Source organism: Carcharhinus amblyrhynchos, chromosome 8 (assembly GCF_965287045.1).
Source record: "Carcharhinus amblyrhynchos chromosome 8, sCarAmb.v2.hapA, whole genome shotgun sequence".
In the NCBI taxonomy this organism is placed as follows: domain Eukaryota; kingdom Metazoa; phylum Chordata; class Chondrichthyes; order Carcharhiniformes; family Carcharhinidae; genus Carcharhinus; species Carcharhinus amblyrhynchos.
The window spans coordinates 31,599,273-31,887,630 of NC_137331.1; the positions used below are offsets into that span (position 1 = coordinate 31,599,273).

General features: G+C 47.9%; 1 protein-coding gene and 1 long non-coding RNA gene across 4 annotated transcripts; both read right to left on the bottom strand.

Moving 5' to 3' along the window:
• Positions 1 to 43,187: 43,187 nt before the first annotated feature.
• On the bottom strand, positions 43,188 to 217,543 carry LOC145346501 (uncharacterized). 3 transcript variants are annotated; one of them, XR_013887702.1, is made up of 6 exons: positions 217,211 to 217,543; positions 205,084 to 205,325; positions 150,262 to 150,341; positions 98,597 to 98,751; positions 44,516 to 44,667; positions 43,188 to 43,524 (listed from the first exon to the last, which is right to left on the bottom strand). It is a non-coding gene; the product is annotated as an uncharacterized LOC145346501 (long non-coding RNA). The 3 variants fall into 3 exon arrangements; XR_013887701.1 differs by having other exon boundaries at positions 217,178 to 217,543; XR_013887703.1 differs by having other exon boundaries at positions 98,597 to 98,754; positions 217,178 to 217,543.
• A 4,594-nt stretch (positions 217,544 to 222,137) lies between these two features.
• LOC145346502 (transcriptional regulator Myc-A-like) lies at positions 222,138 to 226,120 on the bottom strand. Its single transcript, XM_080193847.1, has 3 exons — positions 225,812 to 226,120; positions 224,565 to 225,292; positions 222,138 to 223,324 (listed from the first exon to the last, which is right to left on the bottom strand). The coding sequence occupies exons 2-3, from the start codon at positions 225,277 to 225,279 to the stop codon at positions 222,726 to 222,728; spliced, it is 1,314 nt and encodes a 437-aa protein (XP_080049973.1). The 5' UTR covers positions 225,280 to 225,292; positions 225,812 to 226,120; the 3' UTR covers positions 222,138 to 222,725.
• Positions 226,121 to 288,358: the final 62,238 nt, after the last annotated feature.

A 288,358-nucleotide genomic window follows, 5' to 3' on the forward strand; every position in this document is an offset into this window, starting at 1 on the left:
AGACAGCTAAAGGATGGTGGTGGCGAGGGGGGTGGGGCATGCAGTGGAATGGGGGGGGGGCAAGACACTTAGGCCGAGGTGGGGTGGGGGGGGGTGGGGGTTGAGGTGGGAATCCTGCCTCCATGAGGTCATGTTACAGCTGTACAAATCTCTGGTGCGGCCGCACTTGGGGTATTGCATACAGTTCTGGTCGCCGACTATAGGAGGGATGTGGAAGATTCGGAAAGCGTGCAGAGGAGAGGTTCTATTTCTGCACCAGAAATGGAGAAAAAAAACTGTCACTGGCTTCGCCCTTGGGGGGGGAAAAAAAATCTGCAAACCAATTTCAAACCTACTGTCAAATCAAAAATGTTTTGTAAACCCCTGGCGCGCTGTTTCGGGAAACGGTTCAGAATTTATACAAAGCACTGTGTATAAAAGCCCATTAATGTCTCTGCTCAGAGAACGTTCTAATCCATTTAAAGTGGCGGAGCTGCCTCAGTTCTTTTTGTGTCACCATTTTGATGTCTCATGATTTATGGCTAAATTCTATTTCCCTTTACTCTCTTTCCGAGAAAGTTTACCAAGTTTACCCATGGTGCAGGATGATTAACAGTTCTGGGGAACGAAAGCGAGTGTCCAGAACAGCTCCAGTATCTGGACTTTTTAGATCAACAGAAACCTTTTTATCAACCTTCTCGGCCCACAATGAATCATTTCAGAACCGAATTTCATTTATCATTCTCACAGGTGCTCTGGAAAGACACAAGCCCACACGGCCTTTCCCCTGCCGTTGCTTTTCATTTCATTTTAATTTTCTCAATTAAACAAAAAAAAATTCAATAGTAAAATGAGTCACCCAATTTAAATCTTCCACCAGAGCGACAAGTTAACGGTTCAACGAGTTCAAATGCTTTTTCACGACTGATGCGAATGCCAAATGTGGAGTAAGCACCAAGCTGCCAGCTCCTGATAATGTGGAAAAATAGCACAGCTCCAAGGGCAACGATTGCAAGAGTGTTGCTGGATGGCTTACGACGGGGGTGGGGGAAGGGGAAGGGGGCAAAAAACCGGTTTGAAAAATCTCTGTCCCCCCCCCCGATCCCCGCCTCGGTCCTTGTGAAAATTGTGCACCATCGATAGCTGGAGAGCTGATTCGCCATCACCCTCACTGGCCTGGCCAGTTGTCACGTCCTTATCCTTAAACCATAACTCAGGATTGCTAACTAGCGGAAGGGCACGTTAGGAGGATGGTGAAAAAGGCATATGGGACACTTGCCTTTATCAATTGAGTCATAGGTTACAAAAGCAGGGAAGCCACGTTAGAGTTGTGTAGCACTTTGGTGAGGCCACAGCTGGGGTGCAGTTCTGGTCACCACATTGTAAGAAGGCTGTGATTGTACTGGAGGGGGTGGGAGGCAGAGGAGATTCACCAGGATGCTGCCAGGGATGGAACATTTAAGTTATGAAGAGAGCTTGCTTAGGCTCGGTTTGTTTTGGTTGGAGCAGGGAAGTGTACAAGATTACGAGACATGGGCAGAGTGGATAAGGAACAGCTGTTCCCCTTAATTCAAGGATTAGTCACGAGGGGTATAGGTTCAAGGTGAGGGGGCAAGAGGTTTAGGGAGAATGTGACGAGAAACATTTATACCCAGAGGGTGGTGACGGCCTAGAATGAGCTGCCTGGGAGGGTGGTAGAAGTGGGTTGTCTCACATCCTCTAAAAAGTATCTGGATGAGCACTTGGCACATCATAACATTCAGGGCTATGAGCCAAGCGTCGGCAGATGGGAAGTCAGGTGTTTCTAATACGTTGATGCAGACTCGATGGGCCGAAGAGTCTCTTCTGTGCTGTGTGATTCTATGAACTCGGAGCAGGCATCTGTGGTGTGAGTACACGGAGAAGTCAAGTCATAAATGATGTCTCTCATCAAACTGCCACGCCAGCATTAATTGCGCTCTCAGCCAAAAATCAGCCTGCCCTCCATCAAGGACTGAGAAAAGGGACAAATGCAGCTGAACCTCATCACTTCAAATTGGAGCAAAATGCACTCCAGGGGCAATTGTGGGCGCAGGTGTCATTACTTATTTGATCGCCTCCTGTTTCAAGTTCACTCAACCTTTCTTAAAAAACGGTGCTTCAAGCACAGTATGAGTAAGAGTCTCGTTATCACTGTAGCATGTTCTCATTTCTCCTCACACCACTCTTCCCATCTGGAAGACTTTGGGAAGTGGGCTAAGGTACAATGAGAACAGCTTGCGTCTCTAAATGTCTTCATGCCTCAGACAAAAGTTTAGGCGGCGTGGTGGTTAGCACGGCTGCCTCACAGCACCAGGGACCGGGTTCGATTGCGGCCTCGGGACACTGTGTGGAGGCTGCATGTTCTCCCCGTGTCTGTGTGGGTTTCCTCCACGTGCTCCGATTTCCTCCCACAATCTGAAAGATGCGCGGGTTAGGTTGACTGGCCATGATAAATTGTTCTTTAGTATCAGGGGGGAGTAAATAAGTGGGATTACGGGGATAGGGCCTGGATAGGATTGTTATCAGTGCAGGCTTGATGGGATGAATGGCCTCCTTCTACACTGTAGGGATTGTATGATTTCTATGAAAAGTTGATAGAGAACCACGCAAGAAGTGACCAGAGCCAAGGTCCTCTTATCTAAGGAATGATATACTGGGATTAGAGGCAGTCCAGATATTGTTCACTAGGTTGTTTCTGGAAATGGAAGGATTTTCTTACGAGGAGAGGTTGAGTATGTTGGGCCAACATGGACTGGAGTTTAGGGCAATGAGAAGTGGATAGAGGACTGGCTGTCAAATAGGAGGCAGAGAGTGGGTGTCAATGGGTGCTATTCGGTTTGGCGGTTGGTGACTAGTGGAGTGCCCCAGGGACCGGTGCTGGGGCCTCAGCTATTTACCATTTATATAGATGATCTGGAGGAGGGAGCCGAGTGTAGGGTGTCAAAATTTGCCGATGACACAAAGACAAGTGGAACAGCAAATTGTGCGGAGGGTGTAGAAAGTCTGCAGAGGGATCTAGATAGGCTGAGCAAGTGGGCGAGGACCTGGCAGATAGAATACAATGTTGGCAAGTGTGAGGTTATCCACTTTGGTAGGAATAATAGTAGGAAGGACTACTACTTACAGGGTGAAAAGCTGCAGCATGCTACGGTGCAGAGGGACCTGGGGTCCTTGTGCATGAGTCGCAAAAACCCAGCCTACAGGTGCAGCAGGTGATCAGGAAGGCAAATGGGATGCTGGCCTTCATAGCGAGGGGGATTGAATATAAAAGTAGGGAGGTCTTGCTGCGGCTGTACAGGGCATTGGTGAGGCCGCAGCTGGAGTACTGTGTGCAGTTTCGGTCGCCGCACTTGCACAAGGATATTTTGGCCTTGGAGGGAGTGCAGAGGAGGTTCACCAGGCTGATACCGGAGTTGAGGGGGTTGAGCTATGAAGAGAGGCTGAATAGACTGGGCTTGTACTCATTAGAGTTTAGAAGGATGAGGGGGGATCTTATTGAGACATATAAGATGATGAAAGGGATGGATAGGGTAGAGGTGGAGAGGTTCTTCCCGCTCAGAAAGGACAGCAGGACTCGAGGGCACAGCCTCAAGATAAGGGGGGGGGGCAGTTTAGAACAGGGTTAAGGAGGAACTTCTTCACTCAAAGGGTGGTGAATCTCTGGAATTCTCTGCCCGTTGAGGTGGTGGAGGCTACCTCGCTAAATATATTTAAGACGCGGGTAGATAGGTTTTTGATAAGCGAGAGGATTAAGGGTTATGGGGAGAAAGCGGGAAAGTGGAACTGAGCCACTTCAGATCAGCCAAGATTTTATTGAATGGCAGGGCAGGCTCGAAGGGCTAAATGGCCTACTCCTGCTCCTATTTCTTATGTTCTTATGTTAAGTGACCTTATTTAGACACACAGGATTCTCAGGCGGCTTGACAGGGTAGATGTTCTGAAGTTCTTTAAAAAATTTATTTTAAAAAGTTAGAAGTAGGCTTACATTAACACTGCAATGAAGTTATTGTGAAAGTCATAAGAACATAAGAAATAGGAGCAGGAGTAGGCCATCTAGCCCTTCGAGCCTGCCCCGCCATTCAATAAGATCATGGCTGATCTGTCATGGCTCAGTTCCACATTCCCGCCCTCTCCCCATAACCCTTAATCCCCTCGCTTATCAAAAACCCATCAACCCGCGTCTTAAAAATATTTAGCGAGGTAGCCTCCACCACTTCAACGGGCAGAGAATTCCAGAGATTCACCACCCTTTGAGTGAAGAAGTTCCTCCTCAACTCTGATCTAAACTGCACCCCCCCTCTCTTATCTTGAGGCTGTGCCCTCGAGTCCTGCTGTCCTTTCTAAGCGGGAAGAATCTCTCTAACTCTACCCTATCCATCCCCTTCATTATCTTATACGTCTCTATAAGATCCCCCCTCATCCTTCTAAACTCCAACGAGTAGTCCCTCATTGCCTAGTCACCGCATCCAGTGGCCAATGTACTTAACCAGGATGTCTTTCAGACTGTGAGAGCAAACCCACACAGATAAGGGGGAGAACTTGCAGACTCCACACAGACTGTGACCCAAGCCAGAAATTGAACCCAGGTCCCTGGCACTGTGAGGCAGCAGTGCTAACCACTTTGCCACCCTGATATCTCTGAGGAAGTGCAGCTTGGGCTCAGACAGGAAGGCAAAGCAGCAAATGAAGTTCAGCGTCAAACAGCGGCTGGATGGAAGGATGGAGTCGGTGGCTAGGGTGTGCTACTTGTGGCGACAAACTGTAGCCTGTGGCCGGCAAAGAGATACGATCCTTTGCTATTCATTGGTTTCTACTACATTCAAAAGCACAGCATTCAAACAACAAAGACTGACATACATTTTCTGTGGCAAATTGCAAAGGACCATGAACTTTCCACGTAGCTCTTCAAAGTTGCAGTGCACAGCACCTGACGACCAACTACAAAATAAGGCATGTGCTTGTTCTGTACAGCGCTGCCTTTGGGAACCCTTCTCACGTGTTTGTCCTTTCACCTATGCTGTGCGGAACTCACTGCATTGTATTGACGTGGCTCTTGTCCATGGCTTCACTTCCCCTTATTCAGAGAATTGCATGATGAAAACGCGGACGCTTTGAATGTTGAAGAGCACCGTTTACCAAGCTTGGAAGCTCGGAGAGGCACACGATTATTCACTGGTCTAACACCTGTACGAAAGCCCAGGCCTATTCCAGGACTCTGATATCAGCAACCTCAAAATTTTGAGCACGGAATAAGTTCTGGTTAATGTTTGATCGGCCAAAATGCAAAGGAGCTTTCAAATAGAGAAACCTCTGTGCTTGCCAATGGCTATCTGATGGGCACAACTTGCCCAGTTTTCACTCCCCGTTGCTTTGGATGAAACCAGTGGGTTGAAATCATTCTGGTAGCTCTGGTCATGCGTTGAAGATGAAGGTGGCTGGGGTGGTGAAGAGAGGGGAATGTCTTATCCTGAGTGTCATAGAATCCCACAGTGCAGAAGGAGCCATTCAGCCCATTGAGTCTACACTGACAACAATCCCATCCAGGCCTATTTCCCTAACCCCACATATTTACCCTGCCAATCCCCCTGATACTAGGGTCAATTTAGCATGGCCAATCAACCTAACCTGCACATCTTTCGATGGTGGGTAGAAACCGGAGCACCCAGAGGAAACCCACGCAGACACAGGGAGACGCCACACAGACAGACGGAATGGAACCACTGTGAGGCAGCAGTGCTAACCACTGTGCCACCGTGCCGCCCCAGTGTGTCACGTTGTTGTCACCGCGCATACAGCCGCAGCGCTCAGCCTCCAGACAATCCACTGTATCAGGTACAGTGGTGCACCATAGTCTCAGGCAGTGCCACCTCCAATTGCAGAATGAAGTATGGAGAGATCTTCCACAAGCCAGGGAAAGGCGAACCCAATCGGTCGGTGCATATGTGAGTAGCCAAGCGACAGCATAAGAACATAAGAACATAAGAAATAGGAGCAGGAGTAGGCCATCTAGCCCTTCGAGCCTGCCCCGCCATTCAATAAGATCATGGCTGATCTGTTGTGGCTCAGTTCCACTTTCCCGCCCTCTCCCCATAACCCTTAATCCCCTCTCTTATCAAGAACCCATCAACCCGCTTCTTAAAAATATTTAGCGAGGCAGCCTCCACCACTTCAACGGGCAGAGAATTCCAGAGATTCACCACCCTTTGAGTGAAGAAGTTCCTCCTCAACTCCGTTCTAAACCGCCTCCCCTTTATCTTGAGGCTGTGCCCCCTAGTCCTACTGTCTTTTTTGAGCGGGAAGAGTCTCTCCACCTCTATCCTATCCATCCCATTCATCATCTTATACGTCTCAATGAGATCTCCCCTCATTCTTCTAAACTCTAACGAGTACAAGCCTAGTTTATTCAGCCTCTCCTCATAGCTCAACCCCCTCAACTCCGGTATCAGCCTAGTAAACCTCCTCTGCACTCCCTCCAGGGCCAAAATATCCTTGCGCAGGTGCGGCGCCCAAAACTGCACACAGTACTCCAGCTGCGGCCTCACCAATGCCCTATACAGCTGCAGCAAGACCTCCCTACTTTTATATTCAATCCCCCTCGCTATGAAGGCCAGCATCCCATTCGCCTTCCTGACCACCTGCTGCACCTGCAAGCTGGGTTTTTGCGACTCATGCACAAGGACCCCGAGGTCCCTCTGCACCGTCGCCTGCTGCAGTTTTTCGCCCCGTAGTAATAGTCCTTCCTACCATTCTTCCTACCAAAGTGGACCACCTCACACTTGCCAACATTAAATTCCATTTGCCATTTCCTGGCCCATTCGCCCAGCCTATCTAGATCCTTCTGCAGACTCTCCACACCCTCCGCACAATTTGCCTTTCCCCCAATCTTGGTGTCATCAGCAGGATGAGGAGAAAATGCACGAAATGTATGTTGAGGTGACAACGCACAATGGGACAGGGGAAACGAAAGCAGAAACTTCCCAGAGGCATTCAAAGTTAAAACAGCTTCAATGAAGCAAATCAGGAAGAAGCTATTCCTGTTGGCCAGTGTGAGGGAGGTCAATGGGTTCACGAGTTTAATATTGCCAGCAAAAACACGAGAATCATAGAGTTCTATAGCAGAGGAGAAAGTCCCTTCAGCCCATCACATCTGTGGCAGTCAATGACAAACCACCCAACTATACTGTTCCCATTTTCCAGCAATTTGCCCATAGCCATGAATCCCTTAGCATCACAAGTGCACATCTGAATACCTCTGAAATGTTAGGAGGGTCTCTGCTCCACCACCCTTTCAGGCTGTTTTCTGTGTGGGTAAAAAAAACATGGAGGACTATTAGGGCAAGGCTGGCGAAGGTTCAAAACCGTAGCAGCTTGTGAGAGGCAAGTGGTAAAATGTTTGAAACTAATCCAAAATTTATAGCGAGACGGCAGGAGGTTGGTCACAAATGGAGCCCACGTAGACACAATGGATGTATGGATTTCTCCATCACAGGGCTGAAGGGCCTGTACTGTTCTATGTTTCTAGAGAGCTGTAGAGGCTGGGTCATCACGGCAAAGAGTGATAGAGGTTTACAGCATGGTTTGCCCTCATTTGGCCTACATCCCTCTATACCCATCTTACCCATGTAAGTATCTAAATGCCTTTTAAAAGTCAAAATTGTACCTGCCTCTACTACCACCTCTGCCAGCTTGTTCAGACACTCACCACCCTCTTTGTGAAAAAATTGCCCCTCTGGATCCTTTTATATCTCTTCCCTGTCATCTTTGCCCTCTAGTTTTAGACTCCCTTACCTTTGGGAAAAGATGTTGACTATCTATCTGATCTGTGCACCTCATTATTTTATAGACCTCTATAAGATCATCCCTCAGCCTTCTGTGCTCCAGAGAAAAAAGTCCCAGTCTATCCAGCCTCGCTTTTTAATTCAAACCATCAAGTCCTGGTAGCATCCTGGTAAATCTCTTCTGCACTTTTTCTAGTTTATTGTACGTTCAAGGAGTAAAATAATCAAGGGTCATGGAGATAATGCTTGATGCCTTGGGGCGGCAAGATGGCATAGTAGTTAGCCCTGTTGCCTCACAGCTCCAGAGACCTGGGTTTGATCCTCAGCTTGGATGGCTGTCTGCGTGGGGTCTGCATGTTCTCCCCATGTCTACGTGGATTTCCTTCGGGTGGTCCAGTTTCCTCTCTCACTCCAAAGATGTGCAGGTTAGATGCATTGGCCATGCTAAGTTGTCCCTTCGTGTCCCGGGATGGGTAGGTTAAAAGGATTAGTGGGGTCAGGTCATGGGGATGGGGCCTGGGTGGGATTGGTATTGGTGCAGACTTGATGGTCTGAATGGCCTCCTTCTGCACTGTCAGGTTTCTCTGATCTATGAGATAAGGCAGGAAAGTGGAATTCAGGATTACCAATACCAGGTCAGTCACAATCTCATTGAGCAAACTCGATGGGCTGAATGGCTCTTGCTCCTACCACTAACAATGGCCAGAGGTCTTCAGAGTTGGCACATTTGTAGGTTCTATGTCATGTGAACAGTTTACGTGTCACTCCCCAGCATAAACAAGGTAAATCACCCATTGCAAGGTAAATCACGTCAACAGCAGTGGCAGCCATAACAAATGGAAGGTCTTCATTTTGAAGTGGTCCTGTACAACACAAACAAGATTCAATCCAGACAGAGTTTGGAACTTTGTTTCGAGAATCACTTTTCCCTCCACGTTGTGACGGATGTGCCTCATTGAAAGGCTGCCATTTGTTCTCATCAGGCTGCCCTGATGGCACTGTTGCGAGTACATTCTGCCAAAGGCATAACGACCCACCTAAGAAAGGCTTGGCAGCTGCAAGTCTTGAGTGAATAATGGACATAAGCAAGGATGACTGAGTTTTTTGCAGTTACATCATGAATTCGAGCCCTGTCCCCTCCAGTAGCCAGCAAGAACTGCTTTGATTTTTAAAAAAAATTTTCAACTGAGAGGGAGACCGCATTGTGGACAAATTCCTGGGAGTCTTAAGTGCAATATCCTTAGGTGGCATGGTTTTAGGGATAAGTGGTGCAGTTTGAATACAAATCCCCGCAATTACATACAATTACAAATAATTACTGAAAACAAACTCCAAAAAATCATCAGTTCCTTAAAATAACTGCTAATGCTCTCCTGTGAGAGAAGTTTCCACTTTCATATATATACTGACATATTATAGCTTGCAAGCTCCAAATATCACCAATTAAAGAGGGCAGTTTAACTTCTGTCCATTACAATGCTCACTCAGGCCAATTTAACTCCATCAGTGCAGTGCGCACATCATTGAGTTTAACACTGGAACGACCTCTTCACGGTTCAGCACAGTGGTTAACATTGCTGCCTCACAGCACCAGGTACCCAGGTTTGGCTCCCGCCTCAGGTCACTATCTATGTGGAGTTTGTACATTCTCCCACGTCTGCATGTGTTTCCCCCAGGTGTTTTGGTTGCCTCTCACAGTCCTAAAGACGTGCGGGTTAGGTGGATTGGCCATGATAAATTGCCTCTTAGTGTCGGGGGACCAGGTAGGCTAAATGCATGGGGGTTACGGGGATCAGGCCTGGTTGGGATTGTGGTTGGTGCAGGCTGAATGGCCTCCTTTTACACTGTTGGATTCTATGAATGCACTTCATTGTCTTCAGGACCCATTTCTACACTTCCCTGTTCTGGCAAAGTTGCCAACATACTATCCCATGCATGCTCCTTCAGTCCTGTGTCCAATTTGGTGAAATTAAGACATGAATGTAGACATTGTGGTTGGCCATAAACTTGAGCAGCAAGTCGGAGGGGGTGTGCATCACATTACCCAACCCAAATTCGATTCATAGACACTTGCAGCACAGGAGGAGGCCATTTGGCCCATCGTGTCCACGCCAGTCAACAAGGATCCGACTACACTAATTCCATTTTCCAGAATTTGGCCCATAGTGCCAGAGGTAACGGCAGCACAAGTGAATGTCTAAAATGTACCGTGTATATGCAAATTTTCACCAGTTCAGTTGCGCCAGCTATGTTCCAGGCTACCCTATCAGTGGGGGCTTACTGTTGGAGGAAAGCAGGTACTATCCCTCCATACCCTATTCCCGCCCTAATAGGAAGTACTCTGCTGCAGCAGCTCAAAATGACGAGGAATCTGAAAAGCGAGAAAGCTTCAGGGGGGCGGGGAATGGGAGCGATATAGGCCACACAATGACCTGGTGGGCCACTGAGAACTCCCTTGAGGAAGTGAGGACCTCGCATTTCCTGGAGTGCTGGAGGATTCCCGTACAGGGTGGGCGAGGGAGAATGGGAAGGGAGTTTCCACCTCCATCACCTGGTACATTTGGAAATGGTGTCGGAAAATAACTCAGTGACTTCAGTTTATTTTATTTGTTAGTGTCACGAGTAGCCTTACATTGACACTGCAATGAAGTTACAGTCAAAATCCCCTAGTTGCCACACTCTGGCGCCTGTTCGGGAACACTGAGGGAGAACTTAGCATGGCCAATGCACTTAACCAGCACATCTTTCTGACTGTGGGAGGAAACCGGAGCACCCAGAGGAAACCCACGCAAACACAAGGAGAATGTGCAAACTCCACACAGACAGTGACCCAAGCCCGGAATCAAATCCCGGTCGCTGGCGCTGTGAGGCGGCAATGCTAACCACTGTGCCATCATGCCTCTTTGCCAGCAGCCAAGGTAGTAAAATGTGGCTATGACTTCTCTCCCCGCATCCAGAGTCTTGAAGAAGCATCAAACCTCTCGGTGAATACACACAAGGCAAAATATTTGGTCTATCAGTAAACACCTAATTGTATATAGTTGGATGCTGCAAGCTGATCTAATCCTACTCACTCTGGGCTGTGTGGTGAAGCTTGGCTTTTGCTGTAAATCATTGGAACAAATGCAACTTTTCATTCTCTTTTAAGTTCCTTGCAGAAAGCAGTTCACAACCACCACGAGAAATCAATGACAGTTGGCAATTCGCCAAACATGAGTGCTAACAGGTACATATATGTATATATATATATATATATTCTTTTTTGATTTATGCTAATGACCTGGACTTAAGTACGTAGGGCACCATTTCAAAGTTTGCAGATCACAAAGCTCCATAAAGATAGTAAGTGGCGAAACGATAATGGCAGCTTTCAGAAGCGGTGGACTGGCTGGTAAAACAATAGCTGATGTTTAATGCAGGATAACGTGACAGGATGCGATGCCTTTCAGGAGGAAAATTAAAGAGAGGGAATATAACCCCAATCGCATAATTTTAATCGGGGTACAGGAACAAGCAGAGACACAAAGCAAGTGCTGGAAGAACAGCATCTGTGCAGAGAGAGAAACAGAGTTAATGTTGAGTCCATAGAATCTCTGCAGTGCAGGAGGAGGACATTTGGCCCATCCAGCCTGCACCACCCCTCTGAGATCTGGCACCTTATCCAAGCCCAACACCAGCCCTATCCCCATAATCCCTTTGCCGTAGCTAATCCACCTAGCTATAGCTCTTGGGGCTATAGGGATCAAGGTATATTGGGGGAGGAGAAGGAGGGATTAGGATATTGAATTTGATGATCAGCCATGATCAAAATGAATGGCAGAGCAGTCTCGAAGGACCGAATGGCCTACTCCTGCTTCTATTTTCTACGTTTCTAACCGGCACAACTTTGAGCACTAAGGGGCAATTTAGTATGGCCAATCCACCTAGCCTGCACATCTTTGGACACTAAGGGGCAATTAAGCCTGGCCAATCCACCTAACCTGCACATGTTTGGACACTAAGGGCCAATTTAGTATGGCCAATCCACCTAGCCTGCACACCTTTGGACACTTCTGGAGAACTGAGCTCTCAGGAACAGAGAGACCTGGCAGCACACAGTTACCTTTGAAGGTAGCTGGGAAAGTCTAGAAGGCTGTTAAAATTATCCTTGCCTTCGTAAATAGAAGCATAAGAGTACAAAAGCAAGCAAACTTCTATTAATCACTAGATTAACCCAACTGGGAGCACTCTCTCTCATTCTGGGCACCACACATTTGGATATATCAAGGTTCTGGAGTGGTGCAGAAGAGATTTATTGGAATGCTATCAGGGATGAAAGACTGTGGTTAAATACAGAGTGGAGATGCTGGAATAGTCCTCCTTAGAGTGGAGAAGATTCAGCGAAACCTTACTTCAAAATCAAAAAAGGGAAATAAAGAGAAACCATATCCATTGATGACATAAGTAAAGAATGCTGCTTTAAGGCAATATAGAGGTTTACAGAATGGAAAAAGGCCCTTCAGCCCAACTTGTCCATGCTGCACCCTTTTTTATCCACTAAGCTAGTCCCAATTGCCAACGTTTAGCCCATATCCCTCTCTATCGATCTTACCCATGTAACTATCTAGTACGTGGCACTACTATACCTCTGGCAGCTTGTTCCAGACACTCTCCACTCTGTGTGTGAAAAATTTGCTCCTCTGGACCCTTATGTTTCTCTCCCCTCTCATCTGAAACCTATGTCCTCTAGTTTTAGACTCCCCTACCTTTGGGAAAAGATATTGACTACCTAGCTGATCTAAGCCCTTCATTATTTTATAGACCTCTATAAGATCACCCTTAAGCCTCCTACGCTCCAGAGAAAACAGCCCCAGTCTATCCAGCCTCTCCTTATAACTCAAACCATCAAGTCCTGGTAGCATCCTAGTAAATCTTTTCTGCACTCTTTCTAGTTTAATAATATCCTTTCTGTAATAGGTTGACCAGAATTGCACACAGTATTTCAAGTGTGACCTTACCAATATCTTGTACAACTTCAACAAGATGTCCCAACTCCTGTATTCAATGTTCTGACCAATGAATCCAAGCATGCCGAATGCCTTCTTCACCACTCTGTCCACCTGTGACCCCACTTTCAAGGAGCTATGAACACGTACCTCTCGATTTGCCAAACAACCAGGGTGACAAGAAGAGATTTTCTTTTTAACAGCAAGTTATGATGATCTGGAATATATCGTCTAATAGAATAGTGGATGCAGATTCAACAAATCCTTTCACAAGGGAACCGAGCTGTGGAGAAAGAGCAGGACAGTAATGCTAACAGGATGATTTTCAATGAGCAAGCATAGGTGCTATAGGTCAAATGGCCTCTCTCTGTGACCATTCCATGCATTGAAAAGAAATCCTTGGAAGAGCAGCGTAACGTGCATCAGGTGCAAGGATTCAGGAGAGCCACAACTTAAGGTTCTGTTTGCCGAATCCTGATGCTTCCTTTCACACTGAATTCTCCAATACAGAGACAGGACGGGGCATTGAGTTTAAAAATTGGCAAGTTATGTTGCAGCTTTATAGAACCTTGATTAGGCTGCACTTGGAATATAGTGTTCAGTTCTGATTGCCACACTACCAGAAGGATGTGGAGGCTTTGGAGAGGGTACAGAAAAGGTTCACCAGGACGTTGCCTGGTATGGCACTAGCTATGAGGAGGGGTTGGAGAAACCTGGTTTGTTCTCACTGCAGTGAAGGAGACTGAGGGGCAACCTGATAGAAGTCTATAAGATTATAAGAGGCACTGACAGAGTGGATAGTCGGAAACTTTCTTCCCAGGACGTAAGTCAGTTACTAGGGGGCATAGGTTTAAGATGCAAGGGGCAAGGTTTAAAGGAGATGTCTGACACAAGTTTTCTTACACAGAGGGTGGTGGGTGCCTGGAACTCTCTGCCGGGGGCGGGGTGGGGAGGCTAGTGCAAGCAGGTACGATAGTGACTTTTAAGAGGTGTCAGGACAAATACATAAGATGGGAATAGAGGGATGTGGTCCCCGGAAGGACAGGGGATTTTAGTTCAAATGGGCATCATAGTCGGTGCAGGCTTGGAGGGCTGTAATACCTGTGCTGTAATTTTCTTTGTTTTTTCTTGGACCAAAAGTTCTCTTTCACAATCCACATGCTTAGGTTGTGAACAGGACTTCCTCCAGCTTATGAGATCAGAGAGATCATTTTATGAGGTTGGATTTGTGGCAAATAAGGGGAAGAAGTGAAATTTCCACATTACACTACCTTGTGTCTTGAATGAGGAGCTGGCTGCACTCAGAACAACAACTTGGAGCTGACTGAAGCAGTTATTAATGAATGAACCTGGATGATTGGGGGTGTCAGCTGGTATCTCTTGAGTCACAAGATTCCTGGTGTTAGGAATGAGTTAACTGCAACCTTCCACTTTAGACCTCATTTGTACGTAAATTGTTTAATAGCACTCACCGGAATAATATAAAGGGGTGACAGGTGGCACTGGGTGTTGGGTGTGTGTGTGTGTATATGTGGAGTTGTAAAATAAAGTGAGTTTGTGAAGAAGCTGGATTTGCGTCATCTTTTATTACTGGATTTCAACTGAGAGGCTTAACAAGGTTCAAGTCCCGCTGTGGAGAGAGGCAGAGTTAACGCTTCGAGTCGAGTATGATTCTTCTGCAGAATGTCAGACATATAGAAACATGTTGCTTCAAATTGCTGCTTGTTAATGGACCCTTGTAGCTGTCACCCACCTCACAGGGCTCATACCCAGGCTTGTCAGATACTGAATGACCAACTGGTGCCCATTCAAGCCATTGATTTTCTACCCAGTGGGACCCGTCCACATGCAAATGGACTTAAGCAGCGTAAGATGGCAGTTCATGTTCTCATGGCAATTGGAGCGTGAACAGCTTTAAAATTGCTGAATCTTCATAGACAGCGTGGCTCAGTCTTTACCCCTGCTTATGACCTATGGCGACAATGGGTGGCACAGTTTTCTGCCAATCCCAGAACCTTTCCCATGCTCCGGCTGTGGAAATGTTTGGGGGGGGGGGGGTGCTATTGGACATTGGATGCAATTCGCATCCCCCCCAACATCCAAACATTCTGACCGTAAAATGGGTGGGAAATCAGATTCCCCATATTCGAGAACTTGCCTGTACAGCTCGTGTGGGTGAGGTTATCCACGTACCACACAGCTAACGGCTGAAGACACCAATCTAATACGCTTCCCATCCGGAAAGAATTCCTCAAACGATGGGCAGCACAAACCGAGCGCTCAGCTTCTGCTCCGGCATTCTGCCAGCTCAGGCTCGCCAGAGAGAACGTCAGCGGTTAAGAATTAAGTAATCCCCAAAACCACTGGATCAGCCCTGGCTCAGTAGCTAGAGCTGAGTTAGGAGGTAGTGGATTCAATGTCCACTCCAAAGGCTTGCCTAGATGAGCCATGTGGTTGTTAACCATAAAATAAATCATAGGATCCATACAGTGCAGGAGAAGGCCCGTCAAATCCCCACTCACTCCCTGACAGAACATCTCACCAGGTCCATTCCCTGTCCTATTTGTTCCCTGCTAATCCCCCTAATCAACACACCTTGGGACACTAAGGGGCAATTTACATGCCAATCCACCTAACCGACACATCTTTGGACTGTGGGAGGAAACCAGAGGTCCCCGAAGAAACCCACACAGACACGGGGAGAATGTGCGAACTCCAGACGGACAGTGACCCAAGATTGGACTTGAACCTGGGTTCCTGGCGCTGTGAGGCAGCATTGCTAGCCACTGTGCCATGCCCTTTATTTGCATGTATCTAAAGGTGCTGATACAGATGATACAAGTATCCTGATTTGTAATTTAGTCATTGATGAGCAGGAAGAACAGTTCTTCCAGAGCACCCAGACCCAACTCAACAAGCCAGTAAGATAAAGTAGACTGAATTCCCTGCTTTACGAAATGAGACTGCTAGAGCTCTAAGGCTATGGTGTGGACAGTCCTCAGACAGTTACACTTAAATTCAGATGGCACAGTGGTTAGCACTGCTGCCTCACAGCACCAGGGATCTGGGTTTGATTCCTGGCTTGGCTCACTATCTGTACAGAGCTTGCATGTTCTCCCCCACGTCTGTGTGGGTTTCCTCTGGTTTCCTCCCCGAATGTGAAAGACGTACTGGTTAGGCACATTGGCATGTTAATTTTTCTCTCAGTGTACCCAAGCAGGTGCCTGAGTGTGGCAACTAGGGGATTTTCACAGCAAATTCATTGCAGTGTTAATGTAAGCCGACATCTTCCATTTTCTATCCCATTTAGCTTTCACAAAGGGTCATCTGGACTTGAAACAACAGCTCTTTTCTCCTCACAGATGCTGCCAGACCTGCTGAGATTTTCCAGACTTTTCTCTTTTGGTTAATGTAAGCCTATTTGTGACACTAATAAATTAACTTTAAATGCAGTCAAATACTAGGAAGTCGCTATTGTGAGACACAAAATGGGTCTGCAACCCTTCCATCTGATTAACTCGCCTACCAACACAAACCAAGAGTGCTTTGTGGTGCGTTGGGTCAATCAAGTATGGCTTTTAGCAGCAGCATTGCCAGTGAGGTGCTGGAATGTGAGAATCGCGGCGGTCGCTATTTTATAAAGGAGGAAACAACTTGGATTTTGGCCACACCGGTTTGCAGCCCTCAGGATCGCGCTGCAGCTTGTGACATGTTGCTGAGGTGTAGTCAACTGCTGTCAAACCCAGGAACCGTGATGGCCAATTTGTGCATAGCTTGGGGCGTAATATAATCCCCCACCACCCCCACCCCCATGCAATGACTATACCTTTAAGTTCCCTCGGAGGAAGCCAAACAAGAAAGAAAACTGCTTACATCTGGAAAACAGCACCGCTCCCAAATTAGTCATCTTTCCCTTCTGTGCCCTGCAGGATAATGGAAAGGCAGTCTTATCAAGCGCAGGATACTTCCCAACAGCATTGGATTTCAATAGGAGACACGCCTACTCTGAATCAGCAAGCCCCAGTTTAAAGGCCTTGTTTTGAGAAAAAGGATCGTGCTGGGGGAAATGGACCTCTCAAAATACTTCATTTCCTGGAATTAACACCCGGGCCGTCTATTTTTGTCCGTTCAATGACTAGGAAGAGTGCAACAATAGGGTTCTTTTTGACAGACACTGGACAAAAAAACTTTCAATATCTTATCAAAAAGCAAGTCCCATTTCACTTTCGTTCTCCACACACAAGGTTGTAACGGTTTGTTTCTGAGCAAAAGAGAAAACTTGTTTCTGCTGGCAGTGAGTATATTAGAAAAAAAACCCAAATCATCCACTGGCTGTAATTCAGAGACAGCAGCATCAGCCATGCCCGCTACTCTGTGCTGCCACTACTACAGGGCACTTTCCCTGCACAATCAGTGGAAGTGATCTTAGTCATTAATTTGGTGAAGGGCAGTGAATTCCTTGCCAACTGCAATCACTGAGTCAGAAGTGCCTTCCTCAATCTTTGGAATTTTCCATCCTGGGCAGCTCCGGATGCTCCGTTGATGAGTGCGTTCAAGGCTGAAGGTTTCCACGCACGAGAGGAATTGAGGAAGTGGAATTGATGTGGAAATTCGGCCACAATCTTATTAAGCGGCAGACTTGAGCGGTGTAGTTTATTCCTCTGCCTTCTTTCGTTCAATCCATCAACATTCTCAGGATTGCCTTTGACTGGAAAGTGGACCTGCCATGTAAATTCTGTGGCTACAGTAAGAAGTCTCACAATATCAGACTAAACGGGTTTATTTGGTAGCAAACGCCACTTGTGAGACTTCTTACTATGTTTACCCCAGTCCAACACCGGCATCTCCACATCAGTTCTGTGGCTCCCAGAGCAGGTCAGAGGCTAGGAATTCTGTGGTGAGTAACTTAGCTCCTTACTCCCCGAAGCATAAGTCAGGAGTGTGATGAATACCAGCACCTCCCCACCCCACTTGCCCAGATGGATGCAGCTCCAAAACTTGAGAAGCTTGATACCATCCAGGACAACACTGCCTACCTGATTGATTGTGGATGTGGTGCCAGTCACTCCTGCTACCACCCACACACAGTGGCAGCAGTGTGTACCATCTACAACTGCACTGCAGCAATTCATGAAGATTCCTTAGGCAGCATCTTCCAAACCCACAACAACTACCTCTAGAAGGACAAGGGCAGCAGGTTCATGGAGACACCGCCACCTGCAAAATATATTACTGTTCCTTCACTGACAATGGGACTGAATCCTGTTACTCTGTCCCTAACTTCACTGTGGATGTACCTACACCACATGGACTGCAGCAGGCCAAGGTAACAGCTCATCACCACCTTCTCAAGGGCCCTGCCAGCAATGCCCACACCCCATGAATGAAAAAAAAGTCATAGTCATGCCCAGTCTGGGCATCCATATAGAACTCTCTCTATGTCAGTATGGATCCCCTCCAGATGCTCCCACAGTCGGAAAGACGTGTTAGAGTGCATTGGCCGTGCTACATTCTCCCTCAGTGTACCCGAACAAGCACCAGAATGTGGCGACTCGGGGATTTTCACAGCTACTTCATTGCAGTGTTAATGTAAGCCTACTTGTGACTAATAAGTAAACTTTAAGAAAAAATGTGCTAAAGTTTTCTGCCATGGAGAATCTGTGCGCGGAGCATCATTGCAAAGCAATCCATGATGAATATCACAGGTTCACATCCAATCACTACCGTCTGCTGTGCACCATCAGGGTAAGTCCAGCACCCACACACTTTATGCCCTGCACATGTAGGTCTTTTTAAATCAGCTTCTTTGAGATCTGGATCCCCAAGTTCTCCTGCAAATGGGTGATGCCCTAACTCACTGGTCAACAGTGTCTCCCATGACAACGTGCATTTATATCACACCTTAAATACATTTAAATAACCCAAAGAGTGTCATCAAACACCCAGCCCGATGGGAAGCTAGCTGGACAATATTGGAATAGTCATATCTGAGGGTAACAGAGGGTTTCAGCAGCAAATAAGCGGAAGCTGAGGTGTAATTGGACCTATTATGGAAACATTAATGGTCTTGGTGACAGAGTGGACATGTGGATAAAAAGTTTGTCCCAAACAAACTTTGGGCAGTACATGGCACAGTGGTTAGCACTGCTGCCTCACAGCGCCAGGGACCTGGGTTTGATTCCCGGCTTGGATCACTATTTGTGCGGAATTTGCACATTCTCCCTGTGTCAACATGGGTTTCCTCCGGGTGCTCCGATTTCCTCCCACAGTCTGAAAGACATGCTGGTTAGGTGTGTTGGCCATGCTAAATTGCCCCTTAAATGTCAGGGGACTAGCTAGGGTAAATATATAGGGTTATGAGGATAGGGGCTGGGTGGGATTGTGCTCAGTGCAGAAAGGATGGGCTGAATGGCTTCCTTTGACACTGTATGATTCTATGATTGCAACGTAAAGACTGAAACCTGTCTGGCCCAGCTTCACTGTTGCCAGGGGCAAAGGATAGGGATCAAAAGCAGAAAATGCTGGAAAATCTCAGCAGGCCTGACAGTATCTGAGGAGCAAGAAACAGAATTAACGTTTCAAGTCAAATGTGACTCTTCATCGAAACAAAGCCACATTGGATGTGAAACATTAACTCTGTTCCTCTCTGCACAGATGCTGCCAGGCCTGCTGAGTTTTTCCAGCATTTTCTCTTTCTCATTTCCATTAACCTCCCTTTGCAGCCACTATCACCCCTGCCCTTAAAAAAGCTGACTAGAAGGTCAGCATCAGCTCAGGTTGCTATGAGATTAACCAATGTATCAGGCGGCAGACAACAATAGGAGTGAGGCCTGATCTAACAGCTGAGCAATGGTATACCATCTGAAATACTCAGAGGTATACAGATATGTGAGGACATAAGTGAAGGATTATTATTGCTGAGTAACCAGGATGTAAAGGAAGCATCCTTCTTATGAAATCCATAGAACCATAGAATTCCTACAGTGCAGGAGACCATTTAGCCCATCAGGTCTGTACCTACTCTCTGAAAGAACATCTTGCCCAGTCCTGCCTCCAGCCCCATCTCTGTAACATCATACATTTACCATGGCTGATCCCACTAACCTACGCATCTTGGTACACTCAGGGCACAATCTACCATGGCCAATCCACATAACCAGCACATCTTGGAGGGCGAGAGGAAACCAGAGCACCCAAAAGAAACCCACTCAGACACAGGGAGAATGTGCAAACTCCATACAGAAAGTCACCAGAGGCCAGAACTCGGGTCCCTGGCACTGTGAGGCAGCAGTGCTAACCACTGTGCCACTGTGCCCATTGATAATTATCTATTCAAATGATCAGTACACTGAGCAGCTGCTCTTCGGTGCCTTCCTAAAGGGATTGGACAGGCTGTTTTTAACAACAGCGCTTTGCTACTACCCAGAGAAGAAACTAGAGACTGCATTAAAAGTTTGGAACTTAAAACTTTGATCAGTAAGACAGTCTGGTCCTCAGTTTTGTTTTTCTACTTGGGAAACCAGCTTGCCTCCCACAACGGCGCAAACCCTTGCCATGATTAGGATGGCATGGGGTGGCACAGTGGTTGGCACTGCTGCCTCACAGTTCTAGGGATCGGGATTCAATTCCCAGTATGGGTGACTGTCCGTGTGCCTGTTCTCCCTGTGTCAGCGTGGGTTTCTTCCGGGTGCTCCGGTGTCCTCCCATAGTCCAAAGATGTGCGGGTTAGGTGCATTGGCCATGCTAAATTGCCCCTTAGTGTCCCAGGATGTGTAGGTTAGCGGGATTAGCATGGCAAATATGCAGCGTTACGGGGACAGGTCCTGGGAGGGGCTGTTGTTGGTGCTGACATGATAGGCCAAATGGCCTCCTTCTGCACTGTAAGGATTCTATGATTAAAGTTAAGAATTCCTAATGTTGGGAACTGCTAGCAGGACTATTAGGCAACAGGAAAATCTGCTGGCTGCTCCGGGGATTAACTGAAAGACCGACACCATTGGGCGTGTAGTGCTCGACAGAGTTAATGAGCTTTAACAGACATTGTCACAATTACACCAAAATATTCACCTAGTTCTGTGTTCCCTCAGAGAACATCATAGCTCAGGTGCAAGTTAGTTAAATATGCTTTGGTACAATGGGAAAACATCCTAAACAATCATCCCTAAACATAATAAAGTGTCTACACTTCCCGTTGCCTTGGAAAAGCAGCCAGCATAATCAAGAACCTCATGCACCATGTACATTCTCTCTTCCACCTTCTACCATCAGGAAAAAGATACAAAAGTCTCAGGTCACATATCAACCGATACAAGAACAACTTCTTCCCTGCTGCCATCAGACTTTTGAATGGACCCACTCCGCATTAAGTTGATCTTTCTCTACACCCTAGCTATGACTGTAATACTACATTCTGCACCCTCTCCTTTCCTTCTCTATGAACGGTGTGCTTTGTCTTTGTAGCGTGCAAGAAACAATACTTTTCACTGTAAAATAATCCATATGACAATAACAAATCAAATCAAAATATATTGCAATCACATTTTTCATTGAGGACAATGCTTGGGCCGTTTTGTGTACAATGCCTGATAGAAGAATATACATGTATGTTTCTACGTGTCATATACATATACAAGATCCTGAGGTGGATATTTGCTTTTGTGGGGGAGACCCGAACAATGAGATCCAGTTTAAAAAAAAATCTCTTTTACAGAGATGAGGAGAACCTTTTTTCACTGAGTGGTCAGCATTATGTGGAATTCTCTTCCCCACAGAGCAGTGGCATTTGGGTCACTTGTGGGAGGTGGGCATCGCTGGCTGGCCAGCATTTATTGCCCATCCCTGGAGGCAGTTGAGAGTCTACCACATTGCTGTGGGTCTGGAGTCACATACAGGCCAGACCGGATAAGGACAGCAGATTTCCTTCCCTAATGGGGCATCAGTGAACCAGATGGGTTTTTTCCGACAATCAACAATGGATATATGGTCATCAGTAGATTCTTAATTCCAGATGTTTTGTTTTATTGAATTCAAGGATTGACCATGCTAAAAAATTGCCCCTTAGCATCAAGGGGAACTAGCTAGGGTAAATGAATGGGGTTATGAGGATAGGGCCTGGGTAGGATTGTGGTCAGTGCAAACTTGATGGGCCGAATGGCCTCCTTCTGCACTATAGGATTCTGAGTATATCTATCTATCATTCAAATTCCAACATTTGCTGTGGTGGGTTTCGAACCTGGGTCCCCAAAATATTAGTTGGGCTTCTGGATTAATAGTCCAGCGATAATACCACTAGGCCATCGCCTCCCCATAATATGAATATATTCAAGGCTCAGTTAGGTAGATTTTTGGGCAAATGAGGGAGTCAAGGGTTATTGGGAGTGGGTTGGGGTGAGGAAGACAGGAAGGTGGAGGCAAGGCCACCATCAGGTCAGCCATGATCTTATCAAGTGGCGGGGCAGGCTTAAGGGGCCGAATGGCCTCTTTCAGTCCAATGCTCCTGGACAAACGTTCAACATTAATTTACAAATGTTGTTGCGCTCTGCCAAGCTGGCTGATGCCACAATCATTGTTGTGCAGTTGTCACATCAGCAAATACATCACAACATGACATGAGTAAAGATATGGAAATGATTGCTGCAGACTGCAATCACCATCCCACAAGAAGTTACGAGGTGCACAGATGGTTTGATTTAACAGTTTGTAAAGATAACGGCAGCTTACACCAGAAGGTGTCAGGCCTGTTGCATTCTTATGGTCCAAGGTAATCAACCGTAAGCTTTATAACACTCGATTGGAATTTGGAGCACTATACACCTGAGAGTCTCGTAAATTCTTTAGAAGTTTTTTTCCATGGGAAATAAAACACTTAATAAAGTCATTAAGGCTTGGATATTGTCGATAACAGCCTTGATGATAGCAATGCCATTGAATTTCATTGGAGGTGATCAGGTTCAAACTTTTTGGCAATAGTCATAGGCTGGGCATTCTTTTCTCCCCACACAAACATTACTTGCCAGGTGTAAGGCTCGGTCTAGATGTTGCCCTGGTTTGGCTTCAGCATTTGCAGAACTAGGGAGACCGGATAGCCCCATGATACAAAAGTACTGTCATTTTTTACGTGGATTCAGTCACAGGCCAGAGACTCTCAATCTGTTCGAACACAGGTCCGGTTTACTCTGTTATGGGTCCAAATAACAGAACTGACAGTAATCCGCATCAACGTTTGGTGCCTTCAGACCATACATCTTCTGCTTGCTGGTGTTGCAGATTCCGACATACGAGCCACATTTTTATCTTCCAGAAATATTTGGACAGAAACATTACAGCACTTGTTCTACATGAAGCTCTCTTCAACATGAGGTCCACGGACAGACTCACCTCTTCACAGACTCTGCTGGTCTCCACCAGGGTTTGCCCTATAACGAGAGATGATATCCATTTGTTATGCAATATAGTGTAAAATTAAGTTTTCCCCTTATCCAACACCAATACAGATTGGTGATACATTGGTTCTTTGATTACCAGGACACCATTATGCTAGTCAATAATCTGAAAACTTGGGTCAGAATTTTTAGGTTTCCCTGCCAGTGGGGGGCGTAAGATTTCCTGAATGGCCTTCCCATTGGTCTCCCTTGCGTCCCAGTCTCTTTGCAATTTTACAGTGGGCACAGGCGAGGCTTACCTACCAATTGTGACCAATTAATGGCCACTGGAGGGCCATTTCTCGCCCAACCTCAATTTTCAAGTTGGCAGGAGGGGGTTCAGGGGTGGCAGCACAGGAAGTGACACTGCTCCGGCCTCATGTGGGGAGGAACGGGGGTGGGGGCACCTTCATCATCAACGCCCTTTCAACATCGTGCAAGCTTCATCAACAAGGTTCTGTGCCCTCTCCATGGCGCTCCCTCCCAGTGGCCTCTCCACCAAGTCCAATCTCCAGTAAATTAACACTCCTTGGAATATGAAATGGCATCACGGCAGCCAATATTAGGCACTGAATTATTCGTCACCAACTCTTTGGATGGGGTGGCATGGCTGCCTACTTAAAAACTCTGGCCTTGGTTTGAAAAGATGAGAACCATGGTTACCAATCATCCCTAAATAGCAGGACTCAGATAAAGGGACAAGTAGTGGGCTATTACTAAATCATCGGCTTTCTTCAGGCAGACTTACGAGGAGGCAAGAATGGTTCAGTGGTCAGAAATGATCTGATGTGGAGATGTCGGAGTTGGACTGGGATGGGCACAGTCAGAAGTCTCAGGTTAAAGTCCAACAGGCTAATTTGGAATCACGAGCTTTCGGAGCGCTACTCCTTCATTAGGTGAATGCAGAGTTAGGTTTCACAAACATGGCATATACAGACAAAAATTATCTGATAACACAAAAAATGTGGAGCCACTCTCCATGCTTCGTTAAAGCTTCTGGCAAATGGGGAACTCTAGAGGATGAATATGTGTTGCCACCTCTCAGTTCAGAGCACCTTGCTCTGTTAAACTGACTTTGGAAAAGTGGTTCAACCCCGCGACCCACAATCCAGCTGGCTGAGGGTCAATAAAGGAAAGAAAATAGCACAAATATAATTTTCTTTTTAATTTGTAACCCCAGCATTCATCTGGAATTCCCAAAGGATGGGCTCATCATTGTAGGCACATCGAGATAGAAAGCCTCCGTAATAGGGGAGGTGATGGCCCAGTGGTATTATCACTAGGCTATTGTCCAAAAACTCAGTTAATGTTCTGGGGACCAGGGTTCGAATCCCACTACAGCAGATGGTGGAACTCGAATCCAATAAAAAAAATCTGGAATTAAGAATTCCACCAATGAACATTGTCAATTGTCAGGAAAAACCCATCTGGTAGGGTTGGAAATCTGCCATCCTTACCTAGACTGGCCTACATGTGACTCCAGGTCCACAGCAATGACTCCTGGCCAACTAGGCTTGGGCAATAAATGCTGGCCAGTCCGCGATGCCCATGAATGAAAAAAAATCTTTTTCCTTTCTCCACACTCCCCTTCCCAACTGCCATTATTACAAACAACTGTTGTACTCACTGGAGCATCCAGTGTGGAAGACGGCCTTTGGCCCATCAAGTCTGCACCGACACATTGGAAAAATTATCGCAAACGTGATTGAGAATTGATGTGGAAAAAATGATTGTGAATGAGCAGATGGAGATGAGAGAAACATAAAAATGCATGACTGTTTTTCTGCAAATAAGGTGTCAATCATCAGCCAGGAAAAGTGACGGGGGGGGTCAAGAAATGGGATAACCAATAAAGACTGCTGCAAAATCCCCATCAACATCGACAGAATGGCGGTGTGTGTGTACAAAGCTGCACGACTATGGGATGGTCATCAGATCCTTAAACAAACAGCTCTAATCCCCAGAAGTAACATGTTTTTACCATCATTTGAGAGTTTCTGGGTTTTTTTTAAAGAGTGAGACTGGCCTTCAGCAGGAACTGAAAATCACCAGGTCAGGAAGGAACTGAGAATTCTAATTTTACTTTGCTTAATGAGGAAGATAGTGGCTGCTCATTCATGAATTTGTTACTCGCAAGAGCTTCCGAGACTGGGGTCAAGTTGTTCCTCAGCCAGTGACCTCTACTGAGGGACAGTTAATGTCCTTGCCATATACTGCTCAAATTAAAAGCCATATATCACAGTAGGAGCTACCTTCTAAATTACTGAGCTCATTTAACCAACCTGCCAGTTGAATGTTGCGAATTCAGAAAAAGTCAACACTTTTCAGCTGTAAATTGCATTTTAAGATTTTAAAATCCATTTCTTATTGATTCTTAAGCAAACATCACAGACTTATTAGCCAGAATTCTGCAGCCCCTTTGGCTTGGTGGGATATGAGGGCCCTGCCAGAGTAAATGGCAACATAAATGGCCCACCAGACAGAGGACTGACTTATGAGGAGAGACTGAATAGACTGGAGCGATACTCATTGGAGTTCAGAAGAATGAGGGGAGATCATATAGAACCATATAAGATTATGAAGGGAATAGATAAGATAGAAACAGGGAGGTTGTTTCCACCGGGGGTGAAACCAAAACTAGAGGGTGTGGCCTCAAAATAAGGGGGAGCAGATTTAGGGCTGAGTTGAGGAGGAACTTCTTCACCCAAAGGGTTGTGAATCTGTGGAATTCCCTGCCCAGTGAAGCAGTTGAGGCTACCTCGTTGAATGTTTTTAAGGCAAAGATGGATAAATTTTGAACAGTAAAGGAATTAAGGGTTATGGTGAGTGGGCGTGTAAATGGAGTGAGTCCACGAAAAGATTGGTGATGATCTTATCGAATGGCGGAGCAGGCTCGAGGGGCCAGGTGGCCTACTTCTGCTCCTAGTTTTTATGTTCACCACAAGGGGAGTCAAGTGTGGTCAGAGATAACACTCTGGCCACCAAGTCATTGCCCACCCAAGTGACAGATCATATTTTATGAAGATACTGCACACACTTTGTAATTGCATCACAATAAGGAGATCAGGCTGTCTTCTGCCTGACTGCACTGAGACTGATGGTGCACACAGTTCATCGGCAGCCTGTCAGTCTCGGTGTCTGTGGGACTGGTATTGTGCACTGTTCTGTGAGTAGGGGAAACTTCACAAGCAGTAACTGTGGGATAGGTAGGGAGCAGTTTCTGTTGAGCGAGTCTGCAAGGACAGCCTCAGTGTCCAAGGCTTTGCCTCAGTTCTTGCATTTAGGCAAAGGCTTCCGTTTATAGAGCATGCTTTGCGACCACTGGATAGCTCAGTAAGTCCTTCATGGCCAATGGAGTACTGTTACAGTGTAGTCACTGTTGTCACAGAGAAAACAGCGGCCAAATTGTTCTTGGCAAACTCCCACAAAGAGTAATGTGGTAATGATAAAGGGGTACAGGGATAAACATTGGCTAATTCCTCTGCGCTTTTCCAAAATAGCGCCGGAGGATCTTTAACACCCATCTGCGTGCCGGCAGGCCACGTCTCAGTCTAGCATCTCATTTGAAAGATGGCATCTCTTGACAGTAAAGGCCTCCCTCAGTGCAGAACTTGAGCATCAACCTTGAATTTTGCCTGGAGCTATTCTAGAACCCAGAACCCAGACACCCAGGGCCGAGTAGGCAACATCCGAGCCGTACAGCAAGCTATCGAAGCCAAAAGACCAAACATCGTGTATTCAGGTGGCTGGAGGTCCCATGTGTGGTTCAATAAAATGGCTGCCACTGATGGCAGGAATGTGGCCCAACTGCGTTGCATCATCTTGCAAATGGAGAGCCGTGATAGGCCTGTTGAGACTTGGGGGAGGGGTGGGGGTGAAGGAGGTTGAGGGGCAAGCCATTCAGCTGGCACCTCCTTGGGCCACTATCCATTCCAAGCCTCATCAGGACTCCTGGATTGGTTGGCCTGATGGGGGAAAAGTGCTTCCGCGAGGTAGGGGGCAGGAGGAAGGGGAGTCCAGGCCACAACAGCGGAGTTGTTCTTTCCTCTAAAACTTTCGTCGTGGGGTTGGGTAGAACAGGAAACACTTCTGCAAGCATCTTGGCCCTGCGCAGAAAACGCAACTTCTCCTCTGACCAAGGGGTGACAGTTTCTGAACATGATCCCACCACCTAACCATTGTCGACAGGTAGTCTCAGGACCAAAATGATCAGTTGGCATTAATTAAGTCATTATCTCGGATTGAGTAAAGGTTATACCTGACCGAGTGTTGCAGACTGGCACATTCCAAAGCCTAGGACTACGTGCTGAGGGACGCACTTAACCTGGGGGCAGCTGACACAGAGGTACAATGGGGAAACGTCACTGTCTCAGCCACAGTGAACTGAGGGGAGGAAAATTGTAGAGAACCACCTGAGTTTTATGACTCACATTGAATGTACGCAGTGAATATTACATGTATCACTATTGTTTGGAAGAAGCAATTTATTCTATGTAGACAGCTTTGTGCCATTTGTAACTAACTTTTTGGGATGAACATAATGTTTCCTTGACTGCATGAACTTCAGAATGCAATAGGATGTATGCATGGAACCTGAATATCATTGCATTTTTTGTGGTTGCCACTTTGAAGTGTTCTTGCAGATAGTTTATGACCAGGGTACTTTTTTTTCAAAAACAAAATTAAAATGATTACATCAAAGTACATAGGAAATATGGCACAGAAACAGGCCATTCTACCCATCCAGTTCAAACCAGCGTCTCAGTCTACCATCGTAACCCTAGATTCCCTTCTCTTTTAAGTAGTTGACTAGTTTCCCCTGTTTCTTCAGAGAGAACTCTTCAAATGCAGACAATAAAAATATAACAGAACTTACTCCAACTTATAAATCAAAGAAAGGGTTTAATAAAGAAACTTCATTACTCCAAAGTTGGGGCCTCGGCCTGGACCAATCCAAGGCACCACAATTTCCAACAGGTTCTTAGTTATAGTGAGTCAGCTGATCATCACATCATTCTGTAATTGGTTCCATGGTTTACTGGGTCAGCTGACCTTTACAGCTTGTTACCATTAGTCACATTACATTCAATGCAAAGTTGTCACCAGTTACATTCTAACATCCCCTTAGTTGCAACCACTCGGCGTGAAAGTGAGTTCCACAATCTCGGCCAACAGAAAGTCTGTGCAGAGAGAATGGAGTCAAGATTTTGAGTGTGAACGACCCTTTGTCAGAGCTTTTATCCACAATCTCAGCACTCTTTGGATGAAGAAGTTTCTTCTGAATTTCCTGTTGGGTCTGGTGGTGACTATTTGCCTCTCTCTTCCTCACATCTGCATTTTCCAGCAGGGGTCACTGAACAACTATCAGCAGCAGGGACCCTTATTGTGTTCCTCCCCTCTTTAACCTGAGGACAGTAATGGGGACATGAGGCTCTCTCCCTGTCCTCAACATCCTACTTCTTGTTGGGGCTCAACTGATTCAGCATTGAACTGGGATTGAACCTATGACAATCGTGCTCTGTGTAATTCTGGAACATACCACTGCTTCACTTATCTGCAGTACATCAGTCATTGAAAGATTTCAAGACAGCACCACTTCATCAGAATGCTGCAGTGGGTGCAAGTTCTGATATCTAATCATCTTTCTCCATCTTCTCAAGGTCTCATACTGGGGTCTAGTTTCATTCAAATCTGTCGTGATATGAGTTAGGAGCAGGGGTAGGCCACTTGGCCCTCGTTCATGGCTGATCTGACTCCAACCCAAACTCCACATTCCCACCTACACCCGATAACCTTTGACTTCCCGCTTGTCAAGCGCCTCTCTAGCTCTGCTTTAAAAAATATTTAGATTCTGTTTCCACTGTCTCTTGAGGAAGAGTCCCAGAAACGCAGGAAAAAAATTCTACATCTCTGAATTTATTGTTAATAACTGACCCTCTAGTTCTAAGTTCTTCAACAAAAGGAAACGTCCTCTTCACATCCACTCTATCAATGCCCCTCAGGATCTTAACGGTTTCGATTGAGGGTATGGGAAGAAGGCAGCATCGGGCTATTGAGTTGGATGATCAGCCTGATTGTAACATATGGAGATGACAGTGCTGGACTGGGGTGGACAAGATGAGAGGTCACACAGGCTATATCCAACAGGTTTATTTGAAATCTGAGAGTTGAACAATAACCTAGTGTCATGTGACCTCTCTTGACCATAGTGAATACCGGAACAGGCTTGAAGGGCTGAATGGCATAGCCCTGCCCCATTTCTGTTTTCTATGAGTTGTTACTTCTCACTCTTCTAAACTCTAATGGATACAAACTTAACCTCTCCAACATTCCTTCTTAAGACAACTCACCCGTTCCTGGGATTAGTCTAGGACGATGGCACAATGATTAGCACTGCTGCCTCACAGCACCAGGTACCTGTGTTCAATTCCAGCCTCGGGTCCCTGCCTGTGTGGAGTAAGCACATTCTCCCCGTGTCTGCATGGGCTCCAGTTTCCTCCCACAATCCAAAGATGTGCGGGTTAGGTTGATTGACCATGCTAAATTGACCCTAGTGTCAGGGGCATTAGCAGGGCAAATGTATGGGGTTACAGGAATAGGGCCTGGGTGGGATTGTGGTCAGTGCAGACTCAATGGGCCGAATGGCCTTGTTCTGCACTGTAGGGATTTTATGAAATCTTCTCCAAACTGCTTCAAACGCACTTAAACCCTTCCTCACCAAGCTGTCTATTGGTTGTCTGCCAGTGATGGATAGTGAGCTTTCAGAGCTGTTGAACATGGGAGGGCATCGCAGTCAACACACGGTGTTCAACCAAGTCAGGAAAGAGCAGGAGGGCGCTGGACAGTGATCGAGAGTCAGAAACACGGCTGACTTCCATGTCTGAAGCACACAGACACTCAGGCCGTGGGTTAGCAGGGATCAGCTCATTTATTAGGAGTGGGGATTGAGCTTGGAGATTGCGCTGCTCTGAACTGCTCAGGACTGTACCACTCTCTCTCTCTCAGGTGCACTTTTACAAGTAGTTGAGCAGGGTTATTATTCACGGCACATTATTGTATCATGCACCAGAGGTTGGTGGTGTTCCTGGCTGCCGGCTAGCGAAGGTTGCAAAGGGGAGGATCAGTGTGGGGCTGACACTAATTTGCTGAAAGAGAAGGATTTCGCAAAAACACCGAGCAGTAACGCATCCCCATTCACTTCCTGCCGAGTGGTCTGCTGCTTAAACCAGGCAGAGATGATTAATCAGCCCACTGCCACGTCCCCAGTAAAAGAGGTCAGCAACAATAAAACAAGCGGCTAGAATTATTGCTCGGGAGCCCACACAGCATCTGGCTTAGTCCAGTCCCCTCCCCAATTCTCAGTAAACTAAACCACATAAGTGGACACTGTTCCCATCCTGAACTTTGCCACCAATCCCCACCCCCGCCCCCCCCCCCTCCCAGGACTGAGGTTCACCAGAGTCAGGGTGGGGGTGGTTCGTGGAAAAGCTGCAGACAGCCGAGACAGAGAGGATTGGGCAATTTCCCTGCCCGTCAATGTAAGCGGCTGAGATTGTTTGTCCGACTCGGGTCATGTCACTCTCCTCCGCCTACCCTATTAAAGCAGAGAAATAATCCTGCTGTAATCTGGAGACTGTCTGCCCTAGTTTCTTCCCAAAATGAGCTTGGAGACTCCCGTACATTAAAGCCACAGTCAGGTCCCGCCTCCCAACTCACCGGCTGACAGCAGTGGTGTTAATAATAGTGCAGTGAGTGACTGGCGGCCGAGTCCTGGTCAGTGGTAAAGGAAAAGCGTTCAACCTCAGCACTGACCGTGCCACATCTCTCTCAGTCTCCCAAACACCCCAAAACCTCAAGTCACAATGGAGCTTGCTGCCGGCTGCTCCATCAGAGCTGCCGCAACGACCTTTGCTCAACCGAGTTCTTGACACCACGTAGCCTCTATTACACCTCTGTGATTTCCAGACTGCTAGACAAACCCCTGCTGGATGGTGGCACAGTGATTAGTGCCGCTGCCTCACAGTGCCGGAGATCCGGGTTCAGTTCCCAGCTTGGGTCACTGTCTGTGCAGAACCTGCACGTTCTCCCTGTGTTTGTGTGGGTTTCCTCCAGGTGCTCCGGTTTCCTCCCACAGTCCAAAGGTGTGCAGGTTCGGTGCATTAGCCATGCTAAGTTCTCCCTCAGTGTACCCGAACAGGCGCCGGACTGTGGCGGCTGGGGGATTTTCACAGTAACTTCATTGCAGTGTTAATGTAAACCTGCTCGTGACACTAATGAATAATGATAAACATTGCCATACAGACTTCCCAAACTCAAAATGTGACAGAAGACAAAGCTTATCAAGTTTATTTATTAGTGTCACAAGTAGGCATACACTGACACTGCAACCCTAACCCCTCCTTCTCCGAGGAGCCCACCTGCTACCCCGTCCCCCAAAAAAACGGAGTCCGACTCAGCAACAGACACAAGAACTCCCCAGCCAGGAAACCCCCCAAAAAACTCTCCAACACATACACACCACCTTGACATCCACCCCAACCCCAGAAAAACATAAACCCCCAACCTAACAGTCCCCTTCCCCTAACACAGACCACTCAGTAACCACCTCTCCCAACCACCTAAAATACAGCAAAATCAGATCATCACCCTGTTCTCCTCCTCCCCCATCCCCACAACTCCCGACTTTTCTCCCCTCCCCAACACGGGGGTACCCCCTATTCACAACCCCGCAAAGAAAAAACTAAGAGGAGTAATAATAATATTAAAAAAAGGAAAAGGCATGGGAGACAAGAAGACAACAAGCCAAAATATAAGGCCAAGGCATCACAGAGATTGGGAATCAGGCCTGGGTCCTTGGCGCTGTGAGGCAGCAGTGCTAACCACCGTCCAGCAATGGTTTGTGTAGCAGGGGTCGCAGAGGCGTAATAGAGACTACATGTCAGGAATTCAGTTTAGCAAAGGTTGTTGCGGCGACAAGGAGTTGGACATGAGCCGAAAGAAAAGTGGCAGAGCATGAAGAAAGGGGGACATGTCCTCTCTGTCTGACCCCAGAAACTTAACCGTAACCCTCCCCCAAGAAACTGCTGGAAATCTGAAATAAAGGACAGAAATTGCTGGGAATACTCGGTAGGGTGGAGGAGGAAGAATCAGATTGAACTCTCCAAGTGGAACAGATCTCTTCTACGGACTAGCTGTTGAGACAGGTAACATGACTCTGGCTTCTGGGGTGGCAGCGGAAGGAGGGACCAGGCTATTGAGTTGGATGATCAGCCATGACCATACTGAATGACATAGCAGGCTTGAAGGACTGAATGGCCTCCTCTGCTCTGACTTTCTATGATTGCCAGAGGCAACATTTCAGAAGGTGTGGAGCATTTTGTGGAATGGGAACTTTGCCGGCCCCACACACAACCCCAGTTAACAGGACAGCAAGGTCTGAGGAGGTCGGGTGCTGAGGGAGGTGGCAGATGTCAATGTGAAGAAGAGGGAATGCAATCACTCTGCTCATTTCTAACAAGGGGAGGGTTCACCCAGACTTCACTCGGGGCAGCACGGTACAAAGAAAGTTCACCAGAACTCTGCAGGATAAAACTGGGATGTGGTTGAGCGAAGGACAGCCCAGACATTTTGCTAACTTTCTGGTTGACAAATACAGGCAAAAAAATTTGATGTGATTAATTATCACATGTATTAGTATACAGTGAGAAGTATTGTTTCTTGCATGCTATACAAAGCACACCGTTCATTGAGAAGGAAAAGACAGAGTGCAGAATGTAATGTTACAGTCATAGCTAGGGTGCAGAGAAAGATCAACTTAATGCGGGGTAGGTCCATTCAAAATTCAAAGGATGATACTGTTGTATATGCTGAGCTGTCCCCCAGTAACCCCCACGCTCGGCCTCAGGCTAAAGGGACAATCCTTTAAAACAGAGATGAGGAGGAATTTCTTCAGCCAGAGAGCGGTGAATCTGTGGAACTCTTTGCCGCCAAAAGCTGTGGAGGCCAGGTTATTGAGTGTCTTTAAGACAAAGATAGAGAGGTTCTTGATTAATAAGGGGATCAGGGATTATGGTGAAGAGGCAGGAGAATGGGGATGAGAAAAATATCAGCTGTGATTGAAAGGTGGAGCAGACTCGATGGGCCGTATGGCCTAATTCTGCTCCTGTCTTATGGCGTACAACGAGTACGAAGTTCCCCTAAGTCCAGTCACAGGGTGTGGGCGAGAAAGAGGGGAAGCTACTCTGTACTGGAATCGTCGAATATAGCATCAATGTGCTCAAATACAAGATCATTCACGCCAGTTTAACTCAGCAGTCTGAGTTTGTGCACCTTCTGCATTCAGACCAACTCCCCACGGAGCAGGAATCCATTTAAATGGCTTTATTCAGGCACTGCAATTTCTAATTGTGGCCAGGGTGTCCCTCCTGCCCACTCTCAGCATTCACTCAAATGTACTTTGCTCAGCAAACGCATCCTCCGAGAGACGTCTGCTTATCTAAGACCACAGGATGGGTTAAGATTAGCATTTTGTACATAAAAGCATTCTGGAAACCTCGGCCACTGTACTTGCCTGCTTTCCAAAGTGATTAGTGGATGTTCTGAAGGCTGGGAGGTGATAACATGAAAGAGGCTGGGTGTGAAGGGAGCCGAGCACTGCAGCTGACTCGGCAGTCGCTGCTCCTGATATTGAGTGGAATGTACCAGCCGGGCTAAACTCACGCAGTAATGGTTCCCCGCATCACACAACAAATAGCTTCAAAAGAAAGGGTAGAAATCTGCCCAGTTTCATGTAAACCACAACTCCTGCTCTCAGCTACATCTCAGCTGGAAGTCCCAACACTGGATGCAAACTGCTCCTGGCCTGATTTATTGTGTTTGTGCTGCATCTAAACATAATGCTCAGAGCAATCTTCATCCCCAATGTGTTGTAGTAGCATACACACCACCCCACTCAGATATCTGAGCATCTCCAGTGTTAATGGGGGGGCGGGCGGCGGGAGAGAGAGAATTAACCCATCAAACTCACCTAAAACTGCTCTGTACCTTCTGCCTTATACACCTTCCCCCTTCCTTCACACACACGCAGGGATCCAATGAAGACACTTGAGTGCACTTGAGAGGAGAGTGAGTGAGTGCACTTGAGGTGAGTGAGCGCACTTGAGTATACGTGAATGAGTAAGTGCACTTGAAAATGAGTGTGAATGCAGGTGAGTGAGAGAGAGAGTGAAAGAGAGAGCGAGAGAGAGAGCGTGAGAGAGGGAGTGAGAGAGAGTGAGCGAGAGTGAGAGAACGTGAGCGAGAGAGAGAGAGAGTGAGCGAGAGTGAGAGAGAGTGAGACAGTGAGTGAAAGTGAGAGTCAGGGTGAGTGAGAGAGAATAGGGTGAGTGAGAGAGAATAGGGTGAGTGAGAGGGAATAGGGTGAGTGAGAGGGAATAGGGTGAGTGAGAGAGAATAGGGTGAGTGAGAGAGTGAAAGTGAATAGGGTGAGGGAGAGTGTGAGTGAAAGTGAGTGTGTGAGTATAAGTGGGCAAGTGAAAGTGAGTAGGGTGAGTGATTGAGTGCAAACCAGGCTGTGTGATGTTAAAATGAGAAGGAGCAGCAAGGGTCCTGGTATGACGGCAGACTTGTGCTGAGAAACCTGAGCCCAGCTGAGCTAGTGTTGGCCGCGGCTCAGTTGCTAGTACTCTAGCTTCTGAGTCACAAGATTCCAGGTTCAAGTTCCACTCCCAAGCTTGAGTAGAAAGAAAATCAAAACTGACTCTCGAGCACACTACTGAAAGAATACAACACTGCCAGAGATGCTGCTTTTTTGGATGAGACATTAAATTGTGGCCACATCTGCCCTGTCAGGCACTACTGTGAAGAAAAGTACCACGCCGAGTGCCTTGACCAATATGTATCCATCGTGATTACAACAGATGATTTGGTCACACTGCTGTTTGTGGGAGCTTGCTGTGTACAAATTATCTGCTGCCTTATGACAGTGAGTACATTTCAAAAAGTATTCCATTGATCGTAACGCAGCTTTCTAACATGACATAAACAGGATTGTTCTTTCTTTCCTTAGCTAGCTCCAGAAACCTCAGTTTGGGGGTACAAGGGAGTTTCTGCATCAAGTCACAATCAGTTGAGGCTTCCTTGAGGGACCTACATCTAGGTAAGATGAAAATGGGGCAACACATGAGCATCACAGAATCCCTACAGCGCAGAAAGAGGCTATTTGGCCCATTCAGCCTGCACCGACAACAATCCCACGTAGGGCCAATTCCTATTACCCCACTTATTCTCCTGACACTAAGGGGCAATTTAGTATGGCCAATCAACCTAACCTGCACATCTTTTGGACTGTGGGGGGAAAACAGAGCACCCGGAGGAAACCCATGCAGACACAGGGAGAACGTGCAGACTCCGCACAAACAGTGACCAAAGCCGGGATTGGAACCCAGGTCCCTGGTGTTGTGAGGCAGCAGTGCGAACCACTGTGCCACGAAGGATCACATTACAGGTTAGCTCAGAGAGGAGGGGTAAACAATCAGGCCAGGGCACGCCTCATTTGCAATTCACATCAGTCTGGTGGGAACCGGATCTCACAACACAAATAGCACAGAAGGATCACCCTAACCTCGCTGCCACTGGCTCAGAATCCAGTAATGCAAGCAGGTTCCACTTGATAAAGATCTTGTAGACAGGGCACAGAAATCTTGGCTGAAGTTAGGCCCTTGCGACAAGAGGTCAGATCGCCTCAAAACCTGATTCTTCCTCAGCACAATCCACTTGAGTCACAGGTACAAAGTGAACTAGACACACCTTGTCAGCTGCTTTACAGAACCACAAAAGTTGTGTTTTTATAAAAACAATACAGAATTCAGCAACGGAACTGGTGCTGAATGCATCCCACTTTTTCTGAAATTCTCAGTCACACGTGACATCCTTAGTGCATTAAAATTTTTATTGCAATCAATAAGCGGCCTTGCGTGCATTCTGGCCTTGCGTACATTCAGCCCACACCGCTACGCTCACAGACATTAGCCCAGATCTCCATTTCAAAATTCTCGGGCTGAATTATCTGTGCCCTGCGGCGAGGGGGCTGGGAATTTCGGGAAGGCTTCAGGGGGTTGAACGCAGTGTCTCCCTGCCATCATGACCAGTGAGCATAACCTCGCCCTCCCAGGCAGGCAATGGGGACAATTAACTGCTTAGTGAAGGACCACTTACTGACATTTCACTCACTGGCAGAGCGCTGGGTAAATCCTCCCAGTGAGCTCCTGAGGTGGCAATGGGACAAACAAAAGGTGCCACCACTCCGCCCACCCATCTCCCAATCACTGGGGCCTCCCTGAGGAACCCTCCGCTTTGTGGAGCAGCCCCAGTGATGGTCCTCGTTAGCGTGGTGCTGCTGAGGCAACTCCGAGGGTGATGGGGCATCAGTGGCAACTGCAGAGGGACCCTGGCCTTCGAACTGTCCACCCCCAGTAAAATGTACCCCCTCCGCCACCACAAATCCCACTGGAGTGGGGCAGCTCCCACTTTCATTCCCAATGGTGGGACTTGATGATTGCTGGAAAACGTGAACTCATCTATGTTCTTAAATCCTCCATCTCCCACCATTGCTGCACCCCTCTCCATTCCTGTAACCTCCTCCAGCCCTTCCTAATATCAGCATTGCTCTAACTCAGATCTCCTGATACGCCTGACATTATATTACTCTATCCTGGGCTGTACCTCTAGGTACCAAAGCTTTACCCTTTTCTCCCGCTATTTAAGACTCAAAATCTAACCCTTCTGAAGACCTTTTTGGTCGCCTGTTCTGACATCTCCTTATGTAACTCTGTATCAAATTACATTTGTGAACATTCCTGTTAAAGCACCTGGGTTTTATACATTAAAGGTGCTGTGTGAATGCACCTTGTTGTTATTGACAAAGCTGCTGTTGTCAACAAAAATAGCGAACCAGTATTTTATTTGTTATTGACACAAGCAGGTTTACATTAACACTGCAATAAAGTCACTGAAAGTCCTCTAGTCGCCACATTCCAGCACAATGGCAAGTGGTTAGCACTGCTGCCTCGCAGCGCCAGGGACCTGGATTCAATTCCCAGCTCGGGTCACTGTCTGTTTGCATGTTCTCCCCGCGTCTGCATGGGTTTCCTCTGGGTGCTCCAGTTTCCTCCCACGTCTGAAAGGCATGCTAGTTAGGTGCATTGGCCACGCTAAATTCTCCCTCAGTGTACCCGAACGGGCGCCAGAGTGTGACGACTGGGGGATTTTCACAGTTACTTCACTGCAGCGTAATGAAGCCTACTTGTGACACTAATAAGGAAGCACAACAAACATTCCTACCTAGCTTTGCCAGTTAATCTCTCTGACACCTGCTCGGGGGCACCGAGGGAGAATTTAGCACAGTCATTTATTCATTGTGTTTTAGTCATCGTGTTTTTGTGTTGACCTCCCAGCAGCTCCAATGTCATTTTGATCTTGAGCAATCCTCTCGACATGTGACACTGGGCTGCTTCCTGCCAACACCTCTCCTCATTGAGGTAAACCGGAGAGAGGTGTTTATGGGGAGGCACAAGTTGCCGTCACATGTTACACGCTATCACCTTGAGGTAAAATCACTTCCGGAGTTTTCACTCAATTAAAAGTTGCCTACACTACAACAATAATAAGGCTCTGTATTCACACTGGTAGCACCTCTTCTCACACGCCCATGTCAACGTAAACAGTCACAGATTGTAGCCTTGCTGCTACGGTTATTCATGAGGTTCCTCAAATCTGTCGCAAACCAGTGACAGACAATGAGATTACTCCGGCTTCCACACAACTGTCTGGACACGCTGGGATGCTGTTTGAACAGAAGGTGCTAATAGACCATCTCAAACTGCCACAGTCTAAATGCTTAGTGTCTGGTGGGCTACTCCACAGATTGGTGTGCTGCCCTTAGCTTGAGAGTAGTGGGAGGCACCTGAGTTAGCCTCACTGACTCTGGGCTGGAGAATTAAAACAATCCGGGCACATGACACCTTATATTAGCCATTAGATGGTTCCCCTGTGTGGACACATCTGCTCACATTCACCTAATGAAGGAGCCTGAGACTCTGAAAGCTAGTGCTACCAAATAAACCTGTTGGACTTTAACCTAGTGTTGTGAGGCTTCTTACTGTGTTTACACCAGTATAACACCAGCATCTCCACATCATGGACATATCACACACGATGTTTGCCCTCCAAGCAAGTTCCTTATTGAACCAAGCAGTGTCTCAATTGCTGTGATGCCTTCTGTGGTCAAATTGCTCTGGTGTGGAGATGCCGGCGTTGGACTGGGGTAAGCACAGTAAGAAATCTCACAACACCAGGTTAAAGCCCAACAGGTTTATTTGGTAGCATGAGCCACTAGCTTTTGGAGCACTGCCCCCTTCATCAGGTGAGTGGGAGTTGTGTTCACAAAAGGGCAGATACAGACACAAACTCAATTTATAAGATAATGGTTGGAATGCGAGTCTCTACAGGTAATCAAGTTTTAAAGGTGTGAGTGGAGAGAGGGTTAAGCACAAGTTAAAGAGATGTGTATTGTCTCCAGACAGGACAGTTAGTGAGATTTTGCAAGCTCAGGCAAGTCATGGGGATTACAGATAGTGTGACATGAACCCCAGATCCCGATTGAGGCCATCCTCATGCGTGTGGAACTTGGCTATCAGTTTCTACTCAGCGATTCTGTGTTGTTGTGTGTCGTGAAGGCCACCAAATTGCTTGCCAGTCCTTAACGTCAAGGATGGTATTTATTCAGGGAGCTACCCCTTTGATACAGTTGGCAACTGTAGGAGAGGTGGGAAGGGATAAAATGAATGTGATTGAAATGTGAGGGGACTTCATGGGGGCGCAGGGGGAATGTGGAGAGGAGATTTCCTCGAGGGAGAATCTCGAATTCGAGGGCCTCTTAAGATGTCATCCATTTACGACGGAGATGAGAAAAATCCTTTTTTCTCAGAGGGCGCGTGTCTCCAGAACTCTCTTCCTCAAAAGGCAGTGGAAGCAGAACCCTTGTCTATTTTTAAGGCAGAGCTAGATAGATGCTTGATGAGTAAGAGGGTGAAAGGTTATTGTAGGGTCAGCAGGAATGTGAAGTTGACGTTACAGTGGCCTTACTCCTGCTCCTACTCCAAATGTTTGTATGAACTGGAGGGAGGAAACAGTGCCTGGAATCAACTGCTCCAAGCTCAATGTAGAAAGTCGTGAAGTTTGTATTTGCAAAGGGTCCAAGTGGACACACCATCTTAACAGAGCACCTGGTTGGCATGGTAACAATAATAGCCGAGAGAGAACAATCTACAAACTCCAGTTCACCTTAGAGTCATAGAATCCATTGGTACAGGCCATTCGGCCCATTGAGCCTGCACTGACCACAATCTCACCCAGGCTCACATATTTACCCTAGCTAGTCCCCCTGACACTAAGGGGCAATTTATCATGGTCAATCCACCAAACCTACACATGGATTGCAGGGCAGCACGGCAGCACAGTGGTTAGCACTGCTGCTTCACAGCTCCAGGGACCTGGGTTCGATTCCCGGCTCGGGTCACTGTCTCGGTGGAGTTTGCACATTTTACTCGTATCTGCGTGGGTTTCCTCTGGGTGCTCCAGTTTTCTCCCACAGTCCAAAGATGTAAGTTTTAGGTTGATTGGCCATGCGAAAAATTGTCCTTTAGAGTCGTGAGATGCATAGGTTAGAGGGATTAGTGGGTAAATATGTAGGGATATGGGGGTAGGGCCTGGGTGGGATTGTGGTCAGTGCAGACTTGATGGGCTGAATGGCCTCCTTCTGCAGAGTGGGTTTCTATGATTTCTATTCTATGATCTTTGGACTGTGGGAGGAAATCGGAGTACCCGGAGAAAACCCATTCAGACATGGGGAGAATGTACAGATTCCGCACAGACAGTCAAGATAAACTGAATCCTGCCTGAAGAAATGGTGAGGAAACAACATGCCAGTGAGCGCAGCAAACCTTCATCTTGATGATCTGACTTCTGAAGAAAGTATGAGGAATTTCAGGCATTTCAAAATATTAATCAAAACTGCATCAAGCCAGGAATCAAACCTGAATTCCTGGCTTTGTGAAGCAGCAGTGCTAACCACTGTGCCACCATGCCACCCATCTTCTTTGCATTTGCAGCCAAAGCTAACTGTAAATTTTGTGGATTCTGACTGCATAGGATGCAGAAGTCCAGGACCAACAACCCTATGAGAGCTGAAACATCGCATCCGTCTCCCCGTTCTGCCTCGATGGCTCGCGCCGCGTCTCTCTTACTGCTCACATTCTCCAAGGAAACATCTTCGGGAGAGAGGAGACCAAAAGAGAGTGAGAATTAGAGAGGAAGGAGGGACAAATAAAACAAAGAAGAAAATGAGATAAGGAGAGAGGGATAGAGCAAGAAAAGTGAGAGAGAGAAAAAAGGAGGGGAAATAGAGAGAGTGAAGGGAGGAAAGGAAGGGAACGAGGGAAAGCAAGGAAACTAGTGAGAAAATTATGGAAAATGGGAGCATGAATCAGAATTTCAGAATTTGCTGCCCGTAGGAGTGATGGAAGTGGAGACAAAGTAAAGTTTACTAGTCACAAGTAAGGCTTACGTTAACACTGCAATGTAGTTACTGTGAAAATCCCCTAGGCGCCACAGTCTGGCGTCTGTTTGAGCCAACGGACCTAACCAGCATGTCTTTCAGACTGTGGGAGGAAACCAGAGCAGACACGGAGAGAACGTGCAAACTCCACACAGAGAGCGACCCAAGCTGGGAATCGAATCCAGGCCCCAGGAGCTGTCAGGCAGCGATGCTAACCACCGCGCTACCCCACATCAATGATTTTAAAAAGAAAATTCAAAGTTTATTAAAGTTTATTTATTATTATTGTCACAAGTAGGCTTACATTCACGCTGTAATGAATTTATTGTGAAAATCCCTGATTGGATGGGAACTTGAGGGAAATCAAGTTGTAGGACTATGGGAATAGAGCGGATATTTAGATTGCTGTATGGGTGGCCAGCATTCAACCCAAAGGCCTCCTGTGCGATCATGACTCTCTGGAACTCTTATCAGGGATGAGGGTGGAAAATGATGAGGATCTCTGCGTTTCTAGTACAGGGATTCACAATGTTGTACAATCGCAACGTGGGCCATTCACAGTTACGTACCCCAGCTCCAACAGGTGGGCATCTCTTCACTAACCCACTCTGCCACACGGCCGGTCATGGAATGTCAGAGAGAAGGTAGCACAGTGGTATTGCCTCTGGACTACTAATCCAGTGGCTTGGGGTAATGCTCTGGGGTCAAAAACAGAAACTTCTGGAAAATCTGCACAGCTCTGACAGCATCTCTGGAAAGAGAATGGAGCCAGTGTTTGGAACCTGGAAACCCTTTGTCAGGGCAACTGGGAACCCACCATGGCAGATGGCAAACCTGACCATGAAACCGTTGCAGATTGTTGTACAAAAGAAAAACCCATCTGGTTCACTTCTTTAGGGAAGGAAATCTGCTGTCTGTACTTGGTCTGGCCTACATGTGACTCCAGATCCACAGCGGTGTGGCTGACTCTTAACTGCCCCTTAAAATGATGTGTCAAGCCAAGGGCAAGTTCAAGGGCAATTAGGGATGGGCAACAAATGGTGACTTTACCAGTGATGCCAAGAAAGAATAACTCAAAAGATTTTCTCTGTCAAACAAAGGGAAAATACTTCCTCCAAGACCAACACCAGGTCAGAGTACAACGGAGAGTTGTATGAGATCCACCCAAGCCCCAACTATTATTTAATGACAGGTGGAGGGTGTGTATGGCGACACATGCACATATATCAGTACTGGTAACCAACAAATACGTTGGCAGTTGAATTATCACAATGTTGCTGGGCTGCGTGCATGAAATTGTGAAAAAGATATCAAGGTTCATCTCATTTCAATGTCACAATGAAATGATAACATTACATATTGTTACCGTATTGAATATATGATTAAAAGTCCAATTATAATATAAAAACATAGAAATGGACAACTTGGGCAGCACGGTGGCACAATGGTTAGCACTGCTGCCTCACAGTGCCAAGAACCTGGGTTCGATTCCAGCTTGGGTCACTGTCTGTGCAGAGTCTGTATGTTCTCCCAGTGTCTCAGGATGTTTCTTCTCGGGGTCCTGGTTTCCTCCCACAGTCCAAAAAACGTGCTGGTTAGGTGCATTGGCCGTGCTAAATTCTCCCTCAGTGTACCCAAACAGGCGCCAGACTATGGCGACTAGGGAACTTTCACACTAACTTCATTGCAGTGTTAATGTAAGCCTACTTGTGACATTAATAAATAAACTTTAAACTTAACAATTTTATTTCTTTTTTTTGAAAAAAGACCTGATGGCAATGGGTGGATTTTTGCTATTTTATACTTTGAATAATTGCTCTGGACATAAAGAATTTGTCTACGGTCTTTAATGAACTGGAGGGCACTAAATAACGTGATTCTGCATCTTACAAAGATGGCAGTACCACGACACAGTGAGAAGTCTCACAACACCAGGTTAAAGTCCAATAGGTTTATTTGGTAGCACAAGCTTTCGGAATACGGCTCCTTCATCAGGTGAAGCTTCGAAAGCGTGTGCTACCAAATAAAGCTGTCGGACTTTAACCTGGTGTTGTGAGACTTCTTACTGTGCCCATCCCAGTTCAATGCCAGCATCTCCACATTGTGATCAGGGCGACATTGCTGAAACACATGGTCTCATCAACAGCTTAGCCAGTGAGCAGCTAAGTCAAGCTATGCCTGTCTTTGACCTGGAGTGGCTGATCTGATCTGATACACTACAGTGATACACAGGTCAAGCAGGCCTGAAATCCCAGACCTAGAATAACCTGCACGTGGACAACAGGTGATAAAGGATTGGTTTTGTCTGCGACAGATCAAAGCCAAATATTATCCATTGCCTCATTCGTAAGTGTCTGTTTGGATTAGTTGGCAACACTCTCACCTGAATCCGAAGACTGTGCACTCAAGGCTCACTCCAAAGGGCTTGAGAGCCTATGATCCAGGCTGATATGTCAGTGCAGTGCTTGAGGGGATGCTGCACTGTCACTAGTGCCTTCTGAAAGACTGCCCGTTATGGTGAACGTGGAAGATTCTCTCACACACTGAGGAACAGCAGGCATCTTGTCTGGTCCACCTTCCTCAAGCGTCGCACCAAAGCCAGATGAAACAGTGATCCATCTCATTGCCTTGTGTGGCATCTTGCTGTGCCTGCCTGCGCAGCACTGTTGAATGCTCTTCAAAATAGTTCAGATGACCTGCCACTACATATATGCTTCTTTCAATGCCTGCCAGGTGGGGGAAGAGAGAAAATTGGAGAGAAATGAGTCAAATGAAAAGGCCATTTGTCAAAGTAGAATTGGCACCACAAACATTAACTCCTTCTGGTCTCGGCTAGTCGAGGAAATAGCGCTTTCGGCAGCACTGTGCTACATCAAAGCTGAAGCAGCGGGGTGAGCAGTCAAATCCTTGTGCTGTTTTTCACCCAATGCTCCGACTCACTCAAGGACACCAACCCAAATGCCGGGGAAGCAGGCTAGACCGCTGTTCTCTCTTAGCTAGGAGAGGCACGTAGAATCATAGAATCCTACAGTGCAGAAAGAGGCCATTCAGCCCATCGGTCTGTACTGTCCATAACCCCATCCAAGCCCTATTCCCAAAACCCCATGGATGTACCCTAGCTAGCCCCCTGACACCAAGGGGCCAATCCACTTAACCTGCACATCTTTGTACCTATTGTGTCAGAAATGAATAGTTAACAAACAAATTTAAAAAGAGATGTCAGAATCCGAAACAGAAATGTCCTCTGAATCAAAAAGGCTCACAACACACCTTTCCCCATCCTCTCCAACTGTATAGAATGCTGAGAAATATCTACTCATTTTGGAGTCCCCTTTAACTCCTTGTTGCATTACATTGCTTCAAAACATTCTCAAATGGTAAGACCCTTTTTTTCCTCAGAGGTATTTCCTAAGACAAATAACTCCTGAGTTTTGAGTTACGTTTCATGTTTTCCACATTTAAATTGGACATGACCTCTCTTGGTGAGTACACTGCCGTACGCTTAAGTCAAAGTGACAGCTTAATAACTCTGCACACAGGAGCACAGTCGCTGGGATTGATTCTGTGTAATTACTTAAATAGGATAACCTACTTATCCGGTGTTAATATGATACGGGCTTCTGCGCCCTGCTCGCACTGTCTGGCAACATTAACACAACACGGCTTGTGCATTATCGATTTAGACAGCTCACCGAGCTCAGGGTGACGTCAGCTTACCAGTAACCACAAAAGAAAATGGCGGGCCCCAACATCAAGCCCCTGCAGCACTGCGCGCCCGCCTCTGGTAACCATGACAGGGTTGGTGTTTATTTGGATGGCAAAACCACTTCTGGAACTGGAGCTCTGATCCTTCCTCTTCAGTGTCAGCTCTGCAACATAAATGGGGTACGTCAGTGAGAACTGAGGTTGAAAGACATACCCTCGCTCTGCAGGGTTTATCCTATACACAGTAACGTTACTTCGGGGGCTGGGTGGGGGGAGCGGTAGAGGAGAGAATTTTTATTTTATTCAGCATCATTTACACAAGTTTGGGGTGCACCAGAATTGCAGTCATTCAAACGGCTCATTGTTATATCATAGAATAGAGGAATCATAGAATCCTGGCCATTCAGCCAGTACCAACTCTGCCACTGAGTATCCCACCCTGGTCCTATCCACATAATCCCATGCAATTACGCCGTTAATCCCCCTACCTACGCATCTTGGGGCACTAAGGGACAATTTTGCATGGCCAATCTACCTAATCTGCTCATCTTTGGACTGTGGGAGAAAACCGGAGCACCCGACGGAAACCCACACAGACACAGGGAATATGTGCAGGCTCCACACAGAGTCCGGGGCTGGGATCGAACCTGGGTTCCTGGCACTGTAAGGTAACAGTGCTAACTACTGTGCCACCCAAACTATAGGCAAACTCAGAAGCCAATTAGTACACAGGGTACTGGGAGAGCTCCCTGCTCTTTTTAAACAGATAAAGACATAAATGGGAGCGGGAGTTGGCTAGGTCCAACAAGCCTGTCATGCCATCCATTTGGCATGTCAGCTATGATTCTCACCAACTTTTACAGATGCACCATAGAAAGCATTCTTTCTGGTTGTATCACAGCTTGGTAAGGCTCCTGCTCTGCCCAAAACCATAAGAAACTACAAAAGGTCATGAATGTAGCCTAGTCCATCACGCAAACCAGCCTCCCATCCATTGACTCTATATATACTTCCTGCTGTCTCAGCAAAGTAGCCAGCATAATTATGGACCCCACGCACCCCAGGCATTCTCTCTTCCACCTTTTTCCGTCGGGAAAAAGATACAAAAGCCGGAGGTCGTGTACCCAACCGACTCAACAGCATCTTCTTGCCTGCTACTGCTAGACTTTTCAATGGACCTACCTTGCATTAAGTTGATCTTTCTCTATACCCTAGTTATATGACTCTAACACTGCATTCTGCACTCTCTCCTCTCCTTCTCTATGAACGGTATGTTTTGTCTGTATAGCGCGCAAAAAACAATACTTTTCACTGTATGTTAATACACGTGACAATACTAAATCAAATTTAAAAATATCACGACTGATTTTTGACTATTCCCTGACCATTCCCAAATCTGTGCATGCATGAGACACTAAAAATCTTAAATATATTCAAAGATGGAGCAACCACAATGTTTTGGGTTAGCTATTTCCAGATTTACATCTCTTCTAAGTGAAGGAATTTCTCACTTGACCCCTTAGCCTGAGACAGATTGTGCCCCTATGTTCTAAACTCCCCAACCAGGAGAAACTGACTTTCAGTGTCTACCCTGTCAAGTCCCTTCAGAATCTTGTGCGATTGAAAGAGATTGCCCCTCATTCTGCTAAATGAGGGCACGGCAAGCCCAATTTACTCAGCCTCTCACCCCACGTTGGGGCTCATCCTGGGCAGGCAAACGGAAACTCAGATTAATGCCTCATCTGAAAGGGTGGCGTTTCCGACAACGTGGCACTCCCTTGGTACTCCACCGCAGTGTCTGCTGAGATTGTGCGCTCAAACCGAGGGTGTGAGGTTCGGACCACTGGCTGCCCTGACTCAGAGACGGGAAAGCAACCTGGGATTGCTTCCCTACTGTGCTAAACACATCATTCAGTCAGCCCTGCCAAACGTAACTCACTGGATGGAATTTTACCACCTCTTTACGCCGGGAAAATGTCGTAACATCGGGCGTAAAGCAGCTAGCGTGAATGGTGCCGGTTTTCACACCTATCACGATTTTACGACACATGGATTTCTGGCACGGTTAGCCTCTCGCCGGGAATGGGTGAGAGGCCGATTGATTTATTTAAATTTATTCTAATATTCATTTCAATGTGTTTAGTCAGTCCGGCGCTCAATCCTCTGGCCTCGTTTGCCTTTATGGCCTTGCCGGGTGGGGGTGGGGGGGCGGGGTGGGGGTGGGGAGACAGAGGGAAAGGGGTGGGTGAGAGAGACAGTGGGGGATGGGCAAGGAAAGTGATAGAGAAACAGTTAAAATTGAGGAGTGCTGTGAGTGCTATTGAGGGCTTCTCTGAGTGATTTAGTGTTACCTCATGTGAATTTATATATAGGATTTCCATGATATTCCATGTTTATTCGATTTTGCACATTATTCCAGCTAGGAATACACAGTGCTACACAAGGTACAGGTCCAGCCTTATTCCAGCTAGGAATACACAGTGCTACACAGGGTACAGGTCCAGCCTTATTCCAGCTAGGAATACACAGTGCTACACAGGGTACAGGTCCAGCCTTATTCCAGCTAGGAATACACAGTGCTACAATAGGTACAGGTACAGCCTTATTCCAGCTAGGAATGCACAGTGCTACAATAGGTACAAGTCCAGCCTTATTCCAACTAGGAATACACAGTGCTACACAGGGTACAGGTCCAGCCTTATTCCAACTAGGAATACACAGTGCTACACAGGGTACAGGTCCAGCCTTATTCCAACTAGGAATGCACAATGCTACACAGGGTACAGATCAGCCTTATTCCAGCTAGGAATGCACAGTGCTACACAAGATACAGGTCCAGCCTTATTCCAGCTAGGAATGTACAATGCTACACAAGGTACAGGTCCAGCCTTATTCCAACTAGGAATGCACAGTGCTACACAGGGTACAGGTCCAGCCTTATCCCAGCTAGGAATACACAGTGCTACACAGGGTACAGGTGCAGCCTTTCAATGGGAACATGGGTTTTACAGGGCAAGAAATGCCTGAAGGAACCAAACTCCAACTTTAACATTGATCCCAATGGGAACCCATGATTCACATGAAGTTGTTTCACATAAAGTTGTTTCACTTAAAGTTGTGATTTTCAGGAACACAACCACACTAAGTGAGAACACACTGTACACACAAGAGCTGGAACACTGAGCTACACAACACTGCCTTTTGTTTGATCACCCATCAGTAGAACGGTTGAATGGAATTCAATCAACTTCAAATAAATCTAATCGCACAACTGTATTGACCACAAAATGGGAGTGCTACGAATCGTGTGAGCCCCCACAAGCCGAATCAGAAAGGTCCAAACTCCCGGTTTTATTTTGATTTACAGGTGAGCATGACTCACTTTTTACCAAGTTTACACGTTTGTGTTGCAAGTGGATCCGACACACCCAGTCCGTGAGACAATGTACTAAATTAACAGCTCTGATTTGCATAAATCTTCTCCTAGCTGCTTGCGAATTTCCCAGACCAGACACCAAAAGCTGCCACAGTTTTATAAATATCAACCACAATCATTTCTCATGGAACAAATTCAAATGCCTGGTGCCGTGACTCACTGGAATTCAAACTATTTGCCACAGGGACGTGGCTTTAATTCCGCAACTGGCGCTTAATAGGGTCTTTTAAATAAAGAGCCATGGGCTCAAAACACACCCTGGTAACCTGAGCAGACTATTCCCCATTCCTACTTGATCGATGCCCAATTCGCCAGAGCACATTATATACCATGGATTTTGGCACATTTGTAACCCTAGAAAAATCCATCCAAAACTACACCGGAATACCAAGCATAAAACTGAACCACTGGTGACGGTACAGGTAGTCTACATTTGATAGATTTTTGAAGTTTACTTATTAGTGTCACAAATAGGCTTACATTAACACTGCAATGAAGTTACTGTGAAAATCCCCTACACTCCGCCTGTTCGGGTACACCGAGGGAGAATTTACCATGGCCAATGCACCTAACCAGCACATCTTTCGGACTGTGGGAGGAAACTGAAGCACTCAGAGTAAACCCATGCAGACACAGGGAGAATGTGTAAACTCCACACAGACAGTGACCCAAGCCGGAATCGAACCCAGGTCCCTGGCACCGTGAGGCTGTAGTGCTAATCACTGTGCCACCAGTCCGCACCCGACGCAAAGCATGTCTTTGAGGAAGAGTATTGAACACCCGTGCATCTTCCCAATGCAACCTGTGTTGCCAGCTTGAGTCCAGTTGTAAGGCATCAGCAAGTAAATTGTCCACTTGTGAGATGAAATATCGAGACTGAACTAGTCTGAGCGTAGCATTGTCATGTCTGAAAAACGGTGGGGGACAGGGCTTGACTTACACACCAGGTATACCCATTAACATGACTTCTAGGGCTGGAAAAATGAGGCCCGCTCTACATACCTCACGCGTAACAATTTACAATCCGATGGACTGTAACTCTCCCGGACGTCGGCAACTTTCTGGTACTTTCCTTAAGCGGGCATTTTTCAAATGTGAGGCTAGTTAGTCAGTCCCAGCTATAACAGTGCTGCATTAAGTGGCAACACGGTAGCACAGTGGTTAGCACTGTTGTCTCACAGCGCCAGGGATCCAGGTTCGATTCCCGGCTCGGGTCACTGTCTGTGTGGAGGCTGCACGTTCTCCCTGTGTCTGCATGGGTTTCCTTCGGGTACTGTTTTCCTCCCACAGTCTGAAAGACGTGTTGGTTAGGTGCATTAGCCAGGCTAAATTCTCCCTCAGTGTACCTGATCAGGTGCCAGAGTGTGGCGACTGGGGGATTTTCACAATAACTTTGTTGCAGTGTTAATGTATGCCTATTTGTGGCATTAATTACACTCTAACAGAGTGCCAGCTTAAGCCCACTGCTGAATCTTCAAGTGGGAGGCCAATCATTCCACCACGCCTGTGCTGGCCCTTTGGAAAAAAAAACATCCAATACCCCTCACTCTCCTGCTTTCCCTCTCCACCATAAGTTTATGTGTTAGTGTCACGAGTAGGCTTACATTAACACAGCAATGGAATTACTGTGAAAATCCCCTTGTTGCCACTCTCCGGTGTCTGTTCAGTACACTGGGGGGCAATTTAGCACAGCCAATGCACCTAACCAGCATGTGTTTCGGACTGCAGGAGGAAACCAGAACACCTGGAAGAAACCCACGCAGAAATGGGGAGCATGTGCAGACTTTGCACAGTGACCCGAGGCTGGAGTCAAACCCGGGTCCCTGGTGCCGTGAGGCAGCAGAGCTAACTACTGTGCCACCAAACCGCCCTTGAGGCTGTTCCCTTTTTGGAAAATGGAAGACTTATGTTTATGTCAGGCTTTTCACAATCATTGGATGCCTCTCAGCGCTTTATGACCAATGAAATACTTTTTGACGTGTGGTCACTGCTGTAACATAGAAAACACAACAGCCCATTGGTGCCTGCACAGCAAGCTCCCATGAGCAGCAATCAGTTAATGATCACACGGATTCTTGCGATGTCGAATGACACTTTGAAATAATACCCCAGGGTCTTCTACATCCCATCAGCCAGGATAGGTGGGGCCTCTGTTTTAATATTTTCCCTGATAGTGCAGTGCTCCCTCAGTGCTGCACTGGCATGTCCATCTCGGTCACTGTGGAAACATGTAACCAATTGGTAATCCACATGATGATCAGAATTTGGAGCATGTTAGCACACGGGCAGCTGAGGTGAATAATGGAGCTTTCACTTAAGGGAAAAGCTGGATCAGAGGAGGACACAGAAAGGGACACAGGGTTACGGTGATAGGGCTGGCTGAAGACCAATTGGACCGAACGTGCAGCAAATTTAATTCTCTTTTGCAAGGTTAGTGTAGAAGCTGTTTCCACCACTCCTTCCACGGCTAATGTTACGCCGTTGTTTAAGAAGGGTGCCAGGCAAAAGGCGGGGAATTACAGGCCGGTTAGTTTAACGTCTGTGGTAGGTAAAATGTTAGAATCCGTCATTAAGGAGGAAATTGCGAGGCATCTTGAAGGGAATTGCTTGATAGGGCAGACGCAACACGGTTTCATTAAAGGGAAGTCGTGTCTGACAAATTTACTGGAGTTCTATGAGGATGTGTCTAGGGCGGTGGATAGAGGAGAGCCGGTGGATGTGGTCTTTCTGGATTTTCAGAAGGCGTTTGATAAGGTACCTCACAAGAGGTTACTGCAGAAGGTCAGAGGACATGGAGTTGGGGGTAGGGTGTTAGCGTGGATAGAGGATTGGTTGTCAAATAGGAGGCAGAGAGTGGGGGTCAATGGGTGCTATTCGGATTGGCGGTTGGTGACTAGTGGGGTGCCCCAGGGGTCGGTGCTGGGGCCTCAGCTATTTACCATTTATATAGATGATCTGGAGGAGGGAACCGAGTGTAGGGTGTCGAAATTTGCTGATGACACCAAGATTGGGGGAAAGGCAAATTGTGCGGAGGGTGTGGAGAGTCTGCAGAAGGATCTAGATAGGCTGGGCGAATGGGCCAGGAAATGGCAAATGGAATTTAATGTTGGCAAGTGTGAGGTGGTCCACTTTGGTAGGAATAATGGTAGGAAGGACTATTACTTATGTGGCGAAAAACTGCAGCAGGCGACGGTGCAGAGGGACCTCGGGGTCCTTGTGCATGAGTCGCAAAAACCCAGCCTGCAGGTGCAGCAGGTGGTCAGGAAGGCGAATGGGATGCTGGCCTTCATAGCGAGGGGGATTGAATATAAAAGTAGGGAGGTCTTGCTGCAGCTGTATAGGGCATTGGTGAGGCCGCAGCTGGAGTACTGTGTGCAGTTTTGGGCGCCGCACCTGCGCAAGGATATTTTGGCCTTGGAGGGAGTGCAGAGGAGGTTTACTAGGCTGATACCGGAGTTGAGGGGGTTGAGCTATGAGGAGAGGCTGAATAAACTAGGCTTGTACTCGTTAGAGTTTAGAAGAATGAGGGGAGATCTCATTGAGACGTATAAGATGATGAATGGGATGGATAGGATAGAGGTGGAAAGACTCTTCCCGCTCAAAAAAGACAGTAGGACTAGGGGGCACAGCCTCAAGATAAAGGGGGGGCGGTTCAGAACGGAGTTGAGGAGGAACTTCTTCACTCAAAGGGTGGTGAATCTCTGGAATTCTCTGCCCGTTGAAGTGGTGGAGGCTGCCTCGCTAAATATTTTTAAGAAGCGGGTTGATGGGTTTTTGATAAGAGAAGGGATTAAGGGTTATGGGGAGAGGGCGGGAAAGTGGAACTGAGCCACGACAGATCAGCCATGATCTTATTGAATGGCGGGGCAGGCTCGAAGGGCCAGATGGCCTACTTCTGCTCCTATTTCTTATGTTCTTATGTTCTTATGTTCAAGAAGCCTAATCCAGGCCTCTGCCGGAACCACGGTGGCACAGTGGTCAGCACTGCTGCCTCACGGCACCAGAGATCCGGGTTCAATTCCCAGCTTGGGTCACTGTCTGTGTGGTCTGCACATTCTCCCCGTGTCTGCGTGGCTTTCCTCTGGATGCCCTGGTTTCCTCCCACAGTCCGAAAGACACGTTGGTCAGGTGCATTAGCCATGCTAAATTCTCCCTCATTGTACCTGTACAGGCACCGTCGTGGGGTGACTAAGGGATTTTCCCAGTAACTTCACTGTTAATGTAAGCCTACTTGTGTTAATGTAAGCCTACAGGGACACCAATAAATAAACTTAAATACGCTGCACAGCAATCAAGCACTTTGCCAACGTCAGTTCCCTTCAAGCTTTGATCCTCTTTCTGTTACAATACAATCCAATAGAGTGCAACCGCAGTGTGCCACTCACGGCTCGCCTGTGGCTGCCCAGTGGACACAGAATGAAGCTATGGCCTCGAACTTGTAGACAATGAGGCAGTTTTCGCTTGTTCGCCCAGGACAGCTGTGCCAATGGAGACTGCCCACACATCGCTGTCCCTGCAGTTTATTGCCATCGGGCAGACTCCACAGTGTAGAGCGTAAAGCTAAGCTTGCAACAGCAGCATCGAACACACAAGTACTTGCGCTGCTGTGAGGACATCACATCTAACTATCTACCCTTCAAGATCTTTACTTTTTTCAGTGTGCCAGCCAAGTGCAAAAGATGAACCTGCTGTGGCCCATTACAGACGGCCACAACGCTTCAGTCACTGTGAATCCACGTGTGAAAGTAACAGGGACACATCACCATTTGGGTTAGCGCTAGTTCCGAACGTGGCAAACTTGCAATCCTGCTGAACTTGATGAAGGAACTGCATTGCTGAGTGAGAAGTGCTGTATGGGAGGTAAGACAGCTTGTTGCCTATCTCAGCTTGGATCTGGCTGCAAGGCAGTGGCACTTCTTGCTTTCTGTATTGTGCTGTTATTAAAGACAGTCAAAGAACCATCGCCAACATGATGAATATTCTTATCAAGGCAGAGGTAAAGCCATGTATTCAACCTGGCAGCAGCCGGAGAGATTTGGCCTGCTATGTAGGCCAATCAATGATTCATTTGTCATGACATGGATTAAATGGGCAGCATGATGGCACAGTGGGTTAGCACTGCTGCCTCATGGTGCCAGTGACCCTGGTTTGATTCCCGGCTTGGGTGACTGTGTGGAGTTTATATGTTCTCCCTGTGTCCGTATGGATTTCCTCCTGGTGCTCCTGTTTCCTTCCACAGTCCATAGTTGTGCTGGTTAGGCACACTGGCCATGCTAAATTCTCCCTCAGTGTGCCTGAACAGATCTTTTTTATTCTGTCACAAGTAAGCTTACATTAACACTGCAATGAAGTTACTGTGAAAATCCCCTAGTTGCCACACTCCGGCACCCATACTGGTACACTGAGGGAGAATTTAGCATGGCTAATGCATCTAACCAGCATGTCTTTTGGACTGTGGGAGGAAACCAGAGCACCCGGAGGAAACCCACACAGACACAGGGAGAACAGGCAGACTCCACACAGACAGTGACCCAAGCTGGGAGTCAAACCTGGGTCCCTGGCATCGTGAGGCAGCAGTGCTAACCACTGAGCCACCGTGCTGCCCGTTCAGACACTGCAGTGAGGCGACTTGGGGATTTTCACAGTAATTTCATTACAGTGTTAATGTAAAGCCTATTTGTGGCACTAATAAATAAACTTAAGCTTACTATTAGATCAACAATACCTTGTTACTGAGTGGAAGAGGCAGTAAAGATTCAGCAACCAATGTCACAACATTTGGCAAAGTACCTTGTCCTATTTGTGGGACACTGTTGTGGAGTCGCTCTATTTCTGCACTCACCTATTCCTCCTCCAGTCTGGAATCAACTGGAGTGGTCAGCAACACAAGATTCACTCAAGCGTTTATCTCTGAACTTTTGGTTATTTCATTGTCAGGGGTGTTGGAATGAGTGAGTGTTGTAACCTAAAAGTGCTCAGTAAAGCAAGTGTTAGCATGGGACTGGTGAATGATACCACTTGCAGTATGGTGCATAGGGTCACACAGTAATAGTGCAGTCGTGAGAGAACACTCTGAAAGTAGCACCATGCATGACAGTAACCGGGGTCTGTAGAGAGTTAAGAGACTCCCAATAAAGGGTTCATAGCTAAATAAGTCTTGAGATCTCATCACTGAGGCACTGACAAAAAAACACATTATAACAAGGAGGAGGAATTCCTTAACTGCAAAGCAATAGTATTCTTTATCGTAATCATTTCCACACCACTGTTTTCATTTTCTTCAAAGTGTCTTTCCAAGCTCAAAGATTTGGAATTCTCGGATAGAGGCTTAGCAGGAGGAGGGGAGGTTTTTTAAAAATTTGTGGGATGAGGGCATTATTGCCCATCCCTAATTGTCCTTCAACCGAGTGGATAGTTAAGACTGTTTCAGAAGGCAACTTTAAGAGTCTACCACATTGTTGTGGCGCTGGAGTCACACATAGGCCAGACCAGATAAGGACAGCAGATTTCCTGTTCTGAAAGGCACTAGTGAACCTGATGGGTTTTTTCTGACAGTTGACAATGATCTTGTGGTCATTATTAGACTTTAATTCCAGATTTTTACTGAATTCAAATTTCGCCATCTGCTGTGGTGGGATTCGAATCCAGGTCCCCAGAGCATTACCCTGGGTATCTGGATTACCAGTCCAGTGACAGTATCAGTACACCATCTCCCCAAGCAGATGTGAGGATATGCTGAAGGGCTTCAATTGTCCCATTTATACCTGCACATGGACAGAAATGTGTCCTATTCATAAGATCATAAGAAATAGGAGCAGGAGTAGGCCATCTAGCCCTTCGAGCCTGCCCCGCCACTCAATAAGATCATGGCTGATCTGTCGTGGTTCAGTTCCACATTCCCGCCCTCTCCCCATAACCCTTAATCCCCTCTCTTATCAAAAACCCATCAACCCGCGTCTTAAAAATATTTAGCGAGGCAGCCTCCACCACCTCAACGGGCAGAGAATTCCAGAGATTCACCACCCTTTGAGTGAAGAAGTTCCTCCTCAACTCCCTTCTAAACTGCCCCCCCCTTTATCTTGAGGCTGTGCCCCCTAGTCCTACTGTCCTTTCTGAGAGGGAAGAGTCTCTCCACCTCTATCCTATCCATCCCATTCATCATCTTATATGTCTCAATGAGATCTCCCCTCATTCTTCTAAACTCTAACGAGTACAAGCCTATTCAGCCTCTCCTCATAGCTCAACCCCCTCAACTCCGGTATCAGCCTAGTAAACCTCCTCTGCATTCCCTCCAAGGCCAAAATATCCTTGCGTAAGTACGGCGACCAAAACTGCACACAGTACTCCAGCTGCGGCCTCACCAATGCCCTATACAGCTGCAGCAAGACCTCCCTACTTTTATATTCAATCCCCCTCGCTATGAAGGCCAGCATCCCATTTGCCTTCCTGACCACCTGCTGCACCTGCAAGCTGGGTTTTTGCGACTCGTGCACAAGGACCCCGAGGTCCCTCTGCACCGTTGCCTGCTGCAGTTTTTCGCCACGTAAGTAATAGTCCTTCCTACCATTATTCCTACCAAAGTGGACCACCTCGCACTTGCCAACATTAAATTTCATTTGCCAGTTCCTGGCCCATTCGCCCAGCCTATCTAGATCCTTCTGCAGACTCTCCACACCCTCCGCGCAATTTGCCGTTCCACCAATCTTGGTGTCATCAGCAAATTTCGACGCCCTACACTCGGTTCCCTCCTCCAGATCATCCATATAAATGGTAAATAGCTGAGGCCCCAGCACCGACCCCTGGGGCACTCCACTAGTCACCAACTGCCAATCCGAATAGCACCCATTGACCCCCACTCTCTGCCTCCTATTTGACAACCAATCCTCTATCCACGCTAATACCCTACCCCCAACTCCATGCCCCCTTATCTTCTGCAATAACCTCTTGTGAGGTACCTTGTCAAACGCCTTCTGAAAATCAAGAAAGACCACATCCACCGGCTCTCCTCTATCCACCGCCCTAGACACATCCTCATAGAACTCCAATAAATTTGTCAGACATGACTTCCCCTTAACGAAACCGTGCTGCGTCTGCTCTATCAAGCAATTCCCCTCAAGATGCCTCACTATTTCCTCCTTGATGACAGATTCTAACATTTTACCTATAACAGACGTTAAACTAACCAGCCTATAATACCCCGCCTTTTGCCTGGCACCCTTCTTAAACAACGGCGTAACATTAGCCGCTTTCCAATCTTCCGGCACTTCCCCGGAATCCAGCAACATTTGGAAAATAACCACCAAGGCATCCACTATCACCTCTGCCATTTCTTTCAGAACCCTCAGATGCATTCCATCCGGTCCTGGGGATTTGTCCACAATCAGGCCCTCCAGTCTGTCGAGCACCGCCTCTCTAGTAACAATAATGTCATTGAGACCCTCCAGTCCTACCACCTTTCCATCGCTAACACCCGGCAAATTATTCACGTCTTCCTCCGTGAAGACCGAAACAAAAAAGTTATTCAAGACCTCAGCCATTTCCCCATCCCCTACCACTAAGTCCCCCCTCTCATCCTCTAAGGGTCCAACGTTCACCCTAGCCAGCCTCTTCCTTTTTATATATTTATAAAAACTCTTGCTATCCTTTTTTATATTACCTGCCTCGTCGGCCACAGGTTCCTTCAGCAGAATACCGAGAATGGCAATAAACTTTCCTTTCCTCAGGTTTGTCTTATTCCTTTTAAAACTGCCAGCATAATCTTCAAAGAATCTAAAACGGCTCTCACCGGTTCAAAGAACTCAAACCGCAACTCTCAAACCTCCCTCTCATGTTGGTGTCACCACCTCAGATCTTGACATCTAGTTCTTATTCGCGACCGTAAGCAATATCTGATTTCCTGGCTTCTTCCAGCAGCAAGATCACCTCGACAAATTCACAACTAGCAGTGTTCTATAATGGTGAAGCACTCTGTCTCCGTGCCCTCCATTCTCACAGTGACTAACACTATGGACTGTGCTATTCCCTCTCCCAGTGTCCAAGCCACAGGTTCCTCTCTGACCTGTCCAAATGCTGCAATCCAGCAATAGCTTTCCTTCCCAAAGCACAGCTGCCCTTGGAGGCTCCGGCCAATGTATATTTGAGTGAGAGTGAGAGATAGAAAGAGGGGGAGAGTGCACAGAGAGAGATCCTGAGAGAGTAAGAGAGATAGACAGAGAGAAAGAGACCCACAGAGAGAGAAAGACAGAGTGGGTGGTAGGGGTAGAGAAGAGAAGAGAGAGAGAGAGAGAGAGACATTCCATGAGAGAAAGTAAGAGAAACCCTGAGAGAGTGAGGAAGATGGAGAGAGGTAGGGAAGAGAGAGAGATTGAAACCGAAAGGGAGAGAGAGATACCAAGAAAGAATGAAAGAAAGACCGATAGAAAGACAAGAGGAAAGAGAGTGATTGAGTGGGAGAGAGAAGGACTGAGAGAGAAAGTCCGAGAGAGAGTGCGGAAGACAGAGAGGGCAGGGAGACCAAGAAGGAGAGACAGAAAGATAGAGAAAGAGTGAAAGAGAAAAAGAGAGGCCCCGAGATAAATAGAGAGAGTGAGAGTCACAGAGAGGATAGGGAAGAGAAGGAAAGACAGAGAGAGAGAAGGACAGAGAGAGACCATGGGAGGGAGAGACAGAAAGAGTGAGACCGTGGGGGAGAGAAGCAGTTAATCCATGTCAAAGTCGATTGAGCTGATGTCAAGCTGCCTTTATCTGGAGTTACAGTCACAAAGGATTCCACTGATTTGGACCCAAACCAAGCCCTGATTTTGTTCACTGCCCCACACTGTCTGATTCCAGCGGCTGAACCAGAGTGAACACTTTTCAAAAAACAAGTTTGTGTATAGATAAGGACTGGTTGTTTCACACCTACAGGCGCATGTTTCCACTGATGTATTTTCACTGTTATTTCAGGACTAGCAGGAGGCTAACGATCTCCATTAGAAAGTCAGGCTGTCTTTTTCACTAAGGGGTGGGTTGAGTCACTGGAATTTTTTGCTCTTATAAAGAGTTTCACTCTAATCAGTGCTTATTATAAACTTGTTTTGTTGTAGCATATTGTATCTAAGCTGCTGTCAACAGTTTCCATAAAGCACTGTACTACACACATCCCGTATGCAAGTGCTGTTCTGAGGGGCAGCAAAGACATTCGTCATTTTGCATTTATCCACAACACTTTAGTCATTGAGCAGTATTCTGGGTAAATATCCACTACATTCAGTGGAGTTTATATTATGTTGCTACCAATCTTATCTTGTGTACGCTTTTGTAGTTATGATTGCTGTCTCAGGTGATCTTGTATCAGAGCTTATTTCAGTAGATGTTCAATAAAGCCTCCCTTACGAGATCCGCCTTAACCAAAACGTGACTTGACACTTCATTTTATTAATTTATTGTCACAAGTAGGCTTACATTAACACTGCAATGAAGTTACTGTGAAAATCCCCTAGTCGTCACACTCTGGCGCCTGTTCGGGTACACTGAGGGAGAATTTAGCATGGTCAATGCAACTAACTTGCACATCTTTTGGTCTGTGGAAGGAAACCGGCACACCCAGAGGAAACCCACGTCAACACGGGGAGAATGTGCAGACTCCACATAAACAGTGAGCCAGGCTGGGAATCTTCAATCAGCTGGCATGCTATTGAGTCAGATACCTTAACGTAACTCCCCGCTCAGTATCAGCCTCTGATAGTTCTGTAAAATTCATGATTATTACGATGTTACGACGCGCATGAAACCTATTGCGTCAAAAAGGTGAACAAAAACATTATTGTAAAGACGGCAGGTGAATCCCGGTCGGATGGGGGACGTTCCTGAAACTATCTGGATCAACCAGCGCAAAGAATCAGAGTCACATGCTCAATAACTCACGCCCTCCAGTCATGTCAAAGAGGCGGAGCGACGACTGAAGGCCAGCTGCGCACAACTAGAAATTGCTATTTGTTCTGAAACCTGAGCTGACTTATTATACATGTTGCAAGTCTCAAAGATCGCACTGATTAACTCTGATCACGATTCAGAGATACACCTCCAGCTCGGGGTGAGGTGGGTTGTGTGGGGAGGGGGACAGCCAGCTGTGCGAGGACAGCTGTTTGTAACTGGTAGGCTCAGTTGGGAAAGTACCCGCCCCCTTTAGTGTTGTAAAGGTGGATGGGGCAACAATAGAAAAAACAATAGCTGTCTGAGCAAAGGGAAAACTGCATATCCCCCACACGCTCATACAAACACAGACGCAGAAGGAGGCCATTCAGCCCTTCGAGCCTGCTCTGCTGTTCATTTTGATCATCAGATTCAATATCCTGATCCCTCCTTCCCCCATATCCCTTTAGCCCCAAGAGCTATATCTACTCTCTCCTGGAAATCACACAAACGTTTTGGCTCTAATACATTCCGTGGGAGTGAATTCCACACAGTCACCCCCCTCCAGGTGAATAAATTGCTCCTCACTTTGGTTCTAAAAGGCCTTATCCTCTTACTATAACCTCTCTAGTTCTGGTCTCCCCTACCATTGGGACCATTCTTTCTGATGGTGCAAAGTCTTCCCCTTCAGCTGGGGAGGGAAGTCAGTGCATCCAGGCGTTTGGGGTTTGAGCGCGGGTAGCTAAGAATTTTCTTGGAGCTCTTAAACTCTGCTGGATTGCCGTGGAAACTCAGCCCCACAACTTGCACCCAAGTTCCTGTGGCGGACTGAGTTGTGGATCCAAGGGAATTCCTGGCCCGTGAGCTGTTGGTCGCAACTGTTTGTCATCTGCCTCACCAAAGCAATACAGCAGACGGCCGATCCTTGAGTGGACCACATTCCGACTAACCAGCACCACCGGCTGGTTCGATTGTCTGATGGGAAATGTTGTTTGGTCACACGAGACGGAGTCGATCCCAAGAGTACGGCAGGATGCTTCCGAAAGATTCAAAGAGGAACGTCTCCATGGATGCCACTGGAAGCTGGGCTGGCAGACCCTGGTGAGCTGGTGCCAGAAAGGTGCAGAATGTCAAATCGGGAAAAGTGGACAAGGGGAGGAAAACGTTGTGGCGGCTGTGGGGGGAGGTTTCCAATTGACGTGCAGGACCTAGAAACAGGGCAACCCCCTTTCATAGTCACATGATCAAACCTGCCAGGCTTACGCAATCCGTATCCTCCCATTCTCATCCTATTCATGTACTCATTTACTTGCCCCCGAAATGCCACTATCGCACCTGCTCCCACCATCTCTTCGGGCCACGTGTTCCAGACATTCATCACCCTCTCTGTAAAACAAAAAATTTGCCTCGCACATTTCCTTTAAAGTTTTTGCCATTCACTTTAAACCTACGTCCCCTAGTGCTTGACTTTTCTACCCCAGGAAAGAGCAAACACTATCCACTCTGTCCATGCCACTCAATCTTGAAAACCTCTATCAGGTCACCCCTCAACCTCTGTCGTTCCAGTGAGGACAAACCGAGTTTCTCCAACCTCTCCTTATAGCTGATAGTCTGCAGACCAGGCATTATCCTGGTAAACCTCTTCTGTATCCTCTCCAGCCTGCACACTGGGCACCAGATCTCTCCTGCTGCCTGTTAATCTTGTGCAGTGAGATGGTACCCCTTTCAGTGGGCATTGGTTTCTCCCTTCAAGGGCCTCGAACAGGCCACAAGATGGCAGGCTGTATAAGTCTCCCCCATCCATCGCTCATGATGGGGTGCAAGTGGGCAGGCAGGGGGCAAACACACCAATGATGGTACACATGCCATGTGTCCGCCCACCCACTTCCCTGCCCATGGTGAGCTGCAAAAATCCAGTCTATAGCATCTTAAACAAAAGAAATCCTAACGTCCCGACAGTTTAGCATGGCCAATTCACCTAGCCTGACATCTTTGGACTGTGGGGAGACATTGGAGCCAGGAGGAAACCCATGCAGACATGGGGAGAACGTGCAAACTCCACACAGACAGTCACCTGAGGCTGGAATTGAACCTGGGTCCCTGGCGCTGTGAGGGAGCAGTGCTAACCACTGCGCCGCCCAACTGGTCAAAGTGGCGACAACTTGTCCATCAAGCTTTCAGTCACAACGTTCTAATGATCGGGAAAGGAAAGGAATCAAAAGCCAAGAAACCCACAGGCAAGCGACGCATAACACAAATAAACACCATGTGCTGACTGCTTTAACTTATTACTTGTCAACAGGTAGCCAGGGTCAGCTGGTCTGGAAACCCTACACTTACTTTGATGGAAACTCTGAGGAGTTTGACAATGACTGTGTCTCCCTGCAGGAACTGCCACTGCCATTTATTTAAGGTTATATGCTTTCACCTTGCCTACCATCCAGTATTGAGAGTTGCTTTGCCCACAACTACGTCATGTTAAACAGCTGATTGCTCTGTAACCCAGAGCCAGCACTCATCTCATTCTCATCTTGGTTTCTTTTTTAACCTCCTCGCTGGGTACCAATGCTTCACCTGGCAAGCTCTGCAGTCTGAGTGAGCTGGATGAGACGGACTGATTCACTGATGGGAAGAATCACTGGGCGTGACCCACATACCCTGTGGCACAGAAGATCAATGTGCCATGTCGCCAGGCTACCACAGTAAACCTGGGCTAAAAGCAAATTTACCGTGGATGCTGGAATCTGAATCAGGAACAGAAGATGCTGGAAAATCTCAGAAGGACTGACAGCATCTGTGGAGAGAGAGTAGAGCCAGTGTTGAGTCTGGAAGACTTAGTCAGAGCAGGGCAATTCCGGCCTACATGTCTGAGTGCTGATAGAATATCTCCTCCCTCTCTGGACCATCACCTCTGGCGTTATTCAAGGATCTACCCTGGGCTCCTCCCCATTCCTCATCAATCTGCTATCCCTTGGAAGGGAGTGCTGCACTGTCAGCGTCCCTGCCTTTCAGGTGAGATGCTTAACCTCCATCTGACCTTAGGAAGAGCAAGGAATGGTGCCATCCAGGGCTGGGTGCCTGGGGCAGTACCTTCCTTCCAATCAACACCCAAACCAGATGATCAAGTCTTGGATGTGTGTGTGTGGGATCTTGCTGTGCACAAACTGGCTGCTGGGTTTCCCATATTATGACACTGGTTACACCTCAAAAACTCCTTGACTCTAAATGTCTTTGAGGCTTCCCAAGAACACGAGAGGCGTTATGTAAATGCAAGGTCTACCTTCCTCGTCGTCAGTGAAAGCTCTGTTTTTAGGCCAAGCTCATCTCTCTCGCCAACTCCCGCCTTCTATTCCTTCCACCTTTATCCCCTTTGTAACATTTTCCCTTCAGATGCTGGGTAAATGTAACTTGCAGCAAACAAATGTGAAGCACAGCCACATAGCTTGGTTCACCAGACACAACCTCAAGGAGAACTTGATATCCAGGATTCAATAGTTAATGTGGGGGTACAGCGAGCACTAAGAAAGTAAACAGTACATTAGCTTTACTGCAAAGGAGTTAAGGCAGAGAGTAGGGAAACACTGCCACAATTATACAGAGATTTGGTGCTATGCACAGTTTGCCCAAGGAACGATACATATTTGTTTTAAGATGAAAGCGAAATAAAGACTTAAAGTTTATTTATGTGTCACAAGTAAGCCTTACATTAACACCGCAATGAAGTTACTGTAAAATTCTCATTGCCCCAAAGACCGGCCGGAGGCTGTTTGGGTCAATGCTTCAAACCAGCGCACCTTTCGGACTGTGGGAGGAAACTCAGAGGGTAGTCAGAGGGTAGTAAGGGCGTGGAATGCCCTGCCTGCAGCAGTTGTGGACTCGCCAACTTTAAGGGCATTCAAATGGTCAGTGGATAAGCAAATGGATAACATTGGAATAGTTTAGGTTAGAGGATCATTAGGTTGGTTTCACTGGTCGGCGCAACACTGAGGTCCGAAGGGCCTGTACTGCGCTGTAACGTTCTATGAAGCCGGAGCACCCAGAGGAAACCCACACAGACATGGGGAGAATGTGCAATCTCCACACAAACAGTGACCCATGGTGGAAATTAAACCCAGGTCCCTGGCGCCACGAAGCAGCAGTGCTAATCACTGTGCCAACCGTGCCACCCCAAATCACACTTGGGAAAGAGCCTGAACTTAGGAAGTCAGAGTCTTAATTAAGATGTTGGCCAATTTCTTCCCGACAGGAAGGGGATGGTGGTGGGGTAGGGGACGGGGTGTGAATTTTTCCCGGTTGTTGAATATATTCAAGAATAAAATTTTTGGAGACTGAGGGGATCGAGGGGTAGGATGGGAAAGTGTAGTTGAGGCAAAGGATTGGCTGGAATCGTGTCGGAGGACTAGAGGAGCCGATGTGGTCCATTCTTGGAGCTGTTTCTTCTGTCCCCGAGAGAAACGCAGTGATTTACGCTGACGCGGTCATACATTTTAGAATGCCATGTTCCAGTTCAGTGCTGAACTCCAGGAGGCAGCAGGGGTGACGTCTGCCGAAATGAAAACAGCCTCGGCTAAATGTCTCCCTCCTTCTCCGGAGACCGCAGCCAGTGCAGCTGCTGCTGAGTGGAAACTTTGCCACCAGAGATGCTGCAGAGGTGCCACGTCTACCCCCCCCCGCCCCTCCCCGCACTCAGGCTGAGCTCTGTCACGTGAACCGCCTCCCGGATCTTTCAGACAATCCCTTTCTGAACCCTCGCAGTGAGCTTAGAGGTTTTCAGTACAGCAAATCAACTCGGAAATGCAACAAGCCCCGACATCACAGCCAGCCCATACATCTGACCCTGTAAGCAGCAATGAGGTTCATTTGTTTCCCGTGTTGCTAGTCGGGGGAGGTGGGGGAGCACGGTGATGCAGTGGTTAGCACTGTTGTCTCACAGCGTCGGGGATCCAGGTTCAATTCTGACCTCAGCTGTCTGTGCAGAGTCTGCACGTTCTCCCTGTGTCTGCGTGTGTTTCCTCCGGGTGCTCTGGTTTCCTCCCACAGTCCAAAAATGTGCAGGTCAGGGAGATTGGCCATGCTAAATTTTCTTTTAGTATCCCAAGATGCTTAAGTTGTGGGATTAGTGGGGTTACAGGGGACAGGGCTTGATTAAGATGCTCTGTCAGAAAGTTGGGGCAGACTCGAGGGGCCAAATGGCCCTCTTCCGTACAGTAGGTAGTCTATGAATGCTGGCCACAAAAGGGAGGCAAGTCACTGCCTTGTTCCGATAGTGCCGTGGGATCTTTAATGCTCACCTATGCAGGAAGATATGACCTTGATTTAAATTTCTCTCCTCAATAAAACAGCAACTGCATCAATACTGAGCCACAGCATCGAGCTACATCAGTGATCGCCCCCGCAGTGTGGTTGGTCCTCAGATCGAGGGGTCTCCCCGGGTGCTTGTCCAGAATGCAGGTCACTGAGGCACACACCATGAGCCAGGCGATACGCCATGGACCAGCACACACATGTAGCCAAAAAGAGGGGGAGCAACAATAATTTTAGAAGCAAGTTTGATGTTGCGGTTACAACGTACCGCTGTGTGATCGGATTACTAACACTGAATACAAAAGAACAGGAGCTGGCTGAACACGAGGCCCTGACACAGATAGCTCCACATTGGAACCAAACACCTCCTCCCGCCCTGTCGATTCCTCATCAAACCCAGCGGCATTCTTCTCCTCCCTTCTGGATTGTGTCTGTAGCAGGAAGCCAAGGCACAAGGGATGGGGGGGGGCCAGTCAGTAGGCCACAGAGAGTCCTTTGCCCCATTTAAGTATTCGCAGAAGAAAGCGCCTGAGACGTTTGGTGCGACACATCCTTCTGAAATGGGGCCTGAACTTGTAAATTCTATCCAGTGGACCAAAATGGCCCTGACACGTCAGAGTAGGTGGAGGCCAGATGTGAAGGAAGAGAGGGAGAGAGCAAGGGGATAGCCCAGACTCACCCACTGTGGTTTGTGGTTGCGTGAGAATTGGCTGCCTTTCAATAATATATCAAAACACGAGACGGTGTTTATGCTGGACAACCTCAGCAGGTCGGGCAGCATCTGTAAGGAGAGAAAAGAGCTGGTGTTTCGAGTCCAGACAACCCTTTGTCAACGCTAAAAGGCACAGAAAGTGGGAGATCTTTATACTGCAGGGTGAGGGAATGAAAGATGCGTTATAGCCACAAAGACAAGGGGAAAGACTGCTAACAGCAGTCCATAGAGAGAATAAAGGGTGTGAATAATGGGAAACGGCAGAGAAGCTGAAATCAGAGGATAAGCTGTGACGGGTGGAGATTGGGCGGGGGCGTGTGTGTGTGTGTGTATATATATATATATATATATATGGAGGGGTGCGATGGTTGGAGGGAGGTAGGTAAAATTGAGAAAAGGAGGGGAAAAGGGGACTGACCAAAGGTGCTCAGCAAAGCGATCACACAACCTATGCTTGATCTCTCTGATATACAGGGGACCACATTGGGAGCAGCGAATACAGTAGACCAAAGAAAATAAGGTGCAAGTGAAACGCTGCGTAACCTGGATGGGAATGAACCTGGAGAGATGGGAACAGTGACTTAAACTGCTAGACAGTCAGGATTTCCCAGTTAAAGACAAAAGTGAGGGATGGCAATGAGAACAGAACTGAACATTTCGATGAAATCGGGGCCACAACATGTGAAAGACAGGGGTCTCGCTGAGCAACCATGACCTAGTTGATGAGCAGAACAAGCTTGAGGGTTTGAGTGCTCCTGAATGTTACTATGCTCCTGTAGCAAGTAGCATGCAGACAACAGTTATAGAAGGCGGACCAAACTGGGCTCAACAGACCTTGCTCTGCTGAAGCCTCTGGCCTCCAGATTTGCTCCAAAAGATATTCAGGCACACAATCTATCTTTGTCAATCTGTGCCAGGGGATTGCCAATGTCAAAATAACACTGTATGGGAAAATCCTGGTTTCGTTAAAGATGTTCAGAATACAGAATACCAACTTACACTGTTGCGGAGAATTTATACCAAAAACCTGATCTACAATAACAGAATGATTTAAAAAAATCCCACAAACAGATTGAGAAAGTTTTTATTTCATTTTGCTTCACACTTCCTTCCTTGCCACGAACAAAATGTTCCGAATAATTGTGGATGATGAATGTAATTTTGTTTTTGCATGATTTGCTATAATTCCTGGAAGTGTTGCTTTATCTCCGCTCACTGTCACAGGGAGCAATGAGGGCTTCGGGAATGCTGGGGCACAATGCACAACGTCAAGAGGGATGGAACTGAGCCCAAGCAGAACAGGCGCCAAGTTAAAACGTCTCAGCAAGAAAAGGCTCAGGCTTGGCAGGAGGGGAGGCTGGAGCAGCTGGAACAACAAAGCGGGCAGCTGCAGGCCGAAGGTGGACTCCAGCTACAACGCAGGGCCTACAATGGAACAGAAATACCCGGCATACGGCGGACATGAAGGTTCTTCTGGCATAAGTGGGCATTCCAAGAAGACCACATTTGCCTAAAGGAAAAGGGATGGCAATCTTTTGGCTTCTCCTTTGAATTTCACTAACGATTGGAATTAATTACATCGGATTCAGGCGGATACCTGACACAGAAACAAGCCGTTCGGCCCTGTCAGTGCAGGCTGGCATTTTATGCCTCACTCCAGCCTCTTCTCATCTTTCCTCAGCTAGTTCTATCATTCATTGTTACCCTCCATTCCCTTCCCCCTTGTGTGTTTGTCTGGCTCCCCCTTTACACGCTGTACTGTTTGCTTGTGCCACTTGCTGTAGGAGCAAGTCCCCCACACCCCCACCACTCGAGTGCAGCTTCCTCTGAATTCCCGATCGGGTCGCCTGATGACTTTCCGATCTGGATCACCTCGAGTTATGCTCGCACCCCCCCCACCCCCCCGCAACCCCCACGCTAGGGAGAGCCTGGCAGTTTCCCAATGCCCTGGCAACGTCCACCCCGAGGTTGGGAGGGAGGGTGGGCAGCTCCTCACGCCACTGCCTCCACACAAAGGCCTGGTGTGGTGCTCAGCAGAAAAGCCAGCGGTGAAATCAGAGCAGTGGATTCAGTTAGATGCCTCCTTCTGGGACTGAACGGGCCAGCACAGTGGCACAGTGATTAGCATTGCGGCCTCGCAGTCCCAGGGATGCGGGTTCAACTCCCCGTCTGCACTTTCTCCCTGCGTCTGTGGGTTTCCTTAGGGTGCTCTGGTTTCCTCCCACAGTCCAAAAATGTGGGGGTTTATTGAACCCTGTACAGTGCAGAAGGAGGCCACAATCCCACTCAGGCCCTATTCCCGTAACCTCACATATTTACCCCACTAATGCTCCTCACATTAGGGTCAATTTAGCAAGGCCAATCAACATAACCTACACATCTTTGGTTGAGTGCATTAGCTATGTTGAATTCTCCCTCAAGATACCCGAACAGGCGCCAGAGTGTAGCGACTAAGGGATTTTTACACTAACTTCATTGCAATGTGAATGTAAACCTACTTGTGACACTATTAAATAAATAAAATAAAAAGCTATATAACTGGCAACTTTCATTTGACACAAGGAACGGTGAAAGAACAATTAAGCTGGCCCTGTGGGTGGGGATGTCTCTGAGAAATGTATATCTATTTCTGGTTACTGTCATTTCTGATCTGATTGTTTCCCTAGTGAGAGGTAGAGGTCAACGAGTTCTACTTGTTTTTCAGTATTGCGCCATACAGCCTGTTATTAATACGAAGCTTGATAAGGTTCAGCACAGTGGCACATTGGTTAGCACTGCTGCCTCACAGCACCAAGGACTGAGGTTCAATCCCGGCCTGGGTGACCATGCGGAGTTTGCACGTTCTTCCCATGTCCGTGTGGGTTGCCTCCGGGTACTCCGGTTTCCACCCACAGTCCAAAGATGCGCGGGTTAGATCGATTGCCCCTTGTGTCGGGGGGATTAGCAGGGTAAATGTGTGGGGTTACAGGAATAGGGCCTGGGTGAGATCCTGGTCGGCGCAGACCCGATGGGCCAAATAGCCTCCTTCTGCAGGATAGGGATTCTGTAATAAGTGTCACCTTGCCTTAAGAAGGTGGTGGTAGGAGGACACAGCTTTTAAAAATAGCAAGCTGCTTGCTCTGGTAGACCAAGGTTACAACTCCCCACTCCAGGCAATGGAAGGTTTAGCAGCAGGGTCCGCGGCGGCTTCAGGGTTTTGTGTTTCCCGAGCAAGAACACATCAAGGTGAGCACAGACAGCGGGAATTGGGAACTGCGTGGTTTAGATTCCCAACATTGTGTGTGTTACGGCACACCTCTGTACGAGAAAAGAACCCTAAGGCACGCCTCCAATCTTCTTCCCTTATTGGCAACTTCATTTTTAACTTCTCCCTGTCCTCCTGTCTTTTGTTTTTAACTCTTCCCTCTCGCTCCCGCTTCTCCCAGGGCTGCTGTGCCCTGAGTTTTCGCCTTTGGTGTGGGCACTTGGGACCTTTTGCCTTCAGCTCCGCGTCCCGTTGGTCAATGGGCACGGGCGGCTCTTTGCCAGCCAGCGTAGGTATAGGAGACCCAGGAATAATCGGACCTTGGAGCACAGAGCTCCAAGCTCTCAAGATAAAGGTTAGTTTTAAGTTTAAATACGTGAATTTTGAAGATTTTCTGGTGGCACGCTTTGAGAGGCGGGGGGGGGGTGGGTGTGTTCTCATGGCACACCAGTGTGTGCTACACCGAATGAGAACCACAGGATGCAATTGTGGAAGATTTCAGAATGAAGACACATTGAAGATACACGGAAGAGTGGAAAGGCATTACTCCTATCACCTCCACACACTGGGAACCATGACGCTATGGACTCCCCCTCCCTCATTAACAGCTTTTTATTTACACCCTATCCCCCTCGGCAACAGCAGATTTGGAATTGGCAGTGGAGAGGGCAGAAGAGAGCAACTTATTCAGGGCTAGGCTGGAAAAGCCTCCTTTCTCGTGTCTTTACCTTTTGCAAACTACATCTAGTTCCCTGTCACACCCCACACACAGGCTGTGCGCCAAAAAAGAATCTGTGGCTCAGCTAAACCACTCCGAGAGTCATTTCCTTCCCTTAAGTATCATGAGCTGGATCCCCACTTTTTCAGCCCTTCCATGGCCAAATTTAGAGATTTTCTTTCTTGAAAACTGGTGGGGAGGGGGGGCGAGGGGGGGTGGGGGTGATTCCTGTGGTCAAAAAGCATCCCAGAGAGATGGCAGTTAATTTCTTGTTCTGCATGTATGGAATTGAAGCAAATCCACAGCTAAAAGCGGGAAGAGACTTAAGAGGCCGATGATTTAGAATGTCAAACTTCTTAAACAAGTTCTTATAATCAGCTCAGCCAAGATCTTAATGGATGCCGCAGCTGGTTCAAAGGGCTATCTAGCCTATTTCTGCTCCTAATTCGTTACTTCAAAAGGAGATCTTTGAGTCCTGGCCTGGTACATGAACCATCACCGAGTCAATGGCTATAGTTAGTGCCTCACTTGATGAAGCAGCAGCGCTCTAAAAGCTCGTGATCCAAACAAACCTGCTGGATTTTAACCTGATGTTGTGAGACTTCTTATTCTAGTTAGTGAGCCAGTACTTAGCATGTGCATTTCCACAGCATCTGTAAGGCAGTAAAACTTCCCAAGGCGCTCTGCAGGAGAGTTCACAGAATCCCTACAGCGCAGAAGGAGGCCATTCAGCCCACTGAGCCTGCACCGACCACAATCCCACCCAGGGCCTATCCGTGTAACCCCACATATTTACCCTGCTAGCTGCCAACACTAGGGAGAATTTAGCATGGCGAATCAACTCAACCCAGACATCTTTGGACTATAGGAGGAAACCAGAGCACCTGGAAAAAAAAACCATGCAGACATGGGGAGAACATGCAAACTCCACTCAGACAGAGATTCGAGGCCAGAATTGAACCCTGGCCCCTGGCGCTGTGAGGCAGCAGAGCTAACCACAATGCCACCCTATGCGCACTGTGTAGAGTTTGCACATTGCCCTCGTGTCTGCAGGGGTTTCCACTGGGTGCTCCGTTTTCCTCCCACGTTCCAAAGATGTGCAGGTTAAGTGGATTGGCCATGCTAAATCGCCCCTTAGTATCAGGGGGACTAGCATGATAAATGTGTGGGGTTACGGGGGGTCGGGCCTGGGTGGGATTGTGGTCGGTGCAGGCTCATTGGGCCGAATGGGGAGTTTATGAATGGGATGCTGGATGTCACGTGCAGACATTGAGACATTCAATCAAAAGCTTGGTGAAGGAGGTCGACTTTAAGTATCGTAATGAAGGGGGAAGAGAGATAGTGAGGCCGAGAGAACGAGGGGGAATTCCAGACCTTAAGGCCTTGACAGCGATAAGCATGGCCACCGATGGTGGAGTGAAGAAAACTGGGGGTGTGCAGAGTCGGAGTTCAGGTATCTTGGAGGGAAAATGGGACGAGGCCGTCTGTAAATAATGAAAGAGGTGTGAAGGAAAGCACTGGGCGGAAGTCAGACAGCTCCCGGTCTGGGAGGCGACGCAGCCAAAGTAGAAGGGGAAGTGGTGGGAGAGAGGGGGATCATAACTTTGTTTATTCAAACAAGGGTTTGTACCTATCCCTCATTTTTAAGCTAGAGACAACAGTAATGATCATCAAACTTGGAACTAACTGCGTTTTGCCAAACCCTCTGTCTTTTTGCTTTTTCATGCAAGGGTGGGAATTGAGCCGTGGTTCAGCTGTGGATGCTGGAATGAGCTGACACAGCATTTTCATTCATCTCCAAGCCACAAGTCTCCTCTATCTGCCCTACCCTGAGTTTAAGGTGGAACTTGCATCTTGCAAAGCCTTGGTCTTGGGGGTAAACAAATAAACAACACTGAGGTAATAATCAGGCCAACTTCTCCCAGTTCAAATGTGTTTTTTGAAACGATACTCTCCAGATGCGATCCACGGTTGAATTTAAGTACTCATTCTCAGCACCTTGGGAAAATAGTGGTTACACCACCAGAATTGCTCCAAGTGCACGTGCCAACTGTACTCCCATGAATGCTACTGTGTAGGCAACCCTAGGATTCTGTCCCTATGACACTGAGATGGCCACGCCACGAGGCGGCACAGTGGTTAGCACTGCTGCCTCACAGTGCCAGGGACCCAGGTTCGATTCCGGCCTTAGGTCACTTTCTAAATGGAGCTTGCACGTTCGCCCTGTGCCTGCGTGGGTTCCCTCTGGGTGCCTCCCACACTCCGAAAGACGTGCAGGTGATGTGGATTGTCCATGGTAAAACATCCCTTCATGTCCCAAGATGCGTAGCTTTGATGGGTTAGCCATGGCAAACGTGTGGAGTTACAGGAATAAGGCGGAGGAGAGGGCCTGTATAAGGTCCTTTGTTGGAGAGTTGGTGCAGACTTGATGACTTGAGTGATTTCTGCGCCGTAGGGATTCTATGAGGCAGTTAGATATCGCATTCAGGGTGAAGGAGATCGAAGTATGGGTGGGGGGAGGTTAGGCTATTGAGTTGGATGATGAGCCATGATCATACTGAACGGTGGGGTGGGCCCAAAGGGCCAAATGGCCTCCTTCTGTTCCTATTTCCTACGTTTCTACAATGGAGACCCATGGTGTTCCAATAATGTATTTATTCTTGTCCAGTTAATAGTACTGGACGGGGCCGACAGTGATTAGCACTGCTGCCTCACAGCGCCAGGGACCGACGTTCAATTCCCAGCTTGGGTCACTGTCTGTGTGGAGTCTGCACATTCTCCCTGTGTCTGCGGGGGTTTCCTCCCAGTGCTCCAGTTTCCTCCCACAGTCCAAAAGATGAGAGAGTTAGGTGCATTGGCCTTGCTAAATTCTCCCTCAGTGTACCCGAACAGAATATGGCAACCAGGAGACTTTCACAGTAACTTCTTTGCAGTGTTAATGTAAGCCTAGTTGTGACACTAATAAACAAACTGTAAAATTACAGCAGGGCTGTTTCTAAGCAATACCTGCTACGGTCACAAGTCTGCCAGTGGTGGCAGGGGTGTTCTTGAATTTAGTGGTGGACAACTGGGGCTAGCTTAGGGATTAAAAAAAGGGGCAGCATGGGCAAGTTGGGCCAAAGGGCCTGTTTCCATGCTGTAAACCTCTATGACTCTGTGAGTGATGACTGCTGTGTCTGGAAAGTGAGATTTGGGCTCCCCCGTGGTTCAATGGTAGGGATTCTGTTCTTACTTGATTGCCCACCCTCATCGTTCACCGGATGTGACAAGGCCTCAGATACCCTGTTGGTGGTGGGATTTCTTAGAAAGAAGTCTCACAACACCAGCTTAAAATCCAACAGGTTTATTTGTAGCAAACGCCACAAGCTTTCGGAACGTTGTTCCTTCATCAGGTGGGTGGGAGTTCTGTTCACAAACAGGGCACAAAGACACAAACTCAATTTCCATGAATAATGATTGGAATGTGAGTCTTTACAGCTAATCAAGTCTTAAAGGTACAGACAACGTGATGGAGAGAGCATTAAGCACAGGTTAAAAGGATGTGTATTGTTTCCAGACAAGACAGTTAGTGAGATTTTGCAAGTCCAGGCAAGTTGTGGGGGTTACAGATAGTGTGACATGAACCCAAGATCCCGGTTGAGGCCATCCTCATGTGTGCGGAACTTGGCTATCAGTCTCTGCTCAGCGATTCTGCGCTCTGTCGTGTGTGGTGAAGGCCACCTTGGAGAACGTTTACCCAAACATCAGTGGCCAAATGCCTGTGACTACTGAAGTGTTGCCTAACAGGGAGAGAAGCCTTGCCTGGTGATCGTCAGGCTGTTTTCTTAGCTCAGAGGGAACCTGATGTCTTTTCAACATTTAATCGGGTTTGTCGTATTCAGTAGGTTGGTGTAGGGCAACCTTCATACAGGACTTGAGGCCAAAAGGAGAGAGGAGATGGCAACTAAACTATTTGTGACAGGAAGCGGGGGGGGGGGGGGGGAGTTTTACAAAGGATTTTAAATGATGAGAGGTAGGTGCGAGTTCTTGATCAGAGGCGCTACTGGAAGGTTAAAAGTCAGGGAAGTGGAAGAGGAGACTGCAATCAGTGGAACGCAGAGTCCTGGCTGGGGGCTTTCTAACACTGATGCAGGGCCCCAGTTTAGAAGGGCAGGCAACAGGAGGATTTAAAGAATTTTAAATGACGTTACATTGAATTTACAACACAGAAGCTGATCATTTGGATCAATATATCAATCCCTGTTTATCGAATCCCTAGAGTGCAGAAAGAGGCCATTCGACCCATCGAGCCTGTACTGACAACAATCCAGCTAGGGCCTATCTCTGTAGCCCCATGTATTTATCCTGCTAATCCCCCAACACTAAAGGGCACTTGACATGGCCAATCCACCTAACCTGCACATCTCTGGAGTTTGGGAAAACAAAGGAGTACCCAGAGGAAACCCACGCAGACATGGCGAGAACATGCAAATCCCACAGACATTCCCAAGCCGGGAATCAAACCCAGGTCTGTGGTGCTGTGAGGCAGCTGTGCTGACCACTATGCCACCGTACCGCTCACATCATCAACTTCCTCCCACCCTGCTTTCCTCAAACCCTATTCTTCAGTGCCTTTCTCCCTTGTGAGTCTACCCAGTTACCATGGCATTGCAGGGATGCAAATTGTTGAAACGATTCCAGGCAGGACAAGTCGTGCTGGCTCACGGATTTTAACTGGGGGGGCGGGGTACGCACGTCAGGAGCCCATTTGAGTCAGGATGTCGGAAGGGGCTGCGGATGAGCAAGATTTGGTTTCATCAAGGCATAACTGCATGGAAACAAGGCCATTTGGCCCATCCGGCCTGTGCTGACTCAGTCAACTCAGTGCAACTCAGTCAGTCATGTTGCTCTGCTCTATCCAGTGGCCCTGCGAGTTTATTTCCCCTCGCGTTGCCATCTATCCAATTTCCTTTTGAACTCACTGATTCTCTCTCCCGGGAAGAGGATGCAGGCAGCAGAGTTCAGGATGAGCCAGGATTTGCAGAGAGTGGTAAACGGAGGCTGGCCGGTTAGACGACTGCAAGTAAACGGAGCCTGGGAGTGAGACACACTTCCCTTGTGGGGACGTGACTCACAGTGAGCCACAGTCCCACACAATCAACTGGTTTCCAGTGTTTCACCCACAGGACGGTGCACAGATTTTTCCAATCCAGTCAATGTGAGTGTTAACTCATTGTTTTCAGATCTGGTGCTACAATAATCTGCAACTGGCAGTCTTAATGGCAACTTTACCATCGTGGACAGAGAATCCCTTCAGTGCAGGAGGCGGCCAGGTTAATTAGGTTAGGTTAGGTTAGGTTCGGTCCATACTAATGGGCCATAAAAAAATGCTCCTCAGTGTTAGGGGGCCGTCAGGAGGATTAGGAGGATAAATATGTTGAGTTACAGGAATAGGGCCTGGGTGGGATTGTTGTCAGTGCAGGCTCGATGGGCCGAATGGCCTCCTTCTGCATTGTAAGGATTCGATTCTATTTTTGGGCCATCGAGCCTGCATCGACAATAATCCCACCGAGATTCTATCTCCATAACCCCACGTAGTTACCCAACTAATCCCCCGACACAAACGGGCAATTTAGCACGGCCAATCAACCTAACCTGCACATCTTTGGACCGTGGGAGGAAACCGGAGCACCCGGAGGAAAACAGGCATGGAGGGGGAATGTGTAAACACCACACAGACAGTGACCCGAGGCTGGAATCGAACCTGGGTCCCTGGCGCTGTGAGGCAGCAGTGTTAACCACTGCGCTGCCCTGAGGCAGGGACTCTCCCTAGCATTCCCTGACCGTTTCCAATCGAGCCCCCACCACCCCTGCAGGCATATCAAAATCACGGCCCCTGCCTGGGGCCCCTTCCTTGCCCTGGGACGACTCGGGTCAGCTGCTTTCATCCCCCTGCAGCAGCCATCGTCAACCGACTCAGAGAGAGGACACTGCGCAGTGAGCTGGAGAATTCGCCACGTGGCCTACTTAACCATCCAGCCACTGGGGATTCTTATTGACTTGTTTCAACGCAAGTCACGCGTGGTAGGGGTGAGGGGTGGGGAGATATCCCTGGTTGCTATTTGTTGTAAAATTGTCAACACCTGCTTAGAACACGTTGACAAATTGGCTTCCAGTTGCAAACGGTTGGAAGCCTTTCTCCCCCCACTTTTGGAGTAAATAGCACGTGGCAAGATGGTGGCGTACCTTTCTCCAGGTAACATACCAGGTAATTTCTGATAGCCGTAGGAACTAACCGGCAAAGGCATTAGAGTGCATTACTCCGATTAGCCACCCAGTCAGTGTTTGGTGTGGTCATGGCACCATTTGAGAATTTCCAACTGACCCTGAAGCACGATTAGATTTTCTTTTTCTACACTCGAGTTGTGCAAGTCGGCATACTGCAAACAATTTGCAGCGACAGGTTGAATGCGATGTGGCATCCCCAAGGGGAAAAAAAAGCCTTCTCCCTGCAGGGATCAGCACTGTGAGGGAGGCACGGGTGAGCGGTGCGGAATGTTGCCATAAACAGCTCAGGAAGGAGGGGCCCTGTGATCCAGGATGAAAAATATCCAAGTAACACATCTCCCTGGTGAAACTTCCTCTGATATACCACCTGCTTTCTCCGCACAAGTGCCGGAGAGAGCAACACAATTAAATTTCACTTCAGCAGCTTCAATTTACAATGCAATACTTCCCGGAATAAAATGCCAGGCTGGTTTCATAAACTTGTTCCAGAAGATCAAATCAAAAACAACTGTGCTGTTATCAGGAACAGCAGGCGCCCGTGCCACAGAGACACCACCTTCTTGCAGGCATGCTGAAAGCAGGAACAGTCAGACTGGCAATGGGTGCCCACAATGCCAACAGATCAGCCTGACTGGCAAACTGTGACTGTATTCTAGTTTAAATGCGTATTTAAAAGGTTCATTCACCAGTCCTGTCTGTGCCTCAACGCAATGTTCCATTCTATTCTCACATCAAACATTATAAACTGTTACTATGGGGAAGGGGCTGCGAGGAGGGAGGGAGAGTAGGGGCTCAGACATGCTTATCCAATGTTGCCTGCTTTACACTCCGACGCAATATCCAAGTCTATATCCCTGTCCTCACTCTGACAGGAATGGTCAGCCAGGAGAAACAGACAGAAGATGTACCTACTTCACATGGTAGTAACTCATGCAGCAACATAACCCACTCGCAGTGGTGAATTCCAGAAAACACTGAAAATAGAAAGAGGAGAAGGCCATTCAGCCCTTCGAGCCTGCTCCATTATTCAATATGATCATGGCTGATCATCAAATTAATATCCTGATTCCCGCCTTCCCCCCATATCCCTTGATCCCTTTACATCAAATTTCTTCTTGAAATCACACCTTTTGGCCTCAGATACTTTCTGTGGCAGTGAATTCCACATATTCATCACCCTCTGGGTGAAGAAATTTCTCCTCACCTCAGTTCTAAAATGTTTACCCCTTACCCGCAAAGTACGACCCCTAGTTTTGAACCCCCCCCCAATCGATGGCTTTAACTGGCTTCTGAAGTAACAAATTCCGGTGCAACATACTGGGTCCTGGAACAGCAGCATGCTAAAGCCCCAGTAAATGTTGGCTTTACTCTGGCACATGTGATGCTCCTATCACTGCTACCACTATCACACACAAAGAGTGAACGTCACACTTCCAAGAAGCACCCCAGACCCAAATTTACAGAAGCTGGTGTCCAGAACACTCACTGGTCTCAACCTCAATGGACCAATAGCATAATGCAAGAAAAAAATGTCAGCGTCATTTATTAACCGTCTTTGAGTGAATCTCTTCAAGGAAACAAATATTGCTAACTATTGTTTAATCATACTGGCTGAGAACCAGTTTGAACAGCTATAAGCTCAAAGGGAAGAACTGAATTCTTTGAGGTGACCAGTTATGTAAACGAGAGTAGTGTAGTCAATGTAGTTTATATGGGTTTCAGCAAAGCCTTTGATAAGGTCCCATTTGGGAGACTTGTAAAGAAGGTAAATTCACACGGGACACAGGGTAATTTGATAAAGTGGATTCAAAATTGGCTTTGTTGTAGGACAGTAAAAAGTCTGACAACACCAGGTCTCAGTCCAACCGATTCATTTGATAGTACACTCACTAGCTTTCGAGTTAGCCCCTTCGTCAGGTGAATGGAGCGTTCTGGCCTCAGACAGAGCATATAAAGCACAGACAGTTTACAGATTACTGATTAGAATGCGAATCTTTACACCTAACCTGCTGTTCAAGTCTTAAAGTGGCTGACAATGTGTGTGGAAGGAGCACTGATCACAAGTTAAAGAGATGTGTATTGTCTCCAGACAGTACAGTAAGTGAGGTTTTGCAAACCCAGGCAAGTCACGGGGGTTACAGATAGGAGACAGAGGGTGATGGCAGAGGCTTCTTGAGTGACTGGAAGCCAGTGTCCAGTGATGTACCACAGGGATCTATGTTAGGCCCCCTTTTATTCGCCATTTATATAAGGACACTGATGACTATATGGGGATGAGATTAGTAAGTTTGCGGGTGACACAAAGATTGGCCTGGTGGTTAACAGTGAGGCAGGGTGTCTTGGGCTATGAGAAGATATAGACAGGATGGTCAAATGGGCAGATAGGTGGCAGATGGAATTTAACCCGGAAAAGAGTGAGGTGATGCACTTTGGAAGAAGTGATTTGACAAGAAAATGCTCAATGAATGGTAGGAGACTAGGAAGTTCTGTGGAACAAAGAGGCCTTGGCATTTTTGTTCACAGATCTCTGACAACAGAAGGGCACGTTAGTGGGGTGGTGAAAAAGGCACATGGGACACTTGCCTTTATTAATCGAGGCACAGATTATAAAAGCAGGGAAGTCATGTTGGAGTTGTGTAGGATTTTAATCAGGTCACAGCTGGAGTACTGTGTGCCGTTCTGGTCGCCACATTATAGGAAGGGTGTGATTGCGCTGGAGGGGGTGCAGAGGAAAATCACCAGCGCACTGTCTGGGATGGAACATTTATGAGGGAGATTGGATAGGCTTGGGCTGTTTTCACTGGAACAGAAAAGATTGTGGAAGCGACCTGATCAAGGTGTACAAGATTATGAGGGATATGGACAGGGTGGATAAGGAGCAGCCATTCCCCTTAATTGAAGGGTCAGTCACAAGAGGACGTAGGCTCAAGATAAGGGGTAGGAGGTTTAGGGGGGATGCAAGGAGAAACTTTTTTACTCAGAGGGTGGTGATGGTCTGGACTGCGCTGCCTGGGAGGGTGGTGAGCACTTGGCACATCATAACATTCAGGGCTAAGGGCCAAGTGCTGGCAGATGGGAATTCAGGTGTTTCTAATGTGCTGGTATGGACTCAGTGGGCCGAAGGGCCTCTTTTGCGCTGTATGGTTCTATGATTCTACGATAGCTATGAACATGGGGCTGAATTGGTATCTTGGGGCAAGATCTTAGATCGTCACAGAGATGTCCCGTCAATTGGTATAGAGTCAGATTCCATGGTGGGCAAGCTCTCAAAAATGCCCAGAGATCTTCCAGCTCAAGAGTACCAGCAGGCTGCAGCACGTGGTAAATAACTGAGAGGGGGCTTCAATCTGGAGGTGCCTCTCAGTCACACTGCGTTGCTTTTTATAACTTTAAATCAAAAGGAGAAAAGTAAAGTCAGGCCACTACAATGAGGATGGGACGAGTGCTCAAGAGGTCCCTCCCCAAGGTGACAGAGGGAAGCAAGCAGCGCACAAGATTACAAAACATTGAGTTGAGGTCAGCATAGAGACGCTGTCCCAATCTGCTAAGGGTTAGGGGGACACCGATTTAGGGTTTAGGCAAGGGGAGAATGCAAGGAACAAGCTTTCAGGCAGCAAGTGGAATTAGCTGGATGCTAGAAGCAGAGACAGTTTATGATTTCAAGAGGAAATTAGGCAGGCCTTTGGGGTAAATAAACTGGCCGGGGTACAGGAATAGAACAGGGGAACTGGACCAACTGGATTACTCCACAGAGAGCCAGAAACACCTCAAAAGGCTAAATGGTCTCCTTCTGTGCCATAATAACAATGAACTTTGGCTGTTCTCCCACCCTGCAGGAAGGGAGAGGCAGCTGGAACATCTGCCCAGCCTAGAAAATCCCAGTCAGTGACCATAACAAGGGTCCTAATGGGGACAAATCCTGGGACTCCTGCCCTAACAGCACTGTGGATGTACTACACAGAACTCCCTCCCTAGCAACACTGTGGGATTGCACAGAACTCTCCCTAACAGCACTGGAGATGTACCTACACAGAACACGCTCCCTAATAGCACTGGAGTTGTACGTACACAGAACTCCCTCCCCCTAATAGCACTGGAGATGTACATATGCAGAACTCCCTCCCTAACAGCACTGTGTACATACCTACATGGAACTCCCTCCGTAACGGCACTGTGGATGTACCTGCATGATTCAAGAAGGCAGCGGCTCACTACCACCTCCTCTATGGCAACTTGGGATGGGCTGCAGCTCCAATTAACATTTATATGGGTTTTACAGCCACAGTGATTGGTTGTCTTTTGAAACTGCCTGCGATTCTAATCAGACATTACTTGCATGTACACAATGATTCAGGAGATGTGCACCCTTCCAGCAACCTGAGCCAAGTACCAACCTCCTGGAAGCTACGATCATTTGTTTATAGAAAGCAATCCACTCTCTACAATTTCTTTCACCAATCAGGAGAACGCAGGAAATCGCCAGCAAAGATTTTCCTCTTGGCGATTTTTCATTGTGTCTTCACCGTACGGAGCAACAGGAGGAGGCCATTCTGCCCGTCCAGTCTGGTCTACCTTTCAATTAAATCATGGCTGACCTGTACCTCAACTCCATCCGAATCAACCTGGCCTCCATATCCTGGATATCCGAACCATGAAAAGTAAGGTAAACACTCATTGAATATGTCATTTCTTCATCACTAATGAAAAAGAAGTCCTTCTTAAAATGCTTCTGATCGGCTATTCTTTTACTTTGTGTTCATAATATCCTTTAATATTTCTTTCTTTAGAGTTCTAGAACCACCCATCATAGAGGAAGCTTTGTTTTCCATTGCTTTTTCTTCATAACCGTTCAAGTTCTGTTTGACCAAACGGCTAAATGTTAAAATAGCTCACTAATTTTGTTCTTAATAGATTTAGTCCTCCTACACACACACATAATTCAATCCTGCCTACATAGCTGTATGGCAAAACTCATCAATATCTTCTCTTCCTAATCAGTTTTTCAGTACTTTCCTGTTTTCCTCTTATCTTTCCTAAACTCCTTGCCTTTCTTGCTTTCCTCTCTGCCTCATCATCCTGTTTGTTTCCCCTCCCAGCTCCACGTTAATTTAACCCTTCCCTGAAAGCTCTAGAAAGTCCATCTGCCCTGTAAATGGAGCCCCCCCACACAAAATCTCAACTCTTCCATCCTGCACCACATCTCGAGCTACATCTTTACCCAGAGAAGTCCCCCCCGTCACCACCCCCCAACCTCACTCCCAGTGACAACGAACACCCCCACTTTAAGAATCATAGAATCCTCACAGTTCAGGAGGTTGTTATTCGGCCCATCGAATCTGCACTGACAATAATCCCACCTAGGCCTTATCCCCTAACCCCATATATTTAACCCGTTAATCCCTCTAGCCTACACATCTCGGTATAAGGAGCAATTTAGCATGCATTTATCCCCATAACCACATGCGTTTACCCCAGCTGGTCCCCTGACACAAAGGGACAATTTAGCACGGTCACGCCACCTAACCGACACATCTTTAGATTGTGGGAGGAAACCGGAGCACCCAAAGGAAATCCACGCAGACATGGGGAGAACATACAAACTCCACACAGACAGTGACCAAAGCCAGGAGCAATCTCAAGAGCAATGGGGTAGCAGTGCTAGCAACTGTGCCACCCATGCTGCCCCTCCTTGGCTCTTGTCTGTCCTCTCCCCACTAATCCAACTTCACTGGGGCCTATCTGATTAGCCTAGGTAAGTCAGCCAGCCCCTGGGCCTCCAGTGATGCTCCTGGTCCCAGGTCTACTGCAGCACAGCTAAGACCAAAGAGCTGCTGAGTCCTCTACCTTAGAGAAGGAGAAGTCAAAACTCTAAGCAACAGACACCCAAACAATGGTAAAATCTAATCACGGCCTACCTGGACAGGTTCACCCCAACTTTCCAGCATGAGGCCACTGCCTCCAGGTTAAATCTCGACCATGGTTACAGGAACTAGATCACTGTCTTTTCCCCCTGCTGTGGAATCTCAACACTTCAGTTACTCACTCTCTTCTGAGCTGTAATTTTACAGATATTCCTTACTGAGACGGTTTCGCCAAATGCCTCCTGCATTCTCTTTCCTACCCTAACAATGCTCACCTGCTGCATTCTCTCCTTAATATGATGTACCCAGCATCCTGGACAGAGATACATATCTGCAGCTTCTCGAGTCTGGAGGATGGCCTCACAGTATTATCGCTAGACTATTAATCCCGAAACTCAGCTAATGTTCTGGGGATCCAGGTTCGAATCTTGCCATGGAAGATGATGGAATTTGAAATCAATTTTAAAAAATCTGGAATTAAGAACCTACTGATGGCCATGAAACCATTATTGATTGTCTGAAAAACTCATCTGGTTCACCAATGTCCTTTAAGGAAGGAATTGCGCCATCCTTACCTCTTCTGGCCTACACTGCAGAGCCACAGCAATATGGTTGACTCTCAACTGCCCTCCAAGGGTGACTAAGGATCAGCAATAAATGCTGGTCAGCCAGCGACACCCATGTCCCATGAATGAATAAAAAAGTTCTAACACTTTGAGCTCGAGCATAGACAGAGAAAGGGAGCTCCACGTGCTGTCACCTTGGGCGCAAGGAGCATCCTTGATCCCGTACCTGCACAGATAACTCAGCTTTACCCCTCTGCTCAAAAACCCCAAGCAAAGACTGAAAGAAATTTGGAACGTCAACACCCTTGCTATCCACAGGACATGCCAAAGCGCTTCACACAGAGTACTTTCAAAGTGCGTTCTGCGTGGTAATGTAGGAAACATGGCATCCAGGCTGCAGAAGGTAGATTTTTGTCAGCTACAATCCAATAATAATTCCAGCAATATTGATCGAGGGGTCAACCAGATACCCTGGAGAACGAGCTTTGAAATAGTGCCACGAGGGTCTTCTGTAGTCACCTGAGGGAGCACAATGGTTTGAGGTCTTGTCTGCGAGGTGCCACCTCCAACAGCGCTGCACTCGCTCACCACTGGACTCGAGTGTGTCGGGCTGGGTTCAAAGTCCAGCAACAATAACAACAACTTGGCTATTTAAATACTGCCATATGGACTGCAGAAATGGCCTTTCCATTGTTTTTTTGTGGCAATGACTCATCTCACATTCCCTCACCCCCGCAGTATAAATATCGCCCACTTTCAGCGCCTTTTAGCTTTGACAAAGCACAATTTGGCCTCAAAACATCAGCTCTTTTCTCTCCTTAACAGATGCTGCCAGACCTGCTGAGATTTTCCAGCATTTTCTCTTTGGGTTGGCTATTTAAATTTCGGCTCATGTCACTCACAGGTTGCAACTTGCACACTGCTAACAATTCCTTAGCACTGAAGTGCATGTGTTCTGATTTGATTTTAGGAGATTTAAACCAATAAGAACTCCCAATTTCATAATCCTCCTTTCAAGACAAGAAAAATCAGACTTTTCATATGGTTTGCACCACAATGACTATAGGTGTTCTGGTAAATTAAACGACACAACCAGGTCAACAAAAAAATAAAAGAATGTACCAGTAGGCCATTTTGTTTTACTTGGCAAAGAATCCTGACGTGCAAGCTTAGGAAATCATGAACTGTCAAACTGCTTCTTCACAGTAAGAAGTCTCACAACACCAGGTTAAAGTCCAACAGGTTTATTTGGTAGCAAAATCCACTAGCTTTCAGAGTGCTGCCCCTTACAGGCAATCCCTGTGTGGAACTTCCACACATGAAGACGGTCTCAACTGGGATCTTGGGTTCATGTCACACTATCTGTAACCCCCTACGGCTTGCCTGGGCTTGCAAAATCTAACTAACTGTCCTGGCTGGAGACAATACACATCTCTTTAACCTGTGCTTAACGCTCTCTCCACTCACACTGTCTGTACCTTTAAGACTTCATTACCTGTAAAGACTCACATTCCAACCATTAATTTGTAAATTGAGCTTGTGTCTTTATATGCCTTGTTTGTGAATAGAACTCCCACTCACCTGATGATGGGACAGCGCTCTGAAAGCTAATGGCTTTTGCTACCAAATAAACCTGTTGTACTTTAACCTGATGTTGTGAGACTTCTTACTGTGTTTATCCCAGTTCAACACCGGCATCTCCACATCAAATTGTTCCTTCAGCTAAAGGGTTGTGAAGTTGTACAAATGAAGTAGTGGCATGATGGGAAAATTGGTCAAGTATTTGGTACAAAATAAGGAAAGCTGACTAAGCTATTCTAAAATGCCTGACTCCAGTAAGACTCAATAAGACTGACTCCACATAACCTAGGGCTGTATGAGTAAGACAAGATAAGCTCAGGGGTGAAGGAGTCGTCAACCTTCTTCTGTTCTATCAAAGGACAAGATAAAGATATGAATAATGAGACAGAGTTCTAGGAGATCAGCAGGTTCTACCATGATTTATGACATTACTTATGATGCTATTTCTATTCAAATTTCTGAATAAGTGCTGGTCATGCAAACTGATAATGATTATGTATAAATACTGAACAGATTCTTTATGTAAGCACGGACTTCAGAAGGAATTAGCAAGTTGTAACGCTGGCTCTCCAAACTCAAGTTTTACTGCATGCAGTATTGGAAATAAAGACAAGTTATTTTGTCAGAACAAACTTTGTTGAGTCTTTCTACCACAGTCAAGCAGCAGGAAAATTTCCACTTCAACAGGGTGGGGAATTTGTGGAATTCATTGCCACAGGAGGCTGTGGAGACCAGGTCACAGAGTGTTTTTAAGACTGAGATGGATAGGTTCTTGATTGGTAAAGGGGTGAAAGGTTACAGGGATAGGGCAGGAGAATGGGATTGAGAAACATATCAGCCATCATCGAATGGTGGAGTAGACTCAATGGACCCAACAGCCTAATTTTGCTCCCAAGTCTAACTGACTTATGTACCCAGGGAGTACATTATGTTAGCACTTTCTTAACGCTTCCTGGACCTTCGAACTTTGCCTCAGAGTCTACCATTGTTGAAATGGTCAGGGTTTCTCTTCCAGGCTGGATTGGTGGCCGTAATCTATGATCAAATAGTTACAACACTGAAAAAAAATAAAGAACTTTATAAATTAGGCCTTTATAAATCGGAGTATTGAGTATAAAAGTTGGAGTGTTATGGTAAGGTTGCATAAGGCATTGGTGAGGCCGAATTTAGAGTATTGTGTACAGTTTTGGTCACCTAGTTACAGGAAGGATGTAAATAAGGTTGAAAGAGTACAGAGAAGGCTCATGAGGATGTTGCCGGGACTTGAGAAGCTGGGTTAGGACGTTATTCCCCGGACTGTAGAAGAATGAGAGGAGATTTGATAGAGGCGTATAAGATTTTGATGGGTATAGATACAGTGAATGCAGGCAGGCTTTTTCCACTGAGGCTAGGGGAGAAAAAAGCCAGAGGGCATGGGTTAAGGGTGAAAGGAGAAAAGTTTAAAGGGAATATTCTTCACACAGAGAGTGGTGGGAGTGTGGAATGAGCTGCCGGATAAAGTGGTAAACGCGGGGTCACTTTTTAACATTTACGAAATATTTGGACGGGTTCATGGATGAGAGGGGTGTGGGGGAATATGGTCCACGTGCAGGTCAGTGGGACTAGGCAAAAAATGGTTCGGCACAGCCAAGAAGGGCCAAAAGGCCCTTTTCTGAGCTGTAATTTTCTATGGTTCTATGGTAACTGCCACACCAAACATCCCTGTGCTTTACTGTTAAGTTGCTGAAGGGTTTCCTTCCTTTATCTGAAACACACCCAAGAGCCAATCCCACACAGGGGAAAGAACCCTAGAGAATTCGACAGACGGGAGTGAACTGTCTCATTCACAGTCCTCGCAGGAGGATTAAGCTAAATGTTGTAAGCTACTGTCGTGACAGTAGGGGGGAGCTCAGCATTTCCTCTGGAGAGATCACCGAGCCCGGAACGCTGTTCCTCTCTCCACAGATGCTGCCTGACCAGCTGAATGTTTTTCTGTTAATATTTCAGATTTCCAGCGTCAGTGGTATCTTGCTTTTATGTTGAAGCTCAGGCCTCATGCTGCGTTTGGGAGCCAGATATACTAACAGCAAATCTTTTTACCTTTTATTAGTAGTATTTCAATAGTAGGCTTATATTAACACTGCAATGAAGTTACTATGAAAATCCCCTGCCTGCCACACTCTGGACCCTGTTCCAGTACACTGAGGGATAAGTTAGCATGGTCAGCGTGCCTAACCACACGTTACCAGTAAATTTGCACCAATTTCATTCTCCAGCACTTGTCCTATATCCTTGAATGTTAATGAAGCTGGTCTTCCATCTCAGCCACACTTCCTCGCTCGCTCCCAATATCTCCCAATTCCCTCAGAGATAGATAATGTTATTGACTAATTGCCTCATGACAGGCTTGCTCATGTTTTAAAACAGTTCAAACTATTATTGAATTCTTACACTTTCAGCAGGGACAGAAGATGACCTTCACCTCCTGACTATTCAGCACAGTAGCTCGGGTAAAATGAACCCCATTCCACAGAATCCTACATGCAGAAGGAGGCCATTCGGTCCATCAAGTTTGCACCGACCCAATTCCACCCAGGCCCTATCCCCAGAACCCACGTATTTACCCTAACTGGATTTATATAGGGCGGCACGGTAGCTCAGCGCTTAGCACTGCTGCTTCACAGCTCCAGGATCCTGGGTTCAATTCCCGGCTTGGATCACTGTCTGTGTGGAGTTTGCCTGCTCTCCTCGTGCCTGCGTGGGTTTCCTCCGGGTGCTCCAGTTTCCTCCCGTAGTCCAAGGATGTGCAGGTTAGGTTGATTGGCCATGCTAAAATTGCCCCTTAGTGTCCTGAGTTACGTAGTTTAGAGGGATTAGTGGATAAATAAGTAGGGATAAGGGAGTAGGGCCTGGGTAGGATTGTGGTCAGTGCAGACTTGATGGGCCAAATGGCCTCTTTCTGCACTGTAGGGTTTGTGTGATTCTATTAACGACTAATACTAAAGGTCAATTTATCACAGCCAATCCACTTAACCCACACATCTTTGGACTGTGGGAGGAAACCGGAGCACCTGGAGGAAACCCACGCAGACACGGAGAGAACATGCAAACTCCACACAGACAGTGACCCAAGGCTGGAATTGAACCTGGGTCCCTGATGCTGTGAAGAAGCAGTGCTAACCACTGTGCCGGGCTGCCTGAACTGGTATCCAGCAAAAATTAGGCAAAGTGGAAATTTTAACTGTCACCGATATAGAGCTGGGGTCAACAGTGCGATAAAGATCAGAGCAGAGGAGATAACAGATCCCGATAAGGTTCACACAACTACTCGTCACATCAGAACTTCAAACACAGCGCACCACATTCTTTATAGAACGGTTGGGGCTCTCACAATGGGTTTGCCTGCAAAACACAGTGAATAGCAGCGCCACGATAACCAGAAACGTGCCCAGTGAGTCGCCATCTGTGCTGATCTTGACTACATGAGTCGTGCAGGGGGTGGGGGGAGGTCAGGGGTGGGATACATCCTCAGATCAGGAAGGGGGCTAAAAGTCAAGCAAGTTCCCTCCATCCGGGGCGACACAGGCGCAAGCACTGCTGCCTCACGGTGCCAGGAACCCAGGTTCAATCCCCGGCTTGGGTCACTGTCTGTGTGGAGTTTGCATGTTCTCCCCGTGTCTGTGTGGGTTTCCTCCAACGTTGTGCTGGTGAGGTGGGCTGGCCATACTAAATTGCCCCTCAGGGACTGACTGGGGTAAATGCCTGGGATTACAGGGGTAGGGCTGGGTAGGATTGCTGTCGGTGCAGACTCGATGGGCTGAATGGCACTGTATGTATGGATAAGGACCCCCAAAAGCATGTGCATGTAGATGTAAGGCGAGGGCCTGCAGTTCAGGTTTCCCACGACACCTCTACCCGATCAGACAATCCACACCCACACTTGCCGTCTGGGTCAAGCGGGCAAGGAATGGGGAGGTGGGCAGTCAGGCCGCTGGAGAGGGTAAACATTCCCAGCAAACTGGTACTCGAAGGGGCTGCAAAGTGGCATTCTTCCCTCAGCTGTGAAACAATGTAATCGGGGCCAATGTTTCATCCAGCAGAGATGGAGGCCCACCAGTGTTTCGGTGCAGATTGGAGAACGACCTCAGGGGACTGCAGATCCACCAATGAAACATGTTGGTTGAAATTTGCCTCTGCCCCATAAACTGTGTGAAAACAGGACTATGCCAACTAGCCCCCCGCCATTCACCTGACAGTCCAGAACTATCCAAGGCATGGACAAAACCTGGCTGAAAAATTGCCCTTACGTGTCCCAAGATATTACAGTTAGGGGGATTGGGGGGTAAATATGTGGGATTGCTGGAATAGGGCTTGCATGGGATGCTGTGTCAGAGGCTAAGCACTGGCTCAACGGACCCAGTGGTCTATTTCTGCCCCGTAGGGAATGTATAATTCCTGAAAAACCCAAGGGGGTTCAACTGAGCACGATTGTGTCAATGTGCTATCCTTTTCTTTGGCCTCGATCCAGATTCCGGGAACGGCACCAAAGTCTCCTCTCTCGCGTCAGGTCTGAATTTCAATGAGTTGGGCACTTTCCACTCCAAACCCAGCGTAGAAGCAAGCACATCGCTCCAACTCTTCAGTTCGTTCCGTGGTGTTAACGTGGGGCTACGCCGTGCTGTTAGGAACAGCAGGAGCGACTTCAGTATCTGTTAAACCCAGGAACAGCAGGTGGGATCATCCCGGGCAGGGGGGAAAGAGGGAGAAGGTGGCAACTGAAAGGATGTGGCACACAAAGAATGAGGCAACTGTCCCGTTGCCCAGTACGAAAACTCCATTACCTTCACAAAAAACGTTCAGGGAATAAGGGTCAGTGACCATCACTCCCTCTCATGTCCTGTTGCTGTGGGCAGGCACTTCTGTTGGATTCTTGTGGTCCACGATTACCACACGGCTGGGCACACGCGTGTCTTAAAGAGACCGTGCGGGCTGTGTGGGGCACGGCACATTCCCCTTTTGTCAAAAATGTGCGGGTTAGGTTGACTGGCCATGCTAAAATTGCCCTTAGTGTCCTGAGACGCGTAGGTTAGAGGGGTTAGTGGGTAAATATATTAGGAATATGAGGGTAGGGCCTGGGTGGGATTGTGGTCGGTGCAGAATCGATGGGCTGAATGGCCTCTTTCTGAAATCCTATTCTATGATTGCCATGTGGTTGTGTAGCCCGACGGAGCATTGGCAGTAACGTATGCTGACCGACGTACAGATATCACAAAACTTGCCTGAACGCAGATGCAATCGATCTGGACTCAAACACAGCCTGGGCTACTGGAAAGGTAGTCTCCCCTTCGATCAGTCTGGATGAAACTATCTGCCTCTGTCCAAACTGGCAGCTCAATTTGTGTCTGCAGCAAAAATTTGTTGTCTTGCTGTGAGAAGGACTCCACACAGAACAAAGCATCTGCTACATCCTCCCAGTGGTTATAAACTGTATGCAGGTATAGCTCTCTTCAATATCAGCTTGGACCCTGGGGTATTGTAACAATCTTCCAAATCGATTATTTGAAAGGCAAATTAGACTGAAATTCCACTCGCATGGCAAACCCACGGTGCCATTTACCCTCCCCACCTGCTGGCGACCGGGAAAGAATTCCCTTCCTCCGTCACTTACACGCTTGCCCTGGAAGTCGGTGCCTGAAATGTGGGGTTGCTCCCGAGGGCCAGCTCCCAAAAGAAGTGCTCTGTACCGGCTTGGAGGGCCAAAGGGCCTGTTCCCGTGCTGTAATTTTCATTGTTCTGTGGCTTCCGTGCACGCTCTCCTCACTGATGTTGACCTGATGCTCCACTAACTCTCGCACCTTGCTCTCCCTGAGTGTTACTCACCGTTTCCCACACTCTCCCGTGTCCTTTCTCCCCCCACGTTGGTGATGTGGTGCTCGCTGTTAGTCCCTTTCCGTCATATCCCCACCCCCAACCCCAACCCCCACTCCCCGACATCAATCCCTTTGCGCTGGTGTTTTCTCTCTCTCGACGACTGACTCTGTTTACCCCCGCCGGCCCTGTGTGCTCTCCCCACATCGGGCTACCACTTCCTCCACAGATCTACAACAACAGGACCAGAGCGGGGCACTAGAGGGCAGGGAGGAACAGGCTCAATGTGTGCTGCTCTCTTGCTTCTCTCAATCGGACTGATCTGGTCCAGATCGCTGAAGGGCTGTGGGTGGATCTTAGGCTTGAGTGGGGAGGGTGCACCAGTGACCTGGGCTGCCGATTGTACTCTCGAGGGGAGAAACATGGTGAAACGTAGAGTCAGCGCCGTTGAAAGACCGGACTACATACACGGGTAGGCCATCGAGTCTTTAACCTCTGAATTTACAATTACAATCGTGCAGATGTACTTCGAAAAGTTTCAATAGGATTCTACAGCTCGGAAAGCTGCTGCAGACTCGCTGGGGTTTTTTTTTGCGACAACGCCATGGGGCAGAGATCTATTTTGGGATGACGGTTAGCAAATAGCAGAAATTAAAAAATACCGTTCGGAAAGGAGCAAAACATAGCTGCCAAAGTCATATAAAAACACATAGGCATACGTCAACAACAGACCGACTACATGAATGACATTCAACTGAGACAAAAACTTGTAATTGGACAGCCCGAGGTATCTGTTTGTCAACCTGCTATCTTAAATTAGTATCCAGAAAGCCAGTTTGAGGTTTAGATTACTAATACCATATCACGCTGGTGGAAGTCCCCTCCCCTGTCAAAAGTGATACCAAAAAAAAATATAGGTTCTGCAACAGAACCACGATAAAGAAAATAACGTTTTTCCAGTTGTACGGTAGACTCAGGGGAAATAACCAGGTCAAGAGATAGTGGTGATCTTTATAAAACGGGTCTGATGAACAGCTGTTGCCTATTCGACGGATAGAAAACTATTCAAACTTTGAAGAAAATAAGTCGAGAGTTGGCAATCGGGTTGGCGACACAGTTAGAGGCAGCAGATTATATCCCGGGGCAGCATGTCAAAGACAAGCTCTCCACTGCACGTCCATCGTCTGCTACTGAGACAGATGCCCTTCCGCAGTATGTCTACTGGAGGTGAACAGGGTACCTGGAAAGCACTCGAACCCTAAACAGAACCATATAACCACCCCTGCTGTCCCCAGTTCTGTTATCATGCTAAAAAATGTAGAAGCTTTGTAGCTTGCACCCATCAGAACACTGTGTAATACCAGTATAAATAGGCAGCATGGTGGCACAGTGGTTAGCATTGGTGCCTCACAGCGCCAGGGCCTCATTTGTGACACTGATGAAAAATCTTTAAAACTTGAGAGAACGATAATTATACTGCATCAGAAGAGAATGCTGATTGGTTGGCAAGTGGACTCAGAGTCAAGCTGCCTGGTTTAAATTTCAAACCATGCTCAGTGGTTAACTGTCAGTCATCAACAACTGGTGCATTCTTCATGGCAACATCTCGACTGATCAAAGTTAATTTCAATGAGACTGCCTCTCTCTCTCTCTCTCAACTGATGAAATGGATAGGGTGTCAACTCTGGTTTAAGGATTCATCACATGATCTCCCCCTCATCAGTCAGTAACTGGCTAACACATCTATTCCAGTGATGCACTGCCTTCCCACGCCAACTGGAAAGCAAGACAACTCATTACCCAATTGGATGACTAATGGCCATTTTTTTTTAAAAAAAAACACAATTTCAGTATTATTATAGCTGGCAAAAGAGAAATGTTCAAAGAAAACGACTGATCTGATAGGCAGCATGTGGAAGTGTGGAGACTGATCTTCAATTCCTGAAGACTCCAGGCCATTCCTGGAGGGTTGGCAACCCTGGACCACAGCCAAGTTCGACAGAGTAATTTTTCAACATATGAATCATGATGTGATAGCACTGAATCAGCTCCTTTTCCTTAACGGGCCACAGGAGGAGACAGCTAATAAAACTGACAGACAATTATGGCCTGCCTTGCTGTTGGCTTCTAAGGAATCCAAAGTATTGCATCGGGGAGTGTGCTGGTCAGCACGGAAAGATGGCCGCAGTTACTGGCATTTCCCATGGGGGTTACATGACCCTGGAGTAGTCACTGACTATTACCGACTTTTCACACAGTTTGTCTTGGATTAGGAATTGGAAATCAAGATTCTTTAATCAGTTGTTGCTTTGACTGGAATGGGACTGATTGCGTTCCTCACTAGAAGACCCTTCTTTTGTGCTGTGGTAACTAACTCCAGGGACAACATTTTTGCATTGACAGGATCCCCTCCGCCATCCATCCCACCACAACACAAACTCAATTTCACAGTAGGGAGCACAGTGCCTTGGATGGGAAGTCCAGTTAAGCCCTTATTAGGGCATCTTAAAGGCCCTTTCCCACCCAGTCTCAATGTTTAGGCAAGTGGATGCTGGTTGTGGATCAGGGTGCTGAATAGAAAAAGTGAACAACCATCTCGATCTTGGGCGGGATGTGGGGTGATTGAGTGGGGACTCAATCTGATGGCCCTTTCAGATTTGGGGCACCCTCCCCACAGGGACAGGAGAGCTCCAGCCACTCTCATCCTCTCGACACCACGATTGCCACCGCCGCCCCCCCCCCAAGCCAATCTGCTTGACTAACAGCTCCCTGAGGCTGGACTTCCACCCAAGAGTAGACGGATATACCTGCTTACTGCCAATCAAAGCTCAATTGAGCACAAAATGCCAGTAGGCCAGTCAAAGTCGGCAGCATGCATTCTTCGCCAACTCGGAGGATGGTGGACGTCAAGCTTTTGCCATCCTGAGAATTCAGACCAAGGTATCATTTGTCCCGTTCTTGAACCATGCAACGTTCTGAGACTGGGCGGCCTGCAGAACACCCAACCTGCAGTCAGAGGCAATATTAGACAGTGCCCATTCCCTCTGACCCTGTCACCTCACCCACTTCAGCACAAGGATCAACATCAAAGCAATCTTGTAGAACAATGAATTTATTGTGGGGAATTCCCTGCTTTCTACCACACACAGTGATTCAGACATACCAAATTCTCAGTGAGAAACTTCCAGTTCTTTTTCCTCCCCCTTCTCATAAAAGGGAAAGTCGCCATAATCCCAGATGACCAATGCTGCTCTCCTCTTTGAAGTGGTGGTGACTTAACCTAAGGATCAACACAGCTGAGGCGGCCATGGATAACCCCTCTGCATCACAAACCAGCCACCCAGCCAACTTAGCTAGACCTTCTCATACAAGTCCTGGGAATAACTCCTGCTCTGCCCAAGACTGCAAGAAACTACATGAATGAAGCCCAGTCCATCAGGCAAACCAGCCTCCCATCCACTGACCCTGTCTACACTTCCCACTGCCTCGGGAAAGCAGCCAACATAATAAGAAATAGGAGCAGGAGTAGGCCATCTGGCCCTTCGAGCCTGCCCCGCCATTCAATAAGATCATGGCTGATCTGTCGTGGCTCAGTTCCACTTTCCCGCCCTCTCCCCATAACCCTTAATCCCCTCTCTTATCAAAAACCCATCAACCCGCTTCTTAAAAATATTTAGCGAGGCAGCCTCCACCACTTCAACGGGCAGAGAATTCCAGAGATTCACCACCTTCAAGGACCCCCACGCACCCGGACATTCTCTGTTATACCTTCTTCCATCGGGAGAAAGGTACAGAAGTCTGAGATCACGTATCAACCAACTGGAGAACAGCTTCTTCCCTGCTCTCATCAGACATTTGAATGGACCTCCCTCGCACTAAGTTGATTTTTCTCTCCATGCTGGCTATGACTGTAACACTACATTCTGCACTCTCTCCTTTCCTTTTCCATGTACATTGTCTGTGCAGCGCGCAAGAAACAATACTGTACACTAATACATGTGGCAATAATGAATCAGATCAAATCAACTAAAGTTGTTTCTGTAACTATCCACTGATTGATTAAGTGAAGGGCTTTGTCCAGTTTCAAGATGACAAGATGCATTTTAAACGCGGGATAGTTACATTTATATATCACTTCACTGAGCGCTGTTACTTCGAAAGAAATTGCCGGCTCAGTATCCACCAACCCCCTCACTCAAATTCAGAAGCTAGCAATGTTGTGCGAGGTGTGACAAGAAGCTGTGTTAACAATTTGTACTTGGCAACTTATTCTGTGCTAATGAAAAATTCTAAAACAGTTCTTGACAATGAGGCTGCAGTATTCTGCGCTGTAAATATTCTAATAAGCCAGGCGACAGCAAGCTCGCCCTCAGTTAACCACAGTTGCAGCCTTTGTGGCGCATCTTGGGCACATGCAATGTACAGTTAATGTGACTTTGTGGCCATTACTGGGTGGAACTTAAGTGAACAGTAAAAGTTAAAAGCTAATAGGAAAGAATACTGCAGTGTCAATAGGGCAACAGAGTAGCAGCGCGGATAGTCATCATCCAGAGTTGGCTCCAAGCCCAGACATTATTTTCAAAGACTTCCGATCTCCTTGGGGTCCCTTTCTGCCAGATAGCATTGGCAAGCTGAGAAGACAGGTCACCCACTACAAGCAGCGGACACTTTCCTGTGCCAATGCTCTCCTCGCCTCCAAGAAGGCGACTCGCACAAGGCTGCGGTGCCACGGCAGCGAACCGAGAGCCCTCTCGTACGGCTCTCCACGCACGTGTGATGCGAGAGTTGTCAGCAGGCTATATGAGTGCAAGAGCATCACTGCCGACACCAGCCCTGTTCCCAGTCAAAAGTCTACCCACATGTCCGGGGGGGGGGGGGGGGGGGGGGGGGGGGGGTGAACTGTAATAAGCCAGAGTGGGACTCAAAACTGGGACCTTTCAATAGCATGGCGCAGTCACATCATATTGAGGTGGGAGTTGTGGGGGGGGCGGGTTGTGGATAACTACCACTTCTGTTTCTCTTGCACCATTTACTGAGCGATATGCAGGTTTTAGTTGGATTGATTTGCCCTCCAAGCTTTGAGTGCATCATCCACATATGTCACAGCAGATGGTAAAGCAATTTCTCTCTCTCTCTTCAGGTACCGTGCCCCAAGACAGCGTTAGTGACCGTGTGTTGGTCCAGGCTCTGCTCGGCACGGAGTGTGCAGTGGTTTGCCAATGCCTTCTGCAGGTTCTGGCTGAGTAGGAGAATTTCTCGCCTGCCATCAGGCACATTGGAAAGATTAGCGGGTTGGCGGTCACCCTATTTGGCCACATTGTGAACGGGCCTTTATTGGCCATTATAGTGGGCAAGTTGGCTACTGGCTCAGGAGAAAGGATTGGCACATACTGCCCCACAAGGTACCCCATGGTGAACATCACAGCACTCAATCCATTTGGGTGCACGTGCACATACACCTATAGTCAAGAAAAAGGCCATTCTCCCCATCGAGTCTGTACCAACTGCAATCCCACCCAGGCCTTAGCCCTGTAACCCCATGTATTTATCCTGCTAATTCCCCTGACAATAAGGGGCAAATAAGCATGGCCAAACCGCCTAATCCGTGCAGACACAGGGAGAATGTGCAAACTCCACACAGGCAGTGACCCAAGGCCGGAATCGAACTTGGGTCCCTGCCGCTTTGAGGCAACAATGCTAACCACTATGCTGTGCAGAAAAATACACTGGCATAGCATCTAAATAGCAGCAGGTGGGTGGCATTGAAACTTAAAATAATAAGATTAAAAGACTACAAAAAACAGTAAATTAGTTGCTGACAGAACCAAGAGAAAGGTTTTCCTCACAGTTGTCTATTTCTCTGCATCTTTCTCTATCAGTATAAACCTGTGCGTATTAATATCAATTTGTGTCAGGACAGGGTTCCAGGGTTTAGGGTGTGGATCAACTGGAGATGATGGGGCTATTCCACTTAATGCAGAGAAGGTGAGGAGGTGGTTTGATGGAGATATTTTAAATCACAAAGGGTTTCCACAGAGAGAGACCAACCACAGGGTCAAGAACCAGAAGGCTGTTTGGTTTTGTGGTGATTGTCAGGAAGAGCTGGGGGGACGGGGTGGGCATTTTTTTAAATTCATCAGTGAGACATGGGTGTCGCTGGCTGGCCAGTATTTACAGCAAGAGGAAGAATCTTTTCATGCAGAGATCCAACAGCGAGTTTCAAAAGGGGATTGAATAAATTCTCACAGAAAAAAGGTTTAGGGAATAGGGGAAAAAGCAGGGGTCTCAACCAACTGGATGGCTCTTCGAAAGAGCTAGCAAATACTCCATGGGCTGAATGGCCTCCCACTGTGCTGTTTTAATCTGTAATTCTATGAATACTAATCTATGTCTATACGTCTCTTGAATGGCAGTCTGTGTTTCCACCCAAACGCTTTCACAAACATCTACTAAACCAGAGAAAAGTAAATAAATGACTCTTTCTCAGCCTTCCTGCTATTCAAAGTTAAAGTTCATTTATTAGTGTAACAAGTTGGTTTACATTAACACTGCGACGAAGTTACTATGAAAATCTCGTAGTCACCATACTGTGACACCTGTTCAGGTACACCGAGGAAAATTTAGCACGGCCAATATACCTAATCAGCACATCTTTGGACTGCGGGAGAAAACCGGAACGCCTGGAGGAAACCCACGCAGACACGGAGTGAACGTGCAGACTCCACACTGACAGTGACCCAAGCTGGGAATCGAACCCGGATCCCTGGCGTTGTGAGGCAGCAGTGCTAACCACTGTGCCACCATGCCATCCCACTAACTAGTCATGAAGAGTGGGCTCAGAGCAAACAAGCAGCTCATTTTAAACCACTTCTCAGCTGCCCAAACAGTGTAACTGGTTAAGAAACATTTCTCGTGTGTGGGGGGACCTGTTACAGGCAGTGTGCCAGTCAAATACGGCCCAAGTACCAACATCAGACTTAGTTCATCGAGAAGGCAGAGTACAAATCATAGATTCCCTATATGGTTGATTCAAAGACCATTTCAGCCTCAGGCGATCGTGTGGAGTCTGCACGCTCTCCCCGTGTCTGTGTGGGTTTCCTCCGGGTGCTCCAGTTTCCTCCCACAGTCTGAAAGACGCACTGATTATGTGCATCAGCCATGCTAAATTCTCCCTCAGTGTACCCAAACAGGTGTTGGGAGTGTGGTGACTAAAGGATTTTCACAGTGACTTCATTGCAGTGTTAATGTAAGCTTACTTGTGACTAATAAATAAAATATAAAACTTTTCGTTAAATTTAAGGGCGGCATGGTAGCACAGCGGTTAGCACTGTTGTTTCACGGCTCCGGGGACCTGAGTTCGATTCCAGGCTCGGGTCACTGTCTGTGCGGAGTTTCCACATTCTCCTCGTGTCTGCATGGGTTTCCTCCGGTTCCCTCCCACAGTTCAAAGATGTGCGGGTTAGGTTGATTGGCCGTACTAAAATTGCCCCTTAGTGTCCTGAGATGCTTGGACTAGAGGATAATATTTGTAGGGATATGGGGGTAGGGCCTGGGTGGGATTATGGTCAGTGCAGACTCGATGGGCCAAAAGGCCGCTTTCTGCACTGTAGGGTTCTATGATTCTACACCAGATTACGAGGATAGGGTCTGGGTAAGATGCTCTATTGGAGAGTTGGCACAGGCTCAAAGGGCCAAATGGCCTCCTTATGATAACTCCCCATTGCCTGTCTGAAAAGTGGCTCCTATGATCTTCTAATAATCAGACTTCCAGTAGCACTCTTGATGCGTGTGGATCCATTATCTCAGGATTTCAACAGTGATGTAAAAGTGCCATTAAACATGGCCTCCTTCCAATGGTAGGCAACTCATTCTAACAGACAAATTCAAGATTTCTAAAGTTGCTGTTCCTTTAATATTCTCGCCCGCCCCTCAACCTCTTTCTGCCCTTCAACATTCACACCTTCTCCCCTCAATTTGATTTGATTTATTCCTGCCACACGTATTGGGACGCAGTGAAAAGTATTGTTTCCTGTGCACTATACGGACAAAGCATACCGTTCATAGAACACACAGGAGAGAAGGAAAGGAGAGGGTGCAGAATGTAGTGTAGAGTTCAGTTTTAAGAGCATAGGACAAGAGTAAAAGACAGAATTAGAGGGTGTGCTGGGGACTACTCGCCATCGCTCCGGCGCCATCTTGAAGCAGTCCACGAGCAGGGAGGCGAGTCTGGATCACTGCTGCTCATGCCCATTTCTAAACCCGGGCCAGCTCAGCAGGCCTAGCTGGAGGGGATTGAAGGGAATGTCAGGACCAATTTTCCCACAGCTCCACTGGATCCAGATGAAACATGATGTGGAGATGCTGGTGTTGGACGAGGTTAAACACAGTAAGAAGTCTCACAACACCAGGTTAAAGTCCAACTGGTTTATTTGGTAGCAAACGCCACTAGCTTTCGGAGCTGGCTGTTCCTTCATCAGGTGGGTGGGGAGAGTTCTCCTGCCCACCTGACGAAGGAACAGTCAGCTCCGAAAGCTAGTGGCGTTTGCTACCAAATAAACCTGTTGGACTTTAACCTGGTGTGGTGAGGCTTCTTCCAGGTGAAACGCAGGCGGGATTCCAAACCGTCATCCTCCTCCAGTTCACAGATCAATGCTCCATGAAACATCACCTTGCAGCCACTTAAAAGATGCTAATGGTGAAAGGAGACAGACAAGGGACTCCAGCTTTTCGCACAGGCCCCACAGGTTAGCAGCAGTCAGCAAGTGGAGCATCTCTTGTAGTCAGCACCCTATTACCTATTCAGGAATCAGAAAGTCACTGTCCGTGGGCCATTCATAGGTTTCACCCTGTGAATGGAGAGGAAGTGCAGATATTTAGCACAGCACGCCCCGTGGCTAGTGCTTGGAGGAAGTAAATGCTTTGAATTAAGTGCTTTGCATGAGAAGTGTCTACCCGAGATGAGCTCCTTACTATCCTCCCTCAACCGGCAAGGAACACCCTCCGCTCGCAGCCAGTCTGCCTCGGAACTCTCTGAAAGGAAACGTCCCTTCAGCTCGACGGGGAACGGAGCCAGCATCATATTTTCTTTAGAAAGAAGGCACTGAGGAGCGGGCCAGGAAAAACGCGTTGAGAGAGGAATACCAGGAATGGGGAGGTGCTCTTCAGAGAATCACCCAGACGACTGCACAATACTCCTTTACATAAGCTGCCGGGGACCCACCAAGGAGCCCTCACAGATATTTTAGGAACGCACACATCTGCCGACGTTTTAAAAGCACACAAATGCCACGAGGGAGAGGGGGCTGGAAGTTCTACTGGAACTTGGCCCAAGAACTGCCAATCTTTAAGAGCTGGAGTCTGAGAAGCGATTGTTTCCGAATAAGCAACCATGATCCCAAGAGTAGCTGCTTTGATGACTCAGCCTGCTCTTCCCGCTAACTAGATATCATTTCCTCTTACCATCACGTGGAAATTTCATTCAGTTCAATAGTTCAACAATGGTAACTCCATCAATAAGAGTCACTGGGAGCTAAGGTCAAAATTCGGCAGCGGGAAATGCACTGTTTGTAAAAACATTTATAAAAATCACACACTACACACACACTCGTACATTATATACACACATACACTACATACAGAATATTTTTAGAGAATCACTTCTTACCTTATGATCTTCACTCTTTGGTTTGAGAAAGAGGAACTCACTGGGTTTCCTCTGGCTTTGAGTCATGAGGGAACTGCCCGCCGTGGTCTCCTGAGTCTGAGAGGGGGGTCGGGCACTTCTGCCCCAGCAAACGAACCGACCCTCCACAGCCCAAGCTGCTGAAGCAAAAGAGGATTCAGTGCACAACCTCAAATCACGCAGGAAATTAAAAATACCCTGAGAAGCCTGCACCAATTTCCTCATCAGACCAAACGGTGGCTGGTCCCAGGGATTCACCACATCCACCCAAGGAGCTTGAACGTGCGCACACAAATGTGTGCGACGCTGAAACGACGGCCAAAAAATTAGTTTAAGCTTTTGGGTTTAGTGTCACATGTAGGCTTATGTTAAAACTGCAGTGAAGTTACTGTGAAAATCCCCAATTCGCCGCACTCCGGCACCTGTTTGAGTAACGGAGGGAGAATTTAGCATGCACCTAACCAGTGTGTCTTTCGGCCAGTTTTGCGCTCATGAACACCACCAGTTGCGGCGTGGTGACAGTGACTGAGTGCAAAAGTGTACTAGTGATTGAAAATTTGGAAAACTCCAAAGGAGTACGTGTTAGGTGAATTGGCCACGCTAAACTGACCCTTAGTGTCAGTGGGATTAATAGGGTAAACACATGGGATTACAGGGATAGGGCCTGAAAGGGATTCTTGTTGACGCAGACTGGATGGGGGTGATCGAAATCGAAGGCCTAAAAGGTTAGGCCCTGTGTCAGATGCTTGTGCCCCTCTGCGGGAAGGCTGTGGGGTTTGAGTCCCGAGTACAAGAAGTTGATCTCACAATCAAGGCTGGCACTCCCCCCCCCCCACAGCGCAGTGCTGAGGGTGTGCTGCACTGCTGGTGGAACAGCAAAACCGAGGCAGTGTCTGCTCTCTTAGCTGTGCATCACAAAAGTGTCCTTGGCTAATCTTCACCCCCTCAACCAACACCTAAAGATTTGGTCATTATCACATTGCCATTGGGAGAACAGAGCACAATCCAAATGCCACGTTTCCTACACTACAGCAGCAGCTTAATTAGCTGCAAAACCTTTTGAACGGCGATGCTTAAAGGTGAATCGTTCTGCCTTCTAAGTAGGTTTCTGAACTGAAATAAGGAATTGGAGCCTGTAATAAAACGATTAAATGATAGTGAAAATATGAAACGACAATACAAAACACTCCAAGGGTCTATGCAGAGAACTGACATAGCAATGTTTTAATGGTGAAATTCTTCTTTCAAAGGCGAGTAAATGTTGTGGTATCTGCATGTTTGCCTCCCTTTTCTCTTCATGGGGCAGCACGGTGGCACAGTGGTTAGCACAGCTACCTCACAGCCACGGACCCAGGTTCACTGTGTGGAGTTTACACATTCTCCCCATGTCTGCACGGGTTTCCTTTGGGTGCTCCGGTTTCCTCCCACAGTCCAAAGATGTGTGATTTAGGTTGAATGGCCGACTAAATTGACCCTAGTGTCAGGCGGATTAGCAGGGTAAATATGTGGGGTTACTAGAATAGGGCCTGGGTGGGATTGTGATCAGTGCAGACTCGATGGTCCGAATTGCCTCCTTCTGCACTGTAGGGGTTCTATGATTCACGGATGTTGGCCAACTCTTGCTTTTCCAGCATCTTCTGTTTTTACGTTTTCAAAGGCAACAGGTGACTGAGGCCACATCGAACTTCCCAGCTGAGAGAAGCAACTCAAATCCCTGCACATAAAACCGTGCGCACACCCAGCTGGAGTGCCCGACCAGTGAAGTGTGGGTGCTCACAGGGCGGGGTGGAAAAGAAGGCCCACAGAGGTGGGGAGAGATAGAACAGCTTCCTGATAGAGAGGCCGGGATGTAGGGGCACCTGCAGGGGTCCTTGTGAGGTTGGGGGGGGCAGGGCGGGGGGAGGGGGGTGCGGTGATGCTGGATGTAGGAACGAATGTGTTGAGGATGACACCCTCCCCACAGCCATCCTCCTTCCCTTGCGAGGCCTGAGCAGGGTGACTTACTGCGTGTCCCCTGAAAATTGAGGGCTGTGAGGAGAAGCCCCTTAAATGGTCACTTATTGTCCACTTAGGGGGCCTTAATTGGGTTCAAGGGCTGGCGAGCAGGGCTAGCTAGGCCTCACCTGCCACTGGGAAATTGTGGATAAGTCGGCGGGGGAAGGGATGGCAATGGGGAAGCCATTTGAAAAATTCTGTGGACCTTCCCAACCTGCGGAGATTTGGGGGAGGGTGGGGGGAGGGGAGAAACAAGTGTAAAGTTCAACCCCGTTTTTCAATATTTTCGGTCGGCCTGGATTGTGAGGAATGGGACAGCTCCCAAAACTTTCCACTTAAAAACCATGACTGTAGCCTCACCCCGAGCCAATATTCGATGTCATTTCCCTGTCGAGTGGATGTGAATGGGATTGCTGGCGTTCACTGTAGGTCAAAGTTGACAGACACAAAGCGAGAGGAAGAATGTGAAACAGCGCAAGCAACTTGCCTTCACGGTCGGGCCACTTTCCATAGAGGTGGTGAATCACAGCATCAACCCCAAACTGGGAGTTTAACTGTCACCAGCTGTATTCCCAAATACTGTTTATCTTCACAAAGAAGCAGAGGGTTTTGATCAATGATTCAGCATCTTGGAGCCAGGATCAGTCTCCTTTTGAGCAATAATTGGGAGCTTTGGAATGAGAGGCTGCCATTATGCTTTCAAACAAAGTGCAAATCCCACTTTGTGGGATTAAAAGCAAATTAACGCGCAGATTCTGGGAATCTGAATTCATAAAACTCAGCGGGCTTGGCAGCATCTGTGGAGAAGCGAGAGTTAACGTTCCAAGAGCAATGTGGCTCTGGATCGGAACCCACATAAGCAGAGGTGAGGGGTTGTGGCTTGGTCCAGTCTTGTCAAGGTGGAATGAGGAGAAATTTAGGAAGGCTTCAGGCCCAGCAAGATGCAGGGGGAATGAAAGCAGACAATAGTGCACGGGAGGCCAGAATCAGGAGGGATGCAGAGATCTCGGGAGGGTTTGGTGGCTGGAATAGATTACAGATAGGGTGGATGAAAATAAGTGACGAGGGAGTTAAAAAGAAGGAATTTTGAAATTGAGGCACTACTGCGCTGGGATCTACCATGAGTCAGCGAGTGGATTGGCTCAACCAAAAAGCAGGGGCATTGATTTAGGGTTTTCACAGAAGTACAAAGGATTGTGAACTTAGCCCAATCCATCGCGCAAACCAGCCTCCCGTTCACTGTCTCCATTTTCACTTCCCACCGCCTCAGAAAAGCAGCCAGCATAATTAAGAACCCCACGCACCCCGAATATTCTCTCCCTCACCTTCTTGCGTTGGGAGAAAAATTCAAAAATCTGAGGTCACGTACCAACCGGCTCAAGAACAGCGTCTTCCCTCCTGCCGTCAGACTTTTGACTGGACCCACCATATACTAAGTCGCTCTTTTCCACACTCTAGCTACGGCTGTGACATTACATTCTGTACCCTCGCCTTTGCTTCTCGTCTATGTTCTCTAGGAAAGGTATGTTTTTGTCTGTACAGCGTGCAAAAAACAATACTTTTCACTGTATCCCAATGTATGCAACAATAATAAATCAAATTATGGACAGGAAACATTCTTCATGTTGTTCTGTACCTCTCTAAAAGTCAGCATGACAAATGTATATTTTGCCAGAATGCAGAATTGGAAAGGGACATGCACATTAAAAGCTATATACCAGTATTTGTTGTTGGGTCCATTCACTAGGCACAGCAGATGGCATTTTATGATACCAATTACCTCACTGTGACGTCCGTTGCTAAGTGTCACTAGGAAGCTCTTGCCAATGAGTCTCCACTAGCAACCCTTCCTGTATCCATCTGCACGTATTCCTAAGCAGTGGATTACTATATTGACGCCAGCGTTAAGAGCATAAACAGACGCGGCACACTGGCCTCGCTAACACTCCTGTCTATTCAACACGTCAGATTTATACATTACTCAGGAAAACAAACAGGAGACCAGTCAACACACAACCTGACTCTGTTTGGCTGCTTCTGTGCATAATGGCTCAAAAATCCAAGTTGGTTTGTTTGGGCTGGTGTCCAAAGTTCACCAGCACAATGCACACACTTTTTAAAAATCCCATCTCCTCCTCCTCCCCACCCGAAATTTCCTTCAACCCCCGCGCTCCCTGTAGGTGCTGACTTGTACTGAAATACAGCTCCACAGGGCTGGCTACCTTCCCGAACTGAGCCCGACAGAGCGTTCTGTGCAGTCGGCGTCTGGGCTGCTGTTTATCCACATTTCAGGCTGCGGGCAGACAGAAAGGCAGGAACACAAAACACAATCCCCTCGTCCCCCACCGCGAGTCTCAGACGTAAACACTGGCTCCTCAGAACAAAATATACCAAAGTAATACGGATGATAACATGAGTAGTAATAATGGTGATTATATATAATTGATTATTATTTATTACCAGCAGTAATATATAATCAGCATTAATATTTGATTTATTATTGTCACATGTATTAATATAGATTGAAAAGTAATGTTTCTTGCGCACTGTACAGACAAAACATACCGTTCATAGAGTACATAGGGAAGGAGGAAAAGAATAACATGCAGAATGTATTGTTACAGTCATAGCTACGGTGTAGAGGAAGATCAACTTAAGATGAGGTAGGTCCATTCAAAAGTCTGATGACAGCAGGGAAGAAGCTGTTCTGAAGTTAGTTGTTACGTGACCTCAAACTTTCATATCCTTTTCTCAACGGAAGAAGGCTGAAGAGAGAATGTCTGGCATGCGTGGGGTTCTTGATTCTGCTAGCTGCTTTTCCGAGGCAGCGGGAAGAACAGACGGAGTTAACGGATGGGAGGCTGGTTTCCACGATGGATTGGGCTACATTCACAGTTCTTCGTGGTATAATCAGAACAATGTCTCACGTAATTGAAAAAAAAAATCTTCTGAAATATTTCCTACTGTATTTCTCAACCGGAACCTAGGTTCTAAACAACAAATGGTATTTACAAAGCGCCTTTAACATTGCAAAACATCCCTAGGTTCTTCACAGAATTGTTTAATCAAACACATTTTAATATTATCAACAGCCTGGGGATTACCATTGACCAAAATCTGAACTGGAGCAGCCATATAAATACTGTGGCTGTAACAGCAGGTCAGAGGGTGGGAATCCTGTGACGCGTAACTCATCTCCTGAATCCCCAAAGCCTGTCAACCTATCCACAAGACACAAGTCAGGAGTACGAAGGAATACTCCCCACTTGCCTGGATGAGTGCAGCTCCAACTACACTCAAGAAGCTGGACACCATCCAGGACAAAGCAGCTCGCTTGCTTGGTATCCCATCCACAAACATTCACTCCCTCCATCACCGACGCACTGTGGCAGCCGTGTGTACTATCCACAAGATGCACTGCAGGAAGTGTGAAACTAGGCACATTGAGTGGCACTGCCTGCGCCGGTTGCACAGGATAACCATCGAGTGTCCTAATCTCTCCCACTGTCTCATCGTTTTAGTCAGCTGTGGGTCCACTTGCAGTCGCCATTTTCTGCCCACTTTACACAAGTCAAAGAAAGCAAGAGAGTCCACTAAAGCTCCCGTAAAATCAACAGTGGCATTGGTTTTGAGCAGAAGAGGTGGGGGAATATTTTCCTCATGTCACCCAAAATCAAAAACTAGGTCTTGTTGGCCATTGGGTTCTTGATTTAAGAACCACCCCCCACTCCACTCCGTGGCAGGCGTTCCTGAGACCAACCTGAGTGTGGGTGGATTTGCCCAGACGATGGAAAATAACTCAAAACCTCACTGGGCCTCGCACTAGCTGTCATCAAGAGGACAAGTCAACCAAAAGGAACTGTCCCTGGTCCTGTACATCCCTCCTGAAAGCCTTCAAGGCTCACACCTGCTGTTCCCAGCTGGCTACACCGGAGGGCTAGGATGTTTTGTTGCAAAAAGGATTGTAAATATGAAGTGCTAAAAATAAACATGCAACATGACACGCCAAGCTCGCTCCCTTCAACTTAAACTTAACTTACACCATCCTGAAAATAGCACTCTGGTCAATCAAACTAATTGAAATGGATTTTTAAAAGATTTTTCATGGGATGTGGGACTCACTGGCTGGACCCGTATTTGTTGCCCATTCCTAAATGCCCTTGCACTGATTGGCTTGCCAGGCCATTTCAGGGGGCATTTAAGAGTTGACCACATTGCTGTGGCTCTGGAGTCACATGTAGGCCAAACCGGGTAAGGACGGCAGATTTCCTTCCCTACCCAAAGAACATTTTTGAACCAGATGGGTTTTGCCAACAATCAATGATATTCCATGATCACCGTTATAGTCATAGAATATCTACAGTGCAGGAGGCAGCCATTTGGCCCAGTGAGTCTGCATCGACTGTCTTACCCAGGCCTACCCCTTGCCCTATCACTGTGACTGCACATGTTTCCATTGGGTAATTATCATAACCCACACATCTTGGGACACTATGGGACAATTTAGTATGGCCAATCCACCTAACCTGCACTTATTTGGAATGTGGGAGTAAACCGGACCACCCAGAGGAAACCCATGCAGACACAGGGAGAATGCGCAAACTTCACACAGACAGTCACCCAAGGCCGGAACAGAACTTTGGTTCCTGGCGCTGTGAGGCAGCAGCGCTAATCACTATGCCACCGTGCCAGATTAGCTTTTTTAACTCCAGATTTTTTCCTTTTTAGTCTGAACTGAATTTAAATTCCACCAGTTGCCCTTGTGGGATTTGAACCAGTGTTCCCCCAGAGCAACAGACTGGGCCCATATCAGTCCATCGACACTACCACTACACACCTTGAGTATCCCTACTCTATTTCTGTGCCAGAACACGGTTTGCAATTATCTACAACACTTTCAAATCCAAGACTCTCGGATATGAGGCAGGGGCTTTGACACATTTTTTTGACAAGTGTCAAGAATTAAGAGACAGCATAAGGAAAATTTACTGGAATGACGCGAGGCCTGGAGAAATCAAGAGTTGTTCTCTAAGAGAGGAGAAGGATCACAGCAGACCTGGCAGAAGTGTATAAGATTAAATAAGGAGAGACCGTTCCAATGGCCATAGGCTCAGTAAACAGATAGACGGGTTTTGAAACGCCACAATAAGTAATATAAGGAGAATTTTATTTTTAAATAGTGAGATGCTGCGATCTAGAATAGACAGTATGAAAGGTGACTGAAGCAAATTTAAATAGTAACTTTGCAAATGGAATCGGTTAAATATCGGCATGGTTGCACATTGGTAGGCACTTCTACCTCTCAATGCTAGTCTCACAGGTTCAATTCCAGCCTGGTGTCATTGTCTGTGTGGAGTTTACACGTTCTCCCCGTGTCTGCATGGGTTTCCTCACACACTCCAAAGATATGCAGGTTAGATGGATTGGCCATGCTAAATTGCCCTTAGTGTTCAAAGATGTGCAGGTTAAGTGGATTAGTGGGGTAAATGCATCTGGGTAAGGGATTGGGGCTAGGAGTGGGGCTGGCAAGAGGCTCTGTCACAGACTGGTCCAGGCTTGCCAGGCCAAATGGCCTCCTTCTGTAGGGATTCTATAACTGCAGACTCTGAAGAAAGCTACAGGGAGTGGGACAAAGTGGACAGCTCTTTCAAAGGGGTGGAAGGCATGACTGGCTGAATGGCCTCCTTCTGTACTTGCATCATGTTAAATGGCAGCTCCCAACTTAGCTTAGTGCAAACTCAGTGGGCTGTGCGAGAAAATTAAAGTTTATTTATTTGTGTCACAAGTAAGCTTACATAAGAAATAGGAGCAGGAGTAGGCCATCTAGCCCTTCGAGCCTGCCCCGCCATTCAATAAGATCATGGCTGATCTGTCGTGGCTCAGTTTCACTTTCCCGCCCTCTCCCCATAACCCTTAATCCCTTCTCTTATCAAAAACCCATGAACCCGCTTCTTAAAAATATTTAGCGAGGCAGCCTCCACCACTTCAACGGGCAGAGAATTCCAGAGATTCACCACCCTTTGAGTGAAGAAGTTCCTCCTCAACTCCGTTCTAAACCGCCTCCCCTTTATCTTGAGGCTGTGCCCCCTAGTCCTACTGTCTTTTTTGAGCGGGAAGAGTCTCTCCACCTCTATCCTATCCATCCCATTCATCATCTTATACGTCTCAATGAGATCTCCCCTCATTCTTCTAAACTCTAACGAGTACAAGCCTAGTTTATTCAGCCTCTCCTCATAGCTCAATCCCCTCAACTCCGGTATCAGCCTAGTAAACCTCCTCTGCACTCCCTCCAGGGCCAAAATATCCTTGCGCAGGTGCGGCGCCCAAAACTGCACACAGTACTCCAGCTGCGGCCTCACCAATGCCCTATACATTAACATTGCAATGAAGTTACTGTGAAAATCCCCTGGTCGCCACACTCCGGCACCTGTTCGGGTACACTGGGGGAGAATTTAGCATGGCCAATGCACTTAACCAGCACATCTTTCAGATTTTGGGAAGAAACTGGAGCACCCAGAGGAAACCCATGCAGACATGGGGAAAACATGCAGATTCCGCAGACAGTGACCCAACCCAGGAATTGAATCTGGGTCTCTGGTTGTGTGTGTTAGCAGTGCTAATCACTGTGCCACCCAAGCTAAAAAAAAAAGACCTTAAGTATTTCCAACAATGGTTTCCCTTGGGATTCAGTCATTCCCTACCAATATTCAGCACAATTTATAAACAACAAGTCCCATCCAATTCCCAACCAATGGTCAGTCTCGCTATTGGGACCACATCACTCTGTGAATCTGCTCATTCCTTCTCTGTTTAATTTTCCCATTCTACGTCTCCAGTGGCTCTCATTATTCTCACACTCAGTGATTATTGGAATATTCTTGTTCTAAAACCCCAGGCCATCGAGAAAGGAAAATTTAAGATAATTGGCAAAAGAAAAGCCAGGCCAGATGAGGGCCAACCCCGTCCACAGCTGGGATTATCCAGTCCCGCTGCTGTGACTGGCTGAGCGCCGAATTCTCCGTTCCTGCTGGTAGTGGTGGCAGGGCGCGTGAGACCGGAGAATTCCAGTGTTGTTTTCAAAGACAGACATGGGCTGCTGCGACCTGGGGTGCACTGTCCAAAAACAAATTCAATCATCACTTCCTGAAGGGAACTGGGTAAAGGAAGGGCTTTCAGAATCAACGGGGAAAGAGCAGGGGAGCAGGATTAATTGGATAGCTCAGCCAAAGAGCTGGCATGGCCACAGAAGCACAAACAGCCTCCTGCGACGCTGCAAAGTGGACGGGCCAGGGCTTGGGTAGATGTGAAGGGGCAGGTGGGGGTCAGAATTCTGTCCCCGAAGAGGAAGACCAAACATCCCCGCCACCCCTACATCCCCCACCCTCATCTTCCAGCGAGCGAGGGCGAGAATACAGGAAAACCAGCTAATTGGACCTGCTTCTGCAGCTCCCTAACAGCCTGCTGACCCTGACTGCTCGGGCCCACACGTGAAGAATGGCCTCCCGCGGACAAGTCCTGAGAACACCAGCCTGACAAATCGCGCTGCAACATTTGCCAGAGCCTTCTGAACAGGAGGAGGGAAAAATATTAGAGACAACAAAAAAAAAATCAAGGCAATCTGTGAACAGTGATTCAGAGAGTGATGGCAGAGCCAACACTTCTTTTCAGCCCACTAATGAGATCATAAAAGGTCCGAAAAGCCCATGACAAACACTTCAAACTTTGAGTTTGCAAAGCGGGATTGTTGTGAAATGCGAGCACTGCTATTTTGTTTCTCTCAGCCTAACACTTCACTGAATTTTATCCCGTTACGAGAGACGAGGAAGCTGGGAATTCAGTCTCAGCTTACAGACGACTCTAACCCTAACCTTTTTGGGAAGAGAGTTCCAAAGACTCAGATCAAAGTGTTGCCTCAAACCTGTTCTAAATGGGGGTGACCCCCAACTGAATGCTGTACCCCCAGAGTGCTGGGCATGGTGGTGGTGGGAAGTGGGGTGAAGGCTCTCAGGAAACTCCAGCACCTCCTGTTGCCAAGGACAACAACTTTCATTTGTATAGCAACTTTGATGCAATGAAACATTCCTCATTGAGGGATTGCTTCACAGGAGTGTTATAAAACAAGAGTACGACACTGAGACACAAGAGGAGAGATTAGATCCAATGACCAAGAGCGTGGATAAAGAGGTAGGTTTAAGGAGTGCCCTAATGGAGGAAAGCTAGGGGAAGGGACAGAGTTGTTTGCAGGGGGGTTTGCAAGCTTGGGGCCAGGGAACTGGGCAAGGCCACCAATGGCCAAACGATTAAAACTTGGGATGCTTAGCAGGCCAGAAATAGAGGAGCAGAGATATCCCAGAGACCTGAGAGGTTGGAGCTGATTACAGAGATAGGAAAGAACATGGAATTTGAAAAGGACATGGGAATTTTAAAACCAAGGCACTACGCAACAGGGGGCCAGTGAGCACAGGGGGACTGCTGTGAATAAGACACAGCAGCAGAGTTTTGGGTGATCTTACGTTTATGGTAGGGGGTGGGGGTGGTAGAATATAGGGCACCAGTCAATTGCTGCAGTTAATAGTCCTTTCTTGCCCTTGTTATTCCAACATGTTTGAGGGCTTACTCCATACTTGCAGCCAGTGTGGGGCAAGGAAGAATTAGAAGGAAGGTAGACCAGATCTTCCATGTACCAATTCTGCTCGACAGAAAATCAGGAGGCCCACTGTGAATTCTTGCCAGCTCTTCTAGATGGCTGCCTTTGGAGCGGCACAGTGGCTAGCACTGCTGCATCACAGCGCCAGGGACCCAGGTTTGATTCCTGGCTTGGATCACTGTCTGTGTGGAGTTTGCACATTCTCCCCATGTCTGCGTGGGTTTCCTTCGGGTGCTCCGGTTTCCTCCCACGGTCTGAACCATGTGTAGGTAAGGTGGATTGGCCGTGCCGCATTGACCCTACGTGTCAGGGGGACTGCTAGCTAGGGTAAACGTGTGGGGTTACGGGAATTGGGCCTGGGTGGGATTGTGGTCGGTGCAGACCTGATGGGCCGAACGGCTTCCTCCTGTACTTGTAAAGATTCTATTCTATGATTCCCGCTCGAAGTAACGAGTCAGCCTATCAAGTTTGAAAGTGCCAGGGTGATACTTTGCTGAAGAAGTCTGTGGAATTCCACTGTGGGCAACTGGGGTTGAGCAGGGGCTGTAGTTTAGGATGTGCCATTCAGAAATCACTAAATGTTTCTCTCTTCAGACACACATGCGTGGGCACATGCTTCAAATAACCAAGCCCAGGCCCAAAACTTCCAAATAATTGAAGAAAAAGTAAATCCTGCGCTGGAAAAGACAATAGAATATGTTGCATGGTTTGGAAGGCAAGCATCTGCTACAAGTCAGCCTTGACTTCACCTCAACGATAAGCTGAAAAACAGGTCACAGTTGTAACTGCTGCCACTGGAAACAAAAGGGGACCAGTTGTTTGATAAGTGATACCATGAAATTCTTTGTTAATGTGATACAGGCCCACTCTGCTGGAAGCCGTGGCCCGGTAGGGGTTTAACCAAATCAAATAAATAAGTGTGACCAACATGACACAACTGCCAGCTTCGCAAAAGCCATACAATGTCACTCATCGCTGACTGATGTCTGCGTGGATCTGGAAATTCTTCACCTTCCTGGCCCTGGGGAGCAGTTAGGACGCGCGCACACACACACACACACACACATTTCCTTTATTTGTACACCATTCCAAGTCCCCCCAGTTTGCAAACAACAAAATACTGGGTCCTTTAGAAAAACAAATTTAAAAGACTGATCAAAGCCACCCTGCCAGACCTCTGCTTGGGTGATCAGAGACCAGCATTCCCACAAGCTCTGCGGAATAACCCAAACCCTCGCCTACAACGGAGTGACGGAACCACCTCCCCCATCGGGAGAAACAGGAAAATCATTTTTGTTTAAAAAGCACCAAAATTATACAGAATAATCAAGGTGTGCGAAAAATCGTGATCCAAATGGACGACAAGGTGGCACAGCGATTAGTACTGCTGCCTCACAGCGCCAGGGATCTGGGTTCGATTCCCGGCTTGGGTCACTGTCTGTATGGAGTTTGCACATTCCCCCCATGTCTGTGTGGGTTTCCTCCGACAATCCAAAGATTTGTGTGTTAGGTTGATTGGCTATGCTAGATTGACCCTAATGTCAGGAGATTAGCAGGGTAAATGTGTGGGGGTTACAGGAGTAGGGCCTGGGTGGGATTGTGGTCAGTGCAGACTCGATGGGCCGAATGGCCTCCTTCTGCACTGCGGGGATTCCATGATTCAAATGGACACTTCAGTTGCCAAACCTGCTCACAGCAGCTTATAAACGCAATCTTATCCAGTGATCTGCTTTTCTTTAAGGCAGTGAACATTTATTGTGGAGTCTCGATGCGCTTTACAAATGAACAAGGCGGTGTCAATTACTTAGATTAGTCAAATACCTAAAAACATCCTTGAAAGTCATCTCTTGACTATCACAGTTTATACTGGTGGAAGCAGAGGTCTGATACTTTGAAGTACAGCTCTGACTCTTCCTTTACTCATTTGTGGGACATGGCAACCGCCGGCTGGTCAGCATTAATTGCTCACCCCGAGTTGCCCTTGAGAAGGTGGTGGTGAGCTGCCTTCTCGAATCGCTGCAGTCCACGTGCTGTGGGTTGACCCACAATGCTGATAGGGAGCGAATTCCAGGATTTTCATCCGGCGATTGCGAAGGAACGGCGATATATGGTGAGTAGCTTGGAGGGGAACTTGCAGATGGTGGTGCTCCCATGTATCTGCTACCCTTGACCTTCTCGATGGGAACGGTCATGGGTTTGGAAGATGGTACTTAAGGGTCTTTGATGAATTTCTGCAGTGAATCTTAGAATCATAGAATCCTACAGTGCAGAAAGAGGGCAGTCGGCCCATCGAGCCTGCGCCAACAACAATTCCACCTAGGCCCTATCCCCATAACAGTGTGCATTTACCCTAGCTAATCCCCCTGACATTATGGCCATGCTAAATTGCCCCTATCAACCTAACCCGCACATCTTTGGAGTGTGGGAGGAAACCGGGGCACTCAGAGGAAACCCACACAGACACAGGGAGAAAGCGCAAACTCCACACAGACAGTGACCCAAGCCAGAAATCAAACCCGAGTCCCTGGCACTGTGAGGCAACAGTTCTAACCACTGTGTTACCGTGCCGCCAATCTTACAGATAGTAGACACGGCTGCGACTGAGCGTTGGTGTTGGAGGGAGTGGATGTTTGTAGATGCGGTGCTAATCAAGTGGGCTGCTTTGTCCTGGATGGGGTCAAGCTTTTTGAGTGTTGTTGGAGCTGCACCCATCCAGGCAAATGGGGTTGAAGAACTGCTGCCAACCAGAAATCTAATCGTGAGGCGAAACTCTGGCACCCAGGGCAGACAGAGACTAAGTAGATCGCATCCTGAAGAAACAGAATCAAGCTCTGCCGTGTTTCTATCCTAACTGAAATGCTACTTCTGAGGTTTTCCATTTGTCTCCCACATCTCGGAGTTCCCAGGCTCCCTCAGGATTTCTGTCCATCTCGTCCCAGTTAGGCTTAGCGCCTGTCCATTAGAAGTCGCTATAGTTCAGATCTGATTGGTCCACTGGTTGCTAGGGCTCCTGATGCAGCTTTATGGAATTGGGCTGCCCACTCCAGCTAGCTCAGTGATGGCGTTGCAGTAATTTGGGGCAGTGGGCAGAGAAGAATTTCAACCCTAAACTACTGCTACCAGCCAAAAGAGAACTCCCCAAGTGTTGGATTTTTTGAGATTACCCCTTCCATCAAAATGAGCATGGTCAATAGCTGGCCTCTATGAGGAGGTATCTTTGAGTTACTTATTCATGGGGTCTTGGAGATGGTGAGAAAGCCACACACTTCATTGGCAGGCAATGGTGGGCCTTAAACCATGCACTCATGGCAATCCCACTATGTTGAGCGGACCTGATCCTTAAACAAGGGATAGTGATACATCTCCTATTCTGGACAGCATGACACTTGGAAAGTGTCATTTGGAAAGCTCAAATGGGGGAAGACTGCGCTCCTGTCTCTTATACTGATTTATTAGTGTCACAAGTAGGTTTACATTAACACTGCAATGAAGTTACTGTGAAAATCCCCTATACACCGCACTCTGCTGCCTGTTTGGGTACACTCGTGCGAAATTTAGTATGGCCAATGCAGCTAACCAGCACATCTTTTGGACTGTGGGAGGAAACTGGAGCAGCCGGAGGGAACCCATGCAGATACAGCTAGAATGCACAAACTCTGCACAGACAGTGACCCAAGGCCAGAATTGGACCCAGGTCCCTGGTGCTATGAGGCAACAGTGCTAACCACTGTGTCGTCCCACACAGACCTGTGGCACCAATAAAAATTAATACAAATAAAATAAAAAAATGTAGACCAAAGATGTGTGGGCTAGGTTGACTGATCATGTTAAATTGTCCCTTAGTATCAGGGGGATTAGCAAGGTAAATATGTGGGGTTACAGGGATAGAGCCTGCCAGCAACTGGAGTTCTCTGTGCAGTTTTGGTCCCCTTACTTGCATAAGGATATATTGGCCTCGGAGGGAGTACAGAGAAGGTTCACCAGGCTGATACCAGAGATGAGGGGGTTAGCTTATGAGGAGAGATTAAACAGACTGGGCCTGTACTTGTTGGAGTTTAGAAGGCTGAGGGGGGATCTTATAGAGACTTACAAGATAATGAAGGGGCTAGATAGGGTAGAGGTAGAGAGATTCTTCCCACTTAGAAAGGAAAACAGAACTAGAGGGCACAGTCTCAAAATAAGGGGGAGTTGAGCAAGAACTTCTTCACTCAAAGGGTGGTGAACCTCTGGAACTCTGTGCCCATTGAAGTGGTGGAGGCTACCTTGCTGAATATATTTAAGTCACAGGTAGATAGGCTTTTGATAGACGAGGGAATTAAGGGTTATGGGGAGAAAGCAGGAAAGTGGAACTGATCCACTGCAGATCAGCCATGAACTTATTGAATGGCAGGGCAGGCTTGAAGGGTTAGATGGCCTACTCCTGCTCCTATCTCTTATGTTCTTATTGTTGTCGGTGCAGGCTCGATGGACCAAATGGCCTGCCTTCTGCGCTGTAGGGATTTCAGCAAAGAATCGAAACTGGGTCCCTGGTGCTGTGAGGCAGCAGCGCAAACCACTGCGCCACCATGATGCCCATTCTAGAGTATGGGGGCTTTGAAGGCTACTGGCACGGCTGTCATTGGTGGGTTGGAGGGGGGCAGATTGGGTGGGAGCGCGGGATGGTGGATGTGGAACAGTCTAGAAGCAGAGAGCTTTGGAGGAAGGCAGGCAGGGCCAGAGGAGATTAAGGGGACTAGTAGAGGGAGGGCCAATGAGGGATTTAAACAAGGGACCGGCTCAGAAATCCTTTGAATACCAACTGTACTCTGCGCTGTGAGCAGGAAGTAGCTATCACATTTCACACATCAAAAACAATGGCCACCACAGCCCTATGTTCCTTCCAGAGTTGCAAAATTAAACAAGGGGAGCAGCCTTCCCTGCTCCACGTTCCAGCGACTGCACTAATCGGAAAAACTATTGGGAAATGTTTCATAGTCATTGTCAAACCTGCGGCAGTGTAGATTCACGGTGAGAAAGGTGGCACGGCCCTTTAACTGCTGGGATAAACACACTGCTGTAGAGGCCCAGATTGCTATTCCAGCTGACTGGAATTGTTTGTCAGTGACCCCCCCGCCACAAGGAGTGTCTCTTTGTAAAGGAGAACAGAGGCGTGAATGGATCCGCGGATACCCAGCCTGTCTTCAGCCGTGAAGGATTTAATTAACGACTGTGGGAATGTTTGTGCCAAGGCCAAAACAGCAAAAGACAATAAACACAGGACTGCTTTCCCCCAGATTGAATGGAAACTTATCTCAGAATCTGTCCAACAACTCAAGGTGCTCATATTATCTTAGGAATTTAAAACATTTTATCTACTTTTTCTCCCCTCTCTCTGTTCCTTTTGCACTCTTTCATAGAATCCCTACAGTGCAGGAGAGGCCATTCGGCCCTTCAAGTCTGCACTGACTCTGAGAGCATCTTTCCCCATGCCCTCTGCCCCATCTTATCCCTGTAACCTCACACATTTACCATGGCCAGTCCACATAACCTACACACCTTTGGACACTAAGGGACAGTTTCGCACGACCAATCCACCTAACTTGCACATCTGTGGACACTAAGGAGCAATTTAGCACGGCCAATCCACCTAATCCACACATCTTTGGACACTAAGGGACAATTTAACATGGTCATTCCACCTTACTTGCACATCTGTGGACACTAAAGGACAATTTACCAAGGCTAATCCACCTAACCTGCACACTGTGGGAAGAAACTGGAGCACCCAGGAGAAACCTACGCAGATATTGGGAGAACATGCAAACTCCACACAGTCATCTGAGGTTGGAGTCGAACCTGGGTCCCTGACATCGTGAGGCTAACCACAACCACTGTACCACCATGCTGCCCTATATTTCAACTCTATATTCTTTGACAATCTCTCAGCCTCATTATAATTTTCTCTTGCCCCAGTTTATTTGTTTTTTTCCACATACATCTTATGCCATGCTTCCTACTGACTGATGCAATTTTATGATTTACCTTCAAAGCCCAAGGAACGTAGCAAATGTCAGCCGTCTTGTACAAGTTCAACGGTTAGTTACCAAGGTCAAACAGGGAGAAATAAGTCCAGGTCAAAATTGAGGGGTGCGGGGAAACCTGGCTGCCAAAGAGTTGACTTGTAAACTCTGGGACCTGGGTTGGGGGAGGTGTGAATTCAAGGGCTGCACTAGATTGTATCTTTCCCTGGGCTGGATAAACTCCCTCCTCTTGCTCCAGGTCCAGTCACCACGACAACTCACACAAGTCATTGGAGCCAAGAAAAGGACCACACACTGAAGCTGGATTCTCAACCCGAGATTGGACCCAATGCTGGGGTTAAATTCTGGGTTCTAACCCTCCAATACAAATTCCCTGTGATGCCATATTGAAGAGTAAATGCCCTTATTGGGCAAGGAGCTGAGCTCATTGTCCAATCAGAGGCAACGAACAGCTCCAGGAGGCAGAATGTGCAGTTGGCAGCCATTTTGGGGTCTGCCACTGAGGGAACAAGCAGACCCTCAGTAAGGAAGCGTTGACATGGGCAAATTCGCACCGTCTGGTACAGGATTTCACCAGCACCAACAATTATCAATTCAGGAGAAAATATCTCTCTCTGCACTCACTGTGAACCCGAGATATTAATGCAAACCAGACTGTTCGGGATTGACAAATGTCCTTGTGAAGAATTGCCTTCCTTGGCCTATTAACAGGCTCCTCAAGGAGCTTAACGGGCCATGAATTGGAGGTGAGTGCATTTCCCCCTTCCCTTGCCACACGCCCCTCACAGGTCCGAGGTGGTGGGACCCGGAGAAACACCCTGGGGACCACCGTGTCTGCACCCATCCCCGATCCCATCTGCAGTTGAAAATCCAGCTCAGGGTGGAACACAGAATCCCAGCCACAAACCACAGGGATGCAACGGCTGGGGTGGAGCATTCGACTAGAAGGGGCGATTTCTTGGGATAAGGTCGGGGGAAGGTGACTGCTGTGGGAGAGGCGGCCAGAGAGTAGAGAGAAACTTAACATGTTAGCCACTACAACTGATTAGAACATAGAATCATAGAAAATCCCACGCAGACACGGGGAGAATGTGCAAACTCCACACTGACAGTGACCCGAGACAATGGCAGTAGAATCAAACCCAGGTCCTGGCACTGTGAGACAGCAGTGCTAACCACTGCGAAGCCCTGAAAATGAACCCTTGTGGGCTGCTTTGATTCAATTGTCTGCATGGAAGCTTATGTTGTGGCCTACAATGACAATCAGGACTTCTCGTGAACACTTTCTCTACTTAAAAGAGGTCCATTGCCAGAAACAGGTGCAAACACCCAGTGGAAAGCCCCTTTCATTATAGAGGCAGTGAGAAGTCTCACAACAGCAGGTTAAAATCCAACAGGTTTGTTTGGAATCATGAGCTTTCGGAACGCTGCTCCTTCATCAAGTGAGTCACCAGTCCACAAGCTACAAGGCACAGGTCAGGAGTGTAATGGAATACTCTCCACTTGCCTACAGCTCCAACAACACTCAAGAAGTTTGGCACCATCCAGGACAATGCAACCCGCTAGATTGCAACCCCTTACACAAGTATTCAATCCCTCCATGACAGATGAATAATGGCAGCCGTGTGTACCATCTATAAGATGCACTGCAGCAACTTCCAAACCCATGACTGTTGCCATCTAGGGGAATAAGAGAAGACACATGGGAACACCACCTCTCCAAGCCACTCATCATCCCGACTTGGAAATATATCACCATTCCTTCACTGTTGCTGGGCCTTGGTTACCGACAGCGCCTCCAGTCCCCATGTCTATCCAATTTGCCAATTCCTGGCTCCTTCCCTAAAATCATACCTTCTCTCCTCCCCCAACAACAACCCTGCACCCCCGCAACCTCCCCCCTCCCAAACAGTGCCCACTACTTCTGGATTTAATTGCCTTGCCCCACATTGTGCCTGGGCCCGCCTCCCCACAATCACCTCAATATCTGAATTGCGGTTTGTGGCGTGAGTCTTTATGCAATGAATACCTGCAGTACCTGCCAGCCCTGCAGGTGGCACTGTTTTCTCGTCTCAGAATCGGTTGGCTTGCACAATTTGACCATTGGTTTCTCTATCACTTCACAAAAACTTTGATTTATTCCAATTCCGCACCCCCCTTCCTCCTTCCCACCCGCCCCCGCCCCATCCATCCATCATCGCAGCTAATTTCAATCTCAACGTTCAAAATGACACCTGAAAAGGAAACAAGACACGGGATATTTCACATGATTCAATGTGTCCTTTGGATGCTTAGACCTTTCCCCAAGACCCTGGGCATAGCCTGGAGATTAGCACCAAGAGCCCCGAGTGCCAGCCCTAGGATTACCCAGTTTGAGCATGGACTGCACCCCGCACGCACACACACACGGGCTTCTTTGGATTCTTGTATGTTCTACTCAATCGCCTTTCTTCAAGCACCTCTTTAAAGATGTTGTTGGGGTACTGTTTCAGTTTGTATTTTTCTTTATAATGAGGGCTGCTTTTGTAGAAATTAGGGAAAAATATGTTTTGATTACAACTGTATGTGCTCTGAGCTTAGGAAAAAGTATTAATCTAAGGGGGAGTGGAGCGAGGGAGCAGAGCGAGAGAGAGAGAGAGAGGGAGCAGAGCGAGAGAGAGAGAGAGAGGGAGCAGAGCGAGAGAGAGAGAGAGAGGGAGCAGAGCGAGAGAGAGAGAGAGAGGGAGCAGAGCGAGAGAGAGAGAGAGGGAGCAGAGCGAGAGAGAGAGAGAGAGGGAGCAGAGCGAGAGAGAGAGAGAGAGGGAGCAGAGCGAGAGAGAGAGAGAGGGAGCAGAGCGAGAGAGAGAGAGAGAGGGAGCAGAGCGAGAGAGAGAGAGAGGGAGCAGAGCGAGAGAGAGAGAGAGGGAGCAGAGCGAGAGAGAGAGAGAGGGAGCAGAGCGAGAGAGAGAGAGGGAGCAGAGCGAGAGAGAGAGAGGGAGCAGAGCGAGAGGGAGCGGAGTGAGAGAGAGAGAGAGAGGGAGCAGAGCGAGAGAGGGAGCAAAGAGAGAGTGTTCATAAGTTATAGGCGTAGAATGAGGCCATTCAGCCCATCGACTCTGCTTCGCCATTTGATCATGGCTGTCATGCTCCTCATCCCCATGTTCCTGCGTTCTCCCCATAACCCTTCAACCCATTACCAATTAGAAATCTGTCTACACCTCCTTAAATTTAATTACTGTCCCAGCATCCACTGCACTTTGGGGTAGCGAATTCCACAGATTCACAACCCTTTGGGAGAAGCAGTTTCTCTTCAACTCTGTTTTAAATTTGCTACCCCTTATCCTCGGGCTGTGACCAGGGACAAGCAACTGTAGCTATAAGGACAGGTTGGAGAGTTCGCAATTGTTTTCCTTGTAGGGAAGGCTGAGAGGAGACTTCATAGAATCCCTACAGCGCAGAAAGTGGCCATTCAGCCCATCTAGTCTGCACTGGGTTTCCGAAAGAACATCGCACCCAGGCCCTTTTCCCATGTATTTACCCCACTAACCCCCCTAATCTGCATATCCCAGAACACTAAGGGGCAATTAACCATGGCCAAGCCATCTAACCCGCACATCTTTGGAACGTGGGAGGAAACTGGAGCACCCGGAGGAGACTCATGCAAACACGGGGGGGAATGTGTAAACTGCACACATACGGTGACCCAAGGCTGGAATCGAACTCGGGTCCCTGTCACTGAGAAGCAGCAATGTCAACCACTGTGGCACACTGCCACCCAGACTTGGTAGAGGTATTTAGGATCCTGAGGGGTACAGACAGGGTAAACAGCAGGAAACTATTCCACTCAGGAGAGCATCAAGAACTCGAGGGCACCAACTGAAAGTAACGGGCCGAAGGAGTAGATGTGATGTGAGGAGAAATCCTTTTACCCTAGAGGGTGGTTGGAGTCTAGAACGAACTTCCTGACAGGGTGGCGGAGGCAGGTCCCATCGAGGTATTCCAAAGTGGATTGGATTGCTATCTGTAAAGAGAGAATCTGCAGGGTTCCGGGGATAAGGCCTGGAAGTGGGACTGGAAAGCTTGTTCTCTCAGAGAGCCAGTGCAGACCTGATGGACCGAATGGACTCCTTCCGCACTATTTAAATTCTGTGATTGGCTTGGGAAGAGCGTGTACTCACCAGGTACCAATTCAGCTCACAAGCAATAGGCCAAAGGAAAAGACGGCTAGAGATGGAAGGGCAGAAGGAACATTGCACTGAAGTGTGGAGATATGTGAGGGAGAGGTGTTCATCCACAAAGGAACTGCACAAAGTAAACAACCAACACAATGGACAGCCCTCACACAGGTAACATTTTGTTAACATCACACCAGGGCTCTACTTTAACTATCTATGTTTTAGTTTTGGATAGAGTTAGCCAGGCAAGATCGCAATGTGCTTCATAGAATCCCTCCAGTGCAGACAAAGGCCATTCAGCCCATCGAGCCCGCACCAACCATAATCCCACCCGGGCCCTATCCCCACAACACCATGCATTTGACTCGAGCTAGTGCCCCTGACACCAAGGGGCAATTTAGGATGGCCAATCCACCTAACCTGCACATCTTTGGACTGTGGGAGGAAACCCACGCAGACATGGGGAGAATGTGCAAACTCCACACAGATAGTGATCCAAGCCAGGAACTGAACCCAGGTCCCTCGCACTGTGAGGCAGCAGTGCTAACCACTGTGCCGCCCCAAACACAGAGGATACCTTCACAGGTGGCCGCAGAACCTATTTCTAATCAAAACACTTGCTACATTTGAGATGTAGAAATGAGTTAGAGCCTGGCTCGTGTGCAGAGGGCAGTCACAGTCGGGGTAGCAGAGGAGAGATTGCCTTTGTATTGGGCTCAAATCCCAATAGTTACCTCCCTTCTGGATTTCTGCTATCCTTGGAGAGCGAAATTCCTGAAAATTCTGCTAATGAAACATCTCATTGCCTGAGGCAACGTGACAAGTCCAGCCACGTCCTCTGAAACAGGAAAAGGGTCACTAAGTGAGACTGAAGGTTCTTGCCCGCCCATTTGGCTTTCCTCATACTTATTGCTTTAGTTTGCACTAATTTATCTGGCATCACCTCTCCCAGCCACACACACAAAACATCTGGCTGCATTCTGGTCACTTACCTCCAGCCCCTAGCCCACACGTGGATCACAATCACCAACACCTCCCAGTTCACGTGGCTAATTATTTCACCTTGTGCTTTGCCTGTGCCACTTATCCGACAGCCACAGCGAACATTTTCTAAGCGATTGTCAACTTTCCTACTCCCTGGCAGAAATGGAACCTTCCGGAGAAACTCCCGCGAGCCGAAAAGCAGAAGCAATGCACTTGTGGCTAAGAGGAGAATTCTACCAATCAGCAGCCAGGTCGGGTGAAAGATTCAAATAGTCTGTCTAGCAAAAGGATCACGGTGTCTTTCAGAGTATTCTCAAAGAGAGTGCAGAGGAGGTTCACTAGGCTGATACCGGAGATGAGGGGGTTGGACTATGAAGAGAGACTAAATAGAGTGGGTCTGTACTCGTTGGAGTTTAGAAGGACGAGGAGGGATCTTATAGAGACATATAAGATAATGAAGGGGATGGATAGGGTAGGGGTAGAGAGATTCTTCCCGCTTAGAAAGGATAGCAGGACTAGAGGGCACAGCCTCAAGAGAAGGGGGGGACAGTTTAGATCAGAGTTGAGGAGGAACTTCTTCACTCAAAGGGTGGTGAATCTCTGGAATTCTCTGCCCGTTGAAGTGGTGGAGGCTACCTCGATAAATATATTTAAGTCACGGGTAGATAGGTTTTTGACAGACAAGGGAATTAAGGGTTATGGGGAGAGAGCGGGAAAGTGGAACTGATCCACTTCAGATCAGCCATGATCTTATTGAATGGCGGGGCAGGCTCGAAGGCCGACTCCTGCTCCTATTTCTTATGTTCTTATTTGCAATTCCACATCCGTACCACCCCCTAACCCCACCTTTTATACTCAAGTACAAGGTTTTAAACAATACAGGACCCCTGTCGTCTCTCTCCCTAACAGTTAGCAAGGGAGTTCCTGCTGTACAAAACACTGGACAGCATCATTCAACAACTAAACCCTTCTAGAACCAGACACCCATCTCTGTGACACCAACAGTTAAACTTTCTGGAACCAGGCATATCTTCCCTATGGAACGAACAACTAAACCCTTTGAGAACCAGGCATTCCTCCCCGACGCCAAACACTAAACCCCTCTGAAACCAGACACTCTGCCCACTTTTCACCAAGGCGTTGAGGGCAATAAAGATGAGCAACTCCTGTGAGCGACACTCCTCGTGATGTCTGTCACTTTGGATGAGTGGGTGCAGTCTGTCCTCACATCTACCTCATCTAATACCGGATGGCGCAGTGTCACAACGCCCTGCTGACCTTTCTTGAGTAAGAAATCTCACAATACCAGGTTAAAATCCAACAGGTTTATTTGGCAGCAACAGCCTTTGGAGCACTGCCCTTCATCAAGTGAGTGGGATTGGGGGTTGTACCCCAGTCCAACACCGCATCTCCGCATCATGACCTTTCCCGACACAGAAGGTGCCGGTGGGTTTGTACCTCGCAGTGACAGCGGGCAGCATCAGCCTGAGGGACTGGGCAGCAAGCAGCCAAAGCTGAACAAGGTCACATCACAGCGAAGCAGACCCACCATTTCCCCTGCTTCCCTCTCATCATCAACAGACAACAGGATACAACTTCTAGATGAGGTTCAGATTTACTGCAACAGCCCGTCACTGTGCCACACCCACCCCCGTTCCCCCCAATAACTCCAGAGTTATTCCCTTCTGAACAAAGGGCAACACTTGGGGCAGAGTCAGTGCACACCCTGCCCTCCATTACTCAACAAGAGCGCGAACGCTCGCACGCAAGAGATTGTGCACGCATGTCTGCATGCACACGAGTGTGCGTGCAAGAGCGATTGAACCTTGGGGCGCAAGTGAGGGCATCTAAGCATTTGAGTGAGAGTGTGAGAAAGAGAAAGTGAGTTAGGTGAGCCTGCCAGCCCCCGCGCGCGCGAGTGAGTCTGTGTGTGCGAGCGAGTCCGCATGCGAGCGAGTCCGCGTGCGTGCGGGTGAGTGTGTGAGCGAGTCCGTGCCTGTGAGTGTGTGAGCGAGTCCGTGCCTGTGAGCGTGTGAGCGAGTCCGTGCCTGTGAGCGTGTGAGCGAGACCGTGCCTGTGAGTGTGTGAGTGAGTCCGTGCCTGTGAGCGAGTCCGTGCCTGTGAGTGTGTGAGCGAGTCCGTGCCTGTGAGTGTGTGAGCGAGTCCGTGCCTGTGAGTGTGTGAGCGAGTCCGTGCCTGTGAGCGTGAGCGAGTCCGTGCCTGTGAGTGTGTGAGCGAGTCCGTGCCTGTGAGTGTGTGAGCGAGTCCGTGCCTGTGAGTGTGTGAGCGAGTCCGTGCCTGTGAGCGTGTGAGCGAGTCCGTGCCTGTGAGTGTGTGAGCGAGTCCGTGCGTGTGAGTGTGTGAGCGAGTCCGTGCCTGTGAGTGTGTGAGCGAGTCCGTGCCTGTGAGCGTGAGCGAGTCCGTGCCTGTGAGTGTGTGAGCGAGTCCGTGCCTGTGAGTGTGTGAGCGAGTCCGTGCCTGTGAGTGTGTGAGCAAGTTCGTGCCTGTGAGTGTGTGAGCGAGTCCGTGCCTGTGAGCCTGTGATCGAGTCCGTGCCTGTGAGTGTGTGAGCGAGTCCGTGCCTGTGAGCCTGTGATCGAGTCCGTGCCTGTGAGTGAGTCCGTGCCTGTGAGCGAGTCCGTGCCTGTGAGTGAGTGAGCGAGTCCGTGCCTGTGAGTGTGTGAGCGAGTCCGTGCCTGTGAGCGAGTCCGTGCGTGTGAGCGTGTGAGCGAGTCCGTGCCTGTGAGTGTGTGAGCGAGTCCGTGCCTGTGAGTGTGTGAGCGAGTCCGTGCCTGTGAGTGTGTGAGCGAGTCCGTGCCTGTGAGTGTGTGAGCGAGTCCGTGCCTGTGAGCGTGAGCGAGTCCGTGCCTGTGAGTGTGTGAGCGAGTCCGTGCCTGTGAGTGTGTGAGCGAGTCCGTGCCTGTGAGTGTGTGAGCGAGTCCGTGCCTGTGAGCGTGTGAGCGAGTCCGTGCCTGTGAGTGTGTGAGCGAGTCCGTGCCTGTGAGTGTGTGAGCGAGTCCGTGCCTGTGAGTGTGTGAGCGAGTCCGTGCCTGTGAGTGTGTGAGCAAGTTCGTGCCTGTGAGTGTGTGAGCGAGTCCGTGCCTGTGAGCCTGTGATCGAGTCCGTGCCTGTGAGTGTGTGAGCGAGTCCGTGCCTGTGAGTGTGTGAGCGAGTCCGTGCCTGTGAGTGTGTGAGCGAGTCCGTGCGTGTGAGTGTGTGAGCGAGTCCGTGCCTGTGAGTGTGTGAGCGAGTCCGTGCCTGTGAGTGTGTGAGCGAGTCCGTGCCTGTGAGTGTGTGAGCGAGTCCGTGCCTGTGAGCGTGAGCGAGTCCGTGCCTGTGAGTGTGTGAGCGAGTCCGTGCCTGTGAGTGTGTGAGCGAGTCCGTGCCTGTGAGTGTGTGAGCGAGTCCGTGCCTGTGAGTGTGTGAGCGAGTCCGTGCCTGTGAGCGTGTGAGCGAGTCCGTGCCTGTGAGTGTGTGAGCGAGTCCGTGCCTGTGAGTGTGTGAGCGAGTCCGTGCCTGTGAGCGTGAGCGAGTCCGTGCCTGTGAGTGTGTGAGCGAGTCCGTGCCTGTGAGTGTGTGAGCGAGTCCGTGCCTGTGAGTGTGTGAGTGAGTCCGTGCCTGTGAGTGTGTGAGCGAGTCCGTGCGTGTGAGCGTGTGAGCGAGTCCGTGCCTGTGAGTGTGTGAGCGAGTTCGTGCCTGTGAGTGTGTGAGCGAGTCCGTGCCTGTGAGTGTGTGAGCGAGTCCGTGCCTGTGAGTGTGTGAGCGAGTCCGTGCCTGTGAGTGTGTGAGCGAGTCCGTGCCTGTGAGTGTGTGAGCGAGTCCGTGCCTGTGAGCGTGTGAGCGAGTCCGTGCGTGTGTGTGTGTGAGTGAGTCCGTGCCTGTGATCGAGTCCGTGCCTGTGAGTGTGTGAGCGAGTCCGTGCCTGTGAGTGTGTGAGCGAGTCCGTGCGTGTGAGCGAGTCCGTGCCTGTGAGTGTGTGAGCGAGTCCGTGCGTGTGAGCGAGTCCGTGCCTGTGAGTGTGTGAGCGAGTCCGTGCCTGTAAGTGTGTGAGCGAGTCCGTGCCTGTGAGCGTGTGAGCGAGTCCGTGCCTGTGAGTGTGTGAGCGAGTCCGTGCCTGTGAGCCTGTGAGCGAGTCCGTGCCTGTGAGTGTGTGAGCGACTCCGTGCCTGTGAGCCTGTGAGCGAGTCCGTGCCTGTGAGTGTGTGAGCGAGTCCGTGCCTGTGAGTGTGTGAGCGAGTCCGTGCCTGTGAGCGTGTGAGCGAGTCGGTGCCTGTGAGCGTGTGAGCGAGTCCGTGCCTGTGAGTGTGTGAGCGAGTCCGTGCCTGTGAGTGAGTGAGCGAGTCCGTGCCTGTGAGTGTGTGAGCGAGTCCGTGCCTGTGAGTGTGTGATCGAGTCCGTGCCTGTGAGTGTGTGAGCGAGTCCGTGCCTGTGAGCGTGAGCGAGTCCGTGCCTGTGAGCGTGTGAGTGAGTCCGTGCCTGTGAGTGTGTGAGTGAGTCCGTGCCTGTGAGTGTGTGAGCGAGTCCGTGCCTGTGAGTGTGTGAGCGAGTCCGTGCCTGTGAGTGTGTGAGTGAGTCCGTGCCTGTGAGTGTGTGATCGAGTCCGTGCCTGTGAGTGTGTGAGCGAGTCCGTGCCTGTGAGTGTGTGATCGAGTCCGTGCCTGTGAGTGTGTGAGTGAGTCCGTGCCTGTGAGTGTGTGAGTGAGTCCGTGCCTGTGAGCGTGTGAGCGAGTCCGTGCCTGTGAGTGTGTGATCGAGTCCGTGCCTGTGAGCGTGTGAGCGAGTCTGTGCCTGTGAGTGAGCGAGTCCGTGCCTGTGAGCGTGTGAGCGAGTCCGTGCCTGTGAGCGAGTCCGTTCCTGTGAGTGTGTGAGCGAGTCCGTGCCTGTGAGCGTGTGAGCGAGTCCGTGCCTGTGAGTGTGTGAGCGAGTCCGTGCCTGTGAGCGTGTGAGCGAGTCCGTGCCTGTGAGTGTGTGAGCGAGTCCGTGCCTGTGAGTGTGTGATCGAGTCCGTGCCTGTGAGTGTGTGAGCGAGTCCGTGCCTGTGAGCGTGAGCGAGTCCGTGCCTGTGAGCGTGTGAGTGAGTCCGTGCCTGTGAGTGTGTGAGCGAGTCCGTGCCTGTGAGTGTGTGAGCGAGTCCGTGCCTGTGAGTGTGTGAGTGAGTCCGTGCCTGTGAGTGTGTGATCGAGTCCGTGCCTGTGAGTGTGTGAGCGAGTCCGTGCCTGTGAGTGTGTGAGCGAGTCCGTGCCTGTGAGTGTGTGAGTGAGTCCGTGCCTGTGAGTGTGTGAGCGAGTCCGTGCCTGTGAGTGTGTGAGCGAGTCCGTGCCTGTGAGTGTGTGAGCGAGTCCGTGCCTGTGAGTGTGTGATCGAGTCCGTGCCTGTGAGTGTGTGAGTGAGTCCGTGCCTGTGAGTGTGTGAGCGAGTCCGTGCCTGTGAGTGTGTGATCGAGTCCGTGCCTGTGAGCGTGTGAGCGAGTCTGTGCCTGTGAGTGAGCGAGCCCGTGCCTGTGAGCGTGTGAGCGAGTCCGTGCCTGTGAGCCTGTGAGCGAGTCCGTGCGTGTGAGTGAGTGAGCGAGTCCGTGCCTGTGAGTGTGTGAGCGAGTCCGTGCCTGTGAGCCTGTGAGCGAGTCCGTGCCTGTGAGTGTGTGAGCGAGTCCGTGCCTGTGAGCGTGAGCGAGTCCGTGCCTGTGAGTGTGTGAGCGAGTCCGTGCCTGTGAGTGTGTGAGCGAGTCCGTGCCTGTGAGTGTGTGAGCGAGTCCGTGCCTGTGAGTGTGTGAGCGAGTCCGTGCCTGTGAGCGTGTGAGCGAGTCCGTGCCTGTGAGTGTGTGAGCGAGTCCGTGCCTGTGAGTGTGTGAGCGAGTCCGTGCCTGTGAGCGTGAGCGAGTCCGTGCCTGTGAGTGTGAGCGAGTCCGTGCCTGTGAGTGTGTGAGCGAGTCCGTGCCTGTGAGTGTGTGAGCGAGTCCGTGCCTGTGAGTGTGTGAGTGAGTCCGTGCCTGTGAGTGTGTGAGCGAGTCCGTGCCTGTGAGCGTGTGAGCGAGTCCGTGCCTGTGAGTGTGTGAGCGAGTTCGTGCCTGTGAGTGTGTGAGCGAGTCCGTGCCTGTGAGTGTGTGAGCGAGTCCGTGCCTGTGAGTGTGTGAGCGAGTCCGTGCCTGTGAGTGTGTGAGCGAGTCCGTGCCTGTGAGTGTGTGAGCGAGTCCGTGCCTGTGAGCGTGTGAGCGAGTCCGTGCGTGTGTGTGTGTGAGTGAGTCCGTGCCTGTGATCGAGTCCGTGCCTGTGAGTGTGTGAGCGAGTCCGTGCCTGTGAGTGTGTGAGCGAGTCCGTGCGTGTGAGCGAGTCCGTGCCTGTGAGTGTGTGAGCGAGTCCGTGCCTGTAAGTGTGTGAGCGAGTCCGTGCCTGTGAGCGTGTGAGCGAGTCCGTGCCTGTGAGTGTGTGAGCGAGTCCGTGCCTGTGAGCCTGTGAGCGAGTCCGTGCCTGTGAGTGTGTGAGCGACTCCGTGCCTGTGAGCCTGTGAGCGAGTCCGTGCCTGTGAGTGTGTGAGCGAGTCCGTGCCTGTGAGTGTGTGAGCGAGTCCGTGCCTGTGAGCGTGTGAGCGAGTCCGTGCCTGTGAGCGTGTGAGCGAGTCCGTGCCTGTGAGTGTGTGAGCGAGTCCGTGCCTGTGAGTGAGTGAGCGAGTCCGTGCCTGTGAGTGTGTGAGCGAGTCCGTGCCTGTGAGTGTGTGATCGAGTCCGTGCCTGTGAGTGTGTGAGCGAGTCCGTGCCTGTGAGCGTGAGCGAGTCCGTGCCTGTGAGCGTGTGAGTGAGTCCGTGCCTGTGAGTGTGTGAGTGAGTCCGTGCCTGTGAGTGTGTGAGCGAGTCCGTGCCTGTGAGTGTGTGAGCGAGTCCGTGCCTGTGAGTGTGTGAGTGAGTCCGTGCCTGTGAGTGTGTGATCGAGTCCGTGCCTGTGAGTGTGTGATCGAGTCCGTGCCTGTGAGTGTGTGAGCGAGTCCGTGCCTGTGAGTGTGTGAGCGAGTCCGTGCCTGTGAGTGTGTGATCGAGTCCGTGCCTGTGAGCGTGTGAGCGAGTCTGTGCCTGTGAGTGAGCGAGTCCGTGCCTGTGAGCGTGTGAGCGAGTCCGTGCCTGTGAGCGAGTCCGTGCCTGTGAGTGTGTGAGCGAGTCCGTGCCTGTGAGTGTGTGAGCGAGTCCGTGCCTGTGAGCGTGTGAGCGAGTCCGTGCCTGTGAGTGTGTGAGCGAGTCCGTGCCTGTGAGTGTGTGATCGAGTCCGTGCCTGTGAGTGTGTGAGCGAGTCCGTGCCTGTGAGCGTGAGCGAGTCCGTGCCTGTGAGCGTGTGAGTGAGTCCGTGCCTGTGAGTGTGTGAGTGAGTCCGTGCCTGTGAGTGTGTGAGCGAGTCCGTGCCTGTGAGTGTGTGAGCGAGTCCGTGCCTGTGAGTGTGTGAGTGAGTCCGTGCCTGTGAGTGTGTGATCGAGTCCGTGCCTGTGAGTGTGTGAGCGAGTCCGTGCCTGTGAGTGTGTGAGCGAGTCCGTGCCTGTGAGTGTGTGAGTGAGTCCGTGCCTGTGAGTGTGTGAGCGAGTCCGTGCCTGTGAGTGTGTGAGCGAGTCCGTGCCTGTGAGTGTGTGATCGAGTCCGTGCCTGTGAGTGTGTGAGTGAGTCCGTGCCTGTGAGTGTGTGAGTGAGTCCGTGCCTGTGAGCGTGTGAGCGAGTCCGTGCCTGTGAGTGTGTGATCGAGTCCGTGCCTGTGAGCGTGTGAGCGAGTCTGTGCCTGTGAGTGAGCGAGTCCGTGCCTGTGAGCGTGTGAGCGAGTCCGTGCCTGTGAGCCTGTGAGCGAGTCCGTGCGTGTGAGTGAGTGAGCGAGTCCGTGCCTGTGAGTGTGTGAGCGAGTCCGTGCCTGTGAGCCTGTGAGCGAGTCCGTGCCTGTGAGTGTGTGAGCGAGTCCGTGCCTGTGAGCGTGTGAGCGAGTCCGTGCCTGTGAGTGTGTGAGCGAGTCCGTGCCTGTGAGTGTGTGAGCGAGTCCGTGCCTGTGAGTGTGTGAGCGAGTCCGTGCCTGTGAGTGTGTGAGCGAGTCCGTGCCTGTGAGTGTGTGATCGAGTCCGTGCCTGTGAGTGTGTGAGCGAGTCCGTGCCTGTGAGTGTGTGATCGAGTCCGTGCCTGTGAGTGTGTGATCGAGTCCGTGCCTGTGAGTGATCGAGTCCGTGCCTGTGAGTGTGTGATCGAGTCCGTGCCTGTGAGTGTGTGAGCGAGTCCGTGCCTGTGAGTGTGTGAGCGAGTCCGTGCCTGTGAGTGTGTGAGTGAGTCCGTGCCTGTGAGTGTGTGATCGAGTCCGTGCCTGTGAGTGTGTGATCGAGTCCGTGCCTGTGAGTGTGTGAGCGAGTCCGTGCCTGTGAGTGTGTGAGCGAGTCCGTGCCTGTGAGTGTGTGAGTGAGTCCGTGCCTGTGAGTGTGTGAGCGAGTCCGTGCCTGTGAGTGTGTGAGTGAGTCCGTGCCTGTGAGTGTGTGAGCGAGTCCGTGCCTGTGAGTGTGTGATCGAGTCCGTGCCTGTGAGTGTGTGAGCGAGTCCGTGCCTGTGAGCGTGAGCGAGTCCGTGCCTGTGAGTGTGTGAGCGAGTCCGTGCGTGTGAGTGTGTGAGCGAGTCCGTGCCTGTGAGTGTGTGAGTGAGTCCGTGCCTGTGATCGAGTCCGTGCCTGTGAGTGTGTGAGCGAGTCCGTGCCTGTGAGTGTGTGAGCGAGTCCGTGCCTGTGAGTGTGTGAGCGAGTCCGTGCCTGTGAGCGTGTGAGTGAGTCCGTGCCTGTGAGTGTGTGGGCGAGTCCGTGCCTGTGAGTGTGTGAGCGAGTCCGTGCCTGTGAGCGTGTGAGCGAGTCCGTGCCTGTGAGTGTGTGATCGAGTCCGTGCCTGTGAGTGTGTGAGCGAGTCTGTGCCTGTGAGCGAGTCCGTGCCTGTGAGTGTGTGAGCGAGTCCGTGCCTGTGAGTGTGTGAGCGAGTCCGTGCCTGTGAGTGAGTGAGCGAGTCCGTGCCTGTGAGCGTGTGAGCGAGTCCGTGCCTGTGAGTGTGTGAGCGAGTCCGTGCCTGTGAGCGTGTGAGCGAGTCTGTGCCTGTGAGCGTGTGATCGAGTCCGTGCCTGTGAGCGTGTGAGCGAGTCTGTGCCTGTGAGCGAGTCCGTGCCTGTGAGTGTGTGAGCGAGTCCGTGCCTGTGAGTGTGTGAGCGAGTCCGTGCCTGTGAGTGTGTGAGCGAGTCCGTGCCTGTGAGTGTGTGAGCGAGTCCGTGCCTGTGAGTGTGTGAGCGAGTCCGTGCCTGTGAGTGAGTGAGCGAGTCCGTGCCTGTGAGCGAGTCCGTGCCTGTGAGCGTGTGAGCGAGTCCGTGCCTGTGAGTGTGTGAGCGAGTCCGTGCCTGTGAGCGTGTGAGCGAGTCCGTGCCTGTGAGTGTGTGAGCGAGTCCGTGCCTGTGAGCGTGTGAGCGAGTCCGTGCCTGTGAGTGTGTGAGCGAGTCTGTGCCTGTGAGTGTGTGAGCGAGTCCGTGCCTGTGAGTGTGTGAGCGAGTCCGTGCCTGTGAGTGTGTGAGCGAGTCCGTGCCTGTGAGTGAGTGAGCGAGTCCGTGCCTGTGAGTGAGCGAGTCCGTGCCTGTGAGTGTGTGAGCGAGTCCGTGCCTGTGAGTGTGTGAGCGAGTCCGTGCCTGTGAGTGAGTGAGCGAGTCCGTGCCTGTGAGTGAGTGAGCGAGTCCGTGCCTGTGAGTGTGTGAGCGAGTCTGTGCCTGTGAGTGTGTGAGCGAGTCCGTGCCTGTGAGTGTGTGAGCGAGTCCGTGCCTGTGAGTGTGTGAGCGAGTCTGTGCCTGTGATCGAGTCCGTGCCTGTGAGTGTGTGAGCGAGTCCGTGCCTGTGATCGAGTCCGTGCCTGTGAGCGTGTGAGCGAGTCTGTGCCTGTGAGCGAGTCCGTGCCTGTGAGTGTGTGAGCGAGTCCGTGCCTGTGAGTGTGTGAGCGAGTCCGTGCCTGTGTGCCTGTGAGCGAGTCCGTGCCTGTGAGCGTGAGCGAGTCCGTGCCTGTGAGTGTGTGAGCGAGTCCGTGCGTGTGAGTGTGTGAGCGAGTCCGTGCCTGTGAGTGTGTGAGCGAGTCCGTGCCTGTGAGCGTGAGCGAGTCCGTGCCTGTGAGTGTGTGAGCGAGTCCGTGCGTGTGAGTGTGTGAGCGAGTCCGTGCCTGTGAGTGTGTGAGCAAGTCCGTGCCTGTGAGTGTGTGAGCGAGTCCGTGCCTGTGAGCGTGAGCGAGTCCGTGCCTGTGAGTGTGTGAGCGAGTCCGTGCCTGTGAGTGTGTGAGCGAGTCCGTGCCTGTGAGTGTGTGAGCGAGTCCGTGCCTGTGAGCGTGAGCGAGTCCGTGCCTGTGAGTGTGTGAGCGAGTCCGTGCCTGTGAGTGTGTGAGCGAGTCCGTGCCTGTGAGTGTGTGAGCGAGTCCGTGCCTGTGAGTGTGTGAGCGAGTCCGTGCCTGTGAGTGTGTGAGCGAGTCCGTGCCTGTGAGCGTGTGAGCGAGTCCGTGCCTGTGAGCGTGTGAGTGAGTCCGTGCCTGTGAGCGTGAGCGAGTCCGTGCCTGTGAGTGTGTGAGCGAGTCCGTGCCTGTGAGTGTGTGAGCGAGTCCGTGCCTGTGAGTGTGTGAGCGAGTCCGTGCCTGTGAGTGTGTGAGCGAGTCCGTGCCTGTGAGTGTGTGAGCGAGTCCGTGCGTGTGAGCGTGTGAGCGAGTCCGTGCCTGTGAGTGTGTGAGCGAGTCCGTGCCTGTGAGTGTGTGAGCGAGTCCGTGCCTGTGAGTGTGTGAGCGAGTCCGTGCCTGTGAGTGTGTGAGCGAGTCCGTGCCTGTGAGTGTGTGAGCGAGTCCGTGCCTGTGAGTGTGTGAGCGAGTCCGTGCCTGTGAGTGTGTGAGCGAGTCCGTGCCTGTGAGTGTGTGAGCGAGTCCGTGCCTGTGAGTGTGTGAGCGAGTCCGTGCCTGTGAGTGTGTGAGCGAGTCCGTGCGTGTGAGCGTGTGAGCGAGTCCGTGCCTGTGAGTGTGTGAGCGAGTCCGTGCCTGTGAGTGTGTGAGCGAGTCCGTGCCTGTGAGTGTGTGAGCGAGTCCGTGCCTGTGAGTGTGTGAGCGAGTCCGTGCCTGTGAGTGTGTGAGCGAGTCCGTGCCTGTGAGTGTGTGAGCGAGTCCGTGCCTGTGAGCGTGAGCGAGTCCGTGCCTGTGAGTGTGTGAGCGAGTCCGTGCCTGTGAGTGTGTGAGCGAGTCCGTGCCTGTGAGTGTGTGAGCGAGTCCGTGCCTGTGAGTGTGTGAGCGAGTCCGTGCCTGTGAGCGTGTGAGCGAGTCCGTGCCTGTGAGCGTGTGAGCGAGTCCGTGCGTGTGAGCGAGTCCGTGCCTGTGAGTGTGTGAGCGAGTCCGTGCCTGTGAGCGTGTGAGCGAGTCCGTGCCTGTGAGTGTGTGAGCGAGTCCGTGCCTGTGAGCGTGTGAGCGAGTCCGTGCCTGTGAGTGTGTGAGCGAGTCCGTGCCTGTGAGCGTGTGAGCGAGTCCGTGCCTGTGAGTGTGTGAGCGAGTCCGTGCGTGTGAGCGAGTCCGTGCCTGTGAGTGTGTGAGCGAGTCCGTGCCTGTGAGCCTGTGAGCGAGTCCGTGCCTGTGAGTGTGTGAGCGAGTCCGTGCCTGTGAGCCTGTGAGCGAGTCCGTGCCTGTGAGTGTGTGAGTGAGTCCGTGCCTGTGAGTGTGTGAGCGAGTCCGTGCCTGTGAGCCTGTGAGCGAGTCCGTGCCTGTGAGCCTGTGAGCGAGTCCGTGCCTGTGAGTGTGTGAGCGAGTCCGTGCGTGTGAGCGAGTCCGTGCCTGTGAGTGTGTGAGCGAGTCCGTGCCTGTGAGTGTGTGAGCGAGTCCGTGCCTGTGAGCGTGAGCGAGTCCGTGCCTGTGAGTGTGTGAGCGAGTCCGTGCCTGTGAGTGTGTGAGCGAGTCCGTGCGTGTGTGTGTGTGAGTGAGTCCGTGCCTGTGATCGAGTCCGTGCCTGTGAGCGTGTGAGCGAGTCCGTGCCTGTGAGCGTGAGCGAGTCCGTGCCTGTGAGTGTGTGAGCGAGTCCGTGCCTGTGAGTGTGTGAGCGAGTCCGTGCCTGTGAGTGTGTGAGCGAGTCCGTGCCTGTGAGTGTGTGAGCGAGTCCGTGCCTGTGAGTGTGTGAGCGAGTCCGTGCCTGTGAGTGAGTGAGCGAGTCCGTGCCTGTGAGTGTGTGAGCGAGTCCGTGCCTGTGAGTGTGTGAGCGAGTCCGTGCCTGTGAGTGTGTGAGCGAGTCCGTGCCTGTGAGTGTGTGAGCGAGTCCGTGCCTGTGAGTGTGTGAGCGAGTCCGTGCCTGTGAGCGTGTGAGTGAGTCCGTGCCTGTGAGTGTGTGAGCGAGTCCGTGCCTGTGAGTGTGTGAGCGAGTCCGTGCCTGTGAGTGTGTGAGCGAGTCCGTGCCTGTAAGTGTGTGAGCGAGTCCGTGCCTGTGATCGAGTCCGTGCCTGTGAGTGTGTGAGCGAGTCCGTGCCTGTAAGTGTGTGAGCGAGTCCGTGCCTGTGAGTGTGTGAGCGAGTCCGTGCCTGTGAGTGTGTGAGCGAGTCCGTGCCTGTGAGTGTGTGAGCGAGTCCGTGCCTGTAAGTGTGTGAGCGAGTCCGTGCCTGTGAGCGAGTCCGTGCCTGTGAGTGTGTGAGCGAGTCCGTGCCTGTAAGTGTGTGAGCGAGTCCGTGCCTGTGATCGAGTCCGTGCCTGTGAGTGTGTGAACGAGTCCGTGCCTGTGAGTGTGTGAGTGAGTCCGTGCCTGTGAGTGTGTGAGCGAGTCCGTGCCTGTGAGTGTGTGAGCGAGTCCGTGCCTGTGAGTGTGTGAGCGAGTCCGTGCCTGTGAGTGTGTGAGTGAGTCCGTGCCTGTGAGTGTGTGAGCGAGTCCGTGCCTGTGAGTGTGTGAGTGAGTCCGTGCCTGTGATCGAGTCCGTGCCTGTGAGCGTGTGAGTGAGTCCGTGCCTGTGAGTGTGTGAGCGAGTCCGTGCCTGTGAGTGTGTGAGCGAGTCCGTGCCTGTGAGTGTGTGAGCGAGTCCGTGCCTGTGAGTGTGTGAGCGAGTCCGTGCCTGTGAGCCTGTGATCGAGTCCGTGCCTGTGAGCGTGTGAGTGAGTCCGTGCCTGTGAGTGTGTGAGCGAGTCCGTGCCTGTGAGTGTGTGAGCGAGTCCGTGCCTGTGAGTGTGTGAGCGAGTCCGTGCCTGTGAGTGTGTGAGCGAGTCCGTGCCTGTAAGTGTGTGAGCGAGTCCGTGCCTGTGATCGAGTCCGTGCCTGTGAGTGTGTGAACGAGTCCGTGCCTGTGAGTGTGTGAGTGAGTCCGTGCGTGTGTGTGTGTGAGTGAGTCCGTGCCTGTGATCGAGTCCGTGCCTGTGAGTGTGTGAACGAGTCCGTGCGTGTGTGTGTGTGAGTGAGTCCGTGCCTGTGAGTGTGTGAACGAGTCCGTGCGTGTGTGTGTGTGAGTGAGTCCGTGCCTGTGATCGAGTCCGTGCCTGTGAGTGTGTGAACGAGTCCGTGCCTGTGAGTGTGTGAGTGAGTCCGTGCCTGTGAGTGTGTGAGCGAGTCCGTGCCTGTGATTGTGTGAGCGAGTCCGTGCCTGTGAGTGTGTGAGCGAGTCCGTGCCTGTGAGTGTGTGAGCGAGTCCGTGCCTGTGAGTGTGTGAGCGAGTCCGTGCCTGTGAGTGTGTGAGTGAGTCCGTGCGTGTGTGTGTGTGAGTGAGTCCGTGCGTGTGAGCGAGTCCGTGCCTGTGAGTGTGTGAGCGAGTCCGTGCCTGTGATCGAGTCCGTGCCTGTGAGTGTGTGAGCGAGTCTGTGCCTGTGAGCGAGTCCGTGCCTGTGAGTGTGTGAGCGAGTCCGTGCCTGTGAGCGTGAGCGAGTCTGTGCCTGTGAGCGAGTCCGTGCCTGTGAGTGTGTGAGCGAGTCCGTGCCTGTGAGTGAGTGAGCGAGTCCGTGCCTGTGAGTGTGTGAGCGAGTCCGTGCCTGTGAGCGTGTGAGCGAGTCCGTGCCTGTGAGTGTGTGAGCGAGTCCGTGCCTGTGAGCGTGTGAGCGAGTCCGTGCCTGTGAGTGTGTGAGCGAGTCCGTGCCTGTGAGTGTGTGAGCGAGTCCGTGCCTGTGAGCGAGTCCGTGCCTGTGAGTGTGTGAGCGAGTCCGTGCCTGTGAGTGTGTGAGCGAGTCCGTGCCTGTGATCGAGTCTGTGCCTGTGAGTGTGTGAGCGAGTCTGTGCCTGTGAGCGAGTCCGTGCCTGTGAGTGTGTGAGCGAGTCCGTGCCTGTGAGTGTGTGAGCGAGTCCGTGCCTGTGAGTGTGTGAGCGAGTCCGTGCCTGTGAGTGTGTGAGCGAGTCTGTGCCTGTGATCGAGTCCGTGCCTGTGAGTGTGTGAGCGAGTCCGTGCCTGTGATCGAGTCCGTGCCTGTGAGCGAGTCCGTGCCTGTGAGTGTGTGAGCGAGTCCGTGCCTGTGAGTGTGTGAGCGAGTCTGTGCCTGTGAGCGAGTCCGTGCCTGTGAGTGTGTGAGCGAGTCCGTGCCTGTGAGTGTGTGAGCGAGTCCGTGCCTGTGAGTGTGTGAGCGAGTCCGTGCCTGTGTGCCTGTGAGCGAGTCCGTGCCTGTGAGCGTGAGCGAGTCCGTGCCTGTGAGTGTGTGAGCGAGTCCGTGCGTGTGAGTGTGTGAGCGAGTCCGTGCCTGTGAGTGTGTGAGCGAGTCCGTGCCTGTGAGTGTGTGAGCGAGTCCGTGCCTGTGAGTGTGTGAGCGAGTCCGTGCCTGTGAGTGTGTGAGCGAGTCCGTGCCTGTGAGTGTGTGAGCGAGTCCGTGCGTGTGAGTGTGTGAGCGAGTCTGTGCCTGTGAGTGTGTGAGCGAGTCCGTGCCTGTGAGTGTGTGAGCGAGTCCGTGCCTGTGAGTGTGTGAGCGAGTCCGTGCCTGTGAGTGTGTGAGTGAGTCCGTGCCTGTGAGTGTGTGAGCGAGTCCGTGCCTGTGAGTGTGTGAGCGAGTCCGTGCCTGTGAGTGTGTGAGCGAGTCCGTGCCTGTGAGTGTGTGAGCGAGTCCGTGCCTGTGAGTGTGTGAGCGAGTCCGTGCCTGTGAGCGTGTGAGCGAGTCCGTGCCTGTGAGCGTGTGAGCGAGTCCGTGCCTGTGAGTGTGTGAGTGAGTCCGTGCCTGTGAGTGTGTGAGCGAGTCCGTGCGTGTGAGTGTGTGAGCGAGTCCGTGCCTGTGAGTGTGTGAGCGAGTCCGTGCCTGTGAGTGTGTGAGCGAGTCCGTGCCTGTGAGCGAGTCCGTGCCTGTGAGTGTGTGAGCGAGTCCGTGCCTGTGAGCGAGTCCGTGCCTGTGAGTGATCGAGTCCGTGCCTGTGAGTGTGTGAGCGAGTCCGTGCCTGTGAGTGTGTGATCGAGTCCGTGCCTGTGAGTGTGTGAGTGAGTCCGTGCCTGTGAGTGTGTGAGCGAGTCCGTGCCTGTGAGCGTGAGTGAGTCCGTGCCTGTGAGTGTGTGAGCGAGTCCGTGCCTGTGAGTGAGTGAGCGAGTCCGTGCCTGTGAGTGTGTGAGCGAGTCCGTGCCTGTGAGTGTGTGAGCGAGTCCGTGCCTGTGAGCGTGTGAGCGAGTCCGTGCCTGTGAGCGTGTGAGCGAGTCCGTGCCTGTGAGCGTGTGAGCGAGTCCGTGCCTGTGAGCGTGTGAGCGAGTCCGTGCCTGTGAGTGTGTGAGCGAGTCCGTGCGTGTGAGCGAGTCCGTGCCTGTGAGTGTGTGAGCGAGTCCGTGCCTGTGAGTGTGTGAGCGAGTCCGTGCCTGTGAGCGTGTGAGCGAGTCCGTGCCTGTGAGCGTGTGAGCGAGTCCGTGCCTGTGAGCGTGTGAGCGAGTCCGTGCATGTGAGCGTGTGAGTGAGTCCGTGCCTGTGAGTGTGTGAGCGAGTCCGTGCGTGTGAGCGAGTCCGTGCCTGTGAGTGTGTGAGCGAGTCCGTGCCTGTGAGTGTGTGAGCGAGTCCGTGCCTGTGAGTGTGTGAGCGAGTCCGTGCCTGTGAGTGTGTGAGCGAGTCCGTGCCTGTGAGCCTGTGAGCGAGTCCGTGCCTGTGAGTGAGTGAGCGAGTCCGTGCCTGTGAGTGTGTGAGCGAGTCCGTGCCTGTGAGCGTGAGCGAGTCCGTGCCTGTGTGTGTGTGAGCGAGTCCGTGCCTGTGAGTGTGTGAGCGAGTCCGTGCCTGTGAGTGAGTGAGCGAGTCCGTGCCTGTGAGCGAGTCCGTGCCTGTGAGTGTGTGAGCGAGTCCGTGCCTGTGAGTGTGTGAGCGAGTCCGTGCCTGTGAGTGTGTGAGCGAGTCCGTGCCTGTGAGTGTGTGAGCGAGTCTGTGCCTGTGAGCGAGTCCGTGCCTGTGAGTGATCGAGTCCGTGCCTGTGAGTGTGTGATCGAGTCCGTGCCTGTGAGCGAGTCCGTGCCTGTGAGTGATCGAGTCCGTGCCTGTGAGTGAGTGAGCGAGTCCGTGCCTGTGAGCGAGTCCGTGCCTGTGAGTGATCGAGTCCGTGCCTGTGAGTGAGTCCGTGCCTGTGAGTGATCGAGTCCGTGCCTGTGAGCGTGAGCGAGTCCGTGCCTGTGAGCGAGTCCGTGCCTGTGAGTGATCGAGTCCGTGCCTGTGAGTGTGTGATCGAGTCCGTGCCTGTGAGTGTGTGAGCGAGTCCGTGCCTGTGAGTGTGTGAGCGAGTCCGTGCCTGTGAGCGTGTGAGCGAGTCCGTGCCTGTGAGTGAGCGAGTCCGTGCCTGTGAGTGTGTGAGCGAGTCCGTGCCTGTGAGCGTGTGAGCGAGTCCGTGCCTGTGAGCGTGTGAGCGAGTCCGTGCGTGTGAGCGTGTGAGCGAGTCCGTGCGTGTGAGCGAGTCCGTGCCTGTGAGCGAGTCCGTGCCTGTGAGTGTGTGAGCGAGTCCGTGCCTGTGAGTGTGTGAGCGAGTCCGTGCCTGTGAGTGTGTGAGCGAGTCCGTGCCTGTGAGCCTGTGAGCGAGTCCGTGCGTGTGAGCGAGTCCGTGCGTGTGAGCGAGTCCGTGCCTGTGAGCGAGTCCGTGCCTGTGAGTGTGTGAGCGAGTCCGTGCCTGTGAGTGTGTGAGCGAGTCCGTGCCTGTGAGTGAGCGAGTCCGTGCCTGTGAGTGTGTGAGCGAGTCCGTGCCTGTGAGTGAGCGAGTCCGTGCCTGTGAGTGTGTGAGCGAGTCCGTGCCTGTGAGTGTGTGAGCGAGTCCGTGCCTGTGAGCCTGTGAGCGAGTCCGTGCGTGTGAGTGTGTGAGCGAGTCCGTGCCTGTGAGTGTGTGAGCGAGTCCGTGCCTGTGAGTGTGTGATCGAGTCCGTGCCTGTGTGTGTGTGAGCGAGTCCGTGCCTGTGAGTGTGTGAGCGAGTCCGTGCCTGTGAGTGAGTGAGCGAGTCCGTGCCTGTGAGTGTGTGAGCGAGTCCGTGCCTGTGAGTGTGTGAGCGAGTCCGTGCCTGTGAGTGTGTGAGCGAGTCCGTGCCTGTGAGTGTGTGAGCGAGTCCGTGCCTGTGAGCGAGTCCGTGCCTGTGAGTGTGTGAGCGAGTCCGTGCCTGTGAGCGAGTCCGTGCCTGTGAGTGTGTGAGCGAGTCCGTGCCTGTGAGTGTGTGAGCGAGTCCGTGCCTGTGAGTGTGTGAGCGAGTCCGTGCCTGTGAGTGTGTGAGCGAGTCCGTGCCTGTGAGTGTGTGATCGAGTCCGTGCCTGTGAGTGTGTGATCGAGTCCGTGCCTGTGAGTGTGTGAGCGAGTCCGTGCCTGTGAGCGTGTGAGCGAGTCCGTGCCTGTGAGTGAGCGAGTCCGTGCCTGTGAGCGTGAGTGAGCGAGTCCGTGCCTGTGAGCGTGAGTGAGTCCGTGCCTGTGAGTGTGTGAGCGAGTCCGTGCCTGTGAGTGTGTGATCGAGTCCGTGCCTGTGAGTGTGTGAGCGAGTCCGTGCCTGTGAGTGTGTGAGCGAGTCCGTGCCTGTGAGCGTGTGAGCGAGTCCGTGCCTGTGAGTGAGCGAGTCCGTGCCTGTGAGCGTGTGAGCGAGTCCGTGCCTGTGAGTGAGTGAGTCCGTGCCTGTGAGCGTGTGAGCGAGTCCGTGCCTGTGAGTGAGTGAGCGAGTCCGTGCGTGTGAGTGTGTGAGCGAGTCCGTGCCTGTGAGTGAGTGAGCGAGTCCGTGCCTGTGAGTGTGTGAGCGAGTCCGTGCCTGTGAGCGTGTGAGCGAGTCCGTGCCTGTGAGTGAGCGAGTCCGTGCCTGTTAGTGAGCGAGTCCGTGCCTGTGAGCGAGCGAGTCCGTGCCTGTGAGCGAGCGAGTCTGTGCCTGTGAGCGAGCGAGTCTGTGCCTGTGAGTGTGTGAGCGAGTCCGTGCCTGTGAGTGTGTGAGCGAGTCCGTGCCTGTGAGTGTGTGAGCGAGTCCGTGCCTGTGAGTGTGTGAGCGAGTCTGTGCCTGTGAGTGAGCGAGTCTGTGCCTGTGAGCGAGCGAGTCCGTGCCTGTGAGCGAGTGAGTCTGTGCCTGTGAGTGAGCGAGTCCATGCCTGTGAGTGAGCGAGTCCGTGCCTGTGAGTGAACGAGTCCGTGCCTGTGAGTGAGCGAGTCTGTGCCTGTGCGAGTATGCCATTGCATCCTGTTGGTAATTTTCACTGCCTAGTCAGTGTGTCTGGCCAACAAGCCTCCCAATAATAAGCTCCAAAAGAAATTTTCAAACAAAACCAGGCGGCGGCAGCTCCAGCTACTTTTATGGGGCTTCCAGCAGCCAACGATGAGGCAGCATTGGCAGACAGAGAGGGAGAAAGAGCCCTGAGTAAGGAGCAGGAAGTTCTAAACTAAAAATATCATTCCTTCACTGCAGTCAATCCAAACTACACAGCACTCGTTGTACCACCAATAAAAGGCAGTGCGCATTTAAACTTTAAAGAACGCTGTCTAAATAAAATTATGATGTGGAGATGCCAGCATTGGACTGGGGTAAACACAATAAGAATAAGAAGTCTCACAACACCAGGGTGAAGTCCCAACAATCCTGTTGGATTTTAACCTGGTGTTGTGAGACTTCTTACCAAATAAAATTACACAACGACTGATCCATCCCACTTTCTGTTTCTGCAATGCTAACCAATCAACGTCTGACCTGTCACACATACAAGTGTCTCTCAGAGACAGGTTAAACCAGAGCACTATTTGCCTGTTTTGCAGGTAATCACTAATTAGTGTTTTGCATTTATGGTAACAATTGAAACCTCGGAATAAAGGAATGGGAGTAGACCCTTCACAGTGATGTCTCCACTATACAGCTGCAAGGTAACAGAGTGATCTGATATTTAACCTGTGGCTTGAACATTTTAAGAACTTTAAACTCGATGATCATTGAATGGAATCCCTGCAGTGCAGAAAGTGACCATTCGGCCCCTGGACTCTGCGCCACCATCAATCCCACCCAGGCCCTATCCATGTAACCCCACATATCTAACCCGCTAATCTCCCAAGCACGCGCATGCCCGAGCGACACAGGGAGCGCGCGCGACACAGCGACACAGGGAGCGCGCGTGCGCCACAGCGACACAGGGAGCGCGCGCGCGCGCCACAGCGACACAGGGAGCGCGCGCGCGCCACAGCGACACAGGGAGCGCGCGCGCGCGCCACAGCGACACAGGGAGCGCGCGCGCGCGCCACAGCGACACAGGGAGCGCGCGCGCGCGCCACAGCGACACAGGGAGCGCGCGCGCGCGCCACAGCGACACAGGGAGCGCGCGCGCGCGCCACAGCGACACAGGGAGCGCACGCGCGCGCCACAGCGACACAGGGAGCGCGCGCGCCACAGCGACACAGGGAGCGCGCGCGCCACAGCGACACAGGGAGCGCGCGCGCGCCACAGGGAGCGCGCGCGCGCGCCACAGCGACACAGGGAGCGCGCGCGCGCGCCACAGGGAGCGCGCGCGCGCGCCACAGCGACACAGGGAGCGCGCGCGCGCGCCACGGCGACACAGGGAGCGCGCGCGCCACGGCGACACAGGGAGCGTGCGCGCGCGCCACGGCGACACAGGGAGCGTGCGCGCGCGCCACGGCGACACAGGGAGCGCGCGCGCGCGCCACAGCGACACAGGGAGCGCGCGCGCGCGCCACAGCGACACAGGGAGCGCGCGCGCGCGCCACAGCGACACAGGGAGCGCGCGCGCGCCACAGCGACACAGGGAGCGCGCGCGCACGCCACAGCGACACAGGGAGCGCGCGCGCGCCACGGCGACACAGGGAGCGCGCGCGCGCGCCACGGCGACACAGGGAGCGCGCGCGCGCGCCACAGCGACACAGGGAGCGCGCGCGCGCCACAGCGACACAGGGAGCGCGCGCGCGCCACAGCGACACAGGGAGCGCGCGCGCACGCCACAGCGACACAGGGAGCGCGCGCGTGAGACAGAAAGCACATGTGACATGGCGCGTGAGTGAGACAAAACAGGACTCATTAAATCGGGATTGATTTGTGTGTCTCAGCTTCAACGTGTTCCTCTAGATTTTCACAGTATTCAAATTTCACCATTTTCTGTGGTGAGATTTGAAGCCCAGTTCCTGGATTACAAATCGAGTGATAATACCACTGTGCCACCACAACGTGCAGCAAGTCACAGAACTTACAATCTATCCAATTACTGCCAGGCCAAACTGATACAGCTGATTGGGTAGTGAATTCTAAAAATGGCCAATGGGAGCTTCTAATCTTGCGGGGAGAAACACCAAGTTAACACTTGGAGTTCAGTATGACTGTTCTGAGAAACTGCATCAAATTGGAGTCAAAACGTGAACTCTGTTTCTCTCCACAGATGCTAACAGACGTGTGGGGTATTTCCAGCACTTTCTGTTTTTAGTCCAGGTTTCCAGCATCTGCAGTGCGTTGTTTCCATTTCCAACCCCTTGCTGTTTCTGCCATTCTGGAAAATGAGAGAGCACCCAATTCCTGACCTCATTACAGCCTTGGACCAGACACAGAGAGAAGAGTCAAGTCTGGAGTTGAGGTGAGAGTGACTGCCCTCGGCATCAAGGCAGCATTTGACCAAGTGTGGCTTCAAGAGTCACAGCAAAACTGGAGTCAAATGGGTATCGGGCAAAACTCTCCACCATTTGGGAGTCATAGCTGGCACAAAGAAAGATGGCAGTGGCTGGTGGAGGTCAATCGTCTCAATCCCAGGACCTCATTGCAAAAGCTCCTCAGGATAGTGTCCGAGGCCCAACCATCTTCAGCGGCTTCATCAATGACTTTCTCTCTGTCATGAGGGAACAGGCAATGTTTGCCTGACGATTCCACCAGTGTAAAATACTGTTCGCAATTCCTCAGACACTTTCAATTGTCCGTTCCTGCAGGGCACAAGACCTAGAATCATGGAATCCTTACAGTGCAGCAAGAGGCCATTCGGCCCATCAAGTCTGCACTGACCACAATCCCCCCCCCAGGCCCCATCCCCATAACCCCATGTATTTACCCTGCTAGCCCCCCCTGACACCGAGGGTCAATTTCTCACAGTCAATCCACACAACTCGCACACCTTTGGGCTGTGGGAGGAATCCGAAGCAACAGTGGAAACCCACGCAGACACGGGGAGAACGTGCAAGCCCTCCACAGACAGTGACCCAAGGCCAGAATTAAACCCGGGTCCAAGTGACCCAAGCCAGGAGTCAACTGGACAGCATTCAGGCTTGAAATGAAAAGTGATCAGTAACGGGGGAATCTTGTAACTCTCTCCCACACAGCATGGTGGGTGGACTGTGATGGTTCAAGATAGCAGCTTACCACCACCTTCTCCAGGGCAATTAGGGATGGGCAATAAAAGTTCTGGTCCAGCCAGCAATGTCCACATCCCATGGAAAGAATAAAACAAAAAGCAAGGCAGTCACCATCCGCATTAAGAAAAAAATCTAACTGGCAGCTACCTGAAACTTGCATTCCCTTCACCACCAACACAGAGAGCACCAGCTAAAGATGCATTGCAGCATCTCCCCAAGGCTCCTTAGACAGCACCTTCCAAACCCATGATCTCTATCTACTGGAAGGACAAGGGCAGCAGATGCCTGGAAACATCACCACCTACAAAGTTCACCTCTAAGCCACTTGGCATCCTGACTTGGAAACCCATCAGCGTTCCTTCACTGTCCTTAACAGCACAATGGGTGTACTTACACCACATGGGTGGACTGCAGCAGCTCAAGGCAGCAGCTCATCATCACCTCCTCGAGGGCAATAAATGCTGGACGCCCCTTGAATGAATAAAAACTAAGCTATATTGAGGTACTCAGTAAGATGACCAAAGGCTTGATCAAAGAGACTGGCTTTAAAGAGCATCTTAAAAGGGAAGTGAGAAGGAGAGGTTTCAGGAACGTACAGGAATTTCAAAGCTGAGGGCAATTAGTGACGGGCAATAAATACTGTCCTTCTGTGCGACTAATGTCCCATCAATAAATGAGAAAGATACCCGAAGATCCTCCAAAAACTGAGAACAAGTTGTGATTCTTGGTAAACGTGCACAGCAAGTAATTCATGTCAAATTAGACATATCTCAGTATTGGTGTAACAGCTTGGGAGAGCCACTGCAGAAACGCAATGAGGGAAGGTCCCTGTCTAAGGCGTCTCAGCCACAACAGACTGAAAAGATCGCCACTGCTGCGGCATCTCAGAGAGCTGGAGAGGCTCATCTGGTTTTGGTGAGACACAGCAGCCACATGGTTTGCTCTCGGCAAAGCTCCTGATGTGTGGCACCTGGCTGGATACATGAAGCGACTGCACTGCCAGGTGTGTGTGTGTGTGCACGCGTCGTCATTTTCATAATCCCCATGTCGCTTCAGGGGCAGCACCGTGGTTAGCACTGCTGCTTCACAGCGCCAGGAACCCGGGTTCAATTCCAGTCATGGGTCACTGTCTGTGTGGAATGTGCACATTCTCCCCGTGTCTGCGTGGATTTCCTCGAGGTGTTCTGGTCCCTCCCACACTCCAAAGATGTGCGGGTCAGGTGGATTGGCCATGGTCAATTGCCCCTTAGTGTCGGGGGATTAGCAGGGCAAATATGTGGGTTTACAGAGATAGAGCCTGCGAGGGATTGTTGTCGGTGCAGATTCAATGGGCCGAATGGCCTCCTTCTGCACTGTAGGGATTCCATGATCCTAAGGCAGTGAAGCAAGTACAAGGTCGGACCACACTTGCAGCAAATGTTTTCTATTCCAGCCACTGCACCAGCAGCAAAGAAAAAGTACAAGCATTAGAGAGAGTGCTGATCTCAGCCACAAGGCTGTTTGCACGTGTGAACAGAAGTTGGGGAATCATTGACTGTAATTACGGAGATACTTTATGAACAAAACCAGCAATTATAACGTGCCCTTGACATGATGAAGGCCTCAGGATGGTTCATAGATAGGCAAAAGCGACCAAACTTTTAGCCAGGAAAGGTAAGGTTAACTGTGACCAAAGGCTTAACCAACGAGATAGGCTCTGAGCGCCATCTTAAAGAATGAGGGGCAGGCTTATAGTGGGAAAGGCCAAGTCTGGGAACTAGACAGCTGAAAACTCCAACAGCAAAGGGAGGTTGAATCATAAAATCCCTACAGTGCAGAAGCGGCCATTCAGCCCATCGTGTCTGCACCTGCTTTTGACAGGTTATGTTACCTGTGGCATGTTACGCATTTACCATGGCTAATCCTAGCCAACCTAACATCCTGGGACACTGAGGGGCAATTTAGCATGGCCAATCCACCTCAGCAGCACATCTTGGGACTGTGGGCGGAAATCCACGTAGACACGGGAAGAACATGCAAACAGACAGTGACCCAAGGCCAGAATCGAACCCGTGTCCCTCGAGCTGTGAGGCAGCAGTGCTAACCGCTGTGCCACACAAGGTAGTTGGGGTGTACTAAACAGGCCGGAGCTCAGAGTGTTTGATGGGAGCGCTGGCTGATGTGTGTGTGGGGAACTGGACATGTTTAGGAACTTCTTAAATCAGCATTGTTGGAGGGAAGAGCTACAAAAGGGAGGTAGCTGGAGGAATTGCCGGGGTGACAAAGGTTCCAACGGCAGCTGCACTGACTCAGGGACAGGCAATGCTATGGAGTTGGAAATAATTGGCCTTTGTGGTGCTGAGAACCAAATTAAACTCAAGATTGAACAGGAAGGCAAACCAGCCTGAGACAGTGCCTGGAGAAGGGCAAGGAATCATTGGCAAGGTATATAAGTAGCGAGGGCTGAAGACAATGGCTGTGGCCTTGATTTTGAGCGAGGTTGGTGGAATGGGCAGATAAAGTTCAATTTGGAGAAATGATAAGACTTTGACAGGAAGAAATGGTAAGACAAAATAAAATAAGAATACTACTCTGAAGCAGAACCTGGGTGTATATGTGTGTCGATTATTGAAAGTAAGACTGTTGGAGAGAGCAGTTAATAAAACACAGTGCAGCAAAGGTTCACCAGACTGATTCCTGCAATAGTATTTTGCCATAAAAGGAGTGTTCAGGTTGACTAGACCGATATTCACCGGGATTTTGAAGAATGAGCAGGGATCTAATTGAAACATATACAATTCTGACAGGACTAGACAGACTGGATGCTGGGATGGTGCCTCCTCTGGTTGGCAGGTCCAGAACAGGATACAGAGTAGACAATTTAAGACTGAGATGAGGAGAAATTTTGCTTCACTCAGAGGGTGGTGAACTCACAGAAGGCTGTGGAGACCAAATCACGGAATATATTTAAAAAGGAAATAGATAGATTGAGCCGCAAGAATACTGGAGTGAGGTGTTAAGATAGAGGAGTAGCCATGATCATGTTGGGTGGCACAGTGGTTAGCACTGTTGTGCTAGTCCCAGGGAGCCCAGTTTGATTCCTGGCTTGGATCACTGCCTGTGTGGAGTCTGCATGTTCTCCCTGTGTCTGTGTGGGTTTCCTCCAGGTGCTCCGGTTTCCTCCCACAGTCTGAAAGGTGGATTGGGCATGCTAAATTCTCCCTCAGTGTACCCGAACAGGTGCCGGAGTGCGGCAGTTAGGTGATTTTTACAGTAACTTCATTGTGGTGTTAACGTAAGCCTACTTGCGATACCAAAACAATAAATAAATAAATGTGGAATGGTGGAGCAGACTCGAAGGGCAGAATGGTCTCCTCCTGCTCGTATTTTCCATGTTTCTATCATGGGCTTTATTAACAGAGACATTGAGTACAACAGCAAGGAGGTTATGTTGAATTTGTGCAAGACACTTAAACCTCAGCTGGAACATTGTGTACAGTTCTGGGCACAACACTAGGGGAAGGATGTGAACCTATTGGAGACAGCGTAGAAGAAGTTAACAAGAATGGTCCCAGGGATGAGAAATTTGAGTTACGAGGGTCAATTGGAGAGTTTGGGACTGTTCTCCTGAGAGAGAAGGCGGCTGAGAGGAAAGTTGATAGAGATGTTCAAAATCATGAGGGGACAGAAAAGAGCAGATAGGGAGAAACTATTCCTGCAGGTGAAAGGATGGAGAATGAGGGGACCCATTAAACTGGCAAAAGAAGCAAAAGCAATTTAAAGAAAATCTTTTTTGCATAACCAATAGTTACAGCCTGGAATGCACGCCGAGTATAGCAGAGGCAGGTTTCAATCAAGGCATTCATCTGTGACTTAGATGGTTATTTGGAAACTAACAATCTGTAGGGGTATGGGGAGATGATAGGGGTGTGGCACTTGGTGCAAACCTATCTGGAGAGCCAGTGCAGGCCCATTGGCCTCCTCCTGTGCTGTAACTATTCTGTTGAGGCACTCACAACTGAGCTTTGACTCAGAAGAACAATCTAACGGCAGAGTACCTGAGAAGGGGGGACATTGGACAAATACCAGCGGGTTCATTACAATACACATATACAATATTCATTGCTGCGGGTAAGGTACATTTCTACAGTGGTTTCAAAGTTACAGAAATTGCCCGCTTCACAAGGATTGCTGTTTTCCCTGGTGCTCATGGGAGTTCTAAACAGTCTAAAACCAAAACATTGCCGAAGGAAGGGGGGGGATTTTGAAAGGTGGTCACCCCTGTATTGGCCAGCGACCTATTTTGGAATCAAGCTCACCTAAGTTTACACTGCCAACATTAGTAACAGGTCGTACCTGGCACTGCCCAGAGGTAACAGACTGTACCTGGCACTGCCCAGAGATAAGAGACCACAACTGGCATCTGCCCAGAGGTAACAGGCTGTACCTGGCACTGCCCAGAGGTAACAGAACATACAAAACAGTCCAAAGATATGCGGGTTAGCTTGATTGGCCATGCTAAATTGTTCCTTGGTGTCCCAAGACGTGTATGTAAGAGGGATTAGTGGGGTAAATGTGTCAGGTTTCGGGGATAGGGCCTGGGCGGGATTGTTGTTGGTGCAGACTCAATGGGCCAAATGGCCTCCTTCTGCACTGTGGGGATTCTGAGATTCCCCAACACACCCACCAGCTTTCAGTAGCGAATACTTTTGCTGGACAAAAGTCAGTCATTTCCCACTTAGCAGGAGCAGTAATCAGTAATGCAAATTCCATTCCTTTTGTGAGAAAGAATGTGGCCTTAGCTCAATGTGGCTACATATTCCTGGCCCTGCAGCAAGGTGTACTTGTCAGTATCCTCTGGCTACAAGTCAGCTTCATTGAAACTTTCCATGGTTCAGTCGCATGTTGCAGCAGTCTCTGCTCACAATGGAGTCAATGACCAGCAATTATTTAAATCTATGTCAATGACAATGCGAGTCTTCCAGATCATTCATTTGCAAACAAGGTGACTGTGATTAAATGATGTCCTGGGGTTTTGGGGGGGGCGGGTTTACACCAGACTGACAAAGACATTAACCACTGAGTACCTGCACAATCACCTTCAATTACTCTGGTTTGCAAATGTCAACAGAGATACAGCAACTTTTTTCATAACTCAAACACAGCACTCAAATGCAATTAGCACAAATTCAGAGTCCACTGTCTCATTTGCAGAAAAGATTTGTGCGCTTTCAATAGTACACTGTGTGCCAAACAATCCGAATCCAAATTTACTTCAGCCAGAATAGTCTACTTTCTTTCCCTTTGTCAAACCTTACCTGACTTCCCTCTGTCTCTGTTGTAACCTCCTCAGGGCCCTTTTGTCTTTTGCTTCTGATCACCTTTCCATTGCATCAAGCCCTTTTGTCATTTAATCACTCTACTCTGTCACAGACCTCTTTCTTACATCCTCTACCTGCCCCATCTCTCCCTGCTTCTGTGCACTGGCTTCAAACCTATGACATCTCGAACATCAGCCTTTCAGCCACAGCACACCAAGGCCAAAAGAGAAAATGTTGGAAAATCTCAGCAGCTCCGTAAGGAGAAAAAAGAGCAGACATTTCGAGTCCAGATGACCTTGTATCATTTGACGAAGTGTGGAAATGACAAAGGGTCATCTGGTCAGAAACATCAACTCTTTTCTCTCCTTATAGATGCTGCCAGACCCGCTGAGATAGTCCAGCATTTTCATTTTTGGCTTCAGATTCCAGAATCTGCAGTAATTTGCTGTTAGCTAATGTGCCCCGAGGGACTGGTAACTGTGCAAAAACCCCTTGGACTGTGTTTAATTCTAACCGTACATGGCTTTATTGAGGGCCGCAGAGGGCAGCATGGCTGATGTGTAGAGTCTGCAGAGAGTTTTGCTCTCTGTAACGAAGATATTGAAAAGTTTACCATGCTCTCATTACTGGGTTGAAGCATCTCAAGAGTGCATTTGAAGAAAATGCAAATAACAATTTGAAATGTTTTGTAGTCCCTTTCAGATTTTACATGAATAAAGCATATTTTTGCAAAAAGAAACATCATGGAGAGGTCACTGACCTGAGATGCTAACTCTTAGAATCTCTACAGAGCAGAAGGAGGCCATTCGGTCCATCAACGATCTGACAGAAAGTCTAACCCAGGCCCACCTCCCTGTAACCCTACATATTTACCCTGATAATCTCCCTAACTGATGCATTTTAGGATATTAAGGGACAATTTTGCAGGGCCAATCCACCTGCACATCTTAGAAGTTTACTGATGCAGCACGGTAGCAGAGTGGTTAGCACTGCTGCCTCACAATGCCAGGGACCTGGGCAACAGTGTGGAGTTTGCACATTCTTCCCATAACACATGGGTTTCCTCTGGGTGCTCCGTTTCCCTCTCGCACTCCAAATTCATAGAACAAATCATAGAAATCACAGAATCCCTACAGTGCAGAAGGAGGCCATTCGGCCCATTGAGTCTGCACCAAAAGCAATCCCACCCAGGCCCTAGTCCCGTAATCCCATATATTTACCCTGCTAGTCCCACTGACATTTATGGTCAATTTAGTATAGCCAATCAACCTAACTCGCACATCTTTGGAGTAGGTTAGGTGGATTGGCCACGCTAAACTGCCCCTTAGTGTCTGAAGGATTAGTAGGGTAAATGCATGGGGTTACAGGGATAGGCCTTGGGTGGGATTGTTGTCGGTGCAGGCTCAATGGGCTGAATGGCCGCCTTCTGCACTGCAGGGATTCTATCACTAGTGTCGAAACCGAAAACACAGCATCAGTTTTCACATGTTCAGTGAGGACAGGTGGTTCTCCCTCACTGCCGTCTCTCTCAACTCCTCCACGCTTGCTAAACGATCAGACTGTAATTGTGAAGAGCAGAAATTTCCTCCAATTAAGTGTTAGGAAAACTGAAGCCATCAGTTTTTTTGGTTTCTACTCTGAACTCCATCCTAATCTGTTGGGTCCATTCCGCTCCAAGTGGCACTCGGAGATAAAGCCAGTCTATTTACAATCTTGGCCGCACACTTGATCTTGAGATGAGCTTCCAACCTCAACTGTGCCATCGCAAAGAGCGCCCAATTCCACCTCTGCAACCTCGCGAGACTTCAACTCTCTCAACTGCTGCTGAAACCCTCATTTTCAACCCTTAAACTTAATGCACATCTCTCACATTCCCCCATCCCCCTATCCGTTAACATGAGCTGACCCGAATCTCTGCTGCCCATGCGCTAACTTGCACCAAGTCCCATCCCCCCGCCCCGGTTGCCCTCGTTTTTGCAAACCTACACTGACTCCTGGGCAAACAACACCTTGATTGTAAAATTCTCCCCCTCAATCTCAAATCACCCCCCACCCTGGCTTTGCCTGCTCCTTAACTCTGTCATCTCCTCCTGCCCCCAGCCCTCCAAATTACCTGCCCTGCCATCTGCACACCTCTGGCTCTAGCCTCTTCTGCATCCCCAATTACAATCACCCCACCATAGATGACTGTACTCTCAGTCAGCTAGGCACCAAGCCCTGGAATTCCTCCCCCCTCAAACCCTCTGTCCCTCTCCCTCACTTTTCTCCTTTAAGATCCTACCTCTTTGACTCTGATCTTGATGCAAAACATCGGCATTATTCTCTCCCCACAGATGCTGGCAGACCTGCTGAGATTTTCCAGCATTTTCTGTTTTTGATGCAAGAAATTACAAAGGATTGTGAATGAAGCCCAGTCCATCGGACAAACCAGTCTCCCAGCCATTGACTCTGTCCTTACTTCCCACTGTTACGGGGAAAGTAGCCAGTGTAATAAAAGGACAGACCCTATGCACCCTGGACATTCTCTCTTCCATCTTCTTCTGTCAGGAAAAAGATACAAAGGTGTGAGGACATGTACCAACCAACTCAAGAACAGCTTCTTCCCTGCTGCCATCAGCCTTTTGAATGGACCTACTTCGCACTAAGTTGATCTTTCTCTAAACCCTAGCTATGGCCGTAAAAATAATTCCACACTTTCTCCTTTCCTTCTCCCATGTACGCAAACAGTATGCTTTGTCTGGATAGCACGCAAGAAACAATACTTTTCACTGTATACTAATATGTGTGACAATAATAAATCAAATCAAAAGCACGCACGCAGACAAATAAATATTTATTGTGGCTACTTACCATTTAGATTTGTGCATTTAAAAATGGATGTTTGATCAGGTATCAGAGACATGCTGCTGTACAGGGAACAGAGTCAAAACCTTCAAAAGGGAAACAAAAGGGCAAAATTAGTGAGAAGAAATAAGAAAATACGATAGACTCGCTACACAGCACAGGCAATATATCATCAGTGCTTTAACTAACATCACAGAGCCCGTGGTATGAGGAAGTCTAGCTTTGAACCCACGCTCCACAAAACTCTTCCTTGATAAGATGTATGAAACAGAAAAGGCAACTGATCCACTTCTGTACACCTCCTGTGAGGTGGATCAAATAGATGAACACAAAATGGGCAACTGCTGAGTGAATGAACCAACACTTCATATGGGCTCCGTCTTGCCAAAACATAATGAGGAGATCAAGTCATAGTCTTGGGACTATAACTTGATCTCCTCAAGGGGAGAGATACAAAAGTGACCAGAGGGACAATTTTTTCACACAGAGGGTGGTGAGTCTCTGGAACAAGCTGCCAGAGATAATATTAGAGGTGGGTACAATTTTGTCTTTTAAAAAGCATTTAGACAGTTACATGGGTAAGATGGGTATAGAGGGATATGGGCCAAATGGGGCAACTGGGATGAACTTAGGGCTTTAAAAAGGGCAGCATGAACAAGTTGGGCCAAAGGGCCTGTTTCCAAGCTATAAGCCTCTATGACTAGTCAGATCAAAGATAGCACTCTGGTTCAATCAGGGTTCAGGTCTCACAACCTAAATCAAAACTGAAACCAGACACATGAACAAACTCGTTCGGAAACAGGAACAGGCCATTCGGCCCTTCGAGCCTGCTCCGCCGCCACTCAATAAAAGGTCATGGCTTAGATCATGACTCAACGCAGTGCACAACTGAGGGGGTGCTCTAGTGTTGGTGGCACCACTCTTTAGATAAGATATTGAACCGTGGCCCAGTCCGCCCTCTCAGGCGGATGTGCTCTGCTCCCGGCCAACACTTATCCCTTGACTGAACCAAATATCACTTGATTATCTCATTGCTGCCTGTGGGAACTTGCCATGCCCAAGTTGGCTGCTACCTTTCCAACATTTACACAGTGACTACACTCCCAAAGTATTCTATTGAAGATTGTGACAGGCACTCTGTTAAGTGTAAGTCCTTTTTGAAGAACCCACGTTTGTTTAGAATTGAGCTTTGCTGGCTCCCTCATCCGGTTGTATTTATTATTTGTGGTGACCACACAAACAGGATTCATGGCTGTGGAATACTTGTGGCCATGGTAACCGGAAACATCAGCATGTGCACTAGACTTTGACATAACACTGGAAAAAGGGAATAACTGTGAACTCAACTGTTGAAAGAAGTCACTGGCCCTACAGGCCTTGCTAGTTTAGCAGAGCACAAAGCCATTTGCAGCATTCATTTTCATCAAATTTTGTGTCCCACTTCTTGCCTGGATGCATTGCTGGTAACCATCGTCCAAAGATATGTGGGTTAGGTGGATTGGCCATGCTAACTTGACCCTGGTGTCAGGGGATTAGCTGGGTAAATATGTGGGGTTACAGGGATAGGGCCTGGGTGGGATGGTGGTCAGTGTAGACTCAATGGACTGAACGGCCTCCTTCTGCACTGTAGGGATTCTATGGTTGTATGGCGCAGGCAGTCAGGCATCCCAATGGGTATTACTGAGGAGGTACTTGGGACCATTACTAAGAGTCGCGAAGGTATGGTAGACAGGGCTACCCTTAGCCACACCAGCTTTCCATACATGTAGGACGGAGTTTCCCCCCTCCTCCCCATATGTATGCATTCCCACCACCTCCCCCCCACCACCATATGTATGCATTTCTCCCCCCCCAACCCCCACTTTCTCTCTTTCACACACAAACATTAAATGCACAGTGACAAGGCCTTTGAAAATTGAGCAGGCTTGTGTTAAATTGAGCGAAGGACCGATGTCTTGGCACAAAATACTACCGCCTTTACATCCTTGTTACTTCAATTCGATGTGAAGCAGTCGAGGAAGACACAACGGAATTCTTTGGCCTACATTTTTTTTTAAAAAGGCAACATATTTGGCCATGCCAAGCGTCACACCAGCGGGTCTTTTGACTGCTGCGGACTGCATCAGGTAAATAAACTGATACAACTACATAAATAATGAAAGAGGGTGGGGACCAATTCAAAAGGCCAGGTCATGTGACAAATATAAGCAGATTTCTTTGTCTGTGAAAAAGGTTAGCCAAAACATTTGATAAAAGCAAATTACTGTGGATACAGCTTTTCTGCTATCAGGCCTTTCACACCTTCTATTCTCTCTATGGACTGCCATTAGCAGCCTTTCCCCTTGTTTTTTGTGGCTGTGACTCATCTTCCATTCCCTCCCCCTGCAGTATAAATATCTCCCACTTTCTTTGCTTTTCAGCTTTGACAAAGGGTCATCCAGACTCAAAACATCAGCTCTTTTCTCCCCTTACAAATGCTGCCCAACCTGCTGAGATTTTCCAGCATTTTCTCATTTGATACCTGAAACATTAGCTTGTCTGCTCCAGAGACACCCATCAACCTGCTGTGTCTCTGGCATCCTGCAGTTTTGCTTCAGATTTCCAAGTATCTGAAATGATTTTGTCACATTGCCAGCATGTGTAATGATCATTTCAACGTCTTTACATCAGGGGGCAAATAAAGACTTCAGGTCCTACAGTATTTAGGTGATTCACCCAATCCAACAGCACATCGCTGCATTAGCTATAGTCTATTTGGAATAACTCGTGTCACTCACGAGGGAAGTGTTCTGGAACACTCTGTTGCAATGGAAAATAAAAAAAGAAAACCAGACTTCCACTGTTTTCCATCAGGGTGCCAGACCATCAGCATGGAAACACTGAATTTCCAGCACTGGTGTCTTGTTCCTACATTCTCAATAGAATAAACGTTCAGGAGTGTTTGTTGCTATAAATCCCTGAGTGGGGACTTCAGGTTTAATCACCATCCACCCTTGCATATTACCTCAAATTGGGCAAGATCTCATGCAGCCCAAAGGAGGTAGGATTGGAGCTGGGACTGGGAGGGAAGCTGGAAAGGTCCGTGTTGGGTTGGAGGCTCAAGTCCAACTTCCACTGGGTCCTGGTCAAGCAACGCTTGAATGCTCATCCCTGGGGTCAAAACCCATCGCCGGCCTTTGCCTCCCCTCACCTCCTTCAGGCTTCCAACCCTCCAGGCTCTCCATCTCCCTCCAATTCTGATCTCTTGCTCATCACAGATTTTGATCTCCCGTCACTGGCAGCTGCACTTTTAAGCTATCCAAACCCTAAATCGCTCTGCCTGTCGTACATAAAAAGACACCTCAAAACAGGAAGAGCTGGACAAGTTCAGCAGATCTGGCAGCATCGGTGGAGCAGGAAACAAAGTTAACAACTTGAGTCCAATATGCCTCTTCTCCAGAACTGTTAAGAACAGTCACGTTGGACTTAAAACACTGGCCAGAATTTTACCGTCTCACCTGGACGGGCCTCACAGAACGGAATTCTCCGTTGGCCTCAGGTAGGATTTTACGACGTAACTCTGCAGATACTGCCTGACCTTTTCCAGTATGCAGCTTTTATTTCAGATTGTTTTCAGCAGTGCTTTTCAGGAGGTCCATCAGGGTCAAATTGAATACTGAGGTCGACAAGAGTCCAGCTCATTGAAGAAGCGTGCAGGAGAGGGGATTGTGACAAACATTTGTCCTTGGTCAAGCTTTTGGCCCACCTGCCTGCAGGGGAGGTGATGGCCTAGTGGTATCATTGCCAGACTATCAATCCAGAAACTCAGCTTACGTGCTGGGAACTCAGGTTCGAATCCCGCCACAGCGGATAGTGGAATTTGAACTCAATAAAAACTATCTGGAATTAAGAATTTACTGATGACCATGAGGCCATTGTCGATTGTCGGAAAAATCCATCTTGTTCACTAATGTCTCTTTAAGGAAGGAAATCTGCTGTCCTTACCTGGTCTGGCCTAGATGTGACAACTCCAGAGCCACAGCAATGTGGTTGACTCTCAACTGCATTCGAGCAACTAGGGATAAGCAGTAAATGCTGGCCAGCCAGCGACACCCATGTCCCACGAATGAATAACAAAAAAGACCTCCTTATATGGCTCACTATCTAGTGTTTGTGACTTTAAAGGTGCTACATAAATGCAAGTTGTTGCTATTTTGTAGACGGCAGTTTGGGATCGCTGGGAGGACAATACTAGTGCTTACAATCAAGCAAGTGGCTCTGTAAAGGTAACTTCACCAAGGCTAAAATTAGCCAAACTTTAAAAAGAATTACAGTATAGGGTGGCCACTTTCCAGAAAGATCTATTCCAGGAGGGCAATGATCGCATCCAGAATTCTCCAAGCTAAAACGCGGCTTGCTTTTCCAGGAACATTGCCAGGCGACTGCATCACACTCGTGTGTCAATGTTCATGCGTGTAATTTAACGCATGCACTGGCGAATAAGCGGGAGGGGGAGGGGGCTAACTCTTGCACACAGTGATTGTGCAATCTGAGTTTTTTTATATAATCAAAATTTCTTGCGGGTGACAGAGTGAGGCTGAAGATTCCATCTCCTGCAGGCACTGTCTTCATAACAAGACAACACTGCTCTGCCCAAGACCACAAGGAACGACGAAAGGTCATGAACGTAGCCCAATCCATCAAGCAAACCAGCCTCCCATCCATTAACTCTGTCTACACTTCCCGCTGCCACGGAAAAATAACCAGCATAATCAAAGACTCCACACACCACGGACGTTCTCTCTTCCACTTTCTTCTGTCAGAAAAAAGTTACAAAAGGTCTGAGGTCACGCACCAACTGACTCAAAAGCAGCTTCTTCCCCGTTGCCATCAGGCTGTTGACTGGACCTACCTCACACTAAGTTGATCTTCTCTACATCTTAGCTATGACTGTAACACTACATTCTGCACTCTCTCCTTTCCTTCTCTATGAACGGGATGCTTTGTATACTGCGCAAGAAACAATACTTTTCACTATATGTTAATACATGTGACAATAATAAATCAAAAATCGTTGACTTGCTTGCTCTTCCCCAAGCCGCCAAAACCTTCCCTGGAGAGGTCAGCTGTGCCAAGTGCTGCCGGGGAGTCGTGTCACCGGCAGTGACTGCGATTGCCGCAGCCAATGGGGTTCTGGGTGGGGTGGAAGGCCTGAGACAGGTCGTATTCACTGACCATCATAGAACGAGTCCCACTCTCTTCCTGTGGTGGGACAGCCACCACAATTTGCGTTCTGACAGCACCTGTAACTTTGAGCACAAAGGGGAAGAAAAGAGACAAAATGGCCAAGGTGGAGGGGTAACTTAAAGCTCAGGCAATGACGTATGTGTTTCAGAGGGTCATAAAGATGATGGTGTCGGGGGGATGGAGAGCGTTTGGGAGAAGTGATTAATAGTGAAGGAGATTTTAGCATCGGGGAGAACAAGGCCTTGGAAAGAATGAATGATTTAATTGCTCAGCCTTGGGGAAACTAGGCACAAGTGTAACGCAGCACCAAAACTGATTACAGTGAAGAATAGGCCAAATGCAGAGCTTGGCAAGATGCTCCGGCTTATGGACGATTTCTGTGTCCAATGACATTTGTAAAAGGGGAGTCATGTGATACTGAAGTGCAAATGGACAGTCCTTGTAACCAAGAGGAACTGGGATCACGAGTTCCATCATGGTCAAATAGGGCACTGAGGTCAACAACAGTCTGGTTCAGATGTAGTGTGCAGGAAAGGGGATGGAGGCAAACATTTATCAGGAAACTGAAGAAAACGGTTTTAATCTCCCCCCTCCTATGTTTCAGCGATGGAAAGGGTGACGCATCCGAGAATGTGCATCAGCAGGGAGGTAAGGAGAGAGTGATTCAGCTGGTAATGGATGAGGACAGCGAGGTACCAGCTGCATACACATGGCTGAAGGCAATGGTGCCAAGAGGCTTTCAAGAGAGTGGGAATTCCTGAAGGGATCGTGCAAAGAGGCTAATTCTGGAGATGGCAGGCTAGGAATGGATGGGAAAGATTGGAATCAAACATTCCCACGAAGTAGAGAGGAGAGGAATCATTGAAGAAGGATGATGTGGCCAATCATTGTGAAGATTGCAGTAATTTAGAGGGGAATAGGGAAGGATGAGGTGCCACAGTCAGCGAGAACATTGCTTGGGCCTTTGGCTTTGGCCGGTCTGGTGCAGTGGAGTAAGTGGAACCTGTTGCAAGGATTTGATTGCAGATAGATGCGGACGTGCAAAGTGGTGATGCATTCAAAGACAGAGAGAGATAAGCAGGACTGGACAATAATGGGAATAGAGAGCGAAGCTGGGTCTTTTCAGGAGGGGATAAGTGAAAGAAAGGGGATAGTGACTGGGGTGAGGGGACCATTAACAAGGGCAGTTGGCGTGTGGTTTTCTGTAGAAAGGGTCTAATTGTTGAATCCAGAGCGTGGCCAAGGTGTTTCAGAGCACACACCAAATCCAAGGTGGTGACCGCCTTGCACTTGGCATGCTCAGTGTAGGTGGCTGCAATCCTGATCACAATCTCCAGGAAAGCACTCAGCACCGCATGGGTATCCTCGTAGAACGAACCCGAGACAGAAACGTAGAAACCAGAAGCAGGAGCCGGCCATCCGTCTCCTGCTCCACCACTCATTTTGATCATGGCTGATCATCAAATTCAATATCCTGGCCATTCCATGCCCCCCCCACTCCCACCCCCTCCAATATCCCTGGATCCCTTTAGCTCCAAGAGCTATATCTGTAAAATATAGGTTCGCTTGACTTGGTCACAACGAGCCAGGCAGCGGACTGCTGATTTGGTGATACCCTGGATATCATGAAGAACTTTGCAGTGCCACTTTGCCCTGCCTTTACCACCTTTCCCTCTGCCAGATCTGAGGATTGAAAAGGGAAAGGGAAGTTCAGTTGTTAGCAATTTAGTGGTGATAAGGGAGAAGGGGTGGGGATGAGATAAGCGAGATTTGTTTTTCTATGTGGTGCAGGGAGTGCCAGAGAAACAGAAGCAGTACCCAGGCTGGAAAAGTCTGAGAGAATCCAAGTATTGTGCAGCTGCAATTGTACAAGGTGCAAGCTATACAGTCATCCAACAGATTTGACCAAGAGCGGATATTGGTGAGCCCGCATTTCTGAACTGCAGAGTAAAATACGGTGTTTGAGAGATTACGCTGACCACTGTGGCACAGGGCAGTTCGGCAGCCCATTGTGGCTACACAGCACGATCTTCATTACATCCTCTTGGCGTCCTCCACCCTGTCTTATAACATTAGGAGCAGGTGGCACAGTGGTTAGCACCGCTGCCTCACAGCGCCAGGGACCTGGGTTCGATTCCCAGCTTGGGTCACACTGTCTGTGCGGGCTTCGCACGTTCTCCCCATGTCTGCATGGGTTTCCCCCCCCGAGTGCTCCTGTTTCCTCCCACAGTCCAAAAACATGTGCTGGATTCGAACAGGCATTGAAGTGTAGCAACTCGGGGATTTTCACAGTTACTTCATTGCAGTGTTAACATAAGCCTATTTGTGACGCTAATTAATAAACTTTAAACTTAAGATCTCCTCCCCCGGTGTCACCTCCTGCAGTGAAAGCGACTTTACCGGTTGCAATTTGGTGGCCACCTCTCCGGTACTGTAACCGATGGAACATGACACAGACACACGAGTCAGAACAGTGCCCAAGGTAATCCCCTACCCACCATGAGGTGACCCTGAGGTGATCCCCAGACACACCCACTTTCCACCAGAGATGAAGGGCTTACCCTCTGTCAATGCTGGAGTACCATATTTGCCAAGATGCCAAGCTGAATGTGCCAGGGTCCTTCCTGCTCCAGGTAGCCACTCAACTCACCAGAAAGGAGTTTTTTTGGGTGGGGGGAGTAGCCCACAATGCTTTAAATTAAAAAAACCCGGACTTGAGACAGTTTTCTAACGCATGTCAAATTCCTGCACGTTAGTGACCACACCCATGTCAGATGATCACACAAACATTCCAACCTGAATACTTCAAATAATTATTACTAAATTTGATTTAACGATTCAGTTAAAAAGATAAGTGCACTGTCAATAAATCCTGGATAATCAGACTCCCCACAGTGCAGGGGGCAGCCTTTTGGCCCACTGAGTCTGCACCGACCACAATCCGGCCCAGCCCCTATCTCCATAACCCCACGTATTTACCCTGCTAGTCCCCCTGACACTAAGGAGCAATTTAGCATGGCCAATTCCACCAAACCTGCACATCTTTGGACTGTGGGAGGAAACCGGAGCACCTAGCGGAAACCCACGCAGACACGGGGAGAATGTGCAGACTCCACACTGACAGTGGCCCAAGCCAGGAATCGAACCCAGGTCCCTGGCGCTGTGAGGCAGCAGTGTTAATCATTGTGCCACCATGTGCCTTATGGTAACTTTCATCAGAGTTGTGCAGTCCCCTTTGTAGGCAAGTGAAATCTGAAAACGCAGCTATCTGTTCAAGTATCTTTTATTTCTCGAGCGTTCAGTGCCTCAGGAGAAAGTTGAAATGGTCTAGTGCTTGGGCTGCATACAGCACCAGAGGGCGGGTGAAAACATCACTGCTCGACTCCTTGCTGCCCCGTCTGTAATACTGAGGTTTCTCCGTCTAGACAGCAACCTTTCAATTTAAAACTCTACAAGACCATGTCGTTTTGTTTTCAAACTTAATTTCACATTAAGGACAAGGCAGCATTCTGTATATCTGATTCACAATCACTGGTCCACACAAACTCCACCTTAGACAGGAGGCTGTGCCAAGACTGATGGATGATAAAACAAAACGCACTGACTCACACACTGGGCCCGATATAGCCTGGCACTGTAATTGAGTCAGCGGCACAGACTGGCACAAAGGAACAGTGAAAGAAATTATCTCCAAGGATTTTGGTCAGCAGGGATTGAGCTGTGTCATATGTTTATAGTGAATCTCTGCTCACACGAGAGATATAAAATCTCAAAATACAGCTAGCCCAGAACTTCACATCCTCCACACTCACCAGTAATGACTTAGAAAGCTGCATCTCAAACAGTACTGGGGGGGTGGGGGAGGGACAGAGACAGAGAGGGAGAAGGAGAGAGAGAGACAGAGACAGAGAGGGAGAAGGAGAGAGAGAGACAGAGACAGAGAGGGAGAAGGAGAGAGAGAGACAGAGACAGAGAGGGAGAAGGAGAGAGAGAGACAGAGACAGAGAGGGAGAAGGAGAGAGAGAGACAGAGACAGAGAGGGAGAAGGAGAGAGAGACAGAGACAGAGAGGGAGAAGGAGAGAGAGACAGAGACAGAGAGGGAGAAAGAGAGAGAGACAGAGACAGAGAGGGAGAAGGAGAGAGAGACAGAGACAGAGAGGGAGAAGGAGAGAGAGAGACAGAGACAGAGAGGGAGAAGGAGAGAGAGAGACAGAGACAGAGAGGGAGAAGGAGAGAGAGAGACAGAGACAGAGAGGGAGAAAGAGAGAGAGACAGAGACAGAGAGGGAGAAGGAGAGAGAGAGAGACAGAGAGGGAGGAGGAGACAGAGACAGAGAGGGAGAAGGAGAGAGAGACAGAGACAGAGAGGGAGAAAGAGAGAGAGAGAGACAGAGAGGGAGAAGGAGAGAGAGAGAGAGACAGAGAGGGAGAAGGAGAGAGAGAGAGACAGAGACAGAGAGAGAGAAGGAGAGAGAGAGACACAGAGACAGAGAGAGAGAAGGAGAGAGAGAGACACAGAGACAGAGAGAGAGAAGGAGAGAGAGAGACAGAGACAGAGAGAGAGAAGGAGAGAGAGAGACAGAGACAGAGAGAGAGTGGGGGGGGAATGAAATAGAGAAATGGGGTTAGGGAGAGAGAGTGAGAGACCGACAGAGAGAGAAAGGGGAAAGAGGTTAAGGGAGGGGGCAGGAGGTTGGAGAGAAAGGGAGATATGGGTGGGAAGAAGAGGGGTTGAAAGTAAGAGAGAGAGAGAGATAGGCAGCGAGAGGGAGGGTGTGGTAGCATGACCCTTTTAAGAACAAGATTGTTGAGAGCCAAGTGATCGTGACAGACCCTATGGAGAGGCAGCGCGGGGGAAGCTGAGCCAATCGCATGAATTCTGGGATGGGGAGAAATGTCAGTTCGACCTGGGGAGAGCAGACGTGTATTGCAGTTGTGCCAGACACTTATCTGTCTTGTTGTTAATAAATCTGTTATAACTTGGAGCCATGAGTCAGCTTCACAGCTATTACAGAGGGAGGAAGAAAGAGAGACAGAGAGAGGGAGAGAAATTAGATTAGATGAGTTTAGATTAGATTTAATTAGATTAGTATAAACTACATTTACAGATTTGGAAAGGGTGGTGCTTGTTCTTTAAGTCTATCAACTTTGAATTAGAATTCAGTCTGCACGGAGGGGTATCTGCAAACACAGATTTGTCAGGGCAGTGGAGGGGGGAGGAGAGAGGGAGAGGGAGAGAGAAGCACATTCTGACAAGATACAAGTGAAATAAAATAGCATGAGAAAAGGTCCCCAGTGAACAAATCGCATCTGCATTAACATCAATAAGCCCCATTCTGCATTCTCACCATCCAGAGCTGCTGCTATCACTTTACACTAACGAAAATAAGATGCTGATGCCACAGTTAATTAAAAATTTAAAGAAAGGCTATTATTAAACTGGAAAGAATGCAGAAAAGATTTACCAGGATGCTAGCAGGACTTAATGGTTTGAATTATAAGGAGAGACTGGATAGACTGGGACTTTTTTCTCTGGAGTGTAGGAGGCTTAGGGGAAATCTTATAGAGGTCTATAAAATAATGAGGGGCATAGAACAGCTAGACAGTCAACATCTTGTCCCAAAAGGTAGGGGAATCTAAAACTAGAAGACACAGGTTTAAGGTGAGAGGGGAGAAGTACGAAAGGGTCCAGAGGAGCAATTTTATCCCTCAGGGGGTGGTGAGTGTCTGGAACAAGCTGCTAGAGATGGTAGTAGAGGCAAGTACAATTTTGTTTTTAGATGGTTACATGGGTAAGATGGCTGTCGGGGGATAAGGGCCAAACGCAGGCAATTGGGACTAGCTTAGTGGTTTTTAAAAAAAGGGGGCAACATGGACAAGTTGGGCCGAAGGGCCTGTGTCCATGCTGTAAACCTCAAAGACCCTATGCAGAAGGTGCTCCCCACCCTCACTGTTAGTGGGCTGCGTGCTGATGGACTGGTACCTTCCCGGGTCCTAGGCTGACGGCTGAGGGACACAGGAAAATTTGGGGCAGGGGCTGCAGTGACTCATTCAGGCTTGGACCGCCCTCTGTCAGAGGCTGAGGGTCTGGAACTGGTTTAAAAACCCTCTGGCTGCAGGTAGAGACATGAAACTGAATTTTGTGTACAGATAGAGCCCGTAATTAAACATAATGAGGTTCCCCAGAGTACCACATAGAGGAGTACTGGAAAAAGCAGCAGATCTTTATGTAATGTCCAATGTTATGCGCCTTTTACAAATGAAGTATTACTTTTGGGAACAGAAAAAGGAGAAGGCATTGGGACCTCTCTTAGACTGGTGGCACTTTAAGAGGATCTGTGCAAATATTAATAAACCGACCCTGCTGGATCAGGTCGAGTCAGCTTCATTTATATAACATGGATTGGCTCCAAGCCTATATTGAGCCTGATAAACATGTAATCCAGCCTGGTGTGCTACTCCAGTGTAGTACTGAGGGGTGTGAGACACAGCAACATGCAATCTTCCAAAGAAAACATTAAACTGAGCAAGCGTCCGTCCCCCTCTGAGATGGTTGCGAGAGATATCATGGCCAGTCTTCAGAGGGCAGGGGAGTTCACCCCGGTATCCTGGTAAATATTATTCTGTCAACCATCGGGGCAGCACGGTGATTAGCACTGCTGCCTCACAACGTCACGTACCCAGGTTCAATTCCGGCCTTGAGCGACTGTGTGGAGTTTGTACATTATCCTGCGTGGGTTTCCTTCGGGTGCTCCGGTTTCCTCCCACACTCCAAAAATTGTGCAGTTTAGGTTGACTGGCCATGCTCAATAGCCCCATAGTGTCAGGGGACTTCGCCAGGGTAAATACAATGGGTTACAGAGATAAGGCCTGGGTGGGATTGTCATCGGTGTGGGCTTGATGGACCGAATGGCCTCCTTTTGCACTGCACGGATTCTATGAACATTTCTCCCTCAACCAATCCCAGAAACAGATCACTTCCCTCAGAGCTGTTAGCGAGCTCTCGCTGTGTACAAACAGGCTGCCACAGTTACCTAAACCGCAACCTCAAAAGGTATTTTATTGGATGGAAGGCACTTTGGGAATCCTGGAAAGGGGAAAATCCAAGTTATTCCTTCTCATTGGGAGCCATCTCTGTCCAAACTCTCAATCTACAATTGCCGACAGGGCTAAGTGGACTATACTCAGCAGAAGACATCTTGCTTTTTGCTTTGACCCTGTCTGTTCCACTCGGGCCTCGGGTCACTGTCTGTGTGGAGTTTGCACGTTCTCCCCGTGTCTGCATGAGCTTTCACCAGGTGCTCCCACAGTCCTAAGACGTGTCGGTTAGGTGGATTGGCAGTGCTAAATTACCCGAGTGTGCAAAAATGTGTAGGTTAGGGGATTAGCTGGGTAAAGTACATGGGGTGACGAGGTAAGAATCAGGACAGACTTGATGGGCCGAATGGCTTTCTTCTGCTCTGTAGGGATTCTAGTCTATGACAGCTTTTCCACTGACACATTTAGCGAACCAAAACGGGATCAGACCAGAGTCCCCCCTACCTCCCAACCGCAACATTTACCACACTGGGCACCAGAACTTGTTGTAGTTTGAATCACTTGAGCCTCAGCTGCTCTGGCCTCATCCAATGGCTGCAGCGCAACAAAAATACCCTCAAACAAAAACAAGCAAATGGGCGAAAAAAAAACACATGAGCTATCGACTTCCCTGGACATCCGAGCTGCGATCGCATTTGACATTTGGGAAGGTTTGGAGCCGGCTGACAATGTTTGCTTGTGACGCATTCCAGGGAATGGAATCAGCTGTCGGAAACACATGCTTTGCTGTAAGGGCGAGAATAATCGAACACAATGGCCATCTGCTGCGGGGACTGTGAGTAACAGGATATGACGAGGCCACCACTCAAGGCCACTGCGGAATTCTTCATTCGCAACTTGCCCGCATTCTAACAAGCGCGGCGAGGGGCTCATCATTCCTTCTGGGGGCGAAGCTGCAGCAGGCTACTTCCAACACATTTCCTCGCCGCCTGGCCCGACTGCAAAAAAAACAACACCATTCCACCCACAATGACCTCTTCGGGCCACAGGCACGCATTCCACAGCAACTGCACACAAGACTCCTTCAAAGAAAGGCAAGCTTATGGACGGCCTTGACACTCTGATTAATCACACTCCCAAGTCCACAGTCAGCACTGAAAAGTGAATTAAGGTTGGCATGAGTCAGAGACAGAGAGAGAGAGAGAGAGAGAGTCAAAATTCTGAAGAGGCTTTTATTCCTCTGAATAGCAAATGATTTTCTGCCCATTTATTAAAATGAACAAATTGATTCCTCAGGTTAAAGGGAGCCCAAAGCTCGAAGGTTGAAGGTGGGAGGGGAAAGATATAAAATTATAGAATCCCTACAATGCAGAATAGGCCATTCAGCCCATCGACTCTGTCCCAATTATAATCCCACCCAGGCTCTATTCCTGTAACCCCACATATTTACCCTGCTAATCCCCCCGATACTAGGGACAATTTAGCATGGCCACAATCATCTTTCTGCACTGTCGGGATTCTATGCTTTTTTTTCTCAGTCATAGAATCCTACAGTGCAGGAGGAGGCTATTCAGCCCATTGAGTCTGCACCAATCACAATCCCATCCAGGCCCTAACCCCATTACCTCAGGCATTTACCCTAACTAGTGCCCCTGACACTAAGGGGCAATTTAGCATGGCCAATCCACTTAACCATTTTTGGGAGCAAATCTTTGTACTGTGGCAAAAAACTGGAGCACCTGGGAGGAAACCCACACAAACATGGGGAGGACATGCAAACTCCACGCAGACAGTGGCCTGAAGCCGGAATTGAACCTGGGTCCCTGATGCTGTGAGGCGACAGTACTAACCACTGTGCTGCCCTAAAAGAGACCTGAAGGGCAACGTTTTCACACAAGAGGGTGTTGTATATTTGGAACGAGCTGCCAGAGGAGGTGATAGAGGTGGGTACAATTACAGCATTTAAAAGGCATTTGGACAGGTACACGGATGGGAAAGGTTGAGAGGGATATGGGCCAAATGCTGGCAAATGGGACTAACTCAGTTTAGGAAACCTGGTTGGCAGGGATGATTTGGGCCTAATGGCCTGTTTCCCTGCTGTATTTCTCGATAATTCTATGAAACAATAAACGCAATGCCCTCTTTAAAAGTAGAGCATCTACAATTACAAACTGTGCAGAAACACCGAGATAGCAACCCACTCACTGTGAATCAGTCGCAGTATCCTTTTCAATAGACACTCTAAGACACTGTGGCTTTAATGAAAAAGGTAACCCAATCTTCATTTCTCCCAGCACGGACCCACTCAAATCACCTCCCCCCACATCCCATCTCATCTCATCCCAAGGGTCAGTGATTCTTACTGCAGCTCAGGGTAAGCACATTCCTCTGAGAGTGAAGGGCAAGGCTAGTAGAAGTAGGGAAGCCTGGATTATTAGGATATTAAGGCCCTGGTCAAGAAGAAGGCACATGACACGCATAGGCAGATGGGATCAAGCGGATCCTTTGAAGAGTATGGAGGGTGTAGGAGTAGAGTTAAAAGAGAGATCAGGAGGGCAAAAAGGGGACACAAGATTCTTCTGGCAAATAAGGCAAAGGGGAATCCAAAGGGCTTCCACAAGTACATAAAGGGCAAGAGAGTAACAAGGGAGAGAGTAGGGCCTCTTAAGGATCAACAAGATCATCTATGTGCAGATCCACAAGAGATGGGTGTGATCCTAAACTAATATTTCTCATCAGTATTCACTGTTGAGAAAAGCATGGATGTTCGGGAACTTGGGGAAATAAATAGTGATGGGTGGAGGAGTGTACATATAACAAAAGGAGAAGATGCTGTAAGTCTCAAAGTGCATCAACGTAGATAAATCCCTGGGCCTGATGAAATGTATTGCAGGACACGAGGGAGGAAATTGTGGGTCCCCTATTAGAGATAGTTGAATCATCGATTGTCACGGGTGAGGTGCCCGAGGATTAGAGAGTGGCTTTTGTTTAAGAAGGGCTGCAGGTAAAAGCCTGGGAACTACAGGCCAGTGAGCAAGTTGTTAGAAGGTATTTTGACAGATAGGATCTACAGGCACTGAGAGACGCAAGTACTGATTAGGGACAGTCAGCATGGCTTCGTGAGTGGAAATTCATGTCTCACAAATTCAATTCAGTTTTTTTAAGGGGTAACCAAGAAGGTAGATGAGGGCAGTGCAGTTGATGTTGTCTATGGGGACTTTAGCAAGGGACCACATGGTAGGTTGTTGCATAAGGATAAATCTCACGGGACCCAGGGTGAGGTAGCCAAATGGATACAAAATTGGTTTGATGACAAGAAGACAGAGGTTGGTTGTAAAGGATTGTTTTTCAAACCGGAGGCCTGTGACCAGTGGTGAGCCTCAGGGATCGGTGCTGGGTCTGTTGTTGTCATTTATATTAATGATTTGGATGAGAATTTAGTAGGCATGATTAGTAAGTTTGCAGATGACACCAAGATCGGTGGCATAGTGGATTTGGTGATCCAGGATTGCAATGGGATCTTGATCTATTGGGCCAGTGAGCTGATGAATGGCAGATGAACTTTAATTTAGTTAAATGCAAGGTGATGCATTTTGGTCCATTGAACCAGATCAGTTAATAGTAGGGCGTTGGGAGGAATTATAGAACAGTGAGATCTAGGGGTACAGGTTCATAACTTCTTCAAAGTGGAGTCACAGGTGGACAGATGGTGAAGGCGGCATTCGGCATGCTTGGTTTCATTAGTCAAAACATTGAATACAGGAGTTGAGACGTCTTATTGAAGTTGTACAAGACATTGGTAAGGCCACACTTGGAATATAGTGTACAATTCTGGTCACCCTATTATGGAAGGGATATTATTAAGCTAGAAAGAGTGCAGAAAACGTTTACTAGGATGCTACCAGGATGTGATGGTTTGAATCTAAAACTAGAGGGCATAGGTTTAAGGTGAGAGGGGAGAGATATAAAAGGGTGCGACAGGGGCATTTCTTTCACACAGAGGGTGGTAATATCTGGAACAAGCTACCAGAGGTAGTAGTAGAGGTGGGTACAATTTTGTCTTTTAAAAAGTATTTAGACAGTTACATGGGTAGGATGAGCATAGAGGGATATGGGTCAAATGTGGGAAATTGGGAGTGGTTAGGGGGTGGCATGGACAAATTGGGCCGAAGGGCTGGTTTCCATGCTGTAAACCTCTATGACTCATGGTTAAGATCAATTCCTGAGGAGGGAGTGGGGATGCTGAACAGATGGAGGAAATGTTTCTCAGATACAGCCTATTTAGCCAGCATGCCCTTGCTCGATCTTCGAGGCTAAGGTGACCATGCTTCTATCATCTGCGTTGTTTGGTAAGATTCCAGTGGCTGTAGAAGTGACTGCTAAGGCTGTTCTGCGCCTGGAAGATCCTGCCGCAAACCAGTCAGGGTGGTGTCGTTGATTGCTCTGGGCTCAAACTGAGCTGGTTTGGGATTTCCTCTTCTTGCATTCGTCTCTCTGCCTCTGATGCGTGCTTGCTTATGAAGGAGGCCGCCCCTTTCTATTGAGTTATTCCAGCTGCAGCGTTCCTGGGTGAGCTTTTCCCAGTATCATCAAATCCCTACAGGGCAGAAAGAGGCCATTTGGCCCATCATGTCTGCACCAAATCTCCAAAAGAACATTTTACCCAGGTCCTCAACTCCGCCGTACCCTAGGAACCTGCGCATTTAGCCTGGCCAATCCACTTAACCTACACATCTTTGGACCATGGGAGGAAACTGGAGTACCCGGAGGAAACCCACACAGACACAGGGAGAACATGCAAACTCCACACAGACAGTGACCAGAGCCAGGAATCGAACCCCGGCCCCTGTTGCAGTGAGGCAGCAGAGCTAACCATCCTGCTGCCCCCAACGCCAGCTTGCTTTGATAAGCGAGTGTCAGGTGTTCTGGTTATGTGACCAGCCTTACTCAGTTATGACTGTCTCAGTATGGTGTGAATGTTTGGCATATCTGCCAGGATGAGCTCCTCAGTGCTGGCCTGTTCTCTGATCTTCAGAAGGATAGTTCAGTTGAAAGTGGTTATGTTTCTCAGCATGACGCTGGCCTACACTCCAAGACTGGCTTACTGGAGCAGAATGGGCAAGACTGTTACTCTATAGACTTTCAGTTTGGTCGTTAGACTTAAATCTCTTTGTACCCTGACTGAAGTCTCTCGGAGGCTCCGCTTGCTTTGGCAATCCTTGCACATCTCATTGTCAATACAGACATCTGGAGAGGGTGCGCTGTCGAGATTAGTGCGTTTATTCACTGCTGCCAGGTTCTGGACTGAAACCTGGAGCTCCAAGTGGGGCTTTCCTGGGAGGGCTTTCTCTGTGCTGCTTGGCAAGCCAAGGTTGTCACATGCATTGGTGGCCAAGTGCATGCCGCATTACACGCCCAGCTCTGAATCACAGCTAATGGTCATCGGCACATCGGAAAACACACACTATGTCCTTGATGACCTGGAGTTGTCTCCCATTCAAACAATATCAGATTTCCACTAAGTCACCATCAGTTAAGGCACTGGAGACCATTACAGGATGGAATGCGACAGTGGCACAGTGGTTAACACGATTGCCTCGCAGCGCCAGGGATCAGTTTCAATTCTGGCCTCAGGTGACTGTGAGGAGTCTGTGCGTTCTCCCTGTGTCTGCGTGGGTTTCCTCCGAGTGCTCTGGTTTCCTCTCACACTCCAGAGATGTGCAATTTAGGTTCATTGGCCACGCTAAATTGCCCCTTAGTGTCAGGGGTATTAGTAGGGTAAATTTATATATATGGGGTTGTGGGGATAGGATTTGGGTGGGGTTGTTGTCGGTGCAGGTTGGATGAGCCAAGTCGCCTCCTTCTATACTGTACATTCTATCATCACTTAGTGTCCAAAAATGTGTAGGCTAGCTGGATTAGCCATGGTAAATGTGTGGGGTCATAGGGACAGGGCGGGGAAGAGGGCTTGGGTAAGATACTCTGACAGAGAGTCAGTGCAGACTCAATGGGCTGAAACGCTTCTTCTTCACTGTAGGGGATTCTACGATATTCCCTCTACATTAAGTGGGAATTACATCCTACATGTTAATTGTGGTTTTGGAGAGGGGGGGGGGGGGGGGGGGTGGGTGGGTGTGAGAGGGGAGCGAAGTGGGGGGGCGGGGAAGGGGGTGAAGGGAAAGTCTGGGACAGTGGCCTATCCAGCCTGCACCAACAACAATCTCACCCAGATCCTATCCCAACCCCATATATATAAATTTACTCTACTAACCCCCCGACACTAAGTGGCCATGCTAAATTGCCCATCAACCTAATCCACACATCTTTGGAGTGTGTGAAGAAACTGGAGCACTCAGAGGAAGTCTGAGCGAAGGGGGCGAAGGGAAAGTCTGGGACAATCTGAGTCAGAACGTTCTGGTGCTGGGCTCGCTCCGGATACCGGAGTACAAAACCTCCACTGATGCTCCAGTGTAGCAATGGGACTGCTCAGGGAGTGCTGCACCATTGGAGGTGTCATTGCTTGGATGCAATATTAAAGCAAGGCCCTTTCTTTCCTGGTGGGTCAATGTAAAAAATATCATGCTTTCATGGGAAGAGGAGTGTTTAATGCTCCCCCTTCCCAGACAAATCTCCTGGTCACATTCACCCATCAGCCAATCCTCATTGAACAGAATACACTGGTCATTATCACATTGCTGTCTGTGGCACCTTGCTGTGCGCATATTGACTGCCGCATTCCAATGGTGACTATCTTCAAAACACAAGCCTTTCTTTCTTCAAGTAGGAATTGCATATATTCATTTTTTTGTGTACCTTTTAGTAATTTATTCCCAAACAAAATTCCAATGCAAAACAGATCCAAGCCTACTAAGACGGGCCATACCTCCCATCTTGGGTGCGATCAAACAAGACCCAAGCTGACAGGATGAGGCATTACACCCCCTCCAGGGCTCGATCTGAGCTTCACCTTAGCCAAAAGGCCCAGGTGGCTTCTAAAAAATTGCTTCAGTTGAAGCCTCAGTCTGATCTCGTTGGCCAAGGCCAGACGCAAGATCAAAAATTACACAGTCTTAGCCAGAACAGCACAAGAAAGCTCCCGTTAATGTTAATTAGTTTAAGAATAGGTACAGAAGTTCAACCTAGGCCATGCCACAGGGTGAACTAACCCAAACCACAAAGGCTTACATCAACCGGCTGTTGAGCACCTCCTGCTGGCCAGTAGAGGGGATTTGCAGTAGCCATCGTCTTGACTCATTGTTTTCGCACTTACACCCACTTTTGTCGTCAGTTGTGGTTCAGCGCGCAGCCCTCTCACCTCCGAGTTTGTGGGTTCGAATCCCATCTGGAGGCGAGAGGGAGAGATCTAGGCTGACACGTCTGTGCAGTAAGAAGGCTCACAACACTAGGTTAAAGTCCAACAGGTTTACCTGTTGAACTTTAACTGGTATTGAGAGACTTCTTACTGCGTTTACCCCAGTTCAACACTGGCATCTCCACGTCATGACTTCTGTGCAGCACAGAGGGAGTGTTGCACTGTCAGAAGCGCTGTCTTTCAGATGAGACATTAGACCAGGGACCATGTAGATGAGGCCCAAGGCACTATATTGAAGAAAATCTGGAGTTATCCCATGTCCTGGTCAATATTTATTCTTCAATCTACACCTCCGAACGGTGGCACAGTGGTCAGCACTGCAGCCTCACAGCGCCACGGATCTGGGTTTGACTCTCGGCTTGGGTGACTGCCTGTGTGGGGTCTGCGCGTTCTCTCTACGTGGGTTTCCTCCGGGTGCTCCGATTTCCATCCACAGTCCAAAGATGTGCGGGTTAGGTGGATTGGCCATGCTAAATTATCCCCTTAGTGTCAGAGGGACAAGCTAGGGTAAATGCATGGGGTTATGGGGATAGGATGGGATTGTGTTCAGCGCAGACGCGATGGGCCGAATGGCCTCCCGTAGGAATTCTTTGATTCTATCTCACTAAAAAAGGACAGGTCATCTGCTCATCATCTCACTGCTGTGTGAGAGACTTTGCTGTGAGTAAAGTGGGTGCCCTGTTTCCTCGGTTCCAACATAGATCACGGCTTCAGAATATTGCAATGGTGAAGCAGCGCTCTGAGCCTAGCGGCGAGCGGGAAAAAAGCCACATAAACAGAAGGTGCCCTTTCAACAAAGGCATCTGTGTTCTTCCTGTCTCTGGGAGCTTGCCACAAACTGGACGCCATTTTTTCCACATCACAACAGCGATCTTGCGTCTTGTACCAGCTGTCGCGCGTTTGGAAAGGTGTGACATCGATCTTAATTCACTCTTTCTTGACGGGTGGAGTGGCAGACTGATTAAACAGTCATAGAAAACGCTAGAAAATCTCAGCAAGCCTTACAGCATCTGTGGAGGTAGAATAGAGCCGATGCTTCGAGTCTGTTTACCCCAGTTTGAGCTCTGTTAGAAGACCCAGTTCTGACAGAGGGTCATCCAGACTCTAAATGTTGGCTCTGTTCTCTCCCCACAGATGCTGTCAGACCTGCTGAGATTTTCAGCATTCTCTGTTTTTGTTTCCAATTCCAGCATCCACAGTCATTTAATGTTCTATTTGATTAGAGTCTGAATGGCAGTGATGGAAACACTCCTTCTGCAGGCGAGCTGGGACTGGGGCAACGACACTTGCCTGAGCTGTAATCTCCATCTGTCAGCACCTTGCAGCATCCAATTTGTGCACAGCAAGCTCCCACAGACTAGAAAAACAGTGGAAAGGTGTGTGGGGGAAGGAAAACTTGCATTGAGATAGCATTTCTCATGAGCATCGGTAGCTGTGTTTGCTATCATTGAGCTGAAGGATCGTTCATTGCGAGTGAAAAGTTTAAAGATTAGTGTCACAAGTAGGCTTACATTATCATTGCAATGAAGTTACTGTGAAAATCCCCTAGTCGCCACACTCGGGCGCCTGATCGGGCGCACTGAGGGAGAATTTAAACGTACCTAACCAGCATGTCTTTCGGACTGTGGGAGGAAACCGGAGCACCCGGAGGAAACCCATGCCGACAAAGTGCAGACTCCACACAGTGTCCCCAGCTGGGAATCTAACCCAGGTCCCTGGTGCTGTGAGGCAGCAGAGTTAACCACTGCGCCACTGCAAAACGGCGGTGAACTTCTCCGATGGAATTGTGGATGCTTACCGCGTCTTTCTCCAGATCCTCCTCACGCCCTGGCTCCACGTACATCATTACCATTTAGAACTGTCCAGGTGGTCAATTCACCGCGATGATTGGTGATTGTATCACCGAACCGCCGTGGGTTACAATTTGGTTCCTGAATAGTGGCTGTATCTGTGACACTGAATAAAGGGTTCAATTCTCAGCCAAGAGTGCAATTTGGCTTCAGTTATTAGTTTCGGAAGGAAAGGAAATGTAAAGTAAAGCGAAATGAAAGGGTGCCTGTCACCCGATGATCAGAGGGGTCTTTGCTCATTGTTGCCACAGCATTGCTAAAACGTGCCTCAGTGTCTTATTATCAAGCTGCGGTCACAGCCTCCATTGTAACAACTGGAGCCCATCCAATGACCCCATCCTTGATTGCTTTAATGGAGGAGAAACAGTCCTGCAAGTTCATTAGCTTCCACAGACACCCAGGGAATACTATTTTCTTTCAGTATTTTACTTTGTATTGCAAACGCACCAAATCTACGTGCATGAGTTCACTGCGCACTGGTGAACTCGCGACTCAATGGGTTTCTTGTTTCAAGGGTTAATTGTGTGCGGCTGGAAGAAGCCCTAATTAGCATTTCAAATCAGCTTGACCGAGGAAATTTGTCAGCATTTTCCAAATCGGTTATACGCAAACAGTGGCTGGCCTTAACAAGTTGCTGGGGCACAGCGGCAAGCACTGCTGCCTCACAGTGCCAGGGACTCCCGGTTTAGATTCCCTGCTTGGGTCACTGTCTGCGCAGAATCTGCACGTTCTCCCAGGGTGGGTTTCTTCCAGGGGCTCCGGTTGCCTCCCACAGTCCGAAAGACTGTGCTGGTTAGGTGTACTGGCCGTGCTAAATTCTCCCTGTGTGTACCTGAACAGGTGCTGGAGCGTGGCGACAAGGGCATTTTCAGAGTAGTTTCGTTGCTGTGTTAATGTGAGCCTACTTGCAACACTGACAAATAAACATTTTAAAAAAAATAAAGCTAACCATGTCTTCACCTGATGTAAAAAAACATTGTTTGCATGGACATTACTCTGAGCTTCAAGCGTCAAAACATGGGAAAATTCAGTCTTCCCAAAATCTTTGACAACAACACTACAGTCATGTTTACTCCAACAGATCCCAATAACGACTGTACAAATTTAAAGAAGATTGGATCAATCGCAGCAAAGCAATGTTACCAACGTCATGTACACGAGTGACAGCCAAGCTGTAGAGGACTCTCGAAAATGGGAAATGAAACAGTTCCTTAAGACAACATTGGACAAACAATATTCCGATCATTTCTGGGCAGAATCATAAGGCTGAAGTAGGAATCTTCTATCAAGTGTACTGGTATATCCTTTCAGAAGCGTAAAAAAAAGGTCATCTCGAGAAAAGACCTCTGCGGTTTCGAGAGATGGTGTGTGGTGCGACACCATGCAGCGGGGGCCGCATCACAGAAATAGTACCATCAAGCTAAATTGCAAAAAAAAGCCACAAAACCCGTGACGCTGCCATTGACAAAACCACAAAAACAAATTGCTGGCCTCCCCCTTTACAAAAGCTGGTTTTATATCACAGAGGATGTTGGAAACTGAAAGTCGTTTAGGAACAGCGGTTCAGAATGGCTGTAAGGTGACAAGTATCAAAATAGATGCATCGTTTGGCTGCAAGCGTTGAAAAGGTGCCTCTTAAAAAAAAAACTGAGGCTCCCCAGTGGGCAGAGATAGCTTGCCTGGTGGCAAACAGAGAGGTAGTGCTGACAGACTAATGCCATTTGGGTCTAGATGCCTATAAGTTTACCCAGTAAAAATAGGGGTGCATCAGTACACAACACTGAAATGGTCTAAAGAGCATAGGGACGAGAGTAAGCCACGATGCCCATTCTACCACTCATAGAATCCCTGCAGTGCAGAAGGAGGCCATTTGGCCCAGTGGGTCTGCACCGACCACAATCACACACAGGCCCTATTCCCGTAACCCCACATATTTACTCCAGCTAATCTCCATGACACTAGGATCAATTTGGCGTGGCCAATCAACCTAACCTGCACATCTTTGACTTCAATGAGATCACGACTCACGGTGCGCAGACTCGATGAACCGAAGGGCCTACTACATTTTGTCTTATGGACTGATCTGTGACCCAGCTCCCTACCACTCCCCTTTGCCCCTAACCCCTTCAATACCTTCAGTTAAGAGATATCTGTTTTAGAATGATCAATTTAGCATCGATCAACATTTGTGGAAGAGTTGTCCAAACTTCTACCACCCAACCTATCTTTGGTGGCGTGGTGGCACAGTGGCCAGGACAGCCACCTCACAGCACCAGGAAGCCAGGTTCAATTACGGCAATGGGTCACTAGCTGTGTGGAGTTTGCACATTCTTCCCATGTCTGCGTGGGTTTTTTCCGGGTGCTCCGGTTTCCTCCCACAGTCTAAAGATGTGCAGGTTAGGTTGATTGGCTATGCTAAATTGTCCTTTAGTGTCAAGGAGATTAGCAGGGTAAAGATGCGGGGTTACAGGAATAAGGCCTGGGTGGGGACTGTGGTCGGTGCAGACTCGATGGGTCGAATAGCCCCCTGTCAGGATTCTGTGATTCAGGGAGGAATAAGTTTCCCACATTTCCAAAGTTTCTTGAGGGGACGTCACTATGTAGCTTCTTATTGTCTGGTATAGGATTAACCCGGTGTCCATTCCCTCTTGGTTGAAGCAACGTAACTGATGAATCGGGAGCAGTAAGAGGAGGCCATTTGACCCTTCTAGCCTGCTGCACCATTCAGTAAGATCAAAGTTGATCCTCAACCCCAGCTACAGCTTCTCGTACTATCCCCATGTCTCTCAGTATCCAAAAATCTATTGATTTCTGACTTGAACATACTCAACAATGGATGAAGAATGTACCAGAATGGGGCGCAGTTGACTTCTTTAGCAAGAGAGTGGCAAACTTTGGAATTTGCTACCACAGAGTGTCTGAAGCAGATTGCACGGATGCATTTAAGGAGAAGCTAGATAATTGTTCAGGGAAAACGGAATTGATAGGATACGAAGTTAGGGGGATAGGGTCTAGGTAAGATGCTCTGTCGGAGAATCGATGCAGACTCAATAAACCGACTGGCTTCCTTCTGCACCGCAGCAATGCTATGCTTATGAAGACGGATGAAATTGGGTGGGAGGACAGACATGTTGACCAGGTGAAGCTAGAGGCCCGTTTCTAGAAAATTCCTTTTCAGCGAGCAACCAAGCTCGCAATACAAGATGCATAGCAAGGAGCAAAAATACTGGGGGTTAAACTAAAACAGTGATCCAGGTACATCCAGAGATCAAAGCACCAATATAAAGATGGCAAGCATTTAAAATAAAAACAAATTAAAAAACACCTCACAAACATCACGTCCAAAGGTTAATGATGAGCGGTACATTACCTTCCATGCACTTTTGGAAGTCCTTTGACCTGTCAGTGCAACAAATATTCGTAATAGGGTTAAACCCTAAATATAAAGGATTGATGAGAGCCACCCACCGACTAAAAGTGGTTTATGAGGGGGAAATTCTCCAGATTCTTCCCTGAATGGGTCGGATTACTCTAGTAAAATGTTTAAAAACTTGACAAAGGGCAGTGAACTGCTTGCTCTGAACTGTGACTGATGATTGATTTCCCACACACCTGTCAGGGAGACCACATTCCAACTTTTTAAAGAGTCAAAATAGTGAAGGAACAAGACTAGCAATTTGTACAGAGGCTTAAAAACAGGGGCGAGTGTTCCCCAGTTGGGAGTCTTCACTTCCCATCAGCTGAGAGAAAAAAAATCATGGAATCCCTACAGTGCAGAAGGAGGCCATTCAGCCCATCAAGTCTGCACTGTCAACAATCCCATCCAGGCCCTATCCTTGTAACCCCACGTATTTACCATTAACCCCCCCTGACATTAACGGGCATGGCCAATCAACCTAACCCGCGTATCTTTGGACTGTGGGAGGAAACTGGTGTACCCGGAGGAAACCCACAAAAACACGGGGAGAAAGTGCAAACTCCACACAGACAGAGACCCCAACCAGGAATTGAACCCGGGTCCCCGGCACTGTGAGGTGGCAGTGTTAACCATTGCGCCATTATGAATGAACATAACTGAGACGAGACACTACATAAGAACATAAGAAATAGGAGCAGGAGTAGGCCATCTAGCCCTTCGAGCCTGCCCCACCATTCAATAAGATCATGGCTGATCTGTCGTGGCTCAGTTCCACATTCCCGCCCTCTCCCCATAACCCTTAATCCCCTCACTTATCAAAAACCCATCAACCCGCGTCTTAAAAATATTTAGCCAGGCAGCCTCCACCACCTCAACGGGCAGAGAATTCCAGAGATTCACCACCCTTTGAGTGAAGAAGTTCCTCCTCAACTCCGTTCTAAACCGCTCCCCCCTTTATCTTGAGGCTGTGCCCTCTAGTCCTACTGTCCTTTCTGAGCGGGAAGAGTCTCTCCACCTCTATCCTATCCATCCCATTCATCATCTTATATGTCTCAATGAGATCTCCCCTCATTCTTCTAAACTCTAACGAGTACAAGCCTAGTTTATTCAGCCTCTCCTCATAGCTCAACCCCCTCAACTCTGGTGTCAGCCTAGTAAACCTCCTCTGCACTCCCTCCAAGGCCAAAATATCCTTGCGTAAGTACGGCGACCAAAACTGCACACAGTACTCCAGCTGCGGCCTGACCAATGCCCTATACAGCTGCAGCAAGACCTCCCTATTTTTATATTCAATCCCCCTTGCTATGAAGGCCAGCATCCCATTCGCCTTCCTGACCACCTGCTGCACCTGCAAGCTGGGTTTTTGCGACTCGTGCACAAGGACCCCGAGGTCCCTCTGCACCGTCGCCTGCTGCAGTTTTTCACCCCGTAAGTAATAATCCTTCCCACCATTATTCCTACCAAAGTGGACCACCTCGCACTTGCCAACATTAAATTTCATTTGCCAGTTCCTGGCCCATTCGCCCAGCCTATCTAGATCCTTCTGCAGACTCTCCACACCCTCCGCGCAATTTGCCGTTCCCCCAATCTTGGTGTCATCAGCAAATTTCGACACCATACACTCAGTTCCCTCCTCCAGATCATCTATATAAATGGTAAATAGCTGAGGCCCCAGCACTGACCCCTGGGGCACTCCACTAGTCACCAACCGCCAATCCAAATAGCACCCATTAACCCCCACTCTCTGCCTCCTATTTGACAACCAATCCTCTATCCACGCTAACACCCTACCCCCAACTCCATGCCCCCTTACCTTCTGCAATAACCTCTTGTGAGGTACCTTGTCAAACGCCTTCTGAAAATCAAGGAAGACCACGTCCACCGGCTCTCCTCTATCCACCGCCCTAGACACATCCTCATAGAACTCCAATAAATTTGTCAGACACAACTTCCCCTTAATGAAACCGTGCTGCGTCTGCTCTATCAAGCAATTCCCCTCAAGATGCCTCGCTATTTTCTCCTTGATCACGGATTCTAACATTTTACCTACAACAGGCGTTAAACTAACCGGCCTATAATTCCCTGCCTTTTGCCTGCCACCCTTCTTAAACAACGGCGTAACATTAGCCGCTTTCCAATCTTCCGGCACTTCCCCAGAATCCAGCGACGTCTGGAAAATAACCACCAAGGCATCCACTATCACCTCCGCCATTTCTTTCAGAACCCTTGGATGCATTCCATCCGGTCCTGGGGACTTGTCCACAATCAGTCCCTCCAGTCTGTCGAGCACCGCCTCTCTACTAACAATAATGTCGTTGAGACCCTCCAGTCCTACCACCTTTCCATCGCTAACACCCGGCAAATTATTCATGTCCTCCTCCGTGAAGACCGAAACAAAAAAGTTATTCAACTCAGCCATTTCCCCATCCCCTACCACTAAGTCCCCCCCTCATCCTCTAAGGGTCCAACGTTCACCCTAGCCAGCCTCTTCCTTTTTATATATTTATAAAAACTCTTGCTATCCTTTTTTATGTTAAGCGCTAGCCCAGCTTCATAGTTTCTCCTACTCTTCTTTATCAACTTTTGTCAATCTTTGTTGACATTTAAACCTCTCCCAATCCTCTTCTCGCCCACTACTCTTAGCTACTCTAAACGCCTCCGCTTTTAATTTAACACTTTCCTTCACCTCCTTTGTTATCCACGGCTTATTACCTCTCCTTCTACGGTCCTTTTTAACCATCGGAATAAATTTCTGCTGAGCACCAAGAAAGATCTCCTTAAAGATCCTCCACTGCTCCTCAGCAGACCTACCTTCCAACGCGCTCCCCCAGTCAACATTCGCCAATTCTTCTCTCATCCTATTGTACTCCCCTCTGTTCAAATAAAGGACGCGTGTCCGGGAACCCACTTTCTCCTCCTCCATCTGCACCAGAAACTCCACCATACAATGATCACTCTCCCCAAGAGGATCCTTCACCGCAAGGTCCCTAATTCTACCCGCCTCATTACACACGGAGTCGCAGAGTGCAAGGACATTTCCCACAAACCCACCCTCCCCCAATGCCAGGGTAACTGAGCATGACAACTGCCAGCTGCCAAAAACCGGGCTTTGTGCCACTCCCATCACACTGATTATGGCAAATTGCAGAACGCCATCGCGAGACGCAGTGTCACCGCTTGCCTCCCCATTGCCAGCCTGAACCTTTGCTTTGTTCGTACCATGACATCGCGGATAGGGAGATCTGTGGCCATAAATTCAAAGTTGTGAACACGCAGGTAATCTGGTTTCAGTGAAGAACCCCTGTTTTTCAGGCTCTGGGCCCACCAGGTACGGGAATCTCCAGCTGTAGTGTACGTCTGTGCAGCCTCAATGCAAACCTCACCTTCCCTGAAGTAACAGTACTAATGATGTAGAGATGCCAGCGTTAGACTGGGATAAATGAAGTAAGAAGTCTGACAACACCAGGTTAAAGTCCAACAGGTTTATTTGATAGTAAACTCGCAAGCTTTTGGGGTTTGCCGTTCACCTGACGAAGGGTAAACCCCGAAAACTTATGAGTTTACTATCAAATAAACTGGTTGGACTTAAACCTGGTGTTGTCAGGCTTCTTACTGTGTAACAGCACTAAGCCATTCAGGATCGAAGAATAATTGGCTCTGAACAGGAAGCCCATCTGTGGACTTATACTGAGGTGAGAATGGGGACTGAGCAAGAGTCAAGCAGTGACCCTCGATTGACAGCTCCCACAACCTCTTTGTTCTCAAGTTAATTTGATTTATTGTTACATTTATTGGGTTGGTTTCCTCAGAGTGCTCCAGTTGCCTCCCACTCTGCAAAGATGTGCAGGTTAGATGGACTGGCCATGCTAAATTGCCCTTAGTGTCAGGGGGACCAGCTAGGGTAAATACATGGGGTTATGGGGATAGCGTCTGGGTGGGAATGTGGTCAGTGCAGGCTCGATGGGCCAAATGGCCTCCTCTGCACTATGATTCTATGAAACAGTGAAAAGTACTGTTTCTTGCGCACTATACAGACAAAGCATATCGTTCATGGCGTACATTGGGGAGAAGGAAAGGAGAGGGTACAGAATGTAGTGTTACAATCATATCTAGGGTGCAGAGAAAGGTCAGCTTAATATATGGTAGGACCACTCAAAAGTCTGACAGCAGCTGTTCTTGAGTCGTTGGTGCGTGACCTCAGACTTTTGTATCTTTTTCCCAACAGAAGAAGGTGGAAGAGAGTAAGTCCGCATTTCGCGGGGTCCTTGATTACATTGGCTGCTTCTCCGAGGTAATGGGAAGTGTAGACACAGTCATTGGATGGGAGGCTGGTTTGTGTGACGGAGTGGGCTTCGTTCACGACCCTTTGTAGTTTCTTGTGGCCTTGGTCAGAGTAGGAGCCATACCCAGCTGTGATACAACAGGAAAGAATGCTTTCTATAGCTCATCTGTAAAAGTTGGTGAGAGTCGTAGTGTGGTCAGGAAGGACTCCTCTCCGCAGATGTTTTGATAGCAGGAGTACCACTGGGCTGCTGCCAACAGCACCATAAAAATCACAGCCATCTCAATGATGCTCAGTGCAGGAAATGGAAATGTCACAGTCAGCCAGGAGAAGGTGATCAAATCGAAGCGATAAACAGAGCTGCGAGTACTCAAGCGAGGTGCCAAATACAAGATAAATGGCTGAGGGAAATGAAAAGCGTGACAATAATAGAAAAGGTTCAGCAATCTAACTGGCCGAGTCTGAAATGTTTACCTTTCATTTGGGTTACTTAATGGATGGATACATATTAAAAGCGCACACTAATAGAGACCAACTTCCTTCCCACAAACGTCAATGGGAAAATTAATTGGATTTGTAACTACACTTTGTTTTTGTATTACTTGTCCTTTGTGCACACGCCTTTTGTTTTGTATGAACAAATTTTCCGTAACACACTGCTAACAGCTGCTGTCATAAGCTAGGAATCCCAGTGGCCTTCGAGTAAACAGTACACTGTGGATACTGGTACCAACTGCAGCAAATCCCAACTGGATCACCTTGAACCATTGCAATCAGGACAATATATCAAAGCCCAAACAGAACACTATTTTCGCACCTCTGCTGCCACAATCCACAGCTTTGATGTTTAACCACAACATGGTAAGTACCCATCAGAACACTGTGCTGGTAAACAATGACACACCCAATCTTTCCCCCTTCACGAGGAAGGGTGTGGCCCACCTATACCCCGATTGTATCTCTTACCCAAATAGCAACACAAACAGGCAATGGGACCAGCAAGCACCCGGCTTCCTAAACAATCACCAAGCTACCTTGTAGCCTGAAAAGGCCACTTGGAATACAGAAGGAGTTTAGGTAAGAGTAAGCTCTCCAGTCTGTCCAGGTCGAAAAATACAGCGCGGCTGAGATTCTCCAGCCTCCCAGAGGGGTGGCGCGTTGTTTGCAGGATTCTCTGGCCCAGCTGCTGCCAATATCAATTAACGGTACCTCACGCTGGCAGGAAACCCCTGTGAGCTGGGGTCTGCTGAAGCAGAACCGGAGAATCCCAGCCCGTATCTCGATCAAAAAGCTCCACTACGCTGGGCAATGCCACGCAAGGCACTCATACAAAAATGTAGCTATAAATAAACAGAATTATATTGCTTTTATTGGACAGAATACACTTACATTACAATAGTTTGTGCTGCTTCAGCTGTTTTCAAACTTTGGGAGGTCCCTGACGTTCCACCTTGGTGAGAGCTGCAGTTACAGCAAGACCAGGGCAGGCTGATGTGCTCAGCCATAGAATCCCTGCAGTGCAGGAGGCCATTCGGCCCATCAAGTCTGATTCGACCATAATCCCATCCAGGCCCTATCCCCATAACCACACATATTTATCCTAGATAATCCCTCTGACACTGAGGGTCAATTTAGCAGGAGAAGGCCAAGCCGCCCTTCAAGCCTAGGAGTAGAAAAAAGCTCAACCTTCTGCTCACCCCCGTCCCCATGCTGTTCCCCAAGGTAAGAGCAGGAAGGTTGTGTGCAATTCCCCTAGCTGCCCCCGCCCTGCGTTCAGCTGACTCAACACATACTGGGAAACTGAGCGTAGGGCACAGTGTCACGCTGATCATAGGATCCTACAGGGTAGGAGGAGGCCATTCGGCCCATCAGGTCTACACCAATCACACTCCCACCCACGTCCTATCCCCATAACCCCATGCATTTACTCCACCAAGTCCTCCTGACACTAAGGGAGAATTTAGCATGGCCGATCCACCTAACCCGCACATCTTTCAGACTGTGGGAGGAAACCAGAGCACCCGGAGAAAGCCCACGCAGACATGGGGAGAACGTGCAGACTTTGCACAGGCAGCGACCCAAGCCGGGAATCGAACCCAGGTCCACGGCGCTGCGAGGCAGCAGTGCTAGCCACTATGTCACCGTGCCAAACTGAGCAGCACATTCAGAGTCACTGAAGCACTGCAGGTGAAATGTCCACAGTACCGCTATGGGAGTTGAACCTGAATGGGCATTTTTTCCCCAACTGTAGCTACTCCACTTTCTTGCAGGCAGAAATACAAGCCGCAGATACGTTGTTAATCTCAAGATTTGCATTTCACAGGTCACGTCCAAGGTATTTTGTCAAGTAACAAATATCAGAGCAGGAAGTAGGTGAGGTATTAACCCGGGAAGTTCAGTGGCTAAGTGAAACTGCTCTGATCTCCCAATCCCAGCCCAATGTGAACGAATACCTTATTGCTAATAAAAGCCAACACTGGAACCCAACCAACAAGATCCAGCTTTGCAGACAAAGCCACTCTGTCCGGTCACTTAGCTGTGACTCGCAGGGATGGAAGGGGGGAATGGGGAACATTACGGTCTGAAAAAGGAAAAAGGGTTTGCTCCAAGATGGGTAACCATGGTGGCACAGTGATTAGCACTGCTGCCTCACCTCACTGGGGACCTGGGTTCAATTCCATCCCCGGATCACTGCCTGCGTGGAGTTTGCACATTCTCCCTTGTCAGTAGTGGGTTTCCTCCGGGGGCTCTGGTTTCCTCCTAAAGTCCAAAGATGTGCAGATTAGGTGGATTGACCATGATAAACTATCGCTTAGTGGCCAAAGGCGTGCGGGTTAGGTGGATTGGCCACACTAAATTGCCCCTTAGTGTCAGGGGGACTAGCAGGGTAAATGAGTGGGGTTGCGGGGATTGGGCCTGGGTAGGAGTGTGGTCATTGCAACTTAATGGGCCAAATGGACTCTTTCTGCACTGTAGGGATTCTATTTAAAGCAAAGGATTGCAATTCTTTACAGTTAGACCCTGAAAGGTAGTGGTAAATTCCTCATGGGGGCCCCTACTGACACGCATAATGACAAGGCAAATAGAGAACTGAGAAACATCTGTAGTACATACAGCATCTTTTCCTTTGAAGATCAAATTTCCTCTCAACAGCCAAACAAGATGTGAATCATTCTTTAACACTTAGCTGCACAAGGTGTGAACCAAAGGTCCCATGCAGCACAATGGCCAACTTGTTGTTGATTGCTGGCAGCCGCCAGAGATCTCTGCCAACGCAGGACTGACAGCAAGAGCATTGCGTAGCTCAGTAAACTTGAGACAATACATTCCGGAAGCAGGAACTGGAAAAGGGGAAAGACCTCGCAAATATGTTAAACGGAGGACAGATCGCAGATATTAAATGGAATTTGCAGATATTAAAAGCATCAGTCCAAGTAAGTTGAGACAAAGATAAATCCCAGGGGCACAGAACACAATAAGCCCCTTGCAGTGTTGAACTTTTTCCAAAGGTTTTTTTTGGGCTCGGTCGCCCCATTGTAGAGAATTGAGGGGAAAAAAAATGGAGGTGAAACACAACATTGCAACCTTGATAGGATGAGGAAGATCGAGTACGATTTGAAAACGAAGACTGGTGCTGTCGAAGATTAGAGGAAAATGTCAGAAAAATAAATAAAGAAAGCAGGCGCTTTAAAAAGATCCTTACATGGAGGACATCAAAGAATAATCCACAAGCTCCTCAAAGATGGTTGTTTATGGGGCAGCACAGTGGTTTGCACTGCTACCTCATAGCAACACTGAATAATTACAGTCTACCTGACGAAGAGGCAGTCCCCTCGAAAGCTTGTGAGTATTATCAAATAAATCGGTTGGACTAAAACCTGGTGTTGTCAGACTTTTTACTGTGTTTACGCCAGTCCAACGCCGGCATTCCAACATCACAACTAGGGCAGCACAGTGTCACAGAGCTTAGCAATGTTGCCTAGGACTCCAGTGACTGTGCAGAGTTTGCACATTCTCCCTGTCTGTGTGGGTTTCCTGCGGCTGCTCCAGTTTCTTCCCACACTCTAAAGATGCGTGGGTGGATTGGCTGCGCTAAATTGACCCTTAGATGTGTAGGTTAGACAGATTGGCCATGGTAAAAGTGCGGGTTTACGGGGATGAGGTGGGGGAAGGGGGGGTGTGATGAGCCTGGATAAGTCACGCTCCTGGAGAGTTAGCACAGACTGTAACACTGGATTGATTGAAAAAGGTACCTGGATCCGCATCGGAAGTTCTGGAATCTGCAAGGCTAAGGAGCAGGTGCTGGAAACTGGAAGTGAAATGAGGGGTCAGCTTCGCTTTCCTGGTGGGTGCAGACGCAGTGGGCTGAATGGCATGTTTCTGCATTGTAACCTTTCTACAGTTCTCTGAAATAACCACTCCTTCCTCCCTCCCCTCCCTCTGCCAAACATGGTGGGTGGGGAGGGGGTTTTCAACTTGAGGGAAAGTAAAAATTGGCAGAAGCAAGCAGGCGAGTGGGACAGATATTGGGGAGGGGATGCAAATTTGGCACGTTAAACTTGTGGCACGCAAGAGCAGGCAGAATACTCACTGCTGAACACAGCCAATGCTGCAGCCATTACCCATGGCGCAGTGATCTTTTCCTGAAAAGCCTGTCAGTGACCTGGTGCTTTCCTCGCACTCTGAAGCCTCGTGTGGCTGCTTGTTCCACCTCACTGTGGACTTCTGCAACGTCACCCTTGCAAAACACATTTCCAGAACGTGTTATGGATTCCCATGCCGGACGTCTCCGGAACAGACACACACAAAGCGTGGGGCCTGGCGACCCAGTCATGTAAAACAAAAACTGCAGCACTCTCCTCGTAAGCCTGGTTACTGACTGACAGCAGAGGCACTGCTGAGGTACAGTGACGCTATCTGCCTCCTCACTGCTGCACACAGTCTGATGCTCAACTAGAAAGGAACTAGTTTCACTGAAACCCATCAGGGCGGCACAGTGGTTAGCACTGCTGCCTCACAGCGCCAGGGACCTGGGTTCGATTCCGGCCTTGTCTGTGCAGACTCTGCACATTCTGCCCATGTCTGCATGGGTTTTCTCCAGATGCTCCGGTTTTCTCCCACACTCCAAAGATGGGTGGGTTAGGTTGACTGGCCATGGGAAATTGTTCCTTAGTCTCTTCACCCACCCTTTCCTGCAAGTGGGAATGCTCAGTGACCTTCTAGACTAAGGGGAATAGCAGGGCAGATATGTGGGGGTGTGGGTCTGGGTGGGATTGTGGTCAGCGCAGATTCGAAGGGCCGAATGACGTCCTCCTGCACTGTAGGGATTCTATTAGAATTCAAACGCTTGGGCAAAATGTCAGTGCAAAAAATGGTTGAGGGAATGTGAGGAAGATTGTGGTCAGTGCAGACTCGATCGGCCAAATGGCCTCTTTCTGCACTGCAGGGATTCTATGACACGATTAAAGAGTGAGTTGCCGTGTATCTACAGAAAGATTAAAACAGAAGTTAAATTACAAAAAAAATTGCAGGTGTTAGGAATCTGAACACCAACGCATGGTGTAAATAGTCAGCCTGTCAATCCACTCACACCTGCAACAAAAAGGGGCAAGTTAAAGTTTCAGGTAAACCATTTGGTAGAACTTTTGTAAATTGGCGATATTCAGTTCCCACAATGAGTCACGATTCTCAGCTGGGATCGCTGGCCTTAAGCATACTTCAAACATGATTTATACGTGCACAGAAGTGGCAAAATTTCAACAACTCTACAGTAAAAACAGCCAGGCCCTTTCCATGTTCCTTCAGTTCCTCATTAGTTTTAAAATGGGCCAACTGGAGACTCTGACAGCCAGGAACCATTAACCTATTTTCAATGTTTCCCCTTATTCAGAGTTAATACTATCCCCCCCTCCAAGATGGCATTGTGTGCTAATTATTTCACCATTAACACTTAGTTGTCACACTGCCCAAATGCAATGTTTCTCTTACGCCCTCTCAAGTATCCTATTAATCCTTAATCTCATCACTGTCATTCGTCAATGCTTCTCGCAAACAATTAATGGCTCAATAAGTAAAAGCAAATTAATGCGGATGCTGGAATCTGAAACCAAAAGAGCAAATCTCAGCAGGTCTGGCAGCATCTGTAAGGAGAGAAAAAAGCTGACGTTTTGAATCCAGATGACCCCTTTGTCAAAACCGTGAGAATTAATGGCTCAAATTTCCTCAATTTTTTTTTCCACTGACATTTTGCCCAAGCGTTTGAATTCTCATAGAATCACTACAGTGCAAGAGGATGTCATTTGTCCTTTGAGTCTGCACTGACCACAATCCCAGACCCTATCCCCACAACCCCACACATCTACCCTGCTAGTCCCCCTTAGTCCAGAAGGTCACTTGCAGGAGAGGGTGGGTAAAGAGATGAAGGAGCAATTTAGCATGGCCAATCAACCTAACCCATGCATCTTTGGAGTGTGGGAGGAAACTGGAGCACCCAGAGGGATGAGTACATGGGATTTAATGGGATTGAGGATTATAGATAGGCCTGGTAGGTGGGGATATGATCGGCGCAGCTTGTGGGCCGAAGGGCCTGTTTATTAGCGTTCTATGTTCTATGAAATCCACGCAGACATGGGCAGAATGTGCAGACTCCACACAGACATGTTGGATAAACATATGACCTGAGTCATATGGAGCTTGAAACATTAACTCTGTTTCCCTCTCCACAGATGCTGAGAGACTTGCTGAATTTCTGCAGCACTTTCTGTTCTTATTTGCAATTTCCAGCATCTGCAGTATTTTACTTTCATTGGAGTGTATCTTGGAACTTGAACATTAAAGTTGTTTGTAGAATCATAGAATCCCTGCAGTGCAGAAAGACACCATTCGGCCCATCGAGCCCTGCACTGACAGTGAACCGAGGCCAGAATCGAACCCGGGTCCCTGGCGCTGTGAGGCAACAGTGCTAACCACTGTGCTACCGTGCCTCTTCAGTCTTGCACATTTAACTTGAACAGAGGGACATGTATCAACACCAACAATGGGATGGCAAGGTGGCACAGTGCTGCCTCACAGCACGAGGGACCCAGGTTCAATTCTGGTCTGTGTGGAATTTGCTCATTCTCCCCATGTCTGTGTGGGTTTCCTCTGGGTGCTCCGGTTTCCTCCCACCCTCCAAAAGATGTGCACGTTAGGTGGATTGGCCACGCTAAATTGACTGTTAGTGTCAGGGGGATAAGCAGGGAAAATACGTGGGATTACAGGGATAGGACCTGGGTGTGATTATTGTCAGTGCAAGGCTTGATGGGCCAAGTGGCCTCCTTCTGCACTGCAGGGATTCTATAATTCCACAAACAACTTTAATGTTTAAGTTCCAAGGCACACGCCAATAAAAGTAAAATACTGCGGATGCTGGAAATTGCAAATAAGAACAGAAAGTGCTGCAGAAATTCAGCAAGTCTCTCAGCATCTGTGGAGAGGAAAACAGAGTTAATGTTTCAAGCTCATATGACCCAGGTCATATGTTTATCCAACATGTTCTGTTTTTATTCCAGCACGTAACTCTGTTGTTTGGAACAAAAACAGAAAATGCTGGAAAATCTCAGCAGGTCTAACAGCATCTGTGGAGAGAGAGTACAGTCAATGTTTGCTTTGAGTCCGAATGAACCTTCCTCAGAGCTCTGGTGTTCCAGTAATGGTACGCATGCTAGTACTCAGCTCGGTGTCAACTCTGTGTGTGGTGATCTTGGCCAAAGAGGGGAGCTGTATTCTGCTACTGAGTATGTAAGAGGGCAGTAAAAGGCCAACAATCAATCTCAGCTGGATGCAACCTCTCGAAGTGGCAACTAAAGGAAAGTTAGTTAAGGGAGAAGGGAGTAGAGTTTAGATCCTCATGAGAAGTTGACTTCAGGTGGAGCACAACCATAGAAATAGATCAGCTGGGGCTGGATAGGGTTTTTCTGTATTGCACCTTCAATATAATTTGAAAGTATAAAATTGATCAAAGTTGAAATTAGAAGTTAGTTTATTTATTAGTCACAAGTAAGCTTACATTAATACTGCAATGAAGTTACTGTGAAAATCCCCTAGTCGCCTGTTTGGGTCAATGCACCTGTTTGGATACACTGTGGGAGAATTTTTAGCATGACCAATACATTCTAACCAGCATGTCTTTTAAACTGTGGGAAGAAAGCAGAGCATCCGGAGGAAACCCACGCAGACACAGGGGGGACGTGCAGACTCCGCACAGACAATGACCCAAGCCGGCAATTGAATCCCGAGTTCCTGGAGCTGTGAAGCAGCAGTGCCAACCACTGTGCCACCGTGGTAAAGCAAAGAAATTATGCATTGACCATGAAGGACCACGGGCATGAAAAATGTGCAGGTTAGGTTGACTGGTCATAATAAATTGCCCCTTGGTGTCAGGGGGCTTAGCAGGGTAAATATGTGGGGTTACAGAATTAGGACCTGGATGGGATTGTGATCGGTGCAGACTCAATGGGCTGAATGGCCTCCTTCTGCACTGTAGGTACTCTATCGGTCTATAATTCTAGGCATCTCTCACCATGAGACAGCATGGTGGCATAGGGCAGCACAGAGGTTGGCACTGCTGTCTCACAGCACCAGGGGCCTAGGTTCGATTCCAGCCTTGGGTCACTGTCTGTGTGGAGTTCTCTGTGTCTGCGTGGGTTTCCTCTGGGTGCTCCGGGTTTCCTCCCACACTCCAAAGATGTGTGGGTTAGGTCGAGTGGCCATGCTTAATTGACCCTTAGTGTCAGGGGATTAGCAGGGCAAATATGTGGGTTACGGGGGATAGGGCCTGGGTGGGATTGTGGTCAGTGCAGACTCGATGGGCTGAATGCACTCCATCTGCACTGCTGGGAATCTGTGATTCAACGAAGAGACAAATGGTTATTGTGCCAGAGAAGCTCATATTTCCACAACAGGTAGGTCTGAGGCAAGGCAAAGAGGCAGGTCTCCATGATCTACCACAGCCAGTACAGGGACTGAACCCATGCCATTGGCATCATCCTGCGCCACACTCTGGCCATTGAGCCAACTGGGCTGAGAGACCATAGAAGGCTCAAAACGAGGCCACTCAGCCCATTGTGTCTGTGCTGGCTGAGCAACGAGCCATGTGGCCTAACCCCACCTTACGGCCTTTGGTCCACGGCCCGGCCCTTGGAGTGCATTGCCCAAATACCTTCCGGCACAGTTCGGGACGTAAACGCACTGCCGGTTTATATAGACCCTCCCCAATAGCAGAGCAGAGCTGCAGCTGAAAGGTTTGTGCCAGCAAGCCGATTAAATAACAGCACAGGTGCAATATTGCGCGTAACTCAGTGTCACTCCAGTGCCCTATATCCACCCCTGCCACAAAGTGGACAGCCCGATCAGATTACAGAACAGGTTCAAGGGAAAACTACACTGTGACTATGAAGCTCTAGGACAGGCACTGGTACTAGTTCCACCTCACTAGGATAGGAAAGCAGATAAGTACCCCTCCACCCCCACCGATCCGTTCCTCTCCCCCACTGACCCTCCAGCTGTCTCGGGCACTCGGACCTCACCCGCAGAGGAGCGTGTGGCATTGCCCTGATCCCTGTCTTAGTCAGGCTCGCCCAGAGAAGATCCGGCAGTCAGCACTTCGGAATGGTAACTCAGTGCTCGCTCCCAGCAGCTGCACATTCTTTTCACAGTCAGCCCGAGCAAGCTATTGCAGCATGTGCTACATGATCGAGTGGCCCACACTCTGTCCTCGGAGTCAAAAACACAGAAAATAGAAGCAGGAGAGGCCCATTCGGCCCGTCGAGCCTGCTTCACCATCCATTGATGTGCGGGTTAGGTGGCTTGGCCATGCTAAATTGACCCTAGTTTCAGGGGAACTTGTTAGAGTAAATGTGTGAGGTTACGGGAATAGGGCCTGGGCAGGATTGTGGTCGGTGCAGACTTGATGGGCCGAATGGCCTCCTTCTCACTGTAGGGATTCTGTGCTTCACTCTAATCACTGAATTCAAGAAGACTGTGGCTCTAAGCCCCACCCCGCACTCCAGAGATCCGAACACACCATCGCAGTTGCCCCTTCAGCACCATAGGGAGGAGGTGCCCTATTCAAGCTGTGCCCCGTACAACCAGGCTCAGGGACAGCTCCTTCCCTAGAGCTGTTACCCAGCTGAACTCTTTTGCGCAGGCGATGGGCATTGTGCAATGTGCATGCACACTTAATGACTACTTGCATTTGCTTTTTCTCTTTGTATCTTGGGAGCCTGCAAGCTCACTTTCCGTTGTATTTTGCACTACACAGTCACAATAAGGTTGAACTGAATTGAAATGACCCCATAAACCAGCCAACCGACCACTGGAAGGGACTGGAACATTTTAAACAACTAGGCTGTTTCTTTTAAAAAAAAAGCAACATTTAGAAAAAAGCCACCAAAAGGTTTCTGATTCACAACCCAACCCAAACCACACTTCATTTATTCCTGCCTCTCCTCTAACCTCTGACCTTCTCACTTCTCAAACAGCTGTGAGGAGGATGGGCTATCTTGGAAGGCCCTGAATAGCAATTCTATCCCAAGTTGCTGCAGCCTCTGCACCCAGAGTGTGGTCAGCCTGTGGAATTTGTACCACAGAAAGCAGCTGAGGCCAAAACATTGAAGGTTTCTAAGAAGCAATTAGATTTATAGCACTTGAGGCGAAGGGGATCAAAGGATCTGAGGGAAGTCCGAAGATGCGCAGGTTAGGCTGATTGGCACTGTGAATTCTCTCTTAGTGTCCCAGAATATATAGGTTAGGGGGATTAGTGGAGTAAATACAGAGGGTTAAGGGATAAGCGCTGGTGCAGACTCAATGGACTGAATGGCCTCCTTCTGCACTGTAGAGATTCTACGATTCTAAAGTGGGATCAGATTGTCGAGTTGGACGATCAGCCATGATCATAACGAATGGCGGAGCAGACTCAAAGGGCTGAATGGCCTCCTCCTATTTTCTACTTCAATGGCATTCCAGTACCTCATACTGCTTTCATTGACACCACATAGAAGCTTTATCCCCAGCAATCCAAAAACAACTGTAAAAAGATGCAAGGATTCAAGGGAATTCATAATAAACATGTTTAACAGGCAACTGCCCAGTGTTTGTGCCTTTTGCTGGTGAAAAAGAGCATGCAAGTCCTTCCCGCCTTGAAGGGTAATCCACCAAAGGAGTGTGCGCAGTAACAGGCTGGGCTCACAGGGAACATGCAACTGAGAGAGAGCAACTGAGTTAATATCCGGTTCCAACTCTCCAGCACACATCCCCTGTTAGTGAAGCTCCGCAGCGTGGGGCTTGGAGAACACTGAGCTCTACCGTTTGGGATCACTGGAGCCACCAGAGGACTTGCTGCACAGGCCAGTTGTGTGTGAAATGATGAGCGTGTGAAAATCTAACCACGTTATTTATAAAGTCAGGTCTGAAGCCTACACATCACTCAGGACTGGCGTTTTATTTTTGTTCCTTTATGGGATTTGGGCATCGTTGATGTGGCCATCATTATTCTGTCCCTCACTGCTTTGGAGGTTAGTGTTGAGCAGCCTACCACAGTTATTTAGACGATGGTGTTAGATGGTGTCTGCTTGGGTTTCCTCTGGGTGCTCCAGTCTAAAGATGTGTAGACTCGATGGACTGACCATGGTAAATTACTTCAGTTTCCAAAGATGTGTAGGTCGGATGAATTGGCCATGATAAATTGCCTCTTAGGGTTCATGATGTGCAGGTTAGGTGGACTGGCCGTGCTAAATTGCCCCTTAGTGTCCAAGAAGTGCAGGTTGGGTGGACTGGCCATGATAAATGGGTGGAGCGGATGGACTGAGTGGGATGCTCTTTCAGAGAGTGGGTGTGCAGACTCAATGGGCAGAATGGCCTCCTTCTGCACTACAGTGATTCTGTGGCCATTTGGCACTGCTCATTCATGTAGCTGCTTGCCCACTGTGTGAGCGAACAGTCCTCCTCTGTCCCACTTGCGTGCCTTTCCACCCATATCCAGTCTAATCTTGAAACAGAGCCTGACAGTGTGCCCAACTCAACCAGGAACTGAAATCAATTCCACAGCCCCACAACTGTCAGTGCAAAGGGCTCTGAGTTTACTCGCTGTCTTGAATTTCTTACAATGAATGTCCCCTCGGATCACTCTTAAAACCATCCTGTCCTGTGCTTTCCCAAACAATCCCACCGTAAACCTCCCACAATCCAAAATTTTCTCATGCAAATAGCCACAATTTATCTCCAAAGCCTTTCTTGATTTTTTTTACTCCTTGTGCCGGATATTACCCACGTGAATTCCCTATATTAGTAAACAGTAGGGAGTAATTTAAACTAAGTCAGTTAAATCCTTGATTAAACCACAGCCCAATTTACCACTTAGTGCCTTGCACAATAAAGAAACTGCAAAAAAAAATTCACACTTTCTCTTCTTTTCCCAGGAGACAGGGTGAGTTAATCACAAATGTGGATTACTGACTCATCATCCCAACCCTCAGGCTGCATTAACTAATGTTCGAACCACACCCAAGAGAAGCTATTGTGCAAAGTACGCTCCCTTCTGATGGAATAAGTCCAGCAAATGCAGCGAAGGGTGACACAGACATTAATAATACATCCAGTTCTGCCCTGCACACAGGCAAGAGGGGGAAAAAAATAACCAGCTTTCCCTCTGAACTCTAAATCCGTTCCCCAGCTGGTCCTTCACCCCAGGTGGTCTACATGTGGGACAGCCTCCCTACACTGGGCAATCATTACTCGTGCCCACATGTTTGAGTGAGGTACTAAGGGTCGCTGTAGGAGCAAAGTGCTAGAAGGTTTCTGCAGAGGGGGAGATGAGACAACAAATAATTCCATTGCTGGGTTCTAAGCCTCTCAATACAACCTTCATGTTTGGAGGGGCGCTGGAATTGTGCAAATTTACACTCTTGGCTATCGGATGTTGTACATCAAGGCGATCCCCCAATCCCTCGTGATTTCAGTTCCTGCTTACAGTGAGGCAAGTTTTTAAACTTGTGGGCGGTGAGCGATGCTGGCAGATTTGATCTAGATAGGCTGGGCGAATGGGCCAGGAACTGGCAAATGGAATTTAATGTTGGCAAGTGTGAGGTGGTCCACTTTGGTAGGAATAATGGTAGGAAGGATTATTACTTACGTGGAGAAAAACTGCAGCAGGCGACGGTGCAGAGGGACCTCGGGGTCCTTGTGCACAAGTCGCAAAAACCCAGCTTGCAGGTGCAGCAGGTGGTCAGGAAGGCGAATGGGATGCTGGCCTTCATAGCGAGGGGGATTGAATATAAAAGTAGGGAGGTCTTGCTGCAGCTGTATAGGGCATTGGTGAGGCCGCAGCTGGAGTACTGTGTGCAGTATTGGGCGCTGTACTTACGCAAGGATATTTTAGCCTTGGAGGGAGTGCAGAGGAGGTTTACTAGGCTGATACCGGAGTTGAGGGGGTTGAGCTATGAGGAGAGGCTGAATAAACTAGGCTTGTACTCGTTAGAGTTTAGAAGAATGAGGGGAGATCTCATTGAGACGTATAAGATGGTGAATGGGATGGATAGGATAGAGGTGGAGAGACTCTTCCCGCTCAGAAAGGACAGTAGGACTAGGGGGCACAGCCTCAAGATAAAGGGGGGGTGGTTTAGAACAGAGTTGAGGAAGAACTTCTTCACTCAAAGGGTGGTGAATCTCTGGAATTCTCTGCCCGTTGAAGTGGTGGAGGCTGCCTGGCTAAATATTTTTAAGACGCGGGTTGATGGGTTTTTGATAAGTGAGGGGATTAGGGGTTATGGGGAGAGGGCGGGAATGTGGAACTGAGCCACGACAGATCAGCCATGATCTTATTGAATGGCGGGGCAGGCTCGAAGGGCGAGATGGCCGACTCCTGCTCCTATTTCTTATGTTCTTATACTCCCCGTCCCAAATTGCCCTTAACCTGGGTGGCTTCCTCAGCCATTTCAGGAGGCCAGACCAGGTAAGGATGGCAGATTTCCTACCCTAAAGGACACTGCTGAACCAGGTGGATTTTTATTGACAATCGATGATGGTTTGGCAGTCATTGTTATTGGGATTAACTTCCAGAATGCTTTAAGTGAATCTGAATTCCCCCAACAGCCACAGTGGGATTTGAGCCCACAAAAGCCTGCCATCCTTTGCTGGTCTGGCCTACGTGTATCTCCAGATCCGCAGCAATGTGGTTGACACCAGTCACAGAATCATAGGCCCATCGAGTCTGCACCAATCACAATCCCACCGGGCCCTACCCCGATATCCCTACATATTTACCCGCTAACCTGCGCATCTCAGGACACTTAGGGGCAATTTTTAGCATGGCCAATCCACCTAACCCGCACATCTTTGGACCGTGGGAGGAAACCAGAGCACCAGGAGGAATCCCAGGCAGACTCGAGGAGAATGTGCAAATTCCACACAGACATTTTGACACATTCAGTTCGGGGGGCGGGGGGAAGAGAGAGAGAGAGAGAGAGATGGGTGGGGGCCTTGCCCGTGCTGTCCACATCCCATGAGGGAATTTAAAACTCAAAATAAAAATAAGCTTGCAACCCTCCCCCCAACCCCCATGCTCCCTTTTATGTCCAGCACCAATTTTTTACCTTCCTCTGCCTGATGAGGACAAGGTGGATGGAGAGGTTAAAAAGAGTGCTTCCATCCCTTGCTCTTCCTGGCTGTCTTGAATGCCAGGCTGTCAGGAAACAATTTGTTGCAGGGTGCGCATTCCTAATCTCACTCAGACTTCAAGGGCAGAATTATCCTGTCTCTGCAATGAAGTTACTGTGAAAATCCCCTAGTCACCACACTCCAGCACCTGTTCAGGTACACTGAGGGAGAATTTAGCACAGCCAAGGCACCTAACCAGCACACAGAAAGAATAGTAAACTAGAAATAGTGCAGAAAAGACTTACTCAGATGCTACAGAAACTTGATGGTTTGAGTTATAAAGAGAGGCTGCATAGACTGGGACTGTTTTCCGTGGAGTGTTGGAAGCTTGGAGGTGATCTTACAGAGGTCTATAAAATAATGAGGGGCATAGATCAGCTAGATAGAGAATACCTTTTCCCAAAAGTAGGGGAGTCTAAAACTAGAGGGCATAGGTTTAAGGTGAGAGGGGAGAGATACAAAAGAGTCCAGAGGGATAATTCTTCACATGGAGGTTGGTGAGTGCTTGGAACAAGCTGCCAGAGGTAGTAGTAGAGGCAGGTACAATTTTATCTTTAAAAAACATTTAGACAGTTACATGGGTAAGATGAGTACAGAAGGATATGGGCGAAATGCGGGCAATTGGGACTAGCCTAGGGGTTAAAAAAGGGGCAGCATGGACAAGTTGGACCAAGGGCCTGTTTCCATGCTGTAAACCTCTGTGACTCTATCTTTCGGACCGTGAGAGCAAATCCATGCAGACATGAGGAAAAAAATGCAGACCCCACACAGACAGCGACCCAAGCTGGAATCGAACCCGAGTCCCGGGCGCTATGAGGCAGCAGTGCTAGCCACTGTACCAAACCCACACATCTTGGAGCAAGGGAGGAAACCGCAGCACCGGGGGAAACGTGCTAACTCCACACAGACAGTGAGTGGCCCAAGCCTACAATTGAACCTGGGTCCCTGGTGCTGTGAGGCAGCAGTGCTAACTACTGTGCCACCCTGCGGCACCCTCTGCACTGTTTGCAATTCATGTCCTTTCTTTTTACACGTCGTGTTGCTGTTTACATTTCTGTTTGCTTCGGTTTTCAAACAAATACTTCCAAGGCGGAGAAAGCTTTGTATTATCCAGAAGGAGATAATAATAGTCTGTAGTCATGGTGCAGTCTAAGACTCGGTGTGTTTGTGTATGTAGTGTGGATGGAGTCATAGCAGTCCCAGAGTGTTTGTGCTGCTGTGCAATATCACTGGTCGAGACTTCTGAGATTTGATATAGGTGCAAGGCAAGTCATTGGGACTGGCAGGAGAAAGCACATTCTGGGGGCTCTCAACAAGGGCAGAAAAGGATATGGATCAGAAACCCCATCCTACTTCATGTTTGATGTTCAATCTTACTCCATCCGCACCTCACTGTAAATCTGTCCCTGGTGTAGCTGAAGCTAATGAATACTTGCATACAGATGTTAGAACATTGTCCTGGGCTCCTGTTAAATGGGTCCAAGTTTAGCTTATCAGTGGTCACGAACGTAGTAGCACAGTGGTTAACATTATGAGGTTAGCAACTCAGGGACCCAAACTAATGATTCAGTTGATATGAGATCAACTCCCAGCACAGCAGCTGGAGACCAAAAGGGAAAACGCTGTAAAAGCTCATGCGACAGAGGCGAAGGAGCTGATAGAAAGGGATGGAGTCCTTACAGGATGTGGGGTGTGAAGAACTGCAGTCCAGGTAGCCATGGGTGTCAGTGAGCCTGTGATGGATATTGGTAGATAGTCTATTGCCGGAAATGGAGACAGAAGGGTCAAGGAAGAGGAGGGAAGTGTCTGAGATGGACCAAGTGAAGGTGATGGAGGAGTGGAAACTGGAAGCGAAGTTGATGAATTTCGAGAGGTCTGGACGAGAGCATGAAGCGGCACCAAAATAGTCATCGATGTACTGGTAAAGGAATTGTGGGAGGGGACCTGGGTAGGCCTGGAATAAATTTAAATTAAATTCTCCAGCAGCTGGAGAACTTAATCCTGTTCATTAAACAAAATCTGTGACCATCGATTGTCAAAAGCTCATCTGGTTCACCAATGGAAGGAAATCTGCCATCCTCACTCAACCTGGCCTGTCTGCGGCTTCCAACCCACATGTCTGCATTGTTAACTCTTATCTGCCTTCTAAACTAACACAACAAACCACCCAATAAACATTCAATCAGGAGGTTCACCTTTATCTTCTTAAAGGAAATTAAGCCAGGGCCTAAATCCTATGAATGACTTTGTTTTTAAAAAAAGCTTACAAAACCTACAAACCAACTAATTCATTGGTTCAACTCCTGAAAGGCAAATTATTATTTGAATGTATGTAAATTGAGAGAGATGGATACTCAGCGAGACCTTGGTGCATCAGTCACTGAAAGTAGGCACACAGATACAGCAAGCAAATAGCGTGTTGGCCTTCATAGTGAGAGGATATGAGCATAGAGATCGGGATGTTTAAATGCAATTATCTAGGGCGTTGGTGAGACCACACCTGGAGCACTGTGTATAGTTTTGGTGTCTTTATCTGAGGAAGGATGCCCTTGCTGTAGGGGGAAGCACAGCACAGGTTTACCAGGCTGATTCCTGGGATGGCATGTCTGTCATATGAGGAGAGACTAAGTCGGTTAAGGATCGTATTCACTGGAGTTTAGAAGAATGAGAGGGGATCTCATTGAAACTGATAAAATTGTAACAGGATTAGACAGGATAGATTCAGAAAGAATGTCCCTAATGGTGGGGAAGTCCAGAACGAGGGGTCATAGTTTGAAGGTAAGGGGTAAACCTTTTAGAACCGAGATGAGGAGAAATTTCTTCACCCAGAGGGTAGTGCATGTGTGGAATTCGCTGCCACAGAAAGTAGTTGAGGCCAAAATGTTGTGTGATTTCAAGAAGAATTTCGATATAGCTCTTAGGGCTAAAGGGATCAAAGGATATGGGTGTGGTGGGGGGGGGGGAGCGGTGGCAGCGGGGGGCAAATGGAGGCAGGATCAGGATATTGATTCTGACAATTAGCCATGATCAAAATAAATGGCAGAGCAGAGTCATAGGGCAAAATCCTGCTTCTATTTTCTTTGTTTCTATGGTTCGTGTCAAGTTAGGTGATCTCGACTGATGCAACATTGAAGCTCCCTGGGCTGGGAGGGGGACAGTTAACAAAAGAGATCTTAACACTACAAGTGGAGTTTGAGTAGACGGTTTGACCTATAGCTGCCGAAGTATTTGTGCCCCAACTCTTCCCATTCAATCACACTCCCTGCTTTCAAGGAATTCTCTCCCTTGGGATTCAATACCTCAAAGCGCTAGCTTCAATCAATGACGTGTAAATAGCTCCACCTCAGCAACATTAAGGTAAGGAAAGTCTGAAGTTCACTGAATGGGCCTTTACTAAGATGTCAATGGTACCAATCTCCAAGCGGGGAAGCAGTTTGGGGTGGTGAAAAATTAATCTGCAGTCAGGTGGAGGCCGCTATTGAGCAAGTATGACTGAGAAGGGCACTGTCCAACCATCATGGGAGCACCAACACCACTGGATGGCAAGGGCTCAAGTAGCAGCCAGGGCAACAAATAGGCCCTTCCTAGCGTCAATCACAAGGAATGGAAAATAATCATACATAGAAACATAGAAGATAGGAGCACGGGGAGGCCATTTGCCCTTCGAGCTTGCTCCGCCATTCATCACAATCATGGCTGATCGTCCAACTCAACATCCAAATCCTGCTTTTCACCCATAAACTTTAGTTCCATTTGCCCCATATGCTATATCCAGCCGCCTCTTGAATACATTCAATGTTTTAGCCTCAATTACTTCATGAGGTAATGAATTCCACAGGCTCACCATACTTTGGGTAAAGAAATGTTTCCTCAGCTCCATTCTAAATGGTCTACCCTGTATTCTCAGACTGTGACTCGTGGTTCTGGACTTCCCCCACCATCGGGAATATTCTCTCTGCATCCACCCTGTCTAGCCCTGCTAGAATTTTATAAATCTCTATGAGATCCCTCCCTCATTCGTCTGAACTCCAGCGAAAACAATCCTAACCTCGTCAATCTCTCCTCAGACATCAGTCCCACCTTCCCCGGGATCAGCCTGGTAAACCTTTGCTGCGCTCCCATGAGATCGAGAACATCCTTCCTCAGAAAATGAGACCAAAACTGCACGCAGTTCTTTAGGTGTGGCCTCACCAAGGCCCTATATAAGTGCAATAACATGCTCCTGTACGCGAAATCTCTGGCAATGAAGACCAACATACCATTTGCCTTCTTTACTGCCTGCTGCGCCTGCATACTTATCTTCAGTGACTGGTGCACAAGGACACCCAGTCCCACACTCCCCTCTCCCAATTTACAAGCATTCAGATAGTAATCTGCCTTCTTGTTTTGCTTTCAAGTGAATAACCTTACATTTATCCAAATTATACTGCATCTGCCATTGATTTGCCCACTCACTCAACTTGTCCAGATTATTCTGAAGGATCTCTGCATCCTCGTCACAGTTCACTCTCCCACTCAACTTGTTATCATATGCAAACTTTGAGATGTTACATTTTGTTCCCTCATCCAAATAATTAATATATACTGTGAATAGCTGAGGTCCCAGTACCGATCCCTGTGGCATCCCACTAGCTACTGCAAACAATTTTAGTTTATTCGTTCAAGGGACATGAGCATCACTGGCTGGCCAGCATTTATCGAACAAGGGATTGGCAGAGGGCAGTTGAGAGTCAACCACATTGCTGTGACTCTGGAGTCACATGTAGGCCAGACCAGGTAAGGACAGAGATTTCCTTCCCTAAAGGACATTAGTGAACCAGATGGGTTTTTCCCGACAATCGACAATGGTTTCACGGTCACCGGTAGAATCTTAATTCCAAATTTTCTGTACAGAATTCAAATCCCACCATCTGCCATGGTGGGATTCGAACCCAGGTCTCCAGAACGTTAGCTGAGTTTCTGGATTAATTGTCCAGCGACACCACTAACCCATACCCTCCCCTCTGCTGCAATCCATCATTTAGACACACACAAATAGAGCAATTGTGATCTCTGGCACAATACACTGCTTAGCAACATCAAAGATCCTTTGGCAGATCCCTGAAATTGCCGAGCTGTTCTGTGCCCCCCCATACTCCTGGGGAATCAAAGGCCTGGATCAGGGATGCAACAAAGACCCTATCCATCAGGAAGATTCAGCCACTTGCCAGAGGCTGTACTGGCAATGGAACAGTACATATCGATGTAACAGCAACTTGAGCAGTAGTGAGAATATTAGAGAAAAAATGTATTATAAAGGGCCTTTGACAAACTCAGGATGTCCCAAAACATTCTACAGCCAATGAATCACTTTTGAAGCTCTGTAATGTAGAAAATGTGACAATCAGCTTAGACAGGGAATGGTCTGTAATCATAGAAACCCTACTGTGAAGAAGGGGGACATTTGGCCCATCTAATCTGCACCAACAACAATCCCACCCAGATCCTATCTCCGTCAGTCCACATATTTACCCTGCTAATCCCTTTAACCTACGCATCCGGGGACAATTTAGCACGGCCAGTCAACCTAACTCGCACATCTCTGGACTGTGGGAGGAAACCAGAGCACCCGGAGGAAACCCATGCAGACACGGGGAGAATGTGCAAACCCTGCACAGATAGTGACCCAAACCAGGAATTGAACCCAGGTCCCTGGATCTGTGAGGCAGCAGTGCTAACCACTGTGCCGCCCCAATGGAGGAATAAGTATTATCCAGGCCAACCCCCCGATCTTCTTTAAGTAGTGCTATGGGGTCTTTCACATCTTCACTGAGAAAAACAGACAGAGCCTCAATTTTAATATCTTGTCCAAAAGTCAGCACCTCAAATATGCACCTCATTCCATCAGTACTGCACTGGAGCGACTGCCTGGATTACATTGTCAAAGCCTTGCGTGGGACTGGAACCAGAAATCCCTGTCACAGAGGTGAGCGCTCCTGCAACTAAACCAAGCCAACACACTCTGTGTGCTATGGGCAAGTATGTAAGTCTTGATTGCTATCATTAATACTCAACTTCAAATTCTTTGTCAGAATGAAAAAAACTGCACTCCTACCTTATGCAATCTAAATTGCACAACATATAATGAACGGAAAAGCCACACTAACTAATCCCATCACTAATTAATGAACTACTGTATTAGTTGCCATTGCTTGGAGAAAACACGGTAATTATGGGTTGGTTAGAGCTGGATGGATGCCGTAACAATAACTGTACTAACACTCCTCTTTGTATAAAACAAATCACTTCACCAAGGTACGAGATAATTACAGTGCTGTCAAACTACTTACTTTAGTTTCTATACTGGTATCAACATACTGTGGCATTAATTACATTTTAGCCAATGTGCTGTGTATGTTGTGCAACATTTTTATAAACATACAAATTGCCCCCGACAGTAAGTGTGCCATGAGAGAGACACAATCCAAACTGAATAGTGGGCAAATAGCCCAGTGGATCTTCCACAATCCTCCTCACAAGTTCAGCTGTGGGACAGTGATATCGGGGGTAAAACCGAAAAAGCAACACGACAGGACCTGGGCGTCAAGGCTACCAACCCGCGCAAATCCTTCCACAGGCGAGCTGGGTTCTCCATAATTGCAGGGAGAGGTACAGGGTGGGGCAGCAGGGGGGGCACACGGCTACACTAGTAAGGGGTGGAGGCGGAAGGACAAGTCTTTGCCAATCAAGACACATAGTTACACACCATTGCGACGTAGAATTTCCTACATCATAGCCTGCATCACTGATTTTAACTGCTCAGCAGTCGGTGATTGCCCAGGCCCCCTCCCTCCGGAATTTACTTCCTACACCTCTCCCACCTTCCAGACAATCTTTAAAACTACCGCTTTGACCAAGCTTTTGGTCATCTGACCAAATATGGCCAACAGGACCCAATGTCACATTTTGTCATTAATGTTCCTCAGGAACACCCTGGGATTTTTCATTCCATCGCAGGTACTATTTTTTTTTATTGTGGGACGTGGGTGTTGCTGGCTGGCCAGCATTTGTTGCCCATCCTTAGTTGCCCTTGAACTGAGGGATTTGTTAGGCTACGTCAGAGAGCAGTTGAGAGCCACTGCTGTCCTCTACAGACCTGACCAGGTAAGGAGGGCAGATTTCCTCCCTAAAAGACATTAGTGAACCAGGTGGGTTTTTCCGACAATCGACAATGGTTTCACGGCCGTCAGTATATTTTTAGGTATTTTTTATTGAATTCAAATGTCACCAACTGCTGTGGCGGGATTCGAACCCAGGTTCCCAGTACGTTAGCTGAGTTTCTGGATTAACAGTCTAGCAATAATACCACGAGGCCATCGCCTCACCACAATGTAAATTGCTGTTGTACAAGGTGCAAACCAACATGTTCTTGGATCAATAAAAAGGCTGGTTTCTTCAGAAACATATATATACTGTTAAGATTTAAGCTCCCAAGATGGTTGCCATTGCCCAATTGACTTAAAGACAGCAATCTCAAAAACAGCACTGTAGACAAGAAAGAGGAGGATGAGGCACAAGTCAGGAATGTGACAGAACGTTCTCCACTTGCCTACATGAGTCCAACTCCAACAGGAACCTCAAAACCATCCAGGACAAAGTAGCCAGCTTGATTGGCACCCCAACCATAAACATCTACTCCCTCCATCTCCGACACACAGTGGCAGACCACTTACAAGATGCACTGCAAGAATTTGCTAAGCTCCTACAAAAGCACTTCCCAAACCCACGACTACGAACATCTACAAAGGCAACAGAAACCTGGGAACACCACCTCTCCAAGTTACTCACCATCCTGACTTGGAAACATATCGTCATTCCATCACTGTCGCTGGGTCAAAATCCTGGAACTCCCTCCCTAACAGCACTGTGGGTGCACCTACAGCATGCCGACTGTGGCAATTCAAAAAAGCAGCTCACCAGCACCTTCGCAAGGGCAATTAGAGATGTGCAACAAATGCTGGCCTAGCCAGCAACACCCACATCTCATGAATATATACGAAAAAACACATCTAAATTAGCTGCTTAGAAGAGGCTGAAGATGGTTACTACAACAGATAACTTGGTACCAATTATCCAGCCTTCTCAATAACGCCAAACTTGCTCAATGAAAAGCAATGCCAGCTTATCACATCAACCTGAATGACACATTTCAGACTGTCACACACGACCAATGGCGTGATACCAATTCTTCACAAAATGTGCCAAAAAGCACTGACAGATTTTGAATTCAGAAAGCAGAGTTAAAACTCGCAAGAGCAATGAATACCGCGCTGCCTTTAAAACCTCCTCCCCTGAAGGCAGTCTTGACAAGAAGCCACGAACAACACTGCAGCTTTGATCTGTATCGCCCTAACACGTCTCAAAGATAGGTACGGCGCGGGACAGAGATTTATCGGCCTGCCACATAGAGCTGAAATGTAATAAAACTTGGTGGGAGCTCAAAGCGTTACCACCTTAAGATAAGGCAACAGCTTCAGAGTGAAATAATATTAGCTTACATCTTTCTGACATGTGTTGATGGAGAGTTCAGCAACCCATCAGGCTCAAGGGAGAGCCCTTAACAACAGCAACAGCAGGTAAACAAGAGAAAACATGCAATCTCCATCAGGAACATTGGAGTCTGCATATTTAGCTGAATCACTGGTGTCACAAGTAGGCTTACATTAACACTGCAATGAAGTTACTGTGAAAAAGCCTTATGGGCAATTAAGACGTTATTCAGCTGAGCTTCTCCAGAAACCACCTCCTGCCTGAAAAAAATACTAATTATATCAGGAAATTCCTGACTAGGTGCTGCTGATTATTCAGCCCTTCCCTTACACACCTAGATGGTAAATTAACCAGTGGTTTCGTGGGCCCATTGGTGCCAACAGCAACTGACCGCTGTGCAGGTGTGCTGTAAAGCTCTTCTTGAAGTATGGCAATATGGATATGATTAACTAGGAGGACAATGCAGGTCATTCAGCCCATCGTGTCTGCACTGACTCTCTGGCAGGGTATCACATCCAGGCCCTCTCCCCCACACATTTCCCATGGCTAACCCATCTAACCTACACACCATGAGACACTAAGTGGCAATTCAGCATGGCCAATCCACCTAACCTGCACAACTTTGGACTGCGGGAGGAAACTGGAGCACCTGGAGGAAACCCACGCGGATACAATAAGAAAGTGCAAGCTCCACACAGACAGTGACCCGAGGCCAGAATCGAACCTGCGTGCCTGGCACTGTGAAACAGTGGTGCTAATCATTGCACCACCATGCTATCCAGCTTGCCAACCACTGGTCAAAATGAAGACAACTTGTCCATCAAACGGTGCCCCACTTTCAGTCACATCTAAATGGTGAGTCTGAGCAGTCGCAGGGAAAGTTAAGGAAATGAATTAAAAGCCAGCACTCTGGATCCCACAATCTCACGGGATCTCCCGCCCTGGGTGCCCAAAGGTCTGTGGGTGGGGAATTGACTTGTTCAGTCACATTAAGGCTCCAAAGAGAGGTCAACCTCAAATCGGGGGACAGCCAACGACTGAGTGGCATAACACCAACAAACCAGTGAATCCACTGCAATGTACAATATGCCAACGGCACCAGGGTTCCGTGTGTGTGGAACGCGCACACATATACACGTGCATGCATGTAGCGTATAGCACATGCATGGACACAAACCTGTAACAATAATAACTATCTCGCCACTGAGTATAAAATGGCACAGCACACAAGGCCATTTAGCTCCACTGTGCCAGCTCTCCACAACAGCCATTGCGCCAATCCCGCTCCCTGCAGCTTCCCCACAGCCTTGCAGATTCTCTCTGTACAGGTGTGTATTCAATTATCTCTGCTCCATCACCCTCTCAGGCAGTGCTATCCCGATCCCACCTATCCACTGGAGATAAAGTTTGTCTGCAAAATAACATTGGATCTGTTCAATCAACTTCCTAGTGGGTTGGAGATGACAGATTGAATGAATCAGTGTCAGGAAGGCCACAGCAGTGAACTGTCACACTAAACATAGGAAGAGTGCACTCTAAGGTCACAGCTAAGGCGTTTTAATGTATTAATTTCACGAATTAATATACAGTGATAAGTATTGTTTCCTCTGCACTATACAGACAAAGCATACCGCTCATTGAGAAGGAAAGGAGAGAGTGCAGAATGTAGTGTTGCAGTCATAGCTAGGGAGTAGAGAAAGATTACCTTAATGCAAAATAGATCCATTCAAAAGTCTGATGGCAGCAGGGAAGAAACTTTTCTTGAGTCGGTTGGTACGTGACCTCTGGCTTTTGTATCTTTTTCCTGATAGAAGAAGGTAGAAGAGAGGATGTCCGAGCTTCGTGGGATCCTGAATTATGCTGGCTGCTTTGCCAAGGTAGCGGGAAGTGTAGACAGAGACTACGGATGGGAGGCTGGTTTGCACGAAGGATTGGGCTACACTCACAGCCTTTTGTAGTTCCTTGTGGTCTTGGGCAGGGCAGGAGCCATACCAAGCCATGATACAAGCAGCAAGAATGTTTTCTATGGTGCATCTGTAAAAGTTGGTGAAAGTCACACCGGACATGCCAACTTCCCTTACTCTTCTGAGAAAGTAGAGGCATGTTAAGAGAAGTGGCTAAAATTGCTTCACCTGACAAGATCGGGACAAGCACTTGATACTGAAACTGGGCACTTGCAACAGAAAACAACCTCGAAGTATCCCTCGCTACGATGAGGAAAATATCGTTAAGACATAGGCTGCCAGTTTTTTTAACAAACGAAACAAGTATGTCATTGTTCGGAAAGATACACCATGTTATCCAGTTCTGTCATATACTGCGCTGCTTTGAAATTCGGTCTGGTGTACCACCCCAACCAAATGACACATACAACATTCCCCGCAAACACGGGGAGCTCAAGAGGGCAACAAATATGTCTTACCTCTTGTCAGGAAGTCTTTAATACACATCCTTCAGAAAAAGTCCTAGCTGCAAATCCGTTTTCCTTTGAAGGCCGGTCTGATGATTGGTCATCCACACTTCAAGCATTGATTCAATCCTTTCTCTCCATAGATGCTGTCAGACCTGCTGAGATTGTCCAGCAATTTCTCTATCTCGTTCCTGTTTCCATTCCTCCAACGTGACCTGTCCCTCTCATGATTTGCTTCTTAAAGACTTTTAAATCTGAAAAGATCATATGAAATTAGTTACAGTCTGTTGACTTCAAACACATATTGTATTCCATTAAAACCATGTGTATGAGGAGGTATTATTGCTTTCCAGTCAGTCCATGATCAGCTTATTCCAGAGCAGCTCAGTGTATCCCTTGTACAATCACTGTACATTACCATGCAGTACTTAGCTAGGTGAAATCAGTGCTGCTTCTACCCATATGTCACTTTGTGTGTCCTCAGATGGTGATAATTTAATTGCAAACGTATTGGGGAGACTTAGGATAAGGCAGTGGCGTGAATGGTTTCACTTTGAGATAATGTGCCAATGAAACGGTCTGTAATGAGTTCCATGCTTTTGCATTTATTGCGAGATGACACGATTGGATTTTACTTGCATGCTGACAGATGTTATTTGCCAAACAACACTCAAGAAGCTTGATAGCATCCAGGTCAAAGCAGCCCACACAACTGGCACCCTATCCACAAACATTCATTCCCTCCACCATTGACACACAGTGGTAGCTGTGTGTACCATTTACAAAACGCACTGCAGGAACCTCACCTTGCAAACCCACAACCACTGCCATCTAGAATGACATGGGCAAAAGCTTAAATGTGGCAGTCTTCTCAAAAGGTCAATTTCCCAACTATGTTGGCACTCATCTAACAGAGGCAACTTCATTTGCTTAGCATGAGCCTGAGATGGAAGAGATACATTCCCAAGGGTCTTTAGCCAGTCAGATGCACAAGGATGCTTGCAAGTGTGACATGGAGGCCCTAAACATTGATTTTCACATTTGATGAGAACTTAGCTGAAGACAGAGGGAAACAGCAACATTGCCATTGGTGATTTGATCTGATTTATTACTGTCACATGTATTAACATATTGAAAAATATTGTTTCTTGCGTGCTATACAAGCAAAACATACCGTTCATGGAGAAGGAAACAAGAGAGTGCAGAACGTAGTGTTACAGTCATAGCTAGGGTAGAGAAAGATCAACCTAATGCAAGGTAAATCCATTCAAAAGCCTGACAGCAGCAGGGAAGAAGCTGTTCTTGAAACAGTTGGTGCGTGACCTCAGACTTTTGTATCTTTTTCCCAAAGGAAAAAGGTGGAAAATAGAATGTCTGGGGTCCTCGATTAAGCTGGTTGCTTTGCCGAGGCAGTGGGATGTGTAGACAGAGTCAGTGGATGGGAGGCTGGTTTGCGTAATGGATTCAGCTACGTTCACAACCTTTTGTAGTTCCTTGCGGCCTTGAGCACAGCAGGAGCTGCACACTAGGCGCCAACACTGAAAACTGCAACCCATAGTGATACCCTGTAACCACCTCACAATGGGTGGCACAGTGGCATACTGGTTAGCATTGCTGCCATATAGTTCCAGGGACCCAGGTTCAATTCCAGCCTTGGGTGACTATGTGCAGTTTGCACATTCTCCCTATTGCCTGTGGGGACTCCGGTTTCCTCCCACAGTCCAAAGATGTGTGGGTTAGGTGGATTGGCCATGCTAAATTGTTCCTTAGTATTGCAAGGTGTGCAGGTTAGATGGACCAGCCATGGGAAACGTGTGGGATGACGGGGAGGGGGCCTGGGTGAGACACACTGTAAAATGTCTGACAACACCAGGTTTTAGTCCAACCGATTTATTTGATAATACTCACAAGCTTTCGAGGGGACTGCCTCTTCGTCAGTGAATGGAGAGTTCTGGCCTCAGACAGAGCATATAAAGCACAGACAGTTTAGAGATTACTGAGACACTGAGACACACTGTCACAGGGTCGATGTGGACTCAGTGGGCGAAATGGCCTCTTCTGCACTGTAAGAATTCTGTGATGCAAATGATACCTCAGGCAGAGCCCGCCTCCCACAACTGGTCTCTTCGCTATCAGCAGAACTGCACCATACGAGGCTACAACTCCCACCAATGGATTTGCTACATGTCCATTACCTTTTGCAGATGGAAAGATACCAACAGCCACAAGGCAACAGGATGGGAACGTGGGATTGATGCAGGAGTTCAGGCACGATTTTATTAAATGGCAGAGTAGGCTCAAGGGACCGTATTTGGCCTTCGTTAAAGGAGAGAACACGACAAAAAGCTAAGACAGTTTTCACTTTGGGATGAATTCTGTGCTCATTGAGTGAGTGGAGATCCATGTCAGGGAGTGAAACTGTTCGCCATTTTAAACATCCAGTTGGACCATGAGGCAGTTCATTGAATCTAATCGTACTGTACCTGATCAGAGGAAATTTGTTTTACTTCACAAGGTGTTTGCTTGAAAAGAAAATCGCAGAGTGAAGAAAGGTAGAAATAATCAAAAGAGCACACTAGAGCAATGCTAGCACAGGAAGGCTGCTCAGGAGATGTGGAAAGACTCCAAGTATAGAGTGATTGTTTTCATTAACATTATCAGCCCTTGATCCTTTAGCATATTTTAACCGCAACAGAAGCCCGATTTGCTACCCACAACAACTAAATATATACATGCACCTTTCCCCTTTATTCAAATAATCGCACGTGATATTCTGAAATCCATAAAAATAAGCCGGCAATACCAAGCCACAAGAATGCACCTTCTCACCCCTCTTTATCTGTGTAAATAATGAGTCCGCACACGGCATCTGAAATTCTTCAGAGGCCCTCCAGACGTTTCATAACCCATATATGACTGCAGGCTACCACAAAATTATCAACATTTCCCTTCATGGCAATGTAAAAGTGACTTGGTTTAACTCAGTCACACAGAAAGTATGTAGAGTGTGCGAGAAACAACGAGCGCCAAACGTTTCAAGTCCTCCAGTCATTCGGAGGAAGATTGGTTCCCAAAAACTCCTAACCCTACTGATGTTTGGCGGGGGGTTGAGAGGATGCAAGGAAGGAGGAATTATGGGTGCAACTCAAGCGCTGTGGATCTGAAAAACCATGGTTAATGCATCCAGAAAAGGTGGCATGGCATGTCAGCCCCAGGCCTCTGATAATATCTTATCCAGTCAGGGATAGGTGCATTCATTTTGAGTATACTGATAGGTTCCCACCAAAATGATGTCCAGAGACCTGGACATTTTTACCCCAACTAAGGGAGGGGCCTGTCAGATCCCATCAGAAAACAAACTGTATTTGCCTCTCTGGACACCATCCTAAGGGGATGGCTTGATTCCAGATGGAACAATCTTTGCTTCCGGATCTCCGTGGTCATATAATTCCAGCCTAGGTTCACGTGTGGATCCCAAAGCTGACAGGTCTGAGAGGGAAGTCTGGTCTGACCGTGGCTGACCATAAGCTAGGCCAGACATGGAAACCCTTAGTGACTTTACATTCACCACGTTTCCATCTCCATGTGTCTGTTCAGCCATCCCCCATACCCCCCCAACACCCCCTTCCCCCCAGTTTTGCCTCACTATCACTCTCAACTCCTCCACTGTCTCAGTGTTAACTGTCTGTGGCTCATTCAGAACCGAATGTTGGGCAATTTCCTCCAATTAAACATCAGGAAGACCTTTCCCATTGCCTCTGGCCCTGTTGCAAACTCCGCCCCATTCCCCCACCCTGACTGCTGGCACAGGTTGAATTGTATTGGTCAGTTTTGAACTTGAGCTTGTTTGCTGAGCGTCAGATTCCCTATCCTCTCCGTCATAAAGACCTCCTGTTGCTGGATCGCCGGAATAGCGCCAGTGTCCACCACTGGCCCAGCTTATTGGCTGCTGAATCTGTCCCCAACCCCCACAATCCAAGCTTACATCATCTCCAGGGTCAACTGCTCGAACACTAACTTAACCAGGTTCTCAACCTCCAGCCAGCATTAACTTCTGCTCCGTTGTCATTATCCTAGCCGGCACCACTCACCATGGTCTCGCTCATTTCCCTACGTTACCCGTTCCAGCATTCAGCCCGTGATGAAATCTACCCCTCTGCTTACCTCTTGGATATTTGTTCACACCCACTGGCCGACCATACCTTTAGTCCCTGAGGACCACAAAACTCTAGAAATCACCCCCCCCACCCCCCGACCCCCAACCACCCCTCCTTTTACCGCAAGAAACTACAAACGGGTGTGAACGAAGCCCAGTCCATTACACGAACCAGCCTCCCACCCACTGACTCCATCTACACTTCCCGCTGTTTCGGAAAAGCAGCCAGAATAATCAAGGACCCCAAGCACCCCGAACATGCTCTCTTCCACCTTCTTCTGTCGGGAGAAAATACAAATAGAAAGGAAATTTGGCATACCCACTACAGAAATCCACTTTTACAGATATGACATAGAAAGCATTCTTTCTGATTGTTTCACAGCTTGGTGTGGGCTCTTGCTCTGCCCAAGACTGTAAGAAACTGCAAAGGGTTGTGAATGTAGCCTGGTCCATCACGCAAACCAGCCTCCCATCCACTGATTGCCTACATTTCCCGCTTCCTCAGAAAAGCAGCCAGCATCATTAAGGGCCGCACACAGACCAGACATTCTCCCTTCCACTTTCTTCTGTCGGGAAAAAGATACAAACATTTGAGAACATAGAGTCAGAGAGGTTTACAGTATGGAAACAGGCCTTTCGGCCCAACTTGTCCATGCCGCCCTTTTTTTTGAAAAAAGCCTTAACCTAATCCTAATTGGCCGCATTTGGCCCATATCCCTCTGTACCCATCGTACTCATTTTACGATCTAAATGCTTTTTAAAAGACAAAATTGTACCCGGCTCTACTACCACCTCTGGCAGCTTGTTCCAGACACTCACCACCCTCTGTCTGAAAAAACTGCCCCCTGGACACTTATGTATCTCTGCCCTCTCACCTTAAACCTATGTCCCCTAGTTTTAGATTCCCCTGCCTTTGGGAAAAGATATTGACTATCTAGCTGATCTGTGCCCCTCATTATTTTATAGACCTCTGTAAGATCATCCCACAGCCTCCTACGCTCCAGAGAAAAATGTCCCAGTCTATCCAGCCTCTCCTTATAACTCAATCCATCAAGTCCCAGTAGCATCCTAGTAAATCTTTTCTGCACCTTTCCTAGTTTAATAATATCCTTTCTACAATAGGTTGACCAGAATTGCACACAGCATTCCAACTGTGGCCTTACCAATGTCTTGTACAACTTCAACAAGGCATTCCAACTCCTATAGTCAATGTTCTGACCAATGAAACCAAGCAAGCCAAATGCCTTCTTCACCACTCTGCCCAGCTGTGACTCCACTTTCAAGGAGCTAAGAACATGTACCCCTAGATCTCTGTTCTATAACTCTCCCCAACGCCCTACCATTAACTGAGTCAGTCCTGTCCTGGTTCAATCTACCAAAGTGCATCATATCATATTTGTCTAAATTAAACTCCATCTGCCATTCATCAGCCCACTGGCCCAACTGATCAAGATCCCATGGCAATTGGAGATAACTTTCTGCACTGTCCACCAATCTTAGTGTCAAGTGCAAACTTACTAACTATGCCTCCCAAATGCTCATTCAAAGCATTAACATAAAATAACAGTGGACCCAGCACTGATCCCTGAGGCACACCGCTGGTCACAACCTCCAACCCTCTACAACCACCCGACAGAAGCCAATTTTGTATCCATTTACATACCTCACCCTGGATCCCGTGAGATTTAACCTTATGCAACAACCTACCATGTGGTACCTTGTCAAAGGCCTTGCTAAAGTCCATGTAGACAACATCAACTGCACTGCCGTCATCCACCTTCTTGGTTACCCCTTCAAAAAACTCAATCAAATTTGTGAGATGTGATTTTCCACTCAGAGCCATACTGAGGGTCCCTAATCAGTCCTTGCAACTCTAAATGCCTGTAGATCCTGTCTCTCAAAATATTTCCAACAATTTACCCACCACAGATGTAAGGCCCGCTGGCCTGTAGTTCCCAGGCCTTCCCTGCAGCCCTTTTTAAACAAAGGCACAACATTTGCCACTCTATAATCCTCAGGCACCTGACCCGTGACAATCGATGATTCAAATACCTCGGCTAGGGGACCCGCAATTTCCTCCCTAGCTTCCCACAATCTAGCAACACAGACCAACCGATTCAAGAACAGCTTCTTCCCTGCTGCCACCAGACTTCTGAATGGCCCTACCATATATTAAGCTGATCTTTATCCACACCCCAGCTATGACTGTAATACTATATTCTGCACCTTGTCCTTTCCTTCTCCCTTATGCACTCTATGAATGTTATGCTTTGTCTATATAGCTAGCAAGAATGTATTCCACATGTGATAATAATAAATCAAGTCTTTAAAATGTTCTTTTTCAGCACACATCCCAACATCACAATGGTGAGCTCCATAAGCACCCTAGGACATTTACCTATATGAAATGATGCTTTATAATTACAATTTGTTATTGCTGTCAAGGAATTTGAGCGGTGCAAGTGAAGATTCAGCATTAACTCTCCCTGCGGCCTGCTCAGTGTTCAATACCTTCCCAAGAGAGTGAAACTCAGCAAAGTGCCAGGTCAAAGTCAAGAGGATGATGTGACACCTCCACTTTGGTGCGCCAATAAGCTGCTGCCTGCAGCCTCTCTCTCTCTCTCCCCCACCCCCACAAGCATCCAGCTTCTTCAAAACCCTTCTGCCGGGTATCTTGTTGCCCCTTAATGTTCAAAGATGTAAAGAGGGGCCAAAATGTGGCAGATGGAGTTTAACGTGGGTAAGTGTCAGGACATGCATTTTGGTCAGAAAAATAGGAAGGCGACTTATTATCTAAATGGAGAGAGACTTGGGACGCAGAGAGATCTGGGTGTTCTCGTTCATGAGTCATAGAAAACTAGCATGCAGGTCCAGCAGATAATAAAGTAAGTGAATAGAATGCTGGCATTTATAGCTAAAGGAACAGAATATAAAGGTAAGGAAGTATTGTTGCAACCATACAAGGCATTGATAAGGCCACATCTGGAGCATTCTGAAGTTTTGGCCCCCTTATTTGTAATGGCATTGGAGGCAGTTCAGAGGAGGTTCACTAGATTGATTCCAGAGATGAGGGGTTTGTCATAGGAAGAGATTGAACAGCTTAGGGCTATACCCTCTGGAATTTGGCAGATTGAGGGGAACTCAAATCGAGGTGTACAGAATGATAAAAGGTATGGATAAAGTAGATGTGGAGCAGATGCTTCCTTTTCTGGGGCATTCTAGGTCAAGAAATCATAGTCTTAGGATAAGGGGTAGCAAATTTAAAACAGAGTTGAGGAGAAACTACTTCTCCCAGTGGATTGTGAATCTGTGAAATTCGCTAACCCAAAGTGTGGTCGATGCTGGGAAAGTGAGTAAATTTATTTAGGAGTTAGACAGATTTTTAATTGGTAATGGGTTGAAGGGTTACGGGAAGAAGGCAAGAAAATGGGGATTAGGAGCGTATCAGCCGTGATTGAATGGCCCAGTTCTGCTCCTATATCTTATGAACTTTTGAGGCTGGGGAATTAGTGGGGTAAGTGCATGGAGTTACTGGGATGGGATGGGGTGGGTAAGATGCTCTTTCACAGAGTTGGTGCATGCTTAATGAGCTGTAGGGATTCTACATTAAACCCAGACTTGCCTCAACGGCTTCAGGAATTTTGCCCAGAACAGCATCTGCTTCATCCACAAAAATAATTCCTTTTGCTTGGAATTCTTTGCAATGTTTCGGAGAATACGAGTATGGTGCAATCACTTTCGATATGAACCACTTCTGCCTATATAAATGGAATAACTCGAAGCACAACTGGAAAGGAACATGACTTATTATAGAATGCAAAGTAAAACCATTAGCATGGTGTCCATACACTAGTCACTGCCTGGGACTACCATTCTATTCACTTAAAAAGTGCTTAATTTTAAGGCTTTTAGGTAAGTTTATTTTAGTGTCACAAGAAAGCTTACATTAAAACTGCAATGAAGTTATTGTGAAAATGTCCTAGTCCCCACATTCCACAGTCTGTTTGGGTACGCAGAGGGCGGAATTTAGCATGGCCAATGCACCTAACCAGCATGCCTTTTACTGTGGGAGGAAACCAGAGCGCCCGGAGGAATCCCACGCAGACACGGGGAGATTCGCTAATACAGTCACCCAAGACGGGAATCAAACCTGGGTCCTGGCACTGAGGGGCAGCAGTGCTAACCGCTGACCACCCCACAGTGACAGTAACTGACTGTACAGTAAAGCGTTGTGACGTTCGGTGATCATGAAAGGTGCTACATAAACGCATAGCTTTTTTTCTTTGAAATTACTCCACACGGATAGAATTCTGAAAAGATCACAATTGTAACCCCATTGCTATGTAATATCACAGACAAAGTGTTGCAAAAGTAGAGGGTGTGACACTTCAGAGAGTTGTGTAAGCAGGGGTGCCGCACCATAAACACACCTGACAAATACCACAAGTTAAACAAACTCAGATTTATGGAGCAATTTCTCACCAGTGAAACTCATCTAAAAAACTGACCCGAAAGCACAGCGATAGTCAAAATTGCCCGCAATGTTTGTGGCTACTGTTCCCATTTGTTAAATTCAGTATTTAACCATTGATATGGGAAAGCATAGTTAAACATTGCTAGTGATATCATGTTGAGCATTGTTAGCATAAACATTTAACTCTGGTCCAAAGGATAAGAGCAGGCAGTTTAGCAGAACAAAACACACGGTATGCAATTCAGATACAACTCAAATCCTGATCCTGGGCTCTGCATCACAATTCGCTACCTTTGAACGTTATTTTTTAAACCACATGTGTCTAAACTTAGAATTAAAGGTTTCTAGCTTGCACTTATCAACATCCTGAGGATTACCATTGACCAGAATCTGAACTAAACCAGCTACATAAATACTGTGGCTACAAGAGCAGGTCAGAGGCTTAGAATCCTGCGGAGAGTAACCCATCTCCTGACTCCCCAAAGTCTGTCCATCATCTACAGGGCACAAGTCAGGAGTGTGATGGAATATCCCCCACTCGTCTGGATGAGTGCAGCTCTAACAACACTTGAGAAGCTTGACACCAAACAGGACAAAGGAGCCCACTTGATTGGTACCCTTTCCACAAGTATTCACTCCCTCCGCCTCTGATGCATGGTGGCAGCAGGGTGTACCATCTACAAAATGCCCTGCGGTAACTCACCAAGGCTCCTTAGGCAGCACCCTCCAAACCAACCACCACTACCATCTAGAAGGGCGAGGGCAGCAGATATCTGGGAACATCACCACCTGGAGGTTCCCCTCCTGACATGGAAATATATCGCCATTCATTCACTGTCGCCGGGTCAAAGTCCTGGAACTCCCTCCCTAACAGCAATGTGGGTGTACCTACACCCCAAGGACTGCAGTGGTTCAAGAAAGCGCCCCTCCACCACATTCTCAAGGGCAATAAATGCTGGCTTAGCCAGCAATACCCACATCCCACATAAAACAAAAGCTAATTTTCAACATCCTAAATAGGATGCAAAACTCCAACAGCATTAACTTCTTAGCTACATCAAGCCTTTAATGGAAGTGCTTTACAAGAATGTTATCAAACAACATTTGATACTGAGCCACATCAGAAAGTACTGGGGGTGATCAAAAACTGATCAAAGTGATAAGGACCATCTGAATGGGAGGACGGGAACTTCTAAACTCAGAGTTCAGAAAACCGTAGGCACGGCTATCAGTGGTGGAGAAAAAAATGCACAGAAGGCCAGAATTAGAGAATGAGTAGTCACAGGGTTGCAGGAAGTCGCAGAGATAGATACCACTGACTTAGAAACTTAGAGCCAAACCCACACTGTGTCCTGTCTACATCAATGGGGATAAAGTGGAAATGGTAGAGAGCTTCAAGTTTCTCGGTGTCCAGATCACCAACAACCTGCCCAGGTCCCTCCCAGCCGACGTTATAGTTAAAATAAGTCCAACGCCTCTATTTTTTCAAGAGGCCAAGGAAATTTGACATGTTCACTACACCCCTCACCAACTTTTACAGATGCTCCATAGAAAGCATCCTTTCTGATTGTATCACAGCTTGCTATGACTCCTGCTCTGTCCCAAGACCCCAAGGAACTACAAAGGGTTGTGAACGTAACCAGTCTATCACGCAAACCAGCCTCCCATCCTCTGATTCCGAATACACTTCCTGCTGCCTTGGAAAAGTAGCCAGCATAATCAAGGACCTCACACTCCCCGGATATATTCTCTTCTACCTTCTTCCATTGGTAGAAAGATACAAAAGTCTGAGATCATGTACCAGCCAACTCAAAAACAGCTTCTTCCTTGCTGCCATCAGACTTTTAAATGGCCTTACCCTATATTAAGCTGATCTTTCTTGGCACCCTGTGACTGTAACATTATATTCTGCACCATCTCCTTTATGTACTCTGATGAATGGTATGCTTTGCTTGTATAGCGTACAAGAAACAATACTTTTCACTGCACCTCAATACAGGTGACAATAATAAATCAAATCAACGTTGTGCTGCACAATATATGACTGTGACATAAATCAGTGCAATGAAACACCTAAAAGCTTCATCCTTCAGGAGTAAGTGGATGAGAACCTCCTGCCCTCATTGTGGGGCAGTACAGTGGCACAATGGTTAGCATTGCTGCCTCACAGCGCCAGGGACCCAGATTCAATTCCCGGCTCGGATCACTGTCTGCGTGGAGTTTGCACATTCTTTCTCCCCGTGTCTGCCTGGGTCTCCTCCTGGTGCTCCAGTTTCCTCCCACAGTCTGGGAGATGTGATTAGGTGCCTCTCCCTCAGTGTACCCAAACAGGCGCCGGAGTGTGGCAACTGAGGGATTTCACTACTTACGACACTAATAAAAAAACAGGGAAACACCAGGGTTGTGTACCCAGCGCACCCCCACCCAAGAATACAGAGTATGTTCAGCTATGTCTATTTCACAGGTCTGCAATACAGCTGAAATATCTTCAAGAAAAGGCAACAAGATCATTATTGAATGGTGGCCTACTTTCCCTTTTGGGTCTGCTGTTGCTGCCACTTTGCACCAAAAGATTTCAAGTGGGGTTCCATATAATTTGCAACACTGTGAGGGGGAGGTTTCTTTTGACTGCACGCCTGTCAATCCGAGGCAGGGACTGGATAACGGTTAGGTAATGCAGGAAATACGAATTTATAAACACCGCCTCCTGGATAGATCATCTCCTGTCTGCTTCTATCTGAGCTGGAGGAGGGGAATAAACTCCAAGCTCATCCATTACACAAATACACATCTTGTATTAAAACAAGCAACATGATTCTTGTATCTTATATCATTTGGTCTGTAAATGGCTGAAATCACATACTGAAATCTAATTTTACTGCGCTAAAAGAGCCTGTTACTTCAATAAGTAACCTCCCCTCCCCCACCCCTAGAACCATGAGACAAGTGTTCCCAGCTTTGGAAACTTACAGAATTTTATACAAACACTGGGGGAAGGGGGAGCAAAACCATTAATTCTGACATTCTGCATTTTGATTCAAAAGAATCCTTGGAAACAATTTGCGGAACTTTCGGAAGGCAAGGGTTTTTTTTTCACTCAGCATTGGAAAGTTTTTCTTTTTTGGTTTACAACAAGGGCAAACAGGAGCAAGGTGAAATGGCAATTCTGTAAGAGGGGGCCCTGGAAGATAGGGACTGTAATTTGAAGAGATATACTTTTTAACAAAAAAGAGAACTCACAGGTTAAACAAATAAACTACTTCCTGACCAAAATATAAACTCCCATCAAGTTCAACCATCGGAAAAGAGCTAGAAAACAATGCATTAAACATGAGCTTTATTCACCTTGTGAATTTAAAGCAGTAAGGTTACTGTAGATTGTTGTAAATCACTGCAAAGGTTTATATATTTATATATAATGGCACTTTGAGATTAAGAGAATGAAACAAAAGAAACAGCAGACACGCGATTCTCACCCAAAGCAGCAATTTGATACATTCAAGACTCACTCCAGATCATCTCAGAGGTCCACTTGCTGTTTTTCCCTGGTACATCCCTTGTAGATCAAGTGCATGTTGCAATTTATCTGGATACATATTAAAAAAGAGCAACATGCAATGGCTTGCCAACTGTAACAATTCCATCTCTCTCTCCCAGCTCCTCCACCTTTGCAAATGGAGACAAAGAAGGGGTTGCTTTTCAGATGTGGAAGGGATGCTCGGCGAGTTCTGTCCGTTTACACACTTGCTGGGTTACTTGTCCAGTGCTTTTTGCAAAGAAGGCCAGGTTGCATTAGCTGCTGCTTGCTGCTCCTCCATCACTATTCCATGTGCTCGCACGCCTTCAGCTCGCGCGACGTCAATGGAACGTTGCCCGGCGCCGCCAGCGACTGACGTCACTGCAGCCAGCGGGGAAACACCCATCCGCGCGCCGGCATCCCCCAGCCCTCCGTCCCTCGCACATTGGAGTGCAATGCTGTCTCCGCCCCCCCCCCCCCCCCGCTACAATCATCTACATACAGTGGATTCAATATCAGATTCCCCCCCCACAACAATCACTGAGGGTGCAAAACTAGCCTAGCCCCCCCATCCCACAGGATTCAATCCCAATTCACCCCCATCACACACACACAGCCCTCCTCCCCACACAACACTCACACACACACAGGGTTCAATACCAGCTCCCCCCCCAACTCACAATACACAGGGTTCAATACCAATTCACCCCCACCACACACACACACACACAGTTTAATACCAGCCCCCCCCAACTCATAACACACAGGGTTCAATACCAGCCCCCCCCAACTCACAACACACAGGGTTCAATACCAGCCTCTCCACCCCCCCCCCCCCCCCCCACAACACACAACAGGCTTCAATACCAACCCCACTCACCACACACACACACACACACACACAAACACAGGGTTCAATATCAGCCTCCTTCCCCACTCGCAACGCACACAGGGTTCAATACCAGTCCCCATCTCCCCCTTCACTCACAACACACACACAGGGTTCAATACCAGCACCACCAACCATCTCCCCCACCCCCTCACTCGCAACACACACACAGGGTTCAATACCAGCCCCCCCCCCCTCACTCACAACACAGACACACAGGGTTCAATATCAGCACCACTCCTCCCCCCCACTCACAAAACACACACACACACACACACACGCAGCATGCAACACCAGCCCACTCCCCACACTCACATTCACTCACTGAGGATGCAATACTAGCCCACCTCCTCCTATACCCCCCAACACACACACACACACACACACACACACACAGTCTCACTAAAGGCTACGGTATGTTTTGTCTATTTAGCACACAAAAGCAATATTTTTCACTGTATACTAATACATGTGACAATAAATCAAATCAAAGCCCATGCCCACCATACACTCAAAAACACACACACTGAGGATGCAGTACACCTGGATAACAAAGACATCTATGTCAGATTCCGATTTATTAACTCCAGCTCAGCCTTCAACACTATTATTCCCACAAAACTCATCTCCAAACTCCATGACCTGGGACTTGGCCCCTGAACTTCCTAACACACAGACCACAATCAGTAAGGAAAGGCAACAACACCATCACCACAATCATCCTCAACACCGGTGCCCCACAAGGCTGTGCCTCAGTGCCCTACCCTGCTCCTTACACATCTATGACTGTGTGGCCAAATTCCCCTCCAACTCGATTTTCAAGTTTACAGTTGACACCACTGTAATGGGTTGGATCTCAAACAATTACGAGACAGAGTACAGGAATGAGATAAGAGAATCTGGTGAACTGTGTGGCAACAATAATCTCTCCCTCATTGTCAACAAAACGAAGGAGATTGTCATTGACTTCAGGAAGCGTAGTGGAGGACATGCCCCTGTCTACATGATGCGGAGATGCCGGTGTTGTCTACATCAACAGGGACGAAGTGGAAATGGTCATGAACTTCAAGTTTCTAGGTGTCCAGATCACCAACAATCTGTTCTGATCCCCCCATGCCAACACAATATTTAAGAAAGCTCACCAAAGCCACTATTTCTCAGGCTAAGGAAATTTGGTGTGTCAGCTATGACTCTCACCAATTTTTACAGATGCTCCATAGAAAGCATTCTTTCTGGATGTATCACAGCTTGGTATGGCTCCAGCTCTGTCCAAGACCACAAGAAATTACAAACAGATGTGAACAGAGTCCAGCCCATCACACAAACCAGCCTCCCATCCATTGACTCTGTCTACACTTCCCACTATCTCAGAAAAGCAACCAGCCTAATTAAGGACACCCCGGACATACTCTCTTCCACCTTCTTCTGTCGGGAAAATGATACAGAAGTCTGAGGACCAACTGTCTCAAGAACAACTTCTTTCCTGTTGCATCAGACTTTTGAATGGACCTACCTTATTTTAATTTGATTTTTCTCTACATCCTAACTATATCATTACATCTGCACTCTCCCCTTTCTTTCTGTATGAACAGTATGCTTTGTCTGTATAGTGTGCAAGAAACAATACTTTTCACTGTATCCCAACATGTGACAGTAATAAATCAAATCAAATCAATACCTGCTCCCCCCCCGACCCAGACAGAATGCAATACCAGCCTCATTCCCACCACCCCCCCCCCCACATATATGCAAACAGAGGAGATGCAAAAGCAGCTTCACCCCCTCCATCCCCACAGAGGACGCAATACCAGCCCACGCGGCCCCCACCACCACACTTTCACACACACTGAGAATGCAATGGGCAGGCTGCTGCTCCGATTAATGCCCATTCTCGGATGATCAATTGGATTGAGTTGGGATTGAGATGGGATGAGGTGGGGTGCATTTTCTATCCCCTCCATGCATGCAAGGAGGAAACACTTTCTCCTATTCACACCCCCCCAAAACAACTCTCCCCATCCTCAAAACCACATTACGATCCAAAACCACAAACCTAACGCCTAAACTAACCACCCACCCCCACCAAAACTCTTACCCCCGAGCCACACACCCACCCTCCCCACCTGCCAAAACCATACCTAACCCCCAAAAACCACACCAACTCCCTTAACCACATACGCACCCAACCCCTCCAAAACCATATACCCTCTCCACTCCCCACCCCAAATCCACAAAACCACACCCCAAAGCATAAATCTGCTGCAAACCACACCCTCCCCAACCACATTTACCACTCCAAACCATATACCCACCTTACCCTCTCCAAATCCACATCCACCCTTACCACCCCCACCCTCAATTCACACACCCAGCCTAACCCCCAACCATCATTACACTCCCACCCCCCCACCCAATCTCATTGGTGTTCTTTTCAATATTTGTCCCAACCCCCAATGGCAAAGCATTGGCAGATACCACTTTTGTTTCTCTCTACCACCCTCTTTTGCAAATGCATAGGCAGCATGTTTTCACTGAATATTAAGTCCTGAGTGATATTATGTGCACGTGTAGTGAAACTATTTCCAATACACCCATGTATTGAGTCTCGACTCCAGCATGCTGTCTGCCAATATGTTCAATCTGATTTGAGTTTGTTTATTTGGTTTGGCCTTAAAAGAGGCCAACATGTTCAATATTCCAAATGAAGTTATGCACATGCTGGCAGCATCAACTTTCTCCCTCAGAATTTACGACAAATATAGGTTAGTGTGTAAAATCTGCCATGAAATATACAGCACTGAGGCGATGGTGAGCTAATATTTGGATGGAAATTTGATAATAGCTGAAGGACCAATAGAAATAATGAGGGCTAGAATATCAGAACATTAATCTCATTTCGTTGTCTTAAGTGTTTCCAAGTATTACCCATTTAGAACACCGAATGCCCTTCGTCAGTTCCATGAGTGATCGGGTTTAAAAGCTAGGGGTTACGCTGATGCTGTCATCCTGACTCCCATCTGGAGTCCATGTGCACATTTGGAAAGCTCATGTCAGGAATGGTGAACAAAGAGGAACATCTTTGTCGGCAATAAGTGAGCCCAGGATAATTCATCTATGCAGCCTTTAAAAATAGCTTCTGTTGAGGATAAACCTAACTTTTAACCACAGACAGGTGCGAGAATGTGATATAGTGTAATCAATGATCGCTTGTTTTTTGGGGGTATCGTTAAATTGTACAGGATTATGTGGCAAAAGTGCAACTAAAACACCAGGAAGACTTCACTCCAATGGATTTCCAGTTAATCTTGACTGCAGCTGGTTATTGGGGTGGCTTGATCTAATCTGTTCATGTCTCCTAGCGTGTGTACCACACCCAACTTTACATTTTCCTGACTGCGTGGGCTTTGTACGAACAAGCATTTTTCTCATTTAACTCGCTTACGTAAGTTTGAAGAATTTCAGAAACATTTCAACTGGGCAAATCTAACTATCGAGGAAAATAATGACCAGATTTGGTTAAATTACTACTCCTCTCAATGGATGGTGATCAATGCATGCCTTTTTATCTTTTTCCAGTTGAAAAGATGTGGAGATGCTGGCGTTGGACTGAGATGGGCACAATAATACGTCTCACAAGCAAAGGGGCATCTGGAGTCGAAACGTCAGCTCTTTTCTCTCCTTAGAGATGCTGCCAGAGCTACTGAGGTTTTCCAGCATTGGTTCCAGATTCCAGCATCCACAGTAAGTCTCACAACACCAGGCTAAAGTCCAACAGGTTTATTTGGAATCGTGAGCTTTCGGAGTGTCACCTGAGCAGCGCTCCGAAAACTTGTGATTCCAAGTGAAAAGAGGCAGTGAACAATTAAATATTTTCCATTTTTGAACCCTCATCTCTCCCAAGTAGACCTGAATGACTGTGAGCCTGCATACTTCATACCCCTTCAATTCAACACACTTGATCCAATGGAACATCATTCGCAGTACAGTGAATAAGACTGGCCCATAATAAGAAAAAAATTGCAACCGAGGATCAGGTGTATTTTTTTTATGGCACAATTCACATGCTAACTGGGAAATGGTGCAAACAAAGTTCCAGCTTGTAACTGGTTAGCAAGTGATATTACAGAAAAACAGTAATACATTTTCTACTGTAATTTATTAACTGTACAAATTCTTTTTTAGAAAAAAAAAATGAATTAAACAATTTTAATTTCAAACTGTTTTGACCAGGTAATGGTCAACCAGAAAATTTTGCCTTTTTTTTAAGAAAAATAAATGTTTAAATACAAATATATCTGTAAATTAAAAGTTAAACATTTTGGCGAAACTAATACATGGCAAATCCACCCCGCCACAGAAAAAGTGTGGATGTCCCATTTTCCCAAGTCTGAAGTCTTTGTTGTGAGGCAGTTTCACATAATCCTGGCCAAAAAATCAAAGTGTCGCCACAGCGAAGAGGCAGGCCATGGTTGTGTAGTTTCAGTCTTACGATGCAAATGTTGCATTAGCATGCAAAAGATAAAACGTTCTGTTTTATGTCCAGATAAATGCCTTTAGTTAGACAGTAGAATTGCCATTAGGCAGTCTATGAAACCAACACAAAAAAAGGAAAGTTTTTTTAGTATTTCTGTCGGGTAGAGTTCCTCAGCTGTTCAAGCCTGTGCTTCAGTTGTTCTCTCCTTCTCCTCAATTGTTCTTTCTCCGATATCAGTCTCTGCTCATTTGACTGGATTGACAGTATGTGTTCCGTCGCCTTTTTGAGTATCACCACTTTGGCCGCTTTGTCGTTCATCGCCACCTCTGGGATCTGATCCCGCAAAGCAAAAAAGCTCAGTTTCAGTTCGTTCCTTCGCTGCCGCTCCAGGACGTTGTGTGTCCTCCTCTTGTCGTTCTCCTCTGAGTCCGAGGACCTGGGGCTCGGGCACTTGCCCTTGCTGTTGGTGCTGATCTGCTTGAGGACCCGGCTGCTCTCCACCCGGAGGCGCTTGGCGGGGGGCTGCGGCGAGGGGGCGGCGTAGTTGTGCTGGTGAATGGGGACGTGGCAGCGCTTGAGCACCAGCGGGCTGTGCTGGGGTCTGGCGATGCCGGCTGTGTTGGTATTCAACTCTGCCCGCCTGGCAGAGGGCTGCCTCTTCTCCACCGTCACCACGTCAATCTCTTCCTCCTCGTCTTCCTCCTCATATTCATCATCTTCCTCGTCATCCTCCTGCTCCTCTTCTGTGAAGGCAACATAAAAGAAAAAGTTAGTGACAAACTCGTGCATTGAAGCATTCTCAGCAAATGGGGCCCCTACTACAGCCAGTCACTAAATGCAACCCAAGTCTACTCAGTGAAGATATTGCGCAAGGACGCCGGTACCTCCTCCCTCTCTCTCATCCCTCCTCCTCTCCAAGGCGGTCTCTGCTTAAGACTGCCTGAAGGACTTGCTTAAAACACGCCCTTTCAGCTGGTTGGCGGTGAGAGTAGTGAAAAGCCCCTTTCATGAAAGGTTGACGCGTTCTTCTGAAACTTGTCAGTCCGGAATGTCCAACCCCCCCCCCCCCCCCCGATTACACTTTCACCCAGTTTGTCCCGGAACGACTCGACTGCATATCCAATGGTCACACACAGGGAGAAAAAAAAATCTGCGCAGATTCTTTCCCTCTGTGCATTTGCAATGATACGCAATATCTTAAAAATGTTAAATTCAACACGCATGCATCAAAAATGCAATAGAAATGAAAGCTTCAAACGCGCACACACAATCCCAGAAGCCAAATAAGCCTAGAAGCCCGGCCTGGCCTGCATTAACTCTTGCAGTTAAATTCAAGAATTGTTAATGTAATGCAAAACCTTTTTGAATCAATGCCACTTTTCTCCCAAGTGTTGATCCCTAAGATTTCTGCACTTACGGAAAGTATCTGGGAAAACACGAAACCACCGCCCCCCCCCCCCCCCCCAAACGTTTTAAACATTAAAACGCACGTTAACTCATTCCTGTGTCACAAAATATATCTGGGCATTCGTGTAAAAGTCAAATCCCCCTCCCCCTCAAGTGCTAAGCACTCACAATGCATTTCAATTTCTTAACGTATTTGCAAAAAGTATTTGGGAATTGCAACGCAATTTCCCTTCAGGATTTAAACATGCACTTTAATTTCTCTATTTGTGTATTTGCAAATAAAAGTATCTGGGAATTCAAAAGAATGCAATTTCCACCCCAAATGTTATTTCCAGCCCTTAAGTAGTCAAATGTATCTTCATTTATTTGTGCATTTGGTTAACTGGAAATTCAAATAAAATGCAATTTCCACCAAGTGTTAAGCATTAAAATGTACTTTGATTTATGCGCATATTTAGTATCTGGGAGTTCAACTAAAATGCAATTTCCACCCCAAATTTTAAGGATTAAAATGCATTTTAATTTGTGGGTCTTTGCAAAACGTTTCTGGGCACTGGGGGGTCCGATGATCCTTACCGGAGTCACTCGGCGTATCTGTGGCGGGGGGTGTGCCGGCTGCCGGTGCTTTGTGCTCGGTGAACGGGTACGGGAAGACCACCGAGGGGTCGATGCAGTCGGTAGCCGAGGTGTTGAGGTCGTGCAGGTAGGTGCCGCCGAGGTGGAGCGGCGCAGCGGAGGAGACAGAGGCGGAGGAGGTGGGTAAGACTCCGCCGCCGGCCGAGGGGGAGGCAACGCGGGCGGAGGAGGGCAAGGGGGGCGGGGGAGAAGAGGAGGAAGGGGCGGAGGAGGAGCAGAGGGCGGCCGGCTCCTTCCTGGCCGCTTGCAGCGAGGCGAGCCGCTCGCTCACCACCTTCTCCAGCTTGGCGGCCGCCGAGAAGCCGCTCCACATGCAGTCCTGGATGATGATGGTCTTGAGCACCGACTCGGAGTCCGAGTCGCAGATGAAGCTCTGGTTGACCAAGTCGTCGCCCAGGAACTCGGTCACTATCTCCAGCTGGTCGGCGTTGGAAGGGTAGAAGCTCGGGGGCAGGCTGAAGCTGGGCCGGCGGCTAGGAGACAAGGGAGGGGTGGGCAGTAGCTCAAACTTCTTCCAGATGTCCTCACTGGGAGCCGGCAGCTGTTGGTGGTAAAAATTCTCGTCCTCGTCGTAGAAAACCGGCTGGAAGGAGTCGTAGTCATAGTCGTAATTGTAGTTCTTGCCCAAGAAAGTGGCAGGAGCAGTCAGAGGCATCTTGAGTCTGAATCTGAATGATACAAAATTAATAATAATTTATCTTTTTTTCCAAAAAAAACCCCCCGATCTCAATAAATGCAACAAATGCAAAATTGTGCATTGATTTTTAATCCTCCAACGCGCCCAGAACACATCAAATAAGCTCTCTTCATAATGGGCAGCTCCCCAAAAAAAGCCTAAGTCTTTAAATATCAAGGCTTGACGCAGCAAACTACACATTGCAAAAACTTCTCTACCAAAAGGGGATGAGAAACAGTCCCCACTTCTATCTATCTCTTTAAAAACACACAAATACACATTCTCGTTAGAACTGTCTTTGTCCGCAATATCTAAAACAGCGCTCTGAGAAATTGACTGAAGAGTAAAATGTAACATACACTTCGCCTTTACATTAAAAAGCCAGAAGGAAGAATGCCGGCCGGCTCCCCGGCTGCAGGAAAAGGGGTTGGGCGCTTTGTTCGGCTTTTCCTCTCTACACTCTCTATAATATTCAGTGGGATAAACAAGGAGGCAGAAGAGCGACACTTACCCGAGAAATGTAGCAGCGACCCGGGACACAGACTCCAAGCGAAGAGCCCCCGACACCAACTCAGCAGAGAACACCGCAAGCCCCAAATGTAGTTTTAAAAATCCTTCTTCCCCCTAAATAAAAAAAAATCCCAAATCGCAGCTGTACCTCTTCTCTCCCTGGTGTGAAGTAAAGCTCCTAGTGTTGTAAGGAGACAAGACACACAATGATGGGACTGTGTGTTAGTGAGTTTGCCGGTAGTACTGTTAGCCACTGTCTGTCTGTCTGTCTCCCGTACTATCAGAACCTCTGCGTCCTACTTACACTAAAGTGTTTTAAACCTGACTAGTGTGTTACATGGTTTAATGCTTGATACAACTCCGCCCCCTTCCCCACCCCCTTCCCCACCCCCACTCGCCGCTCCACACACCTATTTTCGCGCCAAAAGGATATTACGCCCCCCCCGCCCCCCCCCCCAGCGCCCCTCCTCCTAGTAACAATTTCTTCTCCAACATTACATTTCACAACATGAAGCAACTCCCTGCGCACGCAGTCCCCAGCAGCCGCCCTCCGCTCGCTCCCCCCTCCCCAGGGTCACTTCGGGGAGTAAGAGGGGAGCAGCATATAAATACAGAGAGCCTTGACTATTTTCTCTGAAGCATTGCACAGTCTTTTAGAGAGAGAGAAGAGAGGGCGGACGACACCGTAGTGAAGCAAATGTTATTAACTTATGCAATGCCAAACTGGCGAAGCAAAGTTTCTAAGCAAAAGGGAAAATGCTGGAAAATCTCAGCAGGTCTGGCAGCATCTGTAAGGAGAGAGAAGAGCTGACGTTTCGAGTCCAGATGACCCTTTGTCAAAGCTTTGTTTAAGCAAAGTTTATAATTCGAGTGCATTGTATTCCACTTTCCAACCTTGACCCACCACCCTTTCAATAATTATTATTATTCTCTGTCGAAGGTAATGATTTACTGGATGTAAGATAATTATTTCAAGGGCTTGACTAAATTATTTACTGGACAGAGAATTAGGTTAAGGAGTTCATTAATGCATTTTACTATCTTATTGTCTTTTTTTCTTTGTTTTCTTTTCATTTTAAATATTTTATTACACCCACCCTAGGAGAGTGTCCAGACATCCCAGCCAATGTTTATTCTAACCCATGGTTGTTGTTAGTATTATTGTTTGCAAATACAGATGACACGCATCCATATTCCAGTAAATGGTGACACATCTAGTCAATGTGACCTAAGTGTTAAAACAAAGCAAAGAAGTACAAATAAATCCACTGAAAAGACTCCAAATTGATGGTTATCCACTTAGATGTGTTCCCCCCCGCCCCCCCTTTTGGAAGGAAGGAGGGGAATTGTACCAGTCATTTGAGAGCCGCGGCAGAAATTAGATGAACATTTGCTCAGTTTGAAGAACGAAAAGAAAATACCTGGATTTTCAAAGGGAAAAAAACCCCTGCCTATTGTCTATTCTGTGCTGATACAGTTACAGAATTGTAATAGTACCAGTTCAACTTCCCCGCGATTTTGCCATCTTAACGAATCCATATATTTGAACCAACCCATTTCTGACCTCAGATGGGTCATCATCACAACACCAATCTCTATTAAAGGTATTTAATTAAATAAAATAGTAAAATAAATAAATGGATTTATAAAGCGCAGACATGAATCAGGATAAACCGTTTCCACGCATTTCTGATTTCATTTCCTTGAACGAATGGTCTATTTTTACAGCTCCCTGTCAATAATTCAACTCTTTTCCCTGACATATTAATGACTGGTTAACTGTTGGTTAATTGTCAGATATAGCTTTTCGCGTAGTTTTTATTTTTTAATTGCCCTTTGAGTAACTTTTGTCTTGACGTATTCTGGATAATCTCAGAGTGTTATCAAGTGGTGAGGTGTGTGTGGGGGGGGGGCGTGGGGGGAGACATCAAAGAGAACTGGGTGAACGAACCCCGATAACTGTAGAGATTTTGAGACTAATTTTGCGCTGATAGTCATTTAAGTGTTAACATGTACCTGGGGAGTGGGTGACTTGTTGCATTTCTTGTGTGTTAGTCCTCTGTAGTGAATTTCACTTGCACTGCCAGTGCTCAATTCATCAAACCATCAAAAATGTTAAAAGTGAATCCCGCAGCTAATATCTCGTCAAGAGAAATTTTTTGGAGAAGAACTTCTGCGCTAAAATGGTTTAAACGCGCCCTCTGGTGCTTAAACGCGGAGAATCGGACGACTGCACAATGGGTCTATTCATTGCCTTGTCAAAGTCGGGACTGTGAGAACAGCGCCTAGTTCCATATCAATAGATCTGTTGGATTGTGATCACTGGCTGTCTTTTGATTTGCAACTCAACGCAATCACCATTTGTTAATGGCTTCATGCAGTGTGGGCCAACTCTATACACAATCCTCACTCCCATCCCTTACCAAACATTGACATAGTCAAAATACTTGGAATCCCAACGGCATGACTGAACCCTTAACAAATGTTTATAGGTGACTTTTAGCGCCTATGCTGTGTTTGTTCCGGCAATGCTTGAAGGTCTGCTCCCTGTGATCAAGTGATGTTGGACGCAACTTTTGTCTTTAATCATCTGGTGTAGAGTGTTGATCTGCTGGTATGTTAGCTTTGCAAAACCCAAAATGACAGAGTCAGTCTGAATCATTCGCACCCTCCTTTGGGGTGACCCCTCTCAATTGACACCAGTGTAACTGCAGTGTGACACAGAAGAATTATCAGAGGGGCAGGGGGAGGAGGGGAGCAGAACCCCGCCCCAAGTCAGCCCACCCCCGCCCCCCAAATCACTCCTGATCTTAGTTTTTTTCAAATCCAAGTAAGATAACCAGGTGCAAAATAAAGTTTATTTATTGGTGTCACAAGTAGACTTATATTAACACTGCAATGAAGTGCTATGAAAATCCTCTAGTCGCCATTGTGTTCGTATACATTGAAGGAGAATTTAGCATGGTCAATGCACCTAACCAGTCTTTTGGATTGTGGGAGGAAACCAGAGCACCTGGAGGAAACCCATGCGGACACGGAGAGGAACGTACAGACTTTGCATAGACAGTGACCCAAGCCAGGAATCAAACCCAGGCCCTCTGGTGCTGTGAGCCAGAAGTGCTAACCACTATGTCACCAGATTGCAGATGTTGGAAATTTGTCACAGAAGCAGAGACAAAAACAGAAAATCCTGGAAAATCTCAGCAGGTCTGTCAGCATCTAAGGAAAGGGAACAGAGCTGACTTTTTGAGTCTGGAGAGTCAGCCAGACTTGAAACATTAGCTCTATTCTCTCCCCACAGATGCAATCAGATATACTGAGATTTTCCAGAATTTCCTGTTCTTTTTGTTTCAGATTCTAGCATCCCTACTATTTTGTTTATATGGGAGCAGAGAATGCTGGAAATACCCAGTGGATTGGGCAGCATCCCATGGGCAGGCAAACAAGTTAATGCCAATCTGGGTTTGATTTTGTAGCTGGCATCAACCAGAGACTGAAATCAGCCAGCTGCTGATTGGGACAGTCCAACCTAAATTGATATTTGTCATCAAAAATTGACAGTGCCCCATTTACTGCTCAACCAGCAAGAGCAAAGTTCCCCAGGGCTTTTCCTGATATATATTAATAACCTAGGTGCAATTTCAAAGTTCATGAATGATACAAAACTGTGTAGGACTTCAAATGGATAAGTTGAGGGAATGGGTGGATAGATGGCATATGAAGTTCAATGCCTCAAAATATTAAGTGATTCATTCCAGTCAGGGGAGCATATAAAATAAAGGGTGCAACGCCATAAGAGGTACGGGGACAGAGAGACTTGGTTGTATACGTATACATGCATAAATGATTGGAGGTAGCAGACAGGTTGTGAGAGCGGTTAAAAAACATATAATCTTCTGGGCTTTATCAGTAGGGATATGGGATGGTGATGGCCTAGTGGCATTATCGCTAGACTCAGGTAATGTTCTGGGGACGTGGGTTCAAATCCCACCACAGCAGATAGTGGAATTTGAATTCAAATTAAAAATATCCGGAATTAAGAATTTACAGATGACCATGAGACCATTGCCAATTGTTGGAAAAACCCATCTGATTTACTGATGTCCTTTAGGGAAGGAAATCTGCTGTCCTTACCTGGTCTGGTCTAAATGTGGCTCCAGAACCACAGCAACATGGTTGACCCTCAACTGCCCTCCAAAGGCAACTAGGGATCAGCAATAAATGCTGGATTAGCCAGCGATGCCCATGTCCCACGAATGAATTAAGAAAACATTATGTAGAAGAGCAAGGAGGTGATGTGGCATTTGTATAAGTCACTAATTTGGCCTCAGCTAGACCAATGCATACAGTTTGAGGGATTGCACTTTAGGAGGGATGTGAAGGCAAAGGATTTACCAGAATGGTTCCAGGGACTAGGAACATCAGTTATGAAAACAGATTGGAGAAGTTGCGACTCTTTTCCTTGGAGAGGAGAAGGCTATGAGAAAATTTGATCGAGGTTTTGGTTGACGCCTGCACCGACAATAATCCACTCAGTCCCTAGCCCCGGAGCATCATGTCTTTACCCTGCTAATCCCCCTGACTCTAAGGGGCAATTTAGCATGGCCAGTCAACCTAATCCACACAACTTTGGACTGTGGGAGGAAACCAGAGCACCCAGGGGAAACCCACGCAGACATGGATAAGTAAAAGCAGAAAACATGGAAAGGCTCAACTACAACTTATACTGATATTATGTCTTTCATTTTTGTTCAATTTATTCTTTCACAGGAAGTGGGCATCGTTGATTTGGCGAGCATTTATTGCCCACTCCTAACTGCCTTCGAGAAGATGGCAATGAGCTGCCATCTTGAACCATTGCAGTCCCTGTGGTGTATCCCAAATAAACCTGTTGGACTTTAATCTGGTGTTGTGAGACTTCTTACTGTGGTGTAGGTGCAGTACTGTTAGGGAGGGAATTCCAGGATCTCAGCCCAGTGACAGTGAAGGAACAGCAATATATTTCAAAGTCAGGATGGTGTACGGCTTTAAGGGGAACTTGAAAGTACTGGCAGAGGGCGTAGGTTTGCAAGGCGCTATTGAAAAAGCCTTGATTAGTTGCTGAAGTCCAGGTGATACACACTACTGCCACTGTGCATCGGAGGTGGGGGGAGTGAATGTTTAAGGTGTTGGATGGGGTGTCGATCAAGTGGGTTGCTTTGTCCTGAATAGTGTTGTCAAATATAAAACATCCCAAGGCACTTCGCAGAGCACTATATTTTTAAAAATGACATCCAACCACAAGGAAACATTAGGTCAGATAATCAAAGGATTGTTCAAAGAGGTGGGTGTTAAGAAGCATCTTGAAAGATCAGTATGTAGAGACACTGTTGATATTTCAAGTAGAGGATTGGGCAGCACGATAGCACAGTGGTTAGGACTGTTGCCTCACAGCACCAGGGAGCCGGATTCAACTCCTGGCTTGGGTCACTATTTGTGTAGGGTTTGCAAGTTCTTCCTGTGTCTGTGTGGGTTTCCTCTGGGTGCTCCAGTTTCCCCCCACAGTCCAAAGATGTACAGGTTAGGTGGACTGGCCATATTAAATTGCTACTTAGTGTCAGGGGGACGAGCTAGGGAAATGCATGCCGGGGAAATGCTAGGGAAACTGTGGGGATAGGGCCTGGGTGGGATTGTGGTCAATGCAGACTCGATGGGCTAAATGGTCTCCTTCTGCAATGTAGGATTCTATGATTGTTGCCTGTGAAATACTCTACACAAACACTTTGAGCAGTTTATCACTCAAAACTGGTTGTTTAGCCAGGTACTCTTACTTTATGAGATAGATGAAAGACTGTGATTCAAACTTAGCTTTATTAAAAGCACTCTCAGGTTAAAGAAACAATTCTTACACAATAAAAATTAAATTAACATTTCCCCAAGAAACAGATACTACCAAAATCTGGTGAAGTTGACTAAGCTGTTGGATTCAATTCACTAATCCCACAGTGAGGGATGAACTCAGGGTTCTCTTGCCACAAGGGTGGATCTCACATCCCCCTCTTTTGTCATCCCAATAGGTTGGTGGAGATTTTGCTAGTTTTTCTTGAGATGGCTGCATTTATCCACCCCCCCACTTTTCCGAGCCTTTCTGGAATGTTCTCGGGCTTTCAGCCAATGGAATGAAAGGGTCACAGCACCCAATGAGGCTAGGCCAGGTCATCTTAGTTGTTCATATCTCCTTTCAGGATATGGTTAATAGCAGGAAGTCTGCCTGAAACTAGGGAAGACACAGTCATAACGTCTTTTCCCATTCTTCTGGCTGAGTACCTCCTGACGGGTTTCAACCATATTGACTCCTCCATTGTTAAGTTTGAGCTTCTCTATTCAATCTGTAATGTTCTGGTTTCAGGTTATAATGACTTCCCATTGTTAAATTCAAGTACCTCTGTTCAGTATGCAAGACAACTCAGGTATAGTTCCTGTTGGCTTTTGACCTCAGGCCTTGCTTGTGGAAGCAGTTTAGCTGAATTAAAGTATCAAATTTTATGTGGGGCAATGTTGCTCAGGCCATGTCCCGTTTCATAGAATCATAGAATCCTTACATGCAGAAGGAGCCCATTCGGCCCGTCGGGTCTGTACTGACAACAATCCCACCCAAGACCCTATCCTCACAGGGTGGCACGGTAGCACAGTGGTTAGCACTGCTGCTTCACAGCGCCAGGGACCCAGCTTGGGTCACTGTCTGTGTGGAGTTTGCATATTCTCCCCGTGTCTGTGAGGGTTTCCTCTGGGTGCTCCAGCTTCCTCACACATTCTGAAAGACGTACTGGTTAGGTGCATTGATCTGAACAGGTGCGAGAATGTGAAGACTGGGGGAAATTCACATTAATTTCATTGCAGTGTTAATGTAAGCCTTGTTTGTGACACTAATAAATAAACTTCATGACCCTGCTAATCCCCCTGAAGCTAAGGGACAATTTAGCATTACAAATCCACCTAACCTGTACATCTTTGGACTGTGGGAGGATACCAGAGCACGTGGAGGAAACCCACACAGACAGTGACCTGAGATCGGAATTGAACCTGAGTCCCTGGTGCTGTGAGGCAGCAGTGCTAACCACTGTGACCACAGGATTCTTCAACCGAAATGGAGGAAGGTGGAGATTTCAAAGCTTTTCAGCATATACAGAGCCAACTGAGTGAAATTAAATAAAGTGGCCAGAGGTGACCGCACACTATGCTAACCCTTTGATGGGGGAGGCTGACCGGTTTGGGATTTGATGTAGGGATCACCATATCTCAGGTGGGGACTTCATAAATCATAGAATCCCCATAATACAGAAGGAGGCCATTCGACCGATGGAATCTACACTGATCACCATCCACCCAGGCCCTACCCTCTTAACCCCACATATTTACCCTGCTAGTCCTGCTGACACTAAGGGGCAATTTTAGCACAGCCAATCAATCTAACCTGCACACCTTTGGACTGTGGGAGGAAACCAGAGTACCCGAAGGAGAATGTGCAAACTTCACACAGGGGCTGGAACTGAACCTGGATCCTTGGTGCATTGAGGCAGCAGTGCTAACCACTGCGCTTTCCCGAACCTCAGCCGCTACGGGAATTGAACCTGTGCTGTTGGCATTGCTCTGCATCACAGACCAGCCGTCCAGCCAACTGAGCTCTGATGAAATTTAACAGATGTATGTTTAAACACAAAAAGGCAATTCCTTCGACTTAGTCTTCCATGTAAATGCATCTCAAATGTACCAGTCAAACACTTTGGTTTGTCCTGAAAATGTTCTGGAGAGCGTTGTTTATAAATAACAATATTGTCTTGAAAGTGGAGAAAACATTTAATTTTCAAAGTATCTCACAGTTCAAGCCAAAATTATTGATTTCCCAAGTTGAACATTTCTTGGTGATCTGTGGATATTTCTCTAAGGTGGAAACTACAGGGCAAAAATGGGCAGCCGTTAATACTTCATCAAGTTGCGCAAGAACCAGTCACCTATTCTTGAAAAGGTGTTAAGTATGCAATAATAAACTGTGAATGGTTGCCATGGAATCAGAAACTGCTGGAAATACTCAGGAGACAGGCAGCAAATATGGAGAAGGAAGCAAATAATTGATATTTTAAAAAAATTTATTGTCACAAGTAGGTTTACATTAACACTGCAATGAAGTTACTGTGAAAGTCCCCTAGTCGCCACACTCCGGCCTTGTTTGGGTACACTGAGGCAGAGTTTAGCATGGCCAATGCACCTGACCAGCACGTCTTTCAGACTGTGGGAGAAAACCCACGCAGACACGGGCGCTGGAATTTCACCGCCCTGCCACGGGAATCAGAGCGAGCGAGGGGTGGCAATGGGAAGGTCCATTGACCTCAGGTGTGATTTTCCGGTCTCTGGACAAGCGACGCCATAAAATCCCGCCTGGGGAGGACGTGCAGGCCCCACACAGACGGTGATCCAAGCCAGAAATTGAACTCAAGTCTCTGGTGCCATGAGGTAGCAGTGCTAACCACTGTGCCACTGTTACCATTTATATAGATGATCTGGAGGAGGGGGCTGAGTGTAGGGTGACAAAATTTGCTGATGACACAAAGATGAGTGGAAAAGCAAATTGCGCAGAGGGTGTGGAAAGTCTGCAGAGGGATCTGGATAGGCTGAGCGAGTGGGCGAGGACCTGGCAGATGGAGTACAATGTTAGCAAGCGTGAGGTTATCCACTTTGGCAGAAATAATAGTAGGAGGGATTACCATTTAAAGGGCGAAAAGCTGCAGCATGCTACGGTGCAGAGGGACCTGGGGGTCCTTGTGCATGAGTCACAAAAACCCAGTCTGCAGGTGCAGCAGGTGATCAAGAAGGCGAATGGAATGTTGGCCTTTATAGCGAGGGGGATAGAATATAAAAGCAGGGAGGTCTTGCTGCAACTGTACAGGATACTGGTGAGGCCGCAGCTGGAATACTGTGTGCAGTTTTGGTCGCCGCACTTGCGCAAGGATATTTTGGCCTTGGAGGGAGTGCAGAGGAGGTTCACTAGGCTGATACCGGAGATGAGGGGGTTGGACTATGAAGAAAGACTAAATAGACTGGGGTCTGTACTCGTTGGAGTTTAGAAGGATGAGGGGGGATCTTATAGAGACGTATAAGATAATGAAAGGGATGGATAGGGTAGAGGTAGAGAGATTCTTCCTGCTTAGAAAGGATAGCAGGACAAGAGGGCACAGCCTCAAGATAAGACAGGGGGGGTGCAGTTTAGATCAGAGTTGAGGAGGAACTTCTTCACTCAAAGGGTGGTGAATCTCTGGAATTCTCTGCCTGTTGAAGTAGTGGAGGCTACCTCACTAAATATATTTAAGTCACGGGTAGATAGGTTTATGATAGACAAGGGAATTAAGGGTTATGGGGAGAGAGCGAGAAAGTGGAACTGATCCACTTCAGATCAGCCATGATCTTACTGAATGGCGGGGCAGGCTGGCAGGGCTAGATGGCCTACTCCTGCTCCTATTTCTTATGTTCTTATGTGTCACCCATCTAGCATCAAAATGGGAATGGGTTAGTGATGGGACTGGCTTCAACCATACACAGAAGCAGTGAAAGAGAAAGAGAGAAAGAGAGTGGTGGAGGGGATGGGGTTGGGGGGGGGGGTAGAAATCAACAATACAGAAAGTATACAACTGGGTCTAAGTCAGCAGGGTAATATGTGGGGTTATAGAAATGAGGCTTGAGTGGGATTATTGTTGGTACAGACTCATTGGACTGAATGGCCTCCTTTTTCACTGTAGGGATTCTGTGATTCTATCTGAAATTGCTGAACTCTGGAAGACTGGAGACTTCCTAATCATGGAATCAGGAAGTGGCTGGAGTACAGAACCATGCCAGCCCGGTCATTGCGCCTGTATCAGCAATAGGACCGGTGAGGTGTTATTTCTCCTGCTTAGGCTGAGGAGGCTGAGGACAGGGATATCAGGGGTAGAGAATGACAGCCGACCAGAGGCTCAGGGTGCAGACTGAATGGAAATGTCCCACAAAACAGCAACTCACTCTGCATTCGACCTTGCCTATCGTAGAGGAGACGGCACGGTGAGCAGTGAATGTGGTTCCATGGCTATCAGGTACTCACCAGTGACTGGTGCAAGTGGCTATGAGCATAGGCAGTGAGAGCTGGCAAGCTGTTCAACCCTCTTCGGGGTGGGGGTTGGGGGTGCCATCGTGTCTGCATTGACATATGCAATGTCCTGACCTGCCCACCTAATCCCACTTGCCAGCACTTGGCCCATAACCTTGAATGTTATGGCATGCCAAATAGTCATCCAGGTACTTTTTAAAGGATGTGGGGCATCCCACCTCCACTACTCTCCCAGGCAGCGCATTCTAGGCTGTCACCCACTCTCTGGGTAAAAAGATTTTTCCTCAAATCCTCCTAAACATCCCACCCCTTACTTTTAACTTATGTCCCCTCAGAATTGACCCTTCAACTAAGGGCCATAGATGCTGGGTGACACGGTAGCACAGTGGTTAGCACTGCTGCTTCACAGCTCTAGGGACCTGGGTTCAATTCCTGGCTTGGGTTACTGTCTGTGTGGAGTTTGCACATTCTCCTCATGTCTGCATGGGTTTGCTCCAGTTTCGTCCCACAGTCCAAAGATGTGCAGGTTAGGTTGATTGGCCATGCTAAAAATTGTCTTTTAGCATCCTGAGATGTGTAGGTTAAAGATATTAGTGGGTAAATATGTAGGGATATGGGGATAGAGCCTGGGTGGGATTGTGGTCAGTGCAGACTTGATGGGCTGAGTGGCCTCCTTCTGCACTGATTTCTGCTCCCTATTTACTCTGTCCATGCCCCTCATAATCTTGAACACCTCAATTATGTTGCCCCTCAGCCTTCTCTGCTCCAGAGAAAACAGCCCAAGCCTACCCAACCTTTCTTTATTACTTAAATGTTCAATCCCAGGTGACATCCTGTTGAATTGCCTTTGCACTCCCTCCATTGCAATCGCATTCTTCCTATAATGTGGTGACTAGAACTGCAGATGATACTCCAGCTGTGGCCTCACCAAAGTTCTATTCAAGTCCATCAGTCATATCGTGTGAAAGGTGGATAGCGTGGGAGAGTGGAGAATATTAGCCATGATCTTTTTGAATGGTGGAGCAGACTCGGGGAGTGGGGGTGGGGGTGTGCTTAGCACAACACCAATGTAGCTCACTCCTGTTCTCCCATAGCCAGAAGGCATTCTTTCTAACATGGATAACCTGACAGTGATCAGGAGTAGGAACTCCAGCTGACATTTTTTGCCCCCCAGTCTACTATGGTTCACTGTAACATCTCTGTGACTCTATGTGAGATCAACTATGTTATGGAGCATTGGCAGTGAATAGAGTTTGCCTTGATAATCTGTCTGATTCTGTTGGGCAATGACACTGGCTTTAACAAGTGAGACATCAGCAGAGTATTTCAATCATTGAATTATTTTAAGCAGTTGTGCTGCTTTCGAAATCAAGTGCAGTGAGCATTCATTGGGGTAAGTACCTGACATGTCAGCACTCCCACCTACACCACTGTTCCCTTACAAATGTGGTAAACTATGACAGTCATCAGTCACGGTACCTTCAATTCAGATTATAATTGTGAAACAAACAGTGAATGATTTTCACATTCTCACGCTCAAGTGGGTCTGAAAATAGAAAGAATTTGAGACTGGCTTTGTCAGAACTAGACCTTTTGGATGAGTGGATGGAACTCTTTTCAACAACAACAACCTTCAGTCATCGAAATACCTCCAACTTGACAAAATGTCCCAAAATGTCACAAAGCAACATAGAATCCCAGCAACCAAGAAAGAGGCCACCCAGTCCGTCGAATCTGTACTGACTCTCTGAAAGTCAGGCCTTCCCCTCCACCTTATCCCCGTAGCTCCATGCATTTACCATGGCCAATCCACCTAACCTATACCAGTTTGAATGCTAAGGGGCAGTTTACCATAGCTAACTACACATCTTTGGACCCTAAGGGGCAATTTAGCATGGCCAGTGCACCTAACCTGCAAGTCTTTCGGACTGTGAGAGGAAACTAGAGCACCCGGAGGAAACCCATGCAAACAAAGGGACAACGTGCAGACTCCGCACAGTGACCCAAGTCGGGAATCGAACCGGGGTCCCGCAGTGCTGTGAGGCAGCAGTGCTAACCACTGTGCCATCACCATGCCCTTTTTGCTCTATGGATTTCAGTTGTGTGGCACTTGATCAGGCACCATTAAAAATCCATGTAGATCAACGCACCTTATGCTCATCAACCCTCTCCGTTATCTCATCAAAAAACTCGATCATGTTAGTTAAACATTGTTTGTTTATAACAAATCCATGCTTGATCTTGTTGGGGTAAACATATTTAAAAATAATTATTTTAAATTAATAACATTTTAAAAGTATGATAAATCTGTGGCAACAGGAACTGGACAATAGGCTGTTATGGATTGTGGGGCAGAATTCTGAGCATGAGATCCTGCTTGACCGGCTGAGTATGTTAAATTGTCGCAATATTTTACTGTTGCAGCAAGCAGTGCCCTGTCCTGGAGTGATATCATTATCTGATCATTGTCTCATTGTAAATGAGTCTGGAGTCTGTCATTAGGCAGGCTGCATTAAGGGACAGAGAACTGATTAAACTGCGCAGTGATAACGGCATGATTTAATTAGCTTGTAGTCACACACTCAGCCATACACCATTGCTACCATTACCTGGGAATTCAGGCAAAATCACACATTGACACTGATTTTAGACCACACTTGGAATATAATGTTCAATTCTGGTCGCCACACTACCAGAAGGATGTGGAGGCTTTGGAGAGGGTACAGAAAGGATTTACCAGGATGTTACCTGATATGGAAGGCATGAGCTCAGGAGAGGTTGGAGAAACTTGGTTTATTCTCACTGGAAAGACAGAGATTGAGGGGCGATGAAAGAAGCCTACAAAATTATGCGGGGCATGGACAGAGTGGATAGTCAGAAGCTTTTTCCCAGGGTGGAAGGGTCAGTTATTCAGGGGCATAGATTTAAGGTGTGAGGGGCAAGGTTTAAAGGAGATGTATGAGACAAGTTTTTTTTACACAGAACGTGGTGAGTGCTTTGAACTCGCTGCCAGGGGAGGTAGTGGAAGCAAATACAATAATGACTTTTAAGGGGCATCTTGACAAATGCATGAATAGGGTGGGTATAGGGGGATATGGTCCCCGGAAGGGTAGGGGGTTTTAGTTCAGTTGGGCAGCATGGTCAGCGCAGGCTTGGAGGGCCAAAGGGCCTGTTCCTGTCCTGTAATTTTCTTTGTTCTTTCCCCCCATCCTTTGCCATTTTCAGTTCAGCCTTTCCTATATTTATTCATTCATTTATGCATTTATTACCCCATCCCTAATTGCCCTTGAACTGAGTGGCTTGCTAGGCTATTTCAGACAGCGCTTCTTTCAAGGGCCAACCACATTGTTGTGGCTCTGGGGTCACATGTAAGCCAGACCAGGTAAGGATGGCAGATTTCCTTCCCTAAAGGACTTTAGTGAACCTGCAAAAACTTAGGTTTTAGAACAATCAACAATGATTTCGTAGTCATCAGTGGATTGTCAATTACAGATTTTTTAAATTATTGAATTGAAATCACAGCATCTGTCGTGATGGGATTGGAACCCAGGATCCCAGAACGTTACCCTGGGTCTCTGAATTACTTACCCAGTGACAATTCCACTGTGCCACTGTCTCATTTCATATGGATTGAAAATGGTATCAGATCAGTGTTTGCACAACTTAGAATCATAGAATTCCTACAGGCAGAAGGAAGCCATTCAGCGCATCGAGCCCGTACTGACAACAATCCCACCCAGACCCTATTCCTGTAACCCCACTTATTCACCCTGTTAAACCCCCTGACACTAAGGGACAACTTAGCATGGTCAATCCACCTAACCCACGCATCTTTGGACTGTGGGAGGAAACTGAAACACCTGGAGGAAACCTACGGAGACACAGGGAGAATATGCAAACTTCAGACAGACAGTGACCCAAGGCTGGAATTAAACCCAGGATCCCTGGCCCTGTGAGACAGCCATGCCAATCACTGTCCCCACTATGCCGCCCTAAAAAACTTCTTTTTAATTCATTTATAGACATGGCTGTCGCTGGCTGGCCAGCATTTATTACCCATTCCTAGTTGCCCTTGGCCAGCAGTTGAGAGTCAACCACATTGCCATGGCTTTGGAGTCACATGTAGGCCAGACCAGGTAAAGACGGCAGATTTCCTTCCCTAAAGAACATTATTGAGCCAGATGGGTTTTTCCGACAATCGACAATGGTTTCCTGGTCATCGGTAGACTCTTAATTCCAGATATTTTTTATTGAAGTCAAATTCCACCCACCTGCCTTGGCAGGATTCAAACCTGGGTCCCCAGAACATTAGCTTGCAGCTCATTTGAATGAAGTTCTTGCTTCAGCTTTGTGTGAGTATTCACGATGATGCCCTTGGCACCATTGGCAGTGCTGTAATGAAAATGAAAAAATGCTATTGCATACATGACCCTCCAGGATGGATTCGCAGTGAGGAAAAACATAGAGGCATGAAGAAAAGTTGCGTTTCTGAGCACTTTCCAGCTTCTCGTTAGAAAAGCCTTGGAGATGGTGTAATCTTCAGGGATAGGGTAGGATGCAACCCACCCTATCCCTGTAACCTCGCACATTTCCCATGGCCAATCAACCTAACCAGCACATCTTTGGAGTGAGGGAGGAAACCAGACCATCTGGAGGAAACCTATGCGGACACAGGGAGAATGTGCAAACTTCGCACAGACAGTCACACAAGGCCAGAAATCGAACCTGGGTCCCTGGTGCTCTGAGACAACAATGCTAACCACTGTGTCACCCACATTTTCACCCCAATTTTCTTCTGACTTACAAGCTGCAGACATGCCAGCAAACAAGTCATATATCCCCACACCACTCCCCTTACCACAAACTTTCATTGAACATTTGTGATTCAGATAGCTCTGAGTTGCAACTTGACAAGGTAGTGGAAGAAGTCCAAAACAACATTGATGATGAAGACACATAAACTCAATTTGATAGCCATTAGCTCCAACATAACTTCCCTGCTCTTATATTCGAAACCTCAACTAATAAAGGCAAGCATCCCATATGCCTTTTCAACCACTTGTCCTGCTGCCTACAGGGCAGCAGACTATCCCAAATCTAGCACTTAAAATGATATAAACCCACAACACAATTGCTCTGAAGAAGGGTCATGCAAACTCAAAGTGTTAAATCTGTGGGCGAAATTTTCCAACCTTGCTCAGGCAAAGCTCATAAAATCCCTCCCGAGGCCAAAGGAGGATTCTGTTTTGCGAGCCTTACCTGCCCCGATTCCAGGTGAGTGAAACGGTAAAATTCCGGCCTGTTTCTCTCTCCACAGAAGAAGGCACTGGCCGATCTATTCAACATTATCTGTTTTAGTGATAGCACAAGTCAGTCTGTGGACTGTGCATTTCTCTGCACTCTGCTTTATTCCTTGTCAGTCCCCTCCCTCAAAAGCATTAGCAATGGACTGAGCGTTTAGTAGTGGCGCAGTAAGGATAACAGATCGGAAATGATATCTTTCTCTCCAGTTAGTGTCTGACATTGCTGTGCACTGCCAATTCCAACACCCCCCTCCCTTCCGCCCCCTTCGTCCCCCTCCCCCACCCCACTCCTCCACAAGCCCACCATCTCCAGCACATGGTATATTGATGCCAATTGTAAGGTCCTTGCACCACTGTCTCAGGCTGGGTTTAACATGCTCAACATGAGTTGGGTGTGAATTGGATTTAGTTATTTGATGGCACTGCTGTCTCACAGCACCAGGGACCCCGGTTCGATTCCCAGCTTGGGTCACTGTCTGTGTGGTGTTTGTATGTTCTCCCTGTGTCTGTGTGGGTTTCCTTTGGTGGCTCTGGTTTCCCCTCACAGTTTAAAGATGTGCAGGTTAGGTGGAATTGGCCATGCTAAATTGCCCCTTAGTGTCAGGGGGACTAGCTAGGGCAAATGCATTGGGTTGTGGGGATAGGGCCTGGGCATGATTGATGGTCGGTGCAGACTTGATGGGCCAAATGGCCTCCTTCTGCACTGTAGGATTCTATGATTATGTTGTTTATTTATCAGAACTTTGACGAAGGGTCATCCAGGCTCGAAACATTGGCTCTATTCTCCCTCCACAGACACTGTCAGACCTGTTGGGTTTCACCAGCGTTTTCTGTCTTTGTTTTAGATTCCAACAGCCTTTATCTTAGAATGGATAGGTGCTTGATGGCTGGCACAGACATGGTGGGCCAAAGGGCCTCTTCCTCTGCTGTATGACTGCTGCTGCCTCTGTGCTGTGGGGAGCAGAGTCAAACCAGGCTTTTGGCTTTTGCAAAGCCACACAGTAGTCAAAAGAGCTCCTTCTTGTTTTCAAAATCAGCCCAGATACCACATGTGGAAACCAAATGATTCATTTATTCATGCCTTCTTGGGTTTCTTTACACTCAAGGTAAAGCTAAGTTTCATATGTAGATAACAGGGGCGGCACAGTGGTTAGCACTGCTGCCTCACAGCGCCAGGGACCCAGATTCGATCCTGGCTTTGGGTGACTGTGTGAAATTTGCATATTCTCCCCATGTCTGCGTGGGTTTCATCCATGTGCTCCAGCTTCCTCCCACAGTCCAAAGATGTGCAAGTTTGGTGGATTGGCCATGCTAAATTGCCCCTTACTGTCCAGGGATGTGTACTCCAGAGGAATTAGTGGGTTAAATGTGTGGGGTTGTGGGGATAGGGCGGGACTGTTGTCGGTGCAGATTTGATGAGTTGAATGACTTCCTTCTGCACTATAGGGATTCTTTGCTAACACAAATGACTGATTCAAATCTCTGCCGTTTTGTTTTTAGCCAGTGGGGCTGGTAACTGGATAAAGTCCTTGGACAGTATAACCGTGTGTAACACCATAAAAACACCACAAAGTGCAACGTGACGAAGGTATATGGTTTGATTAAGAACTTTGGATTGTCTTTAAATATGTGAAATGCTTCTGGACTGAACACTGTAAATTTTGATCTCAGGGAAAATGCAAGTATGACTGCTTTTCACTGATGTAATGATTGGAAATGTTTGTGTAATTATTTTTTCCAAATTATATATGAAATAAAGTATATCTTTGAAATGTGAAAGAACAGTTGTTTGAAAAGGAGACTTTTGGAACTTCATAATCGGTTCAGGCCGTTTTCTAACCAGCTAAATGTGGTCTCCGCGGGGACCTGATTATCAACATGACACAAAGTGCCATTGCATCTCTTTGTCCTGCAGTCTGTCCCATTAATCCCCTGGTCGCATAACAAATGCCCCAAAGGATGTGCTAATGGCCTAATCTGAGGGATTGTCAAGAGGTTGATGTCCCTATTTACTTCTGGCATGATAATAATTACTGCAATCAGCAGGTTTTCACTGGCCAAATCAACTCCATTATGTTCCTGCGGGACTGCTCCCTACAAGTTTAGTTTCGCCCCGACTTCATTCCCGATCAAACCCAAGGCATATGGAGTCAGTTAATTGCTTCAGGTTATTTTCTGAGTCAGAAGGAGAATTCGACCCGAGAATGTATGTAAATTGTATGGCTAATCTCCAGTTGAACTGACATCTTGTGAGCTCAACGGTCATTATTCATTTTTTAAAATTAATTCATGAAATGCGGGTGACGCTGGCTAGGCCAGCATTTGTTGCCCATCCCTAACTGCCCTTGAGAAGGTGGTTCTGAGCTGCCTTCTTGAACCACGGCAGTCCATGTGGTCAATGCACACTCAGAATTTATTTGGTACGAATTGGCGTGCAAAACAAGTACAAGATTAACATCATCAAGACAGAAGCAAAACAGTGCCTTTGCTAGAATCTGAAACAAAAGCATAAAATGTTGGAAAATCTCGGCGGATCCGACAGCAGCTGTGGAGAGAGAAGAGAGCTAATGCTTGTTTCGAGTCTGGATGCCTCTTTGTCAGAGCTGAGATTTCCAGCATTTTCTGTTTTTAAACTTTATTTCACAAGTAGGCTTACATTAACACTGCAATAAAGTTACTGTGAAAATCCACTAGTCGCCAGATACAATGAGGGAGAATTTAGCATGGCCAATGCACCTAATCAGTATGTCTTTCAGATTATGGAAGGAAACCGGGGTACCCAGAGGAAACCCAAACAGACATGGGGAGAATGTGCAGACTCTGCGCAGACAGTGACCCATGCCAGGAATTGAACCCAGGATCCCTGGTACCATGAGGCTGCAGTGCTAACCACTGTGCCACCGTGCCGTCACAAATACTGGCCAATGCGCCTAACCAACATGTCTTTCCGACTGTGGGAGGAAACCCACATGGACAGGGGGAGAATGTATAAACTCTACACAGACAGTGACCAAAGCTAGGAATCGAACCTGGGTCCCTGGTGCTGCGAGGCAGCAAAGCTAACTACTGTGCCACTGTGCCACCCACATTTAAACAGCCCATCTTCCCCAGAGCTCTGCCTGAACCACTCCAAACTGACTCCTGTCACTGAGACAGCCCTGAAACAGTCCAAATCAAAGTCACAAGTTGCACTATCTGTAATATGAGCACGTTAGTTTATCCCTTCCTGTCTTTCTTGATCTCTCTGCAACCTTTGACAACCAGTATCAGTTCCCCAAAATGCTTTACTTACATCCTGAGTTGAACTGCCCTCATTAACAACACAAAACTGAAAATGCTGGGGAAAACAGCTGGCCTGACAGCATCAGTGGAGAGAGTTAATACAGTTAACGTTCCAAGTTCTTCACCTGCTTCTACGCTTTCTGTCCAGTTACAATCAGGGTTTCTGCAGCAATGACTTTTCTTTCCACCACTGGAATCCCCCAGTGACTATCTGTGACCCCCTTCCCTGCGAACTGAGACATGTTCTTCCATCTCGGACTCAAACCTTGGCATCTGGTTCTTACAGTAAGAAGTCTCACAACACCAGGTTAAAGTCAAACCAGTTAATTTGATAGTAAACCCACAAGCTTTCGGAGTTTGCCCCTTCTACTCACCTGACGAAGGGGCAAACCTCGAAAGCTTGTGGGTTTACTATCAAATAAACTGGCTTGACTTTAACTTAGTGTTGTGAGACTTCTTACTGTGTTTACCCCAGTCCAACACCAGCACCTCCACAACCTGATTCTTAGACAGACTGCACACATACTTTGGTATCTAACTGACCCATGTTAATTAATACAATACCTAAACAGGCCACAGACTAGAAACTTGCTTTTAGCATGATCTCTAATCTTTTCTAAAATTATAGGATCTCTACAGCGCAGCAGCGGCCATTTGGTCCTTTGAGTCTGCACCAATGATCTTACCCAGGCCCTCTCCCCTGTCCTATCCCTGTAACCTCACACATTTCCCATGGCTAATCCATCTAATCTTTGCACCTTTTGACTGTGAGAGAGATCTCTTGTGAGAGAGAGGGAGAGAGTCTAACACATGACTAACTAGTGTCTATGGTACATCATCATCTATGTCATACATTAAGATATCCCACCTGTTAATCATTTATACAACACCTCTTCCCAATATGATTTTGTTTTGATTTATTGTCACAGGTATTAGTATACAGTGAAAAGTATTGTTTCTTGTGCACTATACAGACAAAGCATACTGTATACAGAGAAAGAAAGGGGAGAGTGCAGAGGGTATTGTTACAGTCATAGCTAGAGTGTAGAGAAAGATCAACTTAATGCAAGGTAAGTCCATTCAAAAGTCTAATGGCAGCAGGGAAGAGGCTGTTCTTGAGTTGGTTGGTGCGTGACCTCAGACTTTTGTATCTTTTTCCCAATGGAAAAAAGTGGATATTTAGCATGGCCAATTCACCTAATCTGCACATCTTTGGACTTGAGGAAACAAGAGCACCTGGAGGAAACCCTCATAGACACAGGGAGGATGTGCAGACTCTGCACAGACAGTGACCCAAGGCCGGGATTGAACCTGTGGTCCCTGATGCTGTGCGGTAGCAGTGCTAACCACTGTGCCACCATGCCACCCAGTGATGTGACTGATTATACAAGGCACAAATCTAATCTGCTTTGTTGACACAAGGTGAGCAATAATGCAGCTACTTCCCCTACGCCCTTCGTGATCAATCAAAAGTCTCACAAAATATCTTTCAAATGTCTATCAGTAAAATTAATCTCAGATGGTGGCCTTTCATGGAGGGAAAAGTCCTCCTGTTATTTTTTCTGAGCTGCATAAGTTTTAATTTGAACTCTCAGTAAATTTATCTCCCGAAGGCATTGACAACTCTTCAACATGAATGGGGCTCCTTCATATGTGAACCCTGTTGGTGAATGCAGCAGGCTATTCAACTGTGGTGTGCTTCTGGGTCAGAAATGATTCTGTCCCTGCCGGTTGTTTATCCCTATTCACTTTTCAAATAGTACTGATAGAAGGGGATCGAATGCAAAATTCTGCGCGTCATAGAATCACTACAGTGCAGAAGGAGACCATTCAGCCCATCAAGAGTGCACCGACCACAATCCCACTAAGGCCCTATCCCCGTAAACCCACTTATTTACCCTGCTTATCTCCAGGCACTAAAGGGCAATTTAGCATGGCCAATCAACCTGACCTGCACATCTTTGGGTTGTGGGAGGAAACCAGAACACCCAGAGGAAACCCATGTAGACATGGGGAAAACATGCCAACTCCACACAAATGCTGACCTGAGGCCGGAATTAACCTGAGCTCACTGACACTGTGAGGCAGCAGTGCTAACCACTGTGCCACCCTTACTTTGATGCTAGATCTCTGAAAATAAACTCGTGGATAAGGGAAAGACTTGGCATGACATGGGGAATGGTCTGATGAACCTCACTGTTGCTACACATGAACCCAGTTCCTGAGTACCCAACAAATTGCAGTCCTGGCCATTTGCACATGTCAAGGGCACTTGCAGAGCAGAGTGGGAACTAGATCATAGAATTGCTACAGTGCTGAAGGAGGCCATTCGGCCCATCATATCTGCACCAGTAAGAAATCCACCCAAGCCATTTCCCTGTTACCCCAGGCATTTAACCTGCTAATCCCCCCTGACCCTAAGGGGCAATTTAAAATAACCAATCAACATAACCTGCTCATCTTTGGACTGTGGGAGGAAACCTGAGCACCAGGAAGAAGCGCAGCGGCGCAGTGATTAGCAGTGCTACTTCACAGCACCAGGGGTTCGATTCCCGGCTTGGGTCTCTGTCTATGAAGTCAGCACCTTCTCCCCATGCCTGCGTGAGTTTTCTCTGGGTGCTCCAGTTTCCACCCACAGTCCAAAAGACGTGTTGATTAGGTGCACTGACCCGAACAGGTGCCGGACCGTAGCGACTAGGGGAATTTCACAGTAACTTCATTGCAGTGTTAATATAAGCCTTGCTTGTGACTAACAAATAGGCTTTATTTTACTTTTCGTTCAGGCCTTATTCCCATAACAATATTGCCTGGTAATACCTCTGGCACTAGGATTAATTTAGCATGGCCAATCTACCTAACTTGCACATCATTGGGCTGGGGGAGACAACTGGAGCACCCGGAGGAAACACATGCAGACATGGGGAACCTTTGGGTCTGCGCATTCTCCCCATGCCTGCATGGGTTTCCTCCGGATGCTCCAGTTCCCTCCCACAGTCCGAAAGATGTGCTGGTTAGGGGCATTGTTCATGCCAAATTCTCCCTCGGTGTACCCGAACAAGTGCCTGAGTGTGGCGACTAGGGGATTTTGACATTAACTTCATTGCACTATGAATGTAAACCCGCTTGTGACACTAATAAATGAAGAAAAGCTACACAGATATGGGGAGAACGTGCAAACTCCAGGCAGACAGTAACCCGAGGCCAGAATCAAACCCGGGTCCCTGGCGCTGTGAGGCAGCAGTTCTAACCACTGTGCCACCAACAGATGGCACTGATGCAGGTGGGGAGACTACATTGGGTCAAATGAATTGAATTAAAAAGGGGGTAAAGATGGAGAAGACGTATTTCTTGGTCTGAAGTTGATTTGCTTTACCAAAAGATTAAGATCACCCATTTGGCTGCATTGACCACCTTTTTTCCTATCCTGGACTACCCGAGAACCCCAGCCTTACCTTAACCCTATTTTGCTCTTTACTTTCTTTTTCATTCTTCCCCAGGCGTTCAGCAAGTTCATTTCATCCATGAAACCTGCTTGGTTTGCTTTTGTTTCTCTCCCAGCTCAACTCCTCATTAAAGAGCTGAATCCATTGCACCCAGTGCACTCTGACATTCTCAATGCCTCGCTCTCTGTAGAAAAATGATGTTTTCTCAACCGCAGATTTAGAAACACAGGAAAAATTCACTGCACAGAAGAAGGCCATTCAATCTATTACGTGTTAGATGCAAAAATTTAGATACAAAATAAAAAGAAAGACTTGCAATTACCCAGCACATTTTTCGATGATCACTGGGCATCTCAAAGGGCTTTACAGTCGATGAAGTGTTTTCTGAAATACAGACATGTTGGAAACGCTGCAATCAATTTGCGCAAAGCAAGCTCTCACAAATGTGATAATGACCGGTGATTTTTTTTTTCTGATGTTAACTGAGGGATAAATTTTGGCCAGGACACTGGGGAATAACCCAGTAGCCTTTCTTAGAGAAGTGCTGTGGAATCTTCTATATCCACCCAAGCAGGCAGGCAGATGAGGCTGGCAGCTTAATATCACATAGAGTCATAGAGGTTTACAGCATGGAAACAGGCCCTTTGGCCAAACTTGTCCATGCCGCTCTTTTTTTAACCGCTAAGCTAGCCCCAATTGCCCGTATTTGGCCCATATCCCTCGATAGCCATCTTACCCATGTAACTGTCTAAATGCTTTTTAAAAGACAAAATTATCTCCGTCTACACTACTACCTCTGGCAGCTTGTTCCAGACATTCACCACCCTGTGTGGAAAAAATTGCCCCTCTGGACCGTTTTGTATCTCTCCCCTCTCACTTTAAACCTATGCCTTTCAGTTTTAGACTCCATTACCTTTGGGAAAAGACATTGATTATCTACCTTTTCTATGCCCCTCATTATTTCATAGGCTTCTATAAGATCACCCTTAAGCCTCCTACGCTCCAAGGAAAAAAGTCCCAATCAATCCAGCCTCTGCTTATAACTCAAACAATTAAATCTCGGTAGCATCCTAGTAATTTTTTTTCTGCACTCTTTCTAATTTAGTAATATCCTTTCTATAATAGCGTGACCAGAACTGTACATAGTATTCCAAGTGTGGCCTTACCAATCTCTTGTACAACTTCAACAAGATGTCCCAATTCCTGTATTCAATGTACTAACCAATGAAACTAAGCATGCCAAATGCCTTCTTCACCACTCTGCCCAACGCCCCACCATTAACTGAGTAAGTCCTGTCCTGGTTCGATCAACCAAAAAGCATCACCTCGCGTTTATCTAAATTAAGCTCCATCTGCCATTTGTCAGCCCATTAGCCCAATTGATCAAGATCCCATTGCAATCCTAGATAACCTTCTTCACTATCCACTATGCCACCAATCTTGGTGTCATTTGCAAATCTATTAACCATACTTCTGAAATCCTCTATCAAATCAGTAATATAAATGACAAATAACAGTGGGACCCAGCACCAATTCCTGAGGCATACTGCTGGTCACAGGCCTCGAGTTTGAAAAACAGCTCTCTACAACCACCTTCTGTCATCAAGCCAATTTAATATCCAATTAGTTACCTTATCCTGGATCTCAAGAGATTTAACCTTACACAACAACCTACCATGCTGTATCTTGCCAAAGGCCTTGCTACAGTTCATGTAGACAACTGCACTGAATCAGCATCATCTGAAGGATAGCAGTTCTGACAGGGCAGAATGCCCTCAGGACTGCACTGGATTATCAGCTTTGATTCTATTTTCTTTTGGATTCAAGTGCCGGAACAGGGCTTGGACCAGCAACCTTGTTGATTCTCAGGCAAAAGTGCTGCCAAATGAACCGTATGAATTTTATCAAGCAACTTAGTGAAAGAGAGGGTCTATCAGGCAGTACTGCCATGCAGCGTGCTCTACTGGGATCAGAAAAAGTTAGCTTGATGTCACTAGAAGACATTGATTTGATTTTTATTGTCACACGTATTGGTATATAGTGAAAAGTATTGTTTCTTGCGTACTATACAGACAAAGCATTCTGTTCATGGAGAAGGAAAGGAGAGAGTGCAGAATGTAGTGTTACATTCATAGCTAGGGTGTAGAGAAAGATCAATTTCATGCGAGGTAGGTCCATTCAAAAGTGTGACAGCAGCAAGGAAGAAGCTGTTCTTGAGTCGGTTGGTATGTCGCCTCAGACGTTTGTATTTTTTTCTCGATGGAAGGAGTTGGAAGAGAGAATGTCTGGGGTGCGTGGGGTCCTTAATTATGCTGGCTGCTTTTCTGAGGCAGTGGGAAGTGTAGGCGTAGACTGGTTTGTGCGATGGAGTGGGCTACATTCACGACCTCTTGTAGTTTCTTGTGGTCTTGGGCAAAGCAGGAGCCTTACCAAGCTGTGTGATACAACCAGAAAGATTGCTTTCTATGGTGCATCTGTAAAAGTTGGTGAGTGTTGTAGCTGGCATTCCAAATTTTCTTAGTCTCCTGAGAAATTAGAGGTGTTGGTAGGCTTTCTTAATCATAGTGTCGGCATGGGGGGACCAGGACAGGTTGTTGGTGATCTGGACACCTAAAATCTTAAAACCTGAATTGGACCATGTGAGTCAGCTCCTGCACATAAAGGGTGCCAGACCAAACTGTGTGAATGTGTGTGTGTATGTGTATGAGATAAATGCCACTAATCCTGTGAAACTATCTACAACAGATTGAAACTTGCTACATTGACTTTGCGAAGAGTTTTCAAATAAATTGTTGCGGTTTCATTTTGAGTTATAATATCAAGTTTTTATCATCCCCTTGAAACAGAAGCGCTGTTTAAACAATACCTTATGAGTACAAAAAGAGATTGTGGTGCGGCCTTTGTAACAGACCAGATAAAAAAGAAGCCTCGTGATGTTAGTCGTTAGTCATCATGTAATGGGAGTCCTGGCTGACCTCCTCAGGACAAAGACCCCTGTTTCACTCCCAGTTTTACTAAACAAGTTAGCAGCACAGAGAGAAGCAGGTTGTTCATCAGCGCTGACAGGCTGAATGCCCCATTAGAATCGGAATCACTGGGCTTGAATTTACCCTGCCCCAAAGGCAGGCAGGCAGAGAATTCCCAGGCTGCCAATGGATTTTGATTTGATTTATCATTGTGTCTGAATATATGTGGCAATGAAAAATATTGGCCGGAATTCTCACACCAGTAGGATTCTCCAGTCCCGCCGGCAGCACACCCCGCCGGTGGGTTTCCTGCCAGCGAGGGGTAACGTCGTTGGAAATTCCCATTGACAGCGCCAGGACCAGAGAATCCCACTGCTAGCAAACAACCTACTGGAAACACACGGCTAGGAGGCCAAAGAATCTCACTCTATGTTTCTTGCACACTATACAGACAAAACATACCATTCATTGATTACAGTCAGCTCCAGAAAGTAGCCTGCAGGAAATCAGACCCGGTCAGTGTGTGAATATCCAGAACTCAGACAGGGCTGCCAGGGCATGTCTGATCCACCCTATCGATAACCCATGAAATGATCCTCGTTCCTATTTGGCATTCACCGGCCTATTGTCCACAGCCTACATGGGGCCAGACTCCAAGATGCCTGGGCTGGGCTCAGGTATCGCATTAACATGTCATTAACCAGACCCACCTCCCGAGATCCACCCCCCCACCTCCCGAGATCCCATTGGCACAAGGCCAAGTTGGAGAAAGTGCAAGGCCACAGCAGGATAAATTAGGCATTCTGGACACCTTGGGAATGAAGACTCGAGGTGGGAGATGGCTGAGTCTGGACCAGAGAACGAAGTAAGGAAGCAAGCAAGGAGGAAACGGCCAGCAAGAACTATCTTTGCGAAGATGAACCAGAGGGACTCACGGAGCGATCTATAGCCTACCAAGCCAACCTTATGGATAGTATAGCTGAATCCTGGATGTTTCTTGTACACACAGTGGGTAATTTACAGGTTAACTATATCTAATAAAGTTTGTTGCATTAAATATCTGTGTCAGTACTTTGTTCTTCTCATAATAAAGGCACCTGGGAAAAAAGCTTTGATTGAGAAGCTGGTTTAAGTATCTGAATTAGACAGATACAACAGCATGTATACTACAACTCTCACCAATTTTCACAGATGCAGCATGGAAAGCATTCTTTCCTGATGTATCACAGCTTGTTATGCCTCCTGCTCTGATCAAGCCCGCAAGAAACTACAAAGCGTTGTGAATGAATCCCAATCCATTGCTCAAAATAGCCTCCCATTCACTGACTCCATCTACACTTCCCACTGCCTGGAAAAGCAGCCAACATAATCAGGGACCCCACGCACCCCAGACATTCTCTCTTCCACCTTCTTCTGTTGGGAAAAAGGTATGATAGTCTGAGGCCACGCACTGACCGACTTAAGAACAGCTTCTCCCCTGCTGCTGTCAGACCTATGAATAGAACATTAAGTTGATCCTTCTCTACACCCGAGCTATGACTGTTACACTACATTCTGCACTCTCTCCTTTCCTTCTCTCTGAACAGTATGCTTTGTCTGTATATCACGCAAGAAACAATACTTTTCACTGTATACTAATACATGTGACAATAATAAATCATTCAAATCATTGGCCAATTTGGGTGGAAAAAAAATCACAGGTGAGTGACTGTTTCCTGCACACTGTGGGCTTTTCTGACTCCCTATGTGAGAGATTGAAGCTGGGGGGGGAGGTTTCGGAGGACTTCAGGGAAATTCCCACCAATAGCTGTGAAACATTTTTGAATCATTCTGTTCATTTTGAGAAAGTAGCTGATTGGCCAGTACTGCTGTTACCCAATGGCATCTCCACAAAACGCTATGCTCAGCCACTCAGAGGGTGCATGAGAACACCCACTGCCAGCATACAGAATCACACAGAGAAAAGAAACACTTGCTGTAGTGTTCAAAACAAGATCATTGTCCTTCCAACTGATGGCAAAGCGATTCATAGCAAAAACGCTATCGCATCATGTAATAACTCTCGGCTGCGAAGGGACACTGTTTTATTACACAAGATAAAGCAAAGCAAAACCACAAGCCTGTGGTGAACACAAACAGGTCCCAACTGGGACAATGCAATAAAGGATCCACTCAGGGACATGCTTTATAAATGGCTCAGTATACAAACTCCACCTGGTTAGTGAATTAGCAATCCCCAGGGAGCTCATATTCAACGGGTCCTTCAGGGAGGTCAATCAGTGATTCCCCATGCAGATCATGGGGGTTATCACACATCAGTAAGCAATATTTGTGAGCCAAAGAGAATCAAGTTACCATAGAGTATAAAAAGCAAGGAAGTAATGCTGGAGTCGTACAGAGCATTGGTTAGGTCACAGCTGGAATACTGCATGCAGTTCTGGTCACCTCACTGCAGGAAGAATGTGTTAGCACGAGAGGAGATTCTCCAGGATGTTGCCTGGGATGGAGTATTTGCTAGAGAGGGTACAGAGGAGGATCGCCAGAATGTTGCCTGGGATGGAGCGTTTGCCAGAGAGGGTACAGAGGAGGATCGCCAGGATGTTGCCTGGGATGGAGCGTTTGCCAGAGAGGGTACAGAGGAGGATCGCCAGAATGTTGCCTGGGATGGAGTATTTGCTAGAGAGGGTACAGAGGAGGATCGCCAGGATGTTGCCTGGGATGGAGTATTTGCTAGAGAGGGTACAGAGGAGGATCGCCAGGATGTTGCCTGGGATGGAGTATTTGCTAGAGAGGGTACAGAGGAGGATCGCCAGGATGTTGCCTGGGATGGAGTATTTGCTAGAGAGGGTACAGAGGAGGATCGCCAGGATGTTGCCTGGGATGGAGCGTTTGCCAGAGAGGGTACAGAGGAGGATCGCCAGGACGTTGCCTGGGATGGAGCGTTTGCTAGAGAGGGTACAGAGGAGGATCGCCAGGACGTTGCCTGGGATGGAGCGTTTGCTAGAGAGGGTACAGAGGAGGATCGCCAGAATGTTGCCTGGGATGGAGTATTTGCTAGAGAGGGTACAGAGGAGGATCGCCAGGATGTTGCCTGGGATGGAGTATTTGCTAGAGAGGGTACAGAGGAGGATCGCCAGGATGTTGCCTGGGATGGAGTATTTGCTAGAGAGGGTACAGAGGAGGATCGCCAGGATGTTGCCTGGGATGGAGCGTTTGCCAGAGAGGGTACAGAGGAGGATCGCCAGGACGTTGCCTGGGATGGAGCGTTTGCCAGAGAGGGTACAGAGGAGGATCGCCAGGACGTTGCCTGGGATGGAGTATTTGCTAGAGAGGGTACAGAGGAGGATCGCCAGAATGTTGCCTGGGATGGAGTATTTGCTAGAGAGGGTACAGAGGAGGATCGCCAGGACGTTGCCTGGGATGGAGCGTTTGAGCTACAGGCAGAGGCTGGATAGGCTTGGATTGTTTTCTTTAGAGTGGAGAAGGCTGAGGGGGGACATGATAGAGGTGTACAAGATTAGGAAGGGTATGGACAGAGTGAGTAAGGAACATCTGTTCCCCTTGGTTGACGAGTCAATCATGAGGGGGCATAGTTTTAGGCTAAGGGGCTGACGATTCAGGGGGGATTTGAAAGGAAATTTACTCAGAGGGTGTTGGGAATCTGGAATGCACTGCCTGGGAAAGTAGTCATGGCTGGAAATCTTAAAATATATTTGGATGAGCACTTGAAATATCATAATATTCAAGGATATGGGACAAATGCAGGGAAATAGGATCAGCGCATCTTTGGTGGTGGATATTGCCTGTGTAGACTCAATGGGGCAAAGGGCCTTTTCTGCACTGTAGGACCACATTTTTACTTCACATGGTCACGTGTACTTTCAAGTTGTCTATCCATCTGAAAGCTGAAAGTTGCTTCCCTGGACAGGCCTTATTCTCCAGAAATTAAAGATTAATTTTTACCGCAAGATAAAAGTAATTAAAAAAAACTGTTTTCCTCTTTCATTTTCTTCAAACCCCTTTTGTTTGTTAATTAAGAAGAATCTGGAGAAAGACTGGTGTTTGATTGGATGGGGCAGTAGGATGGTCATGTGGTGAAACATTTAGGATTACCACCAACCAGAACTAGTAACACTAATTTAACTGGAACATGTTTCCAGCTCTTTCCAGGTGTCTTCTAATATTCTAGAATGTTCATTCTTAATTTGTGAGTTTAGAGTCGGGTCTGGGATTTCTGCTTCGCTCCTGATGGAGTCTCATCGCCAAATCATAGAATCCCTACAGTGCAGAAGGAGGCCATTTGTTCCATCAAGCCTGCACTGACAACAATCCCATCCAGGTCCTGTACCATCCCTGTAGTCTCACATATTTACCCTCCTAATCTCCCTGACATTAAAGGGAGTACGTATCATGGCCAATCCACCTAAAATGCACATCTTTGGAGTGTGCGAGGAAACCAGAGCACCTGCAGGAAACCCACGCAGACATGGGAGAATGTGCAAATTTCGCACAGACGGTAGCCCAAGATGAGAATCGAACCTGGCTCCCTGGCGCTGTGAGGCTCACCAACTGAACATCTTACCCAGGCTCTCTCCCCTGCCCTACCCGTGTAACCCCACACCTTTCCCATGGCTAATCCATCTAACCTATGTATCTTGGGACACAAGAAGCAATTTGGCATAACCAATCCACCTAAGCTGGCCATCTTTGGGACCATGGGAAGAAACTGGAGCACCCAAAGGGAACATGGGTAGACTGTGCAAACTCCACACAGACAATGACCCAAATCTGGAATCGAGCACGGATCCCTGACGCTGTGAGGCAGCAGTGCTAATCACTGTGCCACCTTGTGCTATACAAATGACCCTCACTTTCCCCTCTTTCCCTCCCCTCGCCACTGGAATCTGCCTGAATTTCCAGTCTCGGAATGACCTCCACCGTAAAGCCCGGCTCCCCAGCCTCTGCCCTGGAGTTGCTTCTAAAATCAGGCAGAGTTATCGGTCCACGGGGCTTGTCACACCATCAAGACACAGGCAACTGCAGATTGCTCCTGGGAGGCAGCCATTTAAATGAGAAAGCTCTGGGCTGAACTTCTCTCACCTTTTCAAAGTCCGCATTGACAGAGTGCTAGACCCATCAACCTACCCACGACAGGGCCAGTGATGGCTGTTGGCCTGTACAGCAATCCTGAATGGGACAGCCTCAGATCCTGATCCACTCTGGGTAGAAAAGATTTTCAGCAGGTGTTCTCAAAAATACACAAGGTCCTGATCTGGATAAGCAAGGGGGCCTGCTGATGTTTCAGATAAACACTTGGGACGCCTGCAAAGCTACCTTCAACAACATGGCAGCACCTGTAATGCAGGCATGGGGCTTTGTGGTTTGAAAGTGGAAGTCTGCGTGCCCTTGTTTTCCATTTGGAAAGTAAATGCAACAAATACCAATTTCTCCACTTTCATTTTTAAATCTGTTGTTTCCTCGTGTCCTTTTGATTTATTGCATCCGAGAAGGGTTTTGTTACCAGCTGGTTTTCAGTTCCAGCAGGGGGCTTCGACCTGAAGTATAGTCCTGATGAAGGGTCATCCAGACTTGAAACATTGGCTCTATTCTCTCTCTACAGATGCGATCAGACCTGCTGAGAATTTCCAGCATTTTTTTTGTTTCAGATTAATGAACCAGATTAAACCTAGTGGGTTCACTAATGTCCTTTAGGGAAGGAAATCTGCTGTCCTCCCCTGGTCTGGCCTATGTGTAACTCCAGAGCCACAGCAATATGGTTAACTCTCAACTGCCCTCAAGCGACTAAAGATAGGCAATAAAAGCTGGCCAGCCAGCGACAGTCATGTCCCATGAATGGATATTTTTTTTCCCCCAGCATCCACAGTAAAAAGTTAAAGTTTATTTATCAGTGTCACAAATAGGCTTACATTTACACTGCAATGAAGTTGCTGTGAAAATTCCCTAGTCACCACATTCTGGTGCCTGTTCGAGGGAGAATTTAGCATGGCCAATGCACCTAACCAGCACGCCTTTCAGACTGTGGGAGGAAACTGGAGAACCCAGAGAAAACCAATGCAGACATGGGGAGAATGTGCAGAGTTTGCACTGTCACCCAAGCCGGGAATCAAATCCAGGCTTCTAGCACTGTGAGGTAGCAGCGCTAAGTACTGTGCCACTGTGCCGGACCATTTTGCCTTTAATAGCCTTTCATTCCTAGTTTTAGATGCTGACAAACCCATGTGCACTTGCAACATTTCCTGATCTTATTCCAGAGTGTTCTCAGTTGTTGTATAAAGAAATCTGTGGGAGGATGGAGCATTACACAACTCAACAAGGTGTGGTGAAGTCTGTGTCTTTTCGATGGTGTCAATACATTCCAATGAATGTTAAGGGCGCTTACAAACTTGCCAAAACCACCTTTTGCAATAGTCGCAGCAATTCCACGTAAAAAATAACAAAAAAAAACTCCTCGCATCTACAGGGAAAAATTAGCTCATTTTTTACTTGCCATCAATATATTGGAAAAGACCATTCCATTGTACTGTATGTATAATATAAATATTACAATGAGTAATGGCTACTTCACGAATACAACCTCTTATGAACATTAAATATTTCTGTGAAAGTACTTGTGAGTTTCAGCAGCACCGATCTATGAGTTATGTTTGAGTCTGTTGGGAATTTCAGCCTCGAATCATTTGCCAAGTTCAGCAGTAGAACACGGAGGCAATGCCTTAGTGGTATTATTGCTCGATTGTTAATCCAGAAACTCAGTGAATGTCCTGGGGACCTGGGTTCGAATCCCATCATCGATGGTGGAATTTAAATTCAATAAAAGATATCTGGAATGAAGAATCTACTGATGACCATGAAACAATTGTCAATTGTGGGAAAATCCCATCTGGTTCATTAATGTCCTTTAGGGAAGGAAATCTGCTGTCCTTACGGGTGTAGTCTACATGCAATTCCAGGCCCACAGTAATGTGGTTGAATCTCAAATGCCCTCTGAAATGCCCTAGGGAGCCATTTAGTTCAAGGGCAACTAGGGATGGGCAATTAATGCTGTAAGAAGTCTCACAACACCAGGTTAAAGTAAGTAAGTACTTTATTAGCCAAAGACACCCATGGCTCATGAGTGAATTCTTAAAAAAATTCTTACTGTGACCTGGTCCAGGTGATAACAAAGGTCAGGAGTTTCTGTCACTTGCACCACCATGACAAGTTTTCCAGCAGCAGAGGGGGCTCACCATTGGCCACCAGCAGGATCTTCCAGTCCCGCCAAAGTCAATGGCCATTGGTATTGTCCATTGGCCATGCTGCCAAGGAAATGAGCGAGGGAGAGGTTGCTTTCGGTGGGATCCTGGATCCAACCAGTGGGAGGAGCTGGAAAATTCTGGCTGAAGTTTTTTGATTTTGAGTTGATTTATTATTGTCACATGTATTAACACAACGAAAAGTATTGTTTCTTGCGCAATACAGACAAAGCATAACGTTCATAGAGAAGGAAACAAAAGAGTGCAGAATGTAGTGTTACAGTCATAGCTAGGGTGTTGAGAAAGATCAACTTAGTGCAAGGTAGGTCCATTCAAAAGTCTGACAGCAGCAGGGAAGAAGCTGTTCTTGAGTCGGTTGGTACGTGACCACAGACTTTTGTATCTTTTTTCTGATGGAAGAAGGCAGAAGACAGGGTGTCCGGGGTGCATGAAGTACTTAATTATGCTGGCGGCTTTGCCAAGGCAGCGGGAAGTGTAGACAGAGTCAATGGATGGGAAGCTGGTTTGCGTGATGGATTGGGCTACATTCACGACCTTTTGTAGTTCCTTGTGGTCTTGGGCAGAGCAGGAGCCATACCAAACTGTGATACAATTAAAAGAATGCTTTCTATGGTGCAACTGTAAAAGCTGGTGAGAGTTATAGCTGTCATGCCAAATTTCCTCAGTCTTCTGAGAAACTGGAAGCATTAGTGGGCTTTCTTAACTATAGTGTCAGCATGGGGGGACCAGGACAGGTTGTTGGTGATCTGGACACCTAAAAATCTGAAGCTCTCGACCCTTTCTACTTCGTCCCCATTGACGTAGACAGGGGCATTTTCTCCTTTACGCTTCCTGAAGTTGATGACAATCTCCTTTGTTTTGTTGACATTGAGGAAGAGATTATTGTCGCTGCACCAGTTCACCAGATTTCCCATTTCATCCCTGTACTGTGTCTTGTCATTGTTTGAGATCTGACCCACTGTGATGGTGTTATCAGCAAACTTGAAAATCAAGTTGGAGGGGAATTTGGCCACAGAGTCATAACACAGCCTTGTGGGCACTGGTGTTGAGGATGATCGGGGAGGAGGCGTTGTTGCCTATCCTTACTGATTGTGGTCTGTGAGTTAGGAAGTTTAGGATCTAGGTCAGAATGTAAATTCCACACAGGCCAGAGAGAAAGATAAAGCTACTGGTGGGTTCGGAGTGCTAATTTAAATGATCTCAATGCCTAATGTGGAAGATGATTTGGCATTCGTTACAGGATCACATGGTACAGGTGGCTATCTTTACTCCATGATCAAATTTGGTAAACCTCTACAAACCAAGTCAGAACTTTCAGGTAGAACACGCAGACAGATCTTTATCACAGAGGGAGAGAAGGTCCAACCAGCGAAACCTTCGAACAGCCATAATAAACTAAGCTAAAGAAAGGGGCACCACCACAGTCCCTTGAAAGAGAAATACAAAAGCCTCCTCTGTCCCTGGTCCGTCCGCAAGCAGCACCCAGGCCTTCCTGCTGCTTGCCACTTCAACACACCGCCCTGCTCTCCTGTCCACATGTCTGTCCTTGGCCTTTTGCAATGTTCTAGTGAACACCAATGCAAACAAGAGGAACAGCACCTCACCTTCCGAATGAGAACTTTACAGCCTTCCGGTTTGAGCATTGACTTCAGCAACTTCAGAGCACGAACTCTCCCCGCCAACTTCATCCCTTTTCTCATTTATCTTGTCCCATTTTACTTCTTTTTAGATCTCATTCATCATCCTTCTTTCTCTCTTCGATTTTCCAACTACTCCATTGTCGCTCTCCTTCTTGTTCTGCAGCTCCTCCAAACCCCCCAAAACCGCCCCCCACCCCAACCCTCCCAACCCACCCCACCCAACAACACTCCCCCCAAATCCCCAAGTCCCCCTCCCCCCCCTTTCAGGCCAATTGCCTTAACCATCAGTACCCTTGTTCTGTCATTCACACATTCTGATCTCTTAATGGACACTTTTAGCACCTTCTCAGCCACCTTTATCCTAATTTACATTCCCTTTGTCCAATTTCAGCACCTCCCCCCACCTCCCTTATAGTATAAATCTCTTTGATTTTCTTTGCTCTCAGCTCTGAGGAAGGGCCAACCAGACTCGGAACGTTAGTTCTATTCTCTCTCCACAGATTCTGTCAGACCTGCTGAGATTTGCCAGCATTTTCGGTTTTTGTCTCTCCCTCCTTGCCTGATTCTATATTAAAGCTTACCTGTGAAACCAGGTCACTGTCACTCAAGGATGTGAGATTCACTGGCAGAGCCAGCATTTACTGCCCATCCCTAATTATCCTTCAGAAGGTGGTGGTAGGCTGCCCTCTTGCACCCACAGTGCTGTTACGTTGATTAATTAAGGGAGTTATTGCAATTGCACAGAAATTGTTTATTTATTTATTATTGAATTTTATTTATTAGTGTCATAAGTAGACTTAGATTAACAGCGCAATGAACTTACTGTGAAAACCCTCTAGTCACCGCACTCTGGCGCCTGCTCAAGTACACTGAGGAAGATTTTAGCATGCCCAATGTGCCTAACCAGCACGTCTTTCAGACTGTGGGAGGAAACCGGACCACCCGGAGGAAACCCACGCAGACACGGGGAGAACGTGCAGACTCAGCATAGACAGTGACCTGAGCCAGGAATCGAACCCGGGTCCTGGCGCTGTGAGGCAGCAGTGCTAACCACTGTGCTGCTGTGGTAATTTCCAAGCCTTCATCTCAGACAATTGTGACAACACAACCACAAAATAACAGGGATGTGGTGATGCCGGCGTTGGGCAGGCGTGGACTCAGTAAGAAGTTTCACAACACCAGGTTAAAGTCTAACAGGTTTATTTAGAATCACTTGATGAAGGAGTAGCACTCCAGAAGCTCGTGATTCCAGATAACCTATTGGACTTTAACCTGGTGTTGTGAGGCTTCTTATCATCTTTACATAGCAGCATGCACAGTATATGAACAAAGAACAAAGAAAATTACAGCACTGGAACAGGTCCTTCGCCCATCCAAGCCTGCACTGACCATGCTGCCCCACTTAACTAAAACACCCTGCCCTCTGGGGACCATATCCATCTATTCCCATCCTATTCATGTACTTGTCAAGACGCCCCTTAAAAGTCACTACCATATCTGCTTCCACTACCTCCCCCGCAATGAGTTCCAGGCACCCACTACTCTCTGTAAAAAATCTACCTTGTACATCTCCTTTAAACTTTGCCCCTCACACCTTAAACCTATGCTCCCTAGTAATTGACTCTTCCACCTTGAGAAAAAGCTTCTGACTATCCACTCTGTCCATGCCTCTAATAATCTTATAGACTTCTAATAGGCCTCTGCTCAACCTCTGTCGCTCCAGTGAGAACAAACCAAGTTTCTCCAACCTCTCCTCATAACTAATGCCCTCCATATCAGGTAACATCCTGGTACATCTTTTCTGCACCCTCTCCAAAGCATCCACATCCTTCTGGTAGTGAGGCGACCAGGATTGAACACTATATTCCAAATACGGTCTAAATAAGGATCTATAAAGCTACAACATGACTTGCCAATTTTTAAACTCAATGCCCCAGCTGATGAAGGCAAGCATGCCGTATGCCTTCTTGATTACCTTCTCCAACTGCATTGCCACTTTCAGTGACCTGTACACTGTACACCCAGATCCCTTTGCCTATCAATACATTTAAGGGTTCTGCCATTTACTGTACATTTCCTATCCTTATTAGACCTTCCAAAATGCTTTACCACACATTTCTTTGGATTAAACTGCATCTGCCATCTTTCCACCCAAGTCTCCAACCGATCTATATCCTGCTGTACCTTCTGATGGTCCTCATCGCTTTCTGCAAATCTACCAACCTGTGTGTCGTCTGCAAACTTACTAATCAATCCAGTTACATTTTCCTCCAATACGTTTATATATATTACAAACAGCAAAGGTCCCAGCCCTGGTCCATGAGAAACACCACTTGTCACAGCCCTCCATTCAGAAACATGCCCTTCCATTGCTACCCTCTGTCTTCTTTGACCGAGCCAGTTTTGTGTCTACCTTGCCAGCTCACCTCTGATCCCATGCAACTTTACCTTCTGCACCAGTCTGCCATGAGGCACCTTGTCAAAGGCCTTACCGAAGTCTATGTAGACAATGTCCACTGCCCTACCCTCATCAATCATCTTCGTCACCTCCTCGAAAAACTCGATCAAGTTCGTGAGAAGCAATCTCCCCTTCACAAAACCATATTGCCTCTCACTAATACATCCACTTATTTCCAAGTGGGAATAAATCCTGTCTCGAAGAATCCTCTCCAATAATTTTGCTACCACTGATGTAAGGCTCACCGCCTGTAATTACCTGGATTATTCCTGCTACTCTTCTTAAATCCTCTGGGACCTCCCCTGTAGCCAGTGAGGATACAAAGATTTCTCTCAAGGACTCAGCAATTTCCTCCCTTGCCTCTCTCAGTATTCTGGGGTATATCCCATGAGGCCCTGGGGACTTGTCTAACATAATGTTTCTCAAGAACCCCAATACCTCCTCCTTTTTGATCTCAACATGACTCAAACTATCTACACATCTTTTCCCAGACTCTTCATCCACCAAGTCCTTCTCTTTGGTAAATACTGATGCAAAGTACTCATTTAATATCTTGCCCATTTCCTCTAGCTCCACGCATAGATTCCCTCCCTTGTCCTTGAGTGGGCCAACCCTCTCCCTGGCTACCCTCTTGCTCTTTATATGATAACGCCTCTGTGCCTAATTCAAACAAGGAACTTGGGGCACACGAAGAACCAACAAATGCACGTGTGCTGATGCCAGTGATGATATTTTGTCTGCAGCCATTACTCAGTCAAACTTAGACTTCTCCACTCCTTGCTGGAGGTGAAATTGTTGGAAATTTTATTGCCTCTATTTCAGTGCACGTCCCTGTCACAGAATTGTAACATAGGACGATGGGCAGACTAAAATCAGGAGACGGGAGATTAAACTTTCACGTTACCATTCCTTCCTCAGTGACGCAGAAGACCAATGCCATATTAGGCAGCCTGCACTGAACACGTGTGGTAATTGGAGATGACAAAAACAATGTTTGTAATAGCCAGTATTGGCTCCACTCTCCCTACGGGAAGAAAAGCTCTTCCTGGCATCCTGGCCAATCTTTCTCACTCCAATAATATCGCAAAAGCAGATTATCTGGCCATTATCACATGGCCTCTTGGGGGACTGTAGTTGCTAAGTGCAAAATCGGCTGCTTCCTACAGTCAAGTATTAACTACACTTCAAAAGCACTTCATTGGCAATGAAGCTCTTCAGGATGTTTTGAGGATGTGCAGAGCCTCCCTGTGCACTATATCAGCGCAGGTCTCCCTTTCAGGAAAGGAAGCGTAACTGGCCTGGAGCCAGAAGGCAGAACCTTCCCTTCTTTGGTCTAAGGCGGAAGCGAAAGTCGGAGAGACTTCTGTTGGAGAGAGAGGGGCAGCCGAACATTCAAGATCTTGCACTGATTGTCTCATTCATTTGTGGGACATGGGCATGGCTGGCTGGCCAGCATTTATTGCCCATCTCTAGTTGCCCGAGGGCATTTGAGAGTCAACCACATTGATGGGGCTCTGGAGTCACAAGTAGCCCAGACCGGGTAAGGGTGGCAGATTTCCTTCCCTAAAGGACATTAGTGAACCAGATGGGTTTTTACAACTATACAATGGTTTCATGGTCATCAGTAGATTCTTAATTCCAGATTTTTAAAAATTATTGAATCCAAATTCCACCATCTGCCGTGGTGGGATTCGAACCCAAGTCCCCAGAACATTAGCTGAGTTTCTGGATTAATAGTCTCGAGATAATATCACTAGGCCCCTCATATTGTGCAGCCTTGAGGAGCATGTTGAAGTTCATGGTGGGACAGGTGGGACAGTGTTCTTCCCCACTCTCACCCTGCAGTCTCCGGTCACCAGGCACTACATTTGAACGGTCATCCACTCTACCCCTCTCTCTGCTCTTTGAGTCCCAGCTCCCAAGAAGTCTGTGAAGAGGTCAGCCTCCCCTGGTGCTCACCACTTATGTATAAGCTGTGAAATAGGGCCCTCTAAATTCCTCCCAGGGTGGGAGTGTGGTGTTACATTTGGAGTGGCGGGGGCAGGTTGGTGGGGGAGAGAAAAGATTCCAGTGTTTCAGGCTTTTAATGAGCATTCATGAGATGAAACAAGATTCCTGACAGGCCTTTGTGTGACATTTGACCCGCCATTAAGCTGCCATGAGTGTTGGTGAACAAGACTCCAAACTCATTCCCTGATAGCGAGAAACTGATTTTTGCCCTTCTGCCAAATCTCACTCCCTGCCAGCCATGATTCCAGCTACTGGCCATGGAGGTTTCATTAAATCCTCAAGTAAAACTTGTCATAGATGCCACCTGAATACATGTCAGGGCTCCTCATCAATCTATTGTCTAACTGTACAGGGAAAGTCTAGGTTGGAATTTATCAAACAGCAATGTACCCTGTTTGCCAGCACTGGAAACTGGAACTGGCACCTCATGGACATGCGGGAGGACCCTGGGAGGCATTTCACCAGCAATGGCCAATCACAAGGCCCTGCTCAGACAGCCATCCAATTGAGGACAGTTGCCTGCCTCCCAGGACCTGCCAGCCCAATCAGGAGGCAGGAACCTTGGCAGCACCACCAATAGAGGTGGATGCTCTGAAGCTGCAGGAAGACGAGGGAGTCTCCGTGCTGATGGGCTCTTCAAGGCCGGAATTGGGACCGGGAAGGTGGGGGTGGGGGGTGGCGGAGACACTCCGGTGGCACCACAGTGGTCCTATGGTTGGGAAAGGAGTGGAGGCCCAAGGCTGAGGGGAGGCAGGGGGAGTGGGTGGTAATAATGATAAGGCCAGGTTTAGAGTGATCAGCCCAGGGCAGGTTGGGGGAGGGGCGTTGCTCAATTCGGGAAGTCATATAAGTGCCTACCTCTTTCCCACGCGATGTCTGAGCAGGTTTATCCGCTGGCCATCCCTACGCCCTCTCTCCTCCTCCCCATCCCGACCCTGTCATCCACCTGGTGACTGACAAACCACGTCACTCAAGGACCTCAACTGTGACCAGGTTGAGTAGGCCTTCCCATTGCCTGCCCACTCTCGTAAAATTGCATTGAGGGCAGGTTCAGGTGGTGAAAGAAAGGCACCTTAGAAATTCTATGGACTACCCCCACCCCCTTCCTATGTAAAGCCAATGGTGGGATCTGCCTATTGTGCCTATTGTGAACAATTCATCCACCAGCTCCCTTCAATAGCAAGTAACAGCTCTTTAAGAGCTGCAGTCTTAATGCTCTAAATTAAGCTTACTTATTCCTTAGTGCCACAAGTAGGCTTACATTAATACTGCAATGAAATTACAGCGAAAATCTCCTAGTCGCCACACTCCGGCGCCTGTTCGGGTACGCTGAGGAAGAATTTAGCACGGCCAGTCCACCTAACCAGCACACCTTTCAGACTGTGGAGAAAACTGGAGCACCCGGAGGAAACCCACGCAGACATGGGGAGAAAGTGCAAACTCCACGCTGACAGTGACCCAAGCTGGGAATCAAATTCACATCCCCGGCGCTGTGAGGCAGCAGTGCTAACCACTGTGCCGCCCATTCATGTTTTACAGGCCAGACCTATTGGGGCAAGTTTTTACATGTTCAGCAGTTCAATCTAACAGGGACAGAGATCTCAATCAGAAGGCAGCCAGCCATTTTTGCCAAATCTCGCACAATAAAGGTCCTTGCATCAATTTTTCTTCTTATTCTAAGTATAACTGATTCTTAATTTATCTGGAACCCCGAGCCATTGTGGCTTGGCCAAACATTTTATACCATAAATGCACAATGAATAGACACAGTATTCAATATTTTCATCAATAATTCCAACTGACATTAAAAAAATCCCAAATTCACCTGGTAGATATTCTATAAGTGAAAAATCTGGCCCCATTTGTCAAATATTTGGATCTCTTCAGTGCCAAGAGGAAGAATTAAGTTCTAAATGGTCCAAGTGCAACAATGCAAGTGTTTTTTCTAACCTCTCTCTGTTTCATAGCAGTTTAAATGATGGGTTGATGACTTCTTACAGCAGGAGTAAGTGCAAATGAGATCTACCCCCAGCCCAGGCTGATGCCAAGAAAATCTATGCAATGGTTCAGTTGACTGTGAAAAGAACAGCAGTCAGGAATTTTAACCGGGCTTAAAAACCGGTGCACGAGGGGCAATGTGCCCGAGTTACCTGGTTCTGACTTGTTTGTAACCCTGGTGCTCTTTCAAAATGGCGGGTGTTCAGCCATCAAGGTCCACCTGGTTCACTGGCTGGTGTAACTAGGGGAGGGGGTGGCATCATGGTATTGTTGCTGAACTCGTAATCCAGAGACCCAGGGTAATGCTCTTGGGACCTGGGTTCGAATCTCACCATGGTGAAACTTGTAGTCAGTAAAAATTTGGAATTAAAAGTCTAATGATGACCATGAAACCATTGTTGATTGTCATAAAAACCCACCAGGTTCACTAATGCCTTTTAGGGCAGGAAATCTGCTATCCATACCTGGTCTGGCCCACATGTGACTCTAGAGCCATAGAGTGTTTGACTCTTAAAAGACCCTCACATCCCATGAACAAATAAAGAAAAAAAAATTGGGCTTGACTGAAGCAACCTAAAGGCTGCCAACATCTTTCAACGGGGAGGCACCCTCCGGCCGCAAACAGGAAGGACCACTTCAGAAGAAATGGCTGGAAGAAGCACTGATTGTGTATCAAAAACTCTCACACTGCTTTCGTGATTTAGAGGCACACTGGACAGTAAGATGGAGATCTTCACCCCCCGCACCCCCCCACTCTATGCCATTTAGTCCAGAGGACAGAAAGTTCTCTCAGTAACATCTAGGCAATAAATGGATGAGGTCACTCCACTGGTGATGCCAGGGAACGCAGCCCGCAGGACATGATAAAGCTCGATGATCATACCAGAGTCATCAAGGTAACGGTGCTGCTCCCTTAATCTCTGCTCACATTCTCTATAACCTGCTGTCTTATTACTCACCCCCCAGTTCCCTCTGACAATTCCTGCACTAAAATTTGCGCACATCTTTCTGCATAGTCGCAATTTGCACCTCCTATAATCTCACGATTAATCCATCCCTCACTTCCCCTTCTCTCATGCCTGGTTCCACCATGAAGGGCACATTCTCTAAACACTCGGTTATCGTTAACATGTGTGGCGCCTGCACTCATCAGGACAAGACAAGAACGCCAAATTAAAAAAAAATATACTCTTGTTGTGCTTATTTGAAACTCTGCATTTTTGGTGAGCACAAGACAATATGCTTCAGAACGTACCTCTCTTTCCAGCAATATTCAAGTTCTATTCCACCAAACAATTATTTCTATAACCTCACTGGGACATCACTAGAAATCTCTCCTCATCTGCAGGAGAAGGTTGCTCACAATCTGAGACAAAGGCCTCTGGAGAAGACAGAATCCACCGTTACACACCTTACACTCAGCCAGAAATTGTACAGGCCATGATGGGCAGTGGTCATGGCTGTGCGGTGATGCTTGATGTGGGTATGCCGGCGTTGGACTGGCGTAAACACAGTAAAAAGTCTGACAACACCAGGTTTTAGTCCAACCTATTTATTTGATAATATACTCGCAAGCTTGGAGCAGCATCACACAGAATTCCTTCACTCCTGATCCTTTTACACTCCTGTTTTTTTTAAGCTCAGCTGACAAACTCTGCATAGCAAGGTGAACCCATTACTCAGTCCGGCCCTCACACTGAAAGCTGCCCCTTGTCCCCCACTCATGTCAGATGCAGACAAAGAGGAGGCAGCTCCATCACTTCAAGAAGTGCAGTGGGGTGGCACAGTGGTTAGCACTACTGCCTCACAGCGCCAGAGACCCAAGTTCGATTCCTGGCTTGGGTCACTGTCTGAGTGGAGTTTGCACATTCTCCCTGTATCTGCTTGGGTTTCCTCTGGATGCTCCGGTTTCCTCCCATAGTCCAAAGGTATGCAGGTTGCATGGATTGGCCATGCTAAGTTGTCCCTTAGTGTGCAAAGATGTGTAGGTTGGATGGATTGACCATGCTAAAATTGTGAGGGGGATTAGCAGGATTATAGTGATACAGCCTGTGTCGGATTGCTGTCGGTGTAGGCTCGATGGGCTGAATGGTCTCATTTATTACTGTAGGGATTCTATTCTATTCTAAGAGCAGAAAAGCTTTCCTGATGATACCACCTTGCTCCATCTGATCTGGCACCAGCTCAGTGTTGAACTGTAATGTTCTGGCTATATGGGTTTTAACAAAAAGATAAGATAACATGGGTTCAAAGTAGCAATAACAGGTTTATTCAAGGAGACATCCTCTGCTTAGTGTACAAAACTGGAAGTAAAGCAGCAGCCTGCAGCACCCGAATAACATCACCATCAAATCATGTGATCATCTCTGAAAGCAAACTGCAACCCCCTTAAATATATAACCTGAACCCCATATTCAGTTTTGCAGACAGAATAAAGGAGGCGGTCTGCAAGTGTTTGATCACCAAGTGTAAGTGTGTAGGGAGCAGGGCAGGGGGGATTGGACACCAGAGGTGCCAGCTCATGGGTGGAAGAGTTGGCCTCAAATGACAAACTGGCAATAACTAACCCAAGTGGGGAGTGGATGAGCCTTGTAAACAATGTTGATAAAAGGATCTGCTTTCAGTTATCACAATTTGCTCCACAAGTTTACTGTGCAGTGACATAGAAGCTAATATCAGAATCGAATCATAGAATCTGACAGTGCAGAAGGAGGCCATTCAGTCCATCGAGCCTCACCAACCACAATCCCATCCAGGCTCTATCTCCGTATATTTACCCGAGCTAGTCCCCCTGACATTAAGGAGCAATTTAGCATGGCCAATCCACGTTCAGGAATTTAAATTCCCGCTCCCCACCAAGGTGACGGCTGGGAGAGGGTCAGGACAGCGTCAAATCAACAAATACATTATCCAACCTCAAGCTGTCACAACTACGCCTACTTCCTGTTCAAGCACAGCTGGTTTTGGGGCATTTGACTTGTGCTGAAGATGCAGATCAGTGATATAGACTGGAATTCTCTGGCCATTCATGCCCCATTGCTGCTGTTGGAGAATTTGGTGCTCAGCCAAATCTCTGCTCATTGCAGCAGAACCGGAGAACCCCAGCCGCAGGTGAGGTCAGGGAATTCTGGCCATAAAGTTCAATCGAGGCTTCATTCCTCAGGTTAAGCTGGCTGATGTGGATTTCCAGGGCTTGAGAAACACTGCAGCCAAAGGAAGGTGGAAGATGCCACGTCCAACAGTTAAATGAATTTATAGCACTGCTTGTGGTCCAGGAGGAGCAGAATTCCTTCTGTTGTCTTAGCTGAACCAAATCAGACTCATATTGTATTGGATGATTCTGAGCCGAGCACCATTCTACAATTTAAACAGTCAGACACCACCCCCCCCGCCCCTCACTCACCCCGCACCCTGATTGTCAGTCCGGCCTCTACCCGAGCCAACCTAGAACATTTCCCAGTTGCAGAAACAGAAATGCTAACTGTGCCCTGCATTATATTCAGCAGGTGTTCTGCATTCCTGGTCTTTCCGGGTTTCCCGACTGCAAATACCACTCACTGCTCTTTCCCCAGCTCCTGCAAGCATCAGGGCCAACCACTTCAAAGAGGAAGCTTGACTGCTAGTCAGGAAAATAGGAGCTAAATTAAGAGCTGCAAAAGGAAAGAGCTGTACCAATTGTTTCAATCTGGCTTAGCATCTAAAGCCAGCAAATATCTAAAGGATCATTCCTTCCTGACTGACCGAATATACACATTAAGGGATTTTAGCTTTAATATGGGCAGTAATGCCCATGAGAAGGCAATGGCCTAGTGGTATTATTGCTACATCATTGATCCAGAAACTCAGCCAATGTTCTGGGGACCCAGGTTTGAATCCTACCACAGCAGATGGTGGAATTTGAATTCAGTTTAAAAAAAAATCTGGAATTAAGAATCTACTGATGGCCATGAAACCATTGTCGTTGTTGGAAAAACCTCATCTGGTTCACTAATGTCCTTTCGGGAAGGAAATCTGCCGTCCTTGCGTGCTCTGGTACACATGTAACTCTGAAGCCACAGCAATGTTGGTAACTCTCAATTGCCCTCTGAGTTGGCCTAGTGAGCCACTCAGTTTCAAGGGCAACTAAGGATGGGCAATAAATGTTGGCCCAGCCAGCAACACACATGTCCAAAAAAATGATGGAGCTCTTGCTGGTACAATGCTGGGCTGTCCATGTGGGCTTTTCCACTTTCTGATTCCTGGCTCTGGGTATTCTGAACATGAGGGGGAACATCTAAAAGCTCCAGTTAAGAGGCCACGAGGAGAAAAAAAACAGTGCTTTTGGGCTTTCCAATGACTGTACATATCTGATACATATTTTTCAATCTTTGCAGAAGCTGTACTGAAGATGAAGGATGTCTGGTGAAACACAAGGAACATCACAGTTGTAGGCCATTCAGCCCATTCAAGCCTGCTCTGCAATTCAATAAGACCATGGTTGATCTCATCAAAAGTGTAGAGTGGGGTAGGTCCGATGGATAAAGGATGCTTGCAGTAAGTAGTGTGAAAGGATTTTTTTAAAGCAGTGTGGGGTAAGATTCTTGCTTGAAGGACATGGGGGTTATGTGAGGAGGTAGTCCAGACAATGTAAACTATAATTTTTCTTGTGGGGCCCCAGAGGAGCAATCTTATGGTAGAAGATGAAGGAAGCATCATGGAATTTCTACCTTATATACTATTAAGTCAAAATTTTGAAAGAAAATATTTTTCATTTCAATACACCAACAGAAACTAATAGTCTGAGAGTTCTGCAAAACGGAGAAAGAATCATGTTGCTAAGCAGCCATAATTCTTTCAGAGATCCACTGCTCTCCTAACTCCACTAGGACGGCATGGTGGCACAGTGGTTAGCACTGCTGCCTCACAGCGCCAGGGACCTGGGTTCATTTCCTGGCTTGCAATACTGTCTGTGCAGAGTCTGCATGTTCTCTCCGTGTCTGCGTGGGTTTCCTCCAGGTGCTCCAGTTTCCTCCCACAGCCTGAAAGACTTGCTGGTTAAGTACATAGAGGGAGAATTTAGCATGGCCAATGTACCCGAACAGGCGCTGTTTGAGGCGACTAGGGGATTTTCACAGTGCCTTCATTGCATTGTTAATGGAAACCAACTTGTGACAATAATAAATAAGCGTTAAAGTTGGATGAAGAGGATGTCAGTTGGGGAATCTCATGTAAAACAAATGGAAAACTCATGCCGGGTTTCATTAAAATGCAGGTTTCATTTAAACACTATGGCTTATTGTAGCTAAGACCACTTTATGCAAACCTAAATACGCCACCAGCCATTCAGAGCTCAACAATACTTCTGGTTCCTAAGCACTGATTCTATCTCTGTACCATAGCAACCAGAGAGTTATACAATATTACTCAGACCACACTCAGAGCTATGAGATATTAACACTGTACTTACTTTAGAGCAGAGATTGGGATAGATCATATGTGGCTGCACAGTGGCACAGTGGTTAGCGCTGCTGTCTCATAGCTCCAGGGATCCAGGTTCAGTTTTGGCCTTGGGTAACCTCATAGAGTTTGCATGCTTCCTCATGTCTGCGTAGGTTTCCTCTGGGTGCTCTGGTTTCCTCCCACACTTCAAAGATGTGTGGGTTAGTGATTGGCCATGCCAAATTGTCTCTTAGTGTCCCAGGATGCATAGATTAGTGGGATTAGCCTTGGGAAATGCACGGGGTTTCGAGGATATTGCAAGGTTGGGGGTGGGGGAGGGTGAGTTTGGCCAAAATGCTGAGTCGATGCCAACACGATGGGGGCGAATGGCCTCCTTCATCACTGTAGGAATTCAATGAATCAATATGATTGGAGATGGGACCTGAACTTGATAAGACCTGGACAATAGTGCACTGTAGCCAGGGCAGAGGCAAGTGTAGTGCAGGTGCTACCTTACAAGAGGCTGAGGCTGTCTGCGGGTTTTGTTGCAGAGGTCTCAGATGAGGGTATGGCACACCAGGCAACAGAGGGTGGCTAATGGATGTACAAAGTGAAATAATTGGTGAGTTTGGAACACTGTCAGAAAGCCAGTGTACAATGAGCAGAAGTATAAAGGAGTTCAACAGTAACTTAACACAGGGCTTTGCACAGAGCCTAGAGAACATCTTTCTCAGTATGGAATTGTTGGCCGATAGTAAAAACACAGAAAATAGAAGCAGGAGTAGGCCATTCGGCCCTTCGAGCCTGCTCTGCCATTCATTATGATCATCAAATTCAATATCCCAATCCTTCCATATCCCTTTGTCCCCAAGAGCTATATCTAATTTCTTCTTGAAATCACGCAACATTTTGATTGCATCAGCATACATATGAACCTACACATTGGAACTTCTGATGGCCAATATCTGAGTTTTCAGTCACAGCATACAGCCTGCTTCCTCCAAAGGTCTGACCCTTGCATTGGAAACTCGTGCAAGGTTAGCTTGTTGCCACGCAGGCTGTGAGCGGTGTGACATCCCGGCTGTGAATCCCTGTGCTCACTGGGCCCTGCAGAATGGCACAGCAGCTGAGAGACATGTCCTCCGCTGGGTTCCTGGGATTGCCGAGATGCTGTGCTGGGGTCAATAATTTGGGAGTTGGCACAGGGAGATTGAAGAACCAAGTTATGGCCTGGAAATTCTAGGCAGGTTCTCCCAGTTTCCTGAGGTAACTTTGGTGGAAGATCATCTGCTATGTGTGTGGGGCATAGCCCCTTTAAGGAAGCGAATCATGTGACTTGGGATGTGGGGTGAGCTGGTTGGGGTATGAGCAACACAGCTGCTAGCACAGCTGCCTGACAGCGCCAGGGACCCCGATTCGATTCCCGACTTGCATCACTGTCTGTGTGGAGTCTGATGTGGAGATGCCCGCATTGGACTGCAGTAAACACAGTAAGAAGTCTCTCAACACCAGGTTAAAGTCCAACAGGTTTATTTGGTAGCAAAAGCTACTAGCTTTCAGAGCGCTGCCCTTCGTCAGGGGAGTGGGAGTTCTGTTCAGAAACAGGCCACATATAGTCACAAGCTCATTTTATAAAATGATGGTTGGAATGAGAGTCTTTGCAGGTAATCAAGTCTTAAAGGTAATAGCATATAATTTGTAGGCTCTGTTTGTGAGCAGAACTCCCCACTCACCTGATGAAGGGAGAAAGCCCCAAAAGCTAGTGGCGTTTACTACCAAATAAACCTGTTGGACTTTAACCTGGTGTTGGGAAACTTCTTACTGTGTTTACCCCAGTCCAACGCCAGCATCTCCACATCATTCCTCTTACATTCCATAGATGTGTGGGTTTGGTTGAATTGGCTGTGCTAAATTGTCCCTTAGTATCAGAGGAATTAGGAGAGTAAATACTAAGATAGGGCCTGGCAAGGATTGTGGTTGATGCAGGCTCGATGGGCTGAATGGCTGTAGAGATTCTATGAGAGCCTCCTAAAGTCTAACTCTTCCTGATTTTATTTTTTTTCCCTTAAATCTTTGATCCTTTCTGATGGCTCAGCAACTCATTTTTCTTCATCAACCGAGTCAGCGAGGGAGAGTTACACATGCTGAATTTTCATCTGACCACCTAGTCTTGGTGAAAATGTTGAGGAATTCTTCTGAGCTCCCACTGTGGGAGAAATCCCCAAACTGACAGCAGGAACCCGTGTTAGTGGAATATTAAGCTTAATATATTTGCAGTCCACACACAGCAGTGTGGACATTTAAATAGTAAATCATAGAGACCCCAAAAATGCAGGAGGCCAATCTGCCCATCGGGTCTGCACTGACTCTCTGACAAAACATCTTACCTAGGCCCTCTTCCCCACTCTACCCCCTAATCCTACACGTTTACCATGGCTAACTCCATCTAAACTACACATCTTGGGACACTAAGGGGCAATTTAGCATGGCCATTCCACCTAACTCACACATCTTTGGGCCTTAGGAGCGATTTAGCCTGGCCAATCAATGGAAGAGCAGTTTCCCCATATCCCATTCTAGAACGCTGCTGCCCAGACTTGAGAGTGTGCTCTGATTTAGCAAGTCTAACATGGGCACTCCGGTTGCTGCCAGTGCCTTTAGATTACAGGAGAAAATTATAGCCTTGAGGCAGGATTTTCCGGCCATGCTGCCCCAAATCTGGAAAATCCCGTCCAAGGTCAATGGACCTTTGCCATGGTCTGCATTCCACTACCCCACCCCACCACGACTCCCATGGCAGATGTCACGGGAGAATTCCCTCTTGATCTCAATGCAAATTGTCGAAAATTGGGATCAAGTCCCCAATTTTCCTCCCATGTGAAGAATAACGACATGATATGGTTTTGGCTAGCGGTCAAATATTGGTGGAAAGAGATAGAGAACACTGATTACGTTCAGTAGCTCAGCTCCCATCACTATTTAGAATGGGCAAGTTAACGTTTCCAGTAATTATAGCTGAAGCATTTCATGGCCCGTGATCAAGTGAAATCTGCCTGCAGAGGTCGAGCAATCTCTTTGACTTGGATTTTCCCTTCCCAGACACCAGTTTAAAACTGGCATCAAGGCAAGAGGACCTCCAGGCAGTGACAGCAGGTAAGCTAAGCAGCCAATCACACAAAGTAAGTGGAGTCACAGGTGGACAGAGTGGTGAAGAAGACATTCAGCATGCTTAGTTTCATTGATCAGAACACTGAATACAGGAGTTGGGACGTCTTGTTGAGGTTGTAAGACCACACTTGGAATACCGCGTACAGTTCTGGTCAACCTATTATAGAAAGGATGTTATTAAACTAAAAAAAGCGCAGAAAAGATTTACTCAGATGCTACCGGGATCTGATGGTTTGAGTCATAAGGAGAGGCTGGATAGACTGGAACTTTTTGCCTTGGAGTGTAGAAGGCTTAGGTGTGATTGTATAAAGGTCCATAAAGTAATGAGGAGCATAGATCAGCTAGATAGTCAGTATCTTTTCCCAAAGGTAGGGGAGTCTAAAACTAGAGGGCATAGGTTTAAGGTCATGATGTTGGACTTAAAGATTAAAAGCTTATTTATTCATCACAAGTAAGGCTTGCATTAATACTGCAATGAAGTTACTGCGAAATTTCCCTAGTCGCCACGCTCTGGCACCTATTTGGGTCAATCTGCCGAACCAGCAAGTCTTTCAGACTGTGGGAGGAAACCGGAGAACCTGGAGGAAACCCATGCAGACACAAGGAGAACATGCAGACTCCGCACAGACAGTGACCCAAGTCAGGAATCGAACCTGGGTCCCTGGTGCTACGAGGCAGTAGTGCCAACTACGGTGCCACCGTGTCTTGAAGATTGTAACTTTAGAGCTGGTGTATTTTCTTTAAAGATTCTCTCTTTATACATGTGTGTGCTATAACATACTGGGAATTGAGGCCCTGGTAAAACATGGACACGAAACGGCGGAGAACTGTGATTGAAAAGCAGGAAAAAAAGAAGAAAGATTCCTTTTCCTCTGTGGCTAAAGGCTCCTTCTGTTTATTTCCTGAATATCACTATTTGAGTGCCACTTCCTGCCTTTCTGACTTGTTTGTATGGAATGCACAGCAGCTGGAGACTGAGCTTGGTTGATATTGTCAGTACATTCTTACTCCGCAGTGTAATCAAATCCTCAAATTCATTTCAAAATCACTGTTATTTCCAGCCCTCTTAGAATAAGGTCTGCATTCAATCAGGGTTCCAAGAAGAAAATCAGGTCCGGAACTTTAAAGGGAATCTTAAAACATTAAATCCCTCGTCCTAGAATGGAAGTCCTATCAAACCAAAATTGAATGATTTTGCTATGTTCTCATGCCGAAACAATATGTGTATGTGCTTCAATGTCTGAGAGTTGCAGGCGGGACCCACAGTGGCTATGATTGTATTAAAGTGAGTGTGTACTTTAGAGTGTACACAAATAGCAGTGTATTTTAACAGGCGAGTCCAAAGATGTGCAGGTTAGCTGGATTGGCCATGCTAAATTGCCCCTTAATGCCAGGGGGACTAGCTAGGGTAAATGCATGATGTTAAAGGGATAGGGCCTGGGTGGTCAGCACAGACTCGATGGGCCAAATAGCCTTCTTCTGCACTGTAGGATTCTATGATTCTATGAGATTTGGCATTGGGATCGGCTAAACAGGCTTTAATTTCACAATGCTCTCAACTTGATGTCCCCATATCTTTATTTTCGCTCATGGGATGTGGGCATTGCTGTCTGGGCTAGATTTATTGCCCATCACTGAGGGTATTTAGAGTCAGCCACATTGCTGTGGCTCTGGAGTCACATGTAGGCCAGACCAGGTAAGGATGACAGATTTCATTCTCCAAAGGACATTAGCAAACCAGATGGTTTTTTGCAACTAGGGTTTCATGGTCATCATTAGACTTCTAATTCCAGATTTTTATTGAATTCAAATTTCACCATCCACCACGGTGGTTCATAGAATCCCTACAGTGCAGAAGGAGGCCATGGGGCCTATCAAACTTGCACCGACAATGATCCCACCCAGATCCTATCCCCAAAAAACCTCACATATTTACCCTGCTAAACTCCCTGACTCTAAGGGCCAATTTACCATGGCCAATCAACCACATCTTTGGACTGTGGGAGGAAACGCACAAATGTGCAAACTCCCCACATTCAGCCATCCGAGGCTGGAATTGAACCTGGGTCCCTGGCGCTGTGAAGCAGCAGTGCCAACCCCTGTGCCCCTTGTGGAATTTGAACCCAGGGTATTACCCTCTGGGTCTCTGAATTACTAGTCCAGTGACAACATAAGTATGTCACTGCCTCAAGATCAATGGGGTCACTTACGGCCCATCTGGATTCTGAGTGCAGCCCACAAGACATTTTGTTGACCATTGCCCATGCCCAGTTGCCACATTTGTTGATTTCAATTTGCATGGTTCTTTTCCTACTGATATGACTGAAGTGATTTGCACGTAAAGCAAGGGCAAATGAAGTGGGGTGTGTGCTGATTGCTCACATTGATTGTGAGAGCCGTACATTCCTTCTGTGTCCAAAGTGTCAATATTTCTTTTGTTCTTACCATCTGAGGTTGATGACAGTTCGATGAATATATCAGTGATGAAACATTTTCTATAACTCATCATGAAATATCTGGCATGTTTTAAATCGTATTCGTTGCATCATGGTTAGTGAACAAGCCCAATTGCAATATCAGTTGGTCTCAGTGACCCACTGAGATGAAGGAGGGCCACTAACCTAGCCCGTTCACTAGCCTAGATTGCCCGTCACTGAGTTAAAGCAGCAGAATTTTTGTGAAGTCAGATTTTGATCTGGGAACCGTTCCACTGACTTCCAGGACATGAGGACAGATGTATGCAACCTTGGGAGCCCCATGCAACTCTTTAGTGCTGCTGCTTCACAGCGCTAGGGTCCCAGGTTCAATTCCGGCCTTGGGTGACCGTGTGGAGTTTGCACGTTCTCCCCGTGCCTGCATGGGTTTTCCTCTGGGTGCTCTGGTTGCCTCTCATACTCCAAAGATGTGCAGGTTAGGTGGATTGGCTGTGTTAAAGTGTCCCAAGATGTGTAGGTTAGGGTGATTGGCCATGGTAAAAAGTGCAGGATTCCCAGGATAAGGCAGGGGAGAGGGCCTGGGTCAGAGAGTCAGTGCAGACTTGATGGGTCGAAAGGCCTCCTTGTGCACCTTAGGGATTTTCTGAATTAACATCTCATTTGTCGCTCTTAACCTTCTCCAGTTTAATTAACATGAGAAAAGCCCAAAAATAAGTTAAGTCATGCAAAGTAAGAGCTGTGTCTCCATTATGGGGTAAAAGACTGATAATTTAGCCACACTTTGGGCAGGATTTTCAGCTGCACTCGCCCCAAGACTGGCAAGTCCCACCTGAGGTCAACAGACTGTTGTATGGTCTGTGTCTTGTCCGCCACGATTCCCATGGAGGGCACGATGGGAATATTCCACCCCTTGTCTATGCTTGTCTTCCCTTCCAGCTTACCTCAAGTCATCCAGATTGCAACGTCTTGAGAATGAAGTACTGTTCTGCTCCCGGAGCCATTGTTTCTTTTTGCCTCAAATCTGTATCACGGGATCCCTACAATGCAGAAGGAGGCCATTTGGCCCATCGAGTCTGCACCGACTCTTTGAAACAACATTTTATCCAGACCCCACCCCCTCATCCCCGTAACACCACACATTTACCATGGCTATCCAGCTAACCTACCCATCTTTGGACACAAAGGGGCAATTAACCATGGATAGTCCAGCTAACTTGCACATCTTTGGACTGCGGGAGGAAACCCGGAGAAAACCCATGCAGACACAGGGAGAATGTGCACACCCCACACAAACAGTCATCCAAAGCCAGGTGACACACACACAAACAACTTGCGCACAAACTCACATGTGCCCACATCTCCTACACACTTACTCACTCACTGGAATTGAACCCAGGTCCCTAGTGCTGTGAAGCCACAGTGCTAACCACTGTGCCACCGTGCTGCCCTTATAAAGGTTAGAAAGATTTTGTAAAGATTGGGGTCTCCAATAGCTGCAAAGAAGGCCAACTCGTATATAACGAGGTAAAGCTAGGAGCAGGGACACTAAGGCAGGAGCTTCCACATTGCTGCTCTAATGGAATAATCCGACACACTGGATGGGACCCTGGCTCACTGATGAAAGTGGGGCCCTCTGTTGTTCAAGCCTGGTCCTGCAGAGAATGAGGAAATCTCTATATGGCATTTTAATCCCCTTGGCACTTCCATCTTGTTGGGGGTTGGATGCGGTGGGTTGAGATGAAGGGGGCTGATGGTAAACAGGTACCCAGTCAGATTGGTACCTTCTGCCAGGTTTCCTGTCCTCTCCAGGATGCAACTTTCCTGAGGTGCAGCCCTCGTGGTATGGGCGCCCACTCATGGTTACACAGGGAGCTGAGCTCCTCTTCCATCTTTGGTTAACGCTGGAGATCAGCGTGGATTAGTCTGGGATCAAAGGCCTATCACTTTCCAACTCTCACGTGACTTTATAGGGGAGTATAGCAGGCGCAAACACACACACATAAACACACTCACTTCACACTAACATACTCATTCTCTCCCACATTCACACATTCACTTGCATACACTTCCCAGTCAACTGCATTATGGATATTCTGTATGATGACAATAGATGATGTTATCTTATCCCACTGTATATGCCAGGCACAGGAACAGGCCATTTCTAAAACATCTTAACAGGAGCAGATTTGGCATGTATCAGCAGAGAGCTTAAAGTTTATTAGTCACAACACTGCAATGAAGTTACTGTGAAAATCCCCTAGTCGCCACACTCCGGTGCCTGTTCGGGTACACTGAGGGAGAATTTAGCATGGCCAATGCACCTAACCAGCACATCATTTGGACCGTGAGAGGAAACTGGAGGACCCGGAGGAAACCTACGCAGGTATGGGGAGAATGTACAGACTCTACATCGACAGTAACTCAAGCCGGGAATCAAACCCGGGTCCCTGGCACTGTGAGGCAGCAGTGCTAACCACTGTGCCACCCTGCCGAACTTTAGGTCCATTCAGGTTTAATCAATGCACCATTACACTATAGTCCTGTACAGCTCAACATTAATATGGAATGCAACACTCAGCACATGAGTTGAAATAAATGAGCCACTCCTGCAGTGTGATTCCAATCATTTGTTCTCACTTCCAGTTGCTGCACTGTCACTGTTTCAGATCAAGCATTGGCTTCTGAGCTAACATTGGCGGAAGGACAGTAACAACCTCAATTACCACCAGCACTAAGTACATCATTCCTCTTGTGGTTTCCAGGTACTAATGGAAGTGAAAGGATACTGGGGGAGGTGGGGATGTTATTGGGTGGTACTGGTCAAGTGGGATGTTATAATTTATAGAATCTCAAACCTGCACCCATTGAACTCTCTCACTTCCAGTTTTAATCAACAATGAGGCAGAAAGTGGGGTTACCCATTCCAAAGAGGCAGGTAGTTTGTTAACATATTTTAATAAGGCTACATGCTTGCAACTTTCACATCTTTCTGCTTTAGTGCTGGCTGCCTAGGAATTTCAGGTCAAGGGAACCCGAACAGCGACAGGGATCCAAGCACTGCTAGCAGGAAGAGTTGAGTTATTTTCTAGCACCACCCGTGAATACAGGAAAACTGTATAGAAAAAAATAGTGAATATAGGAACACCATATAGAATGAATAGTGGATACAGGAACGCTGTGTAGAATGAATAGTGGACATAGGAACGCAGTGTAGAATGAATAATGGATACAGAATCATCATATAGAATGAATAGTGATACACAGGAGTGATTATGATACAAAAATCCAACTGAGATTTCAAATAAAAGTTTGTCATTGTTCCAATGTGAAAGCCAATCAAAAGGTTCGAAGATTCAAGATGGTGATTTGAGCGTGGTGATAGGAGATTTTCACAATAACTTCATTGCAGTGTTAATGTAAGCCTACTTGTGACACCAGTAAAATAAACTTTAAAACTCATGTGGATCTGCAGGCAGATTCATTAAAGTTCATTTTTGGGACCTGGGCACCATTGGCTAGGCCAGCATTTATTGCCCAATCCGTAGGAATAAAAGAAAAGGATCTGGTTGTATCTGAAAACCCATAACCTTATACATGCCTGTCTAACAAAATCCAATTTTGTGCCGATGGTCGATATTTTGAGGTCAGCTCATGATGAGATATCGGATCAGAATAAAGCCATTCGGCCTGTCGAGTCTGTTCTGTCCTTCAATCTTGGCTGATAAGTTTCTCAACCCTAATCTCCTGCTTTTTCCCCTTGATCCCTTTACCAATCAAGAACCTATCTATTTCTGTCTTAAATGACCTGGCCACAGCCTTCTGTAGCAAAGAGTTCCACAGATTCAGTACTCTCTGGCTGAAGAAATTCTTCCTCATCTCTGTTCTAAAGTGTAGTCCCTTTACTCTGAGGCTGTACCCTTAGATCCTAGTCTCTCCGACTAATGGAAGTATCTTCTCCACATTCACCATGCTATAGGTGTCCAGTGAAAAAAGACCAGTCCCGCACCAGTGAGTGGATAAATGGCCCCAGACAGTTCGACAACTTGGCAAGATTGATATCAGGATGTTTACAAACACCAGGGTCATTTTTTACAGAGCCTCAAATGTGGGTTGTCGTTTGCAAGGAAAGGTTAAGTGAGTAGAAGCCCTGGGACGACATATGGGACCCAACAGGAAAGCATCGCACCACCCCCACACCCCCCCAACCCGCCTGCCCCGAATGCTTGCTCTTAAATTACATGGTAACTAATGACATGGTAATCTTTACCAGAAATGTTCTAGCATTCTGTTCTGCAGCACAACATTTAATTGTCAGTGGAGATTCATTACCTCTTTCTTGTGGGAAGAAGAAACCGGCCACAATGGCTCTCAGCATGAGGGAGCTGCAGAAATCATGCAGCTCCAGATAAATCTTCATGCAGTATTTATGTCCCCAAACAGCACTGTGTGGTCTAAGCCCTTAGGTTTGGATTCCTGGCTGATTATCAGTTCGTTGAACTGCTCTCTGAACTCTCCTTCTATGACTGACAAATCCTGGTGTGGGCCTTGAAACCTGGAGCTTCTAGTCCAGAGGTAGGGACACTACCACGGTGCCACAAGGCCTCTTTGAAATGAGATGATGGGGCAATACAATCACCTTCAAATGTATGGTCACTATGTTGGCAGTGCACTGTGCTCAATTCTCTTTTCCAGCTAACCGGTGTTGTATTTCCCCACCACCCCCATCTTCCATTAAACCCCAATGCCTGGCAGAGTGGCATGTATGCAGCGTGCCACCCTACTTACTTGACTAACACATGAAACAATCTCAAAATGGAGCCAGAACATATCTATCCAGACGGGTGCATCTCAAGGTCTCATGTTCACCCTCGCAGATCTCAGAAGGTCGTTGAACCTTTTGTGGATGACCTCAAGGCTGCCGACATCCTCTCTGACCTCCACCCAGGCTACAAGGTTTCCTCTTCCCATTAGTCAGCATGAGCATCTCCTGCTCCTAACTCCCAGCTTGGAGGAGGGCTCACTGGGAATCAGTAATATCTGTGATTTTTTTGCCCTCCGCAGGTTCTGGCTTCCTTCTCTCTACCCACTGTGGAGAGGCACAGAGGGCTTGATTTTACCATTAAGTGAACGAGTGCAAAAGCTTGGTAAAGTTAGGCATGAGGTGAGTTGCATGATCCGCGCTGGTTGCCCCTTGACCAAGGCCCGAAAATGGTTGCAATTGGGACAGTGCCTGAAATGGGTGTGACAGCCATTTAAATGTATTTGCATGCATTGCTTGAGATCAGTAGGCAGTGTGGGAAGGAGGGTCTGCTGCCACTCTATCTGAGATTGGTGGCGGAGGGGAAGTGGGGAGGAGCCTGTGATCGATCTGGTTGGTAGGGATTTGGGGGATAAGGGGGTCAGTAATGCTGTGGGGGTGGGGCAATGTCCATGGGGGCGAGGGGGGAAGCATTCTCTGGCCTGGGAGGGAAGTGACAGGGGAGCAGCATTCTATCATTTTTTGTGGGTGTACCTATTATATGCGCAGTTGGAGGTGCTGATCGGAACAGCAGGATTTTGGGCATATTAAGACCTGCCCACAGTTTTGCGCAGTGCGATTCGGAATCGCTGATATATCTTCAGGCAGAGTGCGTATGGGGGCACCAAAGAACAGGTCTAAAAGTCGGATCTGAAACACTCCCGGTTTCAAGTCCGCCCAGCACTTGGAATCAAAATGGTAAAATAGGACCCAGATAGTTCACAGCCTGATGTTCAATATCCCCAGTAACACTCGATATTTATCAAGTGAATGCATTCCCCTGCCATTTCTCCCCTGCTAAAGATCCAGAATACATCCCAACTGAGAGCCACAGTGAAAAATGATCACTCACCCACTGCCATAAGTTCGAAAGCTTTGTCACAAAGATGTGACATACCCAATCACTGCTTCCTGGTGGAGCTGCCACAATTTAGTGCCCAGGGTCTCACAAATGGGTGGCCATGATCTCCTTTTGGGCCATGGCCAGCTACCTCTGTTCCCGGATGTCCCTCCTTCAGTATCCCATTAAACCCATCCTCTCCAGAAGCTGCGGCCAGCTCCCCACCAGGCAGCTATTCACTGGCTGCTACATGTATTATTGGCCGTCATTCAAGGTGGGGGTAGGGGTCAGTGTCTATCCCATCCCTTCAGAATCTGGATTTGCCTGATGAAGAGCAGCTCCTCCAAAAGCTCGCAATTCCAAATAAATCTGTTAACCTGGTTTCAAAGTTAATTAGTGTCACAAGTAGGCTTACATTAACACTGCAATGTGAAAATCCTCTAGTCGCCACACTCCGGCACTTGTTTGGGTACACTGGGGGAGAATTTAGCATGGCCAACCAGCACGTCTTTCAGACCGTGAGAGAAAACCAGAGCACTCAGAGGAAACTCATGCAGACATGGAAAGAATGCGTGAATTCCACACAGACAGTGACCCGAGGCTAGGAATCAAACCCAGGTCCTTGATGCTGTGAGGCAGCAGTGCTAACTGTTGTGCCACTGTGCTGATGTGAGACTTCTTACTGTCCTTCAGAATGTGGTATGTTGGAAGACGATCACCTCTTATTCTTCTAAACTTCCGAGCGCAAAGGCCCACTTTACTCAGCCTCTCACCGTAGGATGATCGCTTGTCCCTGGAACCAGTTTTGTGAACTTCAATTGTGTCATCTCCAATACACGGAATTACAGGATCATTACAGTGCAGCAGGAGGCCATTCGTCCCATCATGTCTGTACTGGTAGTCTGAAACCACTTAATGCTATTCTCCCATCCCCCTGCACATTCTTCCTCTTAAAGTAACTCCCCTTTGAAAGCTTGATTGAACCTGCCTTCAGCAAAATCTCAGGCAGTGCATTCTGGATCCTAACCACTCACTATGTGAAAATATTGTTCCTCCTCATGCAAGTATATATATTTTCCATTCCTTTGAAGGGTGTAAGATTCTTTAGCTGGGCCAACATTTACTGCCCATCCCTTGAGAAGGTGGTGGTGAGTTGCCTTCTAGAACCATTGCAGCCCATGTTGTTGGGGAGGGAGTTTCAGGGTTTTGACCCAGTGACACTGAAGGAAGGGCAATATATTTCCAAATCAGGACAGTAAGTGGCTTGGAAGGAAACTTCCAGGTGTTAGTGTTCCTATGTATCTGCTCTTCCTCGCCCTTCCAGATGTTAGCAGCTGTGGATTTGGAAGTTGCTGCCTAAGGAACCTTGGTGAGTTCCTGCAGTACAACTTGTAGATGGAACACACTGCTGCTACTGTGCATTGGTGGTGGAAGGAGTGAATGTTTGTGGATGGGGTTCCAATTAAGTCCTGGATGGTATCAAGCTTCTTAAGTGTTGTTGGAGCTGCACTCATCCAGGCAAAAGGAGGGTATCCCATCACACTCCTGACTTGTGCCTTGTAGATGGTGGACAGGATTTGGGGAGTCAGAAGGTGAGCTACTCGTTGTAAGATTCTGAGCATCTGACCTGCTCTGATAGCCACAGTTTTAATGTGGCTAGTCGAGTTTAGTTTCTGGTCACCAGTGATGCCAGAATTTTGTTAGTGGGGTATTCAGCGTTGGTAATGCCATTGAATTCCAAGTGGCAATGGTTAGGTTCTCACTTGCTAGAGATAGTCATCACTTGTGTTTCGTGAGTCTTATTGTGTAAGATAAGACCACCACCCTGGACCTCGATATCCTGGAGAAATGCTATCCTGGAGCTGAGATGATCAACCTTCAACCACCATGGCCGTTTTCCTTTGTGCTGGGTTTGACTCCAACCAATGGAGTTTTTTCCCCTGATTCCCATTGACTCCGGTTTTTCTGGTGCTCCTTGATGTGACACTTGGTCAGCTGTGGCCTTGATGTCAAGGGCATCACTTCATCAATGCAGATATATTTGTCCTTCCATATGGAGATTAAAATCAGGCACAGTGCTCCAGGTTGGTTGTCCTGAAGCACAACACAATGCCGGTAGACTTCCTCATTCTTGTACTCCAGTTCCCTTGTGGGTTGGTTGACTCAGTTGACTAGATGGTTGCAGAATGATACCAAGGGTATCGGTTTGATCAGTGTCCAGGCTGTTGTGGTTCATGAAAACCTGCTACCTTCCTTGCCCTACACGTGATGCGGAGCGCATACCCCTCGAGTTGAATGATCACTTGTCCCTCTAACAGATGTTCATAGAATCCCTATGTGGAGAAGGAGACTATTCAGCCTATCGGGGCTACACTCCCACTCAGGTCCTACCCCACTCCTACAATCCCACTCAGGTCCTACCCCTCTAACCCCATATATTTACGTTGCTAGTCCCCCTAAGGGTCAATTTAGCACAGCCAATCCACCTAATCCACACATCTTCGGACTGTGGGAGGAAACTAGAGCACCCGGAGGAAACCCATGCAGACACGGAGAACATGCAAACTCCAGACAGACAGTCGCCTAAGGCTGGAATTGAACCCGTGATGCTCGTGCTGTGAGGTAGCAGTGCTGACCACTGTTCCACCATACTGCCACAAATGGCAGTCCCTTTAAGACAATGACTTCAGCTATTTGCCAATCTGCTTACAATAAAGGTCAAATCCTGTGACCTCCTCTATGCTGGGGTAGAGGGCACCGCAAGTAGCCTCTTTGTCAACCAACCCATACAAGAATAATCACTTGGTGAGTTAAAAGATGATGGATGGCATCTGTTAAACTGCAGACCAATGAAGGCTCAGTTTTGGTACAAGTATTGTCTTCGTTATATCAACCGCCCAGACTAGAAATATTTTAATAATAACCATTAAAAATCATTGTCGATGATCAAGCTGTATAATGAGAAAAGGAAATCTTGCTCTTGGATCCGTCCTAAGCTTAATAGAGCCTTTCAGAAGAGAGCCATAGTCCACTGATTGTTGGTACTGATTGTGGACGAGATCATTATGTTGGAAAGGGATTGCAGATGTGCTCAGGAAGTTCAGCTCATCAAGGTGATGGGATGTATTTGAATCATTTTGTTTTTGTATTCTGAAATAATGTTCGCTACCACCTGTAAAATATCATTTTGAAAAATATATCCGGGAACAGCAAGCTTATTTCAATTCTTATGGAATGAAAAGAGCTTGTACAATTAGGAGCTTCTGGCCTGCTTGAGTCATGGCTTCAAAAAAATTTAACCTAATTTACCGTTGTTACTGGAGTCCCAAAGCAATTTTATTCAGCAATAAAGAGAATTAAGCGGAATTATTTCCTCTGTAATGTCTCTCTTTCACTGAAGCCACCGATTCAGGCTGGATACAATTCTGATACCAGCACCCACCAGTATTTTATGTTTCAGCTATCAGGAGAGGCTGGTTAGGCTGAGGTTATTTTCCTTGGAGCTAGAGAAGGCTGATAAGATGTACCAAATAATGAGGGGCATAGATAGGAAGACACCTTACCAGGGGCACATAGATTTAAAGTTGGGTTCATGAGATTTTGAGGGGATTTGAAGAAAATCTTTTTTTACCCGGAGGGTGTTGGGAATCTGGAAGTCACTGCCAGAAAGGGTGGTAGAGGCGGAATCCCTCACAACATTTAAGAAGTATTTGGATGCGAGGTGATGCATTTTGGTCGATTGAACCAAAGCAGCACTTACTCAGTTAATGTTAGGGCGTTGGGGAGAGCTATAGGCTTGTACTCGTTAGAGTTTAAAAGAATGAGGGGAGATCTCATTGAGACGTATAAGATGATGAATGGGATGGATAGGATAGAGGTGGAGAGACTCTTCCCGCTCAAAAAAGACAGTAGGACTAGGGGGCACAGCCTCAAGATAAAGGGGAGGCGGTTTAGAACGGAGTTGAGGAGGAACTTCTTCACTCAAAGGGTGGTGAATCTCTGGAATTCTCTGCCCGTTGAAGTGGTGGAGGCTGCCTCGCTAAATATTTTTAAGAAGCGGGTTGATGGGTTCTTGATAAGAGAGGGGATTAAGGGTTATGGGGAGAGGACGGGAAAGTGGAACTGAGCCACAACAGATCAGCCATGATCTTATTGAATGGCGGGGCAGGCTCGAAGGGCTAGATGGCCTACTCCTGCTCCTATTTCTTATGTTCTTATGTTCTTATATTGAACAAAGAGATCTAAGGGTACAGGTTCATAGCTCCTTGAAAGTGGAGTCACAGCTGGACAGGGTGGTGAAGAAGGCATTCAGTATGGTTGGTTCCATTGGCCAGAACATTGAATGCAGGAGTTGGGACGTCTTGTTGAAGTTGTGCAAGACATTGGTAAGGCCACATTTGGAATACTGTGTACCGTTCTGATCACCCTATTATAGAAAAGATATTATTAAACTAGAAAGAGTGCAGAAAAGACTTACTAGGATGCTACTGGGATTTGATGGACTGAGTTTTAAGGAAATACTGAATAGACTGGGACGTTTTTCTCTGGAGTGTAGGAGGCTGAGGGGTGATCTAACAGAGATCTATAAAATAATGAGGGGCACAGATCAGCTAGATAGTCAATATCTTTTTCCAAAGGTAGGGGAGTCTAAAACTAGAGGGCATAGGTTTAAGGTGAGAGGGGAGAGATACAAAAGGGTCCAGAGGGGCAATATTTTCAGACAGAGGGTGGTGAGTGTCTGGAATAAGCTGCCAGAGGTTGTAGTAGAGGCAAGTACAATTTTGTCTTTCAAAAAGCATTTAGACAGTTACATGGGTAAAATGGGTATAGAGGGATATGGGCCAAATGTGGATAATTGGGACTAGCTTCATGGTAAAAACTGGGCAGCATGGATAAGTTGGGCTGAAGGGCCTGTTTCCATGTTGTAAACATCTATGACACAATGAGCTGAACACTTCAAATGCCACAGCATATAAGGTTATGGACCAAGTGCTGGAAAATGGGATTAGAACAGATAGATGCTTGATGGTCATGCACACACAATGGGCTGAATGGCCTCCTTTTTAACTGTAAAACTCTATGGAAGTGATTCTCTGACCTTGCCATGCCTGATATAGATTGTGTGGAGAATAGTGTGGGCCTGAAAATCAGTTCTATACCTGGTGCCAAACAGCTTGCAAT

Bases quoted from the DNA above. Each gene is read 5' to 3' on its own strand.
- LOC145346502 (XM_080193847.1), bottom strand. From the start codon at position 225,279: ATGCCTCTGACTGCTCCTGCCACTTTCTTGGGCAAGAACTACAATTAC. The intron at 223,325-224,564 runs GTAAGGATCATC...TTGCCTTCACAG, and splicing joins AGATACGCCGAGTGACTCCG to AAGAGGAGCAGGAGGATGAC.